Source organism: Mustela putorius, unplaced genomic scaffold (assembly GCF_011764305.1).
Source record: "Mustela putorius furo isolate JIRA1106 unplaced genomic scaffold, ASM1176430v1.1 tig00001012_pilon_pilon_pilon, whole genome shotgun sequence".
NCBI lineage: Eukaryota > Metazoa > Chordata > Mammalia > Carnivora > Mustelidae > Mustela > Mustela putorius.
This window is the reverse complement of record NW_025421531.1, coordinates 2,276,528-2,523,919: the sequence shown is the minus strand read 5'-3', so window position 1 is coordinate 2,523,919 and position 247,392 is coordinate 2,276,528. Positions and strand designations below refer to the sequence as shown.

General features: G+C 45.2%; 8 protein-coding genes and 1 long non-coding RNA gene across 27 annotated transcripts; 4 read left to right on the top strand and 5 right to left on the bottom strand.

Moving 5' to 3' along the window:
- Positions 1-5,395: 5,395 nt before the first annotated feature.
- On the bottom strand, positions 5,396-35,361 carry C4BPA (complement component 4 binding protein alpha). 3 transcript variants are annotated; one of them, XM_045087004.1, is made up of 13 exons: positions 35,146-35,361; positions 33,024-33,220; positions 26,834-27,000; positions 25,698-25,880; positions 24,765-24,864; positions 19,122-19,207; positions 18,781-18,975; positions 17,075-17,257; positions 15,982-16,182; positions 10,857-11,042; positions 7,437-7,616; positions 6,349-6,524; positions 5,396-5,802 (listed from the first exon to the last, which is right to left on the bottom strand). In XM_045087004.1, exons 3-13 carry the CDS (start codon positions 26,991-26,993, stop codon positions 5,629-5,631), a joined length of 1,824 nt encoding a protein of 607 aa, XP_044942939.1. In that variant the 5' UTR covers positions 26,994-27,000; positions 33,024-33,220; positions 35,146-35,361; the 3' UTR covers positions 5,396-5,628. The 3 variants fall into 3 exon arrangements, with proteins under 3 accessions (XP_044942939.1, XP_044942940.1, XP_044942938.1); XM_045087005.1 differs by having other exon boundaries at positions 33,046-33,220; XM_045087003.1 differs by lacking the exon at positions 33,024-33,220.
- A 4,773-nt stretch (positions 35,362-40,134) lies between these two features.
- C4BPB (complement component 4 binding protein beta) lies at positions 40,135-49,663 on the bottom strand. Its single transcript, XM_004756176.3, has 6 exons — positions 49,361-49,663; positions 48,248-48,418; positions 46,672-46,848; positions 42,031-42,124; positions 40,895-41,021; positions 40,135-40,353 (listed from the first exon to the last, which is right to left on the bottom strand). The coding sequence occupies exons 1-6, from the start codon at positions 49,416-49,418 to the stop codon at positions 40,210-40,212; spliced, it is 771 nt and encodes a 256-aa protein (XP_004756233.1). The 5' UTR covers positions 49,419-49,663; the 3' UTR covers positions 40,135-40,209.
- A 4,595-nt stretch (positions 49,664-54,258) lies between these two features.
- Positions 54,259-80,789, bottom strand: PFKFB2 (6-phosphofructo-2-kinase/fructose-2,6-biphosphatase 2). 10 transcript variants are annotated; one of them, XM_013058098.2, is made up of 17 exons: positions 79,344-79,487; positions 78,210-78,320; positions 72,636-72,761; positions 72,035-72,131; positions 71,549-71,615; positions 71,345-71,419; positions 70,925-70,981; positions 69,901-70,025; positions 67,533-67,740; positions 66,909-67,055; positions 66,046-66,150; positions 65,155-65,284; positions 64,334-64,396; positions 63,810-63,874; positions 63,009-63,188; positions 56,524-56,592; positions 54,259-56,312 (listed from the first exon to the last, which is right to left on the bottom strand). In XM_013058098.2, the coding sequence occupies exons 2-16, from the start codon at positions 78,298-78,300 to the stop codon at positions 56,554-56,556; spliced, it is 1,575 nt and encodes a 524-aa protein (XP_012913552.1). In that variant the 5' UTR covers positions 78,301-78,320; positions 79,344-79,487; the 3' UTR covers positions 54,259-56,312; positions 56,524-56,553. The 10 variants fall into 10 exon arrangements, 9 of the variants coding, with proteins under 9 accessions (XP_012913552.1, XP_004756239.1, XP_004756238.1 ...); XR_006608621.1 differs by lacking the exon at positions 56,524-56,592 and having other exon boundaries at positions 57,532-63,188; XM_004756182.3 differs by lacking the exons at positions 56,524-56,592; positions 79,344-79,487 and adding an exon at positions 79,503-80,789 and having other exon boundaries at positions 62,997-63,188.
- Positions 80,790-80,877: 88 nt separating this feature from the next.
- Positions 80,878-113,260, top strand: YOD1 (YOD1 deubiquitinase). 4 transcript variants are annotated; one of them, XM_045086999.1, is made up of 5 exons: positions 80,878-81,122; positions 81,479-81,638; positions 106,131-106,318; positions 108,767-108,944; positions 110,421-113,260. In XM_045086999.1, exons 1-5 carry the CDS (start codon positions 81,036-81,038, stop codon positions 111,962-111,964), a joined length of 2,157 nt encoding a protein of 718 aa, XP_044942934.1. In that variant the 5' UTR covers positions 80,878-81,035; the 3' UTR covers positions 111,965-113,260. The 4 variants fall into 4 exon arrangements, with proteins under 4 accessions (XP_044942934.1, XP_004756236.1, XP_044942933.1 ...); XM_045086998.1 differs by lacking the exon at positions 80,878-81,122 and having other exon boundaries at positions 81,281-81,638; XM_004756178.3 differs by lacking the exons at positions 80,878-81,122; positions 81,479-81,638 and adding an exon at positions 100,793-100,950.
- Positions 113,261-173,818: 60,558 nt separating this feature from the next.
- Positions 173,819-183,540, top strand: FCAMR (Fc alpha and mu receptor). The gene is made up of 6 exons (XM_045086981.1): positions 173,819-173,859; positions 178,031-178,428; positions 179,333-180,095; positions 180,748-180,866; positions 181,507-181,634; positions 182,692-183,540. The coding sequence occupies exons 1-6, from the start codon at positions 173,819-173,821 to the stop codon at positions 182,698-182,700; spliced, it is 1,458 nt and encodes a 485-aa protein (XP_044942916.1). The 3' UTR covers positions 182,701-183,540.
- Positions 183,541-183,860: 320 nt separating this feature from the next.
- Positions 183,861-189,112, bottom strand: LOC101670828. 2 transcript variants are annotated; one of them, XR_001180076.2, is made up of 3 exons: positions 186,189-189,098; positions 184,895-186,050; positions 183,861-184,793 (listed from the first exon to the last, which is right to left on the bottom strand). It is a non-coding gene; the product is annotated as an uncharacterized LOC101670828 (long non-coding RNA). The 2 variants fall into 2 exon arrangements; XR_006608620.1 differs by having other exon boundaries at positions 183,861-186,050; positions 186,189-189,112.
- A 2,897-nt stretch (positions 189,113-192,009) lies between these two features.
- PIGR (polymeric immunoglobulin receptor) lies at positions 192,010-210,058 on the top strand. Its single transcript, XM_004756188.3, has 11 exons — positions 192,010-192,160; positions 199,225-199,320; positions 200,064-200,408; positions 201,812-202,462; positions 203,731-204,063; positions 204,631-204,954; positions 205,826-206,000; positions 206,379-206,500; positions 207,364-207,495; positions 207,619-207,692; positions 208,756-210,058. Exons 2-11 carry the CDS (start codon positions 199,278-199,280, stop codon positions 208,849-208,851), a joined length of 2,295 nt encoding a protein of 764 aa, XP_004756245.1. The 5' UTR covers positions 192,010-192,160; positions 199,225-199,277; the 3' UTR covers positions 208,852-210,058.
- A 5,322-nt stretch (positions 210,059-215,380) lies between these two features.
- FCMR (Fc mu receptor) lies at positions 215,381-232,397 on the top strand. Of its 4 annotated transcripts, XM_004756190.3 has the most exons (9): positions 215,381-215,567; positions 216,814-216,915; positions 223,383-223,718; positions 224,424-224,555; positions 225,572-225,794; positions 227,476-227,606; positions 227,977-228,132; positions 228,418-228,476; positions 230,749-232,397. In XM_004756190.3, exons 2-9 carry the CDS (start codon positions 216,897-216,899, stop codon positions 230,923-230,925), a joined length of 1,233 nt encoding a protein of 410 aa, XP_004756247.1. In that variant the 5' UTR covers positions 215,381-215,567; positions 216,814-216,896; the 3' UTR covers positions 230,926-232,397. The 4 variants fall into 4 exon arrangements, with proteins under 4 accessions (XP_004756247.1, XP_004756246.1, XP_044942932.1 ...); XM_004756189.3 differs by lacking the exon at positions 216,814-216,915 and having other exon boundaries at positions 215,382-215,567; XM_045086997.1 differs by lacking the exon at positions 215,381-215,567 and having other exon boundaries at positions 216,814-216,908.
- Positions 232,398-232,468: 71 nt separating this feature from the next.
- Positions 232,469-236,265, bottom strand: IL24 (interleukin 24). Its single transcript, XM_004756487.3, has 5 exons — positions 235,994-236,265; positions 235,191-235,253; positions 234,171-234,329; positions 233,663-233,737; positions 232,469-232,791 (listed from the first exon to the last, which is right to left on the bottom strand). The coding sequence occupies exons 1-5, from the start codon at positions 236,252-236,254 to the stop codon at positions 232,708-232,710; spliced, it is 642 nt and encodes a 213-aa protein (XP_004756544.1). The 5' UTR covers positions 236,255-236,265; the 3' UTR covers positions 232,469-232,707.
- Positions 236,266-247,392: the final 11,127 nt, after the last annotated feature.

The following is a 247,392-nucleotide window of genomic DNA, read 5'->3' as shown; positions in this document are numbered from 1 at the left end:
TCAGTCATAATGGAAGGTAAAAATTTCACCTGAAACAAGGAGACAAATGCAAATGATCTACCTTTAGGGTTGGGGTAATTATTTCAGGAAAGAATCAGTCTCTGGTGTTTATGGGGCACAAGTAACGGGGTTGTGGAAATAGCCTATGAACAGAGGGAGAAATAAGAATTCAGAGAGAATGTAGAAGGAATAGTCTCCTCATCTGACATGGTAGAAATTCAAGTTGTAAATAAGTGAGCAGAAGACCAGAGGATCTTTCTCTAGAGAAACTAGACAGCAACAAAGAGGACCTTGATTCCCACCCCAAGCTTGTCAGGAGATAGGACTCCTAAAACCTTAGTGACTCCAACCAGGTAGAACTTGACTTTTTTTTCATGAAAGAAGAGGCATAAGAGCATTTAGGATGGTCAGCAGCTCTGCCCAGTACCAGGGACCAGGTTCCTTCCTGCTTATTGTTGTCTACATCCCTTGGGGCACTGTCTTCCTCAACATGGCGGAGGTTGCTCACCAGCACCCTGTCAGCATTTCAACCCTGAGGAAACAAGAAGCAGAGAGCAAGCAGGAAAATGACTGGGAAGTTACACCCATTAGGACGTCACTCCAAAGGAGCCTCTAGCTGAGGAGCTATGTGCCTGCTGATATTTAAAATGGTAGAAGTGATAAAGGGGGGTTAATATAGGTAGGAAAACAATTAACAGTTGTTGTTATAACCACAGTTTAAATCCCCAACTGTACCATCACACTGCTAGTAAGCCACTGTCAACAAACTTTATTCATATATATAGAACCTTAGAGAATTTGGGCTTCGCTCTGAAAAAAAGAACAACTGACTGTGATGATCATTAGCTAAGTTGCAAAAGAATACTTTTGTATTACAAATAACTCCATGGAGAAGGAATCTACTTTTTTTTTTTTTTGAAAAGAGAAAAAAATACAAATCTTTTGGAAAGCATCATAAAATGGTCTTAAAAGAAATTTAAAAAAATTCAACAAAAAGGATGGAATGTAAAGCCAGAGAAATTTTCCAGAAAATGTGTGTACGGTTGAAGGTAGGAATGAAGACAAAATGCATAACAAAGGTACATAATCAACAAGGAGATATGATATCAGGTTAATTTGATTTCCGTGAAGAAACATTATTAAAGAAATTACATAAGAAAATTTCTCAGAACAGAAGAACATGAGTTTATAGATTGAAAGGGCTCATGAAGGGGCACCTGGGTGGCTCAGTGGGTTAAAGCCTCTGCCTTTGGCTCAGGTCATGATCCCAGCATCCTGGGATCAAGCCCTTCAGAAACAGATCTTAATTAATGACTGATGGAAACTAGTGTATCAATACCCCAACTCCCTCACCTTATGGCGATTACTTTCTCTAAGTGAAGTTCAACATCTTTACCAGTTTCCCTGAAATTAGGCTCTGGTCATCCTAATTGCCTGGATCACACACCCCTTACTGTTGCCTTCCCTTCCCTACCTCACTGCCGTACTCATCTCCTGGTGTTTCCTGCCATTCCTAAACAAACCTTTTAACTTTAGTTCTTGTTTCAGGCTGCGCTTCTGGTAGAACCCAAACTAAAACCAAGTGAGAGAATGAACTTTGGGAGAATGATCCATGGGGACAAAAAAGCGAGCCGATAAGGCTCTGTTGTCCCTGAACATTCAGACAATAGTGGTGGACCGAAAAATCTCTTGGAGCACTTAGGAGGAATTGGAAATAGAAACAAGGTTAACTAAGGAGGCAAACAACATCACTGAAAAGAACACCATCAACACCAGAGTAATATAAGGCAGTTATAAGGAAAAGAAACATGCTCACAGAACACTACTTGGTCCAGTGCAGTGATCATTCCATGCAAACATTATATTACTAATTTAAGTAAAGTTGGGCAATAACCATATTGGAAAAAAGAATGAAAAAAACCAGATGATTGAATCTTTGGCTATAATCAATAGATTAATGGATAATTTATTTAAAAAGTGAAAAAAAATACAATTTCTAAAAACATGGTGATAAATATCAGGAAAAAAAATGTTTTAAGAAGTAACTGTGTTTCTCTGGGACTGGGGAAAAGGAATTGTGTGGGTCTGGTTAGTAAATGATTTTGTTAAATGTATGTATATTTAAAATTAATTTTAAAGATAAGTAGAGTTGATAGGTCAAGAAACAGCTGCACTTCTAATTTGGTTTATAATTTATAGAATTATACACAAAAATTAAAATTTTAAAGATAAAACTTAAATATAAAATGTTTATAGAGAAATAGGGAAAAAAGTCTTGGAATTATTTATGCCCACTTTTACTGTTTCAATATTTGCTTGCATATATATGCATTTATTTTAGATCATTTTAAAGGGATTTAAATGAAAGAATATATTAAAAAATGAAGAAATAATTCATATCTGTGTGATAATAAGTCTCTGCCCTGCTCTGATGTGCTCAGGGAAAATGTTAAGGAAGGAACCATGAAGGGCTGACATTTAAAAGCTTCTGCCATGTCTTCTGTACAGATAAAGAATGAAGCTTGAGGTAGATAATTCTTCATGTGAACACATTAGTAATATGAAAATAGAAGCATACTTAGTTAGCAATTCAATTATAATCCACTAATAACATGATGTAGAACGTGACTTTTCAGATAGCACAGATACTAATTTCCCTTATGAAACTGGGAAAAACTGGGGCACCTGGGTGGCTCAGTCATTAAGCATCTGCCTTTGGCTCAGGTCATGATCCCAGGGTCCGGGGACTGGGCTCCCTGCTCTGCAAGAAGCCTGCTTCTTCCTCTTCCACTCTCCCTGCTGTGCTCCTTCTCTTGCTGTCTCACCCTGTCAAATAAATAAATAAACAAATATTTAAAAAAAAAAAGAAATGGGGAAAAATTTTTCTTTCCCAGCCCACCCCAATATCCAAACCAAGCTGTTTGTATTGGTAAAACATTATTAAACACAGATACAAAAATATATACCAAGAATTTGAATGTATATAATGCATTTAAAGCATCAACTACCTAATTATATAAGATTCAGTGGACTCAGTAGTGAGGATAATTGCATGCAGTCTGCGGGGAAACCCTACAGAACCAGATACAAATTCGGTTTTGTTGTATGTCTGAGAAAACATGTACTACAGTAAAGGAGTAAAGTCAAATCATGTGATGTAAATAATAATGAACTAGAAAATGAATTCAAACAACTTTAACAGAATATAAGCAAGCAAAGTCATGTTTGTAAAATTTTTGCTTAATGAAGGGAAATTTTCCTGAGTCGGTTTGGAGGCAAAGGAGAGGGATGGAGGCAGAGACACATTTGTTGGTGAAGAAAGGAGAGCCCATGTCTGAAAGAGGAATTGTCGAACATTCATCCACTTTTCACCACAGGGAAATGGTCAGCATCACCTCGTCCAGTCCCGCTGATGTTAGACGAACCGAAGCAGAGGCCTGGTGGCGAAACCAGGACGTGAACTGTTTGGGTTTTCTCTGCCTGCGGTTATAAAGCTCCTGGGAACACCAGACCACCCTGACAGCTGAATTTCTTTGAAATGATCCATCTGCTCCTGTCTAAGAAGGCAACGCAGTTGTGTTTCCATATGTTCTAAATTTCATTTTACATTTTTGGTATAAAATATCCAGGCTCCCTTCCTTCCTCTACTCAAACTCCCTAACGAGAAACAGATTGACCAAGTTCTTCTGTCATAAAATCTTCTGATAAAGTCTTTTTAAGCCATTTCAGCTCATGAGCATGGCTAAGAATAGCTTCCACTTTTGTAGATCATATTTTTGGTGCATCCTGTGGAAATAATAGTTATAATACACAGATATTTAAATGGCGCCAGCAGATCATGTGGCAATTCTATCAGCAGAGTGTCTGGGAGACCCCTGGGGCTCATGCCACATCCTCACACCCCACAAACCAAAGGCAAGGAACCCATGTTTGTGATAGTAGCTTGTGGACTTCTTGGTGGTTTATATAGGCAGGGCGGCAAATATTCGATATGTGAGAATTCCGATAAAAAATGAAAGCTCAATGGTAGATAAAGAAATGAATCGCTCACGCTAAAAATAACAATTCTGTTTGGGATGACAAAATCAAATGTTATAGGGGTCTGATGAAGAGAAATGAGAGTTTTGAGTAGAGAGAGAAAAGAGAGAGAGACAGGCCAGAACAGACGTCCGAAGAGAGCAACAGAGAAAAGGGAAGTGTGGCCCAGGCCAGCTGTGCTCTGCCCTGACCTTAAGCCCCACCTCCAGAGCGTGTTCAGTGGTCCACAGGGTGTGTCCCCAAGTCCTCTGTTGGGGCCTCTTCACCCATGAGAGGAGGGAATTGGTGGAAAGATGTTCCAGATCCTCACCCCTGGAAAGACTACTCAGGATTGTGTCCCCCACACTCTCGGAGCACAGTCAGCCTCCCTGGGCCCTCATCACCAAAGACAATAATCACCCGAGTCAGTCTCCTTCCTTCAGCGGTCCTCCCTTTCTCATCTGGTCATCTCACGATCCACTCGCTAAACACCGCTTTCTGAGGCCACCTTCCAAGGAAACCGGTGACCCACAAATCCTCGTCAAAGGGGAAATCCCAATTAAAATCTACAGATTTCCTAGAAGTGGGAGCAGGCAAATGGTTTTCAGGACTGCCGGCACACACCTTCTGTGTTGGGTCAGATTCTCTGAGTTTCTATTGCCTCTAAGGTTCAGTGAAAGCCTCTGAGCCCCCAGGGCCTGTGCAAAGTATATTTGGGGAAATAAGAACAAAAGTGGCCCGTGCTCCCCCGCAGAGGCCTATGAACAAAGAGGGAAGAGACAAGCAAAAGGGCTGGGACACAAATGAGAGATTTCAGAGGAGGCAACCCTTGGACGACGTGGCCAGTAGAAGGAACCGCAGTGTCCAGGGTACCCCAAGATGTACGGGTGATGGATGGGGGTTTCTCCTCATGGGTGGGACACCTGCTCAGGCCATGTCACTTTTCTTGCTAATGACAAGGGAAGACTTGGGGACACACAGGCAGCCGCCATGTGGACCTCATGCATCAGTCTGTCAGAGTTTGTTTTCTCAAAATGGAAGAAGGAGGTCTAGACACAAACACGAATCCCTTTCCTGTCAGGCAGATGTCGAGACGTAGCATTAGTGAGGCAAAGGGTGAGCGCACAGGGGTTCATAAAGGGCACGACTCCCTTCAAATGGGGAGAATGGACTTGGAACATGGGGTGTGTTGACATTGACTCTAAATACTGAGGAGTTGAGGGATTAGCACGTGTGCAAGTGTGCAGTGAGGCGACCTGGGAAATGCTTGGCTATGAGCCCAAGTCCAAGACCCTTACATTCAGGAAATGTATTAACTTTCTGGAATGGGTGTGTTTAGGGACCTCGTTAAGGACAGATGACCACAAAGACAAAATTGTTTCTGACACATAATTTTTTTACTTGAAACAAAGTGTGCACTCTGTGTCCAGAAAAGGAAAACCATCAGCTACAAGATCATCAATAATTCTACAGTCACAAAGCACTAAATGTGAACAAATTATCCTTTCTAGACATTTACTACCATAAATGATGGTGCAAAGGGAGCTGGTAACCTGAAGGGATCTCTATTGTATTGAAGGCGGTGCATTTTTCTTCCTTTTTTGGGGGAAATTACACTGGTGACTCCATAGTATATTTCTTTTCCTTGTCTCTCCGTAGTTCCAGTAGTTCGATCTCCAAAGACAACTTATACAGCTCCATGGCCATTTTCACATCCGCTGGGTTGGGGAGACACTGCATGATCTTCTTGCCTTTGTGGACATGTTCACAGCCTTCGGGGATCACCTGAAAGAGAGTAGAGGATGGGTGTGGTTGAGTGGCTTCTCTTCAAATCAAGAAGGAGCAGGGTTGAGGAGTGACTCTTGGCAATGACAGGACTATAGCTCAGAGCCAAGACCAAGCCCAGAACTCCCTGGTGAGCAGGAAAACCAGAAAACATCTTGGGTCCCAACATGGTCCTTCCTGGAGGGATAGGGATCAGTTCTGAGAGAGCTTCGTAGGGGGCTTCTGTGAGGACAGAGACATCCAGATGTTTCTGAGACCATCCAGAAACGGAACACAGTATATTATATAGTCTAGAAAAAGTCCCAGGTCCCTGAGGCCCTCTTCTCCCTAAGGGGCTTCGTTTTTCTTTCTCCTCCAGTGAGAGAGGAAAGCTTGCCACTCCTACTGAACCACAGTGTTCAAAAAAGAAAAAAGTTCCTCTGAAGGACTCAGAACTGACTATTGACAAGTCAGATCTCACCACTGGGGGCTGGGACAGTGTTTAGAGGGAGGCCCCTATTTTAGGACTGGCTACCACAGGAGCTTTTCTTGAATCATGTCACTTACCCACTCGCACTTGGGCAACTCAGGGTACCAGGTTCTGCTCTCTAAGCATGTGACACTTTGGGGACCAACCAATTCATAGCCAGAGTCACACTGGATGGTGACATTTGAAGATTGAAGATATTGATACTTAATCACAGACAGCTTCGCATGGGCTATTTCTGGTTTTGGACACAGAGCTACAACGAAAACACAGTTTTAAGCAATATGTAAATCTAAAGAAAAAGACATGACAACAGGTTAGGATTATAAGAATTAACTATCACAGGTGCTGTGAATTGTTTTATCTTTGGTTTCGGTAACAGTAATATTTGTTAGCATTTTGGTTGAGCATTGGCCACACTGATATATCAGACTCAGGCTGAACATTTTATGTGATTCAGCTCTGGAGGTAAGGACTGTTATCACTCCCATTTTTCTGGGAGAAAGTTGAGATACAGACAGGTTAAGAAACTTGCCCCAGGTCTTCATACTTTCCAAGAACATGATAAGATATGAAAAAAGTCATGTGACCCCTGGTCCTCAGCTATCAAAGCAAGTATCCCTCATCTCTCCATCCCAGCAAGACAAGAGCTATGAAATGTTCCCTCCTGTCGATTGGCCTCTGTGTGGAATGGAGACTATGGTGGCCAATCATCCCTGGAGTTGCTGATGGCAATGTGCTATTAACCTGTGTGCCTGTAAAAGTCAGACCTGACCTTGGCTTGTCCTGTCCCCATAACAAAGTAGGAGCCGTGGGGCCTTGCACGAGGTTGTGATGGAAGTCTTTACCACTTCATGATGTTTGTAATTAGCCCAAGAGAGCCCACATTTGTGCTAGAGCAAGCTTGCATAAAAATTTTGTCACAGGCCAAAGATGAAATGGGTCATGTGCAGAATTTTTCCGGGAATATACAGGAAAGTGGGCATAGAGGCTGAATTTTTGTGACTGGGGGAAAGAGGAAGGGAGGTTGATGTTTATGTATTCCCTTTGTACTGTTTGCCTCCTGAACACAGTCACGATTTCAAATAAATCAAATCAAATTAAATCAAACGCTTCCATGCTTTTGTGACCCTTCCACCCACCCGACTGAAAAGGGAGCTAGAGTTACCTTTACACTGAGGGGCTTTAGGGGTCCAGCGTGAAGAACTGCAGGAGAGTTTGGCCTCTCCAACCAGAGTGTATCCTTTGTTACATCTATATATCACTTCATTTTGTGCGAATGCCCACAATCCTTTCGTTTCTTCATAATATCCGTGGGCAACCTCAGGAGGGAAATCACAGTCTTGACCTTGAGAGATAAAAGTGAGAAAGGATGAGCTTGTTGAATGTAAAAAATAGCTCATTCCATAATTTGTGTGTTTTGTAGGAGGCTCCATTCTGTCCTGTCATCTTCTCTGCCCAGGGGAACACTTAGCCCAACCCAAGACCTGAGTTGCCCTCTTCTAAGCCTCAGGCTGAGGAACCATCCTGGCCCCATCATTAGACCACCTGGTGGTCATCTAATATCTTCAAACGGATAATGGGAATGGTTAAAATTAATACTTTCTTCAGCCCCCACGTTGAGTTCCTGCCTTTTGAAGTAAGACCTGTCATATCCAAGAAGTCAAGTAGAAGCCCATTGATCTTGCTCATACCCATCCTCCTTCAAGCGAACACAGCGTTTTACAAAACATATCATATACCAAGGTGGCAGGGGAAATGGTCGGGGGGGAATTGGTACCACTCTTAAGGAACTGAAGCTGCCTCCCCATTCTATTACCATTTACTTCCCCAGTCTACAAGAGAAGTTAGGATTCTGGGGAATTATAGTCGACTACTCAAAACTCAACAACATTTTCGTTCTCATTCAGATGTGATATCTTTTTGCTAGAGTAGATTTTTGTATTTTCAGGGAAATGATGACCACTGGTTTAGCAGATGCCTTCTTTTCATCTCTATCCAAAAAGAGGGTCAGAGACAGTTTGCATACACACAGAAGGATCAAAACATGTATTTGTAGTTTCAGCCATAGGGTATGATAACTCCGTTGCCCCTGTCATAATAGAGTCTGAGGATACTATATTATCTGAACATACACATTGATCCGGAATATCAATGGCATTATGCTAATTATACTGATAGAGTAAGAAGAAACTAGCATGTTGAGATAGATATAGATAGATAGATAATCTGGGTTCTTTGTGCAGACCTCCTTAACCCTTGTAAATTCCTAGATGCCTAGAACACTAAAAACATCTTTTGTTCTATTGAGGCAGTTGCAGTGTAATTGTCCTCTTGCTTTTAACTTAAGATGCAGCAGAGCCTTGTACATTGAAAGTGGTTATAGTCAGAAAGCATGCAAATATCAATGGGACCATCATAGCATATCCCCTTGAGATCCTGAAGCAAGGCCATGCAATGTGCTGTTTAAGATATAACTCTTGATATGTTGTTTGGTCCTGATAGAAGCTGTGCCTGATACTCGGTCATGAAGTGAGCATGTGCCAAAATCATGATTTTGGTCAATCAGAACCAAGTTATAAGGCCAAGCAGACAACAAATAATTCATTATAAAATGGAATTCATCATCTGGGATTGAGCATTTGCAAGGACCAGATGGCACAAGCAGCTTACCCACATAGGAAGCCTAGGTCCTCCTTATGCCCATCCACTGTTGCACAAGTGCCTCTTGAGCTCAGACTCATGGCTATGTGGAGTCTCCATTATAACCAACTGACAGAAGAGAGAAAGCCAAGCCTACTCACAGATGTGTATTTTGGGTATGTGTAAGCTAAATGGATGGAAGCTGCTTTAGAGGCTGATCATGGAAAGACAGTAATAAGGAAAAATCTTAGATGATCTGCTCATTCACTTTGTTGGAAAAAGACGTGGGCTAAAGATAGATGAAATGAGCCTGGAATGGCCCAGAATGAATGGCTTGTTTGGCAGTGCCCTTAAGGGCAAAGATTGGAAGATTAGGCCCAAGGAGATCTGGGGTAGGTAGAAGTAGGTGACCTGATATATGGGAACGACAGGAAATGCAATGTTTTTATTTTGCATGTTAACACCAGCAGAGCATCCCCAGTAGGGCAGGCATTAAACAATTAAACAATATCTCAGCAACTTAAAGTCAGCCATTTTCTGCCATTGGCCTTTCCAGTGCTGTCACAAGAGGAAGAGGAGCAAAGGGGTGGTATGGATGAAGAAGAAGCATGGGCACAACAACATGGACTGCCACTTACCAAGGCTGTCACTGAATCTTCATACTGCCAGCCACAGCGTTAAGTCTTTAATATGATACCATCCCTTGAGATAACTACAAAGCCACTTGGTAGAAGGTGACTATATTGCATCCCTTCTACCTAGAAGGGACAAGTATGTCTTTTGACAGAAATACAAAGGTGTTCAAGGTATGAGTTTGCCTTTTCTGTTTGTGGGACTTCAGTCAACACTTTTATCTGAACATTATATTGTTTAATAATTGGAAATGAATTACACTATGTGCAACTAGAAAACCCACTCACAGCAAAAGAGGCGTGGTACTGAGACCGTGGCCATAGAATGTACTAGTCATATTACAGACTGCATCATCCCGAACCTGTAAATCTGTTCAGACATTGGATTGACCTGGTCAAGGCACAGTTGAAGTGCCAGTTGAGAGATAATATTTTATAGTGATGAGACTTCACAATATTACTTTAGAAGATCTTCTGGAACACAGCAATGTGAACCCCTTTAGGGCTCCTTCTCACACATAAGGCAAGAAGAAACATCACCGTCCAGCAGGGATAATGTTCTTGACCATCAGTAGACAGGGACATGGAAAAACAGTGGGAGATGTAGGATTTTGTTGAGCACCTAAATGCTCTTGGTGAGGGAGAGGTAGGCATTTCACACTGGGGGAGAGTCTGAAGGAGAACTTAGAGACAACAGAAGGAAGGAAGGAAGTTTGTGGAGGAAAGGAAGCAAGTTTAGAAAGATGGGTTCAAACAGATTTGGGTGGTTCTTGAACTGCAGATTAAGGCATATGAACAGACAGAAGAGAAGACAAGACAATAAACACCAAGAAACAGAAGGCAATAATTGAAAAGGTCAGCTGATCTATTATATTAGATGTGGCCTATTTTTACTGATTCAGAAAAGAAAAGCAGGAAGGTCAAGAGAAAGGGAATAAACAATGAGGAGGAAAAAGAAAGTTGGATTGGGAGGTGGGCAATGATTTTTAACAAATGTATTCACTCCAAAAATCATGCAGGGTGTACAAATTCTTCCTAATTTTAAACCTTCCCTCAGTAATCTCCATCACTTTGGTACACAGAAACATGGAACCAACTGAGGGTTGCTGGAGTGGAGTGGTGTGGGGGGATGAAGTAATTGGGTGATGGGCACTGAGGAGGACACTTGATATAACCAGGACTGGGTATTACATGCAAGTGATGAATCACTAAATTCTACCCCAAAACTAATAATACACTATGTGTAAAACCAACCTGAATGTAAATTTAAAAAAGGTAAAGAAAAAATAACATAAAATTATATAAGCTCTTACTCTCATCACATGTTGGTGTTTTGGGATACCACGTGCCATCTTTTAGGCATCTAGCGTTAGACTGGCGTTTCTTATAACACTCATAATAAACTACATCATCATAGAAATAAGCACAGCTATTCACAGAGCTAGTGCGTTGTGAAATGATTTTGCCATTCTCCAGCTCTGGTATTGGGCAACACACCTCTAAAAAATAAAAAGTGAGACAAATGGTTAGTAAAATCACTGCCATGAGACTCCCATGGATAATAACTCATTTCTGCTTTTCAAGATTTCACCACTGAAGAGAGATAGGGGGAACAGAAAAGGGTACCTGAGGCCCTCTGGGTCTGCTCTCCCTGTCCCTGATTGCTAAAGTACTCCAACCTAATTATTTCCCTTAATTAAAAAATTTCATTAGGAGCTTCCAAAATGAGACACTGGGTGAAACTTGCACATAAATGCAAATTTTCAGAAGTATTCAAAAGCAATGACAAGTAACAGTCATTGCTTATGATTTCTTTAGGGTTACATCATTATTAACCTCTCTAATACCTTACAGTTCCTCAGTCACAGGAGGAAAAATGTCCTTAAAAGTTTATATCCAGGGTCCCTATAGTGAGTAACATAAATATAATTTTAAAGTAAGATTTTAAATTCCCAACAAACAAAAGTCTAGGGCGAAATGGTTTCACTATTCACAGGTGAATTCTACCAAACATTTAAAGAAGAGTTAATACTTATTCCTCTCAAACTGTTCCAGAAGTAGAATAGGAAAGAAAACCTCCAAATTCGTTCTTCAAAGTCAGTACTACCTGATACCAAAACCAGACAAAGACACCACACAAAAGAAAACTGCAGGCAATATTTCTCATGAACAAAGATGCAAAAATAAATAATTAATTATTTTTAATTAGTTAAAAATAATTAGCAAATATTAGCTAATCGAACATAACAATACATTAAAAGGACCATTCAAAAAAATAAAATAAAATAAAAGGACCATTTAATATGGTCAAGTGGGATACATACCAGGGATGGAAGTATGGTTCAATATTTGCAAATCAGATTAACAAGAGGAAAAAATTTTAAAAACATATGAGAACTTCAAAGGCAGAAAAAGCATTTGACAAAATATGACACTCGTTCATGACAAAATGTCTCAACAAAGTGGGTGTAGAGGAAATATATCTTAACATGACAAAGGCCACAATATGAAAAACCCATAGCTAACATCATACTTAATGGTGAAAAACTGAAATATTTTCCTCTAAGATCAGAAACAAGACAAAGATGTCCACTCTTGCCATTTTTATTCAACATAGTACTAGAATTCCCAGCTGTAGCAATCAGACAAGAAAAAGAAATAAAAAGGATTCAAACTGGTAAGAAAGAAGTAAAACTGTCATTATTTGCAGATGACATGATACTATCTATAGAAAACCCTAAAGACTCTACCAAAAAATCGTTAGGACTAATAAAGTCAGAACTGCTACAAGGTATAAAATTAACATATAGAAATCTATTGTGTTTTTATATACTAACAATGAGGTAGCAGAAAAAGAAATTAAGAAAAGAACCCAATTTACAATTGTATCAAGCAGAATAAAATACCTAGGAATAAATTTAACCAAGGAAGTGAAAGACTTCTACTTTGAAAACTATAAGATATTGATGAAAGAAATTGAAGATGACACCAAAAAAAAAAAAAAAAAGAGAGAGAGAGAGAGAGAGAGATGTACAATGCTAATAGATTGGAAGAATTACCATTATTAAAATGTCTGTAGTACCCCAAATAATCTACACATTTAATGCAATCCCTATCAAAATAACAAAAGCATTTTTTCACAGAACTAGAATAAATAATCCTAAAACTTATATGGAACCACAAGGACCTCTGATCGCCAAACAAACAAACAAACAAACAAAAATCCTTAGAAAGAACAAAGCTGAAAGTATCACAGTCCTGGATTTTAAGAAGTACTACAAAGCTATAGTAATTAAAACGGTATGGTACTAGCACAAAAATAGATACATAGATCAATAGAAGAGAACAGGGAGCCCAAATATAAAGCCCTGCTCATATAGTCAAGTAACCTATGACAAAGGAAGCAAGAATATACAATGGGGAAAACACAGTCTTTTCAATAAATGGTGTTGGGGAAACTAGACAGCTATGTGCAAAAGAATGTAACTGGATCACTTTCTTACACCACACACACACACACACATACTCAAAGTGGACTAAAAACTTAAATGTGAGACCTGAAACCATAAAACTCCTAAAAGAAAACATAGGCAGTAATCTCTTGGACATTAAAATCAGCAACATCTTTATGGATCTGTTGTCTCAGGCAAGGGAAGCAAAAGCAAAAATAAACTATTAGGATTACACTAAACTGAAACACTTTTGCACAGTGAAGAAAACCATCAAAAAAACAGAAAAACAACCTACTGAATGGGGGGAAATATCTGTAAGGAGTGAATATCCAAAATATATAAAGAACTTACCAAACTCAACACTGAAAAATTGAATAATTGAATAATCTGATTAAAGAACAGGCAGAGTACTTGAATAGACTTTTTTCTAAAGAAAACATACAAGTAGCCAACAGACACATGAAAGAAGAATCCTCAAAGGCGTTTATCTATCTATCTATTTATTTTTTTTTTACGTGTGTGTTTTTTTTATTACATGAAAATCAAGTTTCCATTTTTTATATTTTTAAATTTTTAATATTATGAGAGTCACCATAGTAATGTTATGTTAGTCACCACACTAACGTTCATCATTAGTTTTTGAAATAGTGTTCCATGATTCATTGTTTGCGTAACCCATGCCCTCCTTAATACCCATCACCGGGCTCAGCCAACCTCCCATCACCCTCCCCTCTAAAACCCTCAGTTTGTTTCTCAGAGTCCACGTCTCTCATGGTTCCTCTCCCACTCTGATTTCCTCCCCTTCATTTTCCCCTTCCTTCTCCTGAAGTCCTTCAGGCTGTTTCTTATATTCCACAAATAAGTGAAACTATATGATAATTGACTTTCTCTGCTTGACTTATTTCACTTAGCATAATCTCCTCCAGTCCCATCCATGTTGATGCAAAAGTTGGGTATTCATCCTTTCTGATGGCTGAGTAATATTCCACTGTGTATATGGACCACATCTTATTTATCCATTCATCTGTTGAAAGGCATCTTGGCCTTTTGTACAATTTGGTTATTGTGGACATTGCTGTTATGAACATTGGGATGCAGATGGCCCTTCTTTTCACTACATCTGTATCTTTGGGGTAAATACCCAGTAGTGCAATTGCTGAGTCATAGGGTAGCTCTATTTTTAATTTTTTGAAGAACCTCTACACTGTTCTCCAAAGTGGCTGCACCAACTTGCATTCCCACCAACAGTGTAAGAGGGTTCCCCTTTCTCCACAACTTCTCTGACGTATTTTGTTTCTTGCCTTGTCAATTTTTGCCATTCTAACTAGTGTAAGGTGGTATCTCAATGTAGTTTTGATTTGAGTTTCCCTGATGGCTAATGATGATGAGCACTTTTTCATGTGTCTGTTAGCCATTTATACGTCTTCTTTGGAAAAGTGTCTGTTCATGTTTTCTGCCCATTTTTTGACTTGATTATTTGTTTTTTGGGTGTTGAGTTTGAGGAGTTCTTCACAGATCTTGGGTATCAGCCCTTTGTCTGTAGTGTCATTTGCAAGTATCTTCTCCCATTCTGTGGGTTGTCTCTTTGTTTTGTTCACTGTTTCCTTTGCTGTGCAGAAGCTTTTTATCTTGATGAAGTCCCCCAAATTTAATTTTTGCTTTTATTTCCTTTGCTTCTGGAGACATGTCTTGAAAGAAATTGCTGTGGCTGATGTTGAAGAGGTTAGTGCCTATGTTCTCCTCTAGGATTTTGATGTCTCACATTGATATCTTTTATTCATTTTGAGTTTATCTTTGTGTATGGTGTAAGAGAATGGTCGAGTTTCATTCTTCTGTATGTAGCTGTCCAATTTTACCAGCACCATTTATTGAAGAGACTGTCTTTTTCCCACTGGATATTTTCTCCTGCTTTTTTGGGGACTAGTTGACCGTAGAGTTTAGGGTCCATATCTGGGGTCTCTATTCTGTTCCATTGATCTATGTGTCTGTTTTTATGAAAATCTTGTATTTATAAATACTTTGTTACTTAAGTGGTGGCAATCATTGTTAAATATATTTTAATTCAGTAATTTTGTTAAAACTTTTCATTTTATTGCCCCCAAATGAGACTAAATAAGTAAAATTAAACTTAAAGTCCTAATGTGAAATGATCTCCAGTAAGTTGATCTAAACTATCATTTTTCATTACTTGTTCATTTTACACATTTTTCAAATTCCAACCTATAGAATAAAGCTCCCTATATCCTGGGCCTCTATGTCTTTACCTCTAAAATGACAAGATTCTGATGTGCGGAAGGAAGTATTGTCTCCCTCTGTTGTCAATTCCATTGAAACCCATAAAATTATGTCCACCTGTCTCTCAGTTCCTCATGTTCTCTCAAAGAGAAAAGACATCTTGAGATGGCAAAAAGTTCTTTTTTTTTCCCCCTCTGATGGGCCAGAGTGCTGGGTCAGGGGTCAGGAGTCAGGGTCTGTCTTCTAGGGGTAGGTCACAAGACCCAGCAACTGCAGGCCCACAGCCTCTCAGCTCAAAGACATAGCCACTTTGCACCTGGCTGACTTAATGACTGTCTTACAGCCTTTCCTTCTACTAAGCACCCCAAAGCTGACAGTGGGGAGGAAAGGGCTGTGATGGAAGTCTGACTCTGGTAAATGTTGAACCCTATTCTCCATGCTTCTTCACCAGTGGGGAAGCTAATGCTCAGTCTGCTCAATGCTTCACTTCCGCTTTCCCTCCATGTCCGCATCTCATTTGATTTTGAAATGGGATAAGGAAAGTTATAGTTACAGTTTCTCAGCTCCCTCAAGACTTTCATGACCCCTCCTGACAATAATACTTCACTCCTCTGTTGAATTATTATAATCCTAAATGCATCTTGAAAGATAAAATTGCATTCATTTTAAAGGAAAAAACAAAAGAAAGAAAGAAAGCCTAGCCCAGGGTGGGCATCTAATCTACAAAAAGACTTAAAAAGCAGGGACTCACCCTTACATCCTATATGTGGGGTCCAAGTCAAATTTCTCTGACAAGTCACAGTTGTAGGCCCATCCGAAACAGGTTTATAGCCGGCAGAGCACGTGTACCTCAACACAGTTCCAATATTATACATTTGCTCTTTTGTTGGCTCATGGTTGTTATATCTTTCCCAGGAGGCATTTGGGATGTCTGGTAAGTCAGTACAACTATCTGTTCATAAAAGAAGAACAAGCGGGGAAAGTCACTACTACTAGAGATGCAACGGTGATCACCAACAATCCTGTCCTACCAGAGGATCCCACGCGTTCATTCAGCCAGGGCCTGTCTTGCCATGGCTGAGGCATCAGCCACTTCAGAAAACAAACCACCAAGTTATCATTATTACTATTAGCAGAAGTTTTCATGATCCATGTGAGTTTATAGTTTCAGAGTGTCAGAATCATGATTAGTTTATATAATTTTTTTTGTGGAAATTGGAAAAAGGCATTTCTTTTTTTTTTTTAAGATTTTATTTATTTATTTGACAGAGAGAGATCACAAGTAGGCAGAGAGGCAGGCAGAGAGAGAGAGGAGGAAGCAGGCTCCCTGCTGAGCAGAGAGCCCGATGCGGGACTCGATCCCAGGACCCTGAGATCATGACCTGAGCTGAAGGCAGCGGCTTAACCCACTGAGCCACCCAGGCGCCCGGAAAAAGGCATTTCTGACTCTCCCAATCCCCCAGGACACTTTACTATGAATCTTTCAATCAATTACCATAATGTAATGATTTTGTTAGAACAAAACAAGTTTCCTACTGTGAGAAAATTGTTGAAATAAATACACTAATCCACAATGTCTACAATGTTAATGTCTCCCTTTAGGGTTGAAGCGTCCACAACCTGCACATATGTATATGGCAACCTTTGGGGATTATATAAGACCTTACCCAGCGTGATGTAATCTTTCTTTTTCCCAACAATTAGAAAAAATAAAGACAATTATTGATCTAAATTTAAATGTTTACTCTGGTTCTAGTGGGTTTAGGCATACAAATATACCTCCACCAACATTTCTGGGTAATTTAGATGCCAAACATTGAACTTCCTGCATGGTCCATACTTACTGAGCTCACAGATGGGAGGAGGGGGATCCCAGTCACCATTTTCTCCACAATGGATTAAACTGCTTCCATTGAGAATAAAACCTCTCTCACAGTCAAATTGCATGGAGTTTTTATAAGTATAGATGGTTCTAAATCCAGTGATCACTATTCCATTTTTAACATTTGGCTTAACACAGACGATTTCTAAAGAATCACAAGAAAAGACAAGTGGGTCACAAAAGAGAAATGGCAATAAGGATATCACTTCCTATTGCTAATGCAGATTCAACTATGATACAAAAGCCTAATACAGTATACGTCCAGTTTATACAAGGAAAACATTTTAAAGTGAATATAATTGCAACTATTACAAGCCTCAGTAAAATGAGGTCTTATCCTATCAGTTCTGTTATGATATGATTGTGAATAACCCCAGCTTACTCAAGAAAAACCAGCCATCTATAACCCAAAAGAAACACATCCCTAACGACCTCATAATCCTTCCCTGACAGTGGCCTACTTTTCTGCATGATTTCAGTGTGGGTCAGTGGCCAGTGGTGATGATATGACTGTCATGAGGAAGAGGCAGTCAGGCATCAGAGATCTGTGCTCTCACAAACACAGAACAAACTGCCCTGGGCACCCCAACCCCACAGCAGTCAGTCATCTTGCCCCCATGTCTGCCCTGCCGCCTTGATGACTCATGGCTATGGCTGAAGCTACCTTCACCACATGGCTGGATAGTTACAACAGGTGCCTATAGGTTGAGTTTTGTCCTCCTTCTTTTGTTGTCTCTTTTGTGGCCCGACTTGTCTCTCTGAAATGCAACATATTTATTTCCCATCTGAAGCCTTTCAAAGTTTCCCTTTCACCTTCACTCTGAACTTCTTAGTGGGACACATGAGGCCCTTCGTAATCTGGCTCTGCTAAATTTCTGTCCTCAAACTCTGCTATTTCCACCTCTTGCTGTCTGGACTCCTGACATTTTGAATTGCTCGCTGGATCACACTTTATCACCCCCTGATTTGACTGTGTTCTGTGGGGAGTGAGAATATTAAATGATACTATGTAGACACTTAGTCCCAAAGGAAGGAGCCTCAGATTAGCCAAGTAACAATACTCAGTAGATTTTCTGATTTTTTTGTTTGTTTGCTTTGTCCTGTAGGCACTTGCAGTGAACATTGTAAATGCTAACCAATATTTCCACTTCCTCTCCCTAAACAAACAAAACACAATATTCCTCAGTTCCCTTAAGATAGAGTCTACACATTACTAGTTTGGGACAAAAAGCTGTAAACTGATATGTGATCACTTTGGACCAAAGCTCTTTTAAAAAGCCAGGGCATAATTTACTTTTCTCTCTTCTCCTACTGAAGAGATTTTGAAAGCACATTTTAATGCAGAAGTATCACAAGAGCAAAGCAACTTGGATTGCTAGACTTGTTGCTGAATTTACCCCTAGACTATAGCCAGCCTAGAGAGTCCCCTGGACATGGAGCCAACTTGGTATGAATGAAAATCAACTTTTACTTTGCAGAGCCCAGTGAGATCTTAGTTGCTGTTTGTTACGGCACACTGGTACATCAAACATAAATACCAGTGGAGCAGATAAATGACTGTATGGTTACAATGATTAGTCTCAGAAGCATTCCCTTTCCCCTAGCAAAGTCACCTACTTTTTTCTTGTAAGCAAACTATTCAGGCCAAAATTCATCACTGTGACTTACTTTTACAAGTAGGAGGACTTGGGCTCCAGACACCTACTGTCTTATTTTCCACTGTGCAAGATATGGAGGGGTTGCCTATCATTGAGAAGTTGGGGTCACATCTGTAGGTGACAGAAGAGCCATATGTGTAGAAATCTTCATCTGCGCCATTGTGCTTCCCATTGCTGATGTCTGGAGGAGGCTTACATTTAGCAACTGGAGTGGAGTGAAGAAGAAGAAATCATCAAGCATTCATGTTACAAATTCTAATGGAGGGTATGAGAAGCAGCGAAGATGCACAAGAGTTTTATATTCTAACATGGTTTAGATTTGCAGTCAAGCCAGAAGAAGTCTTTACTTACTTATACATTGTGGGAGAGGATCACTCCAACCAACTCCTCTATCTTGGATCTCACAATAACTAGTGGTTTTGCCAATTAAAATATATCTGAATGAAATAGAGTTTAATGAAGAGTTTAATGAAGAGTTTAATGAAATTCTTCTTACCTTAAATTAAGTTGGATAAAGGGATCTAAACAAATAAACTGGTTGCTCGATTGTAAAAATGAAGAAATAATGTTTTCCAAATAACACTTCCCAGTGTGTAAGACTTCAGTCTCTAGACACACCCCAACCTCTCAGGCCCTCTGACATGCAGCCCCCTTCTGACTTCTGGGTGCTTACTCTCTCCAATATGCCACTAACTCCCCCATTCAGAATCCCCATTTTTTATGGCTCTTGAGAGTTCTAAGCTTCCTTCAGTTTGTCTTCCTCCCCTCAGTGTACTATAGTAGTGGAAAAAAGCATTGTTAGTATGTCTTAAAATGGTACTATCATCAAGGAATAAATGTACACTGTGGTTGAACACTAATGGAAATGTTACCTTTGGCAAACTAGAGCCCCTGGGACTTATTTAATACTAACTCAAAGAATAATGAATCTTTTAATAAGATAAAAGACATTGAGAATTAAGTATTTACTTATTTTGGAATTTCTTGAAAATATGTTTTCTAAGCTACCCAGGAAACCAAGGGAAAAATATGGTTTCCGATTACTCCAGTAGAAACACTTTCAACATTCCAACAGCACTTCCCTTCTGAATCTTCTCACTTCACATCTCACGAGTCATACACCGTAAGGAATAATGAGGATTACATGTGCGAAAATCAAACAAAAGGAAATAACAGTACTAGGGGATAATGTTAAACACAGGGGACAAGCAAAGAGGAATCAACACATACTTGTTGGGGAACCTGAAGAAGGAACACAAAACAGAACAAAATAGCTATTTTATAATGTATTTCAAATAGGTATTGCAGAAATAATAATATACATTTTGATTTATTTTATTTTATTGAAAGATTTTATTTATTTATTTGACAGACAGAGAGATCTCAAGTAGACAGAGAGGCAGACAGAGAGATAGGAAGAAGCAGGCTCCCAGCTGAGCAGAAAGCCCCATGCCGGTTTTGTTCCCAGGACCCAAGATCATGACCTGAGCCGAAGGCAGAGGCTTAACCCACTTAGCCACTGAGGGGTCCACTTAAGCTAAATTTTAAAAGAGCATCACATAGCAACAAAATGGTGGAGTAAATGGTCTGTATCAAAACAACTAAGAGTAAAATTACCAAGGATTATTTTGAGTTAAAGCACTTGAAATAGACAAAGGAAGGCACTCTGAACTCTCCTTTTCTTCCTGAGAGCAGGAGATAAAACTCTTATGTGAAAGATGCTTTCCCCATAACAGGAGGAAAAGAACAAACTTATCATGAGAGATGGGGAGGTGAAGCCAGGAGAGATCTGTACAAACAGACCTTGTCAAAATGACCCTTATCTACCTGCAACCTTCCATAGGTTACTTCCAGAGGTTACTTTTCCACAGTTGCTACTTTTTCTTCAACCTGGTATATAAACACTGAGGCTTAACCACTTTTGGGGTCTTCATTTTCCTGTGAAGGCTCCCATGGACATCTAAAACTAAATATGTACGCTCTTCCCCTGCTAGCCTTATGTCAACTTAATTCTCAAACCCAATCAGAGACCCTAAGAGGGTAAAGGAAAAGTTTTGGGGAAAGTTTCTTCAAAAGTTAAGTTAAACACTAATCCAGTACTGATTTTTAAATATGCCTAAATTTAAACTTTATATAGAAAAATAAACAAGTATTGTCAAGAAAAATAAAAAAAAAAACAATAAGGCAGGACTACGCATAAGGCTATTGAAATATCTTATAAAACCTTGGTAGTACATCACTGTGAAATGTGTACATGACTATGTAGGCAAAACAACAGCATTAAGTAGAAACATATGCAGATACATACAAGATATATATGAGAATTTAATACAGTGTTACAAAGCACTCTTAAATCAGCAAACTAAAGGACTTTTGGAATAACAGGAAAGTCATACAGGAAAATATAGGCTAAGATATATATCTTGTACTGTATATTGTATATTGCCTCAAAATGGATCAAAGCTTTTGGCACCAAAAAATATGAAAACATAAAAGTAGCAGAAGAAATCTAGGCAAATAGTTTAAAATTTTGTATTAGAGAAGGGCTTTTTTTATGCATTTTTAAAAATATTTTTCAATTTATTTGTTTTCAGAAAACAGTACTCATTATTTTTTCACGACACCCAGTGCTCCATGCAATCCATGCCCTCTATAATACCCACCACCTGGTACCCCAACCTCCCACACCCCCACCACTTCAAACCCCTCAGATTGTTTTTCAGAGTCCATAGTCTCTCATGATTCACCTACCCTTCCAATTTGCCCCAACTCCCTTCTCCTCTTATCATGGAGGACAAGGGGTGTTAGAGAAGGGCTTTTAAATGAAAACCTAAAATCCAGAAGCCATTTTAAAAAGAGAGTTTGATAAATATGAAGCATGAAAACAATTTTTCCTTAAGAAAAAAAAAAGTGAATCAATAGCCAAGTCAAAAATAATAATAATAATAATATACTTGGAGGGAAAGTTGCAGCTCCTATCAGAAACAAGATCTAGCAAAGAAGAAGTCAAACTATCACTCTTTGCAGATAATATGATACTATATGTGGAAAACCCAAAAGACTCTACTCTGAAACTGCTAGAACTTGTACAGGAATTCGGTAAAGTGTCAGGATATAAAATCAATGCACAGAAATCAGTTGCATTTCTTTACACCAACAACAAGACAGAAGAAAGAGAAACTAAGGAGTTGATCCCATTTACAATTGCACCCAAAACCATAAGATACCTAGAAATAAACCTAACCAAAGAGGCAAAGAATCTATACTCAAAAACTATAAAGTACTCATGAAAGAAATTGAGGAAGATGCAAAAAACAAAAAAATGTTTATTCTCCTGGATTGGAAAAACAAATACTGTGAAAATTTCTATGTCTACCTAAAATGTCTACCTAAAGCAATCTATACATTTAATGCAATCTCTATCAAAATCTCATCTATTTTTTTCAAAGAAGTGGAACAAATAATCCTAAAATTTATATGGAACCAGAAAAGACCTCGAATAGCCAGAGGAATGTTGGGAAAGAAAGCCAAAGTTGGTGGCATCACAATTCCGGACTTCAAGCTCTATTACAAAGCTGTCATCATCAAGACAGCATGGTACTGGCACAAAAAAAGACACATAGATCAATGGAACAGAATAGAGAGCCCAGAAATAGACCATCAACTCTATGGTCAACTAATCTTCGAGGAAAGAATGTCCAATGGAAAAAAGACAGTCTCTTCAACAAATTGTGTTTGCAAAATTGGACAGCCACACGCAGAAAAATGATATTGGACCATTTCCTTACACCACACACGAAAATGGACTCAAAATGGATGAAGATCCTCAATGTGAGAAAGGAATCCATCAACATCCTTGAGGAGAACACAGACAGCAACCTCTTAACCTCAGCCACAGCAACTTCTTCCTAGGAATATCACCAAAGGCAAGGGAAGCAAGGGCAAAAATGAACTATTGGGAATTCATCAAGATCAAAAGCTTTTGCACAGCAAAGGAAACAGTTAACAAAACCAAAAGACAACTGACAGAATGGGAGAAGATATTTGCAAACGACATATCAGATAAAGGGCTAGTATCCAAAATCTATAAAGAACTTAGCAAACTCAACACCCAAGAATAAATAATCTAATCAAGAAATGGGCAGAGGACATGAACAGACATTTCTGCAAAGAAGACATCCAGAAGGCCAACAGACACATGAAAAAAATGCTCCACATCACTCGGCATCAGGGAAATACAAATCAAAACCACAATGAGATACCACCTCACACCAGTCAGAATGACTAAAATTAACAAGTCAGGAAATGACAGATGCTGGCGAGGATGTGGAGAAAGGGGAACCCTCCTACACTGTTGGTGGGAATGCAAGCTGGTGCTGCCACTCTGGAAAACAGCATGGAGGTTCCTCAAAAAGTTGAAAATAGAGCTACCTTATGACCCAGCAATTGCACTACTGGGTATTTACCCTAAAGATAAAACATAGTGATCTGAAGGGGCACGTGTACCCGAATGTTTATAACAGCCATGTTCACAATAGCCAAACTATGGAAAGAACATAGATGTCCATCAACAGATGGATGGGTAAAGAAGATGTGGTATATATATACAATGGAATACAATACAGCCATCAAAAGAAATGAAACCTTGCCATCTGTGATGATGTGGAGGATATTATGCTTAGCAAAATAAGTCAATCAGAGAAAGACAACCATCATATGATCTCCCTGATATGAGGAAGTGGAGCTGCAACGTGGCGGGGTTGGCTGGTAGGAAAAGAATAAATGAAACATTTATGAAAAAGATAGGCTCGGGAGGGAGACAAACCATAAGAGACAATCCCACAAAACAAACTGAGGGTTTCTGGGGGGAGGGGTGTCGGGAGATGGTGGTGGGGTTATGGACATTGGGGAGAGTATGTGCTATGGTGAGTGCTGTGAAGTGTGTAAACCTGGCGATTCACAGACCTGTACTCCTGGGGTTAAAAATACATTATATGTTTATAAAAAATTTTTTTAAATTACTAAATAAAAAAGAAACAAGATCTATATCCTAGTATGCATAGGTTCATGTGTATATATCGTGTGTGTGTATGTGTATGTTCATGTGTGTAGGTATCTATCCTAGAAATTAAGATTAGAAATTTCAAGAAATTAACTCTTAAAAACAGGCAAAGGATATGCCAAATAGTTCACAAATCAATACAAATATCTCTTGAACACATAAAAATACACTCAATCTCACTCATGATAAGAGAAATATACATTGAAACTACAGTAAGATTTCATGTTTACGTCTTAATTTGGAAAATTTTCAAAAATTTCACGTTTTCAAACGATTGACAACACAGTTGGGAAGTCTATGAAAAGATAGGTGTTTACATACTCTGCAAAACATTATAACCTCTAAGGAGAGAATTAGGCAGTATCTTTCAACTTTTCAAATATGTATACTCTGACCCAGAAATCTCACTCTGGAAATCCACCCTACAGATATAACTGCATCTGTATGAAATTATATATGCACAAAGTGGTTGATCAAAGCACTCTTCAGAATGGCAAAACATTAGAAACACCTATGGATCCATCAAGAGACTGTTAATCCATGATACATGACACAATTATATTGTGTGACCTCGTGAAGGCAAATCACTGAGAAACTTCTATGCACAAACATGGAACTATATTCTGTATATATTGACAAGTAAAAATAAAGCAAGACTCGAAGCTACATTTGTTATTGGAAAGGTGTAAAATAAAAATATATACTAATTTTTAGCTTGTGTTTATAAAAGTAAACACTAGAAAGATACATAAGAAACCCATTAAAGTGGATGCCTGTTTTTAAGGACATGAAAGAAATGGGGTGGATGGCAAGAGGGTAGAAGTGAAAATTCTCAGTGTATATGGTTTTACATCATTTTTACTTTTGAAATATATCAGCTATTTATTAAAAATTAATTTAAAACAACTGTTTATACATTGCTTCACACTCACCCTTCTGAACAAACGAATTTTATGTGTGATCCAAAGACGAGCTCTGTCTCAGCTATCACCTTCCCATTTTCTAATTCTCCTGGGTGTCTGCATCGTTTCTCTGACAGAAAAATTAAAATGATAATGAGTGATTCCAAACACTCAGAGATAAGGCATTAGAAGACTGATTAGCTTTGACCTATGCCTCCAGAAAGTTCCTGAGGTTGAGATCCAAATTTATTTCTGATCCTGACTCACTAAATTTTTACTTTGGAGGATAAATGAATACAAAGTTTGATCTCATATTTTTCAGTACATTTCACCCTTAGAGGAAAACACTCAGTTAAATCACTATGGTAATGGAGTCTATGGATAGTTATTGATCAGGGAGCTGTGCTCCATTCTAGATCTGTGGCACATACTTTGTATGTCAGCCACTTAAAAATGCATGTCCTTGGTCACCAAAAGGACAACAGAAAGTGTAGATACCCTTACTATTGTAAGAACATTACAGGATTTACTCTCCACTATAAGTGAATCATATAACCTTCTTCCAAACACAGCGGATACTTTGGTTGAGGTTTCTTTGGAAACCACATTACCTCTCTGTAGCCACCAAACTTTTTATAACTTTGTAAAGAATGGGTCTTGTTTTCAAAATATTAAAATTGAATTTGTAGTTCACTTTGGAAAGAAGTGTTAAGCAAATTGCAGTGTAAAGGATAAGCTTCTTTTTCACTACAACTGGGCAGTTCATAATTTATGTTTTATTTGTTTCTTTATTTGTGCTTTTCTAAAAGTAGCACATGTATGTACATTGAAATGAGTGACTTGACAACTGGATGGTTTCTTAGTGACCAAAGATTCTCATTTGCATTGAGAAAATTTAATTCCTGAGACATCTTTGTAAAGAAGTGAAAAGCGTAAATAAGAAAAATAAATGTTCATACTTACTGACACAGAATTCGTAGTAGTCCCATTTGTCATGCCGACAGGTAATAGTCGGGTTTAGAATATTAACCCTGCCATAGCCAGGACGGCAGGTGTACCTCAGGACAGTTCCACTTTTGAAGTATGTCTCATTCACCACAGTTGTTAGAGAAGCAAAGTCTAAATTCGGTGGGCTATCACAACCTCCTGGTCACCAAAATAACAAAGAAGTTAGAGCTCAAAACACAGCATCTTAATGTTTCAGTAGTATGATTTTTAGATAAAGGACCATTCTTTTCTTCTCCAATCAAGAAAAATAATAACTCTTATTGTCCTCATAGTTCAACGAATCTAGTGAGTGATCAGTAATACACATTTGCTGATTAATAATAATGATAAAAGGCAGAAATTTTTCATCCCTTCTCTAGTATTTATGAGATAATTTATCTAAAAGATGGTAGATGTGATTTCATACTTCTTTCAGAGTCCTCATATCTGCTGACTCAGTGATATCTGAGCAAAGTCAACAATTCCTACAAATTTCCTCAACAGAAACAGTCTTTCCTGAATAATACCATTATATTAAATGGCTTATCTCAGGGAAGGAAAACCAGGTGGCTGAGAGGTGGGTAAGAATCACATTCTTAATTTGCACCTTTATGTACATGTTGGATTTTGAATGATGCAAACAAAGAAGCATGGAGTCCTTGAAACATAAAGATGTTAATCCTGCTTTCCTTGCAAGAATTAAATCAGAGATTTGCCTTTCAGGAACTCTAGGAGAAGTCTTTACTTATTTCTCCTCTCTATTCTGGATAGATCCAGAGGCAGTGAAAATTGTTCAGTCGGGCTAATAGATCACACCAACTTGTTTCAAATCATGGTTGGGAGACCAACTGTTTTGGAAAATTCCTGGAGAAGAAATGCTAGGGGGAGGTGGGTAGAAAACTGTCTCTTCTATGAATAAAACCAATTCCCCCTAAATCCCAAATAATTCCAAATCCCCTTTAATTCTGAATTCCAAATTCCTGATCAAACCAACTCTTGTTGCTGAAAGTGGCTTTCTGCTAAAAGTTGAATCATCTGTTGGTGTTAAGAGAGAATGAGTGGATGATCTTAAATGTCTGTCACCAATCTGAACTTACTTCTCTAGTACTCACCAAGAACAGGAGCCATTAGAGCAGCAACCAAGATCATTTGGAATAAAGTTGGATCAGGGGCTCTCCACAGCCTAAAGAAGGGCTGGGCTGCCATTTTCTCTTTTCTATGAAGGATCCCATTTAGAGCTCTGGAGTGCATGCCCTGATGATTCTCCCACATTTTTTTTCTGCAAAAGACTTCAACTTAATAAGCAGTCATTAAATTCCTAGTCATCATAAAGCACTACAGTAAGTACTATGCGGTCCACATCTTCAAGGAAATTATGACCTACAGTAGAAGAAAGCACACGCACACAAATGTTAAAACATGACAGGGAGTGTTAGCCTCCATTCAAAGGAGAGATGGGGAAGGGGTTGTTAAGAAGGGACAGCTTATAGAAGTGTCCAAATGGGATATAAGGGTCAGGTTTAGGAATCGATAGACGCTGGTGCTCGCTTCGGCAGCACATATACTAAAAATAGGAATTGATAGACGCTGCTCTTTGGGGAATAAAGAACCACTGTTTTTCATTTTGGATTTTGTTTCCCCCTTTCTTATTTTAAAGCTAAGGAGTGATTCATTATTGTGATTTAATTTCTATTTATATATGATGATGTCCAGTTAACCAACATATAGTAGTACGTCATTAGTTTTTGAAGTAGTGTTCAAGGATTTAGTTGCATTGAACACCTAGTGCTTGTGCTTTAAAAAAAAATCACTGTGGCATGTGTGTACCTGAGAGACTGAGTAAACAAAGAGAAGAAACAGGAAGGTTGAAGAAGAAGACTACTGCAGTTGGCCAGGTGAGCCACAGAAATGGTCTGACCACGGAAATGGCAAAGGAGTTGAAGAAGAGGGAACAAATGTAAGACAAAATTATACTGAAAGGCAGGAAAATGATGAAATAGAGAAAAGGAGTCAGATCTGTGTCGTATTGAGAGTTCCTCATGACAATTGTCAACAGAGGCAATAAAGCATGAAGAAATTTGCAATTTTAAATGAATAGTTTATGGAGAGATATGTATATCTATATGTATATGTATAGATATACATATAGCTGTATAAAGAAAAAGAAAAATATATGTGACAAATTATACTTTCATATTTGATCAGACTATTTGAAGACTTTTTTAAAGCAAAATAATGAAAAACACTTTTCTCTTCACCACCACTACTGTTCGCTTTGGGGAAAACAATATATCTTAAATCTTAAATTTACATTAGAAATAGTCCTTGTCCTCAAAGGAATATCTGAAGTTAACTCCAAAGAAATACTGAGTTTTATCTTTTATTCGGATACCTGTTAGATCCAGATGATTCTATATGCCCCAGGTGTTCTTAATTCGTACTATGCACATATCTGGTAGTGCACTCAATATTTACCTCAAAGATGTTTCTGTCCCACATTACAGAAAGGGACAAGTTTATAATGACCCTTCACACTACATGGAGAGGCCTAACTTCCTAACTGAGTAATGACTCATTTGATGCTATCTTCCCAAAACTCAGTTCTGATGAAGCCATTCTTCCACCCATCATCAGTTGTGGACCATTCCACCTGATAGATAGCTTGGCCCCTGAGTTCCAGACAGGGCCACTAGGACAATTCTGCCTAAATAAATAAATAAATAATAAATAAATAATAAATTCAACGAGATGATCCACCTCCCAAATGCATTGGCTTACTAAAGTATGTTTACAGAATTTGTACTGAATACACTGAGGTGGTCTAAAGATGCGTGAAGGAGACCAGCACTGGGGCCCTTAGATACCCACTTTCTTTTTTGTTTGCCCCTCCTTCCACTCCAGATCTCTAGACTCTTCTCTTGCCCAGACAATCTGGATGAGACAGGACACTAGTGGGAGTAAGTTAGTTCCACATAGTGAAAACCAATCCACTAAATCATCCATGAAATTTGCAAAATACAATAAATTTCTCCGTTCCAGTGAAAACTGTTATGACCTGTAAAAACTATGGAAATGAGTTTCTTTAATTTTTGATGAGTTCATAGCATCAGTTTTTTTCATCAATTTCAATGAAATTGAAGAAAAAAGGCTAAAAAATCAATATGTATTTTAAAAATTTTTAAAAATAAGACGGAAATTGTTTTTAATTTTTAAAAAATAAAATAAAGTAAAATAAAAATACCAATATATTGGCAAAATAGAATTTGACTACAAAAACTCAGGAGACTGATAGTATAGTATAAAGTGATAGTATAGTATAAAGAAATTCCCCATATGAATTGTTGCAGTTATTATGTTCATAATAAAAATATGTATATTGGATATACTCCAGAAAATATTCCCGAGTATATATATATATAAAAACAGAGCCATAAGATTAAATCTTGACTTTTTAAGAAATTGGATAGAAATACTTAAAATACTGCTACAAAGAACATATTCATTAGCTGTGTTCAAAAAGAAGACATTTACAATCATTGAGTATATTCAAAATGAATATTCAAAACATTGTTCAGTAATTGACCATTCGACAAACTTAGCAAATTGATTTCAGCAAACTGATCCTTTAGGAAGTGGCATTCCCTCACTGGCTTCTAGCAAGGAGCTTTTCTGTCATTTGGTGCTTGGTTGACCCCATGCTTTGGCTGACCCGAACAATCTGGATCCCTGATGGTCCCAAACATTTTCCTATAATGCATCCCTGCCCATTATCACTTGCCCTCTTATCCTTCTTCCCTCTTTGATTCCTACTAGTTCTGCCAGTCCTTTCTCTGACGTTCCCTCCTTGTCTCCAGGCCAGTCTTCATATTCTAATTACAGCTCGATGTTTCTAACTTTGATTCAGCTGTGGCTTAAAACTGACATTTAACCTCTGTCTTCAACACTAGACCTCAAGGTCCTCAAAGTCAGAGGTGGGTTCTTACTTGCCTCTGCCCCACCAGGTACCTGGTACCCGGTACCTGGCCCTGCACCTCACACAGTTAAAGCACTCAAGAAACGTTTGTTGACATTACATTCAAAAGCTTCTAGTGATAAAATGTTTTAAAGAGGAATAATACTGCTCCACATCCGTATCTACTCTTAGAGGCTTTGTTTTGTCAAGGTCAGATTTTCACTGATTTTAAAGTTCTTAACGAGAATAGAGCCTAGTGATTTTACTCTAGGCTCTTCCCTATCCTTAACCTGAAGTCATCATATTCTCAACCATTCAACAGAGGACAGTGAGGAGGGAAGGAAAGAACAAAAACTAGTCTCCTCCTTCCATAGGTTAGGACAGGAGATAAAGGTCACCATATATACAGACCCTACACGGGGCTGAGGAATTCATATCACTCAACTTTACTCTGGGGCCACAGACACAGTGCTAGGGAGCACAGGAGGACAGAATGTTGCCAGACCCCGGAGCATGGGCTCTGAAGTCAGATCCAGGCTATGTGGATTGAATCCTGTCTCCCTCAGATGGGAACTGTGTGTCCCCGGGGCAGGATACTCCACTCCTCTAAGCTTCAATTTCCTGTTTTTATAAAGAAGGAATGATAACTATACATGTGTCACAGACTTTCTGAGAGATAGCTGGGCTTGGTGCACAGTGGCACATAGAAAATATTTGAGAAAAATGTCAGAGAAAAAAGGATGGGATTGGAGTTGGCATGTGACCTTGACAAGACCAGAATTCCTGGAGTCAAAACATCATCATAATAATGATGGGGACAGAAATGTCTGACTCTTGATTTTGGCTCAGGTCAAGATCTCAGGGTCCTCGGATCAAGCCCCAAGCTGGGCTCTGTACTTAGTGCAGGGTCTGTTTATCCCTCTCCTTCTGCTCCTTCCCCTGCTTTCCCTCTTTTTCTCTCATAAATAAAAATAAAATTAAAATGGTGATTTATGATTACAATGATATTTGGCTGCAACACCAAGGTACTTCAATTAAAACCCAGGGCAGAGGAACAACCACTGGACTTGGACCAGGAACCATTGGTTAGGTCTTCACTGTGGACTTTGGTGATGGTAAGACCCACACCCCGAACAGAGACTCTCGTGCACACAAAGGCCTGTCCTGGGCATTCTTCTTCCCCTAGTTTTCCCTGTTTTCCAAAGAGGAACTTACCTACTCCCATGACTTTGACCTCTACCCATTAATCACTCAAAGACCTTTGGGCCCAACTGTCTTCTTATAAAGTGTATAAAAACTTACACATTTCATAAACTCAGTTGCTAATAAAAATCTTAGTCTGTCCTCTTCAGTCCCATACATAAATTTTGAGTCGTTAAGCCGACCTCCTTGCTCTGGTCACTAACAAGTGGAATTCCAGTGCTGAGCCTTAAAACTGTGAATATTTCTAAAAATCAGGGAAAGAAATATCAGCAAAATAAGGAGAAACTATTTTGTCACAAAGGCAGGTATCTGAATCTTAAAGGTGACCTTGCAAATGTTATTTCTGGACTTTAGAGATCATTGCTCTGCCACTTGAACAAAACCTTTAACTCTGGAAACATCTATAATTGTAATAGGTTATCTTCACAAATTAATTTTTGCCCAGGATAACACAAAACGTACATTTCTAATTTTGAGTGTGATAAATACCTGTGGGTTTTCTTTGCAAATCCATAAATGAATTCTTATACTTTTCATTTGTAATCCTGAAAGGAAACTCAAACTTTTCACTCTGTTGGATTTCTCTCTCTTTTTAAAAATATTTTATTGTTTATTTATTTATTTATGGGGCAGAAGGAGAGGGAGAAAGAGAAACTCAAGCAGATTTGACTCAGGGCTCAATCCCATGACGGTGAGATCATGATCTGAGCAGAAATCAGAAGTTGGATGCTTAATGAACTGAGCCACCCCTGTTAGATTTATTTTTCGTTCTTTTTTTTTTTCTTTTTAAGATTTTATTTTTTTATTTATCTGACAGAGAACAAGTGAGAAGGCAAGTACAAATAGGGTTAGGGGCACAGGGAGAGGGAGAAGCAGGCTCCCCGCTGAGCAGGGAGCCTGATGCAGGACTCGATCCCAGGATCCCGTGATCATGACCTGAGCTGAAGGCAGTCGTTTAACCAACAGAGCCACCCAGGCACGCTCTTTTTCTTTTATTTAATATCAGCTTTATCGAGGTGTAAGTGACTGAATTGCAAGATATTTAAAGTGTGTATCATGGTGATTTACATAGGTATTCTTTGTGAAAGGACTGCCCCCTCCCCCACCACCAATCTTGTTGATGAACACATCATTAGCTCAAATATTTATCCTTTTCTTCTTGGTGTGAAGACTTATCTACTCTCTTAGCAAATTTTAATTATACAGTATGGTGTTACCAATATAGTCACCATGTTCTACATTAGATCCTTGGAACTTCTTCATCTTACAGATAAAATTTTATATACTTTGACCAACCTCTCCCTATTTCCCCTAAACTCAAGCCCCTGGCAACCGATTGTTAGATTTCTTATTTAAGCAAAAATCCTTTTTTTTTTTTTTTCAAGTATAAGATATAGTTCCCAAAGTTCAGATCAGTTTTCCAACTGCTTCCTTTGTATCTCCAACGCACCTTGAATCCAACATATCCCAAATGAAACCCACTATCTTCGCTCCAGCACCCTTGACCTCTATGTTTTTTGTCTCAGCTCGTAATCATCTCTATCCAGCCTTCCAGACTAGAAACATCAGTCATCCTAGCCTCCTCTCTCTTGCCCCCTCCCATATTCAGTCTCTGAGTCCTGTCACATTGCCACAGCAACACTGGAATCTGTCTCTCTCTCCTCCATCTCACTTCCATAGTCTGGGTTTATGTTCTCATAATTCCCTTCACCCACCCTAGAGTACTAAAACGCCTTTATACATCCATAAGCCAACTTCTAATATGACACTGTCATATTCCTAAAAAGGAATTTACTTAAAAATTCCAATGATTCCAAATTTGCTAGATTTCCTTACCTCTCCCAACCCTCCCTCTGCTTCTACTCACTTAAAACACTGTAGTTCAACTTCATGGAGGTTTTCAAAATACATCCTGGATTTTTTTTTTTTTAAGATTTATTTATTTGACAGAGAGAGAGAAAGTGAGAGTATGCACAAGAATGGTGGGGAGAGTCTGAGGAAGAGGGATAAGCAGACTCCCTGTAGAGCAGGGAGCCCAAGACCCAGGGATCATGACCTGAGCTGAAAGCAGACACAACCAACTGAGCCATCCAGGTACCCCATTCTGGATTTTTTTTAAAACACTTGCAAGAATTTGCATATAATACCTCTTGTGACAGATGCTTTTACCTCCAGCCTTCTCTTGATTCACTGTCCAGATCAAATATCACCTCCTTAATGAAGAATTGTCCAACTCCACTGAGAAATATCAGCCTCTTCTAAGCTCCCATAGTATTTTGCTGAGGCCTTAATTGTAATGGTATTGTTTCTGCTCACGTTTGCCTCCTAAAAGAGACTGTGGACCCTTGAAGACAAAGAAGATGTTTATTCAACTTCCTAGTGCTGACCTGATACTATAACTGATGTGTAACAGTTACCCAATAAATGTGAAATAAGTAAAACTCAATATAGTTTTATCTTCAGAGTGCAAATGACTAACTGCCTTCCTGAGGACCAAATGGAATAATGTCTATGAAGTGCTTCATTAATGTAGACGAGATAAATGATGCAGTGATCCCACTTCCCTCCCTAGTTCTCAGGCTATGTGGTGGCTCAGTGAGACCTGGGGAGCATCTGAAGTTCACCATCACTACTCCTTGTGGTCCTCCAGCAGAACCTTCACAGGATTCAGCAGACTATAGAGGATGGGGATGGAGGCTAGGACCTGTGGATTAAGATGACCCAAATTTGAGCCCCATTTCACTACAGTCCAATCCTATGATCTTGAAGAAGACATGTGAGCTCCTTGGGCCTCAGGTTCTCATTCTCTCAAATGATGATAGTAAACTTAGATCATCTTTCCTATAAAATCTAGAACGCTATTAGCTGCCCACTAAAAAACTAAGACTTCCCTAGTAAATGCCCTCATATTTCAATGCCATTGTCACCTTTTAAATTCCTATAGAGGTGAGATCAATTCAAGAGCTATGGTCTTGAACTGGTGACGGGTCTCTGAACATAAATACTGTTGGCATGCACAGTGCAGTACAATTTGAGAGGTGCTGGGAGAATTCTCAGCCCCCAGATTTCTCCTTCCATTCGAGATTACTTTTTAAGTCCATGTATTTATTTTGTCCAAACTCTGCTTGCATGCCTCTCGAAACGGTGATATTCTTCTCCAGTCTCAACTCCTTTCTTGCAGCTACACACTCCATCACATCGCTTTCAGATTCCAGAAAGAACTTGCTTCCACACTTGCACCGCCTTCCTAAAATCTCTGTATCTATCAGCGTCCTCCTTGTGTACTCATATGAGATCCAAGTGTATCACTACACTTAATTCAAACTTTCCCTGATGCTTCTGCTCGTCCTGGATGCTCTGTCATTCTCTCTGTACTCCTCTATTTTAGGGATAGAACAGGACTCAGCTAAGAGTGGCTGAGGAATTGAAATAAGAACAATAGTACTGTGTCCTGCCCCACCAAGGAAGAAGGAAATCTCCAGAAGGAAGGGTAATCAGTGTTGTCCGATTCAGAAAAGTGGGGAAGAAAAAGGAGGTGAGAACAGTCAAGGCTTCTAGCTTCAGAAAGTAACTGGAGGCTGACCAACATCCTTCTTATTATCAAATCAAAAGATCTTTGCTGGGACACCTGGGTGGCTCAGTTGGTTGGACGACTGCCTTCGGCTCAGGTCATGATCCCGGAGTCCCGGGATCGAGTCCCACTTCACGCTCCAAGCTCCTCGGGGAGTCTGCTTCTCCCTCTGACCTTCTCCTCGCTCATGCTCTCTCTCACTGTCTCTCTCTCAAATAAATAAATAAAATCTTAAAAAAAAAAAAAAAAGATCTTTGCTGTGGATGGTGAAGATGGGAAGGGGTTAATAAAATCTCCAAAGGGCCCTGTATCAATTTTTAGGATGCAGACTATAAAAACCGGGTCCTCTGCAAACCCCTTTGGACATTCTGATTTACCTCCTGCCTCAACTCCCCTGTGCGGAGAGATGGTAAGGAATCATTGAACCAACACACCCGACTTTTAGATACAATAACAAGAGTGACCTTCTACTTCCTTTCTGCTTCAGTTTATTTGTATGCATAATTATTCGCCCATTTATAACAAATAGTTGAGGCTTAGAAGGACTAAAAATACTTTTCAAATTATACAACACCCTAATGCAGGACTCCTGAAAAGATTTCTGCTGAAAATACCCCCAGGGTTTTGTCTTTCTTGCCCTCCTTAAAGGGCCAAACCACCAGCCTTTTCCCCCAAGGTACCCCAAATAACCCACTGACCTGGCAGGTAGCTGAGGAAGAAATAGAAGACTCAATCGTGGTCCCTTGGGTCGTTTCTCAAGGGGGAAAAAAAATTGCCTGGATCTGTAATAGTTTCAGTTCTTCCCCAGATGAGAGTTTCCCGAGTACCCTGAAGCTAGCTAGTCATTGCACCACCAAGAAGTCCCTGAATTCCAGCCATGTGGCTGGCTGCTCACAGATGGGCTAAGTTCTAATGGATGGGCAGAAACTTTTTATTGGCCTAGTGAATGATTAACAATGGAAATAAAGCACTGGTATTAACCTAATCCCCTTCCTGGGCACTAACCCTGCTTCCTGATAACATGTTGCAATCGTTTTTTCTCTTCTCTGCCAACCGTTTCCCCTAAGTGGAATGGTTGTATGAATTTGATGCCAGAATTCTTTTTTTGTTTTCCTAAATTCAAAACAGACCTATAAAATGCAGTCCACCTCGCCTAGAAAACTTGGATACCGTAGGGTTGAGATTAGCCCACCTTGAAGCACTTTCTAGGATGTTAGGTCCAGCAGGCCTTCCTGGAGCTCCCTGACTGGTGACTTTTCCCTGTACTGGTCTTCATTCCACCCCAAGACAGTACAGTGGTGGGGAATTTAACAAGTTTTCTGACTTCCTGCTATGGGCCCAGTTGCCTGGAACATAATCCATACTCGATACATACTCGATAATAGCTGATGGGACACAGCTATTAAAGGGCAGTTTTTCCTGAAAATTTCACTTTTTCTGTCATAAACACCAAAAGTCTCATAAAGGTCTCAGAAAAGAGTGGCGTAGAAACACCATAGAGGCTTTGACAGAGAATCAGGATTTCATCTCCTCTGAATGAAAAGTGGAAAATGAGTAGATGAAAATGAGAAGGCTATAAGAGGTAAAGAAAACATGAGCCAAATCAAAAGGTGAGACTGATTTGCCAATTTGACAAGAATGAATGTAGAGGAGGATTCTGAATTGTGTCAAGTCTTGAGAGCTAAGTTGAAGGAAACACCACCTTTAAAGTTTTGTCTTCAAAATACCATTTCCCCATCTTTACTTTCCATAGGGAGGGCTTTTTCTTTACTTTCCATAGGGACTGTTGCAAATTTTTCTCTCTAGGTCACCAAATGGGCTTCTTCTCAGCAAGTGACCTTGCCTCCTACTCCCACTAAATAATCGTTCTACAGCAGCTTCTATCCACCTCACATTTTCTCTCTTAACCACTCTTTTTTTTTTTTTAAGATTTTATTTGTTTGAGAGAGAGAGAGAGAGAGAGCACGTGCATGAGTGGGAGGAGGGGCAGTGGGAGAAGAAGTAGATAACCCTGCTGAGCAGGACCCTGGGATCATGACCTGAACCCAAGGCAGACCCTTCACTTGTAACCATCCCTCAGAACAACATACTGCTTAAAATATAACCTGTGAGATATTATACTGGTCACTGAGCATGCTTAAATATAGCCTTAAGAAAAACATGTACTAACAACAGGCCTCTGGGGGAGAGGATGATATGGGTCCTTAAAGCTGAGCAGCTGGGAACGCCCGGCCCGCTCAGGGTAGAACGCTGCCTGCTTCATTCCTCTGTCAACTCCCCTTCTCCAGAGATCACCCGCAGTTAATCAAACCATCCCTTTGAATGGGCTCATTCAACTCTAAGTTACATACTACGTGACCAGACATATTTGGCCTTTCTTCTCATGTATCTACAAGACTTGTGGTCAATGTGTAACTTAGTTTGGCTCCTTTGTTGGTTGTTATCTACTTTCCAATAAATATGAGACTAAGGAGTTGTTTGGGTGACAGTCTTCTGTACTGTCGACCTCCGCTCCCTCTGCCTTACAGCGGACTTGGTACCTCATTCTTCTCTCCTGCACCCTCAGTAAATGGCAGTAACTGATTGAACCACCGGGGTACCCGTCTCTTTTAGTCGCTCTTCCCTTCAGAAGAGATCTGTTTGTTTTCTTATTTTCAATGCATCTTTCATCCTGAAGTGTTCCCCAAACCTTTCCAAAACCTCAAATTCCATTTCTGTTCTAAGATGTTTAACTTCTTAGGTTTCCTGTGTTTCCTGCCTCCTCTTTCTCATTAAACTCTCCCAGCCGCTCCTATCATGGCCTTCCAGTCTGGCTTCCTCCTCCCTTAGGGACACACCTCTTTCAGGCCAGTCCTTATCTCCAAATCCAAGATTTCTTAAACTCATCACGTGATTTCTCAGCAGCCCCAAACACTGCTCATGACCTCCTTTCGGAAACCCCTCTCTTTTGGCTTCCATTACCCTGAACTTCGTTGAATCCCCTCTTTCATGAAATGCTCTATCTTAGTTGTTCTTATCTCTTCTTATTCTTTCTCATCCCTTCCTATAGCTTTGTCCCAGATTCTTCTTTTCAAAAATTTTTCTCTCCATTCTCCTTAAAATTATTGTAACCACTCTCATGGCTTGAACTATTCTTTATAAGAAAACCACTCCATAACCACCTTGTTATCTCTGATTACTCTCCGAAATGCAGACTTAATGTTTTTTTGCTGCCCATCAGACATCCTACAAGTATATTTCATGCCACACATCCAAAGGGGAACTTCTCGTTTTCTGCCCAGAAGCTTCACCTTCTGACCCCTACAATAATCCAGGCTTCCAGGAATGGAATTTCAAACTCATCTTTAAACCCTTCCTCCCCCTCATCCTCCAATGTTCAATGAGTTGATAAATTGTTTTTATTTGATTTTCCCAAGTCTCTTGGGTCTGATATTCTCTCTCTTTCTCTGTTTCTGCTGCCATCATCCAATTTCAGTCATCACTGTCTCCTACATGGACTACTGCAATAGCTCCTATATGGTTTCTTTCCCTCTATTCTTTCCTACTTCTCCCCATACTACATGCTGTTGTGAGCAAAATCTGTATTCTGTCATTTTCACTTCTTTTCTTGATCTCCACTCACTGTTTACCAAATAAAGTTTAAATTCTCTAATGTGCCCTTTAAAAGGCTCCACCAACTGGCTTTAATGTATCTGTCTACGCTTCTCTCTCGTCACTTTCCATGCTTTATCTGGGCCAAACCTGGCCATCTGCCATTCCCTAAGTGGGCTCCATCTTTCCTGCCTCTCTGCCCAACACGTTTTTTAAAACTTACTATTACAAACTCAATTTAAAACATTAAAGGACTTGGGGAAACTGGGTGGCTCAGTTGGTTAAGCATCTGCCTTCCATTCAGGTCACGATCCCAGTCGGGCCCCACATCAGGTTCCCTGATCAGCAGAGGAGTTGACTTCTCCCTCTCCTCTGCCCCTGCTCATATGCTCTTTTTCTCTCTCTCTCTCAAATAAATAAGTAAAATCTTAAAAAAAAATGTAAAGAACTTTAAGAGCATAAACACCTGGAGTTTCACCATTGTAAGATCCTGTTTTTCTCTGTGCCTGTTACTGCCTCGCCCTCCTTTACAAGAAGAAAGGTTTTATAGAAATGCGATCGTAAGTTCTTATTATTCTGTATTCTACTTGTACTTAGGATTTTTTTTTAATTTTCTGTTGGTAATTACAATAAGAGGTTGCATTACATTTGATGGGCCATAATTTACTAAAAACATTCCTAAAATTGGACATTTCAAATGTTTACAAGGTCTCCCAGTATGGACAATATATACAATAATAGAATGAATATCTTCAAATTAGAAATCATTTTGCTCAAGTTAGATGAAGCTAAGGAATGGATTTACTTGGTTCAAAAGCTTATGGCTCTTTATGATGCTCTTACTACATTTCTCAAATCTTTCCACTTGCAACATCTTCTCTAATCTTTGTCTCTCAATCCTACTCACTTTTAAAAGCCCAAGAACTATGACTCTTCTTAATGATTTTCCTGCCTCCTCCTCTTCCAGACAGAGGGTCTCCTTCTTGAAGCTGAACTCCCCCCGCTCACTGTTCTGTGAAAGTTGTTTATTTCGTTCTAACTGCCCTCAATTAATGATGTACATATACCTGTCTTGTGTCTATTAATAGAATGTGGGTTACTTGAGAGTTTCTTATTCCTATTTCTATTCTCCTTCATAATTTCATCTAGGTACATTCCATTATTTCAAGCTCTCTTTTGTATTTTGTTTGTATTTCATCCAGATTTCCTATGTCTTTTGGTAGGGGTCAGAGTGAGAGACAGAAGAAGTTTGTCATATTGTCTCAGTATGACATCATGATAGGAAAACCTATCCTACCTCAGGATTCTGGCTTCTTCTGCCCTCTAATAAGACAAAAAGAAAATATATTCACTTATATTTCACCATCTCAAATTTACCAGGCAGGAATAGGTTTCATCCAGAGGTGGTAAGCAATATTACTGTGGAAGATTTAGAAATTTGGGTTTCATAAACAAGATAGAGGGGAAACTGAAAGAGAGTTTAAATCCTAATTCTATTTTTGTCTCAACAGGTCATTTCAAGGATGTAACTGTTGTGAATCTATTTTATCAAAATGAGAGGTTAATTTTTGCTTCATAGGTCTTGGTTAATCTGAGGTTATGTTTTGCCTCACCATTCATCTCTCATTAAAATATGAGGCATACCCTTAGCTGAGATCTGAGCTTCCCATTCTCCTTACAGACAGGACATTAGACCCTCCATTCCCCATTGATGTGCTAATTCTGGTCTTTTTTTTTTTTTTAAATTTTATTTATTTATTTGACAGAGAGAAATCACAAGTAGATGGAGAGGCAGGCAGAGAGAGAGAGAGAGAGAGAGGGAAGCAGGCTCCCTGCTGAGCAGAGAGCCCGATGCGGGACTCGATCCCAGGACCCTGAGATCATGACCTGAGCCGAAGGCAGCGGCTTAACCCACTGAGCCACCCAGGCGCCCCTAATTCTGGTCTTAAACAGACAATGGCCACACATGGTGTTTCCACATTCTGAGAAACACACATACACGCGCACACACACACACACACACGGTGGTTTATGCAACTATAGTTGATTTCTATGAAGTTGAGTTTCAGTCTAATGAGAGAAAACTCCAAAACTAGTTTTAGAACCAAGAGAAAATTTATTCCTAGGTGCATTTCTATTACCCAGATTACCCAGTCTGCTCAGTTACGACGTCAGGACAACATTTTTGCCTCTAACTCAGCTTTTTTGTTTTCCAGAGAGTATTTCAGTTCCTCCATTGTTAAGTTATTTTCCTTCAGTCTTTGCACAAAGTTCTCTATGGCTTTGCAAAGTTCTTTATTCTCCTGAAAGGCAAACTGAAGAAAAGAAAAAAAAAAATTAAGTTATAACCTAAGAACTGAGATCCAGCTGTATAGTCTGAAGCTAATGAGTATTGCTTAGGTCCCTGACTTGGGGCTGAGAATCCGGCCAGCTTAAATACAAATCTGGGTCTTCAACATGATAAATCCTTTAAGTCATCTGGCTTTTATATACTTATTATTATCTCAGCAATAAGTATAAATGAAAAGAGGCATCTCAATGAAAATGACCTGATCCATGGTTTTTGGAATCTAGAAGAATTTCAGAGACTTTTCACAGCAATATGTCTAAGTCTAAGACACGAGCTTAGAAAGCTTGCTCTATAAAGTCCACAAGTCCTTAACTTCTACCAACAAGGTGGTAGAGGTGTTGCTGATGATGGTGGTGAATGAGAACTCAGGTATGTAAAAATGTGAGTTAACAGTTTATGAGCCCCCTTGTAACAACCCTTCAGATATAGACTGAGCATGCACCAGGAGTGATGCCAGGCCCTGGAGATACCACTGTGAACAAGACAGACGACAGCCTGCTACTTACAAGTGCCTTCTCAAAAGCAGTCTGTGGAATTGGCTTGGGAGCTTCCTGGATCAATTCACAGATGGGAAGTGCACTGCTCCACTCCCCGTCAACGCACTGTTGGTCCCGCGTTCCCACTAAGTGGTACCTGAACAGAAGTCAAAATGGCAACAATAGGGGTGCCTGGGTGCCTCAGTGGGTTCAGGCCTCTGCCTTCGGCTCAGGTCATGATTCCAGGGTCCTGGGATCGATCCCTACATCAGGCTCTCTGCTCAACAGGGAGTCTGCTTCCCCTCTCTCTCTGCCTGTCTCTCTGCCTACTTATGATCTCTGTCTGTCAAATAAATAAATAAAATTAAAAAAAAAAAAAAGAATGGCAACAACACTTTCTAAAATGGGCAACCAACGCTGGTTCTGTAGAGTTGTATTTCAGTATTTCCTACTGTGATAGAATCCACTTCCTTGAGCCTTAATGCATGCTAAGTGATTTCAGTATACCAAACAGTAATCAACTAAAACCATTCTCCTTGGGGGTAGAGAGGGCACAAGTGACAATGCAACCCATAAAACATGGAGAAGTGAGAAATTCTGAATATGTGTTTTCACACAGTTGTTGGGTGGGGAGGGAGAGGGAGGAAGCATGTCATCATTCAATAATTTAAAAAAGCATCTGCCATCCACTTTCTAAAGAGGAGTGGAAAGCTAGAGATAACCCTCAAATAAGTCTTACAACGGAGCTACAGCTTTTAATCAGAAAAACACGAGAGCTGACTGCAAACCCACAAGTATATAACGAGACTGAAATGCTAATGTGGAGACATGACACTGAGGTAGGAAGACGGAATGAAGCCAAGGAAAGAGTAGATCTGTAAGGCCTATATATGGCCTATATTTCTTTGAGCTTTTATTCCAAGATTCTTTAGAAAACCCTACATTTTAAGTATCTTCTCTAGGATAAATAAGGGGATCAGTCTATCTTCTAGAGCTTGGGGAGAGCTGGTAATGAGCTAAAGCAGCTCTAAAAATCAGAATGAGCTCAGATTGCTGAGGCAGTAGAACATAGGGGCATTAGGTGAGATGGACTGGGTCATTCCCCAAAACAATGCTATGGTCAATGCACAAGTTCTTGCATTTGAATGGCTGCGGCATATACTTACTTGTCTTCACAGTGATAAGTAATGGTAGATCCTGAGTTGAAATCTCTTCCTTCAAAATAGCCATGAGCTGGATTCCCAGGAGGGCCACAGTATCCTGAGAAACAAGAGTACAAGAGTGACAGTCGTGAGTTGTACTCAATTAACAGCACCCTCTAAGTATAACCATCCATGTGGGATCTGGGGACACTCTCTCTGTTCATTTCCTTCTGGTCAAATCATATTTATCCATGGGGAAAACCCCCTCCCCCTGCTTATCATCTGAGTTATTAACAGTTTGATAGAGCTTTCTGATTGGCATGAGCTTGAGGAAAGGAAGTTTACGTTGCAGAGACTGTCAGGGGACAAGAATCAAAAAATTAAACCAGAGGTAGACATAGGAAAAGTAACTCCCTGAGACAGGAGATAAATGGTCTGAGTTCAAGAGGACACTGGCATTCTCGTGGGACAGAATTGTGCAATATGAGAACTTCAGAAACAGGAGAACACAGTGGGGAGCAAACAAGAGGAGTCTATAAAGAGAGCTGGACAAAGTAGTAGATGTTGTGAATTTCAGCTCTGGCTCTTCCATTAACCATTATTTCATCCTTCTTGGCTTTCTTCTAAGCTATAAGATGAGCAGCTTAAATAATATTATCTCCAAAGTCCCTCTGAGCTCTAGCATTGAGTCTAAACACAGGGATCAGGAGTAAGTTAAGAATGATTATGTAGGTGAATACTTATGGAAACATAAATACCTTCAGAACAAATAGTTGAGCAAAACCAGCAGGCATAAAAGAACATGTATTAGTACAGTACATAGTATATAATACTTTGCATTATAATAATACATACTAATGGAAATGTAATTATAATAGCAGCATATAATACTATTTTTTAAAATACACTCATGCATAATCATATATGAACAGAAAAAAAAAAACCTGAAGATTACATATCAAAGTATTCTGTTATTTCTGAGTAGTAGGTTTGTAGGTAATTAAATGTTTTCTTTGTTTTCTTCTACAACACAGGTGTTTTCTTCAAGCAGTTAATAACTTTTGATAGCTTTTTTTAAATTTTATTTCTTTATTTGTCAGAGAGAGAGGAGCAAGAGGGAGCACAGGCAGACAGAGAGGCAGGCAGAGGCAGAGGGAGAAGCAGGCTCCCTGGGCTCAGCAAGGAGCCCAATATGGGACTCGATCCCAGAACGCTGGGATCATGACCCGAGCTGAAGGCAGCTGCTTAACCAACTGAGCCACCCAGTTAATAACTTTTAAAGAGCCTAGATGTCCATTGACAGATGAATGGATAATGAAGATGTGACATACATATATATACAATGGAATATTACACAGCCATCTAAGAAAATGAAATCTTGCCATTTGCAACTACAGGGATGGAACTAGAGGGTATTACCCTAAGTGAAATAAGTCTATCAGAGAAAGATAATTTTCATATGATCTCACTGATACATAGAATTTAAGAAACAAAATAGGATCATAGGAGAAGAGAGAAAAAAATAGAACAAGACAAAACCAGAGAAGGAGACAAACCATAAGAGACTCTTAATCATAGGAAACAAATTGAGGGTTCCTGGGTGGGAGGAGGCTTGGGGGAGGGGGTAAATGGGGTAAATAGGTGATGGACATTGGGGAGGGTATGTGTTGTAATGAGCACTGGGTATTATAGAAAACTGACGAATCACAGACCTGTACCCCTGAAACAATACATATATGTTAATTAATTGAGTTAAACAAAAAGATCAAAAACTGAGTTCAAAAGCTGTATAGAGGAAAGGAAAAAGAATTTTAATGAATTGATTAAGGATCTCCAGTTTATACAGCTTTTCTGGTGGCTTTTAAGCATGCTGTTTTGAACTGAAGAAGATGATATAGATCTTGCATCTAAACAGAAAAAAATCTGCTTTAATCAGGGACCTCAGGGGTGCCTGGGTGGCTCAGTGGGTTAAGCCGCTGCCTTTGGCTCAGGTCATGATCTCAGGGTCCTGGGATCGAATCCCGCATTGGGCTCTCTGCTCGGCAGGGAGCCTGCTTCCCTCTCTCTCTCTGCCTGCCTCTCTCTGTCTACTAAATAAATAAAATCTTTAAAAAAAAAAATCAGGGACCTCAGGAGCATCCCCTAAAATTGGGCAATGAACTGACGCAAAAAGACAGAGACTCTGCATTTCCGTGTGAGGATAGGAAGTATTGAATTTAAAGAGTAAAACAGAAAAGGCTGGTGGAAATAAATACTTTAAACTTGTTCAAGCTAATGTTGATGGTATGTGCATGTAATTTAACTGTGTGTCCTATATATGCATGTTTTAAGTAACCACAAACTCCCTAAAAGAGGCTAACGATAGTTCATATTTTTAAACTGCCTATCTGCTATATCCTTCACAAAAATTAACTCAAAATGGATCATAGGGTTGAATGTAAAATACAGAACTATGAAATACCTAGAAGGTAATGTAGGAGAAAACCTAGACAACCTTGGGTATAGGGAGGGACAACATTTTAGATACAGCTGTAAAGTCACCATCCATGAAACAGTTAATCAACTGGAATTCATTAAAATTTAAAACTTCTGTGCTATGAAGGACATATGAAGAGAATGAGATGACCAGCCATAGGCTGGGAGAAAATATTTGCAGAAGACAAATCTTATAAAGGACTGTTATCCAAAGTATACAAAGAACTCTTAAAACTCAACAAGAAGAAAACCACCTGATTAAAAAACGGGCCAAAGACCTTAACAGACACCTCACCAAAGACGATCTATACAGATGGAAGATGAGTGTACATCATCAAGAAATATAAATTAAAACAACAATGAGATACCACTACACAACTATGAGAATGGCCAAAATCTGGAACACTGATTACACCAAATGCTGATGAGGATATGGAGCAACAAGACCTCTCCTCCATTGCTGGTGGGAAAACACGATGATATAAGCACTCTGGAAGGCAGTATGACGGTTTCTCACAAAGCTAAATATCTTAAGATCCAACAACTGCACTCTTTGGGATTTATCCAAAGGTGTTGAAAACTTATGTCCCCACAAAAACCGGCACCTGATATGTATAGCAGCTTTATCCATAATTGCCAAACTTTGGAAGCAGCCAAGATGTCCTTCAGAACTAACCAGGTGACAGATATTAAGGAGGGCACATGGGGTGATGGGCACTGGGTTTCATACACAACTAATGAACCGTTGAACACTACATCAAAAACTAATGATGTACCAAATGCTGGCTAATTGAACATTATTATAATTAAAAAGGTCAGTGGTTGAGAGGTAGGGAAGGTAGAGAGATGAATAAATGGAACACAGAAAATTTTTAGGGCTGCAAAAACACTCTGTATGATATTATAATGGTAGCTATATGCCATTAAGCATATGTCCAGACCCACTGAATGTACAACACCAAGAGTGAATACTTAGGTAACTATGGATTTGGGGTGATCATGATATGTCAATATTGGTTCATCCTTGTGAAAAAAAAAAGGTACTACTCTGGCAAATGGTGTTGATAAATCTTTAATGTTAGATATGTACCTTTCCAAATAAACTTAATTTTTTGTTTTATATTTTTAAATTTAAAATTCTGCTCAGAGTTACATTGTAATTCCAGTCCATCCATCCAGGGTCATGGCATATCTTTTCTTTTATTTAAGTATTATTTTAGGTCCTTCAGTAAATTTTCATATAGGTCTCATGAGTGAAATTATTTTACATTTCAGTATTCATCTCATAATTATTAGAAAGTAATACTATTGATTTTTCAATATTATTTAGTGTCCAAGAATAACATTTTTAGTAGAATTTCTTGGATCTTCCAAGTATATTTGACAAATAAATATATCCTGTGACCCACCAATCATTCTAGAAATCCAGACTAAAGAAATAATAGCATAGGCCCCAAAATATATGTATGTGTATACATTTATATAACATTCACTGAAGCATTATAATAGCAAAAATACAGAAATAGAATAAATGTTCATCAACACAGAGATGTGGAATAAATTATGGCACATCCACATTATTATTTAAAAGCAGGAGATAGAAAAAAAATAAAAACAGGAGATAGAGCCACATATACTGATCTGAACTAGATTTCCATGTGTAATGTTACACCAAAAATAAGCAATTAAAAATACATGAATTCCCATTTTTTGTACGTATATACATGTGTCAATATGTGTGTATGCTTTTATTTAAAATGTCTGCATAAACGTAAAAGTCATACAACAAATACATCCAACTAAGTCTCTCTGAGAGTCGTGAATTATTATGTTAGAAGGAGGTACTTTCTTTCAATTCTTATTTTGTGTAATTTGGCAGTGGATCAGTTACTGTCCTTGCCCCCTGTTTCTGTGTATTCTTCAAATAAGAACTTTAAGTCATTACCATGAAATTTTTTTAAAAAATGTCAGATGTCCCATGTTGGACTTAGTAGGACAGGGATCCTAATTTAAAGGTGGGGGCGGGGAGGGTTTATTGTTTGGATGTTGTTTGTTTCACTGGAACACATCATTCAAGGTGAGCCCCACTTGTTTCTTGGCTGCTTCCTAGCTCCCAAAGCTTCCCAGGCACCGAAAATGAGGTTATCTGCTCAGTGTCTTTGGATTTACACTTATTTCTCTCCTACTTACTGCTTTTGCAGACAGGCAAGGGAGGCATCCAGGTGTGGTTGTCCAGGCACTGACTCCAATTGCTGCCCTTAAGAATGTAGTCTTCATTGCACTTAAAAGTGATTTTGTCATTCACGTTGACAGGACCCAGGGAACTGGGTTCGCCATTCACCAGCACAGGGTCAGGACAGTGGCCCACTGAAGAAGAAAACGGGAAGTGATCTGAAAGGACACCTGCAAAAGCAGGAATTTCTCAGGCTTTGCTGAGAAATCAGAACTAAAGCAGAGCTTTTTAATAGGGACTGCAAACTGCACTAGTCCATAGTACCAAATCCGACCGACACTCGATGTGAAAAGAGCTGGCTGGCCTGAGAGTGGCAGGAAAGGTCTTGGTCATGCACAAGGGTGAGAGTTGGCACTTGAACTTACGAGAAGTAATTAAGCATAGAACTGGAAATGATCAATAGTGTGTTTATCCTCCTGTCAAGCCCTGCTGAAAACTCTTCACTCTATGTTTGAGGCAAGGGTTCCCTTCCTTCCATCAGCCAAAGGTCCACATCACTTGTCATGTTTTACTTTGTTTCATTTTGCTTTTCTCAGGTTAAAAAAACAAAAACAGAAACAAACAAACAAAAAACCCCGGAGAAAATGCAGAGAGAGATGACTTTGGTCATATAAATAAAGGACAAACATACTGGTCTGGAGAACAAACCGAGCTAGTCCTAAAAATAGTAGTAATTACGAGGATATTAACTAGTGATTCTCTGTCTCTATAGACACCACAAATGAGTGTTGTGAACTGGAGCAAGTCATTTGGACCTCAGTTACCACATTTGTACTTTGAGAACATAAATTTTTCCCAGTTCAAAAGTTATATAATGGATAAAATACAACATGACATATTTACTTCAAAATAATAATAATGCAAACAGAACTGTAGAAGACAGAAGATTAATTATATGTGGGTAATTGTGGAAGATAAGTGGTAAGTATGTATGAGTTGATTTTAATCTCTCTTTTGTATATGTTTAGATTTTTTTATAACATAAAAATTTTAAAGGAGTATAGTATTAAACAAATTGTAGCCCAAAAAAGGTAGTTTTAATATACGGAAGAAATTCTTTTCTTCCTGCAGGGTTGATTGTGTCTATTAATTCAATCAATTAATCAATTAATGGAATCAGTACTGAGCAAGAGCCTATCCTGTAGCTTCTAAGAGAAGTTCCACCCAGGCGCTTTAAAAATGAATTCATAGAAATTGAGAATTTTCTCTCTTTTTTTTAAGGATTTTATTTACTTATTTGACACAGTGGGAGAGAGAAAGAGAGAGAGAGAGAGAGCGCATAAGCACAGGCAGGCGGAGTTGCAGAGGGAGTTGCAGAGGGAGAGGGACTGAGCAAAGAGCCGATGCAGGGCTCGATACCAGCACCCTGGGATCACGACCTGAGCCGAAGGCAGAGGCTTTAACCCACTGCGCCCAGCAGGTGCCCCGAGAATTCTTTTCTTATACAGTTTGAACATGGCCAAATGGAAGTAGGATGTGAAAGAATCCAGTAGGATGACAAGATATACAAAGAAACAGGAAAATCAAACTTACGGCGACATGTGGGAACAGGAGCATTCCACTCCACAGAGGCATTGCAAAATAAGGTTTTCTCTCCTACCAGGTGGTAGCCCTTGATACAAAGGCAAGTCCCCAGAATTTGTCCTTCTACCTCCTTTATAACAATTATGCCATTTTCCACAAAGGGAAGTTCTGGACAGCTCTCTGTTGGAAGGAAAAAAGATTCACTTGACATGTCATGTGCCATGAGGAAACCTTGTTAGACCACCGTCCAAGTGCCTTTTTGCTGGATTGTGGCTACTCTTCATGTCTATGTCTATCCACTTCCCTCCCCTCCCAATAATTCCCAAAGTTTTTTGTTTTCAAAAGGGTAACTGGATTCACTCAAATTCAGCTATAAGTGAGGTGCCTGGGTGGCTCAGTTAGTTAATCAACTGCCTTCACCTCAGGTCATAATCCCAGGATCCTGGGATGGATCCCCACATCAGGCTCTCCTCTCAGCGGTGAGTCTATTTCCCCCTCTCCTTCTGTGATCTCTCTTGCTTTCACTCTCTCTCAAATTAATGAATAAAATCTTTAAATTAAAAAAAACTCAGCCATAAATAAATAAAATCTTTTAAATAAAAAAAATTTCAACCATAAGTTATCTACCTCTAAAGAAACAATCCCCTTTCCAAAGGGTCTTAACAGATAAGACCTCTCAATATTTTGAAACTGGTACTTTTTGCTCCCAGAACAGAAAAGGAAAGTTAACTGTTAACCACCCATGTCATAAAGCAGAATCATCATTAAATATTTACTAAGCCCTTGTGGCACCTGGGTAGCTCAGCCGATTAAGCCCCTGCCTTCAGCTCAGATCATGATCCCAGGGTCCTGGGGTCGAGCCCCACATCGGGCTCCCTGCTCAGTGAGGAGCCTGCTTTTCCCTCTCCCTCTGTTATGCCCCCCCACTCTCTCTCCTACTCCTTGTCAAATAAATAAATTTTGTTAAAAAAAAATATTTTACTAAGCCCCTCTGAGTACATTGCATTAGGCCAAGCAATTTGAGATTTTCCAATAAAGGAAATACATTTCATTGATTAAACTTTCATTAAAACCTTAGACCTGATATCAAGTGCCTTATAAACCAGACTTAAGCATACGCACCGTCTGAGGCAGAAATCAGCCACACAACCACAAGATAGCACACAAACCAAAAAACCATCTTGTGATCAGTTGCTTGGCCCAGGCTGGAATGAACACAAACCAGACAACACCTGGTTTAGATCAAAGCGGATCTTCTCACACAGCTTAGGATACCAACCACCTCCCTCCTAGAGAAGAGGTTGTCCTGATTTCTCTCCCTTGGAAGAATTAAAAAAAAAAAAAATGCTACAGCAGGAAATCTGAACAGCTATGAGGAAATTAGAGCTGGGAGCGATTCTGCAAAAACATGAAGCGGGGGAGAGGCTGACAAGCTGCCAGTTTTAAAACTCGGTTTTAGAAATTGCCAGGGTTCCGTTATGCAAATCTAGTTGACCAGTTCCTGTGAACTGCACGCTTATCCTGCTACCACAGACTTGGACCAGAGGGTTTAGCCATGACCCTCAGTTCTGTCAATATTTGCTAGTGTTTACAGTCCAGCTTCTGCAACGCCCTCCAGCTTTGCAGGCGGGGGCGGGTGGACCGATCTGTAGTGCTTTCCCAACTGAAACCCAGCTCTGAGGGCCATCTCCCCTTCATTTGTCACATACCAGGTGTCCTGGCAGCACCGAACTCTGAAAACTGGGCAAGTTCAAGGAAGTGAACTAACCTCACCTTATCTCTGACCTCCCAGATCTACAGCTTCCCAGCAAGGAGCTGATCCTGATTATGTCCAAACCTGAGAAAAAACTCCAAAGTCCTGTAGCAACACGTGTCCATATCTGCCAGGCCTGCGCCCAGGTTCCCATTCTTCGGATCTTTGGGGGCCAGGGTTTAGCCTGAGTCCAGAGTCAACCAAATGAACCAAGAGGGAGTTGAGGGAAAAGCTTTAGTCTCAGGAATTAAAACATGTGAAATTGCTTTGGGGCTCCCACCTTCTTCTTCCTGACTATTATAGCAATTATCTGGTTGTCCCTGCTCCAGTGATAAAATTGGGAGTAAAGATCCTCCAAATTTTTAGGTTTTAATAAAATAATATAAAGCATCATAATACACATAAAGCATAAGGACCCAGTAACGTCTTAACCATTTTTCTCTTCTCCATCCATTATCATTACTTTATGATTTGTTCATGTCTTTTGCCCACACAAGACTGTTAACAACTCAAGCATGAGGGTCCTGTCCCATGTGTATTTCCTTTGCAGGCACTCCATAATGCAAAGCAGAATTGTCTGCTAGGTAAATAAGAGCAATGCGGGACAAATAAAAGAGAACATAATCATACAGAAACTCTAGTAGAGTTCCTCAAATCCATACCAATAATTTATCACTTACTATATACTGCCTTTATGGTTTTTCCATAGCTTATCCTCACTCAACAAATATGTGAGTTCCTATAGTGCAAGCGTCTTTCATTTTTTTAAGATTTTTATTTATTTATTTGTCAGAGAGAGAGAGCACAAGCAGGAGGAGCAGCAGGCAGAGGGAGAAACAGACTCTCCGCTGAGTGAGGAGCTCAATGCAGGACTCGATCCCAGGACCCTGGGATCATAACCTGAGCCGAAGGCAGACACTTAACCAACTCAGCCTAACCAACTCAGCCACCCAGGCGCCTCTGCAAGCACCTTTTAAAGTGTGGTTCTCGAAAGGGTAAATAACATGACACTCATATAAGTATACGATGAAAATGTGTCAAAGATTTTATTCAGCTCATTAGTCAGAGAAACATTTAGATGCTACAACTAATTCAAAGAAGAATTTGAGGAACAGATTTAAATATTCAGGTCAAAGGCCTTCTGAAGTGACTTCTCTAACTGATGTAAAACTGTTTAGTATCACACATGGCAACAAACTATAATATTTGGAATGAGCTTTTCCAACTGATAGAAATTTATTGAATCTCTACAGGACAAAATGCATCTGCCTTATCAGGAATATTTGCATTGTTTTCAGAAAAGAATCATCTGCATTCCTATCCATTTTCTACAAATGAACTAGTCTTATAGAGTTGTAAAAAAAACCCCTAATTAATAGAAAGTCAATCAAAATTACACACTCCCATGAAATCAACAACCCCAGAGAGGGTCTATAATACTGTTACCCATGGAAAAATTTATTCAGCAATTTCTTTTTTGTCTCTCTTGTCAGGTTTGGAGTAATTTTATTTAACATACCACATAGTCTATTTCTTGAAGCATATAAATTCTCCAGCAGCTAATATATATGTTTGTACAATAAATGATTTTAAAAATAGTGAAAGAAAATTTTGCTGACTCTTAAAATTAGGAATTTGTTTATTCCTAAATGATGAATTCCTAAATTCCTAATAAAATAGAGCATTACTACAGGAAATAATTGCAAATAATCCTTCCTCTCAATGGTTTATTTTAGATTCAGATGAGGGCTTTAGAAAGATACCATATTATGTATAATATTGTCTTATTTCTCTATGAAATATAAAAATATTTACACTAAGTGAGATATATGGAGACTATAAATATCCTCATGAAGTTTAGGTCATATTTTCCTGTCAAATAAATTGGAAGAAAACTTTGTTTTCAAAGCTTTTTGGATTGGGGGATTACATATAAGGGATTTTAGGATTATACATTTTATTACAAGTGTCCAGGCTTAGCAAAATTAATAAATGAGAATTCACAAATCCTTCTAGACCTTTGGACATTAAGGGCAATTTGATCAATCCAGATTTTCTGGAGAACTGAGGTAACAGGGAAAGTGCTGAAGTTGTCCTGACTGGTTTGCTTGCTCAGGAAAAGAATGAGCAGACAGGAAGTGAGCCGGGAAGGCTGCTGGGCTTAGGCTAGCAGGAGGTACAGGGAGTTAAACTTTGTGTGTGTGTGTGTGTAAGGTTTTAAGAGAATTGGAAAAAGATGACTTTAAATTCTCTAGTAGGTTATGATTAGATTCCCTTTGGTCTTTGTCAAGGCAATTCAGAAAAAGTTTAAAATATTTTTCTAATGATTTTTTTAATGTATTAGTTGTTTCCTGAATGCTTCACCAAAAAAAAAAAAAAAAAACTTGGGCCAGAAAACTAGCCTTTATGCAGATTCTACGAGACTAAAACTCATAGAAATTTTTTAAAGCCCTAATTGTTCATGAAACAAAAACAAAAACAAAAACAAAAAAAGAAGGCTCTAACAGGGTTTGAGTAAAATGACTCAGGAATTTAAATTTGGAAAAGAATGGTTAATAGACTTTATTAAATTGTGCCCAGATACTATTTCTCTTTCCATCAAATTCTGAAAAGGCAAAGGACAAACGAGGAGACACTCTGGCATGAAAATTGAATGTAAAATAAGGTAAAAGGGTCACTACGGAAGAAAATCCAAATGACTAAAAAAGCTGTTCTCTGAAAGTAGCCTGGATGCTCAGTGAAGGTAATACCTGTTTTGAGGCAAGGCCCTATTAGCTCTGGAACACTGCTTCTCAGAGCATCCTGTGCTTATGAAATTATTTCCTTTAATCGTGAGGAGAAGCTGATCTCTGGAATCTGACCAAGTCTTCGCAGGGAAGGTACAGCATACCAGCAAGAAGGTATCTAGGTGCCCTTGGGAATTCAGAAGGGAGCTCAGAAGTGAGGTGCTCTGCCTGTGGTGACGGGAATGGTGTGACACTGGCTTAATGAGCACAAAAGATGCATCAGGTGCCTTGAGGTGCCTTGAGATTAAGAAAAAGAAATTATCACTCCCTACACTCCTGCCCCTAATGCTCCAGAGGTTAGTGAAGCTATCCTTGTTACAATCCACTCAAATTCCTAAGTATTCTACAATGTCTGGTTTTTAAAAAGTAAGCATTTCAGAATCCCACAAATTCTTCCCCTCTGCTTAAAGAAGTTAGTATCAAATGGATGGATTTTTTTTTTTTTAATGTTGAACAAAAGAAAGGGAGATGGGATATGTGTGTACATTATCATCTAACTCCTGCTTTGCTACCCTGAGGTCGGGTTGTATGTGAAAGTGATGCGTATCTACCTTTTGTCAGGGAAAGGGGCCTCAGCTTTTGTCAAATTCTCAGATGAGTTCAAGACAGTGAATGTAGGTTGGACGGCGGGAGTACTTCAAGGCCGTAAAGCATGATGATGGGCCATTGCTGGACTGCCACAGGAAGTGCCAGGGGGCCTGTCACTGACCAGGGCAAGCTAGCAAGGCCAGCCTCCTCACAGAGTGTGCCCAGGAAAGATCCTGGAGAGGCTGAAGTCATGGGGGCGGGGATAATTAAGGCTACAGAAATAAGCCAAATAGTGACTGTCACCCAACAATGGAGCACTCTCTAAGGAGTCATTCTAATTCTGGTATCTTTATGAAGTTTCTAGCTAGATTTTAAAAAAGCATGTTATATGTTTGTTGGACCCTCACTGTTACACTTCTTACCATTTACCTTGTTCTGAGGTATGGGCTTTGATAAGAACTACATCAGTGTCAAGGTAAGTCACTTAATAAGGGTGTTCATTCACGAATTTGTGAAGTAAGAATGCGCCCAGACGTGCTTATCCTTCTACAAATGATGGCTTGATGGCTGGGTAAGACTAACACCTGCAAAAGTGCTTGGAGATCTTTTCTAAGAACAGGGAACAGGGACTGGGTTTTACCGCATAACAACAACTGATGATCATTAAAGATTTGTTAAATGAATTAACAAGTTCATTGTTAATTCATTTAATTAATAGTATATGGCAATAATGATCCCACTGATATCATTTTGAAATGCCAGTGTAACTTTATAAAGGCAGGAGTCACCAATTCAAACACTAGCTGCAAATATACATATGATCTAAGATTTTGAGAATCATTGTCAAGAAGTTAGTTTCAAAGACATTTTGCATGATGTTGTTAACATTTTGCATGTGTATAATGTACCAAATGTTATCCCATTTTGTGGTGATTTCAAAAATTAATTACATCTTTAAATTAAAAATAACTTTTATTATATTTCTTATTACAAAGAAATACAGATTACTGACATATTTTAGCATGATTTTATTTATCCAGGAGATAAACTTCTCTCCAGAGAAATGCATCTCTTGGTTGATACTTATAAATCAATGAGGAAAAAAACTACTCAAAGGAAATCCACCGTGCCTTAACATAGTTGCCATCCTTTTACAGAAGACAGACACCTAAACCTTAGAAATTTAATTTAAGGTAATACTATGGACATCACATTTAAAATCTCAAACTACCTCAATTTCTACCAAAAAACAGACAACACCAATTATCTTACATTCTGATCAAACACATGCAAGCACTCACATGGGACTTAAAAATATCACACATGAATGAATAAATAGTTAAGTAAAAACATTATCTGATCATCAACAGACACCGTGTTTAGATGCAGAAAGAAACCCGCAGTACAAGAACAAAATAGTGATAGTTCCGCATGCTCAGAGAGGCCAGATGAAAATCCCCTGCTACAGAGCAGTCAGGAGCCTTTCTGAAGGCAGCTTTGTGCGTATAAAATAAGCTCCTGGTTCTGGGATGCTGAACTGCCCGCAGCCCAGCTCATCACATCCTAGGTAAGGGAGCCCCATATCATCCACAGTATAAAAGAACCATTTGGGGAAAAAATGCGTTTCTTTCTTTTCTTGTTACTTACCCTCTTGCCCAGCAAGAGGGTATCTGCATGAAAGGGAAAAATTATTTAAAAAGCTAAAAAACTTTCTATTCTTTTAAAAAAAAAAAAAAAGAATTTTGCTTGTAAGATATTTATCTTTTGGAGCTTCTATACCCTCAACTGGAGTATTGACATCAAAATCACATTGACAGAGAATCACACTGATCTAGAGAATTACCTGGCTTATCTTTACAGGAAGCCAAATGACAGATACCTCAAAGACTGGGGTCTCCCCTGCCCACCCCCTGCCCCAGTGTTCTACATAAAGACCAGGAGACCCTCTAGAGACAATTAGCTAAGAGGCAGGCATCAGAAGACCAGCTGCTCTCGAAGCCACATCCACAGCTTTCATAGAGACCACATCATAGTGACAGACCCCACAGAAAGCCATGCCCCCCGAACCTGGTTTGAAGCAAGAACTCCCTGGTACAGTTGATTCCCAAGGAACCCTCTTCACTTCTTCAGGTCCTGTCAATAGCGCCCTACTTTTTTCTCCAACCGTCATTCCCAACCACTGGAGAATGACGCCTCCCTCTGCTGCTGTGAGGGGACGCAGCATCAGGTAGGAAATACAGTAGCTACTTCGGAAAACGGTCCTTTGAAGACAGGGACCCATTCTGGGGAGTCTTGCAGTCAGATCCTGCCCTCACAGGACCTGGAACAAGGAAAAACTTCTTTCTGTGAAAAGGCAGCTGATACTGCCCTTCCACCACCACAGAAGAGACATTACAGGGACTGAATTTCTCAGATACCCTCCACTCACCTGATGAATTTGTCTCATTTCCAACATGACAGAAAAGGGACAGTTAACATATATATATATAAGGTCCTCTAGCCTGCTCGCTGGAACAGACGCAGAGACCAGCTCTTACAGCACAGAACAGGCTCGTGGTGGTGCAGCCCTCTCACTCGCAAACAAGTCTGAAGAGGTGCCATTTGCGTTCCAGAAAAGAACAGGCAGCCAGGGATACAATCGCAGGTAGGAAGTTAAAGGCCGAAAAGGAACAAGACTGGCCAACTGGGGTCACACCCAGCAAAGAGATCATACAAACCGATCGGGTCGGGCTGTTAGATCTTTTGAGGCACAGGGCACTTAAGTTTTCCTGTGCAACACATATTCCCATTAGGCATGAGCGGAAGAAATGTAATGTTTTTTCTAGGCCTCATTTTGGTGGCCTCAAATGTCCAATCCCAGCTTAACTTCCTGACAGAGCCCCCGTAGGGCTGCCATCAACAGCCTTGTAGTAGATCCTGGAGGGGTCTGGCTTCAACCTTTACATCATCAGCAAAGCGGTGTGAGGGACGCCGAAGAGTGCCTGTGCACAGCCAACCCCGTCTCTGCCTGCGAGCCAGAGAGAGAAAGTAATTGTGCCACTGCCAAAATCAAATCAAATGAAGCAGAACCCTTCCCCCACCCGCCCCCTGCTCCCCCACTGCCCACAGCCCCACCTCCGCACACATGCACGGACCCTCAGTTGTGCGGGCACACACCCCTTTACCCTTTACCAAACTCCAACAGTACAGTCACAGGCTCCTTTCCCTGAGAAACCGACCTTTGTAACCATGTTGGACCGGGTACTAAGCTATACACCCAAGATAGGAGGTAGAAGCTGCAGGAAATCCTGTGGTAAAAGGAGAGCACGTAGGCTACTATCAGCCAAAAGACCATGCTGACCAAATGGCTTTGCAGTCGGGGGCCCCTTGGCTTCTGAGGAGGGTCTCTACGATTGTAGCTATCCCAGACCTTCTGAAATTCGTCAGAGCACAAATCATAAACTGATTTCCCATAAACTGACACCGAATGTTTCGTGAGGAATTCCTCCCCCTAGAGGAGTGCTTCTCAAGCATCAGTTAAATGAGCATGGGAATCACTTGGTCATCCTGTTAGGGTGGTGATTCTAATTCAGGGACCGTGTGAGGAGGCCCCAGAGGCTGCATATCTAAGGAGCTCCTGCTCTTTGCTGGGCTGATGTAAATGAGGGGCGTGAGGCGGTGACACAGTTCCACCCGTATTTCCTGTCCCAGAAGTTAAATGTCATTTCATTCTGTTGACTGTAAGCTCTTTAGAAACAGGCGGGTCATGTTTTAGAAGGAACAGCCCACTAAATTCTAAGAGATCTCCATACTTTTTCCTTATGATAATGAGTTACATGTGGTTAACGGGATTCATAGTACGGTTTGGGCAAAGGTAATTTTTTCTTAATTCTTGTAGAGGCGCCAGAAAGTACACACAACTTCTACTGAAGTTCACATGTCTTCCATAATGTCCTTCCCATCTTTCCCAGAAGGTGGTGGAAGAGAGCCATGCCCACACCAAGGACTCCCGTCATGCGGCCAACTGGCTTTGGCTCCTCTGAGGCTCTATCATGGAGCAGCAGGAAACAGTTTCGGAGGTAGGGGGAGTGGGTGGAGAATACAACCCAAAATACAAAACAAGAAACCCAGAAGCCTTCTGATAGGTTCAAGTTACTCAACATTTTTATTTACCCATTCTATACACACACACACACACACACACACACACACACAGAAAAGCACATTTCAAATACAGTTATACACACCTTATGTGGCTCTGAGTGGCATATTTTGATATCAATGTCACCAGATTAAATCAGAATGCTGGTAAGGACTCACATTCCTTTTTCACCAGAGCTGTGCCTAGGAAATCGATTTGCAGCATAACTCTAGTACGTGACTTCCCAATTCAGTCCATTCCCTTCAACCATTTCCAACCCCCTCCAAGGGGCACAGCTGGTGATCAGTCTTTCACTCTTGCCACAGTAAAACCATTACCATATCAGAACGAGTGGATTTTGTTATTTCAACACAATAAAAAAAAATGTATACAAGCATTTCAAGTACAAAAACACTGAGTTGATAAATATTGGTCCTAGATCCCCAGGGAAAGGCTGACTGGAAAGAATACCTTTGCCAACTCTTAAGATCAATTTTTAAATGCAAAATTTCCTTTGCATTTTTATTTATTAGATTTTATGAATAAAAGCCAAACCCATGGCAGACTGAAAAAAGCAGCATTAGCCACTGCTCTATCCTGTGACAGGGAAGCTGAGGACACAGAAGGTTCATCAGCAGACAGTGAAAGGGAAATCTTGCCTAGAGGTGGGGGAGTGGGAGGAATGAATGCAGGTAGAGGTAAGAATTTCTGGCTTTGAGGAGGTATTTACTTCACCAAGTTTACAAAATATCACACAGAAGTGAAGTTCAACCTTCATTTTCTACAAAATGATGAGAATTTGGCTGCTACTCTTAAGAGAAACGTCTACTAAAAATCGGTAAGTACAGAACTTCCCCCTGAAACAAAGTAAAGTGTTTACTTCCTTTCTTTGTAGGACACATGCAACAGACACAAAATTACAATAATACGCCTGTATTACTAACTGGTACAATTAGAAAAAAGACAGTCAGATTGCAAGACCCTACTGGAGTCTGTCAGTCAGTCAGTCAGCGTACAGACTCGGCCAGGGCCTGCCAGTCGGTAAGCATGTGGATGCTACTAGATACAGTCTTCTGGACATTATGCATCCATATTAAATTCCCGGACAAACTTCTGATGACTGAATCACGTCTCTGGGAAGTCAGAGATCCACCCTGTCAATGTCACAACCTGGCTCAAGTCAGATATTTTTTAAACTAAAATATTTTAAGACATGACCATGTCAAAATACGTGCTAGGAAAACTGGGTAAATTGAACAAATTTCTTGAAAACAAAAAGAACATGGCTTCTGAACTCAAGAGAAACAATGGAATGTCTGTAAGGCTGTGTAACACAGATATAGTATAGTTTTCTGCATCATTAGACATTCTTCCCTCTCTCTTTTTGCTACCCCAAGCACCAATGAACTTCTCCAAAACCTAGACCTCCTACTCAGAGAAAAACTGTAAGATGGATTTATTTTCAAAGTTATGTCACGTTTCTTGAGAATACAGGTGCCTCTGCAGATCCATTTGTGGGTTGCAAAGAGGAACACCAGAACTAAAGGAAACACTCGTCCGTTCAGCCTGGGAACAGCAGACAGGTATTCCTAATTCTAACTCCTTGGGGGAGAAAAAAACCAACCAACCAACCAACCAACCAACCCAGAGGCAGTAAGATAGGGCAGACCCCTACACAATGCATGTTTTTAAGATTTTCTAGTTCTACTTTGCAGCTGAATGTAAAACAATCCCATTATCAAAACAAAACCAAAGACAATACAGATTAGTAAGAACAAAATTCTAATTTGAGGATTAAGAGACAAGCAAAGCTAGTTCTCTAAATCTGCCTCCAATTCCTCTTTCACGTTTGTCACAAAATTCATCACTCAGTTTCCAAGCAACACAATAAAATATACAGGGATTTTCCTCTCTCCATTTACTAGATTAAATAATTTAATAGATGAAATACTAAGGCCTATTTCTCCTACAATGAAACCAAAAGCCTTAGCAAAAGGTGCTCTGGAATCCATCCTTTCTTTGTAGAATCTGTGACATAGACCTAACTATAGCAGTGTGCAGATGCTACCGATACACATTCAGTAAGCAAGGAAGAGGAGGATAGAAAAGATAGAAAGTAGATGGGCGCCTGGGTGGTTCAGTGGGTTAAGCCGCTGCCTTTGGCTCAGGTCATGATCTCAGGGTCCTGGGATCTAGTCCCGCATCGGGCTCTCTGCTCAGCAGGGAGCCTGCTTCCCTCTCTCTCTCTCTGCCTGCCTTTCCATCTACTTGTGATTTCTGTCAAATAAATAAATAAAATCTTAAAAAAAAAAAAAAAAAGAAAGAAATTCTCTAAAATTTGGAGGAGGAGCTCTATGCCATTCTGTATCCTCCTGGCTTGTTCCTGCAGAAACTTCTCTGGAGGGCTCCTGCTCTAGAACTGAAGAATGCTACAGTCAAGTTCTAATTTCTTGTGTGCCCCTGAGACTAGAAAGATTACCTTAGGCTCCTCTTTTGGGAGAAGCAAACTAGCACAGGGGGAGAGTGGGAAAGTAAGGAGCAGGCTGAGGGCCACAGTGAACATCCCCGTGACCTGTGGCTCTGGCCGCGGTTTACAACAGGGTAACACAATGCTCATGAGTTAGAAAATCCTCCTCTCACTAAGAATATGCACAGCCCAGACCCAAAGTCTTTGGATCAAAATGCCCCTGCTTGTCATTCCTTAGCTCTGAATGATTCTTATGGTGCATGGGGGTGGGGGATGAATGAATAATCATTTGGGCTAAGGGTGCTGCCAGCCAAGGAAGGTTAGATGAAGCCACCTTGTAAAAGCGCCCCACATGCCGCCCCACATCTCATTCTCACCGGGAAGGGAAGGATTCTCACCTGCCACCCCCTTTAGTCTGAAGGAATCTGAACTCCACTTCAATGCCCACAGTTATAGACTCAATGTGTTGCTTGTTCACAAAAATTCATTTATTATAAATTATATACCCTGTCTCTAAAAATAACCTTCTTCAGGGCAACGACCTTTTCTTCCAATTCTATGTACCCAATCACCATCAGCGCCCCCACCCAGCCTGAAGCCCCACAAAGACAACACGCACCCAGAATATAGTGGCTAAACAGGAACAGCAGGTTAGACGCACTGAGGACCAGAAGCTGGCAAGCAGCCACTGGAAACACTGTGATGTCCTACTCGGGACTTAAGAATGAAGGGGGTACATGGGTGGCTCAGTGGGTTAAGCCTCTGCCTTTGACTCAGGTCATGATCTCAGGGTCCTGGGATTGAGCCCCACATCGGGCTCTCTGCTCAGCGGGGAGCCTGCTTCCCTCTCTCTCTCTCTCTCTCTCTCTCTGCCTGCCTCTCTGCCTACTTGTGATCTCACTCTCTCTGGGTCCAATAAGTAAATAAATAAATAATCTTAAAAAAAAAAAAAAAGAATGAAGGACTCAAGGTCACAAGTCAGCTGCCTGTGATGATAACCTTTATATCCTACTGGCTTTATCTCTGTGCCTTTCTCCAAACTGCTGAACACTCCCAGCTATTACCCAAGGACACTTCCTCACCCAGCGATTTGTTCAGCCTCACCCTGCAGTGTAGAAAGTTAAAGATGGAAGAAGAACCCAGAGTAACCCTCTAAAACACAGCAGCCTGCCTTCAAGGGGGTCACGTGGTGTAACACTGTCATCTACTCAGACGTTCTAACTCTAGAGAATTGTCCTTTCAAAGCCAAAAGGAATTCAGAATTCTTGGGTTGATGATCTGTCCAAGGAACTAGTCCAAGTATTTCTCCCCACAGCTAACCTTGAATATGAGCCAGAATCTTCAGGGAAGTTATTTCAACACATACATGTCCAGACCCCAACCCCAGAGGTTCTGAGTTCGTATTAATCCTGGAGTGGACTGGAGCATGTATGGGCTTCGAAAATTCTAAAGAGGATTCTAATGAGCGCTCCCGGATGAGAACCATGAGAAAAGGTCTTCTATTACCAAACAAAAAGACCCTTGGCAAATAGGTCACTTGCTCTCGCTGGTTTCTTCCGAAAGACAATTGGTAACTTTAAGGTAGAGACTCATTCCATCACTTTTAAAAACCTCATGAGCAAACTGACTTCTCTCTCAGAAAACTGCAAATATATTCATGTTTTATGTACAGAACTGGGGGGGAGGGTTACCAAGAAGCTAAGAATCCCCTGCTCTAAATGTTTCCTGGTTAACCCTACAGAGAAAATAAAATGACAAAAGTGAATAGGCAATTCCAGATCATTAAGAGTTAGACCCCTCAGGGTCCCAAAGACCCCTGGACACCAACATGAAATAAAAGAATACACCAGTGAGGGAGAGTAAATTCATAGCCAGGTCTTTCTACACTTAGGGGGAAAAAAAAAAAAAAACATGCACACACACACACACACACACACACACAACTTTGCTCATGCAAAATTTTTTTAAGGTAGAGAGGAGAGTGTTGAACATTACAGGAAAATAAAAAGCTCTAGTGAAATCTTCTCTGCCACTTGCCCTAAGCAATTCCAGTATCAGTGGTGACTCTTTCATCTCTGTCCTTCTAAACAGTCCCAGAGGTCACTGGCCTCGGCAGGAAAGGTGCTGTGGCTGGCAAAGCTGGGAGCCACTGACAAAAGACATGACTGCCCTACGAGAGCCCCGCAAGAGCTCGAGAATATCCTATTCTCCTGAACGTCATTCCAGAACGTCAGAACGTCCAGAACGTCTGGCAGAAACGTCATTTCTGCCAGAAAGACCCATGTCTCGCTCTTGAAGTGAGTAATACCAACCGAGATATTTCGCACATCCTCGGGCCCAAGTCCCCCAGAGCCTCGCAGACTTAGCACTGGCTCTCGTGAAAGGAGGCACGAGCTCTCACCCTATGTCCACTGTGGATGATCTGCAGCCTGGGCTGACCCTGTCAGGACCTGGCTTGAGAGGAAAGGAGAGGGCAAAGAAAAAAAGCTCCCCCAGTCTGGATCCATTGAGGCCCCCTACAGAGAGCACCAACAGAGCCTAGACTGCTCTCTCGCCAACCACCCCTTCCCTCCTCGACAGACAGCACGATGACAATGCCATGCATCACACTGGACGATCCAAAGGGCAGGTGAGCAAGGGGGGGGACAAAGCAGGCAAGTAAGGACTGTGAGTAAAGCACACCTCAGAGAGACAAAGGTGAAGGAAAAATGGGCTCTGTCTCCCCCTCCACCCCGCCCCCCACTTTACCAACACAAGGATGTGAGGAGTTTAGACACCAGGGACAAGAACCAAGTCTATGCGGCAGGCTTAACCTCAGACCCAGCTATGCTAAGCACCCAGGGGAGTGTATCCTTTTTCCTCCTCCTCCAGACCACCCCAACTGAGGACGTGTCCTAAAACACCCGCTGGTCAAATTGCCCCTGGGTGGGGACATGTTTCACTCTGGAGAACCGCTAAGATTGGTCTGGAAACACATGAGCTCACGTTCTGTGTTAAGATCCATGGTGGGGTGTTGGGGGTGGGGGCTGAAAGTTAAATGACTCCTTGGTGCTTAGTGACAAGGGCAGGAGGCCAAGCCTGGAGGGGACACACGGTTACACCACCGGAATGCTGACTTGGGTCTTCGGCTGGTCGGCCCCTTCTTGCGTGTCCAGGGCACGGAGAGGGCTGAGGGGCTTGAGGGGCCGGCTCCCAACACTGTAATTTCTTGGACGCCTTATTGTATTCGAACTGGACAGAGGCGTAAAGCTGTTCCTTCTCATCCTTACAGGGGTTTGGTTCTTGGGGAAGTTGTTCTGATTGGAAATGGAGGGACACCACACAAATGAAAGCCAAGCCAAAAGCTCACTCATAAAGGTTAAATAATGCTTATAACCACAACAGTTTCCTCCACTCCTGTTCCTCTGCAGACAGAGTCTCTCCTAAGACATGGGCCATGGCCTTAGCCCTAGTCCCAGGAAGCTAAAGGGTTGTAGAAGGAGCGGCTCCTTGAGCATCATATTCCAAAGGAGGAAGGAGGACCCACAAAAGGAAGGGGCTTACTTAAGTTCACACAGGTGATCAGGACAGACCTAGAAATAAACACCTTATAGGCTCTTCTGGGTCCTACTTCTAAAGGGAGCACTCCCGGGGGGATGGGGGGGATGATCTGTATTTGACTTCAGCCAAACATTTCCCAAATTTAACTGGATTTCCAGGAGCCAACTTTCAAGGTTAAGACTCATGAAAGAGGGACTAATTTTAAAAAGCAATAATTCCAACATCTCTTCCTTTTGGAAATAAGCAGGCTACATAGGACATGAGTTCTGAATGTGTTCCCCTTTTGTATATAAACACAACCCCAGTCTTGTGATGTCAAAGGTTCAAAGACTCAAGGTGGCAGGGAGCCTGCATGTTCATCTGGGGAAAGTACTTACGGTTGGCTTGTCACGGTGCGTGTTCACAGCCTCCACATTGAGTTTAATGGTTTCCACTTTACATCCTGAGGAAGCAGAGGAAAGAGAAAGCTTTCAGGAAAACAATCTCCAAGGAAAAGTCCTTAGATTCAGTATGGAAAACATACCATAAAAGAACGTACATATTCCTAAATCTATACATATATCCTTTTATTTTTAAGATTTTATTCATTTATTAGAGAGAGATGCAGAGCATGAGCAAGGGGAGGGGCAGAGGGAGAAGCAGACTCCCCACTGAGCAGGGAGCCTGATGTGGGACTCGATCCCAGGACCCGGAGATCATGACCGGAGCTGAAGCAGACACTTAACTGACTGAGCCACGCAGGCGCCCCCATACATCCTTTTAAAAATGGAAAGCACTGATGGAATTTCCCTGCTATACAGGGTTGATAAAGTTGAACTTCCAGACAAACTTCAGAGAAAAATCAAATAGCCTGACTTTCTTCAGTCCCCACCTCCTGCCCAGCAGCTAAGATCATAGTTACCGTAGGCCACAGGAGTAAGTTTGAAGATGGTATGAAGGGGACACCTCAAATATGGTAGCTCATCTGAAAAGAGAAAGACCAGGTAAGAGACGGCTCTTAGTACTATGGATTAAGGTCAAGTTAGCAGGAGAATCTAAGGAGCTCATGAGTTTTTTCCACCCTGACCTAGAATTGTACAGTTCCTCCCCTAAACCCCAGACAATTAATAGGACAGCCACCAAAGAAGCTGCCCACGCTACTAAGAGTCTAAGGAAGGAAAGCAAGCCATTTTAGATCCTTCCATGCAGACAAAACAGGAGTGAGTAGCCAGCACCCAGTGGAAGGGAAGAACGTGGCCCACCTGGGTGTACCCAAGGCCCATCTGCAGGCTGCCCAGCAGCTCAGATAGATCAGGAAGGGAAGGGAAGGGTCAGAAAAGCCAGCAACTTCCTTATGGCTTTACCCAGAAACTGTCCTATGATGAATCCAAAGGATGAAGATGCTTCTAAGACACCACCCTCCTTGGAGTCAAATAACAAGCCGCGAATGTTCAACCACTTTTCTGATCCTGCCAGGAGGGAATGGCTGAACACTGGCCCTTTAGCCAAGCAGGATTAAGGAGCTCCAGCAGCGGCCACTCTCCACTGGGGGCTTTTGTACCAGAGGGGTCAATTCAGCGAGTAGCTGGCCCAGTGGCTGCTAGGAGCCCCACATAGCTGTCCGAAGAATGCACCCCACTCTGAGTGGAGAGGGGGAGGCTCTGTTGCCTGGGATCCTTGTGCCACCCCTAGTCCAGCCCTCTCCTCATGAATGTGTCCCCTGGCCCTTCCCTCAAATGTCACCTGCACCCTTATCCAAGAAGTAGGCCAGCAGGCAGCGCATGACAGCCTGGTGGGAGATGACGAGGACGTTGCCCTGACGCTCCAGCTCCATGATGACAGGCTCCAGCCGCTGCACCAGGTCCTGGTACGACTGTGGGGGAAGTGAGGCCGACCGGTAGGGGGCCAGGCACAGGCAGGCAGCCAAGTTGGGGGCTGGCTCCGGAGTCAGGAGGCTACTTCTCCTTCTTCCCCAGCTGGCTTTCCTCCTGGAGGGTCAGCGACTTCGTGTCGCCTGCTAACCACCCCCCAGCCCCATGATCTCTGGAGAATCCTCAGACCTTTCAAGAGCAACATTCAGATCGAGAAAGCTACAGGTCAAAAAGAGGAAATGTGAACTCAGCCTGCGTCTTTTTTCCTTCCCACAGACGAACAGGCAGCCCTTGAGGCAACGAGAGGCTCCTAGGGGTTTCCTGGACCTCTGCCATTGGTTTTAGTTACCTGGGCCTCCCATGGCTCTAGACTACGAAGGCCCTCAGGCCAGCGAACAGCCTCAAACACGCAAGATGACAGGGAGTTCATTCACACTCCCCAGACTGACTCGGGGGCCTACACCTGCTTGGGTCAGGGTGGGACTGAGAGAGTAGAACGAAAAAAAGAAGTAAAAAAGAAGATGCTGATTCTATAATTAATCAACATACAAGACATCCTGTCACCCTTTTCCCCGGAGATCTTAAAGAGATGTTCAACTAAGCCCAATTAAACATACTGTGACCCAAAGTCGGAGGGCAAAATGACATGATGGTTTGACTACACTTTCTAGACCCAACACGTCCCATTTAATCCTTTCCCCAAATGAAAGCTAAACTCCCAGCCTCTGCTGGGGCAGTCGCCCCACCTGAGGGGAAATCTCACCTCCCCACCAGGGTACCGGTACAGGTATTTCTCTTGATCTCGAAGTGCAAACTCGTCTGGGTACTGCTTCTCAATCTGCGCATAGGTCATCTCCTCACATACGCCCTGCAGGGAGCCACACTGGCTGCAGGAGGGAGGGTGACACACACGCCCCCACCCCAACACACACAACGGAGGCGACACTAAGGAATCCTGGCTTCTTACTACATGCCCAGCATTGTGCTAGGTCCTGGCCTGTAGTGCCACCAATGGGCCCTGGTGACTGGGACGGGCAGGGGGAGGGCTACTGCTCAGAGGACGTGGGTTCTCGAGCTTAAGCTGCCACTTGCTCCAACTACTTCAGAGAAGTTAAAAGGTCCAAGCAAAGTCAGCAGGATAAAGGGAACAGGAAGCAGAGAAGGAGGAGAAACTGAAAGGACTAGAGAATTCTTACAGAAGGCATAAAAAGGTACAGAGGAAGAAAAGAAAAAGAAAAGCCTATTTTTGTGCTCAAGGACAGAGAAAGCCAAGAAAAAATTTGGGAAGGAATTTTCCAGAAGAGCTGGCAAATGATCTAAGCAGAAATTAAAGAAGTGAGTTGTTAGCGATTTCTTTTTCCTGGGACAAAATATCCAAAGGAACACAATGGAGCTGCACTGTCCCCAGATGCCAGAAGTGCTAGGTCCCAGATTGGTCTGGGCCCGTCCCTGGCACAGGAGCTCAAACAGGCAGGAAACCCTGACTAGGATGCAATTGTTCCCACCTCCCCCACTAGAACTACTAGTTTTCTAGTTTTCTAGATAAAACTGCCCACATTGTGATCTCTGAGAGTTCCTGCCTGAATAAGACTTACTGGCTTTGTAGCCATCAGAACTCCTACTCACAGCATCGATCTCATTTAGAATCTTCCACTGCTCATAGGTCACACCCAGGGATTCAGCAGTTTGGATAGTCCTCTTTAGCTGGCTTGTCCACACTTTGAGGTCTGCTATCTCCTGATCCTCCAGAAACTTCCTTAGAGCCTGGGCAAACTGGGGTCAGATATTAAAAATTTTTAAAGGAGAGAAACACGTGCGCACGTGCACATATAGACACATAAACACAATTGCTAACTTGGCCTACAAGGAACAACGTGTAGGACCACAGTCAAAATCCAAGAGGTGCCACACAGTTCTGATAAACCCAAGAGGAAATGAACTTCCCCTGGAGCATCCTGTGCTGTGCTCAGCACACAAGTTGTGCCCAATAATTATCTGACGGCTGAGTGAACAGCAGGAGAGGTTCCAAGTTACCACACAACACAGCCAGAATTGGTGGACAAGAGGAGGTCTTCAGCATTTGCTTGAGGCTGAAACCACAGCCTCAGCCCCAGCGGGAATGAGGAAGAAGTAAGGTGATAAGAGAGATGACCTCAAAAAAAAGAGAGAGAGAGAGAGAGAGATGCCCTCTACCATGCTCCTTCTCCAACTCTAAGCCTGGGAAATCCAGCCTGCTGCCAGGCGCCTCACCTGTTTTCCCCGCACCGAAAGGCCAGAGTCTCCCCCAATCTTCCCCAAGAGGTTGAACTCGCTCTCTCCATGCCGGCAAAGGTAAATGGTGCGAGGCTGCACGTGGATATTCATGAGGTAGTAGACTATCTTGCTCTGGATGTAGTCCTGGACTCTGTTGACTAAAAAGCGCTGGCCCACATTTATCACCTTGATGAAAGAGAGATCCCTGGGACAGAGAAGGAGAAAAGAGAATCCCTGGGAATGAAAATCTGAGGATTAGAGTGGGAAGGGAAGGATTCCCATAATCACTTGTGGGCTTGAGGTAGCTCTTCCTCCTCTCCTGTCAGAGCCAACCCACATTTAAGGAACCAACTGGTTAGAGACACATCAAATCTCAGACCCAAGATGAAGTAAGATGTCCCAAACTTCCAGCCAGCCTACCATTTCTTCAGTGCCCATACTGTGCCAAGTAGTGTAGAGAAGTAGGTATGAAGAATCGAGGCTTTCCGTCCAGGGTTTGACGAGGTGACCTGACAATTTTGCTAACCCTGGAGTCTGGTGAGAAGCACAACCCTCATCCAAGGTGGTCAAGAGCTGGCCGGAGAATGGCATTGCCGGTGGGGAGGGCAGTAGGCAGCAGAACCTTAGAGATCTCTACAGGTCCCCTGCACCAGCCTAATCACGCCTCTCTCAGAGGTACATCTGCAGTGGTTGCCTCATCAATTTTTCTTACTGTAAAAATGATCAATGCTAATTGAATTTAAATTTTTAAAAAATGATGAATGCTTATTCTAAAAAATTTTCAAATAAAGGTAGAATGATGCAAATGAAAATCACCCAAACCCTACAATCAGAAATATTATCTATAAACACACACACACACACACATTGTTCTAGAATGTTTTTCTATATAGAACTTCTATGTAGAAGAATATACAATTACACCATTTCTAGAACAGCGGTTTTCAATCTCCATATTAAGGAATACCTCCAAACACTAACATTCTGGGCAATCTACTTGAAGGAATTTAAAGACTCAAACATGGGACACCTGGGTGGCTCAGTTGGTTAGGCAGCTGCCTTTGGCTCAGGTCATGATCCCAGCATCCTGGGATCAAGTCCCACAACGGGCTCCTTGCTCAGCAGGGAGCCTGCTTCTCCTTCTGCCTCTGCCTGCCATTCTGTCTGCCTGTGCTCTCTCTCTCTCTGAGAAATAAATAAATAAAATTAAAAAAAAGAAAAAAGACTCAAACATGAAGCAGACCTCTAACAATGGAACAGTGAGCTATGCACACTTATCTTGCCATCTCTTTGGCAGCGGGGCTGTATCTCACTCAAACACAGCTGTTAACTGCGTAGCCACATTCTCCAGGTTTCTGTGTGTACACACCTTTCTTCAACATGGACTTGACATTTTACTATGGCTCTTATACCTCAGGCACATCAAGTTAACCCATACTGCATACCACACTGCCAACAGACACTACCCCAGTAATAATGGCTAGCACCGAACAGACATTTCTGATGAGCCAGGCATGTTCTTAAGGACTTTACATGCTTTATGTATATATATGTATACATACACACATACACATATATGTACATCATATACATATCTCATATATATTTTCATGTTTGTTACACATTTTTACTTTATCTATTTGTATTATGTGTATCAGATACATACATCATATATATATCATATATATATAATGTACATGTATCTATACATGTAACTTACGGTTTATGTAAACATATTCTATATTATGTTACTCTTTTCTCTGTAATATAAATACACTTATATACTAATAGATGTGTGTTACAGAATATATATATATACATATATGTATGTGTATACACAGACACACACACACACATACACACACACTAAACTTTAAAAACTAATCAAAAGCCGAAGACACATCTCTGAGGGATATCCTACAACATCCTAGATTAAATTAGAACTACTTGATTTTGCTCCCCGGGGACACCTGGCAATGTCTGAAAACATTCTGGCCCATCACAGGTTGGGAGTATTATTGTATCTGGTGAGTGGAGACCAGGAGTGCTGTTCAAATCGTACGGTACACAGGCAGTCCCCGATGGCTGTGATAAAGAATTAGCCAGCACAGCATGTCAGCCATGTGGAGACTGAGAAATCTTGTTGTAGAGAACAGAAAGGAAGAACTGATGCTAAAAACACTTCACGGTTCAAGTGTAAGATGCAGCCTACATGGCTGCTACAAATCCACTCTTGTTTCTCTGGCATGACGCAAACATGACAGGTCCGGTGGGCAGAGGAAAGTTTGAGGTCAGAGGGAGAAAGGCCCTTTTCTCCAATAAGACCCCTGCCTCAGGCCCTTCAAACCATGGCCTTAAACCTTACTTGTCATAGTTGTCTGGGTCAAGGGGTTGATAGGTGACTTTGTAGCACTCAATTCTCTTTAGGAAGTCCTCCATCACATTCTCCCTGTTCCTTTCAGGGTAGTCAGGGCTCGACACCTTTACCTCCTAGAATCATAGGGAGAGTAGGGCCTGGTCAGAGGTGTGCCCTTAACAGCCCTCCTGCAAACAGCCAATGCTAAATAAAGAGAAGGAAGTGCATAGAAGGGCCCTTTCACTGGAGCTGTTGGCAATCCCCGTTCACTGAGTGCCCCCTCCCTGTCCTGTGACCCTGGCAACCAAGAAAGGAAAGACAACTCGGCAGTCATGTGCCTGCCCTTGGCTGAAGGACTGAGGCACTCACATAGCTAAAACTACTCCTAGGCCCCAATCCCTTTATGTGCCCTGCTGGGAACACAGAATGGGCTTCAATTTCTCCGTACGACCACTCAGAATAGGGTGCTTGATCTGATGCATGCCTGACTTGGACCAGATGCCCCTTCTTAGATGCTTCAGAGTCCCACACTGCTAGGAGAACACTACTATGACACCATGTCTACACAGCACCGTACAACCTATCAAATGAGCATTGGTTTATACTGTGACCATACAGGGCACAAGGTACTCAGTGCACACAGCACTGACCTGAGTGTAAAGGTAGTGGGACAGATGACCTTCCTACGTGGTCCTGACAGAGAGTGAAGAGGCTGATCTACTCTGAGGACAGCCTTAGGTCTCAGGATCCAGATGGTACCCAGAACACAGGGCCAAAGCCACAGTCTAAGTCTTGGGTTCCATTCAACAGCTCATTCTAATTTTATTCCTCAGAGCCTCAGTTTCTTCTCCCAAGGGAAGACTGTAGAAGTATGAAATGGTGCTCTGGTAGATCAAAAAGATCACCCTGCACTACTGAATGTGTCTATTTCTTTCTTCATTGCCCAGCTGACTCTCCCCGCTCACCCACCCACCCACACATAATACAAGGCAGAAAGGACAGGGAGGTGATGGTATGCAGGCATGTCACCCACCAGGATGTTGGCAGCAATGACATCAGGATCATCGCAGACAGATTCCACAAAGAACACCTGGCCAGGGAGAGAAGGTAGTGACAAATGAGTCCGAAGTGCCCAGGCTGCTCATTTAACAGCCTGTGCTCACACCTGCCCCACCACGGCCACCACATCCCCCAGGATTTTCTTTCATGAAAGTGGCCTTCAAGGCCTCTTCATTGAAAAATACCTCTTACCACATCCCCAGGGCCTTGGACATGCAGGCTAAGGGGCTGAGAAAGGACCTGAAAGAAAACACTCAAGGACTGGGGGTATTCCCCACGAGAGGAAAGGACAGCCAAGCCTGTCCTCACTCACCAGAGTCAAAGAGATCCTCACGCCCCTCCTGACTCCCCACCTCCACTCATCCCTTTCCTCCAGTGGGGAGCCAAACCCTACCTTGAAGGAGTTCTCCTTGGCAAAGCTCAAAATCATGTCCCTTCTCTCCCTAGTGGTATTGGTGGCATCAAACACCTGGGGAGAGAGGCCGCGAAGCAGATGAGGGGGCCAAGAGAACTGGAATCCCGCCAAGGCAGACCCAACGGGAGGCTGTGCAGTCTCCTGGACGGAGATTAGGATAGGGAAGAGGCAGGGAAGGCTCACCGCGATCTGTCCGCTCTCCTCAGTGAGATATGCCTTCACGTCTTCCAGCGCCACCAAAGCACACTGTCTGCCATGAGAACAGAGGACACCAGCGAGAATGGTGCCAGACCAAGTGCAGACACAGTCAGAGACATGAATAGCTGGGTTGCTGGAGGAGTCACATCCCTTCCCACTGAAGTTTTCCCAGGGTCACAACTTCCCCCTAACTAGACTTTCCAACTTCCCTGCTGAGGTTTTTAGACTGTCCTGTATCTTTCCCCTTCTCCATGCATATAAAGTATCTCTATATAGGTTTACCCTAAACATACTTACTTCTCCCTGAGCCTGTTCTTCTACCTACCCAAGCCCAACATGACCTGTCCACCAAATGATCTTCATTAAATTCCCCAGAGGATATTTACTGAGAGGAAAACCGAGCCCTGCCACATCTAGTCTTGCGATGGCAGAGAAAGAGCAGGCCAGGAGGTCAGGCCTAAGAAGACTCACCTGCGGATCTTCATGGCCTCCTCATTGTCGTGCCGGAAGAAGTCGTAGGACTTATAGGACTTGACTGCTTCACGCCGATATACCCCAAGATTAAACACTGCAGATGACATCAACAGCCTTCAGTAGTGAAAAAATACAAAGGCCCCACCAAAGGAGACTTCTTGGTCTAAATGTCAGGGTGGCCAAGGAAATGAAAAAAAAAAGCACCATGGTATGTTGGGAATGATACCAGATTAAGAGTCAAGTTAGACTCAAGTTCAGACGTATTAGTCCTTGAACAAGTCTTAAACTGTCTGAGTTTCAATTTCCTCAGCCACACCGGCTACTTCACGCAAGTACTGCTAGTATTAGACAAGATGATCTCTATGGCGGTAAAGCCCTATACCATCAAAGGCACGCTGTTAAATCTAGGCCAGTCTACCCAGTCCAAGAGGAAACAAGTCTGTAAACAGGGAATAAATCCAGCAAATCAGGAATCTACCACTATTTCTGCCAGGAGCACACTGTAATCGTGATGCCAATGAGAACAGCTCTTCCAGAGGCCTGGGAGACCCAAGAACTAATCATTTCCCTTCCCAAGGAATAAATAACCTGCACCTACCTTTGGTGGGCACCCCAATCCAGTTGAGATACCGTGTGAGTTTCTTGGATACATAGGTTTTGCCTCGGGCTGGCAAGCCAATCATAACGATGAGAGTTGGGGAGTTGGTCATGTAAGATGCCCACGCTAGAGGGGAAAGAGAACAGAACTGAATGGCTAGAAGCTATGGAAGGTTCGTGCACTGAGCTAGTAACATCATTTAATAACCTCATTTAATCTTTCTACACCTCAACAAAGCTAGGGAAAGACTGGGATGGCATATAGAGGAGCTATCAGTCCAATCTCCTAAAAGAGAACTAAAAGGTCATATAAATTTCCAAGAAGTACCCAAGCCAAGACACTACTTCCCCACATGTGCAAAGTTTCCACAGAGGTGCATGGAAGAAAAAGTGGAAAGGATTGGAAAGATAAGAACCACCGACACCTTCTAATAACACAATAACCCCTGTCTAATAACACAAGAACGTTATAGCTGTGGAGGCACACCTTAGGCCTGGAGCTTCTCCAGGGATGAGCCGGCTACAAAAGGTCCCACAGAGATTCTATCCCGAGGATCCCATCCATCCCTTCAGAGCCATGGGCAAGAGCTAGCTTGCCCAGTATAAAAAGAGCCTGGTCTCCAGCTGTTTTGGCTTTTGTGATCAGGATACAAGCTTAAGTCCGAATTTCTAAACCATAGTGAGATTCAGACTGTGGCAAAGCCTATTTACTTGACACAAGTTCTGACAAGCCCCGCAGGAAGCTTCAGGGTAAAGCTAGCCTGCAAGGCATCCTGGCCAGCCGGCCTCAAAGGCCGTCTGAACACATTCAGAAGCAGGAACAGTCACTGGTCCGTCCTTCCTTACGAAACTTATTTCAGGAATGCTCATGAATGGAGATAGGGCTCAGTGGACAGATGGGGAAAAGTTGACAGTCAAAGGTCAGGTGACTTGCCTAAGGACACAGGACGAGTCATGGCAGAGCTGGCACTAGAAGCCAGAGCCCGTGCTCCCTCCACAGGTTGCTTACAGGGGCGGGCTCCTCCCTGCCCATTCTGCCACAGAGGAGCAGTGGGACGGGGTCTCCGCTGCTGCCAGTTACTTCCCTGGGGACTGGACCCAACCGACGTTGGGTAGGAGGACCCAGGCTCTGCAAGCTCCTGTGAGGGGAGGGCCTGCCCAGGGATGAGAAACGGAAAGAGCCACCTTTGCTTTCCACTTCCCCACACTGTTTTCCGGAAGGGGCCCTGCTGGGTGCCACTGCTTCTCGGCTCTGAGACAAGGTGGCCCCATAAGGCTAAGAAACAATTCAGGAAAACTGAGGTAGTTGCACAGGAAAGTCCCTTTCAACAGATCTCACTGGAGAAGTGAGCAGAAGGGCCTGGGTAGGGGACAGATCTCAGAAGGAAGACAGTTTCCTAGGGGTGTTGGGCAAGAAGTACCCAGACCCAGAAACCAAAGAGTAGACCCAAGTGGTGAGGGAGGAGCGGATGCCCAGACTTGGGGCCAGAGGACTTGGCCTTTAGTTCTTCACCCGCTGAGCACATGGACAATTCCTGGGCCTGGGCAGGGACTCCTCCAAAGCAGGCAAGGAGCAAGATAAGTGATTTCCATCTGTGTCCAAATAGGGAGCACAGGGCAGGGCTTCAGCCTCAGCTTATATGAACCCCTGATCTCTGACCCTCAACAGGTCTGCCTGGATACGGCTGCTCGCCTTTCAGTAGTAAAATCCTCCTGAGTCTTCACTTTCTCCAGCTCAGCACCACGCTCTGCTTAATCCCCCGTGATCTGCCTCATTACCTGCACTTCTGGGGCAGCTTTGTCCACAACTTCCAGCCCATTAGTCGCTTCCCCCAAAGGTCCTCTGACCCTTCCTAAAGCTAAAAATGAACTGATGCTTGGAAGCTGCTCTGAAGCTAAACAGGGGACCAGCTGCTGCATGTTTACCCAACTGGACAGAGAATGCTAAGAGCAAAATAAAACAGGGGTCTCTAAGGACACCCCAAGGCACCACACCTCCCACCTCTGGGCTTCTCATGTTCCAGTGTACAAAACTAAAACACACTTCCTATCTCAAACCGCAGGGTTGACAAAATTAGGAACATTCTGTCCTGCCTGTTACAAAACAAAACCACTACCACCTTAATTTGAAGAGTAGATAGTCCAAGCTGGTTAATTTCAGAGACAATGTAACACACCCCTCAGCATATAATGAAGAGCTGTTTCAATCCTGAAATTCTCTCCTACCTTCTTTAAATAAGATTTAACTCACTTTCTCAATCTTAAATTTATTCTCCCTCAGGAATATACTCAGAGGAATTGAGGGCTTGATAACTTCCCTCCTACAAAGAGAAACACGCAAACCCAGGGAAGTGAAGAGCTTGGCCCACAATTACACAGTACAAAGTCAAGGTCAGGGCTCTGACTTGACTCCCGGTTTCATGACTGCCCCATCAGTCCCAGCCCAGCTCTTGTCAGCACCTGGCCAAGGGAGCACTGTGATAAGTATGACTAAATTCTGTAATCTAATCCTGAAAGGTGGTCTAGTAGTAGTACTAGTAGTAGTGATTCCCAGCATAAGTAGTACTACTAGTAGTAGTAGTTCCCGGCCTTTTCATGAACAAGGCCTTCTTCTACAATTTGTTCTAAACAGGCCCAATACTTTTGAAATATGCAGTGGTCATAAAGCTGCTAATTATCTCCCGCTATTTATCTCATAGGCATGAAATACCCAAGTTCTGTGGCTAAACACTGAGAAAATTCATGTTCTCGTGAACCAGTGCACCTATAGCTGACGATGCCCAATTTCTATCTATGCACTTTGAAATATTAAAAGCAGCTACCAATACAGAACTTTTTAGGAGAATAAATTCGTAATGTTGATCAACACAGAGATCCTCTGATTTCTTCTGTAGGAAAAGTGGCTGGTGCAAACACGCTAAGATATATAGGCAAGGACGCTCCTGCAGCATTGCTTGTGATGGTAGAAAACCTAAAACAGGGCAAGTATCCATGGGGGGAGGTTGGAATATCCACAGAATGCAATACTGCACAGAAAGAGCTAAATGTGGATTTATAGACACCCCCAAAAAAGCCCCCCACAATACAGTGAGTTAAAAAAAAAAGAGGAAAATAGTGGAACAGAATATGTACAATGTGAACCTATTTTCATTAACAGACTACACCAGGAGATATTGCGAATAATAAACTTAACAGGGACAGGAGAAATTGTGAGAGATTTTTTTTTCTACTTTTCACTTCTCTCTGTTTTGTTTGAGTTTTTCATGAACATGTTACCGCTTTTGGAATTGGGAAAGCACATGACAGCTTGTCTGTTTCAGCCCTACTCAACATCTCAAAGGATAAAAGAAACAAAGGAAAGCATGTACACACTCGTCCCTGTCCCCACCTGCCTACTTCCTGAGGTGCCTTTAAGATGCCCAGAAACCGGTCATCTGAGCACCTTACAGGCACCTAGGCCAGCAACCGCCCAACACCCCCGTCCCTGGAGCAGCTGAAGTTCCAGTAATGCTCCTTTGGGGGTTCTGGCTCCCCGAAGTCCTTTTCCAGTCCTCCAGCTTGGGCACATCCCAGAGTGGAGCCAGGCAACACAGGTGTAATTGGCAGCAAGGGGATAGTGGCTGAGCTATTAATAAAGCAACCACTGTATATGAGCACGAAGCAGGCAGGGGAGCCTGCTCCAACATAAGGGCCAGCAATGGAGAAGGAAATAAACTAACACGAATCTTCACGACTGTTTTTCTCCTTTGACTATGGCTGCAGCAGTCTGCCAGTCCAACCCACGAGGGGAGAAGACAAGGGGGCAGGTAAATGAATGATGATGGAGTCAGGACAAACCCCCCACCCCATGCTCCCAGTAGGGGAGAAGAGAGTGGAGCTTGGAGAGGAGAAATCAGAGTGCAGAGCCTAGAGGATAGAAAGGAGACCTGGGATTACTGGCTCCTTGACTAGCGAGAGCCCTCAAGGCAGAAAAACTGCAGAAGAGTTTGAATGGCACGGAGTAGGTCTATCTGGAGAATACAGCTGATGCTGGGCACTGTGCAGCCCATGTCGCCACCTGTTCTCTGTACTCTTTTGGATCAAGTGTCCCAATAACATGAATGCACCTCGCTTTAGTGCTCCCAAGTCTGGCTTAGGATACTGTCGAGCAAGAGAAGAAAACATTCTTTACTGAAAATCTAATTTTTCATAGGTCTCTTATAAATAGTGAGCTCACAGTATAGCTTTTACAGTATAATTCCATTTATATGCAATGAAAAGTCACCAGGGGGTTAAAATACACTTTAGCTCTATAAACATTCTTCTAAGTGCTTTCCTATATTTACTCATTTAATTCTCACATTGCTCTAGGGGAAGATAACATTAGTATCCCATTTTATAAATAAGCAAACTAAGGCACAGAGAGGATAAGCATCTTATTCAAGGCACACAGCTAGGAAGGAGTAAAACCAAGATTCAAACCCGGGCAGTCTGACTACAAGGCTGCACTCAAACACGTGCTACACTAGTTATCTCCCATAGGATACTCTTCCTCCGTACCTGGCTTCCTGCCCTGGCAGAGAAAGGAGACCCTAATCATACAGGTGTGCCAACCCCAGTATCACATCCAAAAAGCTGCCTCTGATGCCACGCAAAGCCCAGCAAGCTTCATCAGTGCTAGATGAAAAGAGATTATCATTAATCATGAGACTGACAAGGATATAACATCAAGGTCAAGACTCTGGGGAAAGCTTTGAACATGACACGATTCCAGGTCTCGTGCTGGCTGGCTGTTTCCACCTGCTATATACATGACCAATGAAGTGAGAACTGACTGACGGGGTTCCACAGAAAAAGTGCATCTGGAAGCAAGGGCAAGGATTAGCGTTCCTTGAGCTTCCCCCAAAACTGTAGGGGCCAGTTGCCCAGAACTTTTTGCCCATACAAGCTACAATGAGGGTTAGGAATGCAGGTGCCAGGGGAGAAGAAATGATGCTTCATTTCTCTGCAAACCCACCTGCCATCTCTGCTAAAGAACTGGCATGGAAAGGCTCTGGTGAAACCTGTCCCTAGAGAAATGAACCTGCAGGAAAAGCAGCTTGCAAAATGTGAAGGCTAACCCTGAGGGAAAGCAGGGTGCCCGAGTCAGAGTGAGAGGTCAGATGGCAGACCTAACTCCCCCAGAGGCCTGCCAAAATGAACTCCTACTGGCTCTTACCTGCAATTTCTGCAGTGAGCCGCACTTTCACAAAAACGTAGCCCCCCAGGTAAAGGGAAACTGTTAACAGTATCAGCCCTAAGTAATTCCTGCGCCTGCCACTCTGTCTTAATCACTGAGTGGGTAACTTTCAACATCAGTCGAGTGTGCAGGTCTCCCCATGAGACAAAGACCAGCAGTCTTGCCCCAGTGACAGACATTTCACGGGGCCTACTTGTTTCACACAAGAAATTCCCCTTGTAGACTTGGTTTTAAATTCCCATGTTGAAGAATTCTCTCTCACTCCCACCAAGCATCAAAGTCTAGGATTACAACTGTATTCCTAAGATAAAATCCTGGGGGGGGGGGGAGCAGCCCCTCCTCTTTCCCCAGACTCACAACATTTCTTCTCTGACATTCGAAGATTGGAGGCCTTGGATTCATAGCTGTTGTTGTTCTGTTCTGATGAAGATGCCGTATTCCCAGACATGGCAGCTCCTCGGTAGACGTCTGAAAGGGACAAAAGGAATGTAAGGAAGGAGACACCCCTCCAAACACTCAGGAAGAGGACAGGTGCAGTAGAAATGAAAGAATCCTGGGCCAAGAGTCAAGTCCAGCCCTTTCGCTCAGAGTTAATAGCTACATGCCCTTTGATAGTCCTCCCAAGCCCTGTTTCCTCATCTATAGACTGAGTTGCAGTAGAACCTTCCCTTGTGAATGCTGACTTAGGAGTTTCATTCACATAAATTAGCTCCTTCAATCCTTCTAATAATCCTTCCATAGGTATTATTCTGCTACCACTGTTACTTTCACCCAATTTACAGGTTGAAAAGCTAAGTTTGACCCAATCAGGTGGCTTATCCAAGTTCCTTCCTGACCTCAGATTCTGGCTTAAAAAGCTGGGAAGAGTATTGGCAGAAGTGGGAGATGAATGAGGTGGGTTGCAAACAGATCGAGTTCATTATCATCAAGTCACCGCCGTCCAATGGCAGGAATTCAGTCCTGGCAGATATGGGAGCAGTGAGGAAATCCCAAACATGTTCCCTGAAGGAAAAACTGTAACTGGACCCCGTGACGACCCTAGCATGTCACCATTTCTCCTCGAGCGTTCTCATTCCCAAGGCCTTGCCCTGCACCCTCTTCCCATCTATCCCTCGGTTCGCAGTCTGTAAGAACACTGGGACGCAAAGACGTGGTATAACTTCCCCCAAGGTCACCTGCTGAACAAGAAGTCCTGACTCGAGCCGGGGTGGGATAGTCTTGTGCTCACGCCGCACACCCAGACAAGGGGCTCGTGAGGACCGAAGGTCCTGCTGCTTCAAGGACCTTGCACTGTTCCTCCACTGACCACACAAATCCTCCAACCCAACCACCAGACGCCGCTCCCGGTGCCTGAACGTCCGCACTCCCAGCAATGCCGGCACTTGCCCGAAAACTGCAAAGCATCACCAGCCCGCACCTCATCCGGGTGTACGCAGGCCCCCTCCTCCCGCCCGCCCCGGCCCTTCCAGGCGCCGTACAGCCACCGCTCACCCTACGATCCCTCCTAAGCTCCCTCCCGACAGTGGCCCCGGCACTCGTCCCGTTAGGCTGCGGACAGGAGCTGACACACTGCGGTCCGGGCCCGGCGCGCCAGGAGCCGGCAAATCACGTGCTCCTGTCAGGCTCCGCCACCCTGGCGTCGGTCCTCACCTGGAGAGAATCATCGGCCAATCCGGCGCCCGCAGGCTCCCTGGGGCGGGGCTCAAGTCCGAATCGCTGACGCTGGCTCGCGAAGGTGGAAGAAACCGAAGCCTGAAGATCGCAAGCTCCCAAGTTTCCTCACGCTGTGGAGGTTGGTTGCCTCGTTGCTAGGCAACTGTCGGGCTGGGGGCCGGGTTAATAAAATGCAGGACTTTTTTTTCATACTCTCGCGAGAGTGGACGACACGGAAGTCTGGAGGGGATGCGACATTTTGGTGACGGAAACCTTGTGGAGGTTAACGCTTTCCTCCCTGAATCTCAGAGAACCTTATTACATCCATAAGTTGGAACGGGATCTTTAGAAGGTGGTGCATGGCTAACGTGAGCTACCACCGTACTTGAGCTGATGACACCTTAGCTGTTTGCATCCTACCCATCGGCCAGACACTGTAGTCTAAGAAAATCAACTACTCTTGCATCCCGGACCCATCCGCATACTCCAGTGGTCTTCTACTCGTCGCCCTTATCCTCGCTCCTACCTCCTATGCTATACCATCTGTTCGGGTAGTTTCGAAAAACCAAAAAAGGAACATAGCTTCAGCAAAAAATTGGATCACAAAAGGGGTCAAAAGAGGCAAAGCTTCCATATAACTTAGAGGTAGACATAGGCTGTTATAGTAGAGGTGAGACTGCATATTTCCAGCGAACTTCTCACGTGGCCCCCAGGCCCTTCTGATGATGCTTGATTCTGCTGATAAACCCACTCCATGCAGGCGTGCTTCTTCGCATCCAGCATGGAAAAAGAACAAGGAATGTGGATTTCTTGGAAAAGGGAAATTGAGGAATGTTTTTATGCCTCCTTCACTGGGGATTAAATTCATCCTTCAGAACAGCTCCACTGGTGTCTCCTTCTGGAGCTTTTTACAGCTCCCAGCGTGTTGCGTTATGGTTGCCTTATCTGCCCCAGAACAACTGCCTTTATCCATTCGGCAGGTTTGTAGGCAGAGTCCTTGGTTCTAGGGACACAGGGTTGGAAAAAGTCACATAGTCTAGCATTATCACGTGGCTGTGAAATCCAATGGTTATGGACCTTTTACTCCCGACCCTCTGTCCCGATGACAGCACTTGCAGTACTAAAGTCAAGAATGGAGTCGTATTCCTATCAGTACACCCAGGGCCTGAACTGGAATCCTGATGACACACGTTAGTCCCCTTCCCTCCTCCTCCTTATACTGCTACCACCCAAATGTAGCAATTGCCCTAGGCCCAGATGCTGACCTCATACTGCGCTTTCTGATGTGGCAAATGGGCCTTTTCAAGTTACGGCGTCAAGGTGGCAAGGCCAGTCCGGTTTCCTTAACCTCAATGAGTCAATGTTTGCTGCAGCCATGAGCCTGGTCACGAGTGTCTGGTTGTTTGGGCAGGTCTTTTGATTCACTGGCCATTCCTGGGATTCGTTTGCGTTCTGAACGATGACTCTATTTTTGCCGTGTAATTTGGAAGCCCCAATTTAATAACTTCCGACCTAACGCAATACATTCCGATGTATCAGATTCAGGACTCCTTCCTCCGCCCTCTTTCCTTGAGCATATATGCTGCCAACGCACAAGGCACCGCACTTACTCTACAGGTAGCAAAGCCACTGGTACTTTAGGAATACGGATAAATCTTCATCCTTTGGCTCCCTTGGGTTGGCCGCAGTGAGTTAGTTGTCACTTTAAGAGAGTTCGCGCTCCTTAAAGCCCTAAAGCTTACGCTACCGGAAAGTATCGCGAGATCTGTGGCCACCAGCGCTTTCTCGCGATGTTTGGCCCGGCAAAGGGTGGCCATTTTGGAGTCCATCCGGCGGCAGGTTGCCCCGGCGGCGTTGGCCGACCTGCTGCCGGGACCAAAGCTGGCCCCACGGTTGTGGGGCCTGTGGGCAGCTGGACCGACACGATGTGGCGGCTCCGCTGCAAGGCCAAGGATGGCACCCATGTTTTGCAGGGGTTGTCTAGCCGGACCCGAGTGCGGGAACTCCAGAGTCAAATTGCCGCCATCACCGGGATCGCCCCCGGCTGTCAGCGAATCCTCGTCGGATACCCGCCCGAATGCCTGGACCTCAGCAACGAGGATACCATTCTTGGGGATTTGCCCATCCAGTCAGGTAAGGGAATTGAGCCCGGGGCCAGGGAAAGCCCTGGGAGGACGAAGAGGGACGTGGGAGAGAACAGAGAGCTGGTCTGTGGGTCATTTGGGGGGTTTGAGAACAGGGCTAAAGATAGGTTAAATAAAACGGAGAACTCTGACGGAGGCCGGGCAAGTGGCTAGCAAGTCCTCGACTTTATATATGATGGGAAGAGAGAGCGAGGACCCAACCTATATGAGAAGCCCAAAGCCTCGGAGCCCCCCTTTCTTCAGTCTATCTTGAAAATGTCCCATTCATTTTGCTTTTCCTTCTGCATCCACAACAGTAAAAAAAAAAAAAAAAAAAAAAAAAAATGAGATCTATCTTCTGTGTCCTGGTGGCTCTTTCCCCCATAACCTGGAAGAAGATAGCAGGCTGAAGTGTTCAGGACACTTTTTTCTTTTTTTGCTTCCCCGGTTGTTTTTTAGCAATCACCTTCACGTATACTTCGATAAACAGGTATACTCATTTTAGAGTATGGTTTTTTAGATCCACTGGAGGCCCTTTCCGATTCTGAACAGTAGCAGTTATTTCTGTGCAGTATTAAAACTTGAATAGCAGTATTGATCATTAAACACTTTCTGCTGTTGTGTCAAAGATCCTGTAAACACTAAACAAGGTGGCTATGGTTAAGTTTCAGAAGAACGAGAACCCCCTAGTGGTCTAGTCTAGGGTAAACACTTTTTGGAAGATTGTGCTTTCAGAATGCAGAGAGGAAATTTTGTTCTTGAAATGCATCTTTTTAAGTAAGCATAAAGGTGGGCTCCTTCACTGAATTGGAATGCAGCCAAAGATGTTTTTCTTCTTCGTTCTGTTTTCATCTTTATGGAGAAGGAGTGAACAAGAAGTGTTACTGGTTGCCTGTTTGCCTGTTCATATTCTCCTTAGTAACCCAGTTTATACTTCAGCTCCTTCTGTTTGTAACTTAAAGACTTGGCTAGTGAACAACCAGTTTCATCAGTGATTTCTCTGCAGTTCTGGATTTGTTTTATTTTTAACAGGCGATATGCTCATCGTTGAAGAAGACCAAACCAGGCCCAAAACATCACCTGCATTTACAAAACATGGTGCTCCTAGTTACGTCAGGGAAACTTTGCCTGTGCTTAACAGAACTGTGGTCCCAGCAGACAACTCTTGCCTCTTTACCAGTGTATACTATGTTGTAGAAGGTGGAGTCTTGAATCCAGCTTGTGCCCCTGAGATGAGACGCCTCATAGCACAAATTGTAGCAAGTGATCCAGACTTCTATAGTGAGGCAATCCTGGGAAAAACAAATCAAGAGTACTGTGACTGGATCAAAAGAGATGATACTTGGGGAGGAGCTATTGAGATATCAATTTTGTCTAAATTTTATCAGTGTGAAATATGTGTAGTGGATACACAGACAGTAAGAATTGATCGTTTTGGGGAAGATGCAGGATATACCAAAAGGGTCCTGCTTATATATGATGGCATCCACTATGATCCACTTCAGCGTAACTTCCCTGACCCAGACACCCCACCTCTGACCATTTTCTCCTCTAATGATGATATTGTTCTTGTACAAGCACTGGAATTAGCAGATGAAGCTAGAAGAAAGAGACAATTTACTGATGTAAACCGCTTCACCCTGAGATGCATGGTATGTCAGAAGGGATTAACTGGACAAGCAGAAGCAAGGGACCATGCCAAGGAAACAGGCCATACCAACTTCGGAGAAGTGTGATCTATGCATGATGAGGATTGCCGCCAACTACCTCACAGATCCAGAAGGCTCTGGGTTTTCCAATAAGCTATTCGTAACCGTAAAGAACAAAAGGACACAATGCTTGAACCGTCTTTAACTTAAAACCACTAAGACACTGAAATTCCTTGTTAAGATTAAAATTAGTGTGCAAGTTTACAGATGTGTGTCTACAGTGGTGATACATGCCCTTTCTCTACTTGGGTCACAGAATAGGTGGTTCTTGCTACCTACTGACACTAACCTGAAGATCGGAATTTTAGTACTCTAAACTAGCACCCAGCAGCATTAACCTGTAGAAGAAAATAACTTCATATTTTGAGTAACGCGGAAGGCCTCACTAGAGGCCACTGGACATAAACCATGATGTCTCCATAATTGAGTCCTTTTAAAAACTCTGATTGAGTTAATAGTTTCTAAATTATGAATTGATTCCTCGAATGAAGATACTCAGAATTGTCAAAACCGATTTTATATTACAATTTGGTAGACTTTATAAGTATGTACTTAACCATTTATAAGTACATTACAAGCAATTTTTACAGGGGTGAGTGTGTTCCTTGAGAATGTTACCTAAGGAACTGATAGTGCCCAATTTAGGATTTCTAGTGTATAAAATTAGAATGTATGGGGGAAAAGGTGCCTGAGCAGCTTACTAAAGCTTTAAAAGACCGTTGGCCTCATGTTTTAACGCAACTCATTTATTGATGTTTGTCTTGTTAGATAAAACATTTAAATTAAGCAGGGTATTTATTTTTTAATGCAAGTTTCTTAAAATCGAGTGCTTGATTTTTGTTTTTTTACATAAAGATTTGTCTGGGGGGATTAACTTTCCTCAGCTTTTTTCTCAAATCCTAAAAAACAGCCTTCGTCTAGAGTGATAATGCTGTGCTTTGATTTGGTTTTTGTGAGATCTTTTGCTCAACTAAACAGTATTTTTTTCCATGCTAGCCTTATCTGGCCACTAATGCTCTTTTGAATAATTTCACATTTCTGACAATTAGCACTTTGCTTATCTACAGTCTTTTACTTTGGCTTTTGGACAGTTTTAAAGTAGTTTGGATAATAACATTGAATTTATTTCACTCCCAAAATACGACAGTTTTTAAATCCTTGCCTTATTCAGCTTTTTTGGAATTCTGCTTCTTCCTAATATTAGATGTGTAGTCGTTTGCTTGGTGGGCTAAACTGCAAGGCACACCCTCTAAAATTAGCTTCACTATGAGATCTTCCAGATAAAAGTTTTCTACCTCTTTTCTTAATTCTTCTGAAGATCAGGGATGCTAAATTATAATTTGTTACGTATTATCTCACAAAATGTGAAGAGGCTTGTTGTGAAGTTTCGTTATCTTGGTCTCATTTTTTGATGAAGTATCTCACTTTCAAAACCAATGGTATACTTTAAAGCACTTCTTTCTCTTTCAGCATATCTTCTTGCAAATGTTTTAAAATTGAGATTTACTTTTAGCACTTTCCCTTGGCGGAGGTGGTCGTATAAAATTAAGGAGCCCGTAAACAATTTAGTGGAAAATTCTTTTAAGGAAGAATTCATGAAGTATGCTTGAAATCATTGGGTGACATTTCTTAAGTACCTATTTTGTGAATAGCTGCTTTAGGCATTATAAGTTATGGTCAGTGTAACTTAAAGGTTTAATTTTCTATTTTTACTGAGCCTTAAAAAAATAGCACTTGTAAGCTTGCGATACTTAATGTTTGGCAATCATAATATGTACAAATGAATATGTTTGAAGATCTCTTTGTACCTGGCTGTCATTTTGGTCTAAAGATTTTTGTATCTCTTATTTGCCCCAGAAAATAATTACCTTTAAAACTAGAAGTTAAGAATATATCACTGGGTAACATGCATCAAATTGAGCTTTACATGTCATTATTCATGAAGCTTGCCTTCCTGTCTTAGGTACTTAAGGAGCCAAACTTGACATTTGCTTACTGCAATTTTAGAAAAGTTTATTCATGCAACAAATATTTATTGAGTAATTTATAATGTACCAAGCATGTATTGATATGTTTTCCAACATAAATTTCTGTCACTTTAAAATTGAGTATATTTTATCTACATTGGATTAATTTAACAAATAGAAATAGAACCTGAGAGCACCTGGGTGGCTCAGTTGGTTGGGTGACTGCCTTCGGCTCAGGTCATGATCCTGGAGTCCTAGGATTGAGTCCCACATCAGGCTTCCTGCTAGGTGGGAAGTCCGCTGCTCCCTCTGACCTCTCCCTCTCATTTTCATTCTTTCTCTCTCTCAAATAAATAAATAAAATCTTTTAAAAAAAAAAAGAAAAGAAAAGAAATAGAACCTGATATTTTATCAAATTAAGCCCCTTCATTTTAAGTGTTTTTGTTTCCATATTTAAGCTTATACTTCCATATCAAGTGTCAGGTATTTATTCCAGGGATCTTACTCTATTTTACCTGTTACCTGGGTTGTCCATTCACCAACTGGACACCGATAACTCAGTCAAATGGCTCTCAATAATGAGTTATAAATTAATCTGTTGCTGAAATTCAGCACTAGACTTGAATGTTCTGATCATGGAAAATCCAAGATGATGCATTATTTGCAGACAATTTGGTTTAGTTATTGAGGATTCAAAACCTAAACTTGGGCTCTTTCTAAACTCAAGCTTGTAAACCTCACAGAATCTAAGGATTTTTTTTTTTTTAACTGCACTTAGTATAGTCTTGAGATTATTTTATTAATGTATATAAATTCTAATCTTCAGAATTTTGAAAACCTATGGATTTAGTACTTGCAGCAGGATCAAAAGAAACTTTTTCTTTAAATTTGCACTTGAGCAGAATGAAAACCTTCTTCTATTTATTCCATTTTTGAGTGCCATGCAAGAATTTTTTAATTCAAATGAGGATAGTTTGCATTAGTGGCTGAATGAATGAGAATTGCGCTTTCCTGTCCCCTACTCCTCTTTTCTTTTTTCCCTTACTCTTCTCTGGACTTAGAGATTTGGTGTAGGGCGGTAAAGACACACTTCTAGGTAGAATATTTTCAGAGATTAAAATTACTATCCCTGGGAATTTTGTGATGTGATAGCCATATAAGGACATCAGTATGGTACATCTTTTGTTCATCATTCCTAGTTGGTTTCTTAATTATTTCCAATGAAATATGATTAATAATATTTCCTTGAAAAATGAACGTAGTCAAGGGGTACCCCTTGAAAGTTTGGCTGCTGGTCAGCTTGACCCTGTTGGCAAAAACTAATATAATCATGTCAGTTGATTAATCCATGAAGTTGAAGCCCAGCAAAGTCATCATCAGGAATGCATTTCTATGTTATCTCTCTATAAATTCCCCTAAGTGCCCACACCTAACTTGCTTATCTAGCATATGCTTTCTATGCTGTGTAGGCTTTAAAACATGGATGTTGCAAGTTGCCCTAGCTAAACATGGTTTTCTGTGTCTTTTTTGAGAAAGTTAGAATGAGGAATATGTAAAATTAGAGTCATTGTTTTCTTTATGGATCAGGTGGCCTTCTTAAACTTTCATATTAAGATTTATGTTCTGTCATGTGTTGAGACACATTTGTTATTATTTGCAGCACTTTAAAAAAATACAAAGTAAAAGTTTACATGTTCGACCTCTCCAGGGATCTTGCTCAAGGCATTAAAATATAATTCTTGAGCTGCTAACAATCAGCTCTTCTTAATCAACAATTGCCATCAATGTGTATTGTATCCAGTGGTACCACATTCTGGTTTTTGATAACAGTGGAACTTGGTTTCAGTAACTTAGGAGCATGCTCTGTGTGTGCCCTAGCATTCAAAGAGTTACCTGTTTGTATAATGTGATTATTCTTTCTCATTTTACAGTGCAGTATTCAAATTTGTCCTTGTAGCAAAAAGATGACTATATGAACTTGGAAAAGATTAGATTCTTAAAACTCTTCATTTGTTTCTAAGCAAACTTGCTTTAAGAGAGCTGATTTTTTAGCCTTAAAAGTGTCATTTTTAAGTCTAAAGTGAAACACTTGATTTGAATAAGCTAGTTCATTAAAGATGTTTTCTTACTAAGAGTTATAATATTTTGGCACATTTAACTCAATTTAGACTATAAACCTTGCCTGATTGTGGGAAAGGGTTTTATTTGTTTCTTTTCCAAAAATTAGCTGGCATTTTGTTTACAATGCTTTGAATATTTGACTTTGAAGAAATTGTTGTATTGATACTGAGTTGTGGGGTGCTGATTTAGGTCTTGGTCCATGTGAATTTAAAGGAGACTGCTATTTTAGATTAAAGAGAAAGGGGGATGAAGTACCACTTAAACAGAAGAGGTCCTTAAATGGATACATTCCTTAGTCATGAACATGCTTTGAAAAACTTTCAAGCAATGCATTGTGTCTTCCTAACCCTTCTCACCCATTTCTTGGCATAGAATGTAGCAGGGCCATAACTGAGAAGCTTGTCATTAATATATAAACCATGAATAGAAGCATTTTGCTATGATATCTTTTTATACTTTCAAAAATAGCCACATCTAGTTGCTTAGGGATATAATATGATATGAAGATATGATATGGTTAAGTTGTAGGTAACAAGTTAACCTAAGGAAGGTATAGAATTTCTACTAAGATTACATGAGCCTGCTCTTAGACCTGGTATAGGATATGCAATAAGTTGTAGCCTATAAGTTACTTAAAGGACCAGGGCACCTAATTCTTGTCAGGTTTCTAGTTCATCTTGGTGCCATTCATGACTCCAGCTGTTTACAGGAAAAACAATTTCCTTAGAAAAGAGTAATGTTTTCCCTTTAAAGAAGTATTGAATTCAGCTTAAAATGCAAAATAAATACATATAAGTTTGTCAAAAGGGATAGAGAATAACTATTTCCTGTATTGATGGAGGGGAGGCGAGGGAGGTGGAGAGTCCTGAAGCAAAAAGGAAACCACGGATTGTCAAATTCAGAGCTTAGCACATGACTTGAAAAAGTAGTAGGTAAGGGCAAAACAGAAGTTCTGTTTCTTGGCATAGGTTTCTTCATTAAGATAGACAGTGTTGTCTTGTTTAAAAATTGTTCTTTTGTCTATTTGCCAGCATTTTTTCAAAGTTCATGCACTGCTGCTACCTGGGAGATGTCTTACTTCATTTTGTACGACTCATGTGATTTTGCCATTGTCATTAAGATGAATTGATTTTATTTATGAGGTCTATGATTTTAAATACCTGATGCTGTATGAAGTGACTTGTTTTGAAGGAATAAATGAAGTGAAAATATTGTTGTCTGAGCATATTTTGGGGTGAGGACAAAGGACCAGTGGACGGCCGCCACACTCAAGTTACATTTTTATTACCAAAAGCTAATGGGCCACTGATTTGACTAGAGTACCAACATCTGCCAAATCTCACTCTGTAGGTGGAATCTTAATGGCTTTGACAGAACAAACTAAAATGTTTCTTCTTTTTGACACTGGAGGACATTTGAAATTTTCCTTCCTTGACCACAAATTTTCTGGCATGCATTCAGCTCCCAAAAGAGATAAAGTCAGTGTCTTGCTGAGTAATTGTGGGAAGGCCAAATGGTGCCTTTCATTTATAATAGACTAAGATCTATGTGAACTTAGATCTCTTCGGATACTGCAACATCTCTGTGGAAAAACTTCTCTAATCTTATTTGAAACAACACTGGAGTTACTGGAAACAACACTGAAGTTCCTGGAATTGACTTAATGGAGTTTAAGACTCTAACTTGAACTATTTACCCTTTCCTTATAACTGAAGCTTTAAAAATCTGGAAGTGGAACCACAATGTAGTCTAATCTTTGTGCACCAGGACAAAATCCATTTGGGGGTAAGGGGTGGTCAGCATAAATCCAACCTAAGAATAAGTCAACCAAACCTCATTAAAAAGGTCTGTAAGGAATCTCAGGGACTGTGGGATGGCCATAAAGCAATGCTTCTTAAAGTGTGCTCATCGTATTACCTGGGAACTTGTTAGAAAAGCAAATGCTCCAAAATCAGAAATGAGGCCAACAATCTGTTCAGATTCTGATGCATGATAAAGTTTGAGAACCACCACTATAACCACAGTTGTTTAAATGAGTCCATATCAACTTCCAGAGACCTTTGATGACTTAGGTCAGTCCTACATCCTCACGCAATCCCTTTCCATCCACTACTTAAAGATAGTTATTAAATTTGCAGATAATGTAAATCCAGAAGAGGAGTGCCTGGGTGGCTCAGTCGGTTAACCATCTGCCTTTGGCTCAGGTCATGATCTCAGGGTCCTGGGATCGAGTCCCACATGGGGCTCTCGGCTCAACAGGAAGTCTGCTTCTCCCTCTGCCTGTCGCTCCCTGTGCTTGTGTGCTCGCGTGCGCGCGCTCTCTCATAAATAAATAAGTAAAATCATAAAATGTGTGTGTGTATATATATCTATCTATCTCCAGAAGAGACTGATACTGATAGTATAATGAATGACAATTCAGAACTCTCAACAGGCTGAGAAAGCCCAGGATTGAATAATCACAAATGTGAAACCCTGCCCTGAAGTTCTAAAACAGTCTATTATATGAGTCCAGCACAGGTAAAACTACTCTGTAGTTGATATGGTGAAGAAATAGCAATGATATTTTAACCTGAAGTCTATCCCAACAGGATGACGTGACTTGGGCTGCAGAAACAGTTGCATTTTAATAGTTAAGAGATCTAGAGGAAAGGGAAGCAGTAGTGTTAATGTGTACTGCTTTAGTCACATTGCATTAGGGGTTTGGACGGGGAGGATTTCACATGTAAAACATCATGAAAAGCTTAAGTTTGAGAACTCGTGAGAGCTGAAGGAACTGGAGAAGAAAAAGAGATCTCAGGTTGATTGGACAACTTCACATTCTGGGAAGCATTGGGTGAAAGTGAAGTAGATTTATGCTCTTAGGCTCTAGAAGAAAGAACTCAGACCAGTAAGGGGTGAATATTGGAAAATAAAGCTTACCATGGAAACCTAATACAAACAGAAGGGGACGCTTTAACACCGCAGCTCGAGTGCTGTGATAGAGCCTCCTGCCTTGTGAGAAACAGAGCTAGAGGTCATTTAGTCCCTGATATCTTGAAAATTCTGTTTCAAGGGCTAGTTGTGAAATAAATAGATACTTAAACAAGGAACTTCTTCCCTAGGGGAAAAACAAATTTTCTCTGTTTTGTGTTTTCTTCTGTATTATCCCATTAGTGTTTAAAATGGAATGACTTGGGTTCTGATTTAGTAACCCAGCAGAGGCTGCAGAGCAGGCCTTAGATGTGTGGCAGAAGTCTATACTATGCTTATCTTATGATATTGCTAAGCCTAAAGTGAGAGGTTCAAGAATAGAAAGGTAAGCATCCCAAATACTTTTTCTATTAAAAAAAAAAAAAATTGTTCTAACGCGGATTGCCTTTGTCTCTATTGTGTTTATAGACAATTTTGACTGAATCTGATGGAATCAAGTGCCATACAGTAACATACTTCCCTAAGCTCACTAAAGTTACGATTTTCCTAGGTGTGAGTTTTAAAAAAAGTCAAGAATTCGTGAGCAACAAGCCATGAACAAATCCTTTCTCTGCTTTTGTGACTGCCTCTTTCTTAACTGTTGCTCTGCCTTTCTGTCCTCTAAAATTCCTTCTGCACACCAAGAAGAGTTTTCTGATCTTCTTGATGGCATTTCTTTGTATTACATCGATGGGCTTCATTAGTGAATCTTAAGACATCAGAGCAGGTGTCACAGTGACTCGGCCATGTTCTAAAAATTGAATAATTGCAGTGGCTTGAAAGCTATGAATTTCAAGTTTGAAGCTTACTCGGTTCAAAGTCAACACTGAAGTTAAATACGATTTATGGAAAAAATTTTTCCTGATAATCCCTTAATTGGCTCATAAAGTAGAGTATATAGACATCAGCACAACTCTAAGTCCGACGCAGCTAGTGTTCAAAGTGTTCATGCTCACTCCTCCAGGGCAGCTCTTTGAATTCCCAACCTACAGTAAGGGTGGTCCACTAGGTCCCATCCGTTGGTGGATCCCGGACTCCCATCCCTGATCCCCTGCTTATGTGAAACTGTCAGAAGCACCCCTCAGGATCTCAGCCACACATCTGGCAGAGAGAAGTATCTCCAGGGGAAAAGTTGTCCCAAATGTTGGGGGCCCCACACTTGTCTTCTATTGTCATCCTATTCCATGCCTGGCAATTCTTCAAATTCACTATAATTTTAGATCCACACTGCTTCAGCAAGGGAAGTTTGTTTGAATTACCTTGTCCAATGTTACAGGATATGGAAGTCCTCAGCAACACCTTTCCCATGATAATCAAGAAACAGCTGCCATAAAATCTATATTTAAAAAAAGGAGAAAGAGGAGAAGAAATAATTTTGAAAATGTCAGGTATGAAACAAATGATGTAATAATAAAATTTTTCTATCATCAATGGTGAGGGGATGTAGGAAGAATTTGTCATTGTTTATTTTTAAAAGTCCAGAAGGAAGAAGCACCTTTTCAAGTAACAGTGAATATTTCTAGCACAATTCATTTCAGTTCTGTTGGATATTTATACTGAATTAAGTAGAAAGTGTGTCCCTTGTGGAATAAGAATAGTTGTCTATAGCCATACCTATACCTGTAACCATACCTATAACCATAGCATACCTGTGCCTGATCTCATCAGGAGTAAGAATTTTTTAGAGTCCTTTATATAGGATATTTCACAAAATTACTCATCCTAATTGTGCATGGGACATTACATTAGAATTAGAATAAAGAATTAGAATTAGAATTACATTAGAAATTAGAATTCCCAACTTCCTTCTACTATAACTTAAGTCTTCCGCATTGGAATTGATAAGTCTTTCTCTTGGGAATTTTATTGCCTTGAATTACTTCTCTTGGAGCTTGACTAGTATGTAGCAAACTAATCAAACCAAGGTTTTAAACCAGCAAAACTATGGAGCAGACTCTGAATTATATTGACCTTCTGCCAAAGTGACACTTGCCATTAGATCCATCCTTTAGGATCCAGCCTTATTTTTCTTACTCTTAATGCATAACAATGAAGAATGGGAAAACCATCTTGGATTTGGCTAGAAGCAGCTAATGTCATAATTTATCTGTGATAAATTGTTAAGCAGTTTAATTTTAACAAGCCCTTATCGAGCTATTTCTTGTATGCTGTCAAATACCTTGGGATTTGACAAGGATAGTCACTCATTCACTAAGCATTTTTGAATGCTAAGTTTCAGGAACTGCCCTAGGTGCTGGGTATACCTGGGTTGGGGGAACACAAATGCCATAAAGAATTAGAAATACAGGTGTTAGGAGGAGAATAATGTGGGGGGGGTTCTAATTAGGAGATTAATAATGTGGGGGGCGCCTGGGTGGCTCAGAGGTTTAAGCCTCTGCCTTCAGCTCTGGTCATGATCTCAGGGTCCTGGGATCAAGTCCCGTATTGGGCTCTTTGCTTGGCAGGGAGCCTGCTTCTTCCTCTCTCTCTGCCTGCCTCTCTGCCTACTTGTGATCTCTGTCTGTCAAATAAATGAATAAAATCTTTAAAAAAAAAAAAGCGGTGTATCTGGGAAAGTCTTTTTGAGAAAGTGACTAAGTTGAAACCTGAAGCATGAATAGGAGTTAGTCATTTGAAGAGTGGTACAGCATTTGCAAACACTACACTGCAGGAGGAAATGAAACATTTTCCAGGCTGGTCTAGCCATTGGTGTGTCCCTGTCCCCAAATAGTCTGTCCACAAGGGCAGGGATCAGTTCTCCCTTCTTGCCACTGTATTCTCAGACCTAACAAACTACTGGACACGTAGGGAATATTCATTACATATTTGGATGAACGAGCCTATGAATGAATGAAATCAATGTATAACTGAAGAATAAAGTTATCCTGGGGTGCCTGGGTGGCTCAGTTGTTTAAGTATCCAACTCCTGATTGGATATTTATCCAAGGTCATGATTTCTGGGTTGTGAGATCGAGCCCTGTGTCGGGCTCTATGCTGGACATGTAATCAGCTTAAGATTCTCTCCCTCTGTCCCTCCACACCCCCAGGCTCACACATTCTCTCTCTCTCTCTCTAAAAAATAAAAAATTAAATAAAAATGAAAAATCAAGTTATCCTAAGATAACTGGGAGGACATCATAGCACATTAAGTAAAGCATCCGATTTAGGTTTCTCCCAAGTTCTTTGAACTGCCCTCAGGAGAATGGATTGAAGGGGTCAAGAATGGAAGTGGAGCACCAGTTAGGAGGAGGCTGCTGCAGGAACCTATTTAAGTGATGGGATGGTAATAATTATAATAGTATTTGTTGAGTGCTTACAATGTTATAAGCATGTTTCATGTATTACCTCATGCAATCTTCACAGTAACTCTCTAAGAGTTATTGGAAGGCATAAAACTGAAGGACAAAGAGATGGTGGGATGAAAAATAGCAACAAAATTTTGGAAGCTAGCTGGCAGTTGGGTGAGTATTAAGTGACCTAGCACATTTGGAAAAGCTGATCCTAAGCCAGCAACTCTATTTTTTCCATGAAGTTCCCCCTCAAAAATTCAAGGATCGGTGGCATTAAGACCCCTGAAAACAGAGGTGGGAAAAAATCAGGAAGATGATTGAAGAGTACGGTTAAGAAACAGTAAGACCTCTCAGATCTTCTCTTCCTCTCAGAGCAGCTAAGAGCTTGCTTGCTACATCCCCTTTCGGGGTAAATAGGGTCTCTGTGTTAAAGCTAAGGGGATGAAGTGACATTTTTATACACTAGATGCTGGGACCAAATAACATTCCTCTGCCAATAGGATCCAAGAATGCCAACTGCCAGAAGGATGCCCTACAGGAAGGATTTTGGAAAACTCCTCTCTGAGGAATCCAAACAGGCCATAGTGGGCATCAAAGATTTTCCAACCAAATGGTCCTAGGAGATCACTCTTTAGCAAAGTTTACAGTCAACCAGGCCCAGCTGTGCCTCAAAACTTAGCTTTTTGTTGACAAATTCTTAAATTGGGGTGAATAGCCAAGAATTATCAGACATCGGAATATATTCTTTAATAAGAAACACAGAATCTGGGATGCCTAGGTGGCTCAGTTGGTTAAGAAACACAGAAGCCAAAACAAACAAGGAAAAAGTGACTTAGAGAAATTAGAAATTATGGAGGCAGGAAAACACTAACATTATGTTTACACAGAGATTCTTAAAGTAATAAGATTTTGCATCAGTAAAACTGGAGAAAATGTAATAAAAATTCAGAGAAAAAAAAAACAATAATTCTTAGAAACTGAAAATACAATAGAAATTGTAGATATTTTGAGAAATCTCTCAGTACCAAAACAGAGTTTGAGGTCCAGGAGGTTGTCCAATAACATCCAAATAATAGAAGTTCCTAAAGGAAGAACAAGAAAAAGAGAAAGAGAAAAAAATGCATAGTAGGAATTCATCAAAGAAATAATTCAAGAAAATACTGAATGTCATGAATTTCCAGACTGGATTTACTGAGTACCCAGAATATAGACTCCACTCCAAAGCATATCATTAGGAAAACTCAGGATGTTGAAAACAGAAAGCCTTAAACTTAGAATCACAGATGCTTTGGGCTTTGCAATAGCAGTACTGAAAGCTAGCAGATGTTACTTAAAATTCTATACCCCGACAAGCTATCAATCAAATGTGTAGCTAGAATATTGATATTTCAGGGACCCCTGGATGGCTCAGTCATTAAGCGTCTGCCTTTGGCTTGGGTCATGATCCCAGGGTCCTGGGATAGTCTCTCTTGGGGGAGGGGCGGGTCCCTGCTCAGCGGGGAGACTGCTTCTCCTTCTCCCATTCCCCCTGCTTCTGTTCCCTCTCTCGCTGTCTCTCTCTGTGTCAAATAAATAAATAAAATCTTTAAAAAAATAAATAAAATTAAAAATAAAATTAAATAAATAAAATCTTTTAAAAAAAGACATGTATGATCTTATGCACTTTCTTGGGAAACTACTGGAAAATGTGTTTTAACAAAACTGAGAGCGTTAACTAAGGAAAGAGGAAGATATGAGATCCAGTTAGTCCAACAAAAGAGAGGTAAAAGGATTTTTCCCAGTAGGATGATGAAAGCAGATATGAAAATGACAGCCATGCAATGGTCTAGAGAAAACCCTGTCCAGATGGAAGTAAATCGGAATGCTCTGGAAAATCTTTCTTCATGATGAAACTAATCGTATACTGTATTTGAACATATTGAGAGGAGACCTACACAGTGGGCAAGAATGGAAGGACAAAAAAGATAAATAGAAAAGGAAAAGTAAACATAGTATATCTCAAAGCCCATCTGTCAGTAGCATTTTTTTTATGTGAAAAAACAGAGAATCAAATCAGACACTTTGACTTCAGAAACACTACACTTAAGTGTTGTATATTCAAATGCTGATGGGCATTATTTTTTAACTCTTTTTAAAAAGATTTTATTTATTTGATACAGAGAGAAAGAGCACAAGCAGCAGGGAGGAGCAGAGGGAGAGGGAAAAACAGACTCCCCACTGAGAAAGGAGCCAGAACAGGGCTCCATGGTCCCGGAACCCTGAGATCATGACCTGAGCCCAAAGGAGACACTTAACCGACTAAGCCATCTGAGCAGCTCCTGGTGGGCATTACTTTAGTAGAAAGGTCAGAAAGATGATGTAAGAGAGAAAAATAAAAGGATAGAGTTTGTGAGATGAGATCCAGAGCACACATGGATTTTACTGGGAAAACATTTTTTTTGTTGTACCAAAATAGAAGAAGAAAACAGGTGCAAAGGAGAGTGGGCTTGTAAATGTGATGGGAATGGGAAGGTACAGGGTAGTAGTATGTCAAAAGACAAGATTCAGAAAAAATAATAAGCAAAATTGTGGCTGTAGATGACTTGTCTACCAACACGATCTCCAAAAATGAAGTTTTTAGGGCAACTTTCTTAAGTAAAGCACCTCAGTTTCCAAAATGTTCGTCATCAGTTTGGGCATTAATATATAACTACTATAATACAATTGAGGAGTTACACCCAGAAATATCTGATGGTCTTCATGAATTCAAATTTTACATGGAGGAAAAAGAGGACAGTTATATCCTAGTGGGTTAAATTCAGAAATGTATATGCTGTGTTAGGAGATTATAGTGAAGCAGCACCTAACATTCCATTCCAAAAGAAGGTGGTACTTAAATTGAAACTTGAAAGAAGGATAAGACTAAGCCAGGAATTCATTCAAAGGAATGCGTACAAGCAGAGGGTACAGCATGTGCAAAGTCCCAGAAATATGAAAGCATGGTAGTTCCAGAAATATTAGATATGACTATAATAAACAAGATGGCTGAATATGTGAGAGGAGAAACATGTAGGGCCTGCTCATGAAGGTCTTTCTCTGTCACATGAGGACTTTGAATTTAATCCTGAATGCTATGAAAATGTATCCAAGTATTGAGAGGATTAACAACTCAGATAATCTATAAATCCACCTATAAAATGGAGGATGTGAAACAAGACATTCCTGTAATCTTGTCACATCTTCAATGGTCCACGATCCCACAACTAATGCAGTCCTGAAGTAGAATAGAGAGGAGGAAGAGCTGGAATGTTCTCACAGGAGATAGCAGAGGACTGCTACGAAGCACGGAGTCTGCGTAAGAATACGGTGATGCGATTAGCTGGCATGGGGAGAGAGAACATGTTTGTAAGCGTGGGGTGACAAGATGAGCTCAGTTTTGAACATGTTAAGATTTGGCATTGCTTGCAAAACTGTCTGATCCTAACAGATGATCTCAGGTCTCAAACTTTCATTAGCACTGGAAAGCAAAGGACTGCTGAATCCTGCAAATTTCCATGATAGGTGGGCCAAAGAGACACTGATCTCAAAAAAGAAAGGAAAAAAATCTACTCTTAAGAACTACTTCATGATTAACTTCAGAATTTCTTCATCCAGCCCACTTAATTAGACCCTTTATTTCCCCTCTAATTATTTTAGACTTAACATTAATACTGCTTTGGTGAGCACTTGATGATCTATTCAATGTCTTAATATGGACTATCAATTCCATGGCTTATCGCCAAATTATAATCACCCTCATCTGAACCCTTCCCTTAGCTGTCTTCTCTTTAAAGCCAGCTCTTGCTACTACTTGAGGAATAAAATCTCCTCTTCCCCTGATATGTTGGAAAAACACTCAAGCCCAGCATATAATATCATGCTCAATACCGTGAACTTGGTGGGCACCCTTTGTTTCTTAAGGATGATGGTAACACATGTTCAAAGTCCCTTCATTTTTCCTTTGGAGAGGAAAAGGAAAAGAGACACTGACAGGATGTGACTAGAATGTAAATGAATTAGGTATCACAAATGGTTAGAATAGAGTTCTCCTGGGACACCTGGGTGGCTCAGTTGGTTAAGCAGCTGCCTTCGGCTCAGGTCATGATCCCAGCGTCCTGGGATCGAGTCCCACATTGGGCTCCTTGCTCCACGGGGAGCCTGCTTCTCCCTCTGACTCTGCCTTCCACTCTGTCTGCCTGTGCTTGCTCTCGCTCTCCCTCTGAAAAATAAATAAATAAAATCTTTAAAAAAAAAAAAAAAAGAATAGAGTTCTCCAGCTATTTTGCAGAGAGCTCAATTTTATAAGGGACAAAAGGGGAAAGATTAACAAATGATTGTGGTACATTTTGGTTTTGAAGTTGTGTGTGTGTGTGTGTAGGAGAAATGCCCTTAGGTAGGGGAAATGAGATGCCTCTGTAGGAGTTTGTACGGAGGAAGGAAATCATACACTGGCCACTTGTGGTCAAGGAGATGACCATGCCACAACAGCATACGAAGGAGGAAGGACATAGATGAGTCAGGCCAACTGGATTCTAATTAGTCCTCACACAGTCAGGTCATCAGACAGGAATTCAAATACAAAAAGCAATGACACTTTACTCCTCAAATGGTGACCTACATCAACTGTGCAGCCTTAGTCTTTAAGTGTTTCTGATTTTGGAAGGCCTGTCTTTTCTTTAGTCCAGGTCTCCTTTCTAATTCTCTTGAAACCTTTAGAGACTTGGTATTTTTCCAAGGAAAAACAAAATAAGAGCAAAGCAAAAAAGATTCCAGGATAAAACATTTAAAGATATGGAGAAGGAAGAACATCAAATTCAGGATAGTGGTTCATTTCAGCAGGGGCATATGTGTGTTTTGAGGAGGTAGAAGAGAAGGGGGGGCAACGTTTGGAAGTAACTTCAACTGCAATGTTCTGTTTCTTGAACTGGGTGTTCGTACAGTGGTGTTTGTTATGCAAGGGTATTGGAAACATTTCATAATTTTCAGTAAGAGATGTATGTCTAAAAGGAAAGAGAGGAACAGAACAATCATTTTATCTATGTCCCTAGTTCTACCTGTGAAACGATAGGAACCCTTCCTGATTATACTAATTTTTTTTAATTTATTTGACAGACAGAGATCACAAGTAGGCAGAGAGGCAGACAGAGAGAGGAAGGAAAGCAGGCCCCCTGCTGAGCAGAGAGGCCCATGCGGGGCTTGATCCCAGGACCCTGAGATCATGACCTGAGCCGAAAGCAGAGGCTTTAATCCACTGAGCCTCCCGGGCGCCCCTATACTAATTTTATTATAAACTGAAAAGCTGTGTTCGTTCATAAATAAAACAATGCTATCATCTTTGAGGTTAATGCTTCTAAGTCAAATTCATTTTTCTAGCAAATGTTCAAATCGCACATCTACGAAGCTGGATCAACTCCGTGATTCCATCCACAGGTGTAACTCCAATTGCACTGAACTCCTGTTGATGTGGATAGAGGTGTCTTTCCTGTTTTGTCACCACTATCACATCATACATGTTTGAGTGATACACCACGAAGAGAGGTCACCACCCTTTAGTGCACAGTCAGCTCGTTACCCATAGGCTGCTGAGAGGTACTTGGTTATGCCAGACTTCCTCCTTCCTCCTCACTAGTCCTGCCCCATTTCTTCTCTGTCTTGGCCCCAGGATCATTGCACTTATTTCCTACCCAACCACAATCACAGGAAGAGAAAAGATGGAAGGCATGTGTCATCTTGTTAATAGAGTTATGAATCGCTACAAGATGGGAATCAGATGGGAAAAGATTAATTTAATTGTTAGAATTAAGCCTGCAAATTAGCTGTGGGTTTCACATATCCTACTTGGGAATTTCTCCAAAACAGAGGCAGACTGACATCATACTGATGCATGGCAAGCTTGACGTCATGCTGCCTGTATCGAAATCCCTGCTCTGTTACCTCCCAGCTAGTGCTCTTGTCCAAGTTATTTCACCTCCCATGAAATTTGTGTATTACTGTGCCCGCCTTTTGAAGATTAAGTGAAATGATGCATGAAAATGCTTAGCACAGCATAATACTTGGTACATAGCAAGAGCTCAATAAATGTTGGTGATTATTATCTGATTTGATTTTTACTTTTCTTCCTGCCCTTTTGGTATCAAGGATAGCCTCTATCCAGGAAAAAACAGCTTCCAGGCAAAAGTCCTATGTCCCTAGTTCTAAAAGTGGCCTTCTAGATAAAAGTGGCCTCCATACCTGGACGGAGGTTTTTTTCCTGAAAGCAGTGATTTCTTCCACCTACTCCCTTCTCCCTATTCTCTTCTGGTAGTTTTAACAACAGATGCAAAGAGTCTGCCTATGGAAAGAGAAAGGTTGCTACACAGTTGGTACCTTATTTTGTTTTTATGTCTTCATATTCATTGCTACCTTCTAGGAACAGCTAAAAGAGACCAGAGACCCAAATGACAGCATCCATGTTCCCTCCCCCGAGACTGTCCAGTCACTTTCTCATCAGCACAGGGGCCTCTTGGGGGGAGAAAATGGTTTCATGCCCCCCATTGCCAAGCAGTGGCGCAAGGGTGTCTCAGCTCCAGCGAGCTCAGACACCTTTTCTAGCAGTCCTGAGTGGAGGTGCCAGTCGTAAGAGCTGATAGGAAAAGGCTTGACGGTGAAAGTGCTTCTGAACAGCCAGAAAAGCTAAACCGGCCACAGCAGATTTTAACTCGGAGAATTCAGGAGACCCCTGAACCTCCAAGTAAAGGAAAGCCGCGCTAGGTAGAGAATCGAGTTTCAAACAGACACAAAGAAAAAGCACACTGCCTGTCTGTGTTTCTTTATATTGAAAATTTAAAAAATAATATCTTTTTCCTACTCCTTCCCTGCCAACTCTCGTCTTCCAGTCTAAACCCAAAAGTGTGTCTTCACCTTCCAGCTTTCCTTTTTCTTTTTCTTTTTCTTTTTCTTTTTTTAATTGGCTCTAACGGAGGAAGGGGAGGGCAAGAGATGATTGGCTCCGCGAGGGCAGCCCCGCCCTGCCCATTCCCCTCCCCCGCCCTCCCCGCAGAAACAGCTGGAATGAGAAGTAGGGAGGGAAGGCCGGGATTGGCTGTGAGTCAGTGGCAGGGTGGGGTGGGGCAGCCCAGATGAAGCATTTACCTGTCCAGGTAAGTCTGGAGGAGGTCAAAAGAAGAAAACAGAGGAAGGCAGGGGAAGCAGTCTGTGTCTCCCGTCTCTGCCCTTTGAAATAAAAGGGTATTTCTTTCCTCTCTTCAGCCCCTCATCCAGTGAAGGTGAGTTAATCACTAACCAACTATTGCTCATGCTTCAGCAGGAAGGGGTGCTTCGTGGGAAATGAGAGCCACAGGGTTGTGGGGAGCCCTGTGCACCCCAGCCAGGGGGCTTTCCTCTCTGTTCCTCAACTCTGTACGTCGAGTCTGGGATCAGAGCAGGCTGATAGCTTCTTAAGACTGGAATGATTTTGTGGAGACCAGGGCTGGGATGCATATTTTTTTTCATCTGCCTATTTCAGTTGGATAAGCACATTTCGCAGTCAACACGAAAATACAATAGGCTTGTTTTGGAAATTTCCATCTCTGAGCAATTGAAATTGAGTCGTGATTCTTGGAAAAGAATAGAGTGCAGGGAGTCAAACTGGGGGCTCTCCCAGAGGAGAAAAGTGACTTAGTTTCTCCATTCCATTTCTAACAGGACATTTTCCCCTGGCTTTATCGACTCAATGTCTATTTTTATTTAAATAAAGGGTGCAGTGGATGTGTGTGTTCAGTAATGGTACCGTGACAATGGAGCTCTCTTCGGACAAGCGTGTAAGGCTGTTTGTAAGGCTATGTGAGGCTCAGAAAACCCCACCTCAGACTACCAGTTCATCTCTGGAAAACCCACGGATAATCTAGGTGCAAAGCTGAGTTTGTTTAGATTCAACTCAGTTAATGTTCTGACTCTGCCTGCTGTTAGACATAGAGACTGGCAAACCAGAAGCCACTGGCTGGGCTGGGCCAGGAGCCCACCAACATTAATATTTCACGGTAGTCCTTGAAACTGGTAGGCGTTCTCAGTGGGGCTCGGGCCAAAGTAGGGTGGCAGAGTCCACGGAGAGGAGAACCACACTGCCGTGGTGGCTTGGCTTTGTTTTCTTCCGGGGGTCCCCACCGACAGCATGCGTGGCAGGTTATTGGCACAAGGAAACCGGATGTCGAAGTCAATTCAGAGTAGCAAGTCCGCTCTCTACAATCCACCTTGGGCAGGGAGGAGTTTAACATTCCGGTCCCTAACTGCGCCTCTTTTCCTCCTGCTGCAGGAAAGAGCGAAGTGGGAAGACCCCTGGGGCCTGGCACCGGCCAGCCCTGAGCCAGTGTGCCGGGTTTCCTAGTCCTAGCAGCTGGAGCTTTTGGTTTGAGTTGAGCCCAAACCACAGAACCAGCCCACCAAACTCACTGAGTGAAGGCTGCCATTGACGGTGAACTTGTCAGCGATAAGATAATCTGGAGTGTTAGCAAAGCTCTTCTGTGCAGAAGATAGGTCCACTGAGCCTTTGCCTCAAACCCACCTGTGCAATAGAAGATTATAACTTTGACTAAACACACTCAGAAAGTTGGCCATGTGCTCATGGAGAAGCATATACATGCAGTGCAGCTTTTAGTCCTCCTGGCAGTTTTCTTCGGATGTTCCCCAGCCGGAGGTATATATCTGGATAGTCAGCAAGCACATGGTCTGAGAGGAATAGGACAACTCTTTGACTAGTGGGGAGAAGTTGAGCTCTTGAGAGATATGGGGGGGAGGGGTGGGCTCACAGAAGGAGGGTGACAAGGGGGCCTTGGGCCTGTTTAGAAGAGACAGTAAAGCCAAAGAGGAATGGGGCGGAGCCCCCCACCGCCACCCCCCACCCATGCCAGAACCCCACATGCTCTCTATTTACTCTCCTCCAAGACTTGGCTGGTTTCAGCAGTGTAGTTAATGTTTAATGTGCTTTGGCACGGATGGCCCTGGCTATAGGCTGTGCCTATTTCATAACCCGTTTTTCTCCTCCCCCTCCAATCCCCCAAAGAGGTCAAGGGTTAAAAGATATCAAACTCTCACCTTGAGTGTTTTTCTTGTTTCTCAGACTTCTTATCAGGTAGGAATACCTCAAGTTTCGATGGCTGCCCTGAGACAGTCCCCAGGTTTCAAGGTTGTAAAGTTGCTGGAAGGAAATGCAGCATCCAGGTCTGGCCACAGTGGCAAGGGAGAGTGCAAGGGTGGGTGGGGTGAAGAGAGGAGACTCTTAGGGTTCTGGCTCTTTGGATCAGAAAATGAGGCCTGGAGATAAGACGCAAGCACCTTAGGGCGCATTTGGCCTGGGTTGAGGTTCAGATTCAGCTCTGCAGGGGCCCCAGTGCCCAATGACACAATCTTCAGTGACATTTGTTGTCATTTGTTTACTCTGGAAACATCTACTGTGGGGACATACAGCTGGCCTGGAAGCATAAAGCAGAATCAGATGATTTCAAGGGTTTAAGGTGTGAAGTAGAAAGAGAAGGGTGATCTTCGGGCTTTTAGTGTTTAGTCAGGGGTGGCTGATGACCCCCCTCTTTAGGTACATGGCTCTCTCGAGTCCCAGGAAGGGCTGGACCCAGAGGCGTCCTCCCTAGGCCATGAGAGGTCATCCCCTGCTTCCCTGTGGAAGGGGAAGTGGAAAGAACTCCGGATTTCTCATCTGTCAAAGAAGAAAGTATCACATCTTGCCTCGATTATCAGGCTCTTCTGAAGGTCTCAGCAGCATGTCTGAAAGCACTTTGTAAGCTGTACCGGGCTGTGTGTTTCTGAAGCAGTGCTGTTCATGCTGTTTCTCTCTCTTCCAGCTGCTTGAGTTACTTCCCACTACTTAGTCCCGAAATTGTGAGTGTGACAGGTTGCCCCAGGAGGAAGGAGAAGCTAGCAAGCTACCGTACAGTCTGAAGAGTACTTAGAAGAACAAGGGTAGGAACTGTTTCTGAAAGGAAGAGGCACCATCTGGTCACCCATTCACAGAGAATATGATATTAACTACAGTGATTAGTACAGCATCAATAATTACTGTATTAAGTACAGTATTAATAATCAGCAGTTACAATTGTACAGAAACTTTTTAAGAGAACTAGAGCAAAAAACTATACCCTTGGATTTACACTGACATCTTGGAAACAATGCCCTTGCCTTATTATTTTGGCTTGTTCCATGCCTCTTAGGTGCTCATAAATGTTAGTTTAACTGAAGCATTGGCTCAGTTCCATTGAGCCATATATCCTCAGGGAAATATAATACATAGGAAAGACTTTATAGTAATAAGGTAAAAGTAAAAAAAAAAAAAAAGAAATAAAGAAAGAAAAAAAGAAAAAGGAGGCCTTCCAACAGCTTAACTCAATAGTCATTTGTCCAGCATTTTTTTTTAAAGATTTTATTTATTTATTTGACAGGCAGAGATCACAAGTAGGCAGAGAGAGAGAGGAGGAAGCAGGCTCCCCACTGAGCAGAGAGCCCGATGCGGGGCTCTATCCCAGGACCCTGGGATCATGACCTGAGCCGAAGGCAGAGGCTTTAACCCACTGAGCCACCCAGGAGCCCCATGTCCAGCATTTTTTGAGTGCCTTCTGTGTGCCTAGGCTTATGAGCAATGGACCTCTTTGGCTGTAAGGACCTCAGCCCTACAGAATGTTAAGAATGGGTACCTTCTGGATCTAGACAGTCAGGAATGGAGTGGATAGCTGAGGTGACTGCCCTCCATCCACATGATTCCTCACGTTTCTGTTTCTTTGGAGTTCTGAGGTTGGGAAAGTAACCTCATGAGTAAACTGAAGGACTGCCTTACCCAATGTTGATTTGTCACTGTGCTTCTTTGGTGTCTCTGTCCTCTCTGGTCCTGTCTCTAACTCCTGAGAGGGTCTGGACATTTATGAACTCCATGCATCTGGCTCACTGGGATATTTTACTCTTCTTTCCCCATTGTCCTGCTCCTCCCTACCTGCCCCACTTGCCGGCCTCCTCCAGAGCAGGAGAGGAGCACCATGAGGCCACGTGCTTATGGGCTCTACATGGCTGGCAGGCGGACTCACCCAGCACAGCCCAAACCTGACTTGGCACTGGAAGCAACTGTTGGAAGAAGCTGAAGGGACAGCCTCCCCGGGACCCAAACCCCAGGTCCCAAGATCTCAAACAGAACACGTTACTGCTAGGACATTTTACCTACTATTGGGAGGTTAGGAAAGGTAGTTGAAAATACAGCATGGTGTCATGGAAAAATATGGAGTCAGAACCAGACAAACTGGATTTCAATTCCAGCTCTTCGCATATTCTCGACTTGACCTTGCAACCGTCTTTTAAACTTAGTTCTTCCAGGATTTCATTTTAACATAAGAGAGTCACCTGGGACCTTTCCAGACCTTGAGATTTTCAGAAGGAAGATGCCACTGCCTTCCTTTGCTATTACTGTTGGTACAGTGAACTGGAAACTTATTTGCCCCTGCGAGCTGGAGTCAGGAGGAAGCTGTGTAGGCCATTTCTCTTGTTCATTTGACAAAGGTTAGGGAACCTCACTGGAAATTAGCACAACATCAGAGGGGTGGCACACAAGAGGGAAACTGGCTTTGTATCAGCCTCTGGGGTCATGTGTGTGCCCCCCAGACTAGGGAGGTGATTGATGGTGGCCGTGGTTGGGGTGGGAGTGGGGGCTGCTGTTGATGGTGTTGGCTTGGATGACAGCTAACTCCTACTGCACAATGTGTTTTATGTGGGGCCTATTGTACATGTTTCTGACAACCCTGTGTGGTTGGTACAATTGAGGACCCTGTTCCTTCTCTCCCACTTAACCCAAACCCCTCTTCTCTAAACTCTTGCCTGACTTCAATTCATTTTGATCCTAGGTGGATCTTGTCTTTCTCTTATTATAAGAACAGTAGCAGATCTTATCTTATTCATTAAATGAGCATTTACTACCAACTAAGCTGTGCTGTTCTCATTAACCCTACATTCGCCCGATTTAATGGGAAAAACGGGGTAGAAGAGTACTTGGCCTCGAGTCCCATAACTGGCCATGGTGGAAGTGGGATTTGAATCCAGACCTGACTACCTCCAGAACCCATGCTATGGGCCCCTTACTCTGTATTGTTTGTAGTCATGGAGATGTAGGTTAAGCCTCCAGATTGAGAGAAAGAAGGCCACTAGGAGAAGGGATGGAATTTTCTCTCCGACCAGACTACTCCTGCCTGCCACCCCGCCCTCCCCACCCCACCTCCGCTAACGCCGCCCTTCTGCATGCGTGCGAGCCGGGTTCTGTGTCCTTCCACGCAGGCTGGGAGGTTTGGGGGACCCCTGTGCACGGCCTCTTCCAGCGCTCTGCTTGCTGGGCATCCCCGCCGCCACGCTGCTCCAGGGCCTGGGCAGAGCCTTGCCGGAGAGCCTCAGCTCGGCTCACACGTGGCTTTGATTCTTGTCTTTTCAGGCCAGCTTGGGACATTCTTCACTTCCCTTCGCTTCCCCTCTGGGAGCCCCTTTCACCGCCCCCCCCGCACCTTGCTTCAGGCGATGCCCCAGAGCGAGCTGTGGCTGGCGGGGCCTGGCTCAGAACCCGTGACCCGCGTCGGCAGCCGTGACAGCATCATGAGCACCACGTCCACCCGCTCTGGATCTGTACGTACCTCAGTCCTGCCAGTACCCTCAGTCCTGCCGCCCGCCGGCTCTCTGCACGCCTGCCCCGCCCCCCACCCTTGCCCTGCCCTGCCCTGCCCTGCCCACCGCCCGCCAGCCTCACTGCTCCTCAGCTTTCATCTTCCTCATCATCAGGGCGTGAATCACCCCCGTGAGCATTTGTGTGTCTGAGTCAGTCCGGTTTTCTAGAGAATAGAGTGGGACCGCCCCCAGAGAGCAGGAGGGCAGATGAGACTTGCTCCCAGGTTTTATTCATTGGGGGCTAAGTTGAGGTGTGAGCAAGGGCCCATGATCAGAGGTCCAGGTGGAAAGGATGGATGGTAGGTCCCAGAGCACTGGTGTTCCCCAAGTCTCCTGCAGCAAGCAAGCCGTATTCTTTTTGTGAAGATCAAAGAGAACAGAGTAATTAGGAGCCTGGGTTCTGGAGCCGAGCAGGTCTGAATTCTCCAACTATAAGCCAAATGGCCTTGGGCAAATTACTTAATTTCTGTAAACTTGAGTCTCCTCAGTTTTAGGGTGGGGATAATGTAAACCGCGAATTCATAGGGTCCTCTGGAAGAGTACAGGACAGGCACAGACAGCACTTAGCACGTGCCTCTGTGTGGAGAAGAAATAGCCTATCTCCATGAGCAGAGATTCCGAATCTTCCAAAGTCATCATGTTTAACAGAGAGTGGCATGTAGTACTCTGTAATTCTTCTGAGAATGAATTTAAATCTCAGTTGCTCTAAGGCTGGTGTGAAAGAGCCAAGTCCGCCGTATGTCCGAACGTAGGCATTCTTTGGTTCTTGGTGTTCATCACATACATAGTAACCTTGAGAATTTATGCCCTATTGCTTTATATCCTATAGAGGTACTTGGAAATTTAAGGATTATAAGGATCTCTCCCAAATGTCAAGGATGTTTAATATAGTCTGTGAGTTTGGGTATGTAAAAATCGAATAGAGAAAGCAGCACACACACACACACACACACACGTGCGCGCGTGCAATCCAAAGTGCAGACAGTCTGTATATCATTTCTTTTTGACCTGAGAAGTCCCCAGAGACCTCTTTCTGTTTCTGTAAGGCTGAGGCCAGTATGGGCAGTTCCATACGACCGGACATAGAATGTGGCAAGGATTATAGGTTTTCAAAGTGCTTCATCCACAAAGGAGAAATTCAGAGTTGGCTAATCTTTGGCAAGGCTATTTTAGGAAGAAAAGGGCAATGAAGAAGATTTTGTTCAGGGAACCCTTGGAATTGACTTCAGGGCTTCCAAAGGCTATACCTGGGGCTTCCTTTGATATGTAAGCCTCGCTTTTGCCAACTGACAATGGTTCTTTAAGGAGCCCTGGGAACTGGTAGTGTTCCAACGACCATCTCCCAGGATGTATTTAGGGCTGTCTCGAAATCTTCCCTGGCCATCTGACTGGGTCTGGAAATATATAACTCTGAAGTATCTCAAATATTAGGAAGAGATTTGAGATACATGCCAGGAACTCAGAGACTCAGGCCAAATTTCTCACATTTCCATTTCCCTTCTGGTTTTCCCTTCAACCTTCAACTTCATAGAGCGACTCTTCTTTGGATCTTGCCAGCCTTGTAGAACATAAGCAATAACCATTTAAAATGGCCATAACACTTATTTCCAAATACCCCTATGTGCTTTTTCATCACGACAATTATTTACTTTAATAGCTTCTTGATATTTCACACTAAGTTGCTTTCTCCTCCTCCCATACCCATCCAGTTTCTCTACCCTCCCCGCTTCAAGTTAATATTTGCTTAAGAAATGCACACTTACTTGACTGTTAGCCAGAGCCAAATGCCATCAAGAAAGTAAATACACAAAGGAAAAAAAAAATCCTGTATGGAATGCATTTCAAAGTCAAGAGTAAATTATTTAGTAAATGTATCTGGGGCTAGTCCTACCACTGTTCCCATTGGCCTGAAAGCCAGTGGTTGGCTGCAGTTTCTTGATTGTCCTCCTGCTGTCCTTGACATACCAGATGGAGTATGCAAAAGTCCTTTGGAAAGTTAAAAACGATACCATCAAGTTTAAGGTCAAATCATTATGTTGTCCATATAATTTAGAGCTAAATCGGAAACATAGAAAGTGAAATGCTTGACATAGTTCACACAGAGGAATTGGAATTAGAACCTGGGATCGGTGCCTCTAAGCCTTCCACGCAGGACTGGGCAAAAAAGGTCAGTTGCCATCTGGCTGCCTAGCACTGGGAACTCGCGGGCCAACAGCTCGGCAGCCTCTGCCTGGTCCGTGCCTGCAGTTTCAGGAAGCAATGCCCACAGGTTTGCGGAGAAGCCTCTCAGAAAGGTTTCCAGCTCTTCAGCATTCCTTCAGGACGCAGGGTGTTCTCAGCCCCACCAGTTTCTGTGGAGCTGCCTCTCACAGTTCCCTCTCCCTCTCTGTTCTCCACGCCTCATTCCAGAGTGACAGCAGCTACGACTTCCTGTCCGCTGAAGAGAAAGAGTGTCTGCTCTTCCTGGAGGAGACCATCGGCTCACTGGACACTGAGGCTGACAGCGGACTGTCTACTGACGAGTCTGAGCAAGACACAGCTCCCCAAGGCCCCCAAGCTCTGCCCATAACCCAGCCTGCTCCCCAGGGTAAGAGAGACCTTCTGGGGTGACACCTTTCACAAATCCAGAAAACCAGTACATCTTTACGGCTGCTTTGCACCTTATTTGCCCTCTGCTCTAAGGGTCACGGGCTGAAGGATAACAGCAGCTCCTTTCCACTCTCCTGGCTGGAATTAAGGTCTTGCCCTGGAGAGGAGGAGGGACTGAGGACAAGCCAGCTGCCTGTCTTTCTGTGAAATGTCAGAGGCCTGGGAGGGAAAAGGGTTTGGCCAGCTCCCATTCTCTCACAGAGAAATTCTAAAGAGACAGGACCACAGAGGTGGGGGAGGGATTCCGGGAGGGGTGGGTGGTGGCTCTGGGGACACTGAGCTAGCCAGGAGACCTAATCAGGATGACCCAGGAGGATCAGGTTGCAAGAGATAAGAGGGAAGCGCTCCCTTAACTTCAATGGGTGGTACCTCAAGGCTCTTGTGCAAGAATGTGGAAAGCCAGTGGTATTGAGGCTCCGTAGAAGGGGGGACAGGATGGCACGCAAGTGTGGCCATGATTGTCTCAGAATGAGGGGGGCACTTTACTCCTGAGGACAGCCCCACTGGTATTGGGACCACAACCGCATGTTCATGCATTTAGCAAATACCGATTGACGACGTGTTAGACCCTCTGGGGAGATAGAACAGGAAGTGGGGGCAAGGACTTCTCTGCCTCCTGAGACTGATTCCCTGGCCCAGGGCGCATGATACACTTGCCTAGCTTGCTGGAAGGAAAGAGCCCATGTCACTCTCTGGTATGGGGCGGCTGTGGTGTCACAGAATCATTCAGGTGCTTATAGAAATTGAAGGTGGGGGCACGTGGGTGGTTCAGTGAGTTAAGCATCTGCCTTCGGCTCAGGTCATGATCCCAGGGTCCTGGGATGGAACCCTACGTAGGGCTCCCTGCTCAGTGGGGAGTCTACTTCTCCCTCTCCCTCTGCCGCTCCCCCGGCACATGTCCTCTCCCCAGCCCCTCCCCTAATCAAATAAATAAATAAAATCTGAAAAAAAAAAAGAAGAAAAAAAAAGAAAGAAACTGAAGGTGGAGGAAGGCAGGGGTCTGGACAAACCACATCGGCTGTTACTGCCATTGGTGTTCAGTGCTTCCCCTGGACTCAGTGAGCCAGGAGCCCCAGGATAGTTGGAGGGGCTGTCCTGACGCCCTTTCTAACCCTGTTCTCTCTGTAGACAGTTAGGAAGAGCTCGAGGCAAGGGCATGGAGTTACGTGAGGCTGCTCTTTCTTCAACCACCATGAGAAACGAATTCGTGGTTGAAGGGAATCCACTGGTGTCCATCTGTTGGTCTAAATGATATCCAGGCAACAGTGCGGCCCCTTTAAGAGCAGAGAACCAACAAAAAACAAAACCCATTGCTAAGTGGAGATCAGAGTTCAGGAAGCATTTGTGTTTCAGGGGGCAACAGGGTTCTCACCTCTGTCCGTGCTTCTTTGCCTCTTCTCCTGCCCCCTTGCAGGGTATCCAGGGGAGAAGATCGTTCAGCAAGAACCAGAGCCAAGGAGAGGGACTCAGCCCAGCTCAACCCATCTTCCTGAGCTCCAAGACCTGGGCCTCAAGTCTGGGTCCTATAGCCTTCCCAGAAATATCCACATCAGCATCAACCAGAACCTCAGGAAAAGCACCACTCAGACTCATAGCCACAGCCCAGGGGAAGTGGAAGGCCTTGTCCCGGAGCCTGAGACAGAGCAGGTCAGCCAAAGCAGTGAGCCCAGCCAGGCTCTGGCCAGCCCCCAGCCACCTGCCCCAGCCCTGGACACAGTGCCCATCCCTCCACCAGAGGCTTTCCGGGACACCCCGCCCGAGCCGCAGGAGCGAGGCCGCCTGCCCACAGAGCCCCGGCAGCAGACCCACACGTCAGTCAGCCCCCAGGAGAGCAAGGAGACTTTCTCAGAGGCCATGTCCCAAAAAGCCAAGGAGGAAGGCTCAACAGGCGGCCCAGGACAGTCTAGGCCGCCTTCAGCCACCTCCACCTCGTCTCAGAATATGAGAGCTGAAGATGCTCCTGTCCCATCAGGGAGAGACCCTGGTGCCCACCTGGCCCCCCTCACAGCCTCTAAGCCCCGGAAACTGCCCCCCAATATCGTTCTGAAAAGCAGTCGCAGCAGTTTCCACAGCGAGCCCCAGAACTGGCTGGCCCGCCATGCCGAGGCCGGACCTGGAGACCCTGGCCTGGCCCCGTCCTCACTGCAGGAGCAGAAGAAGGCACGCCGAGAAGCACTTGAGAAGCTGGGGCTACCCCAAGACCAGGACGAGCCCAGCCCCCACTTAGGTAAACGCACCAGCTCCACCTGGCTCCAGGCCCCCCTTCCAGCTCCAGCACCAGTTCGGCCTGCGGTTCCAGCTCAGGGCAGAGCCGCCGCACCTGCTGGAGGAAAGGCTCCAGCCCCAGCTCCGCCGCAGGGAACCACCCCAGGGAAGGCTCCGAGTCCCACTCCAGCTCAGGGGTCTCCTCCAGGCAGAGGTTGGATTCGAGCCCAGGAACCCACTCCAGGGAAGGTTCCAGCGGCCAAATCCGTGCCAATTCCTATCCCTAAGGCCCCGGGGTTAAGTAAGCCCCTGACTCAGCCAAAGTCAGACTCAGGGCTGACCCTCCAGGAGAGCGACATCCCGGGCCTGAGACAGATGAACTTCAAGTCCAACACTCTGGAGCGCTCGGGCGTGGGGCTGAGCAGCTACCTCTCGGCTGAGAAAGACCCCAGCCCCCAAACCAGCACCTCTCTGGGCAAAGGCTCCTTCTTGGACAAGATGTCTCCTAATGTCTTGCGTAACTCACGGCCCCGCCCTGCCTCCCTGGGCACGGGGAAGGACTTTGCAGGCATCCAGGTGGGCAAGCTGGCCGAGCAGGAGCAGGAGCAGAGCAGCAGGCACCTGCCCTACCGAGGACAGAGCCCTGACAAGCTGCCTCGACCCCCCTACGTCAGTGTCAAAATCTCCCCAAAAGGCGTCCCCAATGAGCACAGAAGGGAAGCTCTGAAGAAGCTGGGTCTGTTGAAGGAGTAGCCGCCGGCCACCCCACAGCCCCCGCCTCACCCCTGCCAAACAGGAGGAGGCTCGGAGCCTTTCCCCCACAACAGCTCGGAGCTTGGGCACGAGCAGGCTTCCCTTCAGTGCGCTCCTCTCTCTGAGGCAAAGGGCAGGGGGAGATGGGATTCTAGACACACATGTACATTTATATTCAGAGTGATTGTGCCAATGCTTGTGCCAATCCTTGCCCAAATCATCCCGAAGATGATTTCCACAAGACAGAGTGTGTGTGTGCACACGCGCGTGCGTGTGTGTGTGCTGTAAACTATATATATATCACTGAAGCTATTTATATGACACAAGGAGTCATTGCTCAGAGTATTGCTTGTGTTGGAGATCATCTTACCCCAGGGAGAGTTCAGCCAAGCCAGAACCGAGGGGACCGGGTGGCTAAGCCTGAGAAAAAAAGGCAGGTGAGACAATGGCTGTTCCGGCGACATTAGGCAAATGCAGGGTCTTATGAAATGTGGGTCTGCCGGAATCCCAGTATGGAAGGGGACTGGTTCACCTTGCAGGATCCCTCTCTCGCTTCTGAACTTCTGGACAGTGGCCTGGAGGAGCAGGTTTGTCACTGACTGTCCCCAGTGACACTGTCCCCCTCACTGCCCCCTTCTTACTGTCCCCAGTCCCAAGGACAGGGCACATCCCTGTTACTAAACCTCTCTGAGGACTGGGAGTGGGAGGGCTCTGGTTGGCCTGAGAAGGCAGGACAAGTGACCACCCAGCACGCTTCTTACCAGGGACGATCCTGGTCTGTGGGATTGACGAATTTGGAAGCATAAACCCAGTAGTGGTCCCTGACTCTGCAGTTCCTGATCTCCTGCTCCGTACCTCAGCCCACGCAGGACTGACCCCAGGGCTGGGCCAGTGCAGAGATGGGAGTCTAAGCCCTGACTCTTTAGAAATACCGAAGAGCTATCTGAGGCCTTTGTCCCTGCTACTGACTACCGCACGTAGTTTTTCTTCCATTTCTATGGGAAGGCAACCCAGTACATTCTCTGCGAGTTATTCACAGACTATCACAGCTAGGAGGAATCTTAGAGATGAGCCTCTCCTGTCCCACGCAGTTGAGGAAGGCAAGGGACTTATCTGTGGTCACTCTGCCATGCAGTAACAGAGCGGGGTCCCCAGTTTCTCATTCCACGCTGCGTGCCGCCTCTCAAACGTGGCACCCTCAGGATCTGCGGTCACTGTCAAAGGCTCAACCCTCAGGCCCTTCAAGATCCTGAAGTGTCTTCTCAAACGTCAGAGATTAAACATTGTTCAAGACCATACTGAGTGTTTTTTTTTTTCTATGATGTCTTTGGAAAGTAGCACTTTAATAACTTACTAGAACCCTAATTCCCTGGCCACGCTGTGCAACGTGGCAAAATGCCAAGAGAGGGTAGGTACTAGGAGTGGGTGGTATGGGCTTGTGGATACACGCTTGGAAATCAGGCAGAGCTAGACATGACCCCTGCTTCCCCTAAGGAAATAAATATCATTCGTGGCTGTGGTTAGAAGGCAGGATTCCCAGATCTGAGGGGCAGATAAGGGGAACTGTTATTGGAAAGGTGTCTATTAGGTCAGCTGAGCATTTCTGGGCTGCATCCCTAGGGACTCAGCACTGTCAAAGCATAGTATTTCTGAAAATGATGAAAAGATTAAGATACAGACAACATGGCTCCACCCGGTCATGGTATGTGGAGTGTGGGTGTGACGGTTTCTGTATACACTCTCACCCACACACACACCCAAAATCCTGCGGCTTCCCTGGCCCTGGGTCAGGACCGGGTCTGTCAGAGCAGATAGGGACTCGCAGAACTGGCCAAGCCATTCTCTATGACAGACTCACCCAGAGAGAGAAGGCCCCCCTCTGGAGGACTGTTTGACACGTGCTGTGTTGGGTTCAACTGCTTCATGTGCGTTTTTCAGGAGGACCGAGGAACGATCACTTTATTATTTTTTTTTTTATTGCTTGATTAATAGGGAAACTGGGTGCTACCTATAAAGTAAGACATGGTAGGAAAGTGGGGGGGGCCCTCGCATCAACACAGGTGGGTGAGTTTCTCCTCTTAAATCCTTACTCCCAGGTAAAGGTAATGTCTCCAACAAACATACCTCAGCTGGTGACAGGCCTGCTCCCTGAGCAATCCCCTTCCTGCTTCCCCAGGTCCTTACCCTCTAGAGGGCGTGTCTGACTCTTAGGATGGTCTTTGCGATTCAAGAATAGGATATCAACGCTAACCCAGCTGCCCTCATTTTGAAGAGGGACATCTTTCATCCTGAAGGTGAGGCTAGACCCACGGGAGGAGTTTTATCCCGCCTCGTTTCTCCATGGAGGATCGCTCTTCTTTCAGCTTGGACCAGTGGGGTGGAGGCAAGAGTGGGCTCACTGTTGCGTGTGGTCCCTTCTTGAAAGATTTTGGATGGAACTTTGTAAAGGCCATTCCTTTGATATCAAAAACCTATGTGACAGCTCTACTTCCACTTGGCCTTGTAACTCTGCTCTAGCCTGCTGCAGTCTTGAGGCTACTGGGAACACACTATCTACCAAGAGAGGAGCTGGCTTCTCAGCCTGGCCTGGTGGGATCTGTGTCCTTAAGTGTGTTGACAGCTGAATCACCCCTCTTGTATTACCCTGGGAGTGCCGTACCCTGTTTTGGTGTGGCGGGGCCAAGCGCTAGCCTACACAGAAGTCAGGGGAGGGGCCTGGTTTCCTCGCAGTTGCCTCTCTCCATCGTGGGAAGAATGGTCTGCCAGAGGCCGCCTTGAAACTTGGCTTTGCACACGTGTGCAAAAGGAGGTTTTAATTCTATGGAAGAAAGGGCAGGTGAAGAAGGGGAGAGCACACCCTACTTGATGTTATGAGTTAAAGCTTGAGCTGAAGATTTAAGATCTACAATCTGTATGAGCATGGAAGACAGACCACTCCATCCCTGATCTGTGATTATGTGTAGGAGGAGGAGAGTCATACTGTCAAAGGTGAAACTCCCAGACTAGAGAAGGTGGAGACCAGTGGGACGAGCAGGAGAAATCATGTCCCACTCGGAATCTGAGGAGCCATGCTCTTTACCTCATGTGAGTGACTATAAAGCATATAGATCTGAGCTCAATTTGACCTCTATCACTTGCCAATTTGGGAACCCTGGGGCTGGCGCTCTAACTTTCCGGACATTGGAGTTCTTATCTGTAAAATGAGGATAATAATACCACCCTTTCAATATCATTGAAGTGAATAAGTGACATAAAATATGTAAAACTCAGTGCTTGACATACTGTAGATACTCGATAAATGATAGTATTATCCTCTGCATCTTATTTCTTCCTTCTCAAAAGGGAGACAGGGTTGGAAGCTGAGAGCTCAACCAATTCAGCTCTGAGAGGAAATGGGAGAGATTTTGCTGCAAGTAAAAGTCCAAAGTACCAACTAGGCTCTGGCACCCCTCCAGGTGACTCAATTTCACCCACGCCAGAATTCCTGGAATTGGGAAAGAAAGGGATCTGTGTGAATATGGTGTTTGTGTCTCAGTGAAGTCAGCGTCTCTGTTTCCAAACCCAGCTTTTGATTTATCGTCAATGTCTTGTTGCCCATGAACATGTACTTCACTTTTTTTTTTTTTTTTTTTTTTGCTTCACTCAACTCCTTTTGCTGTGTGTTCAGGGAACTATATGCTATTCTATCGGCATTCATTTTTAAAAAGGAGAAAAAGAATAAACACACAGAACAGGAGGGAACGATGGCTCAAATCAGGAAGAGATAGAGACTAGGTTTCAAACTTCCTGGGACATTTTAAATGAGGTAGACATCTTTCAGGAATGAATCAGGCATTAGTTGGCAGGAAGCAAGAATCCATATCCTTTTTGATATAAGGGCTCAGTGAATCACAGGAGACATTGCCTCATCACCATTGCCACCACCATCATCATCATTGTCATCATTGGCCCTTGGCATATAAGTGAGATAAAAACCAGATGATGTTCTGATTCCAGGCTGCCATTCCCTCTTGCTCCTGGCCTATCTGGATCATTGTCCTTATTCAGCAATCGCCATGTAGCCATGGTTCAAAAATAATCTGAAACAGAAGGGTATCCTGGCAAAGCTCTGGACCGGATGAGCTTTAGTGAGTCACTTCGTCTTACAAAATGGCGAACTTGGACTGGGCTATCTCCTAGACCCATGCCAGCTCTGAAACATATGTTAAAATGAATCCGAGCAACTTAATTAGAAAGTCAAATGCCTTGCCCAAAATAAACACAATTTAGTCTAAGGTAAAATATACTTCATAGAACCTAAGACCTGGAAGAAAAGTTTTAGATTATCTAATCTAACCCCCCACACTCAAAAAAGAATTACATCTGTAAGTGGATAAGGATATAGTCAGAAAGGTGTATGTCCAAATGGATGGATGGAAGGATGGCTGGGTGGATGGATGGATGGGTGGTTGGGTGGGTGGGTGGATGGATGGAAGGATGGATGGGTGAGTGGATGGTTAGGTGGGTGGATGGATGGATGGATGGTTGGGTGGATGGATGGATGGATGGGTGGGTGGGTGGGTGGATGGGTGGATGGTTGGGTGGATGGATGGATGGTTGGGTGGGTGGGTGGATGGGTGGGTGGGTGGATGGATGGCTGAATGGATCGATGGATGGATAGATGGGTGGGTGGATGGTTTGATGGATGGGTAGATGGGAGAGAGGATTGAGAGTGCAAGCTTAGGAGTTAAGCTGTCAGGTACTCTGCACCTCAGTTTCCTTTTCAGTTTATTTTGATTTCTTTAACTTCCTTGGGAAGTTTAGGGAATTATATGCTATTCCACAGTTATTTAGTCTGAACATGGAGTTAAAAAAAATAAAGAAGTTATAAGAACTTATAATAGGAATGAACCCTGTAGAAGTAGTAATACTACTTACCTGTTACAGTTGTTATGAAAATAGAATCCAAATGAGATAATACATATGAAAAACAGAGCACATTACTCGATAAATAGAATCTATTGGGAGCCTGGGTAGCTCAGTCAGTTCAGTGTCTACCTTTTGCTCAGGCCACGATCCCGGGATCCTGGGATCAAGTTCTACATTGAGCTCTCTGCTCAGTGGGGAGTCTGCTTCTCCCTCTACCCCTTCCATGCTTGTGATTGCTCTCTCTCAAATAAATAAGTAAAATATTTTTTAAAAATAAAATAAATGGAATCTATTAATATTAGTATCATATACATATGTAATTCAGACACCAATGGGTGCCCTTGAAGATTGGATTAATATTATCTTACCCCTGAATTGCTCAGCCTGAAACAGTCAAAAAGCCTTCCTCCAATTTCCAGAACCTGCAGCCAACCTATTCATGATACTGTGTTTTCTGGGTCTGGTGTGCTGTGCTAGCGCCTTGCCACAATGTTTTCCCTTCCACTCCATGCACTGCTGCCCCATTTCAGTCTCACTGTCCCCATTCCCAGCAAGTTCCTCCCAGTGCATTTGAAGCTGCACTGGGCCAGCCTCAAAGCCTAGGCCTTTCATAGATTCTTATGGAAAATCAAGTTACTTTAAGGGTGTTTATTGTTTTCTGAGTTTTTAACTAAATATTGGAGATAGCAAGGGAACTAACACAAGGCACACACCTGTTACCACCTTCCATGCCACCCTTTCCATCTTCTTTTCCCCTCCTGCTGTGCTCTTGGTCAACCAGGAAGGTCCCCCCGCCACACACCCACCGTCAGAGCCCCCTCCTAATCTGAGCATCTGCCCCAAGAGACTTTTCAAAAAATGTCTTACCCATTAATAGGTAAGACATTAATAGGTAACATTAATAGACACTAATAGGTAACCCCACTAATAGGGCTATCTCCTTGAAATGAACTCTGGAATGTTCTTTACCTCCTTACCTTCAGGCCTGAAAACAGGGAGGAGGAAACAACATAAGTTGACTTTTGGCATCTACACCTCCAATGGATATTGACCCCCACTACACTCTCCCTAAGGAAATCAAAGGGCCTAATTTTGATTGCAACCCGCTATGTCCTTCTGCTTGCATATGGAGAGAGGTTTGGTCCCCTCTCCCAGTGACTCCTCCAACCCCAATCCCTTGGCAGGGACCCTATAATAGCCAAGGTCCTGTGTAGGTCTTGTGAGCCGTGGGGATGTGGTTTAGTTGAAATTAGTTCAAACACAGCATCGTTAGCTTTCTAGGGTGACTTGAAATCAAGCATGATTGCAGCCCCAATCTTCTGTCATCCCACCTCCACCTAGAGGGGCGAGGATAGCCCTCTGCCTCTGACCTCACCCACTGGGAAGGCACAATCTTCACCAGCTCTTCACCAGGGCACACTGCCCTGAGTAGCAAGCCTCCTGTAAGGAGAGGTTGGAGCAACCACTAAGGTTTTGTTCTTCTGCATGGGACTGGAATATCTTCCTGCAATATTTTGATTTGTAAATAAGAAATACACATTTGGTTTTTATTTCTGTCCCTGTTTCTGGCATTGAGCTCTTAAAAACCCTTGGGATGGGGCACCTGGGTGGCTCAGTGGGTTAAACCCTCTGCCTTCCTCTCAGGTCATGATCCCAGGGTCCTGGGATTGAGCCCCGCATTGGGCTCTTTGTTCAGTGAGGAGCCTGCTCCACCCCCCTACCCCGCCTGCCTCTCTGCCTACTTGTGATCTCTCTGTCAAATAAATAAATAAAATCTTTAACAACAACAACAACAAAAACCCCTTAGGATTTCCTGTGATGAAAGAGATAAAGGTATCTTTTTTTTATATTAATGAGGTGACTTTGGGAAAGCCCCTAGAGGAGCACCTGGGTGGCTCAGTGGGTTAAGCATCAGCTTTCAGCTCAGGTCATGATCCCAGGGTCCTGGGATGGAGCCCTCATCAGGTTCCCTGCTCCTTGGGGAGACTCCTTCTCCCTCTCCCTGCCTGTGCTCTCTCTCATTCATCCTTGTCCTGTCTCAAATAAATAAATAAAATCTTAAAAAAAAAAAAAAAAAGGAAAACCCCTAGAAAAAAAAGGAAAACTCCGGGCAGGGAAAGAGGGGCTGGAGGAGGACAAAGTTGAATTGCCATTGGCCAGTGATTTAATCAGCCATACCTATGTAATGAAACTACCTTAAACCCCCAAAGGACAGGATTTGGAAAGCATCCAGGTTGGAGAACCAGAGCACACCCACCATGAGGATAAAGCCGCTTTGTTTGGGACCTTGCCCTGTGTATCTCTTCTTCTGGTTGTTGATGTGTATCCTTTCATATCTTTTGTAATAAACCGGTTATCTCGGGAGGAAAAGGGCTTCCTGAGTTCCGTGAGCCACTCTAACACTTCAGTCAGATCCAATGAGGGGTGCTGGAAGCCTCTACTGTATAGCCAGCTGGTCAGGAACACAGAGGACCGACGAGCTGGACTTGACACTGGTGTCTGCAGTGGGGGGCCGACCGGTAGGACTGGACCCCACCCCCTCCCGTCCCCCACCCCCTGTGGAGTCTGATGGTGTCTCTGGGTAGTAGTGTCAGAGCCGAGCTGAATTAGAGGACACCCAGCTGATGTCACAGATTTGCTTGGTGGTGGGGGAGCACCCCCCTACCGGAACAGGGTGCAGATTGTACTCGCTGGGCTTCTGTACTCTTATTTCCTGACCTAAGTGTCCGGAAAACCAGGGCAGAGTTGGCGCAGCTTGAGACTTTTCTCTTCAGACCTTCCCTCTGTGCTGTATGCCTCAAGTGTCTATTCTGTTTCCACTTCAGATTCAGCAGGTCCAAACCGACCCCGGTGGGGGACCCTACCCCCAAATAGGATCCTTTTACAACATCTTATATCTCATCAAGGGACACTAGCAACCATCCAATCCGTAAAGCCAGAAACCAAAACCTCGTCTGACAGGGCCCTCTCCCTGACCCTCATAATCAGTCACCAGATCAGGGCAATGTCGCCTCCAAACACTCAAACCTGGCCTCCTTTCTTTTCTCCCAGTACCGTCACAGCCGCGCTGGGGCCCCAGCATCTCTCTCCTGGACTTGGGTGGTGGCTTTCTGGTTGTTCCCTTTACCTCCACTCAAGCCCCCTCCAGCCCCCTCTCTCGACCCAGGAGCCAGGCTTATCTTTTCATCAGTCGTGCACTACTTCTTGTGTAAAGTATAAAGTTCTAAGAAAATACGTCTATATCTGCACATTCTTGCAAAAAGAAATGCAGCACGGGCAAACCCAAAACTAATGGGATTGGCTGCCTACGGAGAGGGGGTAGGAAAGTTGTGGAACCGGGGAATGGGAACAGGGTAGGAGGGAGAGGGGAGACCACCAGTCCTTCTCTGAGTTATACTTATTTTCATAGCCGGATTTTAGAACTGTGGTAAAGTTTCACATATCCGAGAAGTAAATATATAAATGATAAATAAATAAGCAGAATGTGTGTGTGTGTGTGTGTGTGTGTGTGTGTGTGTGTGTGTTTGGAAGAGGAGGGTGGAAGGATCCCAAATGAAATATGAACATCAAATAAGCCTAATTATTAAAGATGAATGTCCCACCACATTCAAGGAAATGAGGAAGAAATGAACCGATCTAACTTTGAAAAAAAAAAATGAACTTTGACTATGTGATTGTTCCATGGAAGGGAAATACATGCAAAACCATCCCCAAAGGCCAATGGAGGTCTAAAGCCCAGCTGACATGTCCGGCGTGATGAGAAATGGTTTAGGAGGGACAGAAGCATGTCTTGGGTGGCTGCAAGACCCAAGGCACGTAGGTCTCCGTAACCTCGGCTCCCTAAGATTTGCTTTTATTGCTCTAGAGGCAGGGGAGTACCAGCAGGGGAGACCACCAGGAGGGAAATGTTGTCTCTTCTTAGGTATTAAGGCTATTATGCCCCAAGTGTGCACTTTAAGGGTGTGGTTAGACAAAAAGGAAAGAATGTGGAAGCAAGGGCTCTTCTGGAGAAGGCTTCAGGCCACAAAACAGTCATCAGGACACGTTTGTCCAAGATGCTGTGAGTCGGGTTCATGCCACGATGTCCAAGGCTGACGACAGATTCTCGTTGATGAAGGCATGTTTCACATTGACGGGATAGCATTCTGAATTTACTTTGGGTGAATTACAGGATTGGGCAAATAAGTGACTTTATTATGGATGAAAGCACTAGGTTTCTCACTGTTGAAGAAGAGAGTTATAAATAAGAAAATGAGGAAACCTAGAATAAACCCTGAGGAAACCTAGAATAAACCCTGTGATTTTGGATTAGATTTGGAGGTATCAATATGAACTCATAATTTTTAATATAGATACAGACAGGAACGCCTCGGTGGCATGGTTGGTTAAGCATCCAACTCTTGGTTTTGGCTCAGGTTGTGCTCTTGGGGTCATGGATAGAGCCCCAGGATGGTCTCCCCACTCAGCACAGAGTCTGCTTAAGACATTTCCTCCCTCTCCCTCTGCCCCTCCCCCTTTCCCTCCACCCCTGCTCACTCTCCCTCTCGAAAATAAATAAATATTAAAATAGAGAGAGAGAGACCATGTGAAAATTGTCCAACCTCAGATGTTCCAGTGGGAAAGGTCTCTTGAGCTCCCTCTCCCGTGACCTCTGCTATATTGCCTGTCACATCAGGATAGGACTATGCTCTTTTTACAGCATCTGGAGGCAGCATCTCCACTGTTGACCTTTAACTAGTAAGTGACTACATGGCAGGAATCTGGGCCCAAGAAGACTGGGCACATGGTCAAGAAAGAACCTTCTGAGTGGACACCTGAATTGCGTGGGAGGCGGACAGTCCACCCCAACTCTGGGTCCAGTACCTTTCCTCAGGTTCATCTCAAAGAAGTGACTGTCACCTTATAGGAGGCTCAGGGCTGGTTCTGGCTTCCTGCTCACCTATGCTAGTGATCCTTTTCATGAGCCTCCGATGACAAGCTCTCTCCCCCCTCCCCTTCAGTCCCCTTCTTGTGGTCCTGGTAGCATGGGCTGACCATGAGCAAGGCTTCCTCATTCTCCAGGAGCTCAAACCTTTGATTTCTTCTCCTTCAGTCTTGGAAGAGGGCAAGTAAGGAAAAGCTCCAGCATATGGAGCTGTAAGACCTGATTCTTCCATCACGTGGCTGCAATGTGCTCTTGAGCAAGTCATGCCACATGGCTACTCTCTTCTCGATCCACAGAGTTGCTGTGTAACACGAGATACATATTTAGGGAAATACCAGGAGGTCTTTTCAGTGCTGGGCATATGTTCATAACTCCTCTCACTCCTCTGCTCTGGTACGGAGACCCAGAGTACTTCTGCACGGAGTTGCTGGCCTGGCAGCCGCAGCCTGCACGATGAGAGGAAGCAGAGTTCTCTGGCTTCGGCTGCCCAGCAGCATTTGGATTGCAGCTCTTCTCCAGGCACCGGGTGTCCCTGGTGGGGTTCCACAAAGACTGACGACCTCCTTCCTTTCCCTCCACTTCAACTAATATTTCTTGAGCCCCTCCAATATCTGTTTAATTCTCACAACAGCCCCACACATTTAGATACAACCTCCTGTTAGAAGCCTGAGGCTCAGAGAGTTTGCTTACCCAAATTCAAGTTAATAATTAGTACAATCATGGATTTGAACTTGCATCTGCCTCTCGGCAAGACTAGTCCTGTCTCTGCCATCACAGAGCTGCCACAAACAAATGATTTCATCTGAACCCCAGACAATCCTATGACCTATGTAAAGGTAGAATTATTACTTTCACTTTACATAGGGAGAAAATGAGTTTTGGAGACCTCATGGGGTTATAAGAAATAGAACTGGGGATAGAATCAAGGTCTCCGGTTTCAGTGCACTCATTCATTCTTCCCTTCATTCATTTTACAGTTTCTCTATCCAATGTTGGAAAAACAAATCCAGATTAGAAAGGAGTTAATATTCTAGTGAGAGGAAAAGACAATAAAATGTGATTACAATCTTTTTCTCCTTTTCCTCTGGAAATGCTCTATGAAATAGTTCTGGATTCTCATTTCTCTCCTGCACCCTCTTCAAAGAAGCATCTGTCTACTCCATGCCCCCACGTCTGCACTTGTCAACGTCACCAGTGATGACCGTGTTGGCAGATCTAATGGTCTTTCTTGCCCTCATTTTATTCTGTCTCTCAGCAGTATTTCACACAGCTGACAACTCTTGTTTTCTGGGTGCTACCTGCTTCTAAGTCTGTCGGCTCATGCTTTTGGGCCCCAGGGCTCTACGCACAACATGTTTGCATGTTCTTCAAACACATCAAGTTTGACCCAGCTCTGAACTCTGGGTTGGCTGTTCCTTCTACTAGAATTCTCTTCTCCTCATCCTTACATGGCTGGTTCCTTCTTACCCTTTATGTCTCTGATTAAATTTCAGATCTTCAGAGAGGTTTTTGCTGAGGTTCCATTTAAAAATGACCCTTGGGGCACCTAGTGGGGCTCAATGGGTTAAGCCTCTGCCTCAGGCTGGAATCATGACTGAGAGTCCTGGGATGGAGCCCGGATCAGGCTCTCTGCTCAGCGGGGAGCCTGCTTCACCCTCTCTCTCTGCCTGCTGCTCTGCCTACATGTGATCTCTCTCTCTGTCAAATAAATAAATAAAATCTTAAAAAAAAATAATGACCCTCAATCTTTTCCTTCATCATACCACACTTCAGTGCTCTGCCTAGTACTCAACACTATCTCCTATTTTCTTATTTGCTTTTTCATTCCCTCATCCTCAACCAAAATTAAACTCTATGAAAAACTTGGGCTTTTCCTATCTTGTAGAGTTCTTAGCCCATAATAAGCATTTTACAAATGTCTGTTTAATTAACACATGGAAGGTGTTCTCTGAAAGACAGGAGAAAGAGAGGGAGAGAGAGATTCTGGAAGCTAAAAAATAAAAGTTTTTAGGAGGAGAGATGGTTAACAGTATCAGATGCCCGAGATACATAAAATATGACAATAACTAAAATGTTCCCATTGGATTTGGAAATCTGGAGGTCACCAAAAATCTCAGCAAAAGCAATTCTGGTGGAGAGTTGAGTATGGAAAGCCAACCTGAGAGTTGAGTAAATGCAAATGAGACAGGGAGCATAGATTTAAGCTTAGCTCTAAAGGTGGAAGGAAGCTAGGGAAATTGATAGGTCATTAGGGTCAAGGAGGGTTGTTTTTGTTTTGTCTTGCTTTGGCTTTGAGATAGAATAAATTGAGCGAGATCATATGCTAGAAGGAAAAAGTGAACAGAGGGACAAATTAACTATGTAGGAAAGGTGATCCTTATAGAATGAGGTTCTTGAGAGAGAGGAGGGTTGGAATCTAGTGAACCCTAACACCAAACAGAATCCAGGCCCCTTGACATAAGTGGGGAGGTATGGAAGGTGGAGAAGCGTGTTTCAGTTGGGGCAGGAAGTGGGAATGCTCTGTAGAATGCGGAGGCTCCATGAGAGTTGTGCATCTCATAGAAGATGCAGGGGTATGAAACGAGGAACTGACTGGAATGCTTGAGTCCAGGGCCTTCCTTAGGGCCCAGGCTGAGGTCTTTCCTAGGTGGCGTGCATGTTCAAGGAGTCTGGGGGTGTGCACAGCAGAACACAGGCTGGGAGGAAGTTCTTCCCTCTGAAGTTTTCACTTCTTATCCCAGTGGAGAGGAGGTGATTAACTTCTTCCTGAGTCATGCAATTGCCTTCAAGGCTTGGAGGAATCTAATAACTCCATTTTCTACCATTTACTATAGTCAATGCCATAACTTGTTGATGGGTGATGGTTGATCTACATGAAATAACATGCAGCTTATGTCCAAAGCTGAGAGAGAAAGAGAAACTTTCCGCACAGACCTTTCAAACACTATCCATGGGAGAGCGGAGGCTAGAACCAGTATTTAACAAACCCTTTAAAGAACATGACTTCTCATACCCAGGCTTTGAGTTGCCAAGAACGGAGTCCCCAGTCTAATGCAGGAAACAAAGATTGTGCCTTCCAAAAGGATTCCAATGTGAGAGCCAGTGCCCGAAGATGAAAAACAGCACAAAAAGAGCACAAACGAACACAGGATTCGGTGAGATAAGGAACCCCCGAGGGGATGGGGAAGAGTGTTGCTCAAGCAAAGAGAATGCAAATGGAAGCAAGGGATGTTGAGCTCCATCTTTAAAGGATCAAGTGCTTCATCTGAGAAGCAAGCAGTAAGGAATACTTGAACAGTCTTGAGTTTAGAAGGCAGGAAGGAAAAGATGTGACCCTTATCCTGAAGGAAGGTAATTGTGTGCAGTCATTCAGCTGAATCCCTGTCATCCCGGGACCAGAAGCCCTGAGCAAAGACGTCATCACGTCAGCCAGTCCCCAGTCCCCAGTCCCTCGTTCCTGGATGTTCTTCCCAGAGCAGGGCTGCTCTCTTCTCCTCTCACCACTGCATTCAGAGCCACACACAGACCCGAGGCTCTGGGCCGCCTCCTACCTCCGGAAGGGGCCAGGAAGAAAGGTAACAATGAACCAGTGTTTATTAGTGCAGGAGACAAAAGGCCCTTTGATATAAGACCCTGGCTTTAGCAGACTCCTCAGCTCTGCAAATAAGCTTGGACTGTGTTCAGGAAAAGCAGGAGCAGGAAGCAGTGGTCCGTGAGCAGCCCCCTGCCCTTCAGACACCGTGGCTATGGTTCAGATCCTGCAGTTTCTACCCTGGCCTGGTGGTCCTCCTGTTCGTCCCCTCTGATAAGGCCCTCTTTACACCCGGGAATTCTATACTTGCTCTGATAAAGATGGGAGTGGGGCCAGTAGCCACGTGGAGAGAACTAGGACTTGCATCTACTCCGGGCTGCCTGAAGTGCAATGCTGGGATCAAGACCTGTCCTTGAGTTAGTCCCTGAGGCTGCATTTCTAGAAGGCCATCTCCTCGGCAAATCTGGTACTTTAGCCAGTCACCTTTCCAAGACAAAATGTGGATGTACAGCTCTTCAGGGAAAAGAGGTCCTGAGCAAGGGCTTGAGAAGCAGAGCCCAGTGTGTGGTTGGGGGACAGGGCATGGGGAGCCATTCAGGGGGTGCTGGTGGGGAGGGAGGGAGCAAGGCAAGGGCTCTTGGCCCAGCCCCAAGGAGGGGTGCCAGCTACATCGGCCTCACTATTCCCCAGTCACCTTTCCTAACACATGCTTTTCCCTTCCTCCTCCAGCTTCGAAATGAACTTCCCTTCCCCTCCCCCCTTGTTGCTTGTCCTTCCCACTTTTCTTGGGATAAATAGAAGACCCTTTCCCAGATTGGGCCATTTTATCACAAGGAGTGCATTGGGGAATAAAATCTTCCAGCACACCAGTAGCAGAAGACTTTCTTCCCTTCTACGTTGGGAAGGGGAGTGGAATGTTTTACAAGGCTTTAGCAGGAGAGGGGAGAGGCCAAGGTCAGCTATTTCCAGGAATAGTTGGTCGGGAATGGACTGTGCTTACATATTAGCAGCCATTGTTTGGGCCATTTGTGGTTTTTTTTTTTCAAGGACACGAAGAGAAAGAGTTAGGAGCTTGTGATATTGTGACATATAATAAGGTCTTCACACAGAGCTCCTAAAACCCTTGGAATTTTCTAAATGATGAGAATAATAAAGGGGTTTTATTGAGAATAATATGAGAATAATAAAGGAGCTATGTTATGAGGTGACTTTTGGAATGCTCCAAGGTCACCTAAGGATGGGTGTTGTTTACCAGGGGACCCAACCTCATTTGGTCCCACCTGTAGCTCTGGGGAGAAGAGAGGGGCTGTAGGTTGAGTTCAGTGACCCATGGCCAGTGAATTAACCAACCGTGACTATGTAATGAAGCCTCCACTAAAAAGCCAAGAAAGGATGGGGTGTGGAGATCTGATGTGTTGGTGAATGTGTGTAGACTAGGGGACTGCGGCATGCCCGGAGAGGACAAGGAAGCTCCGTGCTCTTCCCCATACCTTGCCTTCCACATCTCTTCCACCTGACTCCTCCTGAGTTAAAGCCTTTAATAATAAACCGGTAACTGAGGAAGTAAAACGCTCTTCTGAGCTCTGTGGGCTGTTCTAGGATATTCCCCCAAAGAGGGGGTTGTCAGAACCTCCGATTTAGAATTAATTGGTCAAAAGCACAGGTTCCAATCTGGCCTAGTCATTAGCCTCTGAAGTGGGGGAATCTTGGAGATGGAGCCCTTTGCCCGTGGAATCTGATGCTCTTGATGTAGAGATGTTGGAGTTCAGAGCTGACAGCCAAGAAAGAATTCTTGAGACATCTTTGGTGCAAAAAGGTGGTTTTATTAGGCACGAGGACCTGTAGGCAGAAAGCTGCACTGGGGATGGGAAAAGTGGCTGATTTTATTCTTTCAAGAGGGGAAAGTGTTAGGGATAGTGTGAGTCTTTAAGGAATTTGGAAGCAAGGTTTTCAGGGCCTTGAGGGGCTAGCTGTTGTTAGGAAAAAGCCATTTACTACAGTCTAGTAAACCCTGAGTCATGAGACCCTGCAGATGAACATCAGTGCATTCTGTGCTTGGAGGGTGAGCGCTAACATGTATCTTGGGAGGTAGAGATAAAGGAAGTTTCCAAAGGAATTTTTATATGTCAAAGAAGACTTACAGGATCCTGGAGGTCAGGATAATGTCGAGCTAAGGTTGCCTTTGCCCTTAGCAAAATGTTAACATGGAGGCATCTGGGCTCCTAAAAGGAAGGTCACCTTGCCTATTTTAAGAACTTGTCAATAGTCTCTAGACAGTAAGAAAATGGATTTTTTTTTCTTTTGTCTTTTTTTCCCCACATCACTATCTCCAGGGAGACCATGTCAGAATTGGGTTGAATTGTAGGACGCTCAGTTGATGTCCAAAAATTGCTTGGTAGTGGGAGACCTTGGCACCTCCCCCAACATTGGAATTGGATATAGAAAAACAAGGTTAAAACGATGTGTGTGCAGGAGGGGTTGTGGAGGACCAGTCGCTGGGGACGAGGACAGGAGAGAGCCCGCATGGAAAACCCCATCTTGTAAAAGTGAACTCCTATCTGAACAAATCAATACGTGCCCCTTTCTGTCTTTTAGCATCAGGGCCAGCCCCCTTTGCTCCGGCCTGCCCTGTGCACCCAACTGTCCGCACCATTCCCCAGCCCCCCACTGCCCAACACAACACACACACACACACAGGAATCAGGAATTACTGAGACCTGTGCTCTGGGGAGGGGAGAAGAAAGCAGAGAAACTGGCTTAACAAGGGCCAAGGATTCCTGCCATTCCCTCCCCAGGCTGAGGGGGAAAGGAGTAGGGAGCAAGTGAGGTGAGCTAAGTGGAGGGGGAGGCAGGGTCTCCAAAGGCTGGGTGCTCTCCCGTCAAGAGCAGAAATGGGTGCCGTGTTGTCTCCTCTGTGCTCACCGCAGGATCTGAAGAAGGCAGCCTGTTGACTGGCCCCATCCTGCAGGTCCACGCAGGAGGAGAGGGCGTGGTAAACTGCCTGAAGGAGGATGAATTCGATGGGGAGGAGAGAAAAAGCAGAGCTGCAGACAGGATGAGCTGGGCGCCATGCAGGGCCGTGCTGATTCCTGATGCAAGATGGGGGCGCCCGGGGCTGCCTGCACGAGGGCTGGTCTCTCTGAAGGCTGAGAAGGTCGGAGGGTCTTGGAGGTCCACGAGCATTCTCTCCCGCCCAGTTCCACGCCTCCGGGCTGTTCTTAGCCCCTGAACAAAGCATCCTCCAATCACTCAGAGGTACAAAGATCCCCAGGCTGAAGAGGGCCAGCAGTGCTGTCCCCTGTCCAGGCCTTGACCCCTGTCGGGGCCTGACTGATGGCTGCAACACCCCCATGCCTGGCTTCTGCCCCTCTTGTCCTCCAGGGACCCCAGGCCAGATGGAGACCCTCCCCCATTTCCTGCTTGGTTTAGCTGAGCCAAGGTAGGAATTGTTTCCAAAGATTTGATAGGAAAGTGTAAGAAAGACAAAACCCTTAAATAAGAAAATCCAGAGGCACCTGGGTGACTCAGTGGGTTAAAGCCTCTGCCTTCAGCTCAGATCATGATCCCAGGGTCCTGGGATCAAGGCCGCATCAGGCTCTCTGCTCAGCGGGGAGCCTGGTTCCTCCTCCCTCTCTCTGCCTGCCTCTCCGCCTACTTGTGATTTCTGTCTGTCAAATAAATAAATAAAATCTTAAAAAAAAAAAAAAGAAAGAAAGAAAAGAAAATCCAAGAGCCATCATGGCTCAGATCCCTTACTGAAGTCTGGCCACACGCTGATATGTCTGGCAGGGGTCCTAGCTCTGTGCTTCATTGCAGAACGCTGGGGCAACCCTGTGCCATTCTTCTCTGTTCCCCCAGCTCCTGGCATGCAGCCGACCATCTCCCTGGGGTTGGGCGGATGTGTGTTGGGTGAATCAATGAATGGATTCCCAGCATACAAGAGAAAAGTGATGCTTTGCTCAAAGGCTTTACTCCCAAACACACTGACCACGCAGATGGGGCTAAAATGGTGGGACAAAGCCCAGGGTGTTTAGGATGCTTCCTTGTAGTAGGTTTTGTTCTCAGGAAAGCAAAACACTCCTCTTTGGGCTCTGGGTAATGATCCTCTTGACCTTCCTTTGGGCCTGTCTTTCTGTGGGTGCTGCTGTTCCCCCGTCTCTACCTCCTCTGTGTTTCAGCTCCTTGCCTCCTCTCTCTCTCTCTCTCTCTCTCTCTCTCTGTCTTTCCAGATTGGAGGCTTGAGTCTGAAATTGGGATCCTCCCAGGCTGACCTCTCTGACCCTGATCTTCAAAGGAGCCCACCGCACCTTCGGGGTGTTTGGGACTGAGCAGATGTGCACAGACAAAAGATAGCAAGCCCGCACACCTGTAGACACATGAAGCCCAAAGACACCCGTGGGCACCGTTTCTGTAGGCGACAGGGATGGGTGCGTCTAAATACTTTACGGTAGTTTCGTTTTGTAAGAATTACCTACACTTGAGCAACTCACTAGCATTTTATTTTTCTTTGGAGGCTCTGGCACAAATAAATGAAAATACCTATCCCCACTGCAATGTATTTTCTGCGAAAAATAAATTTGCAAGGCGTTGTGTCAGCCAATCCGAGGCTCCCTCATCCACACGTACAAAATGCCTCGTGTTTTAAAGTTAACCAGCAACGAAAACAAATAAGCATTTTCTCCCCTTTTTCTTCACTTTCTGGTGGAAGCGTGTGGGCTGTATTTGTAATTTATAACTTCATTTTCTGGCTGAAGCTGGTGGGCTGTACTTGTAATTTATAACTTGTAATTTATGCCACGGAGGGTGAATTTACTGAAGTAGGGGGAGGGGCTGAGGAAAACGCGAGAGAAACATTTTACTACGCCTGGTTAGTAGGGTGTAGGTAACTCACTGTGGATTTATCTGACTACCAACAGCACAATGGGTTTGTCTGACTACCTCCTTTGATAAACAGCGAGAGGAAAAGTAAAAGACGGATGGCCGAGAAGACTGAACAATGTTTGCCCCGCACAGCGATGTCGACAGGATGCACACTTGATGAACGAACAGTGGCTGGATTGGAAGCCACAAGTCGGAGGGAGAAAGGGTTCATGACAAACCAGTTCAGAGCACCAGCTCTGAGAGGGTCCTCGGGACCCCGGGTCAGCCAGCCTGTCACCTCCTGATCTCTGACCACAGCCCTCTCTTCCACCAGCCCGGCATCCCTCGGGGAATGAAACATGCCCACAGTTACAAGATCATCTGGATCTCAAAACACATTAGAGGAAGCTGAGATTCATAATTTTATTCTACAGAGGAGGAAGCTCATCTGTCAGAGAAAAAGATGAAGTCCGTGAGCCAGAGCCCCAGGGGGACGCTTCTGGAACCAGAACCCCAGGCTGTTACCTTGATTCCCAGGCCAGGTGGACCATCGAGCTTTAACTCCATCTCCCAAGACTTCACTTTGGATTCAACTGGCCACGTGGCTCCACACCGGGCAAGTCACCGCCCTCCCCGCCCCGACCCCAGGACTGACCTTGTGCTGCTCCTGACCCCGAGGCTGACGCGTCAGGACATGCCTGCCATGAGGCTTTAGAGCTGGGTCTCACAGGCAGGCGGGCTCACGTGTGAGCTCGGGGAACTTTCACTGTACTCAAAGATGGTGGCCTGTGACCTCCCCGGCGGAAGGGTCTCCTAACTGGCTGTCACCTCATAGCCACAGCCTGCAATGCGGAGCAAAGTTAGCTTGCCTGGGAGGCAAAGACCGGAGCATGAGTTCTGGGACTCAGTGACTAAGTAAGGCTAGGCTGGGCATTTCACCTCTACACTCCAGCCTCGTTATCTGCAAAACACAGACAGCAACACACAGCATTTAGGGCGTCCACGGGACTAAATGAGAGCTCTTTTATGAAGGGCCTGCTAAGTGCTCAGCAAAGCCTACCTCTCTTCCCTCTTCCTCCATCTGTCCATCCCACCTCCCTGCCTTTTCTTCTTTCCCCTTTGCTGAAGTTCAGCTTGCATAACACTTGCAGGCGATCTTTCTGGAACTCCACTAGCATCAGGCTGCCCTCTGCATCACGAATCTCAAACACCTTCCCATTGCCAGGCAGCCAGCTGCCTCTCTGTGTGCCGTGCAGGACCCTCCTCTCCAGACACCGCCTGTCCTCTCCACGCCTCCTGTCTTACCGCTCGGGAATGTGCGCGGTCTGGTGGTGGGGCGGCCATCCTCTCTGTCCTGTTCCTCTCTGCCCTTCCTCCTGCTGTCGCCCCCTCCTGGAATGCTCTTTCCCGCCTCTCCTTTGCTGCAGGCGTCCCTCGCTACCACGTGGCTTTCTCCCTTCTCTGATTTCCAATTTCTTTTACTGTTCGTATCCATTTCTTCGGTGCCAAATCATGGAGGCAAGTATGTCTTCAGGTTGTTTCCTGTGTCTGTATCTTTTTCTTAACAACTTTACTATCTGCTTCTCCAGGGCAGACCGAGGTCATGTACCTCTCTGATTTCCCACTGGCCGGCAAAGCCAGGTGGGAACATGCCACAAGCTATGGACTTGGGCCTCCAGTCCTAGGACTTACCAGCTATAGGATTTAGGGAATCTTGTTTTTTGTTTTGTTTTGTTTTGTTTTTCAGTTGTAAATTGTGTTACTTACCTTTTTCATCAAAAGGTTGTTTTTTTCAAATGATTGTCCCCATTGAGTAATATTTATTGAACACCTACTATGTGCCAGGCTTGTGCCTTTCAACCCATATAAGCTTGCCTAATACTCCAAATTTCAATGTGGTAACCTCAGCTCTGGAACCCGGATTCTTAGCTCAGAGTGACTAGGGATTAAATAAGTTAAGACTGTGAATGCATTTGTGTGATGTTTGACACATAGTAAGTGCTCAGCCAGGCTCTGCTGAATCTATTAGGTCCTCAGGAAATTGGGTGTAACTGACAATTGTCATAAGAAGTATTTCTGGAGCATGTAAGGGGACCGGCTGTACTGTAAGGGGACCGGCTGTACTGTAAGGGGTACAGACTTCTCTGAAGCCTGGGGTAGACTTGGGGTAGACTTCTCTGAAGAAGATGATGAGCTCACATCTGAGGGATCTGAAGTATGTAAGTGGGAAGAGAAAGGGAAGAAGGTTAAGAGGTGGAAACAGTGGGTCTTCCAGGCACTGGAAACAGCAGGTGAAAAGATCCTGAGGAAGAAAGCACAGAGCTGTCTCCAGGAACTTCTGCTGCGCTTGGCGAGCAGTGAGGAGAGAGAGGCAAAGGGAGGCTGAAGGGGCTCTTCTAGAGCAGAGTCTGGCTGGCCACGCTGATGAATTTGGACTTGATGTATGAGACAGAAGACCCCTGGGAGTCTCAGGCAGGGGGAGTCACAGGATCAGGTTTGTGTTTCAAAAGCTCAGTCCAGGTCCCAAGTGAAGTATGGATAAAAGAGTGAGAATGGATTCGGGAGAGCAGAACTGAGGGAAAGAGCTACCGATGTCTGAAGCTTTCCCCTTGAGGACTCCAGAGTGTCTGTGGTTTAGTACCTGACTTCAGGGGCCAGAGCCCAGAGGAGTGGAAGTGGCCTTGGTCCTGAGCACTATCACCTTCCCGAAACACATTTGTCCCAACCCATCACCTCTTGCCTTGTCCACATTTTTTCTGGATGGCCTGGTATAGGGTAGGAGTAAACAAAACAAAACAAAAACAAACAGAACACCCAGCACCAGCTCATTCGGAAGTGTGGGCTCAGCCACAGACTGGTTTGAACCAGTCAGTTCAGTGCTGACTGCAAGGCGCGGACCTACCGGGCCTGGCTCGGGGCGCCCGTCTGCATTCCTGTGCCCACACTCACCCTCGGGAGGCCAGGGCAGAGGCAGGGCCCTCTCCACCCCTTCCTAGCCTGACAGCAGGCAGGGGCCCCACCTCCCCTTATATAATTCAAGCCCAGGTCCTGGCTCCACTGTCTCCTTTAGGCTGGGTGGCTTCTGGAGGTGAGGTTAATAGGGAGGTTCTGGGTCAGAGATGGGGAAATAGGAAAGAATTTCTGCTCTCTGTAGGTCTGCCCATTAAAAACTGGTGGTGTAGACTTTGAGCATAGCCACAGCTCACACACCCCAGGCTCAGATGGTTCTCCCAGCCCCCACTGTTCAGTGTTTCTCTCATCTGGTGGGAGAATTTAGAGCGACCTTTGACTGGGGACAGGGGACTGTGGTTTTAGACCTCTGCTCTGTCACCAGCCTAGGCAAGAAGCTTTGACTTCCCTGGGTCCTTTGGTTTCTTCAACCATAAAATGCAGGACTGATCGCTGTGTATACTTGACCAGAGATAGAAGACCCGAGTGCAGGTACTCAGAACAATACAGTGCAATACCAAGTAAAAATACAATACCTGGTGCAACAAGTATCAGCTCTATCAGCAACAACAAGGACAATAACAATAACCTTATGTCCACGGGGACTAATCTATATCCCTGAGGACCCTTCAACTGGACCTCCAATAGTGGTGATGTTTCCCACCCCGTTTAACTGCTGGCCCTGGTCAAGGCTGGCACCAAGGCTCCGCCCTTCTCAAAGTTATGCTGCCCTGGGGGAGGGAAGCTTCATCGGGACACTGAGCTTGTGGGCTAGACATCCTACGGCTCACCTAAGTCTCTTACGGTGAAGCTCCTTCTGGCTCAAGTAGGTACTTCCTAGGGCAGGGGTGGAGATCCTTATCAGCTCAAAAATGGCAGTTGCAACGTGCCCCAGGCAGGATTGATACCGACTTGGAAAAAAGAGGATTCCTGGAAGGAGACCAAGCCAGAGGCCAGGCAAGACGACAGCATTAAAGCCAAGTGCAAAGTAGCTAGATATGCCTTCCAAGTCCCAACGTCTCTTTCTCCCAATGGCGTTTCTCTTTCCCAAGGTTTTCATGAGGTTTTCCATTTCTGATCCCTCCTGGGACTCTGACACCATAGAAAGCTTGCACATTTAAGCCAAAGGAATGAATCTCTAAGAACATACATACCTGTATTGGAACCTGATCCGCCAAGACCACCAGGCACAAATCTGTCATCTGACAAAATCACATTTATTGACTCACTGCTGTGAGGGAGGGTATTTCAGATGAACTGTAGAAGGAAGCTCAGTAAGAGGGAAGAGGGGAAGCATCTTTGGTAAGGTTTGGGTTCCCGCTGAAGAATTTTGAGGAGAGTCTCAAGGCTGTGAAGTTCTGCTCTGAACTGATTACTGTTTCCAATGCAGGATTAGGGTATATGGAAACGACTTAGGGATTGGGTGCTATCGTGAGTCCGAGGGCCAGTTAGCAACTGAGTATCCCAGCAAAGCGAGTCTGTGAGCGTCTCTGGGTAAGAGAACAGTGCTCACTCAGAAGGGAGGGGGCGGGGGCGCTATTCCTTCCTTACACCATTTCAGATCTGCTGCATGGCTTTGGGAGAAACGATGTTTCTTGTTAACTTTGCAGCTGATTTTTATCTGTGTCTGTCCTGCCAACACGATTAAGGGAGGGTTGCTTTTTACTTTTCATTTTCACGTTGTTTAAGACACGGAGTTTACTCTCTCACCTACCACCTCTGGTTATAGGACCTTCAGGTTGGGTGACTATCTCTCTATCAATCTATCTATCGATCTCTCACTATCATCATCTACCTGATGTCTGTCACCTGATGACCTGGGACTGTGCTCCTGGAGTCAGACTGCCGGTGTTTACATCTTGATTCTACTCCTTGCTTACCCTGAGATCTTCGCAGTCATTTATTGTCTCCATCTCTTCCTAGGGCAGGATTGGAGTTTTATCATCAGTTTTATCATCTGTAAAGTAGGAAAAAAATAAGAGCACTTACCTCATAAGGCTGTTGTGAAGATTACCAAAATAGTACCTGTGAAGTTCTTAGACCAGTGCCTGGCCCTCAGTTGTGGCTCAATAAACAATAGTGCTTTTCTTATTATTATTTTTATGTTGAAGGAAGCTACTTTCTGGTTAAAAGTGACAGAGTTGGGGCACCTGGGTGGCTCAGTGGGTTAAAGTCTCTGCCTTCGGCTCGGGTCATGATCCCAGGATCCTGGGATTGAGCCCTGCATCGGGGCTCTCTGCTCAGCAGGGACCCTGCTTCCCCCCTCTCTCTGCCTGCCTCTCTGCCTACTTGTGTCTCTGTGTTAAATAAATAAATAAAATCTTTTTTAAAAAAGTGACAGAGTTGCTATACATGTTTTCTTCTCTTCCTTCAAAGATCCCTCTATGTAATACAAAGGAATGAAAATGTATAAACTCAGAACAGTGAAGATGAGTAAGGAAAGGGTTAAGGTCTAGGAAGGAAGAGATAGGAGGCTCCTGACTCTCCTGACCAGGCTCCCCGCTCCCGCAGGAGCTACATGACCAGATTCATGGAAACCCCAAATGTGGAGAAATGTTGAGTTCTACAAACCCAGAGGTAAGGGAACAAGCCAGACAACCTGGCCCTGAAGGTTAGGGAGTACTTTTTTTTTTTTTTTTTTTTTTTTAAGATTTTATTTATTTGTCAGAGAGAGCGAGAGCAGAAGCAGGAGGAGCAGCAATGTAGAGGAAGAAGCAGGCTCTCCCCTGAGCAAGGATCCTGGAAGTGGGACTCAGTCCCAGGACCCTGGGATCATGACCTGAGCCAGAGACAGATGCTTAACCGACTGAGCCACCCAGGCGTCCTGGTTGGGAAATATTTTATTCTGGCAGCGACATTGGAATCACAGAAGATGACCAGACCTCAAAGAAGTAAACCATTAAGGATGGTATCAGTAGTCCTTGCGCAAATCAAGACGGCACAAGAATTTCAAGGCCACAAGCTTTCCAGTCGGTTCTCAATAAAAGACTGCCAGTCAAAGCCCACAGTGGCAGCCCATTTGGGACCCCTCACTCTAGAAACTTCTTTTCTTTCCTTTCTGTTCTCACCTTCACTCAATAAACTTTCACTTCACCCTTTTGTGTCCACGAGATTCATTCTTCGGCTCCGTGAGACAAGAACCTGCAATCCTGTAACAGAGAGACTGATAGAGAAGTCATCAGCGGATGGGAGACACCAACAGACACTTGGCAGCCATTGAAGGGACAGGGGAGTGACAGCTGATGAAGCAGAGAACAGGTCGGGGGTGGGGTGGGACAGTGGATGGGGAGGCTGTGTGTGTTGGGGGAAATAAAATAGAGGAGAGGCTGCTGAGCTCTGCAGAACCCAGAGGACATGGACCTAGCAAATGCCAAGAGGAATTAAGCCAGGAGGGAGACTTGGGTTGGACAGCGGTGCTTTGGGGAAATCCGGGCACTCAGGATTGCTGAATGCTACCCAAGCCCTTGCTGAAAATATGCAGGAGCCACGCCCCAACCTGCCCAGGGCCAGAAAGCAGCCAACAACCACACACAAACAAAAGTCCCCAAAACCTCAGGGGGCTTTTTCTCTTGAGATGCTGAATGGTTCCAGAGAAAAGATACTCCCCAAATAGCATTTAGATGTCAGGGTAACTTCTGGCTCGCACCGCACCTGCATGAAGCAAAGCACGTCCATGAGAATAGGAATTAGTTCTTCTTTAAATGTTTGGTAGAATTCCCCCGCGAAGCCGTCTGGTCCTGGGCTTTTGTTTGTTTGGAGATTTTTAATGACTGTTTCAATCTCCTTACTGGTTATGGGTCTGTTCAGGCTTTCTACTTCTTCCTGGTTCAGTTGTGGTAGTTTATATGTTTCTAGGAATGCATCCATTTCTTCCAGATTGTCAAATTTGTTGGCATAGAGTTGCTCATAGTATGTTCTTATAATAGTTTGTATTTCTTTGGTGTTAGTCGTGATCTCTCCTCTTTCATTCATAATTTTATTTATTTGGGTCCTTTCTCTTTTCTTTTTGATAAGTCTGGCCAGGGGTTTATCAATTTTATTAATTCTTTCAAAGAACCAGCTCCTAGTTTCGTTGATTTGCTCTATTGTCTCTTTGGTTTCTATTTCATTGATTTCTGCTCTGATCTTTATGATTTCTCTTCTCCTGCTGGGCTTAGGGTTTCTTTCTTGTTCTTTCTCCAGCTCCTTTAGGTGTAGGGTTAGGTTGTGTACCTGAGACTTTTCTTGTTTCTTTTTTTTTTTTTTAAAGATTTTATTTATTTATTTGACAGAGAGAAATCACAAGTAGATGGAGAGGCAGGCAGAGAGAGAGAGAGGGAAGCAGGCTCCCTGCTGAGCAGAGAGCCCGATGCGGGACTCGATCCCAGGACCCTGAGATCATGACCTGAGCTGAAGGCAGTGGCTTAACCCACTGAGCCACCCAGGCGCCCCCTTTCTTGTTTCTTAAGGAAGGCTTGTACCGCTATATATTTTCCTCTCAGGACTGCCTTTGTTGTGTCCCACAGATTTTGAACCGTTGTATTTTCATTATCATTTGTTTCCATGATTTTTTTCAATTCTTCTTTAATTTCCCGGGTTGACCCATTCATTCTTTAGAAGGATGCTGTTTAGTCTCCATGTATTTGGGTTCTTTCCAAACTTCCTCTTGTGGTGCAAAGTACGTCCATGAACACAGGACTCCCAGTCTGCTGTTTTAAAATATAAATAGAAAACAGAGGATAACCAGATATCTTAGGAGAGCCTTTATTGAGAAAGAGGGAGAGAGAAATAATCATAAACAAACGGATAAAGTAAAATATTCAAGTTAATATCCTCAGAGATACTTATGACATCCATAAAAAAGAGCAGACCACAAACTGAACATCCAATGTAAGGATAGAAAAAAGGGATTTAATTCTTAGAAGTCAGGAAATATACACATGAGCATGCATATATCAAGATAGATAAATAGATATAAACTTACTGTTTATACAGATATATACATAGAGATAGTTGAACCTCACTTTAAAGGATAATCTATACTATTAAGATAATACCACAAACACCATTATACCTACCACCTCGCTTCAGAAAGAGAATATTACTAGTTCCTTTGACATCACTGAGGCCCTCCCCACTGAGCATGTCTTCCCCTCTCTCTGCCCAAATTGTGTGGTGATCACTCCCTTGCTTTTCTTTATTTTAGTCATTTCAGTATCTATTCCTAAGCAGTGCGTTGCTTAGTTTTCCTTGTCTTTGATCTTTATATAAATGAAACCACTTTCTGTGTTCTTCTGTTTATTTTTTCACTCAACCCTGTATTTTTTCTTTCACCCAGCTCTATATTTGCTTTTAAATGACAGTTTTATTAAGATATAATTAACTCATATCACCCACTGGGTAGCTCAGGTCATGGTCCCGGGGTCCTGGGATCGAGGACTGCATCAGGCTCTCTGCTTAGCAGGGAGGCTGCTTCTAGCTCTCCCTCTACCTGCCCCTCTGCCTACTTGTGCTCTCTATATCTCTGTCAAATAAATAAAGAAAACCTTTTAAAAAATAGATATAATTGACATAACATAAAATTTATTCTTTTAAAGTGTACAATTCAACGGTATTTAGTATGTTTAGCTTACTGACAAAGTTGTGTGACAGCCACTGCTATTTAACTCTGGAACATTTTCATCAGCCTAAAAAGATACCCTATTCTCCTTAGAAGTCACTCCTCCTTCTCCCTTCCCCCAGGCTCCAGAAACCACTGATCTACTTTCTTTATCCATGGACTTGCCAGTTCTGTACATTTCATGTAAGTGGAATTACATAATGTGTAATCTTTTGCAACTGGCTTCTTTCATGTAGCATACTGCTTCCAAGGTTCCTCCATCCATATGGTAACATGTATCGGTACTTCCTTTTCCTAAGACTGAGGAATGCTCTATTGGGTGGATATGCTACAATTTTGTTTATCCATCCATTGCTGATGGGCAATTTGGGTTGTTTCCACTTTTGAACTCTTACGGATAAAGCTGCTGTGAACATTCATGGGGTCTGGGAGAGGGGGTTTTATTTGTTTGTTTTGTCAGTATTTGGATTTTTTTGTTTTGTTTTGGGTTTTTTGCTTTTGTTTTTGCATGGTTCTATATTTCAATTCTCTTTGAGAATACTAAGAGCAGAATTGCTGGGTCAGATGGTTAAGGTTCTGCTTAACTTTTTGAGGAATTGCCACACTGTTTTCCAAAGTGGCCACACCATTTTACATTCCTGCCAGCAATGTATGATGTCTAGGATGATGTTCTGAGATGCACTTATGATGCCTGTGACTATAGTTCATCCACCATGCTTTATGAATTCTATTGTTGGGGATCATTTGGGTTATTTCCAGTTTTTTGCAGCTACATGAGGCACTTGGATGAACGATCTCCTACAGGCCACCTGGTGTACAACGTGCAGGAGCTTTTTCAGAGTCTATGCCCCAAAGTGGAATTGCAGCATCATACCACATGCACATTTTCAACCTTATTAGATAATTCTGAACTGTTTTCCAGTCTCATTCTAATAAGCACTTCATCTATGTGTTTAAGAACTTCTGTTTCCTCTGCATCATCTCCAATTCTTTTTTTTTTTTTTTTTAAAGATTTTATTTATTTATTTGACAGAGAGAGATCACAAGTAGGCAGAGAGGCAGGCAGAGAGAGAGAGGAGGAAGCAGGCTCTCCGCTGAGCAAAGAGCCCGATGCGGGACTCGATCCCAGGACCCTGAGATCATGACCTGAGCCGAAGGCAGCGGCTTAACCCACTGAGCCACCCAGGCACCCTCATCTCCAATTCTTGACATCACATTTTAAAAATCTTAGCTAACCTGTCGAGTATGCAATGTTCTTTCATTGTGGTTTTTTTTAATTGGCATTTTTCTGGTTACTCATCTTACTGAGCATCTTTTTGTATGTTCTGGGGCCCTTTTTAGGTCTCTTCTCCAGTGAAAAGCGAGATGTCTTTTGTCAGCCTTTCTCTTGATTTCTTTTTATTTTTCTTATGATTTGGGGGTATGATTTTTCCTATATTATGGATATAAATTCCTTTGTCACTTAGGTGTGTGTTGCAATTATATTCTCTAAACTTGCGGCTTTTCTTCTCTTTCTCATTAGCACCATAAACAGTATCAAAGTCAACTATCTACAGTATATTAATGTATTCAAGCATATCCACCTTTCCTTTGGCTTGTGATTTATATCTTGTTACAAAATAAAATCCTTCTTTTCCTTGAAGTCATGATAGTTTTCTGCTATAGTCTTCTAAGTGTTTCATTAATTTGATGTTTTTGCATTTAAATTTTTAATCCATCTGGAATTTATTTTCGTATATGGTATAGTGGGTGAAACCAGGACTCCGAGATCATGACCCGAGTGGAAGGCAGATGCTCAACCGAATGAGCCACCCCAGTGCCCCTAAATTAATTAACTTTTTGTATATTGTATATTATTTATATTTTAATTTTAAATTAATATACAATTAATTCTTATTTGTTTATTAATTTTTGTATATTGATTTTAAACTTGGCAAGTTTGTTGACCTGCCAATAATTCTGTTTTTAAAAAATATTTTATTTATTATGTATTTGACAGAGATCACAAGTAGGCAGAGAAGCAGGCGGAGAGAAGAGGAAGCAGGTTCCCTGCCGAGCAGAGAGCCTGATGCGGGGCTTTATCCCAGGACCCTGGGATCATGACCCAAGCCGAAGGCAGAGGCTTTTAACCCACTGAGCCACCCAGGCACCCCAACCTGCCCAAAATTCTAATAATAAATCTGTAGATTATTTAGAGTTTCCCATGGGAGTATTCATATCACTGGCAAATAATGAGAATCTTATTTCATCCTTCGTTACTTTCACTCTTTTATTCTTGCCTTGTTGAGCCGGCTAAAATCTTTACTGCAATCTTAATTTTGTTTCTAAATTTAAAAGCACTACTTTTAATGTTTCACTAATGATTTATGATATTAATAATGTAGTTGATTCTTTTAAAATAGATTTCTTTGATCAGGTAAAGAAAATTACTGTTTCTAGTTTACTAAGAAGTTGGTTTTAATTTTTTTTTTAATGAATAGATGTTGAATGTCATTTATATTTTTTTCTAGACCTATTGGGATGAATATCTCTTTAAATCTCTAATTGGATGAGTTGTATTAAGACATTTTCCAATATAACTTCTTGGAATATAATTATATGATTTGGGAAAAAGACATAGCTAGATATGTTTGGAATATTTAACTTAAGTTTTTAAAAAACTTGTATTCATAAATATGACTGATCTCTTTTTCTTACTTTTTCTGTACAGCTTGGGGATCCAGTTTCCATTAATCTCATAAAATAAATTTGGGGGTGATTTCCTCTCTCATTACCTTCTATAAGAGTTTCATTATCTTCTTTTAAGAGTAAATTTGGATTTTCTACCTCTATTTCTTGAATATATGACAGAACTCACCTTTGTAATTGTTTGGGCCAAGGGTTTCCTCTGAGATTCAATTTCTTCAGCATTTATAAATCTGTTAGAGGAGGCGGTTGGTACCAGTTATGCAGAGGTTACCAGTTATGTTTTTCTAGGAGTTTGTCCATTTTACCCACGAATACATGTTTATTGGCTTAAAGTGATCTATAACATTCCTCTATTATCTTTAATCTTGTTAGTTATTCTTTTCATTCCTGGCATTGATTGTGAGTGTCTTTGCTTGCCTTATTTGAATCATCTTTCCAGAACTTGGTTAATCACTTCAATCTTATTTTCTTTCTGTGTTTTACATTTCTATTTCTTTTTTTTTTTTTAAAGATTTTATTTATTTATTTGACAGAGAGAGATTACAAGCAGGCAGAGAGAGAGAGGAGGAAGCAGGCTCCCTGCTGAGCAGAGAGCCCGATGCGGGACTCGATCCCAGGACCCTGAGATCATGACCTGAGCCGAAGGCAGCGGCTTAACCCACTGAGCCACCCAGGCGCCCTACATTTCTATTTCAAGTGTTGCTCTTGTCTTACAGGTTCCCTCTTCACCTTTACTTAGTTTTCTTTTCTTTCTTTCTTTCTTTTTTTTTTTTAATTATTTGCCCCAGGGGTACAGGTCTGTGAATCATCAGTCTTACACAATTCACAGCACACACCATAGCACATGCCCTCCCCAGTGTCCATAACCCAACCACCCTCTCCATACTCCCCTCCCCCCAACCACCCTCAGTTTGTTTCGTGACATTAAGTGTGTCTTAACATTGGTCTCCCTCCCAATCCCATCTTGTTTCATTTTTTCCTTTCCTACCCCCCACAACTCCCCGCCCTGCCTCTCAAATTCCTCATATCAGAGAGATCGTATGATAATTGTCTTTCTCTGACTGACTTATTTCACTAGGCATAATACCCTCTAGTTTTTTCCACATCATTACAAATGGCAAGATTCTGTTTCTTTTGATGGCTGCATAGTATTCCATTATGTGTGTGCTCTATGTGTGTATTATATATAATATACTATATATATTATTTATATATTTGGTTTTCTTTATATATATAAATATTTTAAATATATATATATATATATTTGGTTTTCTTTTGTGATTCTTTTCCTGACATCTCTAGTTGGATATTTAACCCAGTTTAATTATTTAGTGTTCATCTATTCTTCTCTCCTAATACAAATGAAGCTTATAAATTTCCCTCAAATGTTTATTTTAGGTTTGAAATTTAGTGTTTTTTATCATTTATATTGAAATATTTTTCTAATTCATATTATTTCTATTTTAAAACTTGCAATATTTAGAGGTCTGTTTTAAAATTTCCAAATACAGGGCTCTAAAAATATGGTATGTTATTGTTACTGAGTTTTAACATAATTCTTTTGTCATCAGATCTGTTTGATACTAACTCATTGAAATTTGTTTAAAACAGATTTATGAATTACCTTGGTGGTCAATTTTTGAAAATTATATAGATAAGTCTATATAAAATATAGAAAAGTCTATATTTTATTTTTTTTATTTTTTTTAAGATTTTATTTATTTCTCAGAGAGAGAGAGGGGGAGAGAGCGAGCACAGGCAGACAGAACGGCAGGCAGAAGCAGAGGGAGAAGCAGGCTCCCCGCTGAGCAAGGAGCCAGATGTGGGACTCGATCCCAGGACACTGGGACCATGACCTGAGCTGAAGGTAGCTACTTAACCAACTGAGCCACCCAGGCGTCCAGAAAAGTCTATATTTTAAAAGAGTATGTTTTCTTTCATTAGCACATTTAATATGTGTGCATTAGATCAACATCTTATTCATAATGTCTTATTATGTTGTCTTATTCATAATGATATTTTTAGAACTGCCAAGGCTGGAGAAATTTACCTGTTGAACTTCCTTTGTTAATAAATGATTAGCAACATGCTTCAGCAAATAAAGGAGTCAGCTAAGACCAAGGAAAACAAGGGATTCAAGAAACAGTGGCTCTCAGAAATGCAGAGACACCCTAGGATGCCAGCTATGCAGCAGTCTCTAAGCACTCTAGGAGGAAGGTGCTCTGCAAACAGAAACTTGTATCCCCTTCCTCCATTCCAAGCAAAGAATTGAGAGATTGTAAATATTTTGGATGGCAGTTTTTCAATATGCCATCAATATCTTTAAAAGTTTCATTTGATAAAATCATTGGAAGGTGTACAAAGATGAATGAAAAAGGATATTCACTGAATCGTTATTTATGCTAAAAAAGTGATTATTAACCAATAAAGGATTGGTTGATGAACTTATAGTTTCTGTATATCAGGTAATGCTCTGGAACCATCCAAAATGATGTTATAGATGATGAAATGACATCAGTAAATAAGTCTAAGTATACTGGCAAATAAAAACATGACTTGGAAAAAAAGCATTTACAGATAGTTTAGAAGTTGGCTTTTTTTTTTTAAGATTTTATTTATTTATTTGAGAGAGCAAGTGAGAGAGTGAGAGAGAGAGAAAGCACGAGAGGAGAGAGGTCAGTGATCCCAGCAATCCAGGATCATGACCTGAGCCTAAAGCAGTCGCTTAACCAACTGAGCCACCCAGGTGTACCTACAGAAGAGTTTAATTTTGTGGTAAATTTAATTTTGTGGGAAACAACACATGAGAGATAAGCATTCAGATGTTAAAATTGAGTATCTTTATATGGTGGAGTTACGGGTAAATTTTAATTTTATTCTTTAGCTTCGTATAATTTTTCATATAAAACTATAAAACTGTATTATAACTTTTGTAATAAAATCCATTTTTTTAATAGATTTTATTTATTCATTTGACAGAGAGGGAGAACACAAGCAGGGGGAGTGGCAGGCAGAGGGAGACGGAGAAGTAGGCTCCAGGCCAAAGGCAGGCACTGAACCAACCGAGCCACCCAGGCACCTGTAAAATCCATTTTGAAAACAATAGATAGGGGGTGCCTGGGTGGCTCAGTGAGTTAAGCCTCTGCCTTTGGTTCAGGTCATGATGTCAGGGTCCTGCGATCGAGCTCCGCATGGGGCTCTCTGCTCAGTGGGGAGCCTGCTTCCTTCTCTCTCTCTCTGCCTGCCTCTTTGCCAAGTTGTGATCTCTCTCTCTATTAAATAAATAAATAAAAATACTAAACAACAACAACAACAACAAAAACAGTAAATAGTTTGTTCCTGTCTCCTCAGTACAACAGTCTTTGGGAATTGGTTTTGATGTAAGTTAAGCCTGTTGGGAGTGGTCCTGGGGAGCTTTCTTACTGTTAAAGGGGAGCAGAAACATGGAAAACCAACCAGCCAGGACAGGGTGACAGACTTCGCACATCAGGACCAGTAAGGGCGGGGAGAGCAGTGGGACCAGACAAGTTTCTACAGCCGGTGTCCTGTTAACCCCTGGTTCACCGGCCCCTCAGGGGGCTCCAGTCAGCAAACACTGGTTCTATGCCTTGAAGGAGAAAGAAATCTCTTTGAGCCTCAAAGGGCTGGTCAAAGCAGGAGGGTGAGGGGGAGTGAAACAACTACCAAGCTATGCAGTAGTCAGCTCAAAATAATCTAGTATTATTTTGATATATGGCTGGATTATCTAAGTGATAGTGGTATAGAGTAAATAATCAGAGTTCTGAGAATTTGTGGAGGAAAGGTAAGTGAAATGCATGGGATCTGGACGGGTTCTAGTCAAAAACTTCTTTTTTTAAAGAGTGTGTCTTTTTACTATGCCTACTATGCCTGTTTCTCATTGTTTGTGGAAGGAAAGAAGGTAGAAGGGAAGGAAGAAATAGAAGGCAAGGGAAGGAGGGAGGGATGAAAAAACAAGAGATATTTCAGGAGGTGGGTGTGGCTAAGACAATGTTTTTCAAAGTGTGGTTCCTGGGCACCTGGGTGGTTCAGTCAGTTAAACGTCAGCCTTCAGCTCAGGTCATGATCTCAGAGTCGTGGGGTCGAGTCCTAATCCTGGTTCCCTGATTCTCCCTCTCTCTCTGCCTGCTCCTCTCCCTACTTGTGTTCTCTCTCTCTCTCTCTGTGTCAAATAAATATATAAAATCTTTTTTTTTTTTTTTTTTTTTAAGTGTCTGACTCTTGGTTTCTGCTCAGGTCATGATCTCAGGGTCACGAGATCAAGCCCCCCATTGGGCTCCACACTGAGCATGGAGCCTACTTAAGATTCTCTCTCTCGGGGTACCTGGGTGGCTCAGTGGGTTAAAGCCTCTGCTTTCTGCTCAGGTCGTGATCCCAGGGTCCTGGGATCGAGCCCCACATCAGGCTTTCTGCTCAGCAGGGAGCCTGCTTCTCTTCCTCTCTCTCTGCTTGCCTCTCTGCCTACTTATGATCTCTGTCTTTCAAATAAATAAATAAATCTTAAAAAAAAAAAAAAAGATTCTCTCCCTCACCCTCTGCCCCCCTTCTGTTTGCAAGCCCTCTCTCTAAAATTAAAAAAAAAAAAAATTAAAAAAATAAATAATAAAGTAAGTGGTCCCTAGACCACTGCCATCAACACCAACTGGGAACTTGTTAAAAATTCAAATTCTCAGGCTCTAGCCTAGCCCTGTTATGCTGAATCAGAAACCCTAGGGTGGCGCCTGGCAATGTGGGTTTTAACACACCTTCCAGGTTATTCTGATGTAGCTTAAGTTTGAGAACCACTGGGCTAAGCAAAGTCTTTGAAGCTGGCACCAGCAGGTTGCAGGTAAGGAGGTTCTCTTCGTTGGAGCAAAGAAGCCATATCAGGGGTTAATGGGAGACCTGCTGGGAAATATATAGGAAGTCCGTATTACTGGAGATAAAATAAATTGATTTTTTTCACAAACGACATAGCTGATATTTATATCCAACTAATATGAAGGACATGTGTCAAAGAAAAATAATCACTCCTACTCTCTCCTCACCAGCGTATCAATTAGCTTCATATTTTTGCTGTTCCTTTATAGTGTTTGCACATATTCATAGATGTTTCCACAATTATAATGAAGTCCTATGTGAAATTTGGGGATGTGTTTGCTTGTTTTAGTATTTTGTAGTGGACCGGCGTTTTGATGCATTAATCAAGGAGTTTAAACTTTGCTCTGGTGTATACTGTTGTATTTTCTAGGCTGTTTCTGGAGGGTTATTAGAATAAAAACAAATAATAAAATAACCAATTACTGAGTTTAAAATTTCAAAAGCTAAGCTCAAGGCCAAAGACAAGAGCTTTTGGAAGTACATAAACAGCCAGAATCAGTTTTTCTCACCTCAGAGACTTGATAATGTCCACTGGGCTAAGGCAGGGCTGTGGAGAATCTGGGGAAACATGTGTGTCTTGGGCCCATTCCCCACACTCTCTGCTCCCCCAGGACTTCGTGGATGAGACTGGAACATTGTAACAATAGTCATGAAATTGACTATGTCCTTATAGAGTAAATGTACTATATTTTATTTAATCACTCCCCTATTATTGAAAAGTAAGATTGTTTCCATTTCTCATATGATACGAAAATAACAAAATAGTTATTCTGCACTATTTATTTGCCACCTACAAGGTGCTAGGCTCTGGTGTTCAGAGGGGTCTGGTGGGAGAGCCAGGTGTATAAAATGATGATCCCGGTACAACAAGAACAGGATTATAAAAAACGTGTGTAACTTGAGTTTTCTTTTCCTAAGGATGGATTCCGAGTAGTGAGATTCTTGGGTTATACAGTGCTGACAAGTTGCTTTCTAAAAGGCATCAGTTTTCACTACAATGAAATAGTCATGGTTCCTGTTATACTCCCCAGTGCTTTGATTCTTAAATATTTATCTATCTATCTATCTATCTATTTATTTATTTATTTATTTGACAGACAGAGATCACAAGCAGGCAGAGAGGCAGGCAGAGAGAGAGAGGAGGAAGCAGGCTCCTCGCTGAGCAGAGAGCCCGATGCGGGACTCGATCCCAGGACCCCGAGATCATGACCCAAGCCGAAGGCAGAGGCTTTAACCCACTGAGCCACCCAGGTGCCCCCAGTGCTTTGATTCTTATATGTTCTTGAAATGTTTTCCAAATTTTGTTTTCCTTTTGATTTATTTAAATTACTGTGGGGAGCAGGGCAGATTTTTTTTTTTAAGTATTTTAATTTCTCTTTTCTTATTTTATCTCTTCCACAACTTTAAAGCTTGTTTAGAAAATTACTCCTTAAGAGGTAAGTTAAATACTCGTTTCTATTTTCTGTTAGTTTTAAAACATGATTTGATTTTTCTTCTGTTGTTCAATTAATTAATCCATCTAGAATTAATTTCAACAATTAATTGGAGCAATTTAAATTGCTAGCTAAGCCTCTTCTTCCTGTACTTATTATCTGAAGGTGCTTATCAAATGCAAAATCCTCACTGTTCCAGGATAATATAATATTATGCCTGGTACTGCCTAGAGTCTGATTAGCCCATGGCTCCCATATGTTGAATTAATGGCATCCACAACTTCCTGGGGAGGAGGGAAGAGCCGCCAAGAATGGGAGAGCTATTGTTTGGTGTTCCAGGCTATGTTGAGACAGTTTAAAAAAGAAAAGAAAAGAAAGCTGGAAGAGTTTCAGATAGCCTGAGTTTAGCGAGCTGATCACAGGACAGATCATTGATCAGAGAGGAACTCAGAAAAAGACAGTAGTGAAGTTCCCACCAGAGAGGAAGGGCAAAGTTCTCCCTGGTGCTGAGAGCGGGAGCTGGGTGTGAGGCGGGGACAGAGGGCGAAGGATCACCTGACATGTCTGACTCCCTTCCTCACCCCAGGATGGAGCTTTGACAAAAGGAGGGGCTGGCAGGAGGTGGGGAGAGAAAATGACCACAAGATAGATTTGGAGAATCTGAGAATTTCAGGAGGCTGGTGTTCTGTACAAGCTGGAAGGAGCTTGGGGAAACCACAGGCTGGGCAGAGAAAGGCTTCACCGGCGGGAAACCCACTGACGTGATCCAAGATGGGGGACATGGCAGTGACTGAGCCAACCCCCCTCTGTGCCAAAAACCCCCCACCCCCCGTCTCCAGCCGGTCAAAGAGAAGATAATCTACAGATTTCTGGCCCTCATGAAGAGTGATAGCTGACAGACTGGAAGAAACCTAGGTTCTAAATAAGGAGACTCAGAGTGGGGTCCTTTTGTCACCAGAGGCATTTATAAGGGCCAGGGTGTGGCTGGCAGACGCCACTATGTGGCCCATGGACCAGATCAGACCAGCTGCACCTTCGTCATTAAACAGGATGGGGCTCAGTGGAAGCCACTGGGAACCAGGAGATAGCTGAGCAACATCACTGCACCCAATTTCATTTCCCAGCAGTCTGGGAAGGGGTGACCCTTCCAAGCTATTAGGACTTGACTGCTTTACCCACAGAAGGTCTGAAGATGAGAGAGGTTAAATCACCATTAGTCATCAGTTGAAGTATCTTGCCAGGGTCACCTGGTCTCTGCCCCAGGGCAGAGAAAGGGGAGCCCTCCTACACTGTTGGTAGGAACGCAAACTGTGCAGCCCCTCTGGAAAACAGCATGGAGTTTCCTCAAAAAGTTAGAAATAGAGCTACCCTATGACCCAGCAATTGCACTGCTAGGTATTTATCCAAAGGATACAAACATAGTGATTCGAAGGGGCACCCGCACCCCCAATGTTTATAGCAGCAATGTCCACAACAGCCAAAATACGGAAAGAGCACAGATGCTCATCAACAGATGAATGGATAAAGATGTGGTGTATGTGTACAATGGAATTGTATTACTCGGGCATCAAAAGTCTGAAATCTTGCCATTTGCAATGATGGAACAAGAGGATATTATGTTAAGTGAAATAAGTCAGTCAGAGAAAGACAAATACCATAGGACTTCACTCATATGTGGAATTTAAGAAACAAAACAGATGAATATAGGGAAAGGGATGGAAAAATAAAATAGGATGAAAACAGAGAGGGAGACAAACCATAAGAGACTCTTAACAACAGGAAACAAACAGGATTGTGGGAGGGGAGGTGGGTAGAGGGATGAGGTAACTGGGTGCTGGACCGTAAGAGGGCAGGATCCCCAGGTGTTACATGCAACTGGCGAATCACTAAATTCTCCTCCTGAAACTAATAATACACTATATGTTAACTAAATTGAATTTAAATAAAAGTATTTTTTTTAAAGATTTTATTTATTTATTTGACAGAGAGAGTTCACAGTAGACAGAGAGGCAGGCAGAGAGAGAGGGAAGCAGGCTCCCTGCTGAGCAGAGAGCCCGATGCGGGACTCGATGCCAGGACCCTGAGATCATGACCTGAGCCGAAGGCAGCGGCTTAACCCACTGAGCCACTCAGGTGCCCTAAATAAAAGTATTTTTTTTTAAAAAAGAAGTTAGCATCCAGAATAGAACAGAATAGAATTATAAAACAAAATTTTTACTCTTATATTTTTGAACAATATATACATTTTGAAATTACCACCACCCCCCTACACATACATACACATGCACTCATACATACACACAGGAGGCCCTTTCTGGGCTTTTTGTTCCTTTATTGACTTAAAACATCTGTAAAGTCAGAACAAAACTTTAAGTGTGTTTAGGGCATGTTGTGTCCATAGGCAATGGAGAAGGAGATCTCTTTTCTTTTTTTATTTCCCTTTTAATAGGTACAGTTGGGAATTCTTTATACCTTGTATCAGAGGAACTCAAAACTCTTTTTTTAAATTTTTTAAAAGATTTTGTTTATTTATTTATTTATTTGACAGAGAGAAATCACAAGTAGGCAGAGCGGGGGGGCGGGGAGCAGGCTCCCTGCTGAGCGGAGAGCCTGATGCAGGGCTCAATCCCAGGACCCTGAGATCATGACCTCAGCCGAAGGCAGAGGCTTAATCCACTGAGCCACCCAGGCGCCCTTCAAAGATCTTTCATGTATTGTCAGCCTTGTGTGCGGTGAGTGGCGGCCAGGTGGGAAGTAGGGGAAGCCTGGTGCTGGGAGTCAGTGTTGGAATGTGGGGCCGTTTGGGAAACACTGCACCAGATTTGCCTTTAGAGAACCCCACATGGCCTCTCGTTCCCTCGCATTCCATGTGCCCCAGTTGCCTGGGACAGTCCCCAGTTACAGTGCTGTCCCAATCCAGTAACTAAAAATGCCCCCTTCCGGAACCCTCCTACACTATTGGTGGAAATGCGGGCTGGTGCAGCCACTCTGGAAAACAGCATGGAGGTTCCTAAAAAAGTTGAAAATAGAGCTACCCTATGACCTAGCAATCACACTACTGGGTATTTACCCTAAAGATACAAACGTAGTGATCCAAAGGGGCACATGCACCCAAATGTTTATAGCAGCAATGCCCACAATAGTCAAACTATGGAAAGAACCTAGATGCCCATCAACAGACGAATGGCTAAAGAAGATGTGGTATATATATACAATGGAATACTATGCAACCATCAAAACAAATGAAATCTTGCCATTTGCGATGATGTGGATGGAACTAGAGGGTATTACGATTAGCAAAATAAGTCAATTGGAGAAAGACAACAATCATTTGATCTCCCTGATATGAGGAAAGGGAGATGCAACATGGGGGGGTTTGGGGGTAGGAAAAGAATAAATGAAACAAGATGGAATCGGGAGAGAGACAAATCATAAGAAGCTCCTTTTTTTTTTTTTTAAGATTTTATTTATTTATTTGACAGAGGGAGATCACAAGTAGGCAGAGAAGCAGGCAGAGAGAGAGGAGGAAGCAGGCTCCCTGTTGAGCAGAGAGCCTGATGCGGGGCTCGATCCCAGGACCGTGGGATCATGACCTGAGCCAAAGGCAGAGGCTTTAACCCACTGAGCCACCCAGGTGCCCCATAAGAGGCTCTTAATCTCTCAAAACAAACTGAGGGTTGCTGCAGGGAGGGGGGAGGGAGAGGGTGGCTGGGTTACAGACATTGAGGAGGGTATGTGCTATGGTGAGTGCTGTGAAGTGTGTAAACCTGGAGATTCACAGACCTATACCCCTGGGGCTAATAATATATTATATTTTAATAAAAAATTAAAAAAATAAAAATAAAAATGCCCCCTTTCACTTTCTTTTTTTTTTTTTGAGAGAGATCACAAGTAGGCAGAGAGGCAGGCAGAGAGAGAGAGAGGAGGAAGCAGACTCCCTGCTGAGCAGAGAGCCCGATGCAGGACTCGATCCAAGGACCCTGAGATCATGACCCGAGCTGAAGGCAGTGGCTTAACCCACTGAGCCACCCAGGTGCCCCCCCTTTTACTTTCTTAAGTGTCCTTTTGGGTAATGAATTACACGGCCACCCTGGCCATGGAGCCTTTCTGCCACAAGGGGGCAGCAAGTTCCCAGACTTAGGGAAGTACTGCGGGTGGGCAGTTCCAGTGGCTGAGGCAAAGAAGGCCGCCCCTTCCTTCATCCAAGACAGGGCTGGAGATACAGCACCAGACCCTGACATGAGGGCACTGTAGGATGCAAGGACTTGTAAGTCCCTGTCCATCCCCTGCCATGGGGCAGGCGGCAGAGCCGTGGTGGGCAGCTGCAAGAGAAGCGGTCCTGGGGCCCCAGGTGCTCCGAGCATGTGGAATGCAACCTCGCTCCAAGCATGTCCCGTGTGATGCCCAGGGGAGGGTCCTCCCCACCAGCACTCTCTGAGACCCTCACCTACAGAGACACCAGTCTTTGCGTGGAAGGTGTAGATGCTTTGGTATGTCCAACAGGCTCAAGAAGATGTTGACATATTCATTCATTGTCAACCCTTTTTTTTTTTTTTTTCTTCCTGTGATTGGGAGGAATTTTGTCAGCAGAAAAAAGATAGGTTGAAGTCCTAACTCCTGGTCCCTCAGAATGGCCGTACGTGAATATAGGATCATTAAAGAGGCAATTGGTTGAGATGAAACCATACGAGCAGAGGGAGCCCTCAGTCCAGCATGGCCGGCCAAGAAGAGAAGACGTATAGACTGGAGGCGTCCTGCCACAAGCCAGGGGATGCCTGGGGATAGCAGAAGCTGAGGAAGGCCAGGCTGAATTCTCTCTTAGAGGCTTCAGAGGCATCATGGCCCAGCCCACACCTGGATCTGGGATTTCCAGCCTCCAGGTTGTGAGACAATATATTTCTGCTGTTTTCAGCCACCCTGTCTGTGATCCTTTGCAACAGTAGCCCCAGCAAACTCGTGCTCTCCCTCTCACGCTTTTACTGATCCCAAAGCTGTATGAGCACTGCTGCTGCCTAGCGATCTTGTCATACACTTAGCAGCCTAAAACAACACCTGTTTATTATCTCATGGTTTCCTTGGGTCAAGAGTCCCAGCAGAACTCAGCGGAGTTCTTGCCAAGGCTGCAATGGTAGTGTTGGCCGTGGCTGAGTTCTCACTGAGAGCTCGCCTGGGGAAGCAGCCACTTTCAAGTTTACAGATTATGGGTAGGATTTGGGTCCTTGTGGGTTGCTGGACTGAGAGCCTCAGTTTTTTGCTGGCTGTAGGCCAAATGTCGCCTTCATGTCCTTGCCATACAGCTTTCTCCACAGAGCAGCTCCCAACATGGCATCAGGCCTCAGCAGAGCCAGCAAGGGCAAGAATCTGCTTGCGAGGAAGGGGTTACAACCTATGCATCATCATCATGGAAGGGACCCCTCATCACCTTTGCTGTGTTCTATGGGTTAAAAGTAGGTCACAGCTCGGAATCAGTGCAAGATGGCGGAGAAGTAGCAAGCTGAGACTGCTTCAGCTAGCCGGAGATCAGCTAGATAGCTTATCTAAAGATTGCAAACACCTGAAAATCCATCGGCAGATCGAAGAGAAGAAGAACAGCAATTCTGGAAACAGAAAATCAGCCACTTTCTGAAAGGTAGGACCAGCGGAGAAGTGAATCCAAAGCGACGGGAAGATAGACCCCGGGGGGAGGGGCCGGCTCCCGGCAAGCGGTGGAGCAACCGCGCACAAAATCAGGACTTTTAAAAGTCTGTTCCGCTGAGGGACATCGCTCCAGAGGCTAAACCGGGGCGAAGCCCACGCGGGGTCAGCGTGGCCTCAGGTCCCGCAGGGTCACAGAAGGATCGGGGGTGTCTGAGTGTCGCAGAGCTTGCGGGTATTGGAACGGGAAAGCCGGCTACAGAGACAGAGCCGACAGTAAGCTCGCAGCTCCGTGTTACCTTGAACCGGTCGCAGGCTCGGTGAGCTCGGAGCGCGGCCGGAGGTCAGGCAGACGGGAGTAACTGGGCGCTGTTCTCTGAGGGCGCACTGAGGAGTGGGGCCCTGGGCTCTCGGCTCCTCCGGGCCGGAGACCAGGAGGCCGCCATTTGTATTCCCGTCCTCTGGAACTCTACGGAAAGCGCTCAGGGAACAAAAGCTCCTGAAAGCAAAACCCGAGCGGATTACTCACCCGGGCCCCGGGTAAGGGCGGTGTAAATTCCGCCTGGGGCAAAGACACTTGAGAATCACTACAACAGGCCCCTCCCCCAGAAGAACAACAAGAAATCCAGCCGAGACCAAGTTCACCTACCAAGGAGTGCGGTTTCAATACCAAGGAGAGCAGCAGAATTCCAGAGGAGGAGAAAGCCAAGCACGGAACTCATGGCTTTTTTTCCTGTGATTTTTTTTAGTCTTGCAGTTAATTTAATTTTTTTCTTTTTCATTTTTTTTTTTTCTCGCCTTCGGGTAAAAATTTTTTTTTTTTTTTAACTGTTACCTTTTTCTTTTTTAACGATTTTTTACTAGTTTATCTAATATATATATATATATATATATATTTTACATTTTTCTTAGGTGTTTTCTTTTTTTAAAATTCTTTTCTTTTCTTTTTTTTTTTTTTTTTTTTTTTTCTTTTTTCTCTCTTCCTTTTTGAACCTCTTTTTATCCCCTTTCTCCCCACTCACGATTTTGGATCTCTTCTAATTTGGTTAAAGCATATTTTCCTGGGGTTGTTGCCACCCTTTTAGTATTTTACTTGCCCCTTCATTTACTCTTATCTGGACAAAATGACAAGACGGAAAAATTCAACACAAAAAAAAGAACAAGAGGCAGTACCGAAGGCTAGGGACCTAATCAATACAGACATCGGTAATATGTCAGATCTAGAGTTCAGAATGACAATTCTCAAGGTTCTAGCCGGGCTCGAAAAAAGGCATGGAAGATATTAGAGAAACCCTCTCGAGAGATATAAAAGCCCTTTCTGGAGAAATAAAAGAACTAAAATCTAACCAAGTTGAAATCAAAAAAAAGCTATTAATGAGGTGCAATCAAAAATGGAGGCTCTCACTGCTAGGATAAATGAGGCAGAAGACAGAATTAGTGATATAGAAGACCAAATGACAGAGAATAAAGAAGCTGATCAAAAGAGGGACAAACAGCTACTGGACCACGAGGGGAGAATTCGAGAGATAAGTGACACCATAAGACGAAACAACATTAGAATAATTGGGATTCCAGAAGAAGAAGAAAGTGAGAGGGGAGCAGAAGGTATACTGGAGAGAATTATTGGGGAGAATTTCCCCAATATGGCAAAGGGAACGAGCATCAAAATTCAGGAGGTTCAGAGAATGCCCCTCAAAATCAATAAGAATAGGCCCACACCTCGTCACCTAATAGTAAAATTTACAAGTCTCAATGACAAAGAGAAAATCCTGAAAGCAGCCCGGGAAAAAGAAGTCTGTAACATACAATGGTAAAAATATTAGATTGGCAGCTGACTTATCCACAGAGACCTGGCAGGCCAGAAAGAGCTGGCATGATATTTTCAGAGCACTAAACGAGAAAAACATGCAGCCAAGAATACTATATCCAGCTAGGCTATCATTGAAAATAGAAGGAGAGATTAAAAGCTTCCAGGACAAACAACAACTGAAAGAATTTGCAAATACCAAACCAGCTCTACAGGAAATCTTGAAAGGGGTCCTCTAAGCAAAGAGAGAGCCTACAAGTGGTAGATCAGAAAGGAACAGAGACTATATACAGTAACAGTCACCTTACAGGCAATACAATGGCACTAAATTCATATCTCTCAATAGTTACCCTGAATGTGAATGGGCTAAATGCCCCTGTCAAAAGACACAGGGTATCAGAATGGATAAAAAAACAAAAAACCATCTATATGTTGCCTCCAAGAAACACATTTTAAGCCCGAAGACACCTCCAGATTTAAAGTGAGGGGGTGGAAAAGAATTTACCATGCTAATGGACATCAGAAGAAAGCAGGAGTGGCAATCCTTATATCAGATCAATTAGATTTTAAGCCAAAGACTATAATAAGAGATGAGGAAGGACACTATATCATACTCAAAGGGTCTGTCCAACAAGAAGATTTAACAATTTTAAATATCTATGCCCCCAATGTGGGAGCAGCCAACTATATAAACCAATTAATAACAAAATCAAAGAAAAACACATCAACAATAATACAATGATAGTAGGGGACTTTAACACTCCCCTCACTGAAATGGACAGGTCATCCAAGCAAAAGATCAGCAAGGATATAAAGGCCTTAAATGACACACTGGACCAGATGGACATCACAGATATATTCAGAATATTTCATCCCAAAGCAACAGAATACACATTCTTCTCTAGTGCACATGGAACATTCTCCAGAATAGATCACATCCTCGGTCCTAAATCAGGACTCAACCGGTATCAAAAGATTGGGATCATTCCCTGCATATTTTCAGACCACAATGCTCTAAAGCTAGAACTCAACCACAAAAGGAAGTTTTGGAAAGAACCCAAATACATGGAGACTAAACAGTATCCTTCTAAAGAATGAATGGGTCAACCGGGAAATTAAAGAAGAATTGAAAAAAATCATGGAAACAAATGATAATGAAAACACAACGGTTCAAAATCTGTGGGACACAACAAAGGCAGTCCTGAGAGGAAAATATATAGCGGTACAAGCCTTTCTCAAGAAACAAGAAAGGTCTCAGGTACACAACCTAACCCTACACCTAAAGGAGCTGGAGAAAGAACAAGAAAGAAACCCTAAGCCCAGCAGGAGAAGAGAAATCATAAAGATCAGAGCAGAAATCAATGAAATAGAAACCAAAAAAACAATAGAACAAATCAACGAAACTAGGAGCTGGTTCTTTGAAAGAATTAATAAAATTGATAAACCCCTGGCCCGACTTATCAAAAAGAAAAGAGAAAGGACCCAAATAAATAAAATCATGAATGAAAGAGGAGAGATCACAACTAACACCAAAGAAATACAAACTATTATAAGAACATACTATGAGCAACTCTACGGCAATAAATTTGACAATCTGGAAGAAATGGATGCATTCCTAGAAACATATAAACTACCACAACTGAACCAGGAAGAAATAGAAAGCCTGAACAGACCCATAACCAGTAAGGAGATTGAAACAGTCATTAAAAATCTCCAAACAAACAAAAGCCCAGGGCCAGACGGCTTTCCGGGGGAATTCTACCAAACATTTAAAGAAGAACTAATTCCTATTCTCCTGAAACTGTTCCAAAAAATAGAAATGGAAGGAAAACTTCCAAAACTCATTTTATGAGGCCAGCATCACCTTGATCCCAAAACCAGACAAGGATCCCACCAAAAAAGAGAGCTATAGACCGATATCCTTGATGAACACAGATGCGAAAATACTCAACAAAATACTAGCCAATAGGATTCAACAGTACATTAAAAAGATTATTCACCACGACCAAGTGGGATTTATTCCAGGGCTGCAAGGTTGGTTCAACATCCGCAAATCAGTCAATGTGATACAACACATCAATAAAAGAAAGAACAAGAACCATATGATACTCTCAATAGATGCTGAAAAAGCATTTGACAAAGTACAACATCCCTTCCTGATCAAAACTCTTCAAAGTGTAGGGATAGAGGGCACATACCTCAATATCATCAAAGCCATCTATGAAAAACCCACCGCAAATATCATTCTCAATGGAGAAAAACTGAAAGCTTTTCCGCTAAGGTCAGGAACACGGCAGGGATGTCCATTATCACCACTGCTATTCAACATTGTACTAGAGGTCCTAGCCTCAGCAATCAGACAACAAAAGGAAATTAAAGGCATCCAAATCGGCAAAGAAGAAGTCAAATTATCACTCTTCGCAGATGATATGATACTATATGTGGAAAACCCAAAAGACTCCACTCCAAAACTGCTAGAACTTATACAGGAATTCAGTAAAGTGTCAGGATATAAAATCAATGCACAGAAATCAGTTGCATTTCTCTACACCAACAGCAAGACAGAAGAAAGAGATATTAAGGAGTCAATCCCATTTACAATTGCATCCAAAACCATAAGATACCTAGGAATAAACCTAACCAAAGAGACACAGAATCTATACTCAGAAAACTATAAAGTACTCATGAAAGAAATTGAGGAAGACACAAAGAAATGGAAAAATGTTCCATGCTCCTGGATTGGAAGAATAAATATTGTGAAAATGTCTATGCTACCTAAAGCAATCTACACATTTAATGCAATTCCTATCAAAGTACCATCCATCTTTTTCAAAGAAATGGAACAAATAATTCTAAAATTTATATGGAACCAGAAAAGACCTCGAATAGCCAAAGGGATATTGAAAAAGAAAGCCAACGTTGGTGGCATCACAATTCCGGACTTCAAGCTCTATTACAAAGCTGTCATCATCAAGACAGCATGGTACTGGCACAAAAACAGACACATAGATCAATGGAACAGAATAGAGAGCCCAGAAATAGACCCTCAAATCTATGGTCAACTAATCTTCGACAAAGCAGGAAAGAATGTCCAATGGAAAAAAGACAGCCTTTTCAATAAATGGTGCTGGGAAAATTGGACAGCCACATGCAGAAAAAATGAAATTGGACCATTTCCTTACACCACACACAAAAATAGACTCAAAATGGATGAAGGACCTCAATGTACGAAAGGAATCCATCAAAATCCTTGAGAACACGGGCAGCAACCTCTTCGACCTCTGCCGCAGCAACATCCTCCTAGGAACAACGCAAAAGGCAAGGGAAGCAAGGGAAAAAATGAACTACTGGGATTTCATCAAGATCAAAAGCTTTTGCACAGCAAAGGAAACAGTTAACAAAATCAAAAGACAACTGACAGAATGGGAGAAGATATTTGCAAACGACATATCAGATAAAGGACTAGTGTCCAGAATCTATAAAGAACTTAGCAAACTCAACACCCAAAGAACAAATAATCCAATCAAGAAATGGGCAGAAGACATGAACAGACATTTCTGCAAAGAAGACATCCAGATGGCCAACAGACACATGAAAAAGTGCTCCATATCACTCGGCATCAGGGAAATACAAATCAAAACCACAATGAGATATCACCTCACACCAGTCAGAATGGCTAAAATCAACAAGTCAGGAAATGACAGATGCTGGCGAGGATGCGGAGAAAGGGGAACCCTCCTACACTGTTGGTGGGAATGCAAGCTGGTGCAGCCACTCTGGAAAACAGCATGGAGGTTCCTCAAAATGTTGAAAATAGAACTGCCCTATGACCCAGCAATTGCACTATTGGGTATTTACCCTAAAGATACAAATGTAGTGATCCAAAGGGGCACATGCACCCGAATGTTTATAGCAGCAATGTCCACAATAGCCAAACTATGGAAAGAACCTAGATGTCCATCAACAGATGAATGGATCAAGAAGATGTGGTATATATACACAATGGAATACTATGCAGCCATCAAAAGAAATGAAATCTTGCCATTTGCAACAACATGGATGGAACTAGAGCGTATCATGCTTAGCGAAATAAGTCAAGCAGAGAAAGACAACTATCATATGATCTCCCTGATATGAGGAAGTGGTGATGCAACATGGAGGCTTAAGTGGGTAGAAGAATAAATGAAACAAGATGGGATTGGGAGGGAGACAAACCATAAGTGACTCTTAATCTCACAAAACAAACTGAGGGTTGCCGGGGGGAGGGGGTTTGGGAGAAGGGGGTGGGATTATGGACATTGGGGAGGGTATGTGATTTGGTGAGTGCTGTGAAGTGTGTAAACCTGGTGATTCACAGACCTGTACCCCTGGGGATAAAAATATATGTTTATAAAAATAAAAAAATTAAAAAAAAAAAAAAAAAAAAAAAAAAAAGTAGGTCACAGCTCACCTCACCCTTGAGGGAAAGACATGAACTTCCGGAGGTAGGGGCCTGGGTGCCACGTTCTATAAGGAGAGTGAACAACATGTTCCTGGGTTGGGTTTCCAGAGTGAAATTCCAGGGGCTCAAGTCTCTGCGGTTCTCGCTGGTCACTGTCTCCCCATATAGCCAAAAAATTAAAGAATATTTCTTTCCTCCCCATTCCCAAATGGGGAGGAATTTCCCACTAGGCTGTGGGGCGACCCCCTTCCCAATTTTCCCCATTTCTCTCTGTTGCTGGTTGGACCATGGCATAGAAGGAAGCTCTTCACCCCTGGGGCAGGAGCAGAGTGTGAAAGCTGAACACAGGCCGGTCCAAGGAAAGGACAAGCTGTGTTTGTCCAGAATTTGATGGATATTATCTTCCTGTGGGGATGAAACGAGCCATGGCTTATGCTCACCCACTTTTCCCTTGCTTCTGCTTCTGGGCTCAGGATCAGTACCACATTATGGCAGGAACAAGGGAAGTGTTGTCCTGATTTTCCATGTCTTCATATTTTCCCCATCCTCCTCTGTATTTAGGCCCGGGACACAGAGTAATTTAGGCCAAGTACATTTGGTGTGGTGTTTCTCGGACGACAACATGGAAAAACCGGTGTGTCTTACCCATTCCTTTCTCCCCTGAGTCAGTAATCATGGAGGTCAAGTGCTGAGCGGGCAGTGCTGTCAGATGGAGAGAGCGTGGTTCCTGAGAGGGGACTGTCCTGGAGAGAGAGCCCCCTGCCAACCCACAAGGATGTCACTTGCATGAGGAGTAAAGTTTGGGTTGCTTTATCAGCCCTCAGACGAATCATTGCAAAGAGCAGCTCAGCCTAGCACATGTGAAACATCCAGAACCTGCCCTGGGATCAAGAGCCCTGCTGGGGCTCCCCAGATAATGACATGAACTGTGGATTCTGCTCTATGTGATTCATTAGGCAAGTTATTTCACCTCTGTGTCTCAGCTGCCACTCCTGTAAAATTGGGTCCTCCCAGGACCTTCTCATATGGCTTTTGTGAAGCATAAATGAGTAAAACATGCAGAGCAGAGGAGCCTTTCCCTGCTCACTATCTGTGTTATCGGCTGGCACGTACATATGTACTCTGGACACCAAGGGGGTGCTCCCTTTAACCTTTTCCCCACCCCATCAGGACGGGTCCCTGGGGCCTTCTCCTTGGCCACCCACTTCCAAAACAAGTCCCCACTTACATTCTTCCTTCTTTAGGCAGGCATTCTGTTCTTAACACTAGAGGACACTTCATGCTTGGCACTTTCCAGCACTCCCGCTCAGGTTCTCACTCCCTCCAGATGGCAGCTGCAGGAGCCCAACAGGTGACTGAACTTGAACCTGGAGCATGTCTGAAGGAGATGGGCTTCTCACCCATCAGAACAGCCCACCAACCAGTTCATACACTATCTAGTCCTGGCCTTCACCAGTTTCATAGAACCCTGTTCTCTTCCTGCTGAATAGTTATGAACACTTGTAATTATGTACTTGTTTCTATGATGATCAGGTTCATGTCCTTCTCCTCAACCAGGCTGGACACTCCATGAAGGGGGGCACATACCCGTTTTGTTCCCTATCCATTCCTGACACCTAGCATTCTACCTGGTGTTTCTTCTCCCTCTTTCCCCTCCTCCTCCTCTTCCTTCTTTTTCTTCAGACTTAGTCATTGATTTGAGAGAGAGAGCAGAGGAAGGTGCTGAGGGAGAAGGAAAGAGAGAATCCTTGAGCAGACTCCCCACTGAGCAAGGAGCTTGATGGGGATTGATCCCAGGCCCCCAAAATCATGACCTGAGTTGACATCAAGAGTCAGTCACTCAACCAACTGAGCCACTCAACCAACTGAGCCAGCTGGGCACCCCTGGTGTATTTATTTTCGATGAATACTTGAGGACTCATGAAAGTCATCTCTCTGTGTCTTTGGCCCCTCCACTCACCTAGCCCATTCCCCCAGATATCAGCCTGACTTTAGTGGACTAGTTCAGAGTCCAGTGAAAGAAGGAATAGATTTAATTTTATATTTTCCTTTCTAGAAGGCATAAGTATTACCAGTAGGTAGGTACTAAAAGAAGTTCAATTTTTCTCAGCTAGGATTTTCTAAAAATTGGAGATATTTGAAAATGGAATTGGCTTTGTGCGAGCTCCTCAGCCCTTGAGGTAATCAAACTATGGTGATATGCCTCTTTTTAAAAGATGTCTTTGGGGGCACCTGGGTGGCTCAGTGGGTTGGGCCTCTGTCTTTGGCTTGGGTCGTGGTCCCGGGGTCCAGGGATCAAGCCCCGTATCGGGCTCTCTGCTCAGCAGTGTGCCTGCTCACCCACCAATCCCGCCTGCCTCTCTGCCTACTTGTCAAATAAATAAGTAAAATCTTTAAAAAATAAAAAAATAAAAATGTCTTTGAAGATATCATGCATCAAGTAGAGACTTGACTTAGGTCACTTCTACGTTACCCTTACACTTTATAATCCTATGATGATCTATGATTCTATGAGAATCATTTCCTAACTTTTTTGGTCCACTGAATTCTCTCACTTTTTTGAGGTCTTTTTTTTTTTTTGAAATATATATTTGTATTGATATTTGAGTTTTCAAGTTCCTTCTCATTGAGGTAGTAAATTTCACAAGTACAAGTAAATTGCACAAGTACAAGGATGTTCCTTGTACTTGTGCCTTACTGCTTTCTCCCTAATGCACCCAGCATTGTGTTGGATAGTCATTGGTTGCTCAATAAAGAAAAGTAAGAGGGGAAGGGGGCATCCAGACAGGTCTTGCCTTTAGAGAGAAGAGCTCCCATGCTGAAGTGGTTGGAGCTGCAGGATTCCATCCCCTTCTCTCCTTCAACATAAACCTCAGCTGCACAAACTGACACTTAGGAAGGAGAGAACCACAGGAACACTGGAGATCCTATGCATCACTGTTTGAAATATAAAGTGAAGCTCCATCATTTCTTAAGGTATCTTCCAGAGAAGTCATTAAAAACAAAACAAAACAAAACAAAAAACTCATGTGAATGAAAGATCAAGGTTAATGATCTCTGAAGAAAACTTACCTTCTCATATTAAGTAATTTTTTCACTGTAGAGCTTAAAAGGTGATAGTGTGGACAGACTGGTTTTATTTAGAATTTAAATAGGAATGAAATCCCCCATCATTGTGGAGCTTGTCCCACAGTTGTAAATCTGGAGGCTAAATACATCCGTTTGTTTGGATATAAATCACCCTTGAGAACCCCCTTGTTATCAATCCCTGTGGGTTTCAGGCAGGTTGGACAAGTCCCATAACAGTCTCTATAAAGGAAAGCTGGAACTGCCCTTTCTATTTCATGCAAATGAACAGGCTTGAATCCAAGGGGAATGAAAACATTTGTGGAGGAGGTAGAGCCCCAGAACTTGGCATGGAACAGCTAGGTGGATGCCCCCCCACCAAATGTTTAACTCTCAGATTCTTCTAAACTCTCTAAGCCCGCAGAATTAGCCTCCCTCTCCCTATCAAGAGCTATCACTACTGTTTCTATTCCCACTCCCACCTTGCTTGAAGACAGTTCAAAGACCTCTCCCGTCCATCTCCCTTCCTAGTATCTAGGCTTAAAACTAGGGTTAAGTCATAGCATAACCCAGCTGGGATGTTCTGGTATTGGAAGAAGCGTGTTAAAAAGCAAAAATCAACTGAATAAGTGGAAAGATCTAATTGACTTTATATAATGATCTATGAACCATGCAGCATCTCATCCTAGCAGGTAGAAAGGAACCCTGAGGAGTTGTACAAAATGGAAAAATTTATAGGCAGGAGGCAGGGCAATGAAGTTATTCCAGTGAAGTTATTCCAATGAAGAGTGAACTGTTTCAGGCAAGGTCACCTTCCTTTGGGGGAAGGCAGGGGTCTATCGGGCAGGCTACCTCACTGATGCTGACCAATAATTCTAGACTGACTGATTGAAGGTCACATTCCTGGGAGAGACTGAAACTACAATTGTTAGGTAGTAAGTCTTAGTTTGTTGGTATGGGACTTAGCATAAGTAACTCCATGTTAAACCTTTGTTGTTGTTGTTAAATAAAAGAACTATACCTTAGATGAGCTGTTAAGTCCTACTCAGCAGGTACCAGCAAGAGTCAGAGGAGTTCATATGGTACTAGATTCTGAAAATGCTGGATCAAGGGAGGCTGAAGCACAAGACAAGATAAGGAAGAGTGTGTTGATTTGGGCACAAATCCAGGGATACAAGTTTTAGTGCCTGGCAGGGACTTCAGGAAGAGTATGACCAAGCTGTTCAAATGGCTCCTAGAAGTATGGAAAAAGTGATGACCCAAGCTATATGAAGTTGAAATGCCAGAACTGCCCTAGAAGGCAGTGGAGGAAGAAATGAAGAGGCTCAGGAAATGAGAGTGCTAGAGTGGATGTACAGGAAGACTGGAAGACCTACCAGATGATTCTGATCTATAGGAAGACCCAGGCAATACATCATTCACAAAGCTAAAAGAAATGGACTGGTGAGAAGGACACCAGCATCATCAAAAACTCAACCAAGACTCTCTTCTGCAAGCCAGGGCTGAAAGTAGGAGAGGTAGGCAGAGAGTTTGGCTTAGTGATATCAATGGTGATGATAGGTCCAGATGGATGCAGTTATTATGATGAACAAGAGGGTCAGAGTGGCAGCCAAAGAGGCCTGACTCACAGACAGTAATGAGGATGATTAAAAGAACAGGGTATTCCTAGGGGCAAAATGGACACTTGGCCAGCAAAGCTGTTTCTTAGCTTGTACCTTTAGAAGAAGTTAATGACGGATGACAAGGAGTCTAAAGGCAGTGGCCCAATAACATGGCGTGATCTCTTGCCTATTTCCTGGACCTGAGCCAGTTTTCAGACTCAGCCTCAGCCAGATTCCCAGGAGACAAAATCCTGCAACACTACAGCAAGCAGACACAGTAATGATTCCATAAGTCCTTTCCACAGTCATTTATTTGGGGAAATGTGTACTGGGGAAGAGGGACTGCCAAGTGTTTGATATTAGAACACAGAGTCCAAGCTGACATGATACCCAGAGAACCAAAGCATCATCATGGCCCCTTATTCTAACTAGCGGGATATGGGGGGGGGCAGGTAATAAATAAAACCCTGGCCAAGGTCTGGCTTACAGTGTGCCCACTAGGTCTACAGGTATTTCTAATGGCCTAATGGTAATTTCTCCAGTCCTTGAATGAATAACCGGGGTGGCCATGCTTGTTAGTTGGATTGCTGGGTCTTAGGCTTGGGAAATAAGAACTGTTGTACTGAGGAAGGTCAAGTGGCCCCACCCCTCAGCCAAGATAATAAATACGAAACAATACCACATGGCGGGGAGGATGACTGATTCTAGTATCCCACTTAAGGATCTAAAGGATACAGAGTAGTAGTTCCCATGATGTCTCATTCAGTTCAATAGTTGGTCTCTGCAGAAACCTAGCGGACCCTGGAGAATGACTATAAATTAATGCAAACCCAAACAAATACTGGCCCTAATTCCAGCCACTGTGTTCATTTATCTACTACAGCAGAATCAACATGGCCTTGGGCCCATAGTATGTAGCCTTGACTTGGTGAATGCATCTTTTGTTACTCCCTTCAGAGAAGAGGATGAGAGACCATTTGCATTTATATAGGAAAATCACACATAATTTACAATTTTCCAAGGCTATGTTAACCCCCTTGTTCTCTGACATAATATAGTCCAGAGGTATCTGGACCATCTGGGCATTCTGTAGGATGTCATTTCAATCCATTAATTACTGATGATCTTATGCTAATCAGGCCATGTGAACAAGAAGACACATGTTGGTGGCCTTAGGTGTGGATGTCTCAGGGGCTGGGAGGTAAAACCTAGGAAGATCAGGGGACTGAGCACATCACATCAGTAATATTTTTCGGGGTCGAGTGATCAGGGTCCTGCCAGGAAACCTCATCCCAAGTAAAAGACAAGATGCCATCTTGCACCTCCCACCACAAGGAAGGAAGCACATACCTGGTGGGCATCTTGGGTTCTGCCACACCCACAGACACTGCCCATACACTCAGTGGCGTGAACTGCTTGGTCAACCTTGAAAATAAAATGGCAGGTTATTTTACCAGCAAAATAAGCTTATTTGGTAATAAGAGAGAAATTGCAATTCAAGCAAACTCTGTTGAACCATAAGCAAGTTCAAACGGACAAAGGGAAGGTCACTTTTTATTAGGTTTTAGGAGGAAACTGGGGAGGGTTGTTTTCAACAAAAGTTCACTGGAGAAGAAGTGTTGGACCTCGTGGCAGGCTCTCATTGCCATATGGGGTGGCTGGTGCATTATTGCTAGGGCGGGGAGGGATCTTCCTTCTTTTTCTTAAAAGGAGGAGAGAAATTTCTATGTGAAACATGCCCTCCCTTGTCCAGATATTTCTTACCACCCCACCCCCAGGTAAAGCCCCCAGCAAGGCAGCTTGTGCAGCAGAGCGCCCCCTTCAGGGCTTCCTGGCTCCACTTTAAATGAGTGTTTCACAGCTCCTTCCTTTGTTTTTGTTTTTGTTTTTATTAATACGTGTATTTTATTTTATTTTATTTTTTAACATTCTAATTTAATTTTATTTTTTTCAGTGTTCCAAGATTCATTGTTTATGCACCACACCCAGTGCTCCATGCAATACATGCCCTCCACAATACCTATCACCAGGCTCACCCAACCCACCACCCCCCTCCCTTCCAAAACCCTCAGTTTGTTTGAACAGGGCCCAGAGTAGGGAAAGGCTCTGTGGCAGGTCCAGCTACGTGTCATCAGCCCTGCATTTTCATTATCAGAGGTGTAGGTGTTGGGGAGAGATATGGTATGGAGCTTATGGCAAGTCCCTCAGAGAGAATCACTACGTAGTCACATAGTCCCCTGGGGTCCTTTGGCAAAGCCATGCTGTGTGCAAGGGAAATTAGTGTGTCTTTTGAAAAATGACTCCTGGTGTGATATTGGGTCCCGGCAGAGACCTAATCCCTGAACACAGAACCCCAGGGGAGTGTGCGTCTTTCAACTGCCCATCATGGGCTGAAAGCTATTATTACCTGCACGGAGTCATAAGGTCCGACCAACCAGCAGCGGTTGATGGTGAATTGGAAAGGGTACAGCTGGGTCTGAGATCGCAAAGGACATGAAGGCACAAGCAAACTGCGTGAGCGAGTAGCCCGGCCCCCTCACTTCAGCTACACCATTGCACGAGTGTCCCCCCCTCCCTCCGTTCATGAAGGGCCACATAGGAGCCTCCCTAATAAGCCACATGGCAGCGGAAGACACAACCCAAGCTTCACTTGTGGATCAGTTGGTCCGGTATGTGAACAGTAAGTGGATTACAAGGGCTGGTCTTGAAAAACAGTGGCAAGAGAAAGTCCTTCCAATAAGCAGACTTTGGGTTGATGTTCTGCTTTGTGTGGAAGGAAAAATGGCTTGACGTTAGGACAGATACAGAGGCCGGATGGAGAGAGTTGGAAAGAATGGGTGGGGACACATGGGTGGACGTGGGAGTGGCGTGAAGTGCAAAGCTCTTTAAGTCACAGGCTGATGCCCCACAGAGAGCGCCCAGCGTGGAAGACGCAGCCAACCGCAGGCACTGGCAACCGAAGTGCTGGCCCAAGGGACACATGAGGGACGGGGCTGTCCCCGGGCTCCCACAGACAGCACAGGCTCCTATGAACCCCGCTGAGCTCAGCCTTGTTGCTGGTGACATCCGACTTGCCAGCAATAGAACAGAGCACCCGGCCCCCCATCTAACACCATTCCTCAGTGGCAAGTTAATTACTGGGGGTCCCTTCCATCCAGCAAGGACTCAGGACTCATTATCGCAGAACAATGTCTATTCCAAATAGCATCATCATGAAATAACTCCAACCGGTCAGAAATATGTGTGTTTCAGTCTCCAGACTTCATCACTCCAGAAAGATTATGCTAAAAGCTATTGGTCATGATTGCCTGAGGCCATCTGTGCCAAGGTCTCAGGCGGTACTCCTATGAACTAGGAAATGATCTCCTGGGATTCTTTCGCCTGTGCTTTTACCAGCGGTCTCTCCATGAACTTAAACCATCACAGCACTTACCCGACTGCCTTTGAGAGGTCTTCTGGATTTGGAGGGCTGTGAATGTCGCTGGATTGCAATCTTTACTATCAGCTAAATGATGTGGAGGTTGTAAATGCCTATAAATGTCATTATAAAATGATTATTCATGCTATCCAAATATTTTCTCCTCTTATCCTTTGGAGGAGTGACAAGTCTCATAGTTCACCGTCCTCTTATGAATTTCTAAGTGATCAAGGCCTTGTAGTGGCAATCCAGGTGTTTTTAAACAACGCTTTCATTGGCATCTGGTATTCTCACCAGGACTTGAGTTAGGGAAGGGGAGAAGGGCTGTGTCTCTCTGGCTAATAATGAGGATGGAATAAAGCTTCCAGGAGCACTTGGGGGGCTCAGTCAGTTAAGCGTCTGCCTCTTGGTTTCAGCTCAGATATGATCTCAGGGTTGTGAGATTGAGCCCCAAGTTGGGCTCTGTGCTCAGCATGGAGTCTGCTTAAGATTCTCTCTCTCCCTTTGCACCTCCTCCCACTTTCTCTCTCTCTCTCTATAAAATAAACTTTAAAAATATTTTAAAAAAAGAAAAAAGCTTGCACATGTAGGTATAGCAAGCAGAAAACTTTGCAGTGATATGCAGTGCTCTTAATTTATTCATTAGAAAACATATTTTGGAGAGGGAAGAGATCAATACACATTGTGTTATAGCACAAGTGGCTTTCCTTGCCTTGGTTAGCTGGTTTCTGATTTTTACTTCGGTGTGTCTGTTTAGTCAATAAAAGCCTTTGCTAAAATTGGGATTAGGGGATTGGAGGTGGGGGGCAGGGAGTGGGCAAAACTCTTCCCAGATCTCATATTTCGTCTCAGTACTATTATTTTTTTTTTTTCTGGAGTCTGGGACCTGGAATCAGAAGGTCAGCGTGTCGTAAACCTAGGTAAGGAGGCTTCCCATGGCTTTGTGCTAGGCAAAAGAATTCAGTTATACTCAAGAGGAGTAGCTAGTACAGAGTTTTCTCTCCCATAAAGCTTCAGAGAGGGAGCTACTCTGTGGCTCCGGGTCAGTCCTCTGAAAACTGGCCCAGTGCTTTACAGCTAATTGGACCTAACTATGGTTTATGTCTTTAGTATTCAGAAGTCTCCAAAATGTTCAAAAGGAGATAAACTAGAAAAAATATATGCTTAAGGATGAAAAATGATGGGGTGCCTGGGTGGCTCAGTGGGTTAGGGCCTCTGCCTTCGGCTCAGGTCATGATCTCAGGGTCCTGGGATCGAGCCCTGCATCAGGCTCTCTGCTCGGCAGGGAGCCTGCTTCCCTTCCTCTCTCTCTGCCTGCCTCTCTGCCTACTTGTGATCTTTGTCTGTCAAATAAATAAATAAAATTGGAAAAAAAAAGACTGCATGGTTTATAAAACAATGCAAATTGACAAATATTTATTTTTAAATGTAAAACCAATCCAGACATGTTTTCAGACAAATTGATTTATTTCTAATCTTTCAAATGCCAAAATGATCAAATGCCCCCCCCAAAGAAAGAAAGAAAGAAAGGAAAAGAGAAAGAAAGTAGCAAACCACTGAATAGATGACCTTCAAAAAGGACCTTTTCTGAGGCTTTGATCATTAAAAGATATCTGTTCTCTATTGCTGTGAGCTAAGCTATTAATATTAGGGGCTGAAACTTACTGAGAATTTGATACATGCAGGGAACTTTAAGTTACATGGACTGTCACACTTAATCCACAAAATAACTTTATGAGGTAGGTGCTATTATCTCCTGTTTTCAGATGAAGGAAACAAGGAGTAAAGCTATTAAGTAATCTGACCCATATCATTTTTCCAGTAAAAAGTAGGGCTGGGATATTAACTTGGAAGGAGTCTTAACTCCAAAGTCTATGTGATCAAAGCACTATGCTGTACTGCTCCCAAAGGAGCTAAGAATGGAGAATTTAGCCAGACCTTAATTGTTTCTACCACCATTCAGTTCTGGGGATAAGTAGGCCCACCATATACAGTTCTTCAGGTTGTGCTCTGCTTAAGCATGCCACAGCTAAGGGGATGCCATTTTCATCGTAGATGTCTTATAACTTATATGAGAGGCTGTTAGCGTTTGTGAAGATCTGGACCTTCTTTTTTTTTTTTTTTTTTTTTTTTTTTTAAAGATTTTTATTTATTTGTCAGAGAGAGCAAGCGAGAGCGAGCACAGGCAGACAGAGTGGAAGGCAGAGTCAGACGGAGAAGCAGGCTCCCTGCGGAGCAAGGAGCCCGATATGGGACTCGATCCCAGGACGCTGGGATCATGACCTGAGCCGAAGGCAGCTGCTTAACCAACTGAGCCACCCAGGCGCCCAGATCTGGACCTTCTAACCAAGTCCTGGGATAGTGTCACATACCACTGTGCACTCAGAAACTGGCACACACACTTAAGATGACCTTGTCCCAGCCACACTCCAGACAGCTCATGGGATTGTTTCTTTTCCTCTCTTATTGCTTTCATTGACACAGTTCCTACCCATAATCTGTCTTCAAACCTGGAAGGAGGAATGCACGGACAATACACATTGCTATCCATGGTTATTGTGCAACAATCAGCCTTGATTTTTCTGAAGAAGAAGTACCCTTTCTAACTGGCCCAAGGGTGCTGCAGTGTCCAACAGGGGCCTTAGTGAGAGTCCTTCAATCGAGTCTGCAATACCTCCATCCCTTGGAGCTCCTTAGTTGTCATTCTGATGTCCATTTAAAACCAGCAGAGGTAGGAGTTACATCTTTTATGAGGAAGAGAACCCACCCATGGCTTATTTTCCAAAGCAAAATGTTGGAGTATTTCTAAGCATGTGGTTGTCCTCCAGGATGAGCCACGCTGGTCAGGGATCTTTTTCCATGGAAATTATCTCATTTCCTGTATTGTGCTTCATGCAGAGCATGAATTAGGGACTACCAGGCATGCAGTTGACCTGGAGTCTGTGCCCTACACTGGCTCTCCTGGGAGCTGGGAGAAGGCACTGGCTGCCCAGCCAGACTATAGGGGAATTCCTCCCCTGAATTTTCTCCCCTCTCCAGATTGTTGCACCACTTATCCTGAAGGGGTCAGCTAAACTGGGGCATCCTGAGAAATCTGGGGCCCAGGACAGGAGGGGAAACAAAAGATGGAAGAAGGTGGATCCTTGACGTCACTGTCACCACCCCTGGAAAAGTTCTGTAAGAGTGTCAGTGAGGACCACAAGGAACCGGGACTGGCTCCTTCCTAGGACTAGCAGCCAGGGCCAGGGGTGCACTGACTTGCTGCAGGGCTGGAGAGGCGAGGGGCAGAGCTCCATCTTGCACTTGGAGCTTCTTGGGGGCTCCAGCTGCTTTTCAGCCCTCCAGGGCTGCCTTCTCAGTCTCAAGGTTAAAGAAAAGAAGGTAGAAGGTATTCAAACACCAGCATCGCAAAACGGGAGAGAATAAAAAGAAAAGTCCAGGTGGATATTATCTCTGGACTGAGATGGCTGGAGAAGCCTCGGCTAAGCCAGGAGAAAGACAGGTGAGACTCGGCTTTCTCCCCAGAAGCTGGGGTCTTGTCTCCCTCGGGATGGGGGGCAGGGGGTGGGGACTTGCAGCAGCAGCTCTCCAGTGTGCATTCAGGGGCCCTTCCCAGAGCAGGCTGGGCTCATGCCCAGGAGGCCAGGGAAGGACCATGGGGTTCAGGCCACAGCATTTCCCTCCTGCCTCCCCACTCTCCTGCTCCCCTGGACTCTCCCTCCCACCGGAGTGCATGATTCCTTTGAGGCCCTGAGTCATGTGAAACCAACAAATGTCAGAAAGAGAAGGAGACATGGAGATCACACAGCCAAAGCTCTTCTGCTGTAGTAGAGACAAGGCTGCCTTTGCTCAAGGTCATTCCATCAGCCACTGGTGAAGCGAAGTCCCCTGAGTCCTGGTTCTGAGCACTTCCTTCTACATCACGAAGGTTCCCTTGCTTTCGCGTCTGCTGTCGCTGGGTAGGAATAGGAGGGACGTGGGCCTCAGGGGGGCTGTAGGGATTTGGGGAGTCATACACCAGCCTGTGCTGGAGATGAATAGACGCCCTTCCCAGCAGGATGGAGGGATGAGAGCAGCCCCCAAGCGGCCTCATCCCCTAAAATGCTGTGGATTATTACAGAGGCCTGTAGCCCCAGGCTGCTGAGCCGGGGCTCTCTGTATTCTGGAGGAAGGTTTTCTGAAGGTCACTTCAGATATTGTCCTTTCAGCCTCCAATCAAGGCTGATCACTCCCGGGAGACCTTTTATCTCATACCCTGTGCTTCCTCATTGCCTCTCTGGGGTGAGGCGGCTTTTGCTCCCGAGCCTAGAGATTGCTGCACCGGTAGACTTCCGAGGAACTGGGTGGTGTGGTGCTAAGACTTTGACCTCAGCGTGGGCCGTGTCAGCACCTAGTGCCCTAGAAAAACAAGCCCCGAGGAAGCTGGGCTTGGTGGACATTAAACAAACAGCAGATTAGGCGCAGGCACACCTGGGAGAGCCTCTGGGTAAAGGCAGACAGCCAGAACCCTGGACGGCAGGGGGGAGGCGGGCGGCGTAGGTGGCCATGGTGGCACCCAAGGCAGGGGCATCGCTAAGAGGGCACGAAGGAGGCATGAGGAGCCCAAGGACTCTTCCAACGTTCCCCACCCTCAGGGCTCCACCTGGTAGAGCAGGCCAAAGCTTTAGGGGCGACGGCTGGTGGAGCCAAGTTGAGGGGCCAGCTCGCAGCTATGGGGCCAAACCATGGCTTCAGTCATTCTCGGGTCCTCTACTCTCTCTTCCTTTGCCCTTCCTTTCCTCTCCCCCGTCTCCCTCTTGCCTCCCCCATTCCCTTTTCTCCTCCTTAAGCTTATGTCCCAGCCTGGCCAGCGGCCTTGCGTGGTTTAGTCTAGCTGGGCAAGGGTGGGGGGAGGAGGGGGTCTCCAGCCACTGGGTCAGACCATTGATGGTCTACACCTGTGCTCAGCACTAGTGAGGTCGGGATTGGAAGGAGAAGGAGACGATGATAGCGAACTAATTTGCCCTTTCTCTCTCTCTCTCTCTTTCTTTCTTTCTTTCTTTCTTTGTTTCTCTTTCTTTTTTAAGTGTATAGGTCCTAAGAACCGCAGGCAGTAGACAGATTTAAAGCACAGATTTTTAATCAACCCAAAAGCATCCATGAAAACACGAAGGGGGACTACAACTGAAGTATAATGTACAGTCTCAGTCTTTATCATCAGCAAGCAGTAAAAGGCTAGTGAGTGGGGATCAGTATGGTGTCTCTTCCGAGAGTGGTCGGTCCTCGCTCCAGCACCATGCTGCATCCTGTCCCAGAGCCTGGGGTTAGAGCAATGACACACAAAGTCCCACCAGGCCCACAGGAGAGACCAGAGTAGGGGGAGATCAGCATGCGCTGGAGGACAGGGAGAGCCTTCTAGAAGCTATGGAGAAGAAAGAGAATAGAACTCTTGTGCCGGCAACTGCTTGTCCAGAGAGTCTGTGTCTAAGTCCTTGTTACTGCCGGGAGAAACCCCACCAGCTTCCCCTTGAAGGAATCAATTCTCTTTCTGCCAAAAAGAAGGGGTGAGGAGGGAAGGGGGAGGGAGCAGCTCTGTACCCAGCACACTGCCAGCACTTCTAACACAATCCAGTTTCAGTTGTGCAACAAGCCCCTGACGCATGTGCTCATTTCCCTGGGGAGGAAGCTGACCCCCCGAGGCCCCATAGCAACTGCCTACGTTTCAACTTCAAGCACATGGTCTTTCCATGACCCAAGGCTCCCCCAAATTCAGAGCTCCGGGGCTGGCAAGTGGCAGGGTGGGGGGGGGTGCTGGGATCCTACAGAGGGGGTTCCAACTCTTCTGAACACAGAAACCCCAAGGGTAGAGACCTTTTCGCCTTGGTGGTCGTGACCCGGGACAAACATGCGGGCTTGGGGGTGGGAGATGGAGTCATGTTTCTCTCAAGGAGGGCAGTTGCAGTCCTGCTCTGGGTGAGACACGGCCCATCAGCCACAACACTGAGCACACTGAGGTCCTCGAGTGAGAAAGGGCTCACCTCAGCCCAGGTCTCCCTGGGTTCCCCTCAGCTTCTCAGCTGCCCCCTCGGGTTTCCTCAAATACAGTGTTTTTTGCAGGTCGCCATCCAGAGGGCAGGATGGAAAATGCCCATTCTCCTCACATTGTTGCTCTTGCAAGGTGAGTCCCAAACACCGCCCGGATGTGGAGCTGGCAAAGCCGGCCCAGAGCCTCCCAGTCTGCGGGGTTTGCTGGCGGGCCGCTCAGCAGTGTTCAAGGCTGCCTCGACACTTCGGACTTTCTACCCCTGGCTTTCTCTCCCAGGATCCCGGGCCATGCAGTGCGTCCAGGGAAGGGTCAGGTCTGCGTCCAGGGGGAAGGAGAGAGGCAAGAGCCCACAGGAGAGGGCCAATGCCGGCCATGCTCACTTCTAGAATATTCCCTGTTCTGATAGTCCCAGTGTCTCTGCTCTCTTCCCTTCCAGTTGACTGAAAGTCGTCTGCATTTGCAAGATGAGGGTTCCAGGGCACAGAAGAGGCACTGCTGATTCTCCCTCATTCCAAAAACACTCAGTGCCAGGACCAGGACTCGGGACGAGGGCAGACCTGCCCTCCTCAAGAGTGTCCAGAGTCTACAAAGAAACCGGCTGGGTAAATAAAATTTGCATTTCTGCATCTACTGATTTAGTGGACACACGTTTATGGAGGGCTGACCACGTGCCAGTCACAAGGGACGGGTGGATGGAGGACAGAGTCCTTGCCCCATAGGTCCTGGCAGGCTGGTGGTGAAGCTGGCCAGGTATAGATCGGGCTCAGATGACGCACGGCCCATCTCCAGGCTGCGGTGTCTAGATTTTATTTTGATGGTGATGGGGAATCATTGAGAAATGTGATAAATATGTCCCCAGAGTGCCTGGTCCTAGAACCTGGTCCTGAGTAGAGACTGAGCAAATCATCATTGAATGAATGAAAATGCTCTGGTAACACCAAAAAAAAAAAAAAAAAAAAAAGAAAGAAAGAAAGAAAGAAAAGGATGAATAATTGTATATAAACAAATAATTGGTATATAAACAAATCAGAATTTTAATGAACCAAAAGTTCATTTTGAGCAAGAACCCTCTGTCATATAATCATTCTACCTCTTTAATTGAAAATTTTAAAAATTTTCAGTAGAAGCGGGCATCCCCTGCCCCCAAGCAAAAACTCAGGCAGGCCCATGATTTTTCTGCTAACATATTAGTGTAGGTAAGAGTCCTAACTCAATTCCCTTAAGTTTTAAATGCTGAATGTATACTTTTAAGGGTGCAGTTAAAATACTTCAGTCTTCCTTCAAAGATGTGTCCCCTCATTCACCCAAGGCCTGTGGTCCGGAAGGCAGTACGGGGGATGGAGGCCCTCTCCTCTGTTCCTCCCTCTCCTCTCCTCTCCATGTCATGTGGGACCCCAGCAGGGTCATAGGGGCCGAAGGGAGGTGCGGTAGAAGGCAGGGAACACTTATTAGATGGGGTGGCAAGGAGTTGAGAGCTGGCTCTTCCTTTTGTGGTTGTATTTGTGAACTAAGATGGTCCCCTGATGGTCCATCTCCTCCCTTTGCCCAGGCTCTTCTTTGACCCCCCCCCCCACACACAGAAGACCCCATCTCAGATGCCGGTGGAGTGGCCCTCTCCCCTCCAGGCCCCACCTCTAGGCCAGGGAAACACTCATTCCTTTCCCACTTCTCTGCCAGATGGAGGAGGCAGCCACTGCAGGTGCAACCGCTCCCCCTCTGTCCAGCTTCAGACCTCTAGTGCTCGCTCAGACCGAGTCGGTCTCCCATCCAAGAGCCCCCTCCTTCTGCAGGCCCCCTCGCTCCTCCCCGGGGGAAGCCAGAGTCACAGACAACTGCAGGGAAATGATGGGGTCCTCGACTCCACTGTAGGGCTGAGAATATGCATCAGGGAACCGAGGAAGACACCCCCTTCATCCTAAAATACTAGCCCATACCCAATAGATTCTCAATTATATATAATATAATCTGTATACACCTTAAATATATGTAACTAAGAGCTACTGATCAGGTATTCACCAAACGAGTTCTCAAGGGCAAGCAAAATTTGGTATTTATGTAAGAAAAAAATGTTCATTGCAAGAGCGCATTCAGGATTCTTATCAGCCTTCTCCTGTGAGGTCAGACTGCCCCATCCTGCTGATGAACGGGGCAGAGAGCCTCTCGTATGTGCCACGTGTAGACTGCAAGAATTTCTGAGAACTAGGATATGAACACCTTATCAGGGCACCATCACTGTTGTCCCGAGATGGTCCTTGTTTAAAATTGTGAATATTCTTGACTTTTAAAGAAAAGCTGCCATTTAGCTTTATTAATAGCAACATAGCTGGTGGCATGTCATTTAATTAAACCTACAGTGAGTAGTGCTATAGTCATAGCATTTCCTATAATTAGACCTCAAGACATATGCAGCAGGCAGGCCAGCTTCATGAGCATGTGCCCTGGGCAAGCACAGGGCCCCATACTCAGAAGGGGCTCGGTTTAATGCTCCGCTAGCATCATAGAGAGCAGGGCTTACTGGCCTCTGAGTGGGGATGTTCTGGACTTCATTTTGCACCAGGCTTTGCAATTCTATAGCCAGTTCTGGCAATGGGATATTAAACCTGGATACTGAACTGAACCTTCTTGGGGCACCTGGGTGGCTCAGTCGGTTGAATGTCTGCCTTCAGCTCAGGTCATGATCTCTGGGGTCCTGAAATCGAGCCCTGCATCGGATTCCCTGCTCGGTGGGAAGTCTGTTTCTTTCTCTCCCTCTGCCCCTCTCCTGCTTGTGTGTACTCGCTCTCTCTCTCTCTGTCAAATAAATAAATAAAATCTTTAGAAACAAACGAGCAACAAAAACTAAACCTTCTCAGCTTCAGATGGCCCTAGAGACATAGAGCAAATCGATCGAGGCCAGGCAGCCACATCTGAAAGCCAGATGTTTAAGCACCTGGGCAGGACCGTGGAGAGACTGCCGAGCGGGCTGTGCCAGCGACAGCCCCCCAACATAGCCATCTGAGGAATCAGGGGAGGGTAGCAAGCTCACAGAAGAAGTGCTGTGGAGAGAGGTGTCAGTGTTGGGCTCGCCTCCACCTGTCCTGGGGGGCAGGAGGGATCACTTCCCCCTCACGTTCTGTCAAATAAGAGAAGGAACTTCCAGAATGCCATTCGCCAAGCTTCCCCACATCCTAGCTTCTCTGGACAGTAGGACCAAAGCGTGCTTCCTGTGATCAAATATGGGACCTACAGAAGGAAGCTGGCCCTGGGGAACCCCGCCACAAAGGCCACCCAGAAAGGGCTGTGGCCTACAGAAAGAAGGGCAGGTGGCCCAAAGTCATAGGTGTGGTTTTGGAGGAGGCACAAGAGGCCCCAGGAGAGGCAGTTCTTACAAGGAAGGAACTGCAGCCAAAGGGCCTGGAACAGTCTGGGAGACCAAAGATCTAGGAAGAGCTCTGGATATCCCTTGTGCCCGGAGAGTGTGCGCACAGACCGCAGCTCTCCCGGTCACCTTCCCCTCTGCCCCGCCACAGGCAATCCCCGCGGGGCCTGACCTACAGTTTTGAACAGAGGAAGGAGCAGAGCAAAGAGACTGGAGTTGCAGTCAGTCCCGGAACTGGGCTACATATATAGGTTTTGACCAGACTGGACTTTTTCCAGTCTCAGTGAGACTGTGAAAGTTCCTGCACCTGAAATCGTGCCTGAGATTTATCGAGGAGCAGAGCCGGTGTGAAGAGACAGCGCGAGAACAAGCTCTGTTTCTGCCCGCATCGGGTCAAGTTCATGTCATTCAGTAAACAGGCCGCGGACGCGTTCAGACCTGAGGTTCGCCCCTTGCCAAAGCAGACCTGTTCACGGCGCTGCTCGTCTGTGCTCTGACGGTGGTACGCGGCTGTCTGTATTTCTGCAGAAAAGTGTCAGGTGTGAATGTTTTTCAGTTGCCTGGTCCACTACATGGACCGCAATTCTGGTGTTCAGGGCACCCTTCCCTCTCAGGGGAACGCACACTAGCCCACCCTCCCCTACTTACCTCCTCTCTTGTGTGTTCCATCAAACTGTAGCCCCTTCCGTCAGATGCTGACCCGGTTCTGGAAGGACTTGTCTGAGAACGCCGGGCACGCGACGGGCGCTGGCTAGATAGCTGGTGGGAGCATTCTCGCATTTCTGTCTCTCCGATGGGGCCTTAGGTGAAGCTCCACCCACACCTGGGAGCACTCCTGAGCTCCCAAGTGTCCACGTGCATTCCTCTTCCCTTCACTTTCACGACGGCATTTTCTGACCTGTTCCCTGATTCCGGCAGAGTCTGGAGCTTGTAACCCGCAAACAGTGGCTATAGCCAGTGCTCCATTTCCTTTGACTTTTTTCTCCCCTGCTCTCTGCCCACAGCTGCAAATGCACTGAAAGGTCCGAGGCTGGTGTCTGGGGGGCCTGGGGGAGCTGTCACCATCCGCTGCCGCTACAGCCCCTTGTCCATCAACAAGCACGCGAGGAAGTACTGGTGCCGCATAAGCCCGGTGACACGGGTCTGCCACACCGTCGTGTCCACCACCAACTACACTCACCTCGGCTACCGCGGCCGCGTGGCCCTAGCAGACTACCCGCAGGGCGGCTTGTTTGTGGTGACGCTGTCCCAGCTGTCCCCGGAAGACGTGGGGCGCTATCGCTGTGGCATTGGCAACAGAAACAACATGTTCTTCTTCAGCATGAATCTGACCGTCTCCACAGGTACGGGCTGGTGGGTCAAGTTTGGCGAAGTGAATGCGGGGTGTGGGGGGGGAGGTGCGGGAGCAGATCGACAGGTCCAAGAGGGCTTTAAGCTTGGGGAGGGGCGGTGATGAGGAAAAGCTGGGGGTGAAGCAGGGACTTTAGGAAGTCGGCTTTCATTTCAGAAAGCAATCACTTTCAGAAGGAAAGCAGGTATTTGGAAAACTACCTTAAATGAATGCAAGCCAGCTGTCCTGCCTACATTCCCCCAAATTCTGTGGCCTGGATGCTTGGAGAGGACTCCAAGAAGGGGGCAAATTGAAAAATGCAGCTTCTCAGGCTCACGAAGTCTCTTTGTTCAGACAAGCAGACGTGAGATACTCAGGAGAGAAGTGTTTTTTCCTGAGACCGAGCCCCTTGACAGACATCCCACAAGCTACCAAGACCATGCTCTGCCTGGCAGGTTCCAGAGACGTGACCTGGAGTTGGGCACCCGGAGTCCACGGAAGGGGGCCCAGGCGGTGGCCGGCAGGGACAGGTGGCATGGCAGGGAGCAGGCAGAGCCTGGGTTTGCATGTGTCCGGTGAGATGTTGCTCACACATCTGCTGAGATGGCCTGCTGTGTCTGAGAAGCAGTACGGGGCGGGCTGCGGAAAAGGGGCCGCGTGGGAGTATGGGACGACTCAGTAGAGAGTATGTGGGCATAAAACAAGGAGAAAGGACCACGGAATGTCAATACGTGCAACAGGCTAGAGGACACGCCTGGTTTTCCCTAATTTTTATTTTTTCCAACATATTAACCAAAGACTGTGTGGCTTAGTGAGGACGCAGTCCTTAGAGCAGGCACACTAGCCTGGCATCCTTTGCTAAATCCTGCAGGCAACCAGGGTAGCCTTCCCATGTGGTCTCCCTCTGCCGTCCACAGATCCTTCCAGCACCAACCCCTTGGCCAGTCTGGCTACAGGTGAGCGCATCACGAGATCCTCTGAAACAGCATCACCAGCGGCCAACAGACAGACCTCAGGAACCACCCAGACTGTAGAAAGACAGGGGACAGGATGGGACAGAATTGCTCTGCTTCCAGGAACCAACAAAACAGGAGCATCAGCTGAGGGAAGGCAGACCCCAGGGACAACTGTGGCCATAGCTGTAGGAACAGCCAGCCAGGGAGAGGGCTCTGTCTGGGCAACAACAGTCCCCATTCTAGAGAGTCTGGCTTCAACAATCCGAGGCGTGTCCAGAACGACAGAAGGTATTTGGGTGTGGGACACCAGAGGCTCAGTAGCAAATACAGGTAGGCCCAGTGAGGAAAGGAAGGAGACAGCTACTGAGGCCGATGGACCACCAGAAGAAACAGACTGGGTCAGAACAGCTCTGGATGTCACGGGGAAGGTCCCAGGGACCGGTAGGCCATCGACTCTGGTCTCAGGAAAATGGGTGCAGGAAATCCTGTCAGAAACAGCGACAACTGCTGCTCAGCCACAAGCCCTGGGCTCCAATGAAGGAAGCACCCCAGCTGCGAGTGTGTGGACCCCAGGACCCACCAGCATAGAGATGGCGTCTGAGCAGGAAGCCACCAAAGGGGACCTAGACATGCCTGTTGGAGACAACGATCCCCAAGCCACACCAAGCCAGGCCCCAGCTGCTGGGTCCGCGATGCCCGTGGGCAAGAGGTCCTCCATGATGAGGTAAACTCCCAGACCCTCGTCTTGGCCGGGCTCCGTACCCCCCACTCCCGGCATGCTCCCCCGTGGGCTGATGTCTGTACCCCCCACTCTATGTGCTCACTTCTCTCTTTGTAACCCCGGGACAACAAAGGGCAAGAACCATAAAAATCACAGACCCTCCCTTGTTCAAGAGTCCTTGCTAAGAAACCCAGAGTATTTTCACATGGTTTTCAAGTAAAAATCTAAACATTACGAAAACAGAATATTTAGGTTGAACCGTTGGGACTTTTTTTTTTAAAAGATGAGGAACGAAAGCTTTAGAGAGGGGAGGTACTTGCTGAAGCCACAAGGAAAGATTGTGGCAGAGCCAAATGCCCAGGGCGGGTGACATGACTCACTTGGTCCTCTTTCCCACTGGCCCCCAGGGGGGGCCCACACCTGGGCAGTGCAGTGGGGATCAGGATTCAGGGCTTGGAAACCTGAAGACAAGGGTTCTGGTCCCCCCCCCCTGCTACTAACCTGCTGTGGGAATGAAGGCGGCCAACTTCCCCCACCTTAGCCTCTCACCTGTAAAGCGAGGGGCGAGGACCATATGCCCTTCAGTCTCCTGTCCAGCTCCAACCGTATCCCCCCTGTGCTCTTTCCCTCCCCACACCGGATACTTCCACTCCAGCGCATCTCCAGGAGAGAAAAACATCTCTCGGATCCTGATTCCTGTCTCCACGGTGCTGTGCCCCCTGACCCTTGTGGCATTTGGCCTATTGCAAAAGAAGCTCTGGACAAAGAAGATGAGTGAGTGCAGTTGGAGTAGCCCCGAGGCTGGGGAGGGAGTGTTTGTTCTGCTCAGACACTCTCAGGACTGGGTCGGAGTCGGTGCCAAGACCTCTAGAGAGGGAAATGCTAAGTTCTAGCTTGAGCCATTTCACCGCTCCTGGCCTTGGTTTATCAATGAAATGGGGGAACCTTCTCTGTACTTATGCCTCAGTGATGTCCCAGAGCTGGAAGAGAGGCTGAGGAGAGAGGAGAGAGCTGAGGAGCCTCTCCTCGGAGGAAGGCAAGACAGACGTTCCCCACAGGCATGCGAACGGCAGGACCAGTCCCTCGTGGAGGTCCCAGATGTGGGAATGAACTAAGCTTGTGCCCTCTCCGCGGCCTGCCTGAAAGTCTCTTGAGCCCACGTTTAAATGCTCCCCGAATGAGTGCTCCACAGTGGTTAGCTCTGACGAAGAGAGGGTGAGATTTGTGGGAGCAGGTGGAAGAGACTATGGTGATTACAGCCAGGACCCCAAAGGCCCGGCCCCATCCTCTTCAGTCAAAGGGCTCCACTGCGTTCTTGTGTGTCAGGAAGTTCCCAGAAGGGGCAGGGGTTTGGGTTCTCAGGGAATCAAATTCAGTCCCCAGTCCCCTCACAGCCTGCTCTGTGTCTGTGCAGCTCAGGAGACAGAGAGGGCAGCAGCGGTCACCTTGATTCAGATGACATGTCTCCTGAATCCGAGCCTGCAGCCAGACCAGCTGTCCCACATGGAAAGGAGCATGCTCCGGGATGACTATCCTCCCCAGGTCAGTCTGACTGTCCCAGAGACACACCCCGGACCCTGAGGAATGGAAGCATAAGCTCTCTTTCCATCACCAGGGAAAGAGAACCAGGATGAAGGACCATAGCTTCAGCCTTTCCTCTGTCTGTACAAAGCAGAGTGAATGGAGTGGGCACTCCTTCTGGGGAAGCAGAGGCTTCCCTTGGGCCACCCTTGGGCCCAGGAAGGTCAAGCATTTCCCCCAGCCAAAGGGGATGCATGACTCAGAGAAGGCTTCAAGAAAGGTTTGATTGAACCCTGGTGGAGGTCACCTAGGAAAGTGTGAAATTTCCTTTCCTGGGATTTTGAAAATATATGAGTCCTCTGACTGCTATAACTTCTTAGCCACCATCCTTCGCCCTTGCTAGCTGCCTTCTTTTCTGAAGTCCGTTAGCGCTCAGCCTGCTGCACACATTTCATCAGATTCGCGTACATGACGCTTGCCTTCTCAAGTGCACTCTGAGCTCCTGTGGGGCAGTAATCATGTTAGACCCACCTCACTAAGTTCCCAGAGGACCTCCAGCTCTGTGGGGCCCCCAGTAAGTATTTGTGGTTGAAAGGCTGTACTGGAGGGCATGGGCTCAGTGGCCTCTGAGATGCTGAGTCTCCTTCATTTGGGAGTTCCCCTGGTTGACTCCAGTGGCAGGTGCCTTCTCCATAGAAACCAAAAAGAACAACAACCCCCATTCTTCAAATCACCCCTTCCCATTTGAGCCCATACTCATTATGCCACAGACATTTTGACCCAGGCAAGATTTTCTGGGATTTTCCTAAACGCATGGATGAGGAGGGAATTTTTCAGTAGATTCTCACCTTCTTCATAAAGCTCTTCTTGTTCCGCTGTTTATAAATCTTTACTATTGATGAAGCTGGGAAATGGTCATTTTAAGGGGAGGGTGGTGATCACAGAGAAGGTGGCCAGAAGGAATTTTATGTGGATTCTGCTTCATAAACACTTCATTCCATGTCTATCAGAAAACTTTCACTCCACCCTTGGTCCCACTGCGTTTTCCGGGGTCACATCTGCTTTTTTATTCTGCCAGATCTGTTAGCCAGCTGTCTGAACTTTGCATCTGGGCAAAGCAGCCTTTGAACAATGGGAGAAAAAGAAAGGAAGGACTCCGGTGTCAAGTTGAGAACTGTCAGGTCGACATTTCCAGAAGGATCAACCCTGCCTCCATTGCTGGAGAAACCCTCCATTAATATTGCCTCACAGCTGATGCCCAGCGCAGGCGCTGTCCCCCCAAAATCACAGAGATTTAGTCTTCCAAGTTGGTGAGAGAGACCCCATTGTTTTGGAGAAGTAGGGAAGTTGGATGTGTCTAGCCGAATGGAATCATAGGCTTTCAGAGCTAACAGAGCCTTACAGTCCTGGGTGAAGTAACTGAGGCCCTATGGGGAGAAGTAATCTGGTTGAAGCTAGTGAGTAATAGAGTAAGGATCCGAAAAGGGAACCCCTAACTTTGATCTAGTACTTTCTCCTCTTCGCCATTGCTAAACAATGTTTCAAAGCAAAACTAATACCATCAATGACGTTGCTGTTTCTTGCCCCAGATCATTTTTGTGAACACTCTCTCAGTTCTCAGTGACCCTCCTGCATGGTCTGTAAGAGGGACAGGGAAGCCAGAAGAGCCACATTACCCCATTCAACCAATGAGGAAGCAGGCGCGGGGGCAGAGGCTGTCCAGCCAAGGTCACTTGGCCCATTAGAGACAGGGTCAGGCTGAGAACTCAGGCGGTAAAGGATCATTCCACCTACCCAGTGTTTACCAGGGGCGTCCACAGAAGGCAAGCTTCTCAAGATCGTTAAGAGGTGTTCTGAAGGAAGAAAAAAAGTTGAGGTGGAAGATCAAACAAGTTTGGGAAATGATGGTTAAACAATAAATGGGTTCTTATGCATACGACTTTTTGGAGTCTTTGATACACTAAGATACCTTGTGAATAGCCCTGGGGTGTGGGGACATTAGGAGTGTTTCCCCAGCGTTTTGGACTCTGGTATCTTGGTGAGGCAATCTCCCTGGACTGGGTTCCTCAGATCACTGTTTGGGAAAGCTGGGTGCGCTAAAGTCGGGGTCTGCAAACCTTTTCCGTCAAGGGCCTGAGAGTAAATACTTCACACTTTGTAGGACACGTAGGCTCTGCTGCAACTAGGCAGCTCTGCTGTTGTGGCCCCAAAGCGACCAAGGACAATACTTAAAGGAATGACACTGGCTGTGAGCCAACACAATTTTATTTACAGAAACAGGTGTCAGGTTGGATCTGGCTCTAGAGCCAGGATTTGCCAACCCCTGAGCTAAGCCATACAAGCATACCAGACTGTCCTGTTCCCACTCTGATGTCAAGGATCAGACCCCACTCTTCATAAGCTTCCCTGCCTCCCCTCTGCTTCCCCCTGATAACCCTCTCAGGGACCTCTCCTTCCTCCAACCTCCTGTAACAGTGTCTGCTTGGGGTTCAGCAGGGAAGAAGCCCAGTCTGACAATGCCATCTTGGGGAAAGAGGGGAGCAGCCCGGCAAGGGTGCTCGCCAACTGGCTGGAGGCAGGGGTGACTTCCAGAAGTAGAACCGGTTGGCACGTCCGGGTGCATTAGGGGAAGCTGAGGTCTGCCAGGAGGAGGGCCAGCAATAGTTCAAAGTGTCAGAGCAGAGTCAAGATCAGAGTCTCAGGGCCTACCGTTTATTGCTGGGCAGAGATAAGATCAGAGGGAAACTCTCACCTGGAAAGAAATGGGGCAGCCCCAAGTCTCTATAGCTTTCGTCTATGGGCTAACTAATGCCTGCAGTGGGGCAGGAGTCAAACAGACAACGTGGGCCAACTCCACCACGTGGCATGGTCAGTGGCTTGGCTTTTGTCTTCTATCCCCAGCTAGCGTGGTAGTCACATCACTGGGACGAGCGGCAGGGAAACATCCATCACTAGGCTAGAATCAGGGAAGTCTCCGTGGAGATTTAAATTCAACATGCAGGGAGTGCCGACTTTCCCGTAATCAAGCAGGTTCCCCCCCGAGAGGGCAGAGCTCTTGTTGTGGATGCTCCTTGTCTTGGTATCTCTACGTAGCAGGCACCACCCTTGGTTTTCACCTTGCATTTGATGCAACAGTTCTGTAAGGCAGGCATGAGACTTCTCGCTTTCCAGATGCAAAAGCTGAGGCCAGAGAAATGAAGAAGTTAGACCCCTAGGGAAAGGGCAAGTGGAGAACTGAACACAAAGCAGTCTACCCTCATGGTTAAATCCTTGATCCATACCCCTCCATGACTTCCTCCTCACTTGGGTTTATGCCCTGGAATCTGTTCAGGTCCTTTCCTGTTTAACCTTCGAGAGCTTTCTTTGTTTTCCTGTCAGGCCCGTGTGTAGAAGGTTTTATAATTATTTCCAGTGATTTGTTTTCTTTGGTCACCCAGCAGTGGATTCCCAGCCTGGCTAAGCGAAGTGTACAAGTTCATGGAGCTGGAACAGAAAGCTGAAATTTCAGTCACTGCCCCGAGGTCTTTCCCGGCATTATAGAGCCCAGATTTTCACTCCCTGTGGGGATGTCCATCCATCTTGGGTAACCCAGGGCAAATGCTTGACAACCCAGGAAACTTGTCACTGTTCTCCACTAAGGTTTTGGGGCTTTCTTCCCCTCCTCCAGTAGCCAGTGTGGTCTGGGAACTCCGGAATCAGCTTAAACACAGCTTTAGTCAGACACAAAAAGGAAGGTATTTCCACGGAATGATCTCTAATGCACTTAAGCCGAGTGGACATGAATTGTGTGATTATTTTCCAAGGGTACAGATACCCCAGGGCTAAGGGATTGACAAGTGTTCGGTCCAGCCCACCAAGTTCTTCCCTTCCCATTAAGGGCTGCCACTTGGCTCGTGGGCTACTCCCCGCACCCCCGGGACCAGCCTGCTCCCTTCACTCTAAGCAGGAGGACAAATTGTCATCCCCCTGCCTGCTCCCCAAGGGGTCAGCAGAAACCCAGAAGGACAGCAGAGGGGTAGGGGAGGTCACTATCCCACACTTCTGGAGGCATGTAGAAATCATGAACACTGGGGCACTGTCCAGTCAGCCACTCTTTGTCCCCTGGTCCCATTTTGTTGAAGACACACATTCCCTGGTTAGCATCCAGAGCCTTCTCTGTTCCGCCTTTTCCAACCTCTGGCTGAATTCCCAACCTTTGCTTATTTGCTGACTTGGTCTAGATCTACCAGTTCTGCTCTGAGAGAAGAAGGTCAAAGAAAGGCCACTCTTTTCCCTAATGTTACAAATTCCTGACTCCCCCGAGGATCTTAGTTAAGAGAGGAAACGCCAAGACTATCATGACCAAAGGTGTTTTCCATGTTGCCCAGCAAGGTCAGTTGTTGCCCTTGAGACGAGAGTTCAGGAAAAGAGCATTGGGGAGTTTTGCTTCTGTAGAGCCTGGCATGGGAAAGGGCAGATGGTTAGTGAATGCAATGGCCTAAACTTCATTTTGCCAGCGCACGACTCCACCCGCACAGCACAGACAATTAAAAATTAATTACAGTACCTATCCCCAGAAAAAAGTGGATTGTATACCATTGCACAGATGAGAATGTTGAGGCTCAGAGGGGCGTGGGCCACAGGGGATCACAGAGGATGTTTTTCCAGTGGCCGTCCGACAGGCAAACTGTGGGCTGAAGGCCAGGCTCAGATCAGGAACAAGGAAACAACACTTCTGCAGAAGGACCCCAGTGGCTTATGAGAGGGGCTGGGCCCTGTTACCTGACGCTCTGCCTGTTGACTTTGGATGTCTACTCTGAAAATCTTCCTCCTTCCGCCCCTCCCTGTACAGGGTATGGAGGTGGGAGAGGGAAAGAGAGCAGTTTGGAAACTTCAGAAGAGGTGGTTCATTTGTTCCTGCCTCTCAAACCAAGAGACCAAAAGTCTCCGGGGCTCTGGGATTGGCCCAAGGAAACTGAGAGCGCCTCTGGACCAAGGCCAACTCTCCAGCCCAGCTTCACTCCTCCCTGCTCTGCACAACCAGCTCTTTGGGACAAGACCCCACCAGTCTCAGGAGGCTCCCACCGCGGTCTCAGCCTTCATCGCTCCGTCACCCAAATGACGAAGGCAACCCCCACCCCACCCCAGGACCCCCCCAAGGAATGTTGTTTTTCACTCTCTGATTCAGAGTGAACAGAGCTAGGAAAACAGGAGAGGAGTAGGACGTGTGGACAATGACACAGGGAGGCAGGTAATCAGGGGGAAGGAGGCGGCTCAGGGAGTTCATGGGGAAGAAGAGCGCCCCGCTCTCATACGTCCTCTGTCCAGCAAGCCGCCCTCCCCGACACTCTGCGGTGACCAGAACCACCTTCTATCCACTCTCCACGCATCCACCACCCAGCTGGCCATTGTCCGACTTTTCACTCATTCAGGTTGTTCTTGACATGGACGTCACACTGCCAGTCCCAGTCCCAGATATCAGGCTCTGAGCTCCTTGAGAAGGGCCTGGAGAGCCTCTATGAAATCACTCCACAGCCAGGCAAATACAGACTATTAATAGCTCCCTAACAGGAAGGCTCACCTCAAAAAAGGCTCAGGCCTCCAAACATATGTGGGCTCTCAGGAGCTGCCCAAAGGCCTACCTGAGCTCAGCCAACTAGACTACGGCAGGGCCCGCTTTCACGGTGGGGTCCCAGGCGGCGAGCACGCTACGGCCTGCCTTCCCAGCCCGCAGCACTCAGCTGAGCACCAGCGGCGCTAGTCCCTGTCCCGTGGTTCTCTCCAGCCCAGAGCAGGAAGTGTCCTTGCTGTGTTCCTGCCAGTGCAAGACAGCTAGTGGCAGGGATGACTAGAGTATTACCTGCTGATGACCAGGGTAGGGCTGCTTGGACATGATAATCCCACATAGTCAATATCCTTAAAGGCGGTTGGGGGGGGGGGGGGCGGGGGGATTTGATATTTAGTTTTGGTAGATTCACAGTCATGATTCTACTTTCCCAGTGATGGACACTGACATGACTGTATGACCGGTTTGCTGAGGGATGCTGGGTTTGGGGGCCGGCTGGTCTGGGATTAAACATTGACTCTACATGAGGTTAAACATTGACTCAGCCCAAGATCTGCACTTGGGAGCAGAGAACTGGCAGTAAACAGCCGCGATAGGCTGTTTCATGTGTCCGCTCTTATCTCCCTCGGCTGGCGAAAGCCACACTCATAGGGGCCATCTGCGGGGAGGGATGCCAGGATACCAGAAGGACAGGGGAGGTCTGGGAAAGGACCCTGCAGCTCAGGCCTCTCCTTCTCTCTCTGGGTGGCTGGGTCAACCCAAGGTCTTGGAGCGCCCAGCTGGTGATGCCTGCCTGCAGGGTCAGACCTGCACAGGCCTGTATGTTTGGTCCTCTCCAGTCTTCCCTGAATTGATAGAAAGTGCAGATTGAAGCCTGTTGCCGCCCATGCAAACATGATTCAAAAGACTCTTCTGGAGAGTGAAGGCTCTGGGAAGTAGAAGAAACTTCCTAATGCTAGAAAACCTTGGTTCTCGACCCATCTCTGCCATATCCTCATTGTGTGACTTGGGCAAGTCATTCCACTTCTCTGCCCTTGGTTCCTCACTGATCAGTGGGAATCACTCCTGGTTCTGAAAGTCTGTAAGATGCCAGCCTCTGCACATATCATACTTAGTATCTGTAACAAACGCACAGGCTAAGTCTAATTAGGCCCATTTTGTAAAGGAGAATACTGAGGTCCAGAGACCCTGAGAAACTTATCAAGGGTCCCCTGGCCCAGCAGGTGGCAGGGCTTGGATGTGAACCCAGGCATTCTGGGTCTGGAGCCTGTGACCTTTCCCCAAGGCTGCCTCAGCACACTGGCTACTGCTCAGCTGGTGTTGCCCCTTGGCAGTGGTGTGTGGGGTGACAGCTCCTCAGGTAGACCAGATGCCCTTGGGGAGCAGAGAGGCGCACAGCTAATGTCTGGACTTTCCCTGGACCTCACTCGGACTGGTCATGGGCATAGTAGATGCTTACAGTAGGCTATAAAATGTACCCCCAAAGACATGCTCACCTCCTGATCCCTGGGATCTGTAAATGTTACCTTACTTGGGAAAAGGGTCTTTGCAGATTTGATTCAGTCCAGGCACTTGAGATGAAGAGATCATCCTGGATTATCTGAATGGGCCCTAAATACCTTGTAGGAGAGAGTGGAGAAACATTTGAGGCACACACGGAAGGCAACATGAGCACAGGGACAAGACGGGCATGATGAAGCCACAGGCAAAAAAAATGCCCAGGGATCCAGCAGCTGCTGGAAGCCAGGAAAGGCAAGGAAAAGATTCCCCCCTTGAGCCTCCAATGGGAGCACGGCTCTGTCCACTCCTGATTCAGACTCTCGGCCTCCAGAACTGAGAGCATGTTTCTGTTCTTTTAAGCCAGCAAAATTACAGTGATGTGTTACAGCAACCATAGGAGTCAAAGGCAGAGCTCACTCAAAACACGGAAGCCTGGGCCTGGAAAAGCCTTGGAGACCACGTGGCCCAGGCCTCCCATTGAACAGAAGAATCAACCACAGCCCTAAAGGAGGAATCGATTTGGCAAAGGTCACTCAGCAAGTGAAAGGCAGAGCCAGGACAAGGACACGTGTTCCGAGTCCAGACTGGTGCTCGGAACCTGAGTCCCAGGGTCACGAAAGTCAAATGAGAAGCCCTAGTTCTTATTATTAGTATATTCTTCTCCTATTATTATTTCAAGATGGAGGGGAGAGCTTTAAAGCACATGATGGGATGTCAGTTTCAGAGGGTATGGTTACCGCTCTCATCATCGTTGTGGCTGTGCTGGGCAGTTGGACTCTCTTGGCCAGTCCCTCCCCCTCTCGGGACTGGGAGGCGGGGGCCACGCTTTAGGGCCACTAAGTTCCCTATAGGGAAGCCACAGTGAGAGAGGGGAAGTTGGGTGGCTTCAATCACACCACTAGCATGTGGCTGAGCCCAAAATAAGATGCAGGGTTTTGACTTTCCAACTCTTCCCTACGTCTTACTTCTTGTTTTCCCTTTCCCCTAAGCTGGATCAGTAGGCCCTATGGGTTGTGCTTATGTGCATGTATGCTAAGACAGTTTGGGGGGTCCCTGGGAGCACACACCACAGGAAATTCTCCTCCATGCAGAATAAGGAAATGGAGTGGGAGATCTTGGGATCCCGAGACAGCCTGACCAGCAACCATTCTATGGGTGTTCTTCCCTCCCTCCCTGCAAACATTTATCAGGTTTCTGTCCTTGGACTCAGTGGGGCTCCCTTAACTCCTATTCTAGCCCAGACCACTAGATCCAAGTTATCCCCTGCCTTGGAGAAAGTGAGTTAATGCAAAATAAGAGAAGAAAACCTACAGATATCTGACGATTGGGTTTGATAAGAGAGAAGCATAAGAAGAAAACCTTTGAAAGGCGTTGTAACCTGGCAGAACCAGGCTTGTCCTATCCCCATCCGCACACCGTCTCCATCTCCCCTCCCACCCTCCCATGGATAGCCACCCTGGGCCAGGGCAGGAGAACGACTGCTTAGCTGTTGATGCACCTGTGTGCCCTTCCACTCACCACGGTGGAGCTTACTCCAGGTTACAGGTGGGAAGTGGAGATGGTAACGGTGGAGCTATCCAGAACAGTTTGGAGGTGCCAGACCTGGGGCAACCGTACCTTGCTTGTCCCGAATTGTACTTCAGTGGGCGATGGTCTTGTCGACACTCACTGCAACTCCAGTTACATGGGAACAATGGAGCTCAGAAGGCTACAAGGGGCCCTGTAAGGGAGAATGGGTTCTGCTGCCCAGGATCTCCCAAAGGCGTCGGGAGGAGGCAGATGAGCCCAGCTTAGCCTGCGTCCATAAGAAAGGCAACGAAAGGCTGAGAGATCACAAAAGTCCTAACTGAAGGAGCCCTGAAGTAGGGACAAGGAGAGCATAGAGTAGATCATACAGTCTCAGGATGGGCAGAGACAAGGGCCACTGACTGGCCACTGACCAGCAGAACAAGTCACATCTCAGAAGACAAAGCTATTTCCTGCCCCAGGATGAAGCCAACATAGAACGACGACAAAGCAAGGTCAAAATAATAGGGCATTCCTTCTTACTGCCTCCACAGTAATGTTGACATAAGCCACCCCTTTGTGCAGGCCCCGTTCCCCCAGACTTAATATAAAAGCAGAAGGGAGAAGAGAGACAAAAAGGAAAGTAAGTCCTGAATGAGACTGAGTTTTAAATCGGGAGCGAGGTGCCGGAGAGCTCGTTGAATGGCACCGAGGTTGCCCGGAAGTAGCTAGGTAATTTTATTTTCTAACATTAGTCAAATTGTGCTTTTGGCGTCTGAAATGAAGTTCCATGCTAGAAAATGCAATTTCTTTTCCTGCCATGCAAACCTATAGCTGCAGGTTGATACTCACTCCTGAGTGAGTGGTGAGCTAAAATAAGACTCAGGGCTCTGACCATCTTGCGCTTTCCAGGGCTCTATTTCTCCTTTTCTCCTTCCCCTTCTGGGCTTGGCCTGAAGGACGCTGTAAGGGAGAGCTTGGATCTGTCCCGCACAGGTAGGTTGGGGCAGGATTCTGTGGGAGCGGGTGTGTGGTGAGGGGTGGGGGATCATACGAGTGTGTGTTGAGGAGTAGGCTTCACTTGTGTGACACGGGACTGCTGAGAGCATTTGGGGCACCTCTGGGAGTCCTAACCGGATCATGGCCGGGAGACCACCAACGACCTCCTGAGAAAGGGAAGGAGGTCCCCCACCCCACTCGGCAGATAAGCGCCGACTTTGCTATGGCGTCGAGCCCAGGTCCCAACATCGCTCTCAGGTCCGCCATTTTCAGGAGAGCCCGGAAGAAGCCCTTCTTTAATCCCAGGAGGGAGTAAAATAGGAGAGCGATAGTTCCCCTAAGTTCCTGGAAGCCCCGGGGCTGGTGAAAGGGGGGCTCCTCAGAAGATGTGTAAAGAGCAGACTTTATCCAGGTTAAGTTTCCTAGAAAGTAGCGGGTTCCCGAGTGAGTGGGGAAGATGAGACCGAGGACTGAGAGCTCCTCCTGCCACCTGTGTTCCATCAAACGCATATGAACCTCATACCATACCTGGACCAGGGTTTTATATCTAATAACTGGCTCTACCCTCAACCTGTAGGTTTGGGATTACTATCCCTATCTGTCCGATGAAAAGAAATATAAAGAAGACTTGCCTAGGATCTTGTAGCTAGAAAAAGTCAGAGTAGGTTCTTCGTGCTTTACTCTCTCATCCTGCAGCTGAAATGATGGAGGGTCACAGTCTCCCCAAGGTCAAGGGGAGCAAATGGAACCAGTCAGAAAAACGGAAAGGAAAGGAAAGCAAGGGATCCGTGAGAGTCACGTGCCCCTGGCCGGCCGCCAGGCCTACGGGAGAGTGTCCCTTTAAGAGCCCAGGTGTGGGTCAAGCATTGCACAGTTTCAGTTTTGGCAGCAACATCCAGTGTCCTGCTGGCAACTTTTGGAAAACCCCAGGCTGTGGACCAGCCAGCAGGCTGTGCCCCCGAATCTGAGTTGCTGGGAGAGAAGAAAGTGGCTTAAAGTAAGTGTGGCTACTCTGGGATCTGCAACAGGATGCCGTCTGGGAAGGGCCTGGGATGGGGGCTCAGGCAACCTTCCACATTCACAGCTCGCAGCCTGCAGATGGCGGGCTGAGGAGGACAGGGGCCGCAGCGTGGGCAGCTGAGTATGTGGCCGGAGAGCAGATGTCCATGGCCCAGAGATGAGCAAGGGTGCATGTGGGTGGGGGACGCCTTGCCTCTTTTCTGAGAAATATCAGCTGGGGGGTGGGGAGGAGAAGGAATGTCTGCGGTCAGCATGTGCAGGTTTTCTCTAAGTTCATCCCATGAATTCCCAACTAAGGCCTCCATAGTTTAACTGCGTGACCTTAGGCAAGTCACCTCATGGCTCTCCAAGCCTCCATTTCTTAATCTGTAAAATGGAGATCCAAATCATGCCTATCGCTCAGGTATGTGGGGTTCCAATGGAAAAATATGTGTGAAGTTTCTTTGTAACCTTCAGAGCAAAATAGCAATGGTTTGGTGTTTTTCAAATGGGTTCAGTTACTCGAGGACTTAACTGAGCACCAGACTGACCTGGATAAGATCATGCATAGCAGTCCTCCAGTCTTGGAAGCTTTCCAGTTCCAGCTTGCTGGGGAGGGCACCTGCAGCCCCCTTTTCCGGGTCTTGGAGAGGCTCTGGGATCCTTTCCTGTTCGAACCTCGTTTTGATCCCGTTGATTCCTGCCGTACGGAGGCATGATCTATATGGTCATATCACCCTGCCCTTGCTACAGTGGGGAAAAGGACATCTTCCCCGAGTGAGTAAGGTGGGAAGAGCCCCCTCCCGGGCGTAGACAGCATTCCAAGTCCCGGTTCTCCCCCTGGCTCTGCAGCCAGGACTCCCCTTTCCCTCCGTGTTCTCGCCTTGCCCACCCTGACAGCACCCCCAGCCAGCCACGGGACCCTCGTCCATAAGCACAGTGGCTGCACTGGCTCCATTCCCAGGGTCCCCAGCGCCACTTGTGCAACTGTCCTCTGCCTAGGGCCAACCGAGCTGCTGGTGGTTTTGCACCAAAACCCGCACCATTACTACCCCCCTTCACTAGAGGAATTACAGGTTCTCAAACATCTGGAGTGGGGATGCGCCCGTTCATGGGTTATGGTGGAAGGCAGCAATATGCCCACCCAGAGCCAGCTCTGGAAGTATTCATCCATCCATCCTTCACCTCGGTCCTGGATGTGGGAATGTAGCCGAAAGAGCGATGAGCCAGGAGTCAGGAGAGCCACTAGCTCTGGAGTCGTTCCTGTCTCTCGGCGCCTCTAGACCTCGGCAGCTTTATTTTATCACTAGTGTGAAGACAGCAAAGTCCATGTCAAGAATTCACTTACCCCAGGCTTTCAGAGCATCATCTCACTCCCGCCAGAACTAAATCTAGCAGGCAGGCATGGTAGGTACAGAATCCCGCCTGTCGGTGAGGAAGCTAGTTCTCCACGAGTAACATAAAGTCACCCAGCAAGTATGGGCAAGGACGGTTTGGTACCAACATTTTGACAGGGTCATGGGGACCTTTTGACATCACCTATAAAACAAAATACCCAACTTTTTAAAAACTGAGATTATCCATGCAAAATTGAGATTATCCATATGTTGTTTTATTTAATCCTTAGAGTGATCTCTCTACTAAATGCTCGGCCGAGGCCCTCCTCAGCGACGTCTTGCCCTCACTCTGTGTGGGCCAGGGCTCGGATCCCAAAGTCCCTGGCACTGACCATGTGGAAAAAGGCTTTGGAGGCAATGTGTCCAGTTACAGGAAACAAACCTAACGTGCCTAACACGTGGTAGGGGCTACATCAATAGCAGCTATTATTATTTTTCAGGAAGAAATTTCTCTGCTGGCACCTACCTCTGGGTTCAGGCATCTCTTTACAGGAACTATCTTTCCTGTGAATAGTCAAGAGGAGAGAACTGGACTGACTTCTCTAAAAGTGGCTTTCCTGCTCCCTCCTCTCCTGACTGCTTCCTGTAAATTTCAAGACCCGCCTAGGACAGCTTAGCCTCTGTTCTTGGTCCAAAGCACCTGAACTTGAATCCCATGGCAGTCACTTACCAGCTTTGTAACCCCGGGCAGATTTCTTACTTCTCTGTACCTCGGTTTTCTCATCGGTGAAATGGGTTTGCCCATTTTATTCTCCCTCCTAGGGTTGCTGCGAAGATTAAGTGAGATAAACACATGGAAAGCCCTTGAGAAAAACTCCCTATGTGCTAGCTATAATTCTATGTCCCACTTCTAACCTACTCTCCTCCTTCAGACCATGCGGGTCCAATCTGAGTAGCTCACTCCTGGTCTCCAAGGGATGCCTAGTGAACAGACTTCTATTCTCCTCTCACTCTAGGACAGGAAAAAGAGAGGACTGCTGACTTGAGAGAGGAGATGGGAAAGGAACTAACACTTTTTAAGCTGACACCATACTAAGGACTTCACATATGTTGTTTTATTTAATCCTTAGAGCGATTCTCTCTACTACATGCAATTGTCTCTAGTTTATAAGTGAGGACTTGAGGCTCGAAGAGTTTAAATATCCTTCCCCCAAATTACACAGCCCCCAAGTGAGAGAGCTGAAAACCAAGCGGTGGAGCCCATACTCTGTGCCACTCTCCAAGTGCTCAGCAATCATGAAAGTCAAGTGTACAGACCCTCACTGCCTTGTGCTTGAGAGTGACTGTAAGCTCCTACTTTGGAAGGGCACTTTATACTGTTTAAAGGACTTCCATATGCATATCTCGTTATCCCCTCCCTATTCCCCCATCCCACAGAAGTGTGTCTCTCTAGAAGACTCAGGGACTATGATGCTCATTTTACAGGTGAAGGAGTTGGGCCAGCGTATTTTGCCCAAGTGCTAGAGCTCTTCCACTAGCCTGTGACACAGAAGGACTTGGGACCTCTGGGTTCTCTTCCATCCACTAGGCTCCTCTTCACGCAACTGTCCCTTGCGTGCCCCAAACTAAGAAGGCATTTGGCAAAATGTAAGAAATCAGCCCTGACTTGGCCCTTCCCATACAGAGGATAGATAGAGATGGAACCCTTTCCAATCCCATTCAACTTCGCTGAGCAGCTGGTCCTCCCCAGATGTTCTCACGCAAGCCCCTCTGGGTTGTAGAGACTGATCCCAGTTGGCCCCTGCCTTCCAGGAGCAAGCCATTTGGTTGAGTGGACGAGATAAGTATCTACACATTAAGGCAGAATGTGGTGGAATTAATAACAAGGTTCTAAGTTTTTACAGAAAGGTCTTCTAGACATCCACGAAGCTTATTCCCAGAGTTTCATGGAGCTGGTATTTCAAATGTTTAATTCTGCTTAAATTTTGCATTCATGCGGGCCACTTTTGACAGAGATGGGATTAGAAAGTCTTCAGTATTTCTAGGTCATACGTTCTTCAGATCCCTTTGTTCTCTCTCCATCTTCTTGTCCTCTAGAATTCTTATTCCCTTCCCCCAAATGTTGCCTTTACATGGAGACTGTCCCACACGCCAGGACTTATATAAACTATATAAACTCTCCTAAGCTCCTACTTGTCATTTCATGTCTGAGGCCCTTCCAAACCACACAGTGATCATGCAGTTTCCGGGATCACTCTAGTATGCGCTCTGCTCCTGCACCCAAGGGAGACAGAAGGGATAGCCCCACATGGACTCAGGCGGTGCCTCTTCTAGAAGTAGGGGAAAGAGCTGCTCAGGTCTGGCCAAGGAAAGCCCCGTCCCCAGCCAGGCCAGCTGCTCCAACCTTCTTGCTCCTCCAAGCTTACACTCACAGGAAGATGTCAGAAACTGCCAACTTGGCTTCGAGTCCCTGTCATGCACACTCTTCCTCCTCTCTGAAGCCCCTGGGGCTGAGAGCCCTGACTGGCCCTGAGCGATGTACCAAACAGAGGAAGAGCTCAGAGAGGCTGAAGGTCAAATGGTGCACCAGCAGCTGTGCTAGGACCTGGTCTGTCTGGGAGATCCCTCTCCCTCTGAATAAAAAAAAAAAAAAAGGAAACTATAGATTTGGTGGACAAAGGTTTGGATTCCAACCTAGAAGAGCTGAAGTTCAGTCACTCTAACCAAAGGGGAGCTGGGTAGGTTAATTTTACAAGTTAATAAACTTTATTCTCCAGCACAGCCGACAACCCTGCCCCAATCCACAATGTGTAGACATGTTATAAATGTGTCAGGGGTAGTAATTTGGTAACACGAGAGTGATTGAGAATACCCCAACCTAGCTGGGGAAAAGAACAAGTCCTGTTCTAAGGACAAGAAAAAGTGCCTTCATGCCAGGTATCCCAGCCTATGTAGATTCCAAAAGGACAGGTCCCTCTGCTCATGTAAGGAATGATAATCCGGTAGTGATCTAATTCTGCTGTGGGTCTTGGAGCCAAGAATCTTGCTAACCTTTTGCTCTCTCATCCACAACATGAAGGTAATTTTATCTGTCTCTTGGGTTCCGGTGATGATGGAAGGGTTCACGTAAGGAAAGCAAAGCATCTGCTGCCCTAGTAAGTGCCCAGTAAATACTATGCTCTTTCCTTAAGCAAATTGTTGAAGCCAGTTCTAACCACCATGGCCTGGGGCCTCCCAGACACCTGAATTTCCCAGGTTTGGGAAAAAAGTCTGGTTTGGAGAAGAAGGGATCTCTAACGATTGTCAAAGCCCAGGGTTACGTCAGCAGCTAGCAGAGAAACGGTGCTTCAAGTTTATCTTTGGACAAAGATTTCCTGCCTCCGAGAGTGGGGGTGCCTTTGCCCTCGCGTCATCTCCCCTGTGGTTCTCACCAAGGTCACTCTCTGCCAAGTTTGCCCTTCCGGCTGTGCACACCTGATGCTCTCATCCCTGCCCCAAGGCTGTGCAAAGGCTGGTGGGTCCATGTGCATGTCGTCTCCCCAGGTGGAGAGTCACAGCGACGTAAGCATGTCACAAACGAGAGGAAGCCTGAGCCCCAAATTGGGACTTCCACTTGGGAAGAGCAGGCACCTGCCTCTCTGTAACCCAGAGCAAGTCCCTTTTAGCCGTCCAGGGAGGTACCCATTCCTGGCATACAGAAATGTTAGAGAGCTTGCTTGTCTGAAGGTGAGCGTAGGAACCAGCACCTAGGGAAGCACGGCTGGTTTGGTGCTTCAAAGCACACGCGGCATTTTGTCACTGCACCCAAGGCCCGATTTACCCAAGGTCATTTCCCTGGGGCTCTGCACCCAGTCCATGCTAAGTCTTCCAGAAGAGAGAGACTTGCCAGTCTTCTGAGGCCTGGTCCCCCCTGGAAGTCTGTCTTATGGTGACCTGTAGTGCCCACTCAGACAGTTCCTCAAGCCAGCATCCCCCAAATGCATCCAGTTTGGGGCTGACCCTGGCATTCGGCTGAGAACCCACCCCAGGAGTTAATCATTGGCCTGGCGTGAAAAGTCTGGGGCAATTATCTGGCATCAAGAGAACCTCAAGCTGCCACCTGGCATCATATCTGTCCCCTCCTTCCCGAACCCACTCCCCTGACTCTCCCAAAGAACTGGAGAAACAGAATACCTTTATCTGCACAAGGAAATAAAAAGGTTCCTTGCTGGGGAATTCCCCCCCTCCCCGCCCCCGGAAAAGAAATAACCAAGACAAACAGCTCTATTGCCTTTGGCTCAAGCTAATGAAGGGAGTCTCTGAGGGCAAGACCAGGGACCGGAGTGGTAAGGGGAGCCTGGGACTTCACTCTCTGGGCTCCCGAGTGCTTAGGGCTTCCTAATCTTTATAGGTGCTCATTATTGCACCGGGCTTCTTGACAAGGTTTTCTCCCTTAAAGCTCTCATCCATCGTCAAATCCACTCCAAAGGCTAAAGCCTGCCGAAGTTCATGGGAAAGTGGGGCTCCTCTGTCCACCTCTCTCCTCCTCTGGGCTCGGTTTGGGATCCTAAGGATAGCGGTGGTAAGGCTGAGCCCTGGGACCCTCAAGCTGCACCCACCCCACCCCAGCCCAAAACTACATCCACAGACATGGCAAGATTTACCCACACCAGACCCCTCCAAGGGGCCTTATTTTGGATTCTCCAGCTTCCTCTGCCCTGAATGACGAGGCAAGGTAATAAGCCACAATACCTACGCTTGAAACTCTGACCCCATAACCGAATCTCTGGGAAATCTTGGGCCTATCCCTCAGCATCTCAAGATCTTGATTTTCTTATCCATAAAACAGTTGTAATTATATCCATTCTGTCTTAGCTAAAAGGAAGTGATGAAGCTCCAGGAAGGCATGAATGACAATACTTTGATAAGCAACTGGGGCTCTACAACGGACAAGGATGAGCACAGGGCTAAGCCTCCTCCTGTGTTTGAGGTGTGACCCAGTGCATCGGGAGAAGGCAAAGAGCTTGGACTGTGGAGTCAGACAAGTTTGGGTTCAAATCTTGCCCATCTCCCCCACTCCCAGCCTGCCCACCCATACACTTAAGTCTTAAACAACCTTGAGGGAAGCACTTAGTTTTAAGCTTCCGTTTCTTCCTATGTAAAATGTGGGGAAGAACAACCACTTCTGAGGGTGATATTAAGTTTAAATGAGATAATACATGTACATTATTTAACACAGTGCCTGGAAGGAGCTAATCTAAGAGACCATCATTGTGACATTTAAACTTTAATCCCTATCTGGCCTTCTCGAGGGGTCCCAGTTTGCTCATATGAACACACCATAAAGTATTCCAGGGCTGTACGGAGGGCAGCCGAAACAGAGAGACAGGACCACTGGTCAGTATAACCCACGATCCAGTGAGCTGTTCTGAGACCTTACAGAGCTAACCCTAGGACCATGCCACCCAGACAGGGACACAGGAAAAAATGGCACCTGTGTCCCTACTCCGAAGGAACATGCAGTTTAGTTGAGAAGACAAGTAGCTACTTAGAACTATTAAGGAACAAAAAGCTCTGTGGAATAATGGGACTTTGAAATATAATGGGAAAGGCGGAGCCATTCATCCTTTCAACAGGCTTTCTGTCTGTTACTGAACTACAAAACCAAATAGGTGTTACAGGAACTGTAAAGCCAACTGGCCTTGGAAAACACAAGAGCTTCATTTTTTCTGCTACTCTCTTTCAGCTTCCCACAAAGAAGTCGGCCTGGGTGGCACAGCCCCTTGAGAACCACAAGCCATGGGGCTCCTCTTCCTCGCCTGCCTGCTGGCTGTCTTCCCAGGTGTGTCTGTCAGACCCCAGTCCATCCCTCCAGGACCCAGGGTGCTGGGAACACGGAAACCTGGCCTGTCCCCAGGGATGCCACTCTCAAAACTTGTACTGACTCAAGGAGGAGTCACACAGACGGTGCTGAAAGGTCACGTCTGAAAAAAAGATATGGTGACCAGTGTAGGGGATCCGGAACAGGAGTGGCAATTACTTGTTTCAAGGCCAGGAGTCTGGTTAAGATTCTTTACCAGGAAAAAAAAAAAAAAAAAAAAAAAAGACCTAGACCTCAAATCAGACCTCTCAGGAGTTGCTATGGGATTTGGAGAAAATGACTTTTCCTTCTTGGCTCCCAATATTTTTATCTGGAAAAAAAAAAAAGAAAAGAATCCACCAAGTGTTTCTAGAAATATAAGAAAGTAATAGATAACAAATGCAATGGTGTTGCACCCCACAAAGTGGCTTTTTATTAATGGAAAGGGATATGAAGTAAGTTTGCTGTTCCATTGTCCTTAAAATGGCAATCCTTAGTGAGATACAGTTAGAATGTAATAATGATTAATCAATCATTTTACCCAATCACAGCAAGTCATGCAGAATTGTCCAGCAGCAGTTGTCCTGCTGTCATGCATAGCAAATAATCTACAGGAGGCACATGTGTCGGGGGATAATTCCATCTCCTCAGGGAGGCTGTTGGGATCATTTGAGCAGGCTTTACCTGCCAGGACCTCGGAAAACCTCTGCCTTTTGTCCCCACAGTGATCTCCATGAAGAGTCCCATATTCGGTCCCCAGGAAGTGAGCAGTGTGGAAGGGCGCTCAGTATCTATCACGTGCTACTACCCAGACTCCTCCGTCAACCGGCATACCCGGAAGTACTGGTGCCGACAGGGGGCCCAGGGCCGCTGCATAACACTCCTCTCTTCAGAAGGCTACATCTCCAGGGACTATGAGGGCAGAGCCAACCTTATCAACTTCCCAGAGAACAACACATTTGTGGTGAACATTGACCATCTCACTCCGGGCGACTCTGGGCGCTACAAGTGTGGTCTGGGCATTAGCAGCCGAGGCCTGTCCTTTGATGTGAACCTGGAGGTCCTCCGGGGTAAGAACCCAGGCTCCTTGGGTTGTGAGAGTGGACAAGTGAGAGGGACTCATCTCAGTTGCTGTGGGAGGGCTGGAGGAAGCATTTCCTGAGACAAAAGAGGTACAGCATGGGGCGGGGAAGACTGTGAGTTCTCTTTCCAGAGGCAAGGACTTTTCATAATAGAATATGGAAATGAGACAGATGGCACACCCTTGGGGATGGTGAGTACAACTATCTAGGTCTTCAGGACCTATGACATTTGAGGGTTTTACTAAAGTGGTAGCTTAGAAGAGCATCAGGAGGACAAGTTCTCTTACTGTGTTTGTTCCAGGGCGGGGCAAGAAGTCTTTGAACTGAGGGAGACAGAAAAAGCAGGGAGAGGTTTCTAGGGATCCTTAAACTCCTGCCATTAGTGCACTCTACAGATCAGGACCTTAAGGTCACCAGAAGGCTTCTTTCAAAATGCATTTTTGATCTGGGATCCGTTAGTCCATCAACAACCTTAGCATAAATGAAATGATCAGTCGTTGCCCAAAGACCAGGGCCCTGCAAGAGTGGGCCACTGAATAAGGCTGTTCTAGTTAAGAGAAGAGAAAAATAGGAAAGATCTTTCTGACAACGGTTCAACAACAAAGGGCATTTCAGATAATCAAGGGAAATTAAGAGAGAAAGAAGTCTTAGGGGTGAAAAATTGGAGGGGTTCTCAAAGATAGGTCTCAAAGATATTCCCCTGGGATGTGCCTGGGGGTTATCTGTGAACTGAATAAAGAGTTCATTCAGGTGGTCATGGAGAGTCATAAAATGGAAGAATTTTAAGAGCTGAGGAGAACTTGGAGTTGACAGGTTTCAGGATGTCTGAAAGAATCCTGGAGACAATGGGTATACAGCCTCTGATTAAACACTTGAAATGGCAGGCATTCACTACTTTACAAAGCAGATCCTTCCATATTTGGACTGCTGTAAGTTTTAGAAACTTCCATCACATGCACTGAAATCCATCACCCTATCCTTACATTCATTCTGTTTATTTCGACACACGTTACTTTGGGTTCCTACCACGTATAGTCATCGTGGTGGGCACGGCGGGGGGCAGTCACACATGGGTAAAGTATGTCTTTGCTCTCAAGGGACTTCCGGGCTATGGAGAACATAATTAGCTCTAGGCAAGATCAGATGTAATAAGAGATAACAGATGTAAGTGTCAAGAGCACGGAGGAGGAAAAGATTAGCGCCAGCTTGGGGAGGGCTTCATGGAGGAGACAGCAGTAAGGCTGGTCCTTGGAAGACATTCTGGTAGAGTCCTCCTTGGAAGGAAGGCAGTGAAGGTGATAGGTATACCCAGACCCTCACTGGGAATACTAAACAGCCCTCAATTGCAAGAAAGTGAAATCACAACTGGCCACCTTCCCGTTATCCTGCAGGTCCTGGGTTTCAAAATGACGTTGAGGTCTATGTTGCTGACTTGCATGGAACAGTGACCATCAATTGCTCTTTCAAGCGTGTGAATTCTGAGAGGAAGTCTGTGTGCAAGATGAGAGGCCAGGCCTGTCTTACAGTCATTGACTCCAATGGCTATGTGAGCTCTAACTATGCAGACAGAGCAGAGATCAAGATTGCGGGTACCAGCCAATTAATGTTCAGTTTCATTATCAAGCAAGTCCAGCTCGATGATGCTGGGACATACGTCTGCCAGGTTGGGAATGGCCCCAGTGCTGAGAAGAGTAAGGCTGACCTCCAGGTGCTGAAGCCTAAGACTGAACTGCTTTATGGAGATCTGAGAGGCTCTGTGACCTTTGACTGTGCCCTGGGCTCCAAGGTGAAAGATACAGCCAGATTTCTGTGCCGAAAACGCAACGGGAAAGACTGCGACGTGGTCATCAACACCCTGGGGCAGAAGGCTCAGGCTTTTGAGGGCAGGACCCTGCTTATTCCCAAGGAGAAGGGCTCTTTCAGTGTGCATATCACCAACCTAAAGAAAGAAGATGCCGGAAACTACCTGTGTGGAACCCACTCTGATGGTCAGCTTCACGAAGGCTACCCCACCCAGCCCTGGCAACTCTTTGTCAATGAAGGTGAGACCTGAGATGGGGAAGGGAAGAAGAGTGTCAGCGCAGCAGGTGGGCACCTGTCTCGTGCCCTGGGAGTCTATCTATTATCCATCAGTCAGTCAATGTCGTCCTCTCCCCATCTAGCCCTGAACTATGTGCTATGTAGGCAGCTGGACAGGAGTGTTAGAAAACACAGCCTCAGCCTTGCATTATCTACCAATTTTTCTCTGTCAAAGGCCTTCTGATGGCTGTCCCTGATTAACAAGGAGAGCGAAGCTCCTCATTGAGTCAAGACCCTCCGAATGTCTGGGTCTCAGAGAGCCATGGTGAGGACCTAGCATGGAACCCCAGTGCCATGGCAAGGCTTACAAGGTCCACCTGCCCCTTCTCCCTAGTCTTTCAAGCAGGATAGCATCTCATCCCTTAATCTGTAATGGGAGGTTTGTCTTGGTCTTTTCTTGGTCTTATCTCAGCCTCAGTGCTGTGCCAGGAAAACAATACCCCAGCCTCTGAGTTTCCCCCTCAACATCTCATAAGGGTATTTGTGATTCTACCACCTGGCCTGCAATAGCTCTAGTTTGGCAGGCCAGCAAGGTGGTGAAATCATTAAATTCCTGCTCCCCCTCACCCAGGAGCACTGCAGAGAGTTACCCTCATGAGAAACAGCAAACCAGTACTTGCAGTTCAATGTCACCTGTGGCTTTTCCTTAAGGGGCTCACATTCCCTGGGTAGTACTTTTATATCCAGCTTGGCCCTCACTACATTCCTCAGCATCTTCATATGATGTCCATCTTCGCACTGGACATCAGCTTTAGTTTTTGGAGAATGGCCATCTTTTTTTTTCCTGAGATGGCCCTCAGAGTCATCAACTAGTAAACCTTCTGTGCTACGTAGCTTATATTTTAAAGCATACCATCCTAAATATATTTTCTTAATTTGGAGAAAAACCATCTGGCCATTTGAAAGGGATGAGTTAATAAACAGACAAAAACTTGTATATAGCGAGATTTTATAAGAAGCCCAAGGAGAACTGAGAGTCGTTCCTTAAACTCCTTCCATTCTCTGCCAAGAATAAAGTGGGGAAAGGAAACAAAATGCCCAGACTAGTGGTGAAGGTCACTGGAGTCTGGCTGGACGTCTTCAGCTACAGGCTCTGTATATTAGGAAAGTCTCATTTTCTGAGGAGAGTGAGGTAAATGATCTAAACATCACTCTCTGGCCTAGCAGAGACCGTGGGGAAGATCTACCCAGACCGTGTTGCTGATGTTCTGTTCCATTTCTGTACTTCCAGAGACCGTAATGCCCCAGATTCCCTCTGTGGTGAAAGGTGTGGTTGGTGGCTCTGTGGCAGTGCTCTGCCCCTACAACCCCAAGGAAGCAGACAGACTGAAGTACTGGTGTCGCTGGGAAGACACTCAAAATGGCCGCTGTCAGCCGCTGGTGGAGAGTGCGGGGCTGGTTGAGGAGCAGTACAATGGCAGGCTCACACTGCACAGAGAGCCAGGCAATGGCACCTACACGGTTATACTCAACCAGCTCACGCCCGAGGATGCTGGCTTCTACTGGTGTTTGACCAATGGCGATAATCGCTGGATGTACACGGTGGAGCTCAAGATTGTCGAAGGTAAGAGCTGAACGGGGACAAGAGGGAGAGGAGGCAGCCCCAGGACCCTTCAGTCAGCAGTGACATCCCCCTCAACCACTCTTCCTCTTATCTCATCCCGTGCTGATGGGACAAACCTCAGGAGAGAGCCCAAGGATCGAGACATCATGTTTTCATAACTCTAACAAGCACCCTTTCCTGCACATACTCCACACTCTCCAAACCACCACGTGTAGCCCCTTTTAGTATCAAAAGCAGTGGCCTCTTTTACAGTATATATGCCAACAGCTGAAGTAGAGTGCAGCTCTTTGTATTTAGTCTAGAAGAGAAGATCAAGGAAAGCAAACTGAGGCCAATGGGTAAGACCCTGTGTTTAATGATAGACTAGATTAATGCATGAGGGTCATCAATAGTAATTCTTATATAGGCACATAATCACATTCCTTATGTGCTCAGTATAATGTATTTATTTATAATGCTCTCCAGAGAGGAAATGGGCCGTGGACAAAGGTCCGCACCACAGTTACTTCCCTGCAGTCTCACCAATGCCAACCTGCATGCCTATCTCTTCTTCCTGCCCTGCTCCAGGAGAACCAGGCCTCAAGGCACCCAAGAATGCCGTTGCTCAGGTGGGGGAGACCTTCAAGCTCTCCTGTCACTTCCCATGCAAATACTACTCCTTCCAGAAATACTGGTGCAAGTGGAGTAAGAAAGGCTGCACAACTCTGCCCAGCCAAGATGAAGGGCCCAGCCAGGCCTTCGTGAACTGTGACCAGAAGAGCCAGATCATTTCCATGACCTTGAACCCAGTCTCCGAGGCAGATGAAGGCTGGTACTGGTGCGGGGTGAAGGATGGGCCCCGATACGGAGAGACTGTGGCTGTCTATTTGTCAGTCGAGGAGAGGGTAAAGGGTAAGTCTCTGAGGTCAAGGTCTATGTCCCCGGGGGTTACCAGAGAAGGTTCCTGCCTACCAGCTCGTCCATCAGAGGTGGCCCCCAGTCTGGCTATAAGCAACTAGAGGCAGGGGGAGAGTAAGCCTCTGTTGAGTCTCATTTAGCCCTCTACAAGGAGCATCTGAAAAAAGCATACAAACCGGAAAAAAAAAAGTAGGTTTGCCATATAACCACAGGTTCAAGACAAGCCCTATAGTTGCCTCTTCAGGGTATTTTGAAGCCCTTTCTATAAGAGAGATCGTCCACATCATGAAATTTCAAAGTCTCTATCACATGTGATACATTCTGCCAAAGCCTGCTCTCGAAAGAGGCCAGATATCTTCATGTGTAAGATATAACAAAGAAAATTAAGGCAAATTATTTGAGCATGTTTGCATTTTAAGGCTCTTTTTTAAAATGTCACATGAAGTGTTTTGTCCCTAGTGAGGGTATTATAAGAATCTCTAGAAATCCTACTATACCTGGGTCCCACTGGTCTCGTTCACTAAGGGAACCATTGCCAAGCTACCACCAGGGGGCAGCACAACCGAACCCAGCAGACCTGGGGCAGTGTTTCAAAAAGCTGAGAAAAATGTTAGTCTCCAAATGATCCGCCAGCCCCTATGCAGAGCTGGAGTTATGCCATGGAGCCTTGGAGATGGAAATGAGTTTGGTATAATGGGACAGAGATCATCTATTTCTAGTGTTATTCTGGACTCGACTCTAATAGCCTTGAGATCTCACCCTGACCCCGTGATTGCTACTGAAGTCCCACTCCTTGCATTCCCTGATATGAAGGAGGGAAAATAGAGAAAGAACAAATAATCCAGCCATACCTGTCTTTCTCCAGAGTCCCAAGACATCAGCCAAGTGGATTCAGCTCCCGGTGAAGAAGTGGTAGAGTCGAGCGTCAGGGAGGTTGAGAGCAAAGTCATTCAGAATCCCAGGCTTTTTGTGGATGACAAAACAGTGAAGGACATCGGAGACCCTGCAGATGGGAGCAGAGGGTCCGCAGATGCCAGCAGGTGAGGGAGAATATCCCAGAGGATGAGGACCTGATCTTGGGCTGTGGGGAGCATAGAGGAGGGCATGTCCTCCTCTCGCTGGTGGGGCAGCCCTCTCTGCCTTGGTTTGTGCTCAGGAGGGGCCCGTGGTTCTCTTTGCCTTTCTCCTGAGGCCCGGGGTGTGTGGGGGGGGACGTGTCCACCATTCAGTTCAATTTCCTAGACCTGGGATGCAGAGAAGGTTCTGTCCTTGCCTTTGCCATGTCTGGGGAGTCTCCCTAGGAGAGCTAAGGGGCTGTACCAAGAGGAGGAAAAGAAACAGCTGGGGGGACCCAAACTGCTGGGATGTCCTGGAACCCCAGGCTTCCCTTCCGGCGACTAACTCAGCCCTTCTTCCAGCTCTGCAGGACAAAGCGGGAGCTCCACAGTGCTTGTCTCCACCCTGGTGCCCCTGGGCCTGGTGCTGGCAGCGGGGGCTGTCGCCGTGGCAGTGCTCAGGGCACGGCATAGGAAGAACGTTGGTGAGTGCCCGGGAGACCCCCGCCCCGCATCTCCAGTCCTGAGCCCTTGGACCTCAGTCGGGGGGCTTAGCTGCCCTTAGTATGGGGCTGCCACGGTCTCTTCTCTTTCACAGGCTCTGAGAAAGGGTTCTGGGAAAGCAGGGTGGGGAAAGATAAACTCATACCCAAAACTCACATTGAGTGCTGCTGTCCCAGGAAGGTCACCTGTAATGGCTCTGGGTCCAAGTTCACAGGCAGGACCTGCAGGATGAGGAGCTCAGGAGGCAAGAGGAGCTACACTTCCGGCCTACTTTGAGAACTGGCTGGCTGTGTGACTTTGGGTGTCCCCATTTCATGCCTCCATTTCCTCAGGGTTCGAGGTGGGGATAATAATAAATGCCTCACAGGGCTGATGTAAGGACAGAACGAGGCACTGTGCCTTGAAAGGTCAGGGGTTCTTGGAGTGCCTGGGAGGCTCAGTCGGTTGAGCCTCTGACTCTTGGTTTTGGCTCAGGTCATGATCTCAGGGTAGTGAGATCGAGCCCCACATCAGACTCTGCGCTCAGTGGGGAATCTGCTTCTTTCCCATTCTCTCCCTCACCCTGTGCTCCTTCCCCTGCTCCCTCTCTCTCTCACACACACAAATAAATAATCTTTTAAAAAAAAAAAAGGTGGGGGGTCAGGGGTTATTGGGTCTTGATTCTCCTTGAGAAGGGACGGGGAAGGAGCCTCTGACCATCTCCATTCTGCTCCGGATCAGAGTCAGAGATGAGCAACGTGCCACACTGTCCTCTCCAGCTATCCTGTGGGGCTCCCTCAGAGGCAGCATGTCCTGCTCACACATGTCCTCTGTCCCTACACCAACTCCTCTCTCTCCTGGACAGACCGGGTTTCAATTAGAAGCTATAGGACAGACATCAGCATGTCGGACTTTGAGAACTCCAAGGATTTTGGTGCCAATGACAACATGGGAGCCTCGCCAGTCACTCAGGAGACAACGCTCGGAGGAAAAGATGGTACGCCCCTCACTTAAAGGGAATGCCCAGCCCCCTGGGGGAGCGAGAATGAGACCTGACCCTGCCTCTGGGGTGGTGATATAAGGCCAGTGAAGGCTAAGACCCCCCTCGCTCCTCACACAGAGTGCGGCACCGCCACCGAGGGCACCGCCACCGAGAACATCGCAGAGACCGAAGAACCCAAGAAGGCAAAACGGGTGAGAATGAGGAGGGAGAGGGAGGCCTCACTTTTGTGACAAGGAAAGGCAGCATGGGGGGGGGGGGGACAGCAGTTAGACCTCAGGAGAAGCTACCTCAGTGTTGGGGCTGATGTCAGAAGAGGGAAGGCAATGAAAATAGTTTTCAGGAGAACTTTCTGTGGGCAAGGTCTGCTTTCCTGGCTGTGCTGTTGATGTGACTGAGGCAGAGGCAGGAGGTCAGCGGACGGGCTGTGAACATGTCAGAGGCAGGGAGAGCGAGGGATGAGAAGGAAGGACAATGAAACTGCAGACACAGGGTAGGGAAGGTCAAATGTCAAATGCCGGTGATTAGGTGGATCCCCTTCGTGGGCTGTGGAACCTGTAGGCTTCAGGCCACCCAGCCTCCCTTGAGAGTTTGCTCAGGACCAGCCTTCCAGTTGGGTCTGAAAGACATCTGCTGGCCACGGGCACTTTGGTAGTCACCAGAAGCCCTTCCCCACCCCAGTCAGGTGCCATGTTGCTTACAACCCTACCAGAGGTGATTCCTGGCTTTGAGTCACGTATTACCCTCCTCCCATCCCCTGGGCCTCCTAGTCCAGGGTTTTAATCTTGCTTTCATATCTACTCTCCCTGGAAGCAGCAGAGACCCCGAATCTGGAATAAGTAGGGGAGGAAGCTCGTCTGGAGACAGCCTTCCCCTCTAGCCCTGTGTTGTTGCTGAGCTCCATCTCTGAGCAGGTAGTGAAAGAAAAACGTGAAGCACTGTGGCTGACATCAGTCTAGACCACCTTGCCCATGGACTGTGTGGGCAGAGCTTCCTGGGACAGGCCCAAGCAACAGAGGTGGTTCCACTCCACGTGTTGGAAGGAGGTAGTGAGACAGAGGGAGGCATTTTTAGAAACTGCAACTTTCCGTTTCTCAAAATTAGTCCTTGGCGAGCCTGAGGAGCTAGAATAAGAGCAGCAGGTCAACACAGGCTTGGGTTGCTTAGGCCAAGATTATGAAGTGCCGACACTCCCTCTGATCCCCACCTGCTGAGCCAGTGCCCCAAACACTGACTCCTGTCCTCTTGCTCCCTTAGTCCTCCAAGGAGGAAGCTGACATGGCCTACACCGCCTTCTTGCTCCAGACCAACAACATGGCTGCCAAAGTCCAGGAGGACCCTGAGAAAGTCTAGGCACCAGTGGCTCTCTCCGCTCCCACCACTCATGACAATCGCCTTCAAAATCATGTTGATCCTCAGGGGACCTCGGCTCCAGGGGGCTTCGATGCATGCACTCACATCCCACTTTCCCTTCCTCAGAGGGTTTGCTGGTCCCTCCTCAGTGGTATCCCAGCCTGGCCTAACTATTGGGGTGGAGGGACCAAGAGGGGTCCCCTCTACAGCTTATTTTAATGAAGGAACCCAAGACGGTGAAGGAGAATTAAGATCTCAGAGGCATCTGTCAGAAAGAAGAGAGATCCCGTGGGTGGGAAGATCGTTTCAAAATGGCAGCTTTTCCGCATCCTTCTCATGGTATCCTCCATGGAATTCTCCTCTCCCCTTAACCCTTCCTTCTCTTCATCTCCCCTCCCTTCCATCTTCTCTTCTTTCCTTCATTGAAAATACATATTTGGATACTCACTAGAATCCAGGCTCTTCTAGACGCTGGGACAGAGAGGCCACAGACCTAGCCAATAGCCTTTTTGTAAACCTCCCTAAATTCTTGGAACCTGCAGCTCCTCTCAGTGCAGTGACCCTCACCGAGACCTGAAATCCTCACCAGGAACACTCATCTCCACCCACAGTAGGACAAATCATAACCTGCCCGGAGTCCTGGGCCTGAACGATCAGGTTACATGGGCATACATACAAGGAATCGTAAACACACATGCTAACCATTTCACAGGAGAGAAAACTGAGATCCCGAGAGGTGACGAGGTTTGCTCAAGGGGACCACGTAGCATAAACTAGTATCAAAACCAGAGGATGCATCTCCTGTCCTCCTGACTAGGTGTCTCTCTATAAGAGCCCCTGCACTCTTGATGGAGGCAGACTTCTAGAATAAAGAGGAGGTAAAGGAGGAGAAAAACGTAATGGAGACTGATCTTCCATAAACCCCACCTCAGGGAAGAGGACTCTTTCCCTTTCTGCCACTCAGATGGACCCAAGAGGATAAACGCGTGGTCAAACCTTCATACACCACTTATGTGAACAGTTCCCAACCAAAGGAAAGTTAAGAAGGTGTCTGATGATGCCAGAGAGGGGCTGATCTTCCAAGAGCTAAGGTTTAAGGTCTTTTTCCCTCTGAGCTCTGTACTTCAACCAGCACCTACCAGCTGACACTCGCTTACAAATCAAAAATGCGACTTCATTAATAATTAAAGACCATGATTGCCACCAAGGAGGCTCAGGCTGCATTTGTCCCCATACCTTCTATTTCCCAGACAGCCCTTTTGCTTTGGTCCCACTCTTAGGCACTCCAGCCTCTGGGCCCAAGCCAAAGTTCCCTCTCCCTCCAAGACTGGGCTGGGAGTGGGGGTGGAATACTGCCTACGAGTGGGACCAAGATGATCTGCAGAAGAAGAATAGTTTGGGGTCTACACCAATGGTCAAGATCTCAAAGCTCTGTGTTATAGAATGTGATTAGGACATTTGTAATGGAACAAACTGAAAGCAAGTATAACCACACTTCTCTTTGGCATTGAAAAAATATCTTGGGTAGGCATCCATGGAACACTTGAACTTGAATCTCATACCTTTCTGGGATATCGTCCCAGATGGAGAGGCTATTAATAAAAAATCAAATAACCAAATGAGTAAACTCCCTCCACAGAAATATCAACCAGAATCCAGGTAATTGATAACTTAGCTTTTAGAGTAGTTAACCCAGAGTGTCTTGGGGTACAGCAATTAGATAAAGGACCCCTTTGTCTGTCAAGGCCATTCCTAGGTTCTGGCACTAAACCTTGTCATGTCCTATCAGCCCCCAGTACATGCTGGACTCATCCCCAGGGCCTCTGTGTATGAGAGTTCTCTCTAGGAGAAAGTTCTTTCCAGGCTTCCATCCTGCCTGATGTGGGGCAGAACCTTTGCTTCCACATCGACCTTGAACATTACTGTTTCTGATACTTCACGCTTCGAAGCCTGCCCTTGACAAGACTCAGACTTCAGTCCTCCTTGGTCTCCTCTCTTGCTTTACCAGCTGCAGTGCCCAAGCTTGATTGCCAGGCCATGACCTAGGTCAGAGCCTGGGGCTCCACCCTGGCCTGGAGAGGTGGTCATCAGGAATGTTTATTTCTCTGTTCTCTATAATGGAGTGGTATATCTAGCTTCTTCTGGCATGATGGCCCATCTTGCCAGAAGAACCAAAACTACAAAGTCCATCAGAACCTATCAGTCTTTTCCCCCTGGGAGGGGCTCCCTGACCTCCAGAGCATCATCCTAGGGCAGAAGGACTAAGACACAGCTTCCATATTAATACCAATAACCCACAAGCCAATCCTGACCTCAGATAGCCTATCCTGGTCCTTAGAATCAAAGGCCAAGAAATGCCACTAAAGCCACAGACAACCTTACATTATTTTTAACTGATAGTATAAATAGGTGATAGCCGATATAAAAATGAACTCCCCAAAGTCCACTTTAAATCTTTCCATGAATAAGGAAGTTGGTCTGTAGCCGAAATGGGATATCTAATTAAGTTAAAAATTCACCAGTTTGGTGGAGTATGTTAATTTCCCAGGGCCACTGTAACAAAGTACCATAAACTGGGTGGCTTAAAATAACAATAATTTAATCTCTCACCATTCTAGAGGTTTGAAGTCTGAAATCAAGGTGTCCACAGGGTTGGTTCCTTCAGGACGCTGTGAGGGGAGATCTGTGAAGGGGGTTGTGCCTTTCTCCTTGCTGCCAGGGGCTGCCAGGCACCTCCAGCAATGCTCAGGGATCCTCGGCCCACAGCTGCATGGCTCCGACCTCTGCCCATCCTCCCCTGACCTTCTCCCACTGTGTCTCTCTGTGTCTTCATCACAGGGCCTTCCTACAAGGACACTTGTCATTGGGTTTAGGGCCTACATTGATCCAGTGTGGCCTCACATTAATGAATTGCATCAGCAAAGTGCCCATTTCTAAGTAAGGTCATACTCCGAGGTTCCAGGTGGACATAAATTTTGGAAGGACATTATTCAGCCCAGGACTAGGGAGTAACAATCAACTGTGGGGTTAATGATAAACCAAATGCAACGATAAGTGTCCAGCGATCACTCAAAGAACTATTTAAATATTTCTAATGACAAAAGAATCTTCCTCAAGTCCTTGAATTACCTTGATTTTATTTCTTTTAAAAAAATCTATTACATAATAGTGATTACATATTACTGAGGTCCAATAGTGCCTGTGAATCTGCTTATAGCAGTTGATTTTAATGTGTGAAGATATATTTATATATCTCGTTTGTCCAAGACTTTCCCAAGAGTCAGGACAGAACATGTCTCCCAAGAACAGTAGACAGCAGAGAGAAGCTGACTGGCATAAGGTCTTGAAACTGGTCCCCAAGGCAGGGAAACAAGGACTGTCCCTTGACCCCACAAGCTTCTCTGAAATGATGAACTCTACCAAGGAGTCTATACGATAAAAATAATAAGAGATCACCTCAGAAAGACCACATATCTAAGTAGACAGGGGACACACCATGAGAGGAGATGGTGAGACCATTGGCCCCCAGCTGGCTAGGGAGCTGAAAGGGGGAAGGAACAGGGAGGGGAAGGAAAATGGCCCTGTAAGGCTCCAGGAATTTCTCGGGCTTGGTAAGCCCCTCCTAAGGCTGACAAGGAAATGGGCAGCCAATCTGCGCTCACTAGAGTCAACGTCTTTGACTAAATGTGTGGAGGTGATTACTCTAAATTTCAGATTTTTGCTCTTAAGTCACATTAAAATTCATGCAAAATTCTACGTATACAGGTTCTAACCTTAGAGTACTACCTGAAGTATAGCCATATTCAGCTAAGAAGTCTTAACCATTTCTTGTAGCAGGAAGCCATGAGTAGGCTTAGAGTAAAGGTTAACCCTCCCAAAGCCCCGTTCCTGTGGACTGGCTCACTCTGGTCTAGGTTGTTAGAAGGTGGAAACTACAGGATGCCTGAGGCAGGTACCTCTACCTGAGTGGGACCCCCACTGAATCCAGCAGGTGGGGGGATTCTCAGGGTCTGTCTTTGGGGAGAACAGTGCTGGGTCATGGCAAGGACCACCTAGGATCTCAGCTCTTGGTCTGGAAAGGCCCAGGAGATGGCTCTTCGGAGACTGGCGACATGGGAGGTCAAAGTGGGATGATGCTATGACAGAGCCGAACCCATAAGGACAACTTCCACCTCAGTGAAAAGGGCTGACCGCCATGGCACTTACACTGTACTTCAGGCATCGTGCTAAACCCTCTGTAATGCTCTCCTCAGGCAATCCTCACAGCAACCTGATGAGAATTATCTTTCTTACCCCATCTATAACATTGGTTCCTCAGACTCCCAGCATTCCCTTCCTGCCTGTCGTGGCAGTCCCATTCCTTCCTGGCAATCGTGAGACCCCTAATTCTTGCTCTTAACCCCAGTGTGGTATCTCTAAGGGTTTTATCTGGGCCACACATCTCGAGGCACTGCCTAGCAGGAGGCCACCATAGTGCATCCAACCTGCATCTTCATACACACACATGTTCACACACGTAACCTGTTCACACACACACCCCATACATTCTGCACGCATTTGCATATTCACAGACATATGCCACATGTTCACATATCACATCACACATGTTCACACATGCAACCTGTTAACACCCACCTTCCACACACCCACACTTCCTGCACACATTCACACACTCACAACCACACATTCACACATCATACATGTTCACACACACGTGTTCACACCCACACATCACACTCAGACACCCCACACATATTTGCATACTCACAACCACACATCACTTATGCCACACACACAACACATACATTCACATACTCACAACCATATGCTACACATTCATACATCACATCACACACATTTACACACTCAGTCATGCATCTCATAATCACACCTCACATGCCACACACACATTTTACGCCACACATCATATACTCACACACTAACCTGTCACACATGACACGTTCCCATGCCATTCCTCCCACTGTCCCACATGGTGTGTATGTCACACACAGTCACACATCAGTCATAGAGCACTCATTGCTCACATACCACACACCCACATCTACACACAATCACACAGCACACAAACACTACACATTCACACACACACACACAAACACACACACAAACCCTGTTAGGCCCACTGACATACACATGTCACATTCTTTCTCTCCAAGGCAGTCCCAGGCCTTGAGCCCAGTGAATGGCAGAGCCCAGGAGTGGGACAGCTGTGGGAAACTGGGAAGAGTCCTCTGAGTAGGCTAGGGTGGAGGCCAACCCAAACCAAGACCTCTGGTGGTCACTCACTGACTAGAGTCCTTAGGCCTGCCCTCTGCCACCTTGGCCCAGTTCGTGGTTGGAGGAAATCAGAACCACAGTAGCTCTGTGCTGGTGGAAATCCACGTAGGGGCGGAGAGGGCAGGCTGCCCGCCCACACACCCATTTCCTCTGCACCTGCTCTGGGCCTCCCATGCAAATTCTACCTAGGATGTTTTCTTTTTGTGTTTTGGAGAGCATGTGACAAATAGGGGGTGTGGGTCCAGGGAAGAGCAGTGTGCACAGGACCACTGAGAAGCCTTTCCAGAAAAGAGGTGGGAAGCCTCAGTCCTCCATGGGCTCTAGAAGCTGTAGCACCTGGAAGTGGGAATGTTGGGAAGCCACCTAAAATGTCACCACCAGGAATGAAGCCCTGGGGATACCCTCTTAAGGATCAGTCCCATGCATCTCCACAACAAAAGATTCTTCAACCACCCCTATGACCATGGCTCCTGCTGGGCCTTGTGAAAGCCCTGTGATATACACAGGGCAGGGACCATCCCTATTTATCAATGAGAAAACTGAGGCCAGATGCTAGTAAGCACCAAGCCAGGACCAGAAACCACATCTTCTGACTGGAATCCAAGGCTCTGTCTGTGACACCTTGTGACCAAGGGCTTCAACATTTTATTCTTCTCCATCAGTCACTGGGCCTCCCCCGATGGTCTGTTGGGTGCTTGAAGGACAGCTCTGCTAGGCTGTGTGACTTTCGGTACTGTCACATCATCTCCTGGCAGTCCCACCTTCATTTTCTAGATAAAGAGATCAAGGCTTAGAGAAAGGGAGTGAATTCCTCAAAACCCATGGTTAGGAGTCCCACATAGTAGGTGCGCAAAATTATTTCTCATATAAGTTCAAGGTCTACAACCAGAATCTTCTGACTTCAGGCCGAAGCTTCTATCCATATGGTCTTCTCCAGGTGGAAAAAAATTGGTGATAAGCCTCTTTTGTCCCAAAGGCAGGGATAAAGCAAGTGACTGTGGTTCCGAAGTTAACAAACAGACATAAAGCGTGAGAACCTCCAAGAGAAAGTCCCCAAGGCAAAGAAATAGTATACCTGAGCATTTCTAGTAGCATTCAGGAGCTGCCTCGAAGCTCTTTGAACCCTGGTGACCCATTCACCCTCAACATAACATGTTTTCTTAATTCCTAACTTCCGCTGTGGTTTGCTGGTATTTTCTTTTTTAGTCTAAGACTAGTTAGCAAACAAGACAAGTTGTCATTTCCTCATTTTCAAGCCTTGCTCCTCGTGGGGCCAGAAATCTATTTCAAGCTCCAGATTGTAAAGGTTTCCTGGGTGAGCAGTGGGTCTCTGCCCTGGCCTTCAAGGGCTCTTGGATGGGACCTTTCTCTGGAAGGAGCCATGGACCTCTGGCTTTGGTCACTTTGCTTCCTGCCAGGTAAGTGCCATGGGAAAACACCTCGCATATCTTAGGAGGTTCAAATTGGCCACAGGTAGGGGAGTTGTGGGCCATCTCGAGCTCTGCTATTCCTGGATGGGTTTAGTTGCAGACCAGTACCTAGGGCAGAATAAGGATGGAGACCATGTGAGGGCCTCTTGGGAGGCCCTCCCCACTCTCTGCTAGTGCTCCTCTCTCCACTCCAGACACAACTCTTGTGGGGCTCAGGTGTTGACTCATGAGAGCTGAAGGTGTCACCCCTCCTAGACACATTAGCCTGATAATGGGGGATTTTAAAGCAAGTGCCTCCAAATTCCTTTCTTCCTATCTCTACATTCTCTTTCTTTGGGTCTCTTTCACTGCTCATTTTCAACTTCAACTTTAAATGAAGCCTCCCTGATCCATTCAGTAACCCTAGTCCATTGCCCAAGTTCCATGTATTAATTTACAGCTACCTTCTAGGAACCCCCACTTCAATATCCCACGAAGATCTGAAATGCAACATGCCTAATACCTTACTTCAAGTTCCTCATTGGTCTCCAACAAACCGACCACTCTATCCATCTTAACTATCTCTGATATCAGCTACAGAATGCAGAATGGTTTTTTTGCCACCTCTTCCCATTTATCCCGACGCAGACTTTGACTCAGTCAATGGCCAATTCATGTAGTTTCTGGATTAGTATTACCAGAAGGAGCATCAGTGGCAGTCTCTATAAAAAGGTAACAGAGGGAATGGGAAAGAGGAGAACACACAGTCATCCCGTAACTGTCTTTCCCACTTCTTTCAACCTGGCTCGCCCACAGTACCAGATTCCTCTTCCTAATGCTTGACTCTAATTATAGGAGTGCCCTTCCCAGCAACCTTCAATGGTTCCCACCTCCGACAAACTCATCCCTTGCACTCCCCTTTTACTCTCTGAGCTTACCACAATCCCCTGAACTTTCTAACCTCCAGCCAAAGAGGAGTCCTCCTTGAACATGTGCTAGACATTCTTGCCACCATGTTCTTCCTCATGCCATTCCTTCTGCTGGGAACACCCCTCCTCTCAGCTTCAAAGTCTACCTCATCCCCCACTTCCTTTTAATAACACTTTTCAGAACCCATCTTCTGAATCTCCATAACTGACCTCATTCTGTTTTATATTGTGACTTGGCATATATTCACTTCATTTTGTTGATGAAACAGTAGACTCCTGGAGGGTCAACATTATTTTCTTATTCATATTTTCTTCCTTCCTGATAGCTTGAATATGGAAGAAAGTCAAATATTTGTTGAGTTGAAGATTAAAAACCCCTAAAAATCTAAGGAAATGCAACTTTAATGAAATGTCAGACTCTGTACGTGGTAAGCAAAATGTCAGACTCTGTGGGAGATAGTAGGACTTAGGTGAACCAGTTGATGGTTAACTAAACTTAGGCCTGAGAGGAGAGAGGGGTTGGATGGAAGTAGAAGATCTCTAACAGTGAAGGGTACTTAAATTGTACCACTGCAGTCTTCCCCAAGAAATACCACCATTCTAGCTGGGCCAGAGTGATCCCTGCTCTGGGTCCAGAACATCTTTCTTTTGTGCCCTTCCCCAAAGGGTGAGGAGTTCACAGACCCAAGGAGATTGTCCACCTCAAGCCCCATTCATGTCCCCTCTTCTAAACCTCAAGTTTCCTGTCCAAATGACTCTGGGCCCACTTTTAATGACTGTGTGAGCCTCTATCCTGGGTCTTCTATCCTAGTATTCTAATTCTATAGAAGAGTCACCACAGGTGGCCATTCGGAATGAGATGGGTGGAACTAATACATATAAGCTGGGTTATCCGTCATGTCCATACCAGGACCTTTGTGGTGTGAACAGGAGCCAGGCATGAGAAAAGAAGGGAGATGGGACAGAGGTTAGGAATGTGGGGAACATTATTCCCAAACAGAAGTGGTTTAGAATGGACATCTAAGGAGCATGTAAATTTGCCAAGATGAGGTATAGAACACACTTTTTTCAACAGTTCATTAGCTTTATTTATAACTCTAAAATACTTAGACATTATTTGCACTTCTGTCCCAGGTTGTATAAATGTTGGGGTGGTCCTGGTTCCCAGGAACCAGGTCTAGGTCCCAAGCCATAGGCCATCGTGCCTGGAGCCCTAAATGAATTTCTGTAATAAAGCAAGGCAGTATTACATGTTGGAGGCATTCAAATCTTTTTTTACCTTGACCCCAAAAATAATAATACATACACTTGATGTTGTGGCTGGGCCCATGCTTGTGCACACACACACGCACACGCACGCACACACACACACACACCCTTAAATTTATTCTTGATTTTTTAATATAGTATGGGAATGAGTTTTGGACTTCTGCTGCTGGATAGATGCTGGTGTATCTTCTGAAACAGGAAGAGCTTAGAAGAAATAGGTTTTGAAAGAGAAATCAAGAACTATTTTTGTTGTTGTTGTTTGTTTTGCCATTGTAAGTTTGAAATACATCTCAGATATTCGAGTAGTTCCAAGTGGAGATATCAGAAAGGTGAGTCTAGGGAAGACAAGCCTGGAGATCAAGGTTCTGGAGAAATCTACAGAGAGCTGGCATTATAAGCCATGGGCCTAAATGAGCTTGTGGGGGTGGGGGGAGTAAGGAAAGACCAAGTAAAGAACCGGCCCAAGTTCCAGGCCCTGGGGGAACCCAACCCTGAGAGGTGGATAGAGATGGAGAAGAATGTAGGGAAATTGGAAAGGAGCAGTCATTCAGAACGTGGTGTCAGGGAAGCCACAAGACATAAGTGTTTCAAAGTAGAAGGGCTCAGTTCCCTCAAATGCTACCAAGAGGCAAGTAAAACAAAAACACCAAATGTAAGGAAAACTTGGGGAAAAAAGGAAACTTTTGCTGAACTTGACCAGCAGTTCTAGTGGAATCTTGGAGACAAACTCTGACAGGTGTGGGTGGAAGAGGAAGTAGGAGGCGTGGAGATGGAGTCCGTGAGTGTGACGACTCGTCTGAGGAAGAGAACAGAAGAGGGCTAGCAAACAAGTAAACGGAGGGTTTTTTCAGCACAGACATTATCAGAGCAGGTGTGGAAGCCACGGCAGTGAGGGAGGAGAGGAGACCAACGGTAGCGGGAGGAGAGAGGGACAGCAGCCCCGGACAAGTGAGCAGGACAGACTCAGGACTGGCTCGTGGGAGGAGAGAGAGCACTCCACTCCTCGTGACAGGACAAAGAGCAGACCGCCGGCCTGGACACACATGTTGGGTATGCAGGGACGGGAAACTGTCAGACATTTCTCATTCTTTTTTAAAAATTCACACCCCATCTGACAAACATAAAAATCTCAGGCCAGCTTCCTTCTTCCAGACGTAATTCTGCTGTGACTTGAGTTGACAGGGTTCTCATCACCTGCAAAACCGTGGCTACAGAACCCGAAGTCTACCTCCAGAGCACCACCCCAGCCAAAGCCCTGTGGGCATTCACTGTGTTTCTCATCATGGAAATAATGTGTTTTTCCCCATACTCCAAATACACACACACACACACACACACACACAAATATGTACAAATACACACACACACACACACACACTTATATCCAATTATATGTTGAGAGGGACTTTTCAAAGCACGTATATCCCTGTCCCCTACCATCACCATGAAAACCAAGTCACCAACTTAGAGATCAATGCCGCTGACTGAGGAGTCTCTCTAAAATACCAATATTTTGCAGGGTGGGTCCTTAGGCACCTCTTCCACCCCTCCCATTAGTCCCCAGAATCTTTACTTGGAAATAGAGCTATATAGTTTGGTATTGCAAAATTCAAGGGCACCTAGGATGCTTATTTTAAAATGCAGGTGCACAGGCCCCGCTGTAGATAAACGTAACCACCGCGCTGAAGGGGGGGATCAGGTCGTCTGTAGCCCTAGTAAGTTTCTCCAACACGAATCTGATGCACATGGAGCATAAGTTCTATTTTTTAAAAAAATTTTTTATCTCTTTATTAGAAAGAGAGAGAAAGAATAAGCAGGGGATGGGTAGGGGCAGAGGGAGAAGCAGACTCCCGGCTAAGCAGGCAGTCCAACGTAGGACCCCATCCCAGGACCCTGCGATCATGACCCAAGCCAAAGGCAGATGCTTAACCAACTGAGCCATCCAGGCGCCCCTTTGCATAAGTTCAAAGCCAGGAGGTTCTATCTGTCTTTTCTCTCTTTGGGAAATCTGCTTTACTAAGCCTTGGGTGTGGGCTAGGAGCTCCTATGAACTCCACAGAGATCTGGGGTCTGGCCATTTCACATGTCACTGACTCGTGCTTCCTTGGGACCAGAGATCATTGTAGCCAGCAGCTTTTCCTGTGTTTCATCCATTCGGAGTTCACACAGTAAGGATGCCTTAGTCTGTTCTGGCCGATTCAATAAAATACCATAGACCGTGCGACTTTAACAACAGATATTTATTTCTCACAGTCCTGGAAACTAGAAGCCCAAGATCAAGGTGCCGGCAAATATTGTCCTTGGTGACGGCCGTCTCCCTGGCTTACAGACCGCCCCCAAATCTTGGATATCCACATGGCCTCTTCTGGTGTCCTTGGAGGGAATGAGAACACTAATCCCAGTATGAGGGCTTCACTAACCTCCTCTAACTCTGATTACTTCCCAAAGGCCCCACCTCCTAGGACCGTCACATTGAAGGTTAGGGCTTCAAACCGTGAATTCTAAAGGGACATAAGCATGCAGCCCCTAACCGAGGATCTGGGTAAGCCAAGGCTTTACCCGAAGCTCATCCCTGAGCAGAGGGAGGCCACTGGAAGTGTCTGCGTGGGTGGAGGTCCCCCTCTGGTCTGTCTTGCCCCTGCCCACCCTACAGCATCTTGCTCTTAGGAAAGCAACATTCTCTCCTTTCTGGTTGGGTTGGTCCAAAAATACATGTTCACCCGCAGGTGCTGAACCTCACACACAGGTGCAGGCTGTCTGGTCACACAGGGTAATTCCCCCACCCCTTGACTGGGTCTTTGTCTTTTGAATGGGTCACCCTTCCATCGCCATGTTCCAGTCATGAGGCTGCCTCACACACCTTCGTTTCCGGCAGGCTGGAAGCAGGGTTGGATTACTTGTGTGAGGGCCACGGCCGATATCACGTGTCTGGCTGGCCCCTGTGCTTCTCCCTGCCCCGTGGGCACCAGCTATGCCGCTCTCAGACTTGAACAGGCTCCTGTCAATAGTCCCCGCCCAGCACCTCGCCCCCACTCACACTCCCATGCTGGTTTCAACCTCTTCACTGTTATCCACGCCCTCCCGTCTCTCCAGAACGTCCTCCTCGGCTCTCTCTCCGCCCACCCGGAAACCTCAAGCCCTGCTTCTTTCCTTGACTTCCCTTCTTGCCTTTCCTCGCCTTACTAAACTCATCGGAGCTATTCTTAATGGGGTCGGCGGATGAATTTCCAGAAATTCGTCCACTCCTCTCTGCCCCCACGAACACGCCATGTTCTCTCTGCGACCCTCGCCGCTTTGGGGGCCGCACTCACTGCCTGGAAGAGTCTCTCCTCCTCCACGCAAGACCCCTGCCCCCCCCCCCCACCCCGCACATTCCTATTCCTACTCCTATTCCCTCTTCCCAGAAATATGTGGACATTCATTGGTTGCTAATTAATCATACTTGGACTTAGCCTCCTCTCCAGCTGACCCAACAGCTTGAGGCCTGCCTTCTCTCACCCAGAGCATAAGCGCTTTGATTTCAGGGACTCGTGAGCCATGATGTATCCCTCCCTGCGTCACCCCCTCCCTGCACGCACAAGGCGCATACGCCTGGGCGCATATGCACGCACACTGACACACTCCCTTGTGCTCTGCCCGTGTTCCCTGCTTCAGGGAAGGTGCTCATCCCTCTCTCGGCCATCCTTCATGCCCAGTCTTCCAGGTCACCGTGGAGACATCACTTCTTTTTTTTTTTTTTTGAGGAATAAAAACATTTTATCTTGTGTATTCAGAATCACACACAAATTACCTTTACAGTTCAATTTACTATATAGAAGTCATTCAGGTTTTATATTTTCAGTTAAATTCTGAACTGAGATTACAATATTATAAAAAAAAGAAAAGGATTATTACATTAATTCAGTACTTTTTAGCATACCAAATTGAAATACATAAGTTCAAACCTCAGATTTATGTGAACAGTCTTCAAATACAATACAGACATTTCTTAAGGTTACCATCTCATTCACATGTGAAATTTACAACTCTGAGCTGTTAGACATAGAACAACTCTCCTATGAATATGGCAGAGCTGACATGCCATGAAGCCCAAAGCTGTATAGACAAGCCAAGGACTCAAAGTCGTACCATCTTCTAAAAGGTCTGCTATGTCTGGACCACAAAACACAACATGTAAAGAAGGCTGGGAATAATTCCTCCTCTTTATTACAGTTAAAAAAAGTTCCATGTAGCTTGTAACTTTGCATAAAACCCCATATTATACCTTGGTAAAGTCCAAGGGTAATTATAGATGACAATGGATTAGGGTCTTAAATTTAATTATTAGAACCCATGAAATTCAAATGAGCATCAATCAAATAAAAAAATATTAAGCACCTACTGGTTTAGATTGAAATTTATTAGAGACTCATGATCAATTACTTTCCACCTTGAAATCAAGGTATAAAAACCAGCTATTAAGTGCATTCCAAACTTCTCCTTGTGATTTCAGACTTTAGTAGGAGTTTGTTTTGTTTTAGTTACGCTTAGTTTCTTGTTTCCCATTTGTTCAGCTTAGTAATTTTAATTCTTTTCATACTAAAATTTTGTGACGGGGGGAAGGGAGTTAGTGTTACTGACCTGACGGTTGTCGCCAGGAGTTTGCGTTGTTCACTGCTAGTGTATTAGTAATCCTAGATCTCAGAATCACAATAGTAATAAAATAAACAACAGGGGTCATTTTTTCCTAACTTACTCTATGTTCACATGTGGAATTTCTGTCTCCCAAGAGGAAATGTGACTTCACTTTGGTGCCAATGGACAGAAAATTCTACCTGTGGAGACATCACTTCTTCCAGAATCCCTCCCTCATGCTACACCAGCCCTTTGCATGCCCTCACTGCTTCCTTCCTCACAGGGCACGCTGCGTATTTCCGGCGTGGGCTTTACCCCGCTGTGCTGGTGCTATAGTGACTGGCCGTTTGTATCGCCCACTAAAGGAGTCACTCTGTGCATGGAGGGAGGCCAGCAGCCTTCCTGCCACATGAAAGGCATTCAGTAAATGTTCTGGTTTTGTTTTGTTTTGTTTTTTAATGATTTAACAAATGAAACTGAGGGTGAACAGTTCTTTTGGCTGAGTGGATCTGAGCAAAACAGAATTGTCAGGAAACCTCCTGCAGCAAAATCGCACTGTGCCTCCCAGCTCCACACGAAGTCACTGCAGCACTACGGGCTGTGTAGGGTCGCTGTGGGAGATCCTCTCTCCTGGGAGTAGGGCAGTACTTTAACTATATTCTTAGGGGGTTGGTGTCTGGGAACTTATGGGTTTGGGTTTGGGTTTGAATGAGGTTGAAGGTTATGTTAAGGCTTAGGCTGGGAGAGATCTGCCTGGAAGCCAGGCTTGGGTCAAACGGACCAGGGCATAGAGCCAGGCTGAGGACAGACATAGGGTTAGGGATGAGGCCAGGGCTAGAGATCAGAAGAGGGCTGGGGCTAAGGACCAGCTGAGGCTTGGGCTGATGATGAGATGTGGCTGGAGCGAGGGAGGAGTGCGAGGCTGGGCAGGGGCCTGGTTTGGAAATAGGGATGGGGTTGGAGTTGTGGTTGGGAACGGGGCTTCCTCTACGTTAACTCTCTCTCCCTGCAGTGGCTGGGGCTCTGAAGATCCTCCCAGAAGTAAAGATGGAGGGAGTGCTGGGTGGATCCATTACCATCGAGTGCCCGCTTCCCCAGATGCATCTAAGGCTCTATCTGTGCCGGGAAATGGCCAAGACTAGAGGCTGTGCCACCGTGGTGTCCAGCAAGAACTTTGTCAAGGAAGAATACAAGCAACGAGTCACCCTGAAGCCTTGTCCAGATAAGAACCTGTTCCTCGTAGAAGTGACAGAGCTGACCAAGAGCGATAGTGGGGTCTATGCCTGTGGGACAGGCATGAACACAGACCAAGGCAAGACCCAGCTAGTCACCCTGACTGTCTTCAGTGGTAGGTGTCCCAGGCTCAGTGCACCTAGCAAATGTCTTCACATGTGACGGCCTCGACAGCCACCGGTCCCCCAGACTTTCCTGCTATTGCCATGTTAGCCAATCCAAAGATACCGGTTGAAACCTCACAGTCCCCCCAATTTCTGGTCCAAACCATATGAAAGGAACAAGACCAGCACTCTTCTTACAACACTTACTGTGCTGTACTGCATCCATCCCACCCAAGGCCTAAGAGGAGTGGGGATTTAAGATTGAGGAGGGGCTCTGAGATAGGAAGAAGTTAGAAGCGAAAGGACATAATGGTCCTACACAGTTGCCCCATAAGAAATATCAGGGACAACTATTAAGGAAAGACAGTCATTTTTCAAGCCACATTTGTAAGCCAAACTTGGTACTTTATAATCGGATCCTTTCCATATGTCTTCTGAATCCCACGTTCTTCCATTCCTCCACTGATTTCCTAATCAAATGCAGCCTCGAATCCCAGCGGTGGTTAGTGCAAAAGTTGGCTGAGTGAAGGCGAAAGAGAATTTCTTTTGGGGAAGTCTCTAGTCCGCTTCTTTTTGTGCTCTTCTTGGTGGAGTCTGCCGTCCTCCGCTTGCTGCCATCCACCCTGGCTCGGTCAGCTTCAACTCCTACTGACATCCCTTCCCCAGGTCTCAGTCTGGTCTTAGAGCCCACAGGTGTGTTCCGCTTGCCTCCATAGAGTATGAGCCATTCTGGGAAGAGGAGCCGATGCCTGAGCCCCCACCTTGGCTTCACAGATTTCCACACATGCCGGTGCCCCCTTGGCTCCAGATGCCTGCACGTGACAATTCTTTTGAATTTGTACCTAAAGGTCAGTTCATCAAAGCTAAGGTGGGAGAGGAGGTGGGAGAGATGATGTGGCATTGTGACAGTGGAGGAGGGGGGATGCGTTCAGTTCATCGAATGGTTGGCAGAGTACAGCTGAGTCTCAGATGTGTATTTCCCTGTCTTGGGAGAGGGTACCTCCCTAAGATCAGCATCCTATGTCCTTCAAGCCCAACCTAAAGCCTTGTCCACTTGGCACTAATTGCAGGACTTACACATCACCACCAGGTGGCACCACAAGTAATGAAGTCTGTGCCCCATTCACAAAATCTTCATTCTTTTATGAATGACTTACAGAAGCCAAGACTGGGCAGAACTTTTCCAGCCAGAGGTCCTGCTGCCTCCTGTTCCCCAAAGGGCCATCTACATTTGCTGGAATACAGTGATTTTAACGATTCCATTTTGCAATAAAAGACTGATGATTATACTAATTATACTATAATTAGATACTGATGATTATACTAATGATATCTTACATTCCTATATCCTTTTCCTGTTTTAAATGCATTTTGACATGCAATATTTCCACCACATCTTCACATATATCTTGTGAGGTAGATACATTAATTGAACAATTGATACCCTGGAGGACTTTGCTAGAGAGATAATATAATTGAGTGTACCACATACCCAAGGTTGTGACTGATAGGTGTAGGATGGAGAACAGGCAAGCACACAAATACAGCATAGGGTAGAGTGGGGATGGAACTACAAACAGGATTTTCCCCATGCTCAGAGGAGAGCAAGCTCTTCTGCCTGGGAACTCCAAGAAGTCTTCCTGGAGGAAATGGCATTTGAAGCAAATATATTTAGAAAAATATATAGAATAGCAAATATACTAGGTGTAGAGGACATGCTAAGAAGGCATTTTAGCCATGAAGACTTCAAGTACAGAGTCTAAGTAAAGAGAAGGAGTGTGTTCAGGAAAGAGAGGGTGACCTAATCCTGCTGGAGACTAGAGTGTGTATAGGGAAAATCACTTATTTCTGCTATCTCCTGCAGTTACCACACCAGCTGAAGGGACAGAGGCCCCTCCAGAAATCCACTCCTCCCCCACCACCCCAACCTCTCAATACCTTCGAGTTTCCAGAGCGTCTTCAGTAGCAGCTGCCAACCCACCAACCTTCCTGCCATCTACCAGAGCCTCAGAGACCTCAGCTCCGGAGGGGCTGCTTAAGCCCCAGACAGCCAGCTACAATTACCACACAAGGCTTCACAGGCACAGGTAAGAGGTCTCCACCACCCAGAATGGGCTAGAGGTCGGGCAACGTAGTCAAGAGGTAGGAGACCCACTGAACTCTTCTCACAACATCTGCCAACAGAGACCCTTCTTGTCTTTAGGCCCCTGTGGGCCAGACTACCTATGAGTGTAGCACATTAGCTCATTAATCCAATGACAAGAATACACTTGGCAGTGCCCCAGCAGGAGATCCTGTAGGAAGGAGACCCAAATCTTTAAGTTGCTCAGCATTCATTCAGATCTGCTTTGATGGGGAACTGAATAAGAAAAAAAAAAAAACTAATGATGAAACTATTAACTATTCAATTGATTTCATCTGTTTTCTTTTGCTTTTTCAGTGTGGCTAGGATATTTAAAATTACATGTGTAATTTTAACGTAGTATTTCTACTGGAGGGCACTGGTCTAAAGACTGGGGCACACCCAGGAAAGTGCTGCAATGGATCACTAGGGGGCAGCATTAGAGCAGCCTCCAAAGAAAACCTGTAAGAATTGGAATTATTTTTGCCTAAGCAAAGACAAGCATGTTGGTGAGGAAAGGGACCTCCAGCATCATTTGTGTTTTATAGATGAGGAACTGAGGTCATCAGAACTACGTGTTTTCAAATAGAACCAGGACTCCTGATTCCTAGTTCAGTAGACTCCACCAGCCGGCCAGTGGAGAACTCAAGTCAGTTCAACCAACATTTTCTTTCTTTATTTCTTTTTTTTTTTTTTTTAAAGATTTATTTATTTGAGAGAGAGAGAGAGAAAGCACAAATGGGAGGGGAAGAGAGAGAGGGAGAGACAATCTCAAGCAGACTCTATGCTCAACACTGAGCCATCTGGGGGCTCACTCTCACAACCCTGAGGTCATGACCTGAGCTGAAACCAAGAGTCAGAAGCTCAACTGACTGCACCACCCAGGTGTCCCTCAACCAACATTTTCTCAGTTCCTACTATCTGCCAGGAATTGTGCTCTGTCCTGAAAAATGTAAGAAAGATGAAAACATGAAATATCCAGGTCTTCTCTTACTAACACCAGTCTGATTGTAATAAGTGTTGTAATCCGTACAAACACAAGAACTGAGGACAGTGAGAAAAAAATAATTCTAGTTTTCCATGGTTCCAAGAGAAAATAGAACTGATGCTGATGTACTCACGCTTTAAGGAAAGTAAAATTTCAATCTGTAAACAACACGGAGGGAAGACCTTTTAAGCAGAGGGCACCCCATGTGAGAAACATCTTTTCCACTGTTATAAGAAACTTAATTTGCTTAGTATTTGCACTAATCTTGTAAAGAATCCGAGATGCAAACAGTCAGAGGGGAACTGACATTTACTGATTGCTGCTTGGACCAGGTGCTTTCCCTTCTTTATACCTACAATTTTGTTTCATCCTTGAACAGTTCCGTGAAATAGGCTTTACTCTACCCATTTCTCCGGAAATGAGGCTCAGCGAGGTTCGGAGACTGATTCAAGATCACACGGCCAGTAGAAAGCTGAACCTGAATTTATATCCGGGTTTCATGACTCCAATAGACAAGGCTCTTTGAGGGTGGGGTGGGGAGAAGGCTTTTTTTAAAAAAGGGGCCATTTCCCAAAAAGTTGGCTATTTGGGGATGCTGCCTTAAACCTCCCTCCCTCCCAGACGTCTTCCTTCCCTCTCCCTCTCCTTTCTTCCTCAGAGCCTTCCACCAGGACCCCTTGCCTGGGTTGGAAAGCCAAGGATTTCACATCCTGGTCCCCACCACCCTGGCCCTCATCCTGGCGGCACTGCTGGGGCTGTTGATGAAAAGGGTCATCCAAAGGAGAAAAGGTGAGCGGCTGGGGGCTCAGTTGGAACAAGGCGAGTTGTGAGAAAGGCCCATTCAGACTCCGCTGGAAGCCACCCCCCACCCCGCCGAGCTTCCCCAAGGGAAAACTCAGGAGCTTCAGATGGGCAACCTGGGGCACGAGAAACGTGGCAGGGGGTCTACGGTCTGGAAGGGGGGATGGGGACGTGGAGGGCGGCCTGGGGCCTTTGGTCTTTCGTGTTGGGCCAGGCTGTGGCTCATACATTCAGAGCATCTCCACGGCAGACCCGGCCAAGCGCCCCGGGGAGGGAGACAGCCCCGTAGTTTCCTGGGACCCGAGTGAGGGGGACGGTGACTCAGGGCCCCTGACACCTTTCTCCTCTTCCCGGGCAGCCCTCTCCAGGCGCGTCCGCCGAGCGGCCGTGAGGATGCGCGCCCTGGAGGCGTCCCAGCGGCCCCCGACGCAGCGGCCCCGCGCCTCGCAGCCGCCGCGCTCCCAGAACATCTACAGCGCGTGCCCGCGGCGCGCCAGGGCGGCGGACGCTGAGGGTGAGCCGGGGGCCGGGCGCCGCGGGGACAGACGGCCGGGCCGGGCGGGGGCCACGCGGAGCGAGCCCCTTGAGCACCAAGCGGCCGCAGAAATTGCGCGGACACCGAGGCTGAGCCCGAACCCCTTGCCTCCGGGAACGCCCGCACCTCCGCTCGGGCTCCGCCTCCCCAGGGCTTCCGGCGGGCCGGGGGCGGGGCCAGGGCGGGCCAGGGGCGGGGCAGAGGCGGGCCAGGGGCGGGCAGGGCCGCGGCCACGCCCTCACCTTCGTCTCCTGGTCTCCTTAGGTGAGGGGGAGGTACCTCTCCCAGGCCTCCGAGCGCCGGCGCCCCCTGCCACTCCGCAGGTAAGCTCTGCCCCGCCCCTGCTTGGCATCTGCGGCCCGAAGCTGGCCCTAGACCTGGGCTTGGCCCTGGGGGGAGGCGGCTCCCGAAGCTGCGCGTTAGCGGGAGGGCACGGCTTTCCCAGCAGCTCCTGGGCCCCGAGTCTGGGAAGAAGTTGTGTCAGTTTCCTCCTTTGAGGGTGTCGGTGGACTGAGAGTCCAATGATCGTGGTAGACTCCGTTACCTGGCTTCTAGCCATGGGGTAAATTGGGGGTTAGTAGAGGCGAGGGATGGCAATTCTACACACGAAGGGCTTTCATGTGAAGGAGCTGCGATTTCCAGGAGGTCTTAGGGATTGGAATCTACCCAGTTTTACTTCAATATGAGGGAGAACTTTCTAGTAAACTCTTGTCGATGAGAGGAGGCACTTTGCCCATCACTAGAGGTACTAAGCCTGGCCTAGAGGATGACTTGGCGGACAGATGTCAAGACGTAGAGGATTTAACCCTTGGCTGAGGCGGAGTCCTCTGGAAATCTATGAATGGCCATAGAGAACTCCTGTGTCTGTGGATAGCCATTGGCAGACGGGTAACAAGTATTTGAACTGTCCATTCATTTTTGTTTATCCAAATTAAGAAGAGAAACTATTTTATTCTCTGAAGTAGCCCAGAGTAGTTAAAAACTACTACTACCATTGCCCCAGGAACCAGGAAAAAACTAAGCTTGGTGAATGTCCTAGTTTTAATTGGGGTGTTGACAAAGCTAATGCAACCACAAAGGCTCACCACAGGGCTCACGAGATGGAAGCCTGTTTTCCTCCCAAGTTAAGGCAGGGGACCAGGAAGAGGTGGCCAAAGCCACCAGGTCATCCAGGGACTCAAACAACTTCTGTCTTGTTGCTCGACTATCCTCTGGAGTCTCGTCTGGTCCACCATCAATGCTCAGTCACAGCCTCATGTCTCCATTCCAGCCCCTTAGAGACAGCAAAAGGTGTTTCTTTAAGACCATGACCCTGAGGTTTCATGCATCCCATCCAGGCACATCCCATTGTCCATAGCCTAGTCATGTAGCCACACCTATCTTCAAGGGAGACTGAGACATGGACTCCCTAACTGGACAATTGTGTGCCTTGCTAAAAAGGTACAGTGATGCCCAGTAACCAGTAACAGCTCTGCCATAGTCACCTCCAGCTTCCTGACCTTGCCCTTACCCACCCCTGCTAGAGAAGGCTCGTAGTAGCATAGGTATGGCCCAGCAGCACCATCTACCATTACACCAGCCCTTTCCTCTTGAACTTCCCCGCTGCCACACACACCCTCACCCAAGCCTGTACTTTGCTCCCATCTTACACTTCCTCCCTGCTTGAAACTCTCATTCCCACTATTAGGGACAAAACTCTTGACCAAACGAGTCCACCACAAGGTGTGTATGGTTAATGGCTCAATATTTTAGCTTTCATAGGGAGCGTCTTGATTTTTCAAGCAGAATAAATTAATCTTAGGTGAAGGACGGTGACAAGCAGTGGGAGATATATCTTTGAAACACATTGCAGCTCATTCTCTCTCTGCTGACGTTCACAAAGTAGTAGTTGCTTTCCATGACTGAGCACCTCCTGAGTGTCACCATGCTCATGGGCCCGAACTTGCAGTTCTCAGCACTTGTATTTCAATACGTGACTCTCCCTCCTGAAGCCTTGTTGGGTGAATGTTATAATAATTGTGCAGTGTTGGAATCAATGCACAGTGCTATCCTCCCCCAAGCTGACCCATCCTGAAAGCAGATGACCCTGAAGTTTCTTTCCGGGGAAGAGGAGTACCACTGTGCCCAAGCAGCCTACGGCCTTCCTCCTCTTCCCTACCCAGCCCCTTCCTGGAATGTACTGTTATGCCACATCACAGCCTCTCTTAGTCCTTACAGAGGTGCAAGGAATGACTCACCGTGCTTCTGAATAACTCCCTAAGAAGATGCATATTTATTCCACAAGTCACACTGTCTAATCCCAGAGGGGAAACTCCTCTGGAAGCTGAGTCTCCTTCAGACCCATGCTTAGCCAGGTGACTTGAGCCCAAACCCCATTTAAGGCATTTCCTGCCCACATTAGATTTAAGTGGTTTCCAGTTATCTGCGTTGAGACGCCACCCTGAAACTGCCCAAGGCAGAGCCACCTCTGTGTCTTTGCCTTCTAGAAATCGGCAACCATGCACATGCCCCCCATTGCCCACTGTGAAAATCTATCTGGAGAGATACTAAAATCACCCTACTCAGATCCAATGATGCTTGTATGCTGGTTCCCAGGTATCTGAAGCTCTCTGGCTCCATGCCCCGTCTCTGAAGACCAGCTGTGAATACATGAGCCTCTACTTCAAGCCTGCTGCCAAAGCGGAGGACATGGATGCTGATGATTATGTCAATATCCCCTGTCTGACTCACCTAGCCAGCTGTCCCCCTGGGCCCAGACCCTGGTGCCAATGAGTCCTGTTGAGCTGCTGGATTCCAATACTTGCTCTGTTTCCAGAGCCCTCATCACCTCCCATGCCAACCTTGAGTCTCATTCCTGTGTCTCCTGAGAATAGCTCAGTAACCTCTCCCAACTCTTCTCGCACCCCTCTGGAGCCCCCTGTGGTTTTCAAGTGGGCCCTGGGCACATGGAGCATTTGTCCCAGTGCCAACTGCTTCCTCTCCAAGCCATGGGGTTCAAAGAGTATCTTCAATCACAGGGTCTTCGCTGCCCTGGCTCTAGACTCATGGCATCTGGCTGGAGATAGGCATAGGTGTTGCTTCAGGAGACTTTCTCGGGCTTGGGTGTCACACCAGTAGAAGGCTCCTGGACCTTCTAGTGAGACCATGCCTCAGTCCTGTGAGTTGGTTGATATGATGAAAGGTTGTAAATTTTCAGAGCATAGGCATGTTAGTGTCAGTGCTCCTAAACCCTTTATACTGTCTCCCTCCCTTGATGTACATAAGTGCTGTGACCCCAGTGTCTCCCCTCTTTTAAAAATAGGATAGCTTGTGTTATCTCTTTATTTTCCTTCCATGGCTTAGCAATGATATTTGTGCACTTTGTGTTGGTCTGTTTTGGCCATCCCAAACCGTTAACATCTCTCTGCATTCAGAAATGCCGCCTCATCTCTTTGCCAGGTAACTTCTGGCAAGGTAGGGAGGAAAGTGGCTTCTTGGAGGGCCTACCACTCCGCAAAAGCACTTATGTCATGAAGGGAGAGATCACCCACCTCCTGCATAGACCTTCTCTTGAGTTTTCCAGGCAAGGGCATAGGCAGACTGAAGTCAACTACAAAGTTCAGCCAGAGCTCGGGACTAGGGATCACCCCAGTCTTGCTGTTAGGAAAAAGACCTTTCCTGGAGGCATATCTCTGCCTTACCGGCACTTGCCCACACTTAGGAAGAAGAGGCTGTCAGAACTGGGTTTCCTGCTTCTTATTAGCAGAGAGTGGCATCAAAGATTGGACGGTCATGTGATGACACCATTAGCAGTGTCAGCTTGATGATGGCACCCTCTCCAACAGCAAGTAAGAATAAGTAGTATAAGAAAGGAGGGCCCCCAAGGAGAAGGGATGGGGAGAAGGGGGTGGGGAGAAGTGAAATGTTTAGTGAGCCTGCTTCATGCCTGGCCCTTAGCCTGTATCTTGTATCTTCCATCATTTACATTCCAAACGGATGCCCCTCACCTCCTCCCTGCTGTGTTCCTGCAGATCTCATGGCAATATGGTTTCTATGTCCTGAAGTGCAACTTCAGCACTTCATTGTTCCTCAATCATTCAAAGACAGACAAAAAAATCCAGTTTATTAAGCATTTACTTAGCACTTATCCACTGCCCCCCATTGTGTAAAGCATCATGGAGGATAAAAAAAGAAGCATGGGGAACACAGAACTTACAGTCTGATGAATAAATACGGCATCGATTAAAACACTGATAGAAATTAAATAGAGTTGTAATAAATATAGAAATCTACTTTGTAGATTATTCACAGCATCCAAGAGAACCTTCCATGACTGTCTTTGGGGCCACTTCAAGAAAGAAGTCTTTGAGGATAAGCCTGGCCAAGAATGATATCCATCGTCAAAGGGGTGAAGTGTTCAGAGAACATCACTGGAAGGGATATGGCACATTCAAAATGACATGGAGAACAAGGAGGGTATCCTGGTGTTGGCATTCAGAACTGGTAGAATTTCTCCATCCACGTCAAGAGGGTATCCTGGTGTTGGCATTCAGGAGGGTATCCTGGTGTTGGCATTCAGAACTGGTAGAATTTCTCCATCCAGGTCAAGAGAATGTCCACTTCTCCAAAGGCTTTGGTCTGGGCTGATTGGATGTCCAACTAAAGAGAAAAGAGAGTTGAGGGTCTACTGTATTAGCCACAGGAATAAGTTTCCTTGCCATCCTGTACTCCTGGAGCTCGCTGTGTCAGCTCTGGGATGGCCTCTGATGAGGGCACCCACCCATCACTTGTTCCTCCGCAAGGGTGTGGGAGGCAGTGAGGACCAAGGGACCAGTGAGTAGCAGTGGGCAAGGAGCAAGGGAAAGGCACCTGGAGCTCCTAACAACAAGAACTATGGAATCCTAGTGTGAGGTGGATTTTGCCACCTCCCGAGTTTACTATGCAGATGAAGAAACTGAAGTCCAGTTGCCCCCCTTCCTGTGTATAAGATTCCTCTTCACCACTTATTTTTACACTGATTGCTCTGTTCCTTAAAAAAGTGATCAAAATCATTTATTTTTTGGAGGGGTCTGCAGATGAAATTTGGATTTTCTTTGTTATCTTTATTTGGGAGATGGTAATATATTCTCCCTTTTTTTCTCACAAACTAGACCATTTGAGCATTATGGAAAATACTGCAGATACGTAGCACGTGGTTGGGTTTGGGGCGCCCCCTTCAGCCTCCAGTTGCCCAGCTCAAGTGATCATAAAACTTTCCCAGGGAAAAGTCCTTCATAAGGAAATCATCTCGTAGGGAAATAGAAATGCACTTCAATAGGAAAACTGGCACAAATATGGATCGTGTCGTTTGTGGAGCTTGTGCAAAGTAGATGATAATTGATGCAAATATCCCTGTGGGTGTGCAAAATTAGGTGGCTTTGGGGTATGCCTGGTGGGGTCACCTGCAGTGAGTTCTGCATGAGACACCCACGTGTGATGGTTCAGGCTAGTCTACTGGTGGATAGGCAGGTTCTCAAATCCTGGCCTTTACCTGTTTAAATGCTCTCTGGAACAGTAGAAACCGCCGGCGTGCACTCTCACTGATAGAAAACATGTCGTTTTCCTGCTGAATAATAGGGCGGTAAAATTATGCCAAGTGTTGGGTAGCAGCAGAAGCAAGCCCCCTCCCTCTCCTTCTTAGTGATGCCAGCGCAGTTCCCCAGACCAACTCTCAAGGTAGCCCTTGCCGAACTCCCACTGTGGTGGGGACTGACTCCTTTCATTTTCAGAGCAATCTGGTCATGTAGCATGATTATCTACATTTTATACATAAGGAAAATGAAGCTCAGAGATGTAGACTGCTATGTAAAGGGTTTTCCAGCTGGTTAGAAGCAGACCTGAACTTGAATCCAGAACTACTCATTTCAGAATCCAGAGCCCGTGCTCTCTCCCGTGATACCATCGAATCCCTGTCATGCAATAAAAGCCAGGATTTTGAGGATGTCTTCTCAAAATACGTCATTTCCCATGGGCTCTGGTCACAGCATTGTTCTACTCACACTGGGTTGCAGTTTTGAGGCGATGACAAAAAAGTTGTTGGCCAGAGTTGAGAATGACTTCCGGATCCTGGAATCAGCTGCCTTACCCAGATAGCCTTTGAAAATGGTATTCAGGTAAAACTTCAGCAGGGCACGGATGAGGTAACAGCTCTCGACGTCCTGGGGAGGATCTGGGTTACTGCGGAGCCGAGCCTTCCCCCCACCATAGCCCTAGGTGAACAACCCATGTGCCACACGAGGCAAGATAAGCACACAGAGAAAGAGATCTTCTAGGAGAGGCTGACCAACATTAAATCTGAAGGGGCCTTCAGGGGCACGCAGAGAGGCGCCCTTGGTTGATGGGAGGAACCGCAGACCCAGAGAGGACAGACCCACAGCCAGTCAGTGGCAGACACAGACCTAGGTCCCAGAAGTCCTGATTCCCCATCTGTTTAATGTCCTTTCCTCTACACTACATGGCCTCTCTAATAGCTGTGTTTGTGTAGGGTTGGGTGCTGGACCGTAGAAAGCACCCGGCACTTGGTGGTTCAGAGTTGAGATTCCAGGGAAAGAACTGGAAAGAGAAATGAAGAAAGAAAACTAACAACTTGGAACACAGGGATTGCACTCAAGCCCCCTTGAGTGCCAGATGAAAGCTCAGTGCCTTGCGGGGACCAGGGCTCAGTACATGCACTCGCTGACTGCCTAGCTGGGTGAGGGGATGACGGTAATGAGTGAGGAAGAAGGATGGGAACCAATGAGACCAAAGCAGGTGTGGAATCCTGGTGGCTCTGGCTAAATGGAGAAAGATGCTTATGAGCCTCAATCCGTACCACCCTCCATGTCCCCATACACACATACCCACGTAACCCAGACACGGGGGTCATGACTCAGACGTTTACTTCTCCGGCTCCCTGCCCAGCCCTGTCCTGTGTAGGCTCAGTCCAGGCAGAAGTGGTCTCTATCAGCCCTCCCCTCGACCACCCATAGGAGACAAGCCACCAGACACAGAGGCATTGTCTTTCCCCAGTGTCTGATTACCGAAACGTTCTGCAGAATCTCCTTCCGTAGCAGCCGGACACTCGTGATGTTATCCTTAGCTTGCTTTGGGAATAGAAAGAGAAGATGCATCCAAGTTGAGGGACAACACAGAAACCAACCATGCAAATACATGCGGGTCCCCAGATCTATCCAGTCTGAGATCTCAAAGGCCAGAAAAGCCAAGGGAGGACCCAGGAAGGGCTGAGCTGAGGTAGGCCCCCAGGGGGTGAGGGTACAAGTTTCCAGCCACAGAAATCACTAAGCTTAACCCCCAGAGGCAGATGGAATCCCAGGAGTTCTCAGAGCCTTCGTGGGGGACCTGTTGTTTCCCTCGGTCAGAAGGAAATAAGCCTATTTGGTTTAAGAATGAGTAGGGGCAGGGTTTTACCCCCATTTTCTGTGGGGGTTGGCATGGAGTGGTGGTTGCACGTTTGAGCTGCCTCTTGCCCTTGGAATTTCCCCTCAAGCAGCCGTATCCTCCAACTCTGTTTATAGCCAAAGTGTCCCTGTGAGAAAGGCGCTTTAGAGCCAGTATGAGCACCGATCACCTTCAGCACCCGGAGAAATTCTGTCATGTTTCACCAGCGGCCCCTCCCAAAAAGAGCATCAACCACTCTTTTTACCATTAGCTAAAGCCTTGTTTCCTCATGTGCAAGAAGGAACACATGCTATGATGCCTCTGATTTCAAAAACTTATTATATAGGAAAATAATCAGCGAGTGCAAAGGGCTCCGTAATCACAAAATAGCCTGCTGCACTCACGGGAACCCCTGCAGCCGTGTCCAGAGTCACACCTCACTCACCACAATGTCCTTCACGGCCCAGAAGGCCTCCCAGAGTTCCTGGAGGACTACACCCTCCACTCGGCAAGGTCCGAACTGGAATTCTTGGCCCTGGACCCCTGGACCCTGGCTGCAGAGAAGCAGGGTCAGACTCAGGCCAAGGAGGGCAGTTGTCCGCCCTGGAAAGCCCATCTGCCGCGAAGGAGGGAGCAGGAGGAACCTGCTGGAAGAAAAGGAGGCGTCACAAGGTACGTCGCAAGGAAGGACTTCTGCCCCGGCCATAGCACACCCAGATCAGTGCTCCTTGGCTCACCCTGGGCCACCTACGGGGACACATGGATGTGAAATCTGAGACCAGAGTAAGTTCCCAGTTTAGAATATGGCAAACGTGTGGCCTTGCTGGGGTGTGCTTGGGTGGGGCGCGGGTCTTTCTGCCCCTCCATCTCATACCGCTGGTCTCGCTGTCTCTCTGCCCTTCCCCACCATGCCCACCCACGTCCCCAGCACCCAACTCCTCCCTCCTTGCTCCATGACCGTTCTCTCCAGCCAGGAATTGTCCAGTCAGAATTGAACCAAGAAGAGTGAAGAAATGGGGGGCAGGAAGCTTATAGAGCCAAAGAACATGCGTAGAGCATTCTCCAAACTTGGGAGCATAGGGACCTTAACTAGGCATTCACATGACTGAGCTCTGCCCTGGATCCCCAGGCCCCCTCCGGCAGGTCTTTTCTCCTCCCCAGGAGAGGACCATCCCGATGCCTCATCACCAGGGAGCCAGGGGATTAGTCCTGGCCCACAGGGAGGGGCTCAGACAGCAGGTTAGGGTCACACACTCGCTGGGCCACCTCAATTGACCGACTCACCCCTGACTCGAAGAGTTAAGTTTTCAGGTAACCACACAAACGGGAGGAATCAGATTTCCAAGTGAATCACCTTGAAAACCTCCCACTGAAGCACCAGTGGGATGACTGTCTCGAAGAGGCCCCAAGCTAGGGGACGGCCACCCACTCTCTGTCTGTCACAGCCGCGTGCAGACAGTTTCCTCTCCCGGCTTTCCTTGCCCTTTTCTTCCTTCCTTCTTTCCTCTCTGCTTTCTCCCTCCCTTCCTTCCTTCCTTCCTTCCTTCCTTCCTTCCTTCCACAAATATTTAAGGACCTGTCTTACTCGGGGCACTGGTTTCACACCTGCAGCCCCTCGATTCCAGCCCGGACTGGGCAGGGAGGTGGGAAAAGACCTGCATCTGGAGTGGCTGACGACACGCGGGCCAGAGGGGCACAGGATGAGCGCCCAGTCAGATGAGCCTCTTTCCTGGAGCTCATGCCCCGGTGTCTCCCTCGGAGCCTTCTCGTTCTGTTTCTTCCGATGCCACAGCCTTTGCAGCCTCTCTTGAAGATTCATTTCTGGGCCTCATGATCCTGCCCACCTTCCTTCCATTCAACCCAGACCCTTCTTGGTGTTAAAGCAGAGACCGCAGCTCTGCATCCGTCCCCCTGGCCCCGTTTCCCGACGAGGCAGCCGTCGGGTGCTTGGAAGCAAAGTACTCCCTCGACCCCCAGCACTCACCACAGTCCCGGAAGGGGTGCTTGAGGGCTGGCTGTTCAAGGGTGGCTGGGTCCTGTTGAGGGAGGGGCAAGTCGGACAGGCACCTTCCCCATTCACTGATCAAGGGTGTAGCCACAGGTGGAAGGTTCTTCTCCCAGAAGTGAAAGCCGTTTTCAAAGATAAAGATGTGCAGGCTCTCAAGGCTCTGTGGAGATCCTATATATGGGGGCTGGGGGAGGGGCGGAGGAAGGGGGGAGGTGGAGAAAGGGAAATTGGTCATGCTTTCCTAGAGAATTACTTCACTGCCTACTCACCCCTCACCTGAAGACAATGGGACGATGCTGAGCGAGGTGAGCTGAGGCCTGGAGCTGACTTCTGGCTGTGCCACCAGCTCTGTGACCAGAGACAAGTCTCCTGGCTACCCTGAGCCTCAGTTTCTGCATCTATAAAATTAAAACAAACCAACAGACTCCCCCACCCCACCACACAGGTGCAAGGAGCAAATGGGAAAATGACACAGGGTGCTTTGCAAACTGTACACATATGGGAATACATTATTGCTGTGCAGAGCAATCCGGTCTCCTTACTCCAAGATCATTCAATAATGGTGCTCTGCTAATGACGGGACAGTGGCCTGAAGGCTGAGGATCGCCCATGCGTACTTCTGTGATGGTTCAGAGCCTGGAAGTTTAGAGTTTCCTCACATGCAGCCCCCGATGGCCCCGTCTCAAGTTCAAGAAGAAGAAGGCTCTGAGTGCATGGCCAGAACTGGAAAGCTGAGGTATTCTGGTGTCCTGGTGGGCGGGCCTCAGCCTGCACTGCTTGGCCGGGGTTTGCCCATGGGACTCGGCATGTCAGGAGCCAAGGTGAAGACACCCAACCATATGTTTGGGTGTCAGACTTCGGTTGCCCTGTGGGTGAAGTGAAGGGTAGACCTGAGCCATGCTCCTACAGCATGTTGCCCAGAACATGGTTCTGAGGGACAAGAGACTGCCTCGTCAGTAGATTCCAGAAGGCTGGCGTGTGCCAGCCCCTCTAGGGAACATGTAATGCTCCTGAGAATAATGCAGACTGAGAAGTCTCAAGAGGACTGGGGGGCAGGGACATGTATTTGACTTTGTTTCATGCAGCCCATCCCATGAGTATTTGACCATGTCTCTGGGACACATTGTGGGAAACGCCAGACCCTGGATTAGGGACTGCTGAACTATGGACCAAGAATAAGCTGAGAATGGCTTACCCTGTGATCTAAGAATGGTTTTACATTTGTTAGTGACTAAAACAAACAAACAAACAAACAAAAAATCAAAAAATAAGAAGTACGTGAAATTCAAATTTCGGTGTTTACGAGTAAAGTTTTACTGGGACACAGCCACACCCTGTCTGTTACATATTGTCTATGGCTGCTTTTGTGCTCCAGTGATGGAGACTAGTAGTCATGGCTGAGACCATATGGCCCACAAAGCCCCAAATATTTACTCTCTGCCCTTTGCAGGGAGACTGCTGAGCCCTGCTCTGAATTACCTTCCTGGTAATTCATCTGGGACTGGGGATCATTTGGAATCAGGCAAGACACATGGGAGTAGAACGTGATGCGAGGCGTGGGATCATTTCCCCAGCTCAGTGGAGGACAAACAGGGGACCCTGAAAGGAACTGGCCCTTCCCAGTCTCTCTGGCGGGTAGACCCTTCTCAGTCTCTCTGGCACCAACACCCTTTCCCTTCATCACACATTCAGTGGTGTTTGTTTCCTTAAGCAGACGAAATACTTGCTGCCGTCCCCAGCCAGCAGCCTGGTCTGTATGAGGACCAACCTTGAATTCTTCCCTCCTTTCGCTTCTAGAGGACCTGCATCCAGTCTTTGGCAGGAGCTCACACCACACCCTTTCCTCCCCTGCGAGGATCCAGAGCATTACTAAAATCCCTAACCACTACGGGAAGAAGATGCCCAGAGGCATTCCTGAGATAAAAAAAGAACACAAAGTACGAATGTAGCAGCAGCAGACAAGGGGGAGACAGGAGAGGACAGGAGAGACAGACAGCTGAGGCAGGAAGCTGAGAGAGAAAGTGAGCCCCAGGGCGGCTGCAGTGCTAGACGACGGATGGCAGGAGGGATGAGCTGTTAGCAGGGCAGGCTAGAACAGAGGCATGAGGTCATGGGTATAGCTCAGTAGATTCCAGAATCTCTACCTGAGGTCACAGGTAGCTCATTCTGTCGAAGGAAGGCGTGGCGTAAGAGCGATATTCCAGGCAAACATGTGCCTGAGCTTAACCTAGCACGATTACCTGGGAAGAGAGGGCCAAGAGAGAACTCAAGGACCTTGGCCCAAAGTCAACTGAGGTTGCCCCTTATGAGTATAAGATTTACACACAAGCAGGCTTGGGTTCAAAATGTGATTGAGTGGCCTATGAGCTGTCTGCGTCTCAGTTTTCTTAATTATAAAGTCAAGTCCTATAGGATCACAAGGACACAACAATGGAGAGCCTGTTCCTCCAAGTGTGGTCTGTGGACCAGCAACAACAGCAATATCTGGGAGCTCATTAGAAATGCAGAGTCTCAAACCCTTCCCCCAAAACTACGCAACCAGAATGTGCATTTTAAGAAACGCCAAGGTGATTCTTAAGCATACGAAAATTTGCGAGGCACTACGTAAAACACACGAAGGACAACCCAGTGTCTTAACAAGTAAGCACTTCAAGTGAACTTGGAAGGACTAGAGCAGTGATTCCAGGGGCACAATTTTGTCCCCTAGGGACATTGGACAATGTCTGGAGATGTTTTGGGGCATCCTAACTGGGGAGTGTGGGAGATGGAGATGCTACAGACATGGAGTGGAATGGGCTAGGGCTGCGGCTGGACACTCTACAGTGCACAGGACAGCCCCTCACCACAAAGAATGATGCCAACAGTGCTGAGGCTAAGAAATCCTGGGCTAGAGGAAAGAAGTGGTTGTGAGGGAAAAAGCTGAAGTAGCACCAAAGATGGATAAGAAGGGGGCCATTGGGGCGCCTGGGTGGCTCAGTGGGTTAAGCCGCTGCCTTCGGCTCAGGTCATGATCTCAGGGTCCTGGGATCGAGCCCTGCATCGGGCTCTCTGCTCAGCAGGGAGCCTCCTTCCCTTCCTCTCTCTCTCTGCCTGCCTCTCTGCGTACTTGTGATCTCTCTCTGTCAAATAAATAAATAAAATCTTAAAAAAAAAAAAAAAGAAGGGGGCCATTACTGGGGAGGGGGCTGTGGACAGATCACATGGTCAGGGAAGTGGACAAAGCAAGATGGTAACTTGGAAGGCAGAGCCCAAAGACTCCTGGGAGGGAGCAGATGGCGCAGCCCACCCCACTAGCTCACCCCTGGGAAAGCTCTGAGTCTCTGACTTGGAAATGTTGGAGAAATTGGGGCTGGTCCTTTGGGCTATATGCCTATATTTTTAACCCAAACTCCATCCTAGACCAGACTGAGACCAGAGGCTCTTCTAATCTCTCTCATCCAGAATTTGGGGAATTTCCCTTACAAAAATATTGGGTGGGAGAAAATCTCTGAGAATAAGCTTTGATTTACAAGGCTACTTTCCCCCCCCCAAAATATTCTTAGATCTGGGGGGTTACTCAGTTAATCTCATACCATCTGCCATCTGTATCTTTCTACAGAGTGTCAGTGTCATGTTTGAGAAGTAAATCCACTCCTACCCCACATCTACTTAAGTCTCCCTAAATCTATAGGGAGAGAAAGGGACTGAATCAGGATGGAGCAGGGTCCCATCTGCACTAAAGGTGAGGTGAAGCACTAAAGGGCTCACTCTTAGAGCTGAATAACCTGTCTTTCTGAGACATGGAAATGCCCTGCAGGAGAGAAGCAATAAGCCCATTAACGAGGATTTCCTGATAGCCAGAAGAGAAAAGAAAGTTACATCATCATATTTTCTTCCAATGAATTGACTTTAATCTTCACCCTAAGAATGATCATTATCTCCCTATTTGGCTAAGAGACTTAAGCACTAATAGATGTGGATTACCTGGGCATTTTGTCAGTCTTTTCCCTGTCTTAGCTGCTGTCATTTCAGGAGCAGAAATGAAATGTGCGTGTCTACTCGTCAGCCCCCTTAGACTGGCACGCTGCCATCCTACCTTCTTTTCTGTTGTTGATGTAACAAACAATTTATTATCACAGGCATTCCAAAAGATGAAAGTAAAAACCAATTCTTTTTACATTTCTACAGCATGCTTAGCTATACAAAACACGTCCAAATAAATGTTCTCATTTGATATACACCGTAATCTTTTGAGATAAGGAGGACAGATAATATTTCTTTGCAGATTAGAAAGCTGAGAGTCAGAAGAGTCCAGTGATTTTCCCTCCGACACATAAATAATCGACAGAACTGGAAGTGGAGTGCTGGTCTTCTGGTTTTAGTCTAGTACTCTGCCTTGTACTACCCTTTCAAGCCACTTCTCAATCGTGCAGATGTGCATTCATTTACTGAACAAACATTTCCTAAGCACTACTAAGTGCCAGAAGAGGCTATACCAAAAAAATGATCACTATAATTGCATTTATGTAAAAATGTCCGGAAAAGACAAATCTATAGAGACAGAAAGTAGAATTGTGGTTGCCTAGGGCTTGGAGTTCGGGGTCTGGGTGGGTAGGAGGAATGATTGTGACCGCACGAGTTCAAGGTTTCTTTTGGGATGTTAAAAAAATGTTATAAAATTAGATTATGGTGATGCACTCCATGAACATTCTAAAAGCCATTAAATTGTACACTTTAAACGGGTGAACCCTATCATGTGTAAATTATCTCAATAAAGCTGTTAAAAAATCAACTAAGATGCAGTCTTCTGAGCTCTAATCCATCAGTAAAGTGGAGATACACTTGCAGATAGATAAATTGTCACACTGTGTCTTGGGTGCCCTTAACAGAAGGATCGAGTTCATGGGAACATGGAGGTGAGACAGGATCCCCCCCGCCCCCGCCATCTTGGGACAGTGCTGGAAGGGGTAGAGAGACTTTGCAGTAGAGGTGATGTTTGATCTGAGGCTTGAAGCCTGAGCAGGAGTTTAGCAGCAAAAGCAAAGGGAGAGCACCTGCCCAAGACCACTATGACCCTCACAAATTCCATGGCCATACAACTACTGTAAGGGACCAAGGAAAAGAAGGATCTGGAAGCTGCTAGAAGAGGACCACCAGTGATTGTTCTTTTGCTTAAAGATTCATGGACACCAATGGGGAACAGCAGTTTCAGTACAACTTAGGAGCATGCCAAGGGATGTAGGGTGCTGCTGATTCCCAAAGCAGCGGCAGGAGTGGAAAGTGGAAGGGAAGAGCCATGGTCCTCACTTTCTAAGCAAAGGCTTTTGGCCAGTCACAGGAAACAGAACCACACAAGACATCCAGTTCTGAGAACTGCCCCTGCTCCTCAGATTCAGGCTTCTGTACTCTCCCACAACCTGCAAGACACCAGCTTTGAGTCCCAAAGACATGAATTTTTTTAAATACCTGACAGTATACAGGTTGGGGGAAATGATGGTGATAGTCTTCTGAGTAGATCCAGGTCGAGGACTGTGGTCCTTCTTCCTGCGTTGCTCTGTCACTCACACATCCCAGATTGCTTTTCCTAAAGGAGATTCTCTTTTGTTTAATGAAGGAAGGAGAGGAGGGAGGAAGAGAGGAAGGATGAAGGGAAGGGGGAAAGAAAGGGAGGGAAAAGGAAGGACTCCTACAGCTTCTTCTTCTCTCATCCCTCTTTAAAGCAAAATGCTCACTACTCTGGAAGAAACTTCCCAATGCACAGCTTGATTGTCTTACTCCTCAGCCACCAAACCGTCTTTGGTTTCTGGTGAGAACGCTCCCCCTTCCCGACTCCCACCCATCGCTCTTCTTTTCCGTGTCTGTATCCCAGCCTGGCTTTAGCACAGAGCCTTCCACTTATCGGGTGTTCAGTCATCGTGGTTCTTCTCTAATCAATGGTTAATTTCAAAATTGGGTAACTGGAATGCACTAAGGGGGAGATAAGGTAAATTGAACTGAATTTTATTGTTGTGTGATTCTTCATTGATTATTCATGGATAAAATCTGCATAATGGAATGCTATCGGCCACTAAAAATTTATATTTAGATTCTTAAAAAATTATAACATTTTAGGTTTAAAAAAGCAGATGATGGAATGATATATGCAGTATGATCTGGGTTTTATACAAAAAAGAGTGGGCATATATCTTGAAAATGATCAAGAACTATAAATACCAAGATTTTAACAGAATTATCTTGGAGCGGTAAGATAATGGATGTTTTCCTCCTCTGTACCTATTCTTCATTTTCTAAGTTTATACAAGTTGAATATAAATGCAAGTTTCTTTACAAGTCATTTTTAATTTGGGGCATCTAGGTGGCTCAGTCAGTTAAGCGTCCGATTCTTGGTTTTGGCTCAGGTGGTGACCTCTCAGTCCTGGGATCAAGCCCACATCAGGCTCTCCCCTCAGTGTGGAGTCTACTTTGGATTCTCTCTCCCTCTCCCTCCTGTTCACTCTCTCTCTTTCTTTCTCTCTCTCAATTTTTCTCAAATAAAAAAAAATAAAATCTTTTTAAAAGTTATTTTTAATTTAAGTAAATCATTAGTTTCACCATTGCTCACTGAAAACTGTTGAAATTCCCTGGCTGGAAATGCATAGCCTCTGAGACTTGGTCCATTCATTTTCCCAGTTTTATCTCTTCTCCAAACCTCTGCACATTGTGCTTCCCAACCCAACTGAGCTGCTCATCTCCACCTCCTGCCTCTGCCCCTCTGTTCACAATCTAAGATTTCTTTACCACCTGCCAAACACTAACCACCACCTTTACCACCTGTTTCCTTGACATAGAAAGATGGTCATGATACAGTGTTGATTGTCAAAAGCAGATTGCATATATATGCATATACATGTACACACACACACACACACACACACTGTTAAGGATACTTATTTTGAAGAAGTAAAAGTACAGGCTGAGTATAATTTTCTTTTTATCTTTCAACTATTTGGTATAATTGGCATAAACAACAAACACCTACTACTTTTGCATTAAAAATTTTGCCTGCTCATCAAGTTCTCTTCCTTGAAACCTTTTCCAAAAGCTGCAAAGAATTTCTATCACCTTTGATCACTGTTGCAATTTGAATCTTTTTTTGTGGTACTGAATCCTTTCCCCTTTCCTTGCTTTCCCTTCCCTTCCCGTCCATCGCCCTCCCTCTCCTGGGAGGGCAAAGGGATGGATACTGTTATCAGATATTGTATCCTTCTCCTTTCCTTACACTGTTCAGATTAGAGGAATAGGTTATTGAATAAAGAAATAATAAGATACTCAATATGTAAGTATTCAGAATGATTTGAAAACTACATTTTGTTGGGTTAATCTCAGCACACAAATTAAGATTTTGAATCTCTGAATATGCTCTTGGTTGGATACTCACTTTGATCTATGGCAGACGTTTCAGTTGCTCCTCATGTTTACAGCTTCCCTCTTCCCACAACTTGGGAAAACCACACTTCCCTGCCCCACTGAAGTTCAATGGGCCATGTGACTATTTGGGGTGGAAGAATTAGAATCTTGGGCATACTTCTCCATGCTCTCTCATGTCCCACTCCTGTTGTGATGGCAACATCCCAGGAGAGAAGCAGTTCCTTCAGCCTGGGCCCCTGAGTATCCATAATGGGCACAGTCTCTTGTTAATGTGTCTTGGATGTGTGAAATTAGGGAGAAATCACTTCTGTTGTATTAAACCACTGAGAGAGATGAAGGTCTTGTTTATTACTGCAGCATAACTTCGCCTAACCTGGCTAATGTTAGAGGGGAGGAGACTTTAGATGTCCCTAAAGATCCTTTAAACTCTCAGGAAATGAATTTAGACCCCAATTTAGAAGAACTGTTGGTCTAGATGCTATTTAGAGGACTCATTATAAGTCAGAGATTCTCAAAAATCCTTCCTTGATGGAAAGCACTGCTTCCTCCTGAAGCACAGTGCAAGCAAGGCACTCAGCAGGTTCTGGCATGAGGCTCACCACATTGGGATCCAGCAACTGGCTGCTCAGTCATTGTCACACAATGGGGCAGCAGCTCCAGAACGTAAGATGGATGGAGTCCAAAAGCTTGCCTGCAAGAGAGAGTCTTGTGCTCCTGGCTGGAGTGATGGAGAGGACCCTTCTCCTGGTAGGTGCCAATAAAAAGCTTTGGACAAGCCAACAATAACAACAAAACACACACACACTTCTCCCACATACTTACTTACTACATGGATTTTTTAAAAAATATTTTACTTATTTTTTTGACAGTCAGAGATCACAAGCAGGCAGAGAGGCAGCTGGGGGTGTGGGGTGGGCAAGCAGACTCCCTGCTGAGCGGAAAGCCTGATGCGGGGCTGGGTCCCAGGACTCCGAGATTATGACCTGAGCTGAAGGCAGTGGCTTAACCCACTGAGCCACCCAGGCACCCCTACTACATGGATTTTAAAACTGGCAATGAAAGGCAGGTCTGAGCTTGCCCCAGAATATGAGAAACTGCAGATTGTGTCTCTGAAAAGCCTTGCATATGATGCTTGATATACAAAATAATTTGGGCACCTTAAACCAAAATTTTTGTGTGTGTAGTTCCTTACCTCCAGCCTTTACCACAGATAAATGATCAAATCCAGAGAATCATCAAAAGTCAAAGGACTGATGAAGAGTGTCACTGCTTCCAGCAAGTGGGTGGGGCTTATCCATTCTGCCTTCAGCTTCCGAAAAATATCCTCTTGGAAAATGTATTACTCATGGAAATGAAGAGAGGGTATTTCCCTCTGTGGAGTATTTCCTGCCTTGAAAAGTCACCATGCCTTTTCCCAGCCCCGAGAGATGGACCTCCAAGGATGGAGATGTAATGGATCTAATTGCTTAATCCTGGTTGAGTGAATTCCTCTTTCCCACAATAAAATAGTAATAAAAATGACTGGGAATAGGATAACCTTAATGTTCATGTTTCATTAACCTATGATTAAAAGTTAGAAATTAAATATCTCAAAGTGCTGTAGTCCCAAATACTCATATAAACATACCAGGCTCTCACAGAGTCCCACTCTCCAAAGTGTTTTGAGAATTCTCAAAGGAATGTCTCTCATAGGCATATCCATGCACCAGTCTATACCATCAGGGCTGGCCAAGCCAGCTATTGTCAGCTCCAGTGGCTGCCCCAGTGATGGTGAGAATGGAATTCTCCTTACCAAGTTCTCAGCACCATTTGCTCCAGCCAAAAAAGTGTTGCAAAGTCTCATTCACCCTCATAGAATGTTGGACCACTGCTGGACTTGTGAAACAGCTTTCCCAATTTATATCGCAAGTCCTTGGGATATATCCTTGGCCACATACTGGGATACCTACCAGGAAGATTGGTTTGGGGACAGCTTCTGGTAGCATGGCACTGTAATTCATCATTTCTTCGGTGAAGTGGGGGTTGGAGGTAGGTCTCAGCTGTAGTCCAATAAGCCAGCTTGTTGTGTTATATCTTACAAAGTACTTCCACAGTTTGGTATTCCCATAAACCATGTAGTGCAGAACAGAAATCATTTCCATTTTAGAAAGCCAAGGCAAAGAGAAGTTTTGTTATTTGCCCAAGCTCATAGGGCTAGCAAATGGAGCTGCTTAGACTTGAACCTGGGATTCTGGCTCTAAACCTGAGTGCACGAAAGGCAGTAAGCATGCAGCCTTGGAGTCACACTTTGTGTTTGGGTTCCTGACTCTGCAATTTACTAGCTGTGTGACCTTGGATAAGTCTCTTGATTCCTCTGTTCTTCAATTTCCTACTCTATGAAGTAAGAATAACAATGCATCTCATAGGTATTGTTAAACAAGGAAGTACACGCAACACTCATAGAAGAGAGA

Bases quoted from the DNA above. Each gene is read 5' to 3' on its own strand.
- FCMR (XM_004756189.3), top strand. From the start codon at position 215,531: ATGGACCTCTGGCTTTGGTCACTTTGCTTCCTGCCAG. The intron at 228,133-228,417 runs GTGAGCCGGGGG...TGGTCTCCTTAG, and splicing joins CAGGGCGGCGGACGCTGAGG to GTGAGGGGGAGGTACCTCTC. The intron at 228,477-230,748 runs GTAAGCTCTGCC...GCTGGTTCCCAG, and splicing joins CGCCCCCTGCCACTCCGCAG to GTATCTGAAGCTCTCTGGCT.
- FCAMR (XM_045086981.1), top strand. From the start codon at position 173,819: ATGGAAAATGCCCATTCTCCTCACATTGTTGCTCTTGCAAG. The intron at 178,429-179,332 runs GTACGGGCTGGT...TGCCGTCCACAG, and splicing joins GAATCTGACCGTCTCCACAG to ATCCTTCCAGCACCAACCCC. The intron at 180,867-181,506 runs GTGAGTGCAGTT...GTGTCTGTGCAG, and splicing joins GCTCTGGACAAAGAAGATGA to CTCAGGAGACAGAGAGGGCA.
- YOD1 (XM_045086998.1), top strand. From the start codon at position 81,296: ATGTTTGGCCCGGCAAAGGGTGGCCATTTTGGAGTCCATCCGGCGGCA. The intron at 81,639-106,130 runs GTAAGGGAATTG...TTGTCTTTTCAG, and splicing joins GGATTTGCCCATCCAGTCAG to GCCAGCTTGGGACATTCTTC. The intron at 106,319-108,766 runs GTACGTACCTCA...GCCTCATTCCAG, and splicing joins CGTCCACCCGCTCTGGATCT to AGTGACAGCAGCTACGACTT.
- PFKFB2 (XM_004756182.3), bottom strand. From the start codon at position 78,300: ATGTCTGGGAATACGGCATCTTCATCAGAACAGAACAACAACAGCTAT. The intron at 72,132-72,635 runs GTAGGTGCAGGT...TGTCATCTGCAG, and splicing joins GATTGGGGTGCCCACCAAAG to TGTTTAATCTTGGGGTATAT. The intron at 71,420-71,548 runs GTGAGCCTTCCC...CTCTCTCCCCAG, and splicing joins AGGAGAGCGGACAGATCGCG to GTGTTTGATGCCACCAATAC.
- PIGR (XM_004756188.3), top strand. From the start codon at position 199,278: ATGGGGCTCCTCTTCCTCGCCTGCCTGCTGGCTGTCTTCCCAG. The intron at 204,064-204,630 runs GTAAGAGCTGAA...GCCCTGCTCCAG, and splicing joins GGAGCTCAAGATTGTCGAAG to GAGAACCAGGCCTCAAGGCA. The intron at 206,001-206,378 runs GTGAGGGAGAAT...CCCTTCTTCCAG, and splicing joins GGGTCCGCAGATGCCAGCAG to CTCTGCAGGACAAAGCGGGA.
- C4BPA (XM_045087004.1), bottom strand. From the start codon at position 26,993: ATGTGGGAGAATCATCAGGGCATGCACTCCAGAGCTCTAAATGGGATC. The intron at 24,865-25,697 runs GTAAGTATGAAC...TTTTTCTGTCAG, and splicing joins CTACTACGAATTCTGTGTCA to AGAAACGATGCAGACACCCA. The intron at 6,525-7,436 runs GTAACTCTAGCT...TTTTCGTTGTAG, and splicing joins TAAAGCCCCTCAGTGTAAAG to CTCTGTGTCCAAAACCAGAA.
- IL24 (XM_004756487.3), bottom strand. From the start codon at position 236,254: ATGGCCGGGGCAGAAGTCCTTCCTTGCGACGTACCTTGTGACGCCTCC. The intron at 234,330-235,190 runs GTAATCAGACAC...GATCCTCCCCAG, and splicing joins AGATTCTGCAGAACGTTTCG to GACGTCGAGAGCTGTTACCT. The intron at 232,792-233,662 runs GTAAAGGCCAGG...TTTTCTCTTTAG, and splicing joins TCCAGAGAGCATTTAAACAG to TTGGACATCCAATCAGCCCA.
- C4BPB (XM_004756176.3), bottom strand. From the start codon at position 49,418: ATGGTTTTTTGGTTTGTGTGCTATCTTGTGGTTGTGTGGCTGATTTCT. The intron at 42,125-46,671 runs GTAAGTAGGAGA...CTTGTTTCTCAG, and splicing joins CTTGCCTGTCTGCAAAAGCA to GATACTGTGGCCCTCCTGGG. The intron at 41,022-42,030 runs GTAAGTATATGC...ACTTCTGTTCAG, and splicing joins ACTTATCACTGTGAAGACAA to GTACCACTTAGTGGGAACGC.